At 39.1% G+C, this 276734-nt stretch overlaps 5 protein-coding genes across 22 annotated transcripts; 2 read left to right on the top strand and 3 right to left on the bottom strand.

Moving 5' to 3' along the window:
• Nucleotides 1–39689: 39689 nt before the first annotated feature.
• LOC131829269 (small ribosomal subunit protein eS4) lies at nt 39690–44413 on the bottom strand. Its single transcript, XM_059170870.1, has one exon. It carries the CDS (start codon nt 44387–44389, stop codon nt 43598–43600), a length of 792 nt encoding a protein of 263 aa, XP_059026853.1. The 5' UTR covers nt 44390–44413; the 3' UTR covers nt 39690–43597.
• Nucleotides 44414–47132: 2719 nt separating this feature from the next.
• AP1AR (adaptor related protein complex 1 associated regulatory protein) lies at nt 47133–87646 on the top strand. 6 transcript variants are annotated; one of them, XM_059170770.1, is made up of 10 exons: nt 47133–47616; nt 70780–70828; nt 72333–72359; nt 75559–75584; nt 78909–79005; nt 80149–80247; nt 82214–82272; nt 82905–82978; nt 84016–84141; nt 85705–87646. In XM_059170770.1, the coding sequence occupies exons 1-10, from the start codon at nt 47534–47536 to the stop codon at nt 85968–85970; spliced, it is 906 nt and encodes a 301-aa protein (XP_059026753.1). In that variant the 5' UTR covers nt 47133–47533; the 3' UTR covers nt 85971–87646. The 6 variants fall into 6 exon arrangements, with proteins under 6 accessions (XP_059026753.1, XP_059026731.1, XP_059026744.1 ...); XM_059170748.1 differs by lacking the exon at nt 75559–75584 and adding an exon at nt 63536–63599; XM_059170761.1 differs by lacking the exon at nt 75559–75584 and having other exon boundaries at nt 70780–70808.
• A 2009-nt stretch (nt 87647–89655) lies between these two features.
• Nucleotides 89656–98945, bottom strand: TIFA (TRAF interacting protein with forkhead associated domain). Of its 9 annotated transcripts, none has more exons than XM_059170818.1 (5): nt 98401–98842; nt 97721–97889; nt 97165–97326; nt 96899–96955; nt 89656–91019 (listed from the first exon to the last, which is right to left on the bottom strand). In XM_059170818.1, the coding sequence occupies exon 5, from the start codon at nt 90993–90995 to the stop codon at nt 90438–90440; it is 558 nt and encodes a 185-aa protein (XP_059026801.1). In that variant the 5' UTR covers nt 90996–91019; nt 96899–96955; nt 97165–97326; nt 97721–97889; nt 98401–98842; the 3' UTR covers nt 89656–90437. The 9 variants fall into 9 exon arrangements, with proteins under 9 accessions (XP_059026801.1, XP_059026814.1, XP_059026811.1 ...); XM_059170831.1 differs by having other exon boundaries at nt 96899–96913; XM_059170828.1 differs by lacking the exon at nt 96899–96955.
• A 4960-nt stretch (nt 98946–103905) lies between these two features.
• On the top strand, nt 103906–226951 carry ALPK1 (alpha kinase 1). 5 transcript variants are annotated; one of them, XM_059170702.1, is made up of 16 exons: nt 103906–104067; nt 108156–108276; nt 115889–116071; nt 168504–168735; nt 173992–174191; nt 198485–198683; nt 206999–207058; nt 208356–208442; nt 209884–209960; nt 210855–210950; nt 212742–212846; nt 214010–216125; nt 218904–219057; nt 223689–223851; nt 225069–225255; nt 226396–226951. In XM_059170702.1, the coding sequence occupies exons 4-16, from the start codon at nt 168615–168617 to the stop codon at nt 226593–226595; spliced, it is 3765 nt and encodes a 1254-aa protein (XP_059026685.1). In that variant the 5' UTR covers nt 103906–104067; nt 108156–108276; nt 115889–116071; nt 168504–168614; the 3' UTR covers nt 226596–226951. The 5 variants fall into 5 exon arrangements, with proteins under 5 accessions (XP_059026685.1, XP_059026691.1, XP_059026677.1 ...); XM_059170708.1 differs by lacking the exon at nt 115889–116071 and having other exon boundaries at nt 173992–174146; XM_059170694.1 differs by lacking the exon at nt 115889–116071.
• Nucleotides 226952–269785: 42834 nt separating this feature from the next.
• NEUROG2 (neurogenin 2) lies at nt 269786–272352 on the bottom strand. Its single transcript, XM_059154802.1, has 2 exons — nt 271973–272352; nt 269786–271595 (listed from the first exon to the last, which is right to left on the bottom strand). The coding sequence occupies exon 2, from the start codon at nt 271592–271594 to the stop codon at nt 270776–270778; it is 819 nt and encodes a 272-aa protein (XP_059010785.1). The 5' UTR covers nt 271595; nt 271973–272352; the 3' UTR covers nt 269786–270775.
• Between the last annotated feature and the right edge of the window lie 4382 nt (nt 272353–276734).

The raw sequence follows: 276734 nt of genomic DNA, 5'->3' as shown, positions 1-276734 counted from the left end.
CCAAGTACAGTTCTCCCCAGGCATTTCTCCCTTTTTCAAGTTGTAAGAAACATATCTTGAGAGCTCCTTGCCCGTCTACCCTATCATCGCAATCGCCTCCTGCTGTAATGGAAATATACTGTGCTTTTCCTTCCCTCCCCCTATCACTGACACCCAAGTTTGATGGCATGGGCTTCTTTCCCACTAAGTTGGCTTGCAAAGGCCCTAGACTAACAAAGAATACATTATTTTTGCAATGCAAAAAGATTCAGACACAAAAAGACCTCAGCTTTCATACTTGTTTTAAATTACAGGCACCTTACTGATACCATTTACTAGTGCTAGGTGCTCCTGCTTCATCTCTGCCAAGTCAAGTAAGACAAACTACCTCGACCGGGTGAGTCACTTCTCTTCATCAGTGACTGTCAGAAATGTTCATACCCGGAGAAACAATAATGTTAATGCCTCAAAATATATCCATATTTGATATTTCATATCTCCACTGGCATCTAGTCAAAGAGCAAAACTGTTGCACCCTTTGCCTGCCTCTTGTATTTCCCCTAACGTCTACTGCACTTCCAGTCTGATGCCGTGCTTTCTTCCCAGCAGAAGCGTGCTTTTTCAATGCAATCTGATCTTCAGAGGAGGCCCAGAGAATGGACAATGATTTTTTGAGTAGATTTGGCACATACGACCAGAGCAGGACTGAAATAAAACTTGCTGTGAGACACCATCTGTTGCCAACTTTTCCCCTTAAATACAGAACAAGGGACATCAGTATGAACTCATATTCAGTTTAATATAGATACAGATAAAAGATATGGAAATAAGTACAGGTTATATATATATATATATATATATATATATATATATATATATATGTCATTTTTACTGAAGGAGTTCATGACATGCCATCCCAAAATATGCCACTTTGGTACATTGATTATTTTGAACTGAAGGCACTTGAAAAATAGCAAATGCAGGAAAAGGCTTTTTCTGAGCTCTCCTTATGGGCCTAAAGAAAGATGTTCCAAAAGGAGCTCATTGTCATAACCTCCCTGCGAGTTTCACCAACCAGGGAATATTAATTCTTATCACAAGAGAGGAGACTGGAAGTCGACACCACACCCAAATTCTGTCATAAAACACCATACCTCCCTCCTATCTATTCTTCAAAGAGTCCATTCATCTCCCCTAAAGATCATATATTGCCTCCTAAATCCTCCATTCCCACTCCCTTCCTCTCTCAAAATAATATAAAAGTTCTCAAATCTCACTGATTTGGGGGGCGAGGGGTATTCACTTTTTTTTCCTGTGATACTTCTGTGCACCTAATAACAAATTTATATACCTTTTCTCTTCTTGATCTGCCTACTGTCAGTTTATTTCATAGACCCAGCCAAACAAACCTAGAAGGGTAGATAGTCTTTTCCCTACAATATACAATCTTATATATCCAAGTTGAGATCACTTAGAAATAACACACCCTGGTAGTAACCAGCACACCAGCACCCAGACTTTTGTGTCTAATACTATTGTCCAATAAAAGGAATCTAAGGTTCCTGGAAAAATGGCCAATTCTAGGGCTGGACAGGAAATATACAAGATGAGCTTGGGATATCTTGTAGTGCCAGAAAGTGCCAGAAAGAAGGTGCACACGCGCACGCGCACACACACACACACACACACACACACACACTGTAAGAGCCTATTAAAAGGGTTCCCAATAACAAAAGCTGGAACAATTTGAGCAAGAACATACATAAAGTAGTATTGGATTATAACCCAAAATATAAAATACATATCCATGAGTTCATCCTCATATAAATAAATGATGACATCAATAAATTAATGGGAAAAAATAGACAAATCTCCTGTCAAAGAAAAATTCCAAATAATTTATGAGGATAATACCCCTTCAAGAAAGTGGAGCATAACTCCCTTAAACGTGAGCTTTCACTTTCTAAAGAGTACAGTATGGGAGGGAGTAGAGGGAGTAACTTTATATCGAAGAAGCCTGACGAACACTACCTCAAACAGGTCATCAAGCTTAATGCCATCAGTGATAAGTCATGTTGACAGCATATGCCCTTGATAGGATATGATGAGAATGTCACTTTACATCTGTGGTCTTCCACTCAAGAAACTCTAGAGTTGAGCTGCTTATGAGAAAAACATCTGATGAGCCCAAACTGAAGATCATCCTACAAAATATCTGACTAGTACTCCTCAAAACCCAAACTGAAGATCATCCTACAAAATATCTGACTAGTACTCCTCAAAACTGTCAAGGTTATCAAAAACAAGGAAAGTCTGAAACACTGTCCCAGACAAGTGGAGACTAAGGACACATGATGATTAAATGTAATGTGGTATCCTGGAATGGATTCTGGAACGGAAAAAAGACATTAGGGGAAACTAAGGAATTTTGAATAAAATATGGATTTAATTAATAATAGTGTATCAATATTGGTTCAATAGTTGTGCGAAATGTAATATACTATAAGTATAAATATTAATGTAAGATGTTAACAATAGGAGAAACAGGATGCTGGATATACAATGTCCATACGTATAATCTTTGTAACTTTTCAATAAATCTAAAACTATTCTAAAATTAAAAGTTTAGGGGTATCTGGGTGGCTCAGTCCATTAAGCATCTGACTTCGGCTCAGGTCATGATTGCAGGGTCCTGGAATGGAGCCCCACATCAGGCTCCCTGCTCAGCAGGGAGTCTGCCTCTCCTTCTCCCTCTGCCCCTCTGTGCTTTCTCTTTCTCTCAAATAAAGTCTTTAACAACAGATAATAATAAAATTAAAAGTTTATTTTTTAAAAAAGTAATTTAACAAATTTCAACTGAACTCTTAGTCATGTCAGTAACTACATATTATCCCCTTTACAATGAACATAATTTGTGTTATCAGACAACATGTGTTTCTAATGACTTCTGCTTTTTCACTCTCCTTTTTATAGATTATTTTACAGCAGCAATATAAAATTCACTTAACTCACTCTCCTTTGTAAAATCACTGATCTATAATTTTCCATGTGAGCATATGATCAATGTTTAATAATTTTCCCGCAGAGGTGGAGAGAGAAATAATAGGAATCTACTTGTTGTAATACAAAAGCAATTAGCTCGCTCCCAATAGAGTCTTTGGGTTTGACATATACTCCCAGACTTCTATAGGTTCCTACTAGATATGGGTGTGTCTCCAGAACACCCCAGAAGTGGGGAGGCCGGAACAGTGACAGTTAGCTTAGGGGACCTGAAGAGCCTCACCACTGTTGAGTTATTCTCTGCTCAGGATGATACTATACAGGAACACCATCCCCTTCCTCCCCGATGCTCTAAGAACAGTCTCAGTCTCAAAGACAGTCTACTCACTAGAGTTTGGAAGCCCCAAAATATTTTAAAGAGTCTTTTAGGTCAGTTTCCCAGGGTTGGTATCAATGTAAAATACATCTGTAGCCTTGGAGGACCCCAAAGACGAAGCATGTAGGGAGAGGTCCTATGAGCCTGGTAACCCCATTTGCACTCCTGCCTAGCCATAGGGCATCCTCAATATATCTGAATCTCACTGAGAGGGCCTCCCAGGAGGAAATAGCCGGTACTGTTTACTCTCTGAAGTGTAAGATTTTACCAGATTTGATAACTGCTGCTGACAGCAACATCTGTTTTCTTCTTATTATGAGACCTCTGGCTTAGGAGAATTTGAAAACATTTCTGCCTAACTATCTCCAGTATACTCTTGACCATATTTTGAAGGTCAGCTACTCCAACTATCCAATGTGATTATGAAGACTATCTGTACATTGAACAGGTGACATGACAGAGAAAAACAATTGCACTTTCTATGTATTCTTAACTCCTGCCCTCTAGGAATCAGACCTTGTCTTGTCTTTCTTATTTGTAAATGTCAATTTGATCTACCTCTCAAAGAGGAAAACATTATCAGATAAGGTTTAAAAAACATCTTGAGTTGGGTTAAATATTAAATTTAAATTAACTTGGTTAAACTTATATATCAAATTTTTATATATTTATTATGAATGCTTATTATAGTTATTTTTTTAATAAACATTTTCCAGGAGTATAGTAAGGAGCTAATAGTAGTGATTTCTGAGTGGTAGTTGTGTTTTTATTTAATATTTTTTGTTTAATTTATATTCTACACAATATATACACTAATAATAAAAGGCTATTGTTTTTCATATATGCTAATTTGTGCATTCAGTGCATTAAACTTCTCTACTTTCTGCCTGTTCTCTGCCTAGCAGAAAAGTGGTTTTTAAAAGGATAATCTATTTAATAAAAAAGTTACAAAAATATACACTAAGAATATTAATATACTGAGTTCCTATTAATAAATAAAATGCTTCTCAAAATTTTCCATGAAGTGTTGGCCTCCAAGTTGGAAATTTCCAAACTATTTTCACTTGCTACTATAAAAATTGCATGAGTGGTCAGGCCTAAACACAGATGGGAACACTTGGTGATGCCTGGATGACAAAAAAGATAATAAGGGCCAGATGCTGAGCTTTTTTCTTTACACTGAACCTGGTCTATGGGGGCCCAACGTGCCCCAAAGGTGATGGCATAATTGGTTGCTGAGAAAATGAAATTAATGTCATGGAAAGGTCAGTTGTTAACACTGAAAACCATTTGAACTGAGAACTGGTTACTGCCAGTTACTTTGAACCTACTTTCTACAGTTATTTCTTCAACTGTTTGCATGCCTAGAATTAAATTCTAGAACCCTGAACACGTGTTTCATAAAGTTCCCTACTTCTGTTGCTCAATCACTCCTTCCATAACAGAATGCCAGGAAGGAAAGGAGTAATTCCAAACCGAGGCCGAAAGATGTTCCTTTTGAAGCCCCCATGGGTTGTCTGCTGGAGAAGTCTGTTTTTACCCTCAAGTCAACAATAATGCTTATTTTAATATAACTGATCAAATAAACAGCAGGCCTGAAATTCTTATTTCTTAAATCTTATTTATTTCTTCTATGATACCCAAAGTATCTTGTAAACCTGCTTTCCCATAATCTGGAGAGCCTGGGAATTAGGCATAGACCTGAAACCAAATAATCTGATCCTGCTCACAAGTGATTTGCTGATCTATGGACAATTGTCCATCCGCCAAGCCCTACCACTGCTTTTGTCTGTCCCTTCATATAAAAGTATAATTTAAACACTGCAAACATAAAAATCAAATCTAAATAGAGATTTTTAAAAGATTTTATTACTTCTTTCAACGTTTTCTCAAAACAATGGTCAAAGTGAAAATTTCTTACCTGTATGTTATAGAGACATTTGCATAGAGAAGAGAACTCTTTGGAATCAGTTTGTAACTTTAGTGGGCATTTGCTTCCATACTGAGATTTTTGTTTTATTTTGTTTTGCTTTTTTTGCGAAGGTTTTGGAGGTGTGCTTTTTCTTTTGAATCACTTGATCCACAAACACTTACTAAACACCTACAGTCTGCAAAGCAATATAGACATTGAATGTTATAAGAAATTCAAATTATAAACCCTAGTACTTATTATTACAGTTTATAAACGAACTGAAGATATCAGAAATAACTCTAAAAGCTTTAATAGCAACAGCAAGAGATAGAAATAGATTATAAATCCAATTCTGTGGTTGAATATGATGAAGTTAGAATACTATTGTATGGGAAATTGACATCAACAAAATGGTGGCAGAGGAATTTCTAGTGCTTTTACAGAGCATACTGTAGAAGTAAACTTTCTTAGGAATATCGTTTATAAAAATTCAATGCTTACAGTGAATTTGGAACGTACACAAAGTGATAATCCTGCAAAATAATAGGCAAAGAGTAGTATCTATAGAAGTGGAACAAGCAAAGAGCAAAAGGAAAGCATATTGGACTGGAAAAGAAACCACTGTCTTAAACCATCCATGATTTATAACTTTCACCAATACCTTAAAGAGGGGCAATTTAAAACACTTATGTGTGTATGTATTATGTATTTGTATGTAATATCTCTAGATGATTTTACCAGACATTGATAATAGAGGTTGCTTCTGGGTAGAAAAACTGGAACACAGGGAAGAAAGAGATTGAATATTTCACTGTGTGCCCTATTGATCTTTTTATTTTGTTCTATGTGTATGCACTAAGTAGTTTAAGAAAAAAAGCAAACAATTTTTAATTGCATGCATATAATATCTAAGAGGATTCTTACCAGTATGCTAATACTGGTTGCTTTTCTTTTCTCTTTTGTATTTTATAGTCTTCAAATTTTCAAATACATAATAAATGTGTACACATTCAAATACACAATAAATGGGGCGCCTGGGTGGCTCAGTGGGTTAAGCCACTGCCTTCGGCTCAGGTCATGATCTCAGGGTCCTGGGATCGAGTCCCGCATCGGGCTTTCTGCTCAGCAGGGAGCCTGCTTCCCTCTCTCTCTCTCTGCCTGCCTCTCCGTCTACTTGTGATTTCTCTCTGTCAAATAAATAAATAAAATCTTTAAAAAAAAAAACACACAATAAATGTGTATTTAATTTATAATCACAAAATACATATTTTTAAATTTTTCTAAAAACATGGGAAAATAGTGAATCAAAATAAATAAAATTAATAATGTCAATATTCCCACTGTAGAGCATTACTAGTTCTTGGATATAATTTCACTTAACAATATAGAAAACTAAATATAGTTCTCATTAAACAGTACTCATTTTTAACTAACCTCTTTTGTTTTCTTCATTAATTCTACATCTTAAGGACCTTATCAGGTATTCTTATAGATTCTTGAATTAAGTGGTCCCTGCCCCTGGATATTTAGGTGTCTGGGAAGTACAAAATTGGATAAGGAGCAGTCCAAACATGCTTGAACATGGCTAATTTCTATGTATTACCTACTCAAGACTGGTCCTAGAGAAGCAGATGCAGCTAACAAAGGGTAATTTGTAAGTGAAGCTTTCATATATAAAATGTCTTTAAAACTTTTGATATTTATAGCAAATAAATATGATACTTAAAAGCAGGTTATGATATTTGAGATATATTTCATATATATGGAGAGAGAAAAAGAGGAGGAAAGATTCTTCTAGAAAAGAGACTGAAGAAAAGAGACTGGAAGAATAAAAAGTTAACATTGATATGAAAAAAAAAAAAAAAAAAAAAAAAAAAAAAAACTTTTATACCTATACCTATTAATGTCTGGATTAATGGGCGACATGAGAAAGTTTTAAATTTTTTCATTATGACATTTCTCCAAAGAAAATATACAAATGGACAGAAATAGGTTCTGAAATGATACTCAACATCATTAGTTATTAGGAAATGAAAATAAAAATGAAGACCCTACTTCATCCACAAGGATGATGATAATCAGTAACAGATAATAACACATGTTGGCAAGGATGTAGAGAAATTGAAACCCTCATACATTGTTGATGGAAATGTAAAATCGTGCAGCTGCTTTGGAAAACAGTTTAGAAGTTCCTCAAAAAGATAAATTTAGAATTTCCATATGACCCAGTAGTTCTACTTCTACATATAAACACCAGAGAAATGAAAACACATTTCCACACACACACAAAAAATTGCACATGTTCACAGCAGTATTACTATAAACAAAAAGTGGAAACACCCCAATGTCCATCGGCTGGTAAATGACTAAACGAAATGTATATCCATACAATAGAATATCATTTACCATGATAAGGAATGAAGTAGTAATCAATGCTACAATATCCATGAACCTTGAAAATATTATGCTTAAGTGAAAGAAGTCAAACACAGAAGACCACATATGACTGCATAACATTTATATGACATGTCCAGTGGTAGAAAGTGGATTAGTGTTTGCCAGGAGCTGGGAAGAGAAGAGAATTGGGAGTGACCACTGATGGATACAGAGTTTCTTTTAGAGGTGATGAAAATGTTCTGGAATTAGAACAATCCAGTGGTGATGGTGCTAAAAACTACTGAACTGTATATTTTCATGGAATGAGTTTTATGATATGTGAATTATAACTCAATGATTTTTTAAGATTTCATTATGAGCTGCATGCCCAAAATCAGGGTATCAACCTGAGTATCAACCTAAGTTTTTTTTTTTTTTCCAATTCTTTTTTTTAAATTATTTTATTTATTTTTTTAATTTTTTATTTTTTCAGCATAGCAGTATTCATTATTTTTGCACCACCCCCAGTGCTCCATGCAATCCGTGCCCCCTCCAATACCCACCACCTGGATCCCCCAACCTCCCACCCCCCGCCCCTTCAAAACCCTCAGATTGTTTTTCAGAGTCCATAGTCTGCCATGGTTCACCTCCCCTTCCAATTTCCCTCAACTCCCTTCTCCTCTCCATCTCCCCTTGTCCTCCATGCTATTTGTTATGCTCCACAAATAAGTGAAACCATATGATAACTGACTTTCTCTGCTTGACTTATTTCACTCAGCATAATCTCTTCCAGTCCTGTCCATGTTGCTACAAAAGTTGGGTATTCATCCTTTCTGATGGAGGCATAATACTCCATAGAGTAAATGGACCACATCTTCCTTATCCATTCATCCGTTGAAGGGCATCTTGGTTCTTTCCACAGTTTGGCGACCGTGGCCATTGCTGCTATAAACATTGGAGTACAGATGGCCCTTCTTTTCATTACATCTGTATTTTTGGGGTAAATACCCAGTAGTGCAATGGCAGGGTCATAGGGAAGCTCTATTTTTAATTTCTTGAGGAATCTCCACACTGTTTTCCAAAGTGGCTGCACCAACTTGCATTCCCACCAACAGTGTAAGAGGGTTCCCCTTTCTCCACATCTTCTCCAACACATGTTGTTTCCTGTCTTGCTAATTTTGGCCATTCTAACTGGTGTAAGGTGGTATCTTAATGTGGTTTTAATTTGAATCTCCCTGATGGCTAGTGATGGTGAACATTTTTTCATATGTCTGATAGCCATTTGTATGTCTTCATTGGAGAATTGTCTGTTCATATCTTCTGCCCATTTTTTGACATGATTATCTGTTTTGTGTGTGTTGAGTTTCAGGAGTTCTTTATAGATCCTGGATATCAACCTTTTGTCTGTACTATCATTTGCAAGTATCTTCTACCATTCCGTGGGTTGCCTCTTTGTTTTTTTTGACTGTTTCCTTTGCTGTGCAGAAGATTTTGATCTTGATGAAGTTCCAAAAGTTCATCTTCGCTCTTGTTTCCTTTGCCTTTGGAGACATATTTTGAAAGAAGTTGCTGTGGCTGATATCGAAGAGGTTTCTGCCTATGTTCTCCTCTAGGATTCTGATGGATTCCTGTCTCATGTTGAGATCTTTTATCCATTTTGAGTTTATCTTTGTGTACGGTGTAAGAGAATGGTCGAGTTTCATTCTTCTGCATATAGCTGTCCAGTTTTCCCAGCATCATTTATTGAAGAGACTGTCTTTTTTCCACTGTATATTTTTTCCTGTTTTGTCGAAGATTAATTGACCATAGAGTTGAGGGTCCATATCTGGGCTCTCTACTCTGTTCCACTGGTCTATGTGTCTGTTTTTATGCCAGTACCATGCTGTCTTGGTGATCACGGCTTTGCAGTAAAGCTTGAAATCAGGTAACGTGATGCCCCTAGTTTTATTTTTGTTTTTCAACATTTCCTTAGCGATTCGGGGTCTCTTCTGACTCCATACAAATTTTAGGATTATTTGCTCCAACTCTTTGAAAAATACCAGTAGAATTTTGATAGGAATGGCAGTAAAAGTATAGATTGCTCTAGGCAGTATAGACATTTTAACAATTCAGCCTAAGTTTATTGACCCAATGGCATGAGCAGAATGAGATTGATTCTTTGGGAGACCATAATGATATTATTACTTATTAACTAATATGTTGAATCTATTTCAATACAGGCCATATTTAAAATCTCCTCAAAGATAAACTAATTGTTAAAGTTTACCTTGGAACTTATTGGTAAAAGAAAAGAAATATAACACACAAATAAAAGAAAATTTGCTGTTTTCCCACAAAATTTCACTATAAAAGCATAGTGATTAGTTTTATCACCAAGCTTGAACTACCAAATATCAAATTGTACTTATTATAGCAAGTGTTTGACAGCATATATAAATATGACCAAAGTCTGATTTCTAATATTCATCAATATATTTCTTCTATACTATATACAAAGATAATGCAATCTGTGTTTTCATTAAAATGAACTAAACATTATTATGACTGATTTTAAAATTAGAATCCTTTTCTAATATTGAGAGTATACTGTATTTATTTAACCTCTATGTATTTCGACTATTTCAATGAAAACATCTAAATTCTCTCGGTTGGTTATTTGTTAATGTAACATTGTAAGAGGACACAAACACAACTGAATAACTTTGCCCTCTTCCTCCCCTATACACATAGAGTACTCAAGTTTTACTTAAAAGTGTTAAAATGCTAATTAAAACATTTTTATTTAACATTTCATTAGAAAATTTTTAATGAGCCAATAAGTAGGACTTTATTTTATAATGCTGAATTAGTTATTTATTTCTGCACAACAGATTACCCCAAATCATAGTGACTTAAAACAAAAGCAGTTATTATCTCCCAGTTTTTGTGGGTTTGGAATTTCATAGCAGCTCAGCTGGTGCCTTAGGTTCAGAAGGTCCCATGAAATTATTGGAGATGCATTTATCCGAAGGCTTAACTGAGACTAGAAGATCTACTTCTACAATAGCTTACCTACATGGCTACTGGCAGGAGGCCTCAATTCCTCACTGCACATACATAGAGCTGTCTAATGTATCTTCAAAACCTTTCAACTGGCTTCTCCCAGGGTTAGTGACCCAAAAGAGAGGGCAAGGAAGAAGCCATGATGCTTTTTATGATCTAGTCCTGAAAAATCACATATCCTCATTTCTACCATGTTCTATTAACAAATAAAGTGAGTCCAATCCATACCCAGAGAGAAGAATTAGGCTCCACCTTTAGAAGACATAAATGGCAAAGAATTTGTGGACATAATTTTAAATCTCCACAAGCCCTTTAAAATAAATTGATTAGCATCAGTATAATTAATGAATTGAAAATAAACCTTGTATATGTATTAGTTTGGCTCCAAACTTCACTTGACTAATTTTGAAAATTCCACAATAGGACTCTAATTCTTTTGTTTGAAAAAATTTTCATCTATTTCATTATCACTATTTTCTGAAAGAGAAAGTCAAGGAATAACAATAAAAGCAATGTGACAGAGATGAATTCTCCTCAAACATTCCTGGGCTTCTGCAAATTTCACAGCCTTCCCTACAGTTTGATTAGGGCCATATAATGGGTTCTGAACAATAAAATGTAAGTGGAAGTGATGAATGTCACATTCATGCTGAGACAGATAAGGCTGAGTTGCCTTTTTATAGCCCTCTTATTCTGTCCATTGGCAACCATGAATAGCACACGCTCCAGTTGGTGGATCTATAAGAAGGATAATGTCCCAATTGCTATTGGACTGTGTTGTAAGTAAAAAGTAATCATTTATTGTGTTAAGCCACTAAAATGTGAGGATTTTTGTATCCAGCATAGCAGAGCCTAAAGTGACTAATTCATACTGCTAACACTTCAGTTAAATATTTAAAAGTACAATTCTCTTATGTCCTAAACAAATGCGTTTGTCTTCACTGAACATTAAGATGATCCCTTTCAGGAATAAATAAAAGCAACTGATACCAGAATATTTAAATCTGGTCAATGGGGCCTCATCTTGAATCCCCGTCAACTATAATCTAATTGTAGACATAAAGAAAAACAGCCTCAACAACAAAGAAACTTTGAGGAATGCATTTGAGGATGGAAATTCAATCTCAGCAAAACAGAGATTAAGAGAAATGATGAAAGCTTATGCTTTTATGTTGAATTCACTCAAATACTTCTTAAAGCTGAATCTGAAACTTAAAAAATTATTCATGGACAAGCGAAGGAAAAAAAGACAAGTTAAATAAGCATATTTCTAATCTTTGGAGACTAAAATCTAAGAAAAATTATTGTTTCACATGTCACAAAACCTAGAGCTATTTACATACTAAATAATCTAAAATTAAATTCTTAAATCCAATCACTATTGTTTAGAAATCCAATAAAAACTGTCTTTTGCTATAAGCATTGGGGTACATATCCCTTCTCTTCACTACATCTGTATCCTTGGGGTAAATACTCAGTAGTGCAATCGCAGGTTCATTGGGTAGCTCTATTTTTAATTTCTTAAGGAATCTCCACACTGTTTTCCTATGTTCATAGCAGCAATGGTCACAATTGCCAAACTATGCCAAGATTGCCAAGATGCCCTTCAACAGATGAATGGATAAAGAAGATATGACTCGTATATACAATGGAGCATTATGCCTCCATCAGAAAGGATGAATACCCAACTTTTGTATCAACCTGGACAGAACTGGAGGAGATTATGCTGAGTGAAATAAGTCAAGCAGAGAAAGTTAATTATCATATGGCTTCACTTACTTGTAGAACATACAGAATAACATGGAGGACATTAGGAGAAGGAAAGGAAAAGTGAATTGGGGGAAATCAGAGGGGGAGACAACCAAGAGAGACTGTGGACTCTGAGAAACAAACTGAGGGTTTTGGAGGGGCGGGGAGTGGGAGGTTGTGAGAGCCTGGTGGTGGGTATTAAGGAGGGCAGGTATTGCATGGAGCACTGGGTGTGGTGCATAAACAATGAATCTTGGAACACTGAAAAAAAATAATAAAATAAAATAAATAAAATAAAATAAAAAACTGTCTTTTGGTCTACCAGAAAATAGATTAAGGGAGGTGAAGAACATGATGATGTTCAAAAGAACAAGTGAGAATTGGGAATTAAGAAAACTAGCAACAAAAAAAAAAAAGCAGGAAAAACCATTTAATCAGTAGAAGAAAGAGGGAGCCAGATTATGTTAAATTAAGAAAAACAAGTACTGATAATTAATTCAATTTCATTTAAAAGAAAAAAGGACAGTGATTTGTTATTTTATTTTTTGTCTGCAGGTGGCAGCTCCTGCTAAATATATAACAGAAGTGTTTCTGAATAATTTCTACACCATCATCAGGTCAGGCTCTCACTTTAAAAAGAGATGGGGATTGGGGGGAGCCAAAATTGTATTTCAGTTACTACTCATATAATACCAAAGAACCAATTTTTCAAAATAGCTTTAATTCTCAAAAAATACAAAACAAATACTTTTCTGGGGTATATTAGAAACAAAATAACAAATAGATGTACATTTCTTCCAACGTATCAATTCCCAATTATTTCTTAAGCCTCTTGGGTTTGTGTCTTGTGTTGCTGTTTTTGTAAATTTTGAATTATTAGAACTCATTGGTGTATTCTAGCTCAGATCGTGAAATGTCAGGACTGGGTAGATGGGACAAGCACTATACATTATACTCACTATACTCACTACATTTAAAAAATGATAAATATACACAAAGACCACTGTTTATTTTTTCAAGGGGACATATATTTCTAAGTAAGTATCAGGAGAGTGTATTGGAAGAGGATGTATTGCATGCACTAATTCTAGTGTCTATAGAGGAAAGGGAATGGGATTGGGGACAGAAAATGAAAGGAAAAAGGAGCTTGTGGGTGGCTCAGTCGGTTAAGCATCTGCCTTCTGCTCAGGTCATGATCTTGGGGTCCTGGGATCCAGCCCTGCATTGGTCTTCCTGCTCAGCATGGACTCTGCTTCTCTCTCCTTTTTCCCCTCCCCTTCCCAACTCCTGCTGTCCCTCTCTCTCCCTCAAATAAATAAAATCTTTAGGGAAAAAAAAAGAAAGGAAAGTGAAAGGAAAAAAATTAAGTACATTTAAATTTACCCCAAGTAGTTCATGGTTTTGTTGCTTTGGTAAATAGCATGTTGTTTATTTCATTTTTCCAATCACTTGTTTTTAGTATATATAGAAATAAGTTTCATTTTTATATGTTGGTCTTATATCCTGAAATTTTGCTAAATTCACTTAGTGACATTACTATGTTTTTCACAAATTCATTGGGATTTCTTCTATTGGGATTTTCTTCTATTTCATATATGTAGATGATTGTGTCATTTATGAATAAAAACAAAGAATGCCTATTTGCCAATCTGCATTACTATTATTTCTTTTTCTTGCCTTATTTCACGGTCCACAACTTCCAGGTTAATAGAAATAGTTAAGAACTGATATCCTTACCTGGTTCTTGATCTTAGCAAGAAAATATTTACACTTTCATCCTTAAATACAATAATAGTTGTAGGTATTTAATAGACTCCATTTATCAGAATGAGAAAGTTCCCTTGTATTCTTAGTTTGCTGAAAATTTTTATCATGAAAGGATATTTAATGTCAAATAATTTTTTCTGCATCTAGTGAGATCATATGTATTTTTTTCTTTTTAGCCTATTGATATGTGGAATTACACTGAGTAATTATTGAACCGGAACCAAGCTTACATTCCCAGGATAATCCAATTAGGTTTTAATGTATTATCCTTGTTTATATTACTAAATTTGATTAGCTAATATTTTTCTGAAGATATTTACATCTATGTTTATAAAAGTGTGTATAACATTGGTATATTTCTTCTTGAAATGTTTGATTGAATTCACTAATGAAGCCATCTAAGCTTGGAATTTTCCTTGTGGGAAGGAGATTTTTAACCACTAATTCAATTTCTTTAATAGATACAGGACTACTCGATCTACTGCTTCTTTTCTTTCTATCATTATTTCTTTTTTTATTATTATTAACATATAATATATTATTTGTTTCAGGGGTAGAGGTCTGTGATCTGTCTCATCTTGAGTGAACTTTGGTATTTTGCATAAAATTTCTTTGAAATTGTCAAATTTACTGGTATACAGTTGTTCATACATTAGCTTATTTTCCTTTTAATGTTTGTGAGATCTGTAGTGATACAATTTATTTCACTTTGAATATTTGTAATTTGTCTTCTTTATTTTTTTATTAGTCCAACTAGTAGGTTAACAATTTTGTTCATCTTTTCAAGGAAACATCTTTTCCTTTATTGATTTTCTTTATATGTCTTTCCTTCCTATCTCACAAATTTCTGTTCTTACCATTATTACCTTCTTTCTGCTGACTTTGTTCTTCTTTTCTAGTTTCTTAATGTAAAAATTTAGGTCATTATTCTTTCCTTTTTGATACAGATATTTAATATTACACATTTCTCTCAACTGCTTCAGATGTCCCACAAGTTTTGATATGTTGTGCTTTCACCTTTATTCAACTCAAATATTCTCTAATTTTCTTTAAATGGGTTCTGAGGAACCCATTTAGAATTGTGTTCTTTCATTTCCCAATATTGCAGGATCTTTCTAGATACCTTTCTGCTACTGATTTCTAGTTTACTTCTTTTGTAGTTGAGCAATATATTTTTATGACTACAATCGTTTTAAATTTGTAGAGATTTCTATATATAGTCTACCTTGGTGAATATTCTATCTGTACTTAAAAAAACACATTTTGCTGTTACTGAATAGAATACTCTATAAATATCAGTTAGATCTAGTTGATTGCTTTCTAGATCCTTAACTGATTTTTGGCCTGCTTTTTCTATCAGTTACTGAGATGGGAATATTGAAATTCTAATTATATTTGTGGATTTGTCTGTTTTCAGTTCTATCAGTTTCTGTTTCAGTCTTTTAAAATTATGTTATTAGGTGTGTAGATATTTAGGATTGTTATATTTTTTGATACACTGATCTCTTTATCATTATGTAATATTTCTCTTTATCTCAGGTAAAATATCTTGCTCTGAAGTCTACTTTCTCTGATATGAATATAGCCACTCAAACTTACTTTTAAATAGCTAATGCAAGGTTTATTTTTTGCAAACTTTTTTTTCTTTTAGCTGGTCTATGTTTTCAAATTTAAATTACACTAATTTTAGGCAAAATGTAGTTGGGTCTTGTTTTTATATTCAGTCTAACAAAGTCTGCCATCTACCTGGGATGGTTGAAGCATTTTTATTTGATATAACTATTTTTATAATTAAATTTAAATCCACCATCTTGCTATTTGTTTCCTTTTTCCCCAGCACTAGACTGTCATTGCTTATTACTTGATGGGCAATTCACAGTAGGATAGAGAGGGTTCTTATTTCTCCTATCCATCCTCAGCCTTAGGCAGACCATGAGTTCCCAGGACCCTGGATATGGGCTTTTTTAGTATTTCTGCCTCTACCCCCTCCCAGGAATCAAACCTTTGGAAGTCAGGCTGGAGAGAGATTTCTGTCACTCCTCCAGACCCCCTTTCCTATTTACCCAATGCAAGGTTCATGGTAGTGGCAGAAGGGTTTCCTATTCTAATTTCTGTGGCAAATGGCTTTTGCTTCTACCCTTGCCCACAGCAGAACTGTATCTTTACCTAGATCCAACAGCCCCCACACCACAACCCCACCCTGACACACACACACACACACACACTGAGGCAATAGATCTTGGACTGGATCTTAGAAACATAATGGTTTCCTGGCCCTCCCCCAGAGGTTTACAGCTTTTGTTTTGCATATGAGAAAAGCCGAGAAAGTGGACAGATTTTCATATCTGTGTGGCACCAAGGGGTATGCTGTCAGATCTCTCTACTCGCACCCAATCTTTCTTGTAAAGACCAGGTAGAGACAATGGAAAAGCACTGACAAATGAATGAGGACTCTAGAACTTCCCAGAATTTTAACATGTCATAAAATTGCTTCACCTTTGGCAGAACACAAAAGGAAGAGGTTGCTGCTATAAAAGAAAAAGGAAACAGTTAACATACAGTGTTATATTAGTGTCAGGTGTACAATATAGTAATTTAACAGCTCCATACAACATCCTTGCTCATCCCCAGTACATCCCTTAATCCTCATCACGTACTTAACCCATCCACCCACCCACCTCCCCTTTGGTAATCATCAGATTGATCTCTATAATTAAAGACTCTTTCTTGCTTTCTCTCTATTTTTTCCCCTTGCTTGTTTGTTTTCTTCCCTAAATTCCACATAGGAATGAAATCATACAGTATTTGTCTTTCTCTGACTGACTGACTTACTTCACTTAGCATTATACTCTTTTGCTCCATCCAAACCATTGCAAATGGCAAGATTTCATTCTTTTATGGTTAAATATTCCATTGTGTATAAATACTGCATCTTCTCTACCCATTAATCTACCAATGGACACTTGGGCTCTCTCCATATCTTAGCTATTATAAATAATGTCTCTGTAAACATAGGGGGGGCATGAATCCCTTTGAATTAGTGTTCTTATATTTTGGGCGTAAATATCCAGTAGTGCAATTCCTGGATGGTAAGGTAGTTCAACTTTTAACTTTTTGAGAAACATCCATACTGTTTTCCACAGTGGTTGCACCAATTTGTATTCCACCAAAAATGCATGAGTGCTCCTATTTCTCCACATTCATGCCAACACATACTGTCTCTTGTGTTATTGATTTTAGCTGTTCTGACAGGTGTAAGGTGATTTCTGACTGTTGTTTTGATTTGCATTTCCCTGATGATGAGTGATGATGACATCTTTTCACGTGTCTGTTCACCATCTGGATGTCCTCTTTGGAGAAATGTCTGTTCATGTATTCTGCTCATTTCTGATTGGATTATTTGCTTTTGGCTGTTGAGTTTTAGAAGTTCTTTATATCTATGGATACTAGCCTTCATTGAATATGTCATTTGCAAATATCTTCTCCCACTCTGTCAGTTGCCTTTTAGTTCTGTTGATTGTCTCCTTTCCTGTGCATAAGCTATTTATTTTGATGCAGTACCAGTGTTTTATTTTTGTTTTTGTTTCCCTTGCCTCAGGACACATATCTAGAAAGAAGTTGCTATGGCTGATGTCAGAGAAATGTCTGTTTCTGATGTTTCAGATATGTCTGAACACAGAGAAATGTGTTCTTTTCAGGATTTTTATGGTTTCAGGTCTCACATTTAGGTTTTCTATCCATTTGGAATTTATTTTTCTGTATGATGTAAGAAAGTGGTCCAGTTTCTTCTTTCATATATAGCTGTCCAGTTTTCCCAACACCATTTGTTGATGAGACTGTCTTTTTCCCATTGGATATTCTTTCCTGCTTTGTTGAAGGTTAATTGACCATATAGTTGTGGGTTTATTTCTAGATTTTCTATTCTATTTCATTGATCTGTGTGTCTATCTTTGTGCCAGTACCATACTGTTTTGATCATTACAGCTTTGTAATGTAACATGAGGTCTGGAATTGTGATGCCTCCAGCTTTGCTTTTTTTTTTCAAGGTTGCTTTGGCTATTTGGGGTCTTTTGTGGTTCCATATTAATTTTAGGATTATTTGTTCCAGTTCTGACAAAAATGCTGTTGGTATTTTGATAGCAATTGCATTAAATGTGTAGATTGCTTTGGGTAGTATAGACATCTTAACAATACTTGTTCTTCCAACCCATGAGCATAGACTGTCTTTCAACTGCTTTGGGTCTCCTGAATTTCTTAAATCAATGTTACAGATTTTAGAATACAGGTCTTTCACCTCTTTGGTTAGGTTTATTAATAGGTATCTTATTTTTGGTGCAACTGTACATGGGATTATTTTAATTTATCTTTCTGCTGCTTCATTATTAGGATATAGAAATCCAACAGATTTCTGTACATTCATTTTTGTATTCTAATACTTTTCTGATCTTATATCCGAATTCTTTCTTGAATTTGTTTTGAATACTAAGCCTTTGCTCAGTTCTAACAGTTTTTTGGTAGAGTCTATATATAGTATCATGCCTTCTGCAAATAATGAAAGTTTTACTTCCTCTTTAATGATTTGGAGTCACTTTATTTCTTTTTGTTGTCTGATTTCTGTGGCTATGACTTCCAGTACTATGTTGAATAAAAGTGGTGAGAGTGGACATCCTTACCTTGTTCCTGCCCTTAGAGGAAAAGCTTTCAGTTTTTCCCCATTAAAGATGATGTTAGCTATGGCTAATTTTCACAGATAGCCTTTATTATGTTGAGGTATGTTCCCTCTAATCCTATTTTGTTAAAAGTTTTATAATGAATGAATGTTGTACTTTGTCAAATGCTTTTTCTGAATCTATTGAAGTGATCATATAGTTTTTAGACTTTCTCTTCTTGATGTGTTGTATCACATTGGTTATTTGCAAATGTCGAACCACCTTGCAGCCTCAGAATAAATCCCACTTGACTGTGGTGTATGATTCTTTTTTAAATGTATTGTTGAATTTGATTTGCTAGTATTTCACTGAGAATTTTTGTAGCAATGTTTATCAGGGAAATTTGCCTGTAATTCTTTTTTAGTGGTGTCATTATCTGGTTTGGGTATCAGGGTAATGCTGATCTCATAGAATGAATTTGGACATCTTCCTTCTTTTCCTGTTTTTCCTTTTTTTAATAGTTCGAGAAAGCTAAGTATTAACTCTTTAAATGTTTGGTAGAATTCACCTGTGAAGCTGTCTAGTCCTGAACTTTTGTTCTTTGGCACTTTTTGGATTATTGATCCAACTTCTTTGCTAATGATTGGTCTGTTCAAATTTTCTATTTCCTCCTGTAACAGTTTTGGTAGTTTTTATGTTTCTGAGGATTTATCCATTTCTTCTAGGTTGTCCAATTTGTTGGCTTATAGTTTTTCATAATACTCTCTTATAAATGTGTGTTTGTGGTGTTGGTTGTTATTTCTCCTTTCTTATTTGTAATTTCTTTTATTTGAGTCCTTCTCTTTTTTTCCTTGTTAAGTCTGGCTAGGGGTTTATCAATTTTATTGTTTTTTCTTTTTCCCAAAGAAACAGATTCTGGTTTCATTGATCCGTTCTATTATATATATATTTTTTCTATTATTTATATATATACAAAAATCAATGATATATATATATATATCACTTATTTCTGCTCTAATCGTCATTATTTCCTTCCTTGTGCTGGTTTCAGGTTTTGTTGGTTCTTTTTCTAGCTCCTTTGAGTATAAGTTTAGGTTGTATGAGATTTTTCTTACTTCTTGAGGTAGGCCTGTATTGCTGTAAACTTCCCTCTTAGAACCACTTTTGCTGCATCCACAGGTTTTGGACCACATTGTTTTCATTTTCATTTGTTTCCATGTACTTTTTAATTTCTTCTTTGGTTTCCTGGTTGATCCATTCATTATTTAATAGCATGTTATTTAACCTTCATGTATTTGTAATCTTTCCAGATTGTTTCTTGTGATTGATTTCTAGTTTCATAGCATTGTGGTCAGGAAATTGTTTTGTGGGTAATATGTGATCTACTCTGGAGAATGTTCTGTGTGCACTTGAAGAGAATGTGTATTCTGCTATTTTAGGATGGTCTGTTCTGAGTATATCTGTTAAATTCATCTATTTCAGTATGTCATTCAAAGCCACTGTTTCCTTATTCATGTTCTCTTTAGATGACTTGTCCATTGATGCAAGTGAGGTGTTAAAGTCCCCTACTATTGTTATATTATTATAATTGATTAGTCCTTTCATGTTTGTTATTAACTGTTTTATGTATTTGAGTATTCCTACTTAAGGTGCATAAATATTTACAATAGTTATATCTTTTTGTTGGATTGTCACTTTATTATTATATAGTGCCCTTCTTTGCCTCTTGTTATAGTCTTTGTTTTAAAGTCCATTTGCCCAAAATAAGTATTGCTACGCTGGCTTTTTTAAAAATCTATTTGCATGATAGATGTTTCTCCATCCTCTATCAATCTGCAGGTGTCTTTAGGTCTAAAATAGATCTCTTGTAGGCAGCATATAGATGGGTCTTGGTTTTTTTAATCCATTCTGTCACCCTATGTCTTTTGATTGGAGTATCTAGTCCATTTATATTCAAATAAATTATTGATAGATATGTATTTGTTGCCATTTTATTTGTTCTGCAATTGTTTCTGAAGATTTTCTCTGATCGTTTATCTTTCTCTCTTTCATGTCTTGTTGATTTTCTTTAGTGATATATTCAGATTTTCTTTCTCTTTATTCTTTGTATATTGAAATTGGTTTGTGATATATGCTTACCATTACATTTGTATATAACCACTCCATGACCTCTGCATTTAACAATCTTCTTATTTGTTGATGTTGTCAACTTCAGTTAGTGTAGAGAAGTTAATTTTCTTGACAAGTGAACTGTGAATGTTTTATTTATTTATTTTTTCCTCGCTTGCTTGTTTGCTTGATTTCTTTTTACCAATTACTGCAAATACTTGTATAGAGTTCAATCTTGGAAGGAAGGACCTCAATTATGAAGAAACTTTATGAAATATTCCAGTCCTTAATAATAGGATTCTCCTATTTTTTAAACCTCTCTTGATGGCTTATTTTTCTCTGCCTAATTCTAATCTTCCTCAACCAACCAATCATTCTTAGTAGGGTTAACTGTGTGTAAGGTATGTGCCAGACACCACAGTAGAAACTTTTATGTATATTATCTTCTCAGCATACAGCCTCTCTTTCCATTTCTTATTGCCTTCATCTTCTACTCTGTCCTGATTCTCAGTTCTAGTATCTCCAGGCCTGATCTTTGTTCACAGGTTGAGCAGCACATTTCCAACAGATTTCTGAGGGGGTTTTTTTCCATGTTGTCCTCACTTGCCCCTCAAACTTGACATGTCTGACATAAGAAGCATACTTTTATACTTTTTTACATACATTTATGTCATTCCAGCTGCCATTTTATATCACATAAGAAAATATGTGCTAAACAATTACCACAGAAAATATTATAGCTTATTTCAAGTCACTCTAAATATTGAAATAATTCTATATACCTCAAACCCCATAAAATTGTATTTTTAATGATTTGATATTTCTTACCTATTTTATTGATCATGCTGAAAGGAAAATAAAAGGCAGCTGAAAAATCATCACAAAATATCTTAAGTACCCTCTTTAATTTGAGGTTGTGAAAATATAATTCCCAAAAGGATGAATTTCACAAAATTTGGAAAAAGAGATTAATAAAAATCATTCTCTGAGTTAACTTTTACAATGTTCCCTGAAATTCCATCAGAAAGACTATAATTCTTCCTTAATTTCAGAAAGAGAATAAATATCAAAAATCTTTGGGTATTTTTTTATTGTTGTCTACAATGGTATAATGCTAAGAAGCTGAAGTGTAAAGATCATTATAGGGTCTAAAATAAGAGAGTCAGGGGCGCTTGGGTGGCTCAGTGGGTTAAAGCCTCTGCCTTCGGCTCAGGCCATGATCCCAGGGTCCTGGGATGGAGCCCCACATGGGACTCTCTGCTCAACAGGGAGCCTGCTTCCCCTTCTCTCTCTGCCTGCCTCTCTGCCTACTTGTGATCTCTGTCTGTCAAATAAATAAATAAAACCTTTTAAAATAAATAAATAAATAAATAAATAAATAAAAATAATAAAATAAAATAAGAGAGTCAAAGAACATTGATTTCTCCGTATTTATCCACTTTATCCACAATAGAAGGTATCCTGATTGATCTGGAGAGCATCTGGGTCAGTCTTACTATGTCTTTACAGTAAGAAGCTATTGTAGTTCAATAACTACTTTCCATAGGCTCACTAGCCGCCTTTGCTTTTTAGTGTACCAAGTAATTTTTCCTACTGGGAAGAAATACACTCAAAAACCACTCCCAGATAACTAAAAAATTGAATTCTTATGTCTTGAAGTTAAGACCTGGGCCTTCAACCAGAGGTGACTGACCTATTTATGACATAGCCCCTTCCTGTGGCTAAACAAGCAGAATCTAGTTTCTAATTTCCCCCACCACATCCTACAGTCAGTTTCATTTGTATAAAATTTTGTTTGGTATGACCTAACAAAGTTTTTATAATTGGCCTAGAATTTTGTTCTTCATTCAAATAGTAAATCTGTTTGCTTTTGCCTGAAATACTTGAATCAATTTTTATAAAGTTTGTTTTAAGAAAAATTATCAAAGTCTTCTCTAAATACTTAAAAAATTGTAAAAGCAGGGAAAATTCTGTAATTTTGTTATCTTAACACAACTATTTTCATTTTTTGGTTTTTTGTTCTGGTCAGATTGCTTTATAGAAGAGTGATAACAACTGACAACTCAGCAATATAGGTATACAATGGCAAGTTTTTGTCTGTTTTGTTTTGTTTTTTGTTTTTGTAAGGGGCCAGACAGTAAATATTTTAGGCTTTACAGCCCATATAGTCTCTGACGCAACAAGTGAACTCTGCTTTTGTGCACAAAAGCAACCAGTATGGTTTTGCTCAAAAAACAAAAATTTGAATTTCATGCATCACAAAATATTATTCCCCTTTTAGTTTTTGTTCAGCACTTGGAAAGGTAAAATGAAGTCTTGGTGTGTTGGCCACATAAAAGTAGGCAGCAAGTTGGATACCCATGGATCACAGTTGACCCACCCTGTTTAAGACTTTATCTCTAGTTTTGACCTATATCCTGAGCTCCGCAGTCTTCTTTTCAGCTTTTTCCTGTCCATCTTTATTTACTTGAGAGAGAGCATGAATGAGGAGAAGGTCAGAGAGAGAAGCAGACTCCCCATGGAGCTGGGAGTTCCTGTCCATCTTGATATGAACATCCCCAGGGCACCTCAAACCAAAATCATTCAATACCTAACTCAGAACATATGCCTCATTCAAACTACCTGCTTCCCTGAAATCTCCCACTTCTTTCTGTTCTTGGAATACCATATCTTAGTCATCTAGAACTGAAATTTAAAAATCACCCTTGTCAAGTCCTGTCCTATCTCAAATATGTCTTCAATTTGCAATTCCCAAACCCAGCATCTCAGTTCATCTCTTCATTACTTAGCCTGCATTTTGGCTATGGCACTATAACTGGTTTCCATGTACACCAATGTTTCCTATACTCCGATGTGCCTAATATATTGCTGTCAGACTAAGCTTCCTAAAATGCCTCTAATTATGTCACTACACAACAATATTTTAAAACCTTGTACAACTTTATTGCTTGCCAAATTATATGCAAACTCTTCAACAAGCATTTAAAGCCATCCAAAACATTATCCCAAATATATTTCTAAATTTGCCCCATCCTAAATCTTCGTTCATTCATTCAACAAATATGAATGAGCATCTACAAGATACCAAGGCAGTGTGCTGGATACACAATGGGATAAAATGATGAACATAAATCAACCGCATGACCCCTGCCTTCATGGAGGTTACAGTCTCTCTATGGAAAAAGACATTAGACAAATAATCACATAAAAGCTACAAGGATAAAGCTGGCATGCAAGAAGAACATGAAAAAAATATTTTTAAAATATTGAAATAAAGGAACTTTGAACTTAGGATTTTACATGAAACTAAACTAGGTATGTGGCTGAAATATACATTCAGGCAGATAAGGTATCAGAACACATCACATAAAGACCCATTGTGGAAACATATATTGGTTTTAAGGTTACTTAAAACTTTGATATGGCCTGATTGTGGTGGTACTTTGTATCTGTGTACCTATATCAAAGATATATAGAATCATATAATTTAAATATGTGCACGTTCTTCTACATTAATTATACATCAATAAAACTGGAAAATATTCAATAACAAAATTTTAAAGAATGAGTATATAAACTTTAAAGTAAAAGAATAAAAGATGGGGCACCTGGGTAGTTCACTCAGTAAACCATCTGCCTTTAGCAGATGAAACAATACATGAAAAGATCCTGCGGATGCGGTGAGTATGAGGGACCTAGAGGAGGCCAATATGGTTAGGGCTGAGAGGGGAGAGAAACATAAAGATACCTCTGGAGAGGATATAGGGACCCATCACACAGAACCTTCTGAACCAGATTGCAGAATTTATTTGTAGGGTGATGGAATGCCATTTAAGTATTTTAAATAGGGGGTAATAGAAACTTTGAATATGTTGAAGAAATTTTGAAATATTATTCTGGGTTTAATATGGAAAAGAGATTGGATAGAGCGCTAGGGTTATGTGAATAACTGCAGATGGACACACAAGATACGTTCATAATTGAACTAAAGAGGTGGCTAGGAAGATGAGGGACATGGACGCACTCAAGAAATATTCAAGAGAGGGGCACCTGGGTGGCTCAGTGGTTTAAAGCCTCTGCCTTGGGCTCAGGTCATGATCTCAGGGTCCTGGAATCGAGTCCCGCATCGGGCTCTCTGCTCAGCAGGGAGCCTGCTTCCCCCTCTCTCTCTGTCTGCCTCTCTGCCTATTTGTGATCTCTGTCTGTCAAATAAATAATAAAATCTTAAAAAAAAAAAAAAGGAAGAAAGAAAGAAATATTCGAGAGAGAAGATCAACAGGATTGGGTGAAGTAATTGAATATGGGACCGACATGGGGATGAAGGAGACGGGAGGATTTATGAATGGCTCCCTAAGTGCCTGTGCACTAAATTGATGGTGGAGCCATTAATTGAGCAAGGGGTCACTGGAAGAGTCACAGGCAAGGTGTGTATGTATCAGCATAAGCAAATGAAACCAATTTTAGCTATGTGTATTAGTTTGGCTTTCCCTGAAAGCAGGACTTGAGATAAGGACTTGGGTACTATTTATTTGGGAATTGATTTGGGTATCATTTATCTGTGAGTTAATACCAGAAAGCAGGATTGATGGAGGGGAAAAAGTGTGATAGAAAAAATGAAAAGCCAATTTAAAGGCATGTTATCAGGTCTTTACCATGGGACAATGCTCACCACCAAGACATCCTAAGAAGTATAGAGAACACTTCCCCACATTAGCTGCCTGAAGGTTAAAAAGAAGCATTTATCCATCTGCTATTTCCCTCAGTGGCTGAGGGTTACCCCCAGGAGCAATAATGGTGCACTTCTGAGCTGTGCTATATGAGAGTAAATGGACTCCAGCAGCATCAGAGAAAGCCCTGGGGCAGAAGTTGTAAGACAATTGTCTCCCACTTGAGGGATGCTGTCAGAGTGAGGAGAGTATGACCTTGCATAGAACACATGACCCTGGGGGTGCCTGGGTGGCTCAGTGGTTTAAAGCCTCTGCCTTCAGCTCAGGTCGTGATCCCAGGGTCCTGGGATCGAACCCCACATCGGGCTCTCTGCTCGGGGGTGGGGAGGACCTGCTTCCCCCACACTTCTCTCTGCCTACTTGTGCCGTCTGTCAAAGAAATAAATAAAATCTTAAAAAAAAAAAAAAAAAAAGAACACATGACCTTGTTCATGTCAGCTGCAGCTGAAATCAGAAATGGATCAAGGAGATGTAATACAGGGCAGCAGGGAAACATCTATATTAGCTTAAGAAAAACAACCAAAGTAAAAGCAAAAGGATTTTACAGAAGGGATGTAAGGTTTTAAGACCAGACTTGGAAAACTGACATAAATCAAGGTCATTCCAGAAGGATAAAAAGCAAGATGCAGAGGCGCCTGGGTGGCTATGTGGGTTAAGGGTCTGCCTTTGGCTCAAGTCATGATCTCAGGGTCCTGGAACTGAGCCCCACATCAGGCTCCCTGCTGGGTGGGGAGTCGGCTTCTCCCTCTGCCCTTCCCCCTGTTCATGTAATCTTTCTCTCTCAAATAAATAAATTCTTGGGGGAAAATAAAAGAAGAAGAAGAAGAAAGAAAAAAGAAAAGAAAAGCAAGAAGCACTACAACTATCTCTTAGTACAAAAAGTCTGACAAGTGAGCTACTGCCACCACAGGACACCACTGCTGCCACTATACTGCAAATGACTTCTCACCCTCTCTTTATCTTTGCCTTTAAATCTTATTCCAGATGTAAAGCACTGGCAGGAATGCCCTGATGGTGAAGTCTAGGTCATACGTCCATGTTTTGATTAGAAGAGGACATAAAGAAGGAGAATCTGGCCTCGATGGCTTCTAAGCTTACAAATAGTGAGGAAAAAAACCCAAACCTTGCCCTCCCTAAGAAAAGATGCTCACGGGGGGAAGAGCATGTGTTCAGTTATGAATATGCTGAGACTGAAACTTCCAAAGTAAGAGATCAAGTCGGCAGCTGCAGTTCAGGTCTGGAGAGTATAATCTCCTCAGTAGTCTCCTCCTGCTCAGGGACAACTGGTTCACCCATCACCTAGATAGTGCCTCTTACATAGCTGACAGTCATTAAATATTTGTTGAAAGAAACCAATAACCCTACCATATTACATTCTGTTCTCTGAGCTTCCTTCTATTTTATATGATATTCCTTCAACCTGGAATGGCCTTCCTTCACTCTTTCTGCCCAGTTAGAATATTAAATTCTATCCAACCTATATTGAGGAATGCAGTCTTCTTATCCCAAAGCTACCTCTTCATGAAAGTTTAGTGATTCCCCACACAGGTTGTGATTGTCTCTACTTTGAAACTCCCTTGTAGGTAATTTATAGATAAGGTACTTATCACATTCTTTTTTTCCATTTTATCCATTATTCTTGAACAAATGCCATTATGTCTTTAAATATACCTTCTTGTTTTATTTTGAACTACTTATGAATATGAAAAAAAACCTGATGAGAACTTGTAGCTGGAAATAAAATCTACTCAGGATATGAATATATATATTTACCATTGAAACCTTGCATAAAAAAGGTAGTTTGGGGTGCCTGGGTGGCTCAGTGGGTTAAAGCCTCTGCCTTCAGCTCAGTCATGATCCCAGGGTCCTGGGCTCGAGCCCCACATCAGGCTCTCTGCTCAGCAGGGAGCCTGCTTTCACCCCTCCTCTCTGCCTACCTCTCTGCCTACTTGTGATCTCTGTCTGCCAAGTAAATAAATAAAATCTTTAAAAAAAAAAAGGTGGTTCATCATGAGATATCAAAAATTTTAAAAACTGCTGTGTGTAAGTTATCACAAGCACCTTCAGGCAAATAATACAATGATGTTGTAAAATTTTATTTGAAGCAACTGTATTATCATTGATAAGAAAGTTAGCAACTAGAGCACGTAGGTGAATCCATACTACAATAACATCAAAGTCTATTATATTGAAGTTCTGATAAAAGTCAGTTTGTATAATAAATAAGGCAAAGGAATGAAGAAAGTAAGACAAATTAGAAATAGAATGTTTTACTGCTTAACTCAGAATTTTTTTTCTAAATTCCATTACAATTAGAAACAGATCGATATTGACAGGGGATGGATCTCTCTGAAGCTTTCAGGGCATAAGACTCCAAAAACAGTAGGTGATAGGGAAGCCTGGAGAAGGCTTCTAGAGTGTCCTGCTCACCCTAATTGGAATTTTAAAGATAATTTATCCATGTGGAAAAGCAGAGAGCTTTTTCCCACAGAGAAAGTGCTATAAAAACATAGATATACAGTCCCTAGTGAATAAATTTTCAGTGTGAGCCAACTGAAATTTTATTATGTACTTGGTCTAAATCTTTTCCATAAGAACACATCCCCAGTCCTAGAATGGAAGTCAACAGGAAAATAAATTCCTACAAACATATAATTTGGAAGAGATATTAAAAATTATCTAGCCATGTTCTTTTTTATAAATGAGGAAACCTAATACAAGTAGTGAAGTTAATAAATTCACTCAATAAACAATAAAATAACTTGAAAAATACCTACCAGAACATAGTACACAATCTCTCAATAGGTGGTATTTGTTAGTATTATGAATAATATTGCTATTTTTGATAAATACTATTATATTAATAATATTAATAATTCAATATATCTTTATTCAGTGAGTTCTATGTGCCAGATGTTTGTCTCAGCTTGGGATATAAAAATGACTAAACACAACCCTTGTTTTGAGCTTGAGATGTTCACATCTTACCAGATGATTAAATAGAATAAGTAAAAGGATAAATTGCAACATGGGGAATAATTGCAACATAGTAAGTATTGCAGATATTAATAAAGTTTTGTGGGAATCCAGACCTTGTTATTCACAGCCTCTCTGCTCCTTTCAGTCAATCATTTTGTCTGTTCCTATGGCCCAACACACACATGCACTCACACACACTCAGGCATGCAGGATCAGAGTCAGACTAAAAAAAGAAACACCTATATTCCAAATAAGAGAAGTACTGAACTGAAAGTGAAATAAATCTTGTCACAGGTATTTTTCACAGCATGGATACTGTGAAAGTCAGTATTTGAAGCTTAAAAGTTCTGTGGTTCAAAATTCAACGAAATGTTGTGTACCTCATAGATTTTTCCATTTACCTTAAGAACTTTCTAGCTCAAAGAAATGTAACCCTTGTAATAAGCTATGAATCTAAATTCTATTTGCAGCTCTATCATTAATTGTGAGAATCCATCCTTATAAAGATTATTTTTATTTAGATTAAAATCTCAGCATCTTCACATTAAGCAAAGTGTTAAATACATTAAACCCAGAAAAGTTCCTGATACATGTGGTGGAGGACTTTTGTTTTTCTACTCAGCATCCTTTCTTTGGAGGACCCTCACCCATTCCATATTAATATTTTCAGTTCATGTGAAGGAGGTGGGATTGACTTGACTTAAGCAAAACCAAACAAAATATCTTTGAATCATCAGAGATTCCATATGTGGTCATTGGAAGAAGTGGGATGTTTATTTTTCTGGAAAAATAATTTGTAGAAGCTAATAATAGTAGCATCTCTCCATTGTAATATTCTCTTTCTGAGAAGGAGGTCAGGCAGGGATCAGCAATCTGAGCAACAGACAGATACAGAGCCCTAAAGCATTTCAACCCTTGTCTTAAAGCTCTAGCTCCTCCTACAGATGTGAGAGAAATTTCCACAGATGTGACCCAAACCAATACATTTTCTGCTTAAGTTTGTATAAGCTGAGTTTCTGTTGTTTGCAACTAAAAGGTCCTGACCCCTACATGCAAGAAGTATATAACATTTATTGTTGTTATTAATTAACAATTATTCAACACCTGCAGAACATTGTACAAAGTATTGTATAATATAAAACACATGCTTAGCACCACAATTCCTAACATCTAGGAACTTACCATTTAAGTTCCTAAGTTAAGTTCCTAAAATCTATGTATTTAAGTTAGATGATGACAATCAGAAAGATATTATTCATTTGCCAGGAAAGAAACCAAGGTCAATAGAAAGGGAAAGATGGTGATACTACAATGATCTCCCTAAAGTGCTTTTCCTCAGACCTTTCCCTTGTTGGGAAGACAATCCTTAGAAATTTTGCTGATTAAATCACGTGTGAAAAGGTAGATTAATGTCCAACAGGAGGATAGTTAAATTACCATATGCTCATAAAACTAGAATATTAACAACAGTAAAAAAAAATGAACCATAGCTTCACACATTCATATTGCTGAATCTCAAAAACACAAACACAATGTTGAGTGATAGAGCAATTTCACAAACCCTTAACAATATACCATTAGAAAACATATTAATATCGAATATGTTATATATTAACATTTATAATAATAAATACTTGTTAAGGATATCATATGTTAACATGTAAATATTGATGGCTTATAATATATATATATGGTAAAACTACGATGAAAAGTGAGGAAATGATAAAACTAATATTCAGAATAGTTGTTACCTTTGGTAGAAAGGGAGAGGAATGTGACTAGAGAAAGGCATACAGGTGTTCTCAGAGGCATGGTTTATGTTCCATTGCTTAACTTAGGGTTCTGATACGTGGGCACATTAGTTCTCATTGTCACTATAACAGATTACCATAAATTTAGCAGTTAATACAACACAAATTTACTACCTTACGGATTTCAAGCTCAGAAATCTGAAATGGGTCTTATGGGGCAAAAATCAAAACGAAGGGAAAACTAAGATCTGCCTAGGATCTAGGGGAGAGTTTTTTGTCTTTTCCATCATCCAGAGTCTGTTGCATTGTTTGATTTCTGCCACATTGTTGCAATCCCTGCTTTTATCATCAGATCTCCTCTGATTCAGACCTTCCCTTATGATTACATTAGGCTCACATATCATCCAGGACAATAGCCCCATTTCAAAATCTTCAAGTGAATCATAGCTGCAAAGTCTCTTCTGCCTTGTAAGGTAAGATATTCACATGTTCCAGGGATTAGGACGTGGACATGTTGGCAGTTGCATTATTCTTTCCAACATATTGGCTGTTTGTTTTATTCTGTATGTTTCATTCATATGTTATACACACATATACATATATTTTAGGAGATCCTGTGATGTGCCACCCAAATTTGTTCACACATAGGGCATTCCAGGAAAATTGGGCAACTCACAGTTTTCAGTTGAGTTCTCTCCAAGAATTGCCCTTAACCAAAGAGAGTCACCTCACCCAAGGCCTTGCCTTTTCCCCAGAATAAGCCTGCATCCCATGACTGGTAGATATAGGAGTACAAGGCATGGTCTTCAGAGCTACTTAAGTCTCCCCTTTCTTCAGCCTTCTTTTTTTGCGGGGGAGGGAAGTTTGAAGATTTTTTTAATGATTTTTTTATTAATGATTTATTTTATTAATGATTTAGTTTCATTGACGTACAGCATTACATTAGATTTAGGTATACAACACAGTGATTCAACATTTAAACATTATGCTATGTTCACCACAAAAGAAGCTACCATATGTCACCATACAATGTTAGTATAATATCATTGACTTATCCTATACCTTTTATTCCTTTGATTTATTCATTCCATAACTAGAAACCTGTATTCTCCCACTCCCCTTCACCCATTTTGTCCATCTCCCAACCTCCCTCTCCATTGCCAACCATTAATTTGTTCTCTATGTTTATAGGTATGATTCTGCTTTTTCTTTGTTTATTTTTTTTTAGATTCCACATGTAAGTGAAATCACATAGTATTTGTCTCTCAGTATAACTTACTTCACTTAGCATAATACCCTCTAGTTCCATCCACACTGACACAAATGGCCTGATCTCATACTGTTTTAAGGTTGCTTAATATTCCATTGATATACACATATAAACATTTTATATCTTCTTTATCCATTCAAAGCTGTGGTAATCAAAACAGTATAGTACTGGCACAAAGATAGACACATTGATCAATATAACAGAATAGAAGACCCATAAATAAACCCAAAATTCTACTATCAATCTATGACAAAGGAAGCAAGAATATACAAGGGGGAAAAGACAGTGTCTTCAACTAATGGTGTTGGGAAAACTGGACAGCTACACACAAAAAACTGGACCACTTTCTCACATTAAAAACAAAAATAAACTCAAAATGGATTAAAGACCTAAATGTAAGACCTGAAACCATAAAAATCCTAGAAAAGAACACAGGCAGCTATTTCTCTGACATCAGCCATAGCACATTTTTCTAGATATGTCTCCTAAGACAAGGGAAACAAAGGCAAATATAAACTATTGGAACTATATTAGAGTGCCTTCAGCTCAGGCTATGATCTCAGGGTCCTGGGACCAAGCCCCACATCAAGCTCTCTGCTCAGCAGGGAGCCTGCTTCCCTCTCTCTCTCTCTCTGCCTGCCTCTCTGCCTACTTGTGATCTCTCTCCACATATCAAATAAATAAATAAAATATTTTAAAAAATTATTTTAAAAACTATTGGGACTATATCAAACTAAAAAGCTTTTATACAGTGGAGGCAACCATCAATCTGAAAAGGGCAATCTACTGAATAGGAGAAGATATTTGCAAATGATCTATCTCATAAGGGGTTAATATCCAAAATATGTAAAGAACTTGTTCAATTCAACCTATACACAAAAAGAAACAACATAAAAATGCTCAGAGTGGGGTGCCTGGGTGGCTCAGTGGGTTAAAGCCTCTGCCTTCAGCTCAGGTCATGATCCCAGGGTCCTGGCATCCAGCCCCACATCGGGCTCTCTGCTCAGCAGGGAGCCTGCTTCCCTTCCTCTCTCTCTCTCTCTGTCTGCCTCTCTGCCCACTTGCGATCTCTGTCTGTCAAATAAATAAATAAAAATCTTTAAAAGAAAATGCTCAGAGGATCTGAACAGATGTTTTTCCAAAGAAGAAATCCAAATGGCCAACAAACACATGAAAGATATTCAACATCACTCACCATCGGAAAAAAGCAAATTAAAATCACAGTGAGATATCACCTTACACCTGTCAGAATGGCTAAAATCAAGAAGACAAGAAATAACAAGTGTTGGCGAGAATGTGGAGAAAAGGTAACTTTTGTGCACTATTGGTAGGAATGTAAATTGCTGCAACCACTGGAAAAAAGAATTGAGCTTCCTCAAAAAATTAAAAATAAAAATACCAGATGCTCCAACAATCCCATCACTGGGTATTTACCCAAAGAAAATGAAAACACTAATTTGAAAAGATATATGCACCTCCATGTATATTACACCATTATTTACAATAGCCAAGATCCAGAAGCAACCTAAGAGACCCTCCCCCCAAGACACTCTTCACTCCCCTTAGAGGTGTTGACCCCAAGAGCATGTCCCAGTAAAGTCCCTGAACATAAGTCTCCTTATCAGGGTGTATTTCTTGATCTAAGATAATATTAAATTATAAAGATAAAATATTTCATAATCATTTTAAAAATTGTTAAAGACTACTTGGCATACTTAGTAGAGAATAAATAAATTCAGAAACAAAAACAAGATGAACTGGAATAAAAAGAAACTAGATGCACAAAGTCCAATTTAAAATACTGTAGAAAAAATAAATAAAAATAAAATACTGTAGATATTGGGGTACCTGGGTGGCTCAGTCAGTTTAAGCAGCCGACTGTTGATTTTGGCTCAGGTCATGATCTCAGAATTGTGAGATCAAGCCCTACATTAGTCTGTCTGCTCTGCAGGAGTCTGCTTGAGGTTCTCTCTCTTCCTTTCCCTCTGCCCCTCCCCACACACATTTTTGCTCAAATCAATCAATCAATCAATCAATCAATAAAATACCATAGATATCCAGGAGTATTAAATGCTTGGATTGAGAAATTAACAGTGGACTTGGAAAGAATTAGATCAATCCAACATTTTAAAATAGTTTTCAATAGACTTAGCAACTGAATTATTTAGGGAAGTTGGGGTTAACATTCTTAATTTGGACTTCTGAATTTAGTTCTAACTCTACTTCCTCACTTCTCTGGGTTGTGGTTTTCTTGCTATGAAATGAGGGGATTGGCTGCTAATTTTTAGTATACATAGTTCAAGAAATCTTTTTTTTAATTTAAATTCAATTAACTAACATATATTAATTAATTTCAGAGGTAGAGGTCAGTAATTCATCAATCTTATATAATACCCCGAGCTCCGTTACATCACATGCCTTCCTTAATGTTCACACCCAGATATCCCATCTCCCCACCTCCCCAACCTCCAACAACCCTCAGTATGTTTTCTGTGATTAAGAGCCTCTATGGTTTGTCTCCATCTCTGATTTTATCTTATTTTATTTTTCCTCTCTTCACCTATGACCCTCTGTTTTGTTTCCTAAATTCCACATATGCGTGAGATCATATGATAATGGTCTTTCTCTAATTTACTTATTTCGCTTAGCATAATATTCCCTAGTTTCATCCACATGGTTGCAAATGGCAAGATTTCATTTTTTTGATGGCTGAGTAGTATTCCGTTATATATATACACCACATCTTTACCCATTCATCTATCAATGGACATCAGCTCTTTCCATAGTTTAGCTATTGTGGATATTGCTGCTATAAACACTGGAGTGCAGATGCCCCTTCGGATCACTACATTTGTATCTTTGGGGTAAATCTCTAGTAGTGTCATTGCTGGGTCATAGGGTAGCTCTATTTTTAATCTCCTGAGGAACCTCCATACTGTTTTCTAGAGTGGTTGCACCAGCTTTCATTCCCACCAACAGTGTCGGAGGGTTCCCCTTTTCCTGCATCCTCTCCAACATCTGCCATTTCCTGACTTGTTAATTTTAGCCATTCTGACTGGTGTGAGGTGGTATCTCATTGTAGTTTTGATTTGTATTTCCCTGATGAGTTCTGGAAGTCTTTTAATCTAGTCACAAGAAATAAAATTTATACAATTGGACACAATTGTACAACAATTTGTATAAAAAATAGAATTTTACAATTTATACAAATTAGAAGCCTGCAAAAAGAGAGCAGAAGTAAACCAAACAATGTGACTTTGAAATAAATACTGTATCTTTTGGTCTGACAGCTATATACTAAATGGTTCTCAAGATCTGAAAGAAAAAGCATGGAAAAAGCATGGAGGGAAAAAAAAAAACCTTCCATAGAGAGTCAATGATAGTTTAAAATCTGCATTTGAAAATATTTTCCTCTACTGATAAAAATCTGAACAAGTTCTGACTGTCATATTTTATACTGTGTAAATTTCAGATATAACATAAAGATTAACTCAACATAAACATAAACTCAATTTATCCCCTATTATGTCTTTTAGAACACTAATATTGTTTTACAGATCCATGAATGAATGTATGTATTGTTTTAGAACAGTAAGTTTCCTGGCTAGTATGTCATTACAGGTAGTAAGTTAAATATTTTGTATTGTACATAGCTACTACCCACAACAGTGAGAATTCATTTGGCTGAGGACAATACATTATTTGAACTGGCAAACATGGGCTCATGTTCCCTGTAATTGCCGAAGCACTGATTTGGAGCCAGTCCTAGAAGCATAGATCTAACCATCATGAGCTCACAGATTGGAAAGAAGTCCACTGTGGAGTAAATGATTGTTCATTAGCAAGTAGGCCATGTGACAAACACTGGATGTGTATCTAGAAATCTTGCCCTGCCCTAAAGCCACATCACAATTTTAGAATTTACTAAGTACTCCAAACTCAAAATAACAAATCCGAAGCCTAAGAACCAGCTGAAAGTCAAACAAACCTCCTAAGATCATGAAAAGTATTATTTCAGACTTGTTCCTTAGTTTCCTACGTCCAATCTGTTGTTAGTCACCTAGAACTCTACATAAAGAAAAATGATTTTAGAATTCTAATTAATGAAGTTCCAATAGTTTACTTTTACACTTATTTCCCTTGCCTTGGGAGATATACCTAGTAAGAAGTTGCTACAGCCAATGTCAAAGAGGTCACTATCTGTTTCCTCCTCCAAGATTTTGATGATTTCCTGTCTCACATGTAAGTCCTCCATCCATTTTGAATTTATTTCTCTGTATGGTATAAAGTATCTTGGGCTTTGTAAGCCGTATGGTCTTTGTAGCACCTAGTCTACTGGTGAGGTAGCAATGTAGACATAGACGACGCATAACACATGAGAATGACCCTGTTTGTTCCAATAAAATTTTATTTATAAAAAGAGGCAGTTACAGGGGGTATTTGCAAGCCCTGCTGTTGAACAGTGGTTCTCTTCCTTGGCAACATATTAGTGTTACTGGGGAGCTTTTTAAAAAATACTCAAGTTGAGTACTGAGACTAGACTCAGTACTAGACTAGACTCAAATCTCAGAAGGTGCACCCTGGCACTGATGGCTCCCTCTCCTTTTATCAAGAAATTCCAAGATGCTCTTAAAAATATTTTATGATTGAAATTATCTAAATTAATATAGAAATCAATATATGGATTCACAAATTAAAAATGTACTTCACTTCTTCCCCAAATGAACTATATTGTAAAACTGCTTATTAGTAATATAAGTTGTAATGTGCATCATTCAATAAATCATTCTAGTAATTTCCAAACCATTTACTGAATTTTATAAGTTGCTATTGCAATCTTTTAATTTACATATGTGTCCCTACTTAAATGACACTTGTCTCTTCATTATAACTTGATATAGGAAACTACATCAAACTGTTATAATAAATTCCCCATAAAATTGAAAAAGACTTATAATCTCAATGCCGGAGAGGTCTTTTAATAATTTTAATTGTTAAAATACTGGCCTCCAGGGACAGTTGGGTGGTTCAGTAGGTTAAGCCTCTGCCTTCAGCTCAGGTCATGATCTCAGGGTCCTGGAATCAAGCCTCAAATCAGACTCTCTGCTCAGCAGGAAACCTGCTTCCCCCTCTCTCTCTGCCTTCTGCTCTGCCTAATTGTGATCTCTCTCTCTCTCTCTCTGTCAAATAAATAAATAAAATCTCAAAAAAAAAATACTGGCCTCCATCAGATTTTTTCCGAAGTCTTATATTCCTAAGATCTTTTCATAGTTCCCATTTCTATTATCTCTTACTGAAATATCATACTTAATTAGATTGGACCTAATCCTACAACCCAGAAAAATAGCATAACATTGCAATGATTGCAACTGGCTCTGTGTCTAGACTTTCAAATCCCAACTCTTCAACCCAAGTTTTTATTATCTTAGTATTGCCATTTGTAAAATGGTAATAAAAGTGGTAATTCTATTATCCAAATGCACTAATATATATTTACAGTGATGCCTGGCACAGAGCAAGCAGTACATAATTTAGTTCTGATTTTTATTATAAAGACAAATGTGATCTCTCTGATATGAGGAATTTGAGAGGCAGGGCGGGGGTTTGTGAGGGGAAGCGAGGGAAAAATGAAACAAGATGGGACTGGGGAGGGAGACAAACCATAAGAGACTCTTAATCTCAGGAAACAAACTGAGGGTTGCTGGGGGGTGAGGGTGGAGGGATAGAGTGGCTTGGGTTATGAACATTGGGGAAGGTATGTGCTATGGTGAGTGCTGTGAATTGTATAAGACTGATGATTCACAGACCTGTACCCCCGAAGCAAATAATACGTTATATGTTAATAAAAATAGTAATAATAAAAAAATAAGCAAAAATTTAAAATACATTAAAAAAAAAAAAAAGACAAATGTGTGCCTGTGAGGGAGGGTATAAAACAGGCTTTAGCAAATAAAACTGAACATCAGTATGGTAATAAAAAGGGCATCCTCTAGCTCCAAACCACCCATATGGGTCTGCCCATCCTCCACGGCCTCATGTCTGTCACAGAATGTCTCCTGTGCTGGAAGAACTTGTAGCACCTGCCAGGGGCAAAGGTGGCCTTTGTTACTGGCTGTTAACTGATTTCTCTGTTTCTTCATGGCTTCTCGGAGTCAAAGTCCTATGGAGATCACAATTCCTTTAAATGGCCATTCAAAGGTGAATCCAAAGGAGTACCAGCCTGCAGTAGGTGGCCACAGCATTGGGGACAGAGCCAGAATGGTGCTGAACATTTGCCCCTCAGGGTATGAGTGCTGCTACAATGGAATAGAGGCCCACTTTAGCTGGAGAACATTGCATAAAGAGAGCTAGCACATGGCCACCACAGCAACCTGGCTTGCAGGCCTACACACACTTTCAGTGACCCACAAGGACTACCCACCACCACCCCCCGTGCCAAGTGATAGGCCTGGCGAGGAATAGGCCAGTTCTTCAGGGGTTCTCCAAACATGCAATGGTAGTACATAGGATGTAGAATTTGGCAGAGGCAGGGTCCTACCAATCAGGATAGACACAAGTTACAGGTCTGGAACAAGGTGCCGGAAGCCTCTTTACATGCTAGTCATTAACCTAATGGCTGGATTTTAGAGAGAGGAGAGGAAGTTCTTAAGGGATACCTAAAGCCCTCAGGGCAATAGCCATTTATCAACCATTATGAAAACATTCCAGTATCTTAACATTAAATGCCATAGTTGTATTGCTTTCTGGATAGTAGAGAAGACATTTACTTTGCTCTCACTGCTGAACAATATTTTAGTTGGTTTTTGGTTTATTTCCTCTCAGCACTTCGAATGCATTTTTCCATGATCTTCTGGTTTTTATTAATGGTGTTGAGTAGTCTGCTTAGAGTCATGGTTCCCATTAAATATAAAATGTTTTTTGCTGGGTTCTTTTGAAGATCTTTATGACTTGGATAGATGATTTTTAGTTTTGATACGATGTGTCCATATATGAATTTTTTAAAAATTTCCTGAGGAATTGCCTTTTATAGATCTGAAAATTCATATCAACTGTTGATATTACTTTAGATATTATTTCCTTGAGTATTTCCAAACACTATTCTTTCTTGCGTCTCCTTCTAGAACTCCTATCATACTTGCTCATTCCATATCCCAGTCTACTAACTTCTCTTTCATAGTTTCATATTTATGTACTAAATCTTGGGCAACTTCCTCAGAATTTTTTAGTAGTTCACAAGTTTTTTTTTTCTTAAAAATATTTATTTGTATCAAAGTAATACATAAGTTTGGATTATTATGCCTTCTTAATGAACTCATCTTCTCATCATAATGAAACATCCCTCTGAAGAGGCTCAGAAAGTCCTCCCAATATATGTCATTTGGGCATGGGGATTATTTTAAACTAAAGGCAATCAGTGCCCAGTGGCCTCAAGAAAAGCTCTTTACCTCCCTCTTACCTGTATAAAAGAAAGACAAATTTCCCTCCAGATTTCAGTGTCTCCCACAAACCCACACTGCTGTCTAAAGCTTAGTTGGTTTTTCCTGATCTCCATCTTTGGTGGGCCAATTCTTCAATAGCCCATATTTTGATTAGCTGCCGACTCCCAAGTATGAATTTGTTCATTAATGAATATCTCATTTCTTCCTGAGTATTAATTCATTTAGGCATTCTTCTGTTTATTGTACTTTGCTGATCTCATAAAAAAATGATTTTAATTTTGTTAATGTTTTTGTTACCATGTGCCTTTCACGTCCTATATTTTAACTGGAAGCAGAAATCATTAATGTTTAATTTCAGTGTCTTTTTTTTTTCCTATTTCTATTAGTTGCTTTATTTTAATTAACTTTTCTTTCATATTTCCTTGTTTTCCTTTTTATGACATTAACTATTTTAAACATGCTTATTTTATAGTGTCTGACTGCTTGTTTATATTTGGTCTATAAAACCCATATTGTTTTTTCTTTTTCTCTGCTATTCCATGTGTCTGCTTTGTACCATGGTAGTTTGTTTGTAATATGTGATTGCAGGCTCATTTTCAGTGCTGTTTTTTATCTATGGAAATCCTGTGCAAGCTAGATGGAAAGTATGTGTGCCCCCTCCTCTCCTCCAGTGAATGTTTTTGCTTTACAACAAATCTCAAGTATCAATACCTAAAAACCACTTCTTATGTTAATTTCTTACCCTGGGGTTCTAAGACTAAGGTTATTGTAAATCCCAATTCCTTAACAGAAAAAGAGTATTTTTTTTTCTAACCCAGATCACAACAATAATAACAAATTTGCTTCCTGTCTCCTACCCTTCTTAGCCCTACTTTACAACGCTAGAACACTTTCTCCTTTGTTAGCAGGTGCTATGTTGCGATCTTCCAGTGGGGGTACTGAAGGGACAGACAAGATTTGAAAAAGCAACTTAATTCTTTTTTTGCTACTTTGTTCTCCATATGATGGCAAATGGATCAGCAGCAAGGAATCCTGTCAGTATTTACCACAGTGGCCCCAGCCCTCCTGCTCCAGTGGTAAGTGCCCCCAGGTTTACAGAGGTGGGCTCACAGGCAGATAACTTCCATCCAGCTTTTCCGTGCCCATAATGGCAGAGCATATTTATATGGCATCCACAGTCTTTTCAGAGGTCTGAATATGTAGCTTGTAGGGCTGTCCTCTAAATGTCTAAAATCCTCTTTTGTTTACTTTTACTCAGTCCCAGGGTGATGGTGTAGCTACTTCTGTAGAAGTAGCTACACCTGTTTCCTTCTAGCACTAACCACCATTTATCTATTTAATAACTTCCAATGTTCCTTGTTCAAATTACTAGCTCAGTTTCTGACCAGGCAAAAGAGATCTGGAACAAATTCTGCTCAGTGGAAGAACTCCGTATGAATTATATAACTATTATTAATTCTTCTGTTTGTGAAATGTAAATGTAGGGTAAGCAAAAAGGGAAGCAAATCATTTAATGTGCATTGTACTCAGAGACACGACCAGCTAAGGAAGCTCATCACATACCCAAAAGTCAGAAGAAATGGGGCACTGGTGATTCAGCCAAGAAATTAAGTAATTTCCTCTTGACTTTCCCTTTTCTCTTTAAGCACATCTTTGCATGTCTTTGTTCTTGGAAAAATCACTTAAATGTTTTATTGAACTATTTAGTTATTCAAATGTAAAGTAAAAGACCATTGCAGAAATAAAGGCATTTGAGAGCAGCAATTTTTAAAAAGAGCTAAACCACTCTGCATAACAACACAAAGGTTTGCATTATAGGCAGAGTTAGTTCACTTGGGACTTTTTTTGGAGAAATATTTGGTTTTTACATATGAAATTTGGCTATGATGTGCTTGCAAAGTGTTATTCTTATGGAATTATGTTCGTCATTGAGCCATAGTTTACCACTTAGTTACTGCAGCCAGCCAGCCTTAGTGCACCTAAATTTCACTTTATAATATACATAAATATGTACAAAAGAACTAGGCAATTCTGGATCAACTCAAACCTGGACTGGACTATAGTACTTTCACATATTACTTAAGACTTAATATATAAGACTTTAGGAACCATAATGATACTGGATTATTATATTATGAAGAGAATGTTCTATTTGTGTTTCCAAGGCCAATACTTCTAGTTGGCAGGGGTGAGGTCTCCCCATAAATCAGTGAATAATCTTATATTCAATCATCCTGAAAAGAGGCAGATCATGGGACAGACAATGCCTGAGAGATGGAGAATTCTTTGCTCCCTGTAGGCCACACTTTCTTAGAGCCTGACTTCATAAAGTGGTGTAAAGTATGCCTGAGTGCATGTGGAAGAGGTAGAATTTTTAAAAACGTACTGTTTTTCATAGGAAGCTAGAGATACAGCTATAAAAAATAAAATAACTTATTAAGATGACATCTCCTTCAATCTGAGGACAATAAAAAAACAGCTAATATTTATATTATACTTAGGGTATTATAGGTAATTCTAATATGGTATATACAGTTCATTATGGAAATTATAGTATAATCATATTATACTAAGCAATGGTTTTTAATATTATGCTAAGCTCTTGATTAAATAATCATTTATCCTGACAACAAACTCAACAGGTAAATTTTATTATCTTATTATCTATATATGATATAGCCATTGCATCTAGTATCCTGCTCCACGAATTAAAAGAATGAATTTAGGGGCCCCTGGGTGGCTCATTGGGTTAAAGCCTCTGCCTCGGCTCAGTCATGATCTCAGGGTCCTGGGATTGAGCCCCGCATCAGGCTCCCTGCTTAGTGGGGAGCCTGTTCCCCCCCCCCCCACCTTCTGCCTGCCTCTCTGCCTACTTGTGATCTCTGTCAAATATATAAATAAAATATTTTTAAAAAATCAAAACATTAAAAAAAAAGAATGAATTTATGTCCATTCTTGGACCAAAGTGGTAAGAGAGAGCACAGAATTCTTCCCTTTGAAGAACCTGCTAATCCTGAGAAAAAACATGACTGTAGCAAAACGGATCTCAAGACAACAAAAAGTGATTAGTAGCCAACAGAAGAATTCTGAGCAAAAAGAGATTCATATTTGGAACCACATAATCCAGAAGACAAGTAGAGGTACAGATTGCATGCTGACTGACTTCAGAGTATTCATGAGAAAAACTCTTCATTTGACTTCAGAATAAATCCCTAAAGGGAAAGGAATTTTGCAAGGCACGGGGAAGGAAAAGGTCCTGCTACCTGGAAGGTGGGTAGGTGGGGTCTCTAGCAAGCTGGTATTAAGTGGCCATCACTGTAGATAAGCTCTGTGTCTCCTACTGGCAAATTGAATAGTCTACCTGGCAAACTGATGAGGGAGCAGGAGGCTGGCTGAGGACAAAGCAAAAGCTGGCGCCTTGCACCCCCTCTTCACCCGCTCCCCTCCATATGTGTAGCATTCCTCAGGCACCCTTGACTGCCATAAAACGATAAATAGTTAACTTGCAGGGATTGCAATCCTGCAGAACAGGAATCTCCCTTGCTCTTCAAGATGTCCTAGAGACCTAAACAGGGAGGTTACCTTATCAATAGCACAAATTTCCAGAGGCAAATAACTCTTGGTTCCTGAAGCCCTAATGTCCCCCTCCCACCATAAACTGGAGGAGACTGGAGTAGAAAGGAATGTAAATGATAGCCGGATCATAATGCCCCACCAAGAATCCCCCATTATCTTGATGTTAGTGCCTGACCTAAAGACGACATTGATCAAGCCATAAGGGCAAAGACTCCCCCCACCCCCGCACCTTGTAGGCCCTCCCTAGCATGTGAGAACTCTGTCAAAATCTCCCATTCCTTCACCACCTCCCCCCAACCGTGGGGTATATAACATGCCCACCTTCACAACCTGGGGCAGCAGCTCTTCCTGCCCACGGGTCCTGTCCCCGTGCTTTAATAAACCACCATTTTGCACCAACGACATCTTAAGAATTCTTTCTTTAGTCGTCGGCTCCGAACCTCCTCACCCCACCAAACCTGACTTAGGTTCTGGGACTTCATCAAACTGCCATAGATATGAATGTGCTAGCCATGAATATATTTTTCCGGAATATACTTGACTATTGTCTTTAATGATTTCATAACCATGTCCAAATGTGGAATTGGTGACACAATACTGTGCCATGGCAGAAGCACAACAAGACTTGTTGTCCAGAGACCTGTGTTTTCTTCATCTTATACCTTTGATTCAGTGTGTGACTCTGGGAAAATCACGTAATTCCTCTAGAGGTCCTCTATCTCATCTGCTTTACAAACATCCCTTCCACTTATAGGGTTTCTCCCTGCTAATTCTGCTTAACTAATAGCAGATCATTCAACTGAATGTTTACAAACTTTTTTTGTTGTTGTTGTTTATCGTGCTGTATGACCTTTAATTAGGTATAAAGACTTCCAATCACGTCACCTAGGGACCATCTACCCGCTGCTCTGTTTGGCCGCCAGTCTCTTGTCTCTCTCTTCAGCAATGGTGAGGCGGATACCCTTTCCACGGGGAAGAGAAATCCATGGTTTGTTGCCTTTGCCAATAACAAAAATGTTGGAGAGTCGGGTGGCAAAACTGTTGCCATTGGCGTCTTTCACGTGAACCACATCAAACGAACCAGGGTGTCTTTCTCTGTTGGTGATCACACCAATTCTTCCCAGGTTAGCACCCCCAGTCACCATACACAGATTACCAGTGTCAAACTTGATGAAATCAGTAATCTTTCCAGTTTCCAAATCAATCTGAATGGTGTCATTGACCTTGATGAGGGGATCAGGATAGCGGATGGTGCGAGCATCGTGAGTCACCAGATGGGGGATGCCTTTTGTCCCCACAAAGATCTTTCTCACTTTGCACAACTTGTACTTGGCCTCCTCGAGTGTAATCCGATGAACATCAAAGCGACCCTTGGTATCATAGATCAGACGGAAATTCTCTCCGGTCTTGTCAATGCTGATGACATCCATAAAACCAGCAGGGTATGTTATATCAGTTCGGACCTTGCCATCAATCTTAATAAAACGCTGCATACAGATCTTCTTTACTTCATCTCCTGTTAGGGCATACTTAAGTCTGTTCCTTAAGAAAATGATGAGAGGGAGACACTCTCTCAGCTTATGGGGACCAGTAGATGGGCGAGGAGCGAACACACCAGTCAGTTTATCCAGCATCCAATGCTTTGGAGCTGCTACACGCTTCAGATGTTTCTTGGGACCACGAGCCATGGCTGCGCTAGGAACGAAAAAGACTGTTTACAAACTTTTTAAGCTACATTGCAGTGAAGATAAGATTCTTGATGTCAAATTTGGTAAAAAAAAAAAAAAAAAAAAAAAGCATAATAAATTTCAGAAACAGCCTATATTAGCTTCATAATTTATTTCCAGAAAAATATTGAGTAGCTCCACTCAATTTATTAGAATCTACCCACACTTATATCGTAATCACTTTCTAAATGTCTACACTTGTTATAAAACTTAATTAAGCTGGTTATCAATTAATCTTTCCTGCTGATAGGCCAGATTAAAAAAATTTTTTTTTCTGATCATTTTTAAAAAAAATTGAGACAATACAAAAAAAAAAAGAATCTCCCCAAATCTACATTGCTTTTTTTTTTTTTTTTAAAAGATTTTATTTATTTGACAGACAGATCACAAGTAGGCAGAGAGGCAGGCAGAGAGGTAGGGAAGCAGGGTCCCTGAGCAGGGAGCCCAATGTGGGGCTCGATCCCAGGACCCTGAGATCATGACCTGAGCCGAAGGCAGAGGCTTAACCCCCTGAGCCACCCAGGCGCCCCGCAAATCCACATTCTTGATACAATATTATTAGTATTGTTATTTACCAACTAACTTTTATTTTCCCCTAGGAATATATTTAAGAAAGAAAGTATATGTGTATTTAAGAATGTATATGATTTGTTTTAAACATGATTTGGAATACACAATATATAACTTTCTATCCTGATTTTTGACATTATTCAGCAGCATTTTGCCAGGCTATTACAGTTTTTTCAAAATATATTTCAGATGGTTATGTAATATTATAAGACCATACCAGCAAATTTAACCATCTTTCAATTATTGAGTAGTAAGTTTGTTTCTGGCTCTTGACAAGTTATTTCCAAATGATTTTTCAGAATGAGTTTCACTAGCCCCAGTTCAGGAGAATACTATTTCATTGTCCCCTTGCAAAAACTAAACATTTTATTTGTAAATTTTTGTTGACCTGACAAGTGAACAATGACTTCTTTCTGTGTTTTAATTTGCATCGTTTTGATTAGTTAAGTCAATTTTTTAATTAATTAAGTCAATTTTAAATGTTTTAATCATTTGTACTGATTCTGAGGATCATTCACATAGATCTACTTTTAACAGGGGTTTATAAGAACGCCTATAGCAAAAAGTATCCATCAAGTGTCCATAATTGTGGTGTCCCATGCAATTGTGAAAAATAATAGAGAAATCACCACATATACCCTTTACCCAGTTTTCCCCAATGGTAACATCTTGCAAAACTGTAATGTAATATCACAAAGAAGAAACTGACTTTGACACAACCCAGATACATGTTTTCCATCACAAGATTCCACTCCTTACTCTCCGACCCCTGGCAATCATGTAATCTACTCACTGTTCCTATAATTTTGTCATTTCTGGAACGTTATATAAATGGAATTATACAATATGAAAGCTTTTCAGACTGGCTTTTCAATTCTATATAACTTCCTGCAGATTTATTTAATATGTGTGTTATACCAATAGTATGTCCCTTTTGTTGTTGAATAGTATTCCATAGCTTTCTTTATAACTTTATAGTTGAATTTTAAAGATTACTTCAGAATATATTTGCTTGACTTTAGGGGCTGAAGAAGGGATAGAAAATATAGCTGCTATTTAGGTAGTTATTCAGTCGTTTCACTAACATCCACTGATTGCAGACTACTGGGCTAAACATTCTTATGCACTTGGTTCCAAAAACGACTAAGACCCAAATACGGTCAAAATTATTTTTGAAGCAGTGCTAAGACTGAAACCCAGTTGGGCCTAGATTTCAGGAAACAAGAAAATGACTAGCTCAAGAACATTCCTTCATTAATAACAATTTTCTAAAATGTAACAACTGTCCTAGGTTAAATTACAACTGGTTATAAAAAGACACAGTTTTGTTTTTTTTTTTTAAAAGGCATTTTATCCAAAGGACTAGGCGCTTATTAAGCCACCCCTTATATCCGATTTTTCCCCCTTATACTCGATTTTAAAGCCAACTACAAAAATCGAGTTTTACAGGAGCACTTGAGGATGTAAACCAAGCCGCGTCTGAGTAGCCATCTCTTCCCATCTACTACAGCACGCTTGGATCGGAAAGGCTGGTGTCCCTGAAAAAACTCTAGCCTTTTACTTCCTCTGGATGACAACCACCTATCCGAAATTATTCGAAGGTTTGATTTTAAACAAAACAAAACAAAAAAGATGCCAGTAGGTCGCCATTAAAAAGTTTCTTTACAATACTGACAATACAGAGATAGAAACGCAAAGTAGAGACCGGAAGAGAAAAATGTGGGGGTGCGTTCAAAACTTCAACCAGTGCCTTGACACCTACGGTGCGGTATTAGCAAAACCTAAGCACACATTACACAAAGAAGTGCCCCTTCTCATACGCGATGACTCTCGGCCTTGGGCTTTAAGTAAGCCGCTCACAAGGCTTTGGTACAAAGTTCGAAGCCTGAGCCTTGACCGTTGCGACACACGGAAATAGTCGGCAGCCAGAGGCGGGAAATGCTAGGAGAAAAGGAGGTTGCTAGTCCGGTCAAGGTCCAACGAAACAAATGCAACCAGGAGTCAGACTAACCGCAAAGTAGAAGCTGCGGGCAGACGAGCTTGTGGAAGTGACGTAAGAACCAGTGGCCGGAGGAGGCGGGGCCGCAAAGGGAGCGCGCCCTATTGGGGCCCGGGAGAGGCCGGGGGTGTGGCAGCGCCGGCCGCGAGGCGTCGGCCCGGGCGCACGGGAGGGCGGGGTCTGGGCGCGCGACGCGCGCGGACTGGCTTCTCTCAGGGACTGGAGGCGGTCACTTTAGCTAGATTGGGGTCCCGAGGCGAGCAAGGGGCCATGAGGACGGCGAGGGAGTCCAAATCCCGCAGCCTCACACTCCTCCCTCAAGCGGCAGCGACTCGGTGGCCCGTGGAGTAACCGCTGCCTTTGTTCCGAGCGCCGGTCCCTCCTGTCACCTCAGCCCCTCACGCCGTCGCGCTCCAGCTGGCCCGCCCTTGGTCCCCGAAGCCTCATTCGGCTCGTGCCGCGCGGATGCGGCTGCCGGGCCTGAGTGTGGGCTTTGAGAGGGAGGAGGAGGAGAAGCGGCGCCTGGGCGGCATGCGATGGGGAACTGCTGCTGGACGCAGTGCTTCGGGCTCCTGCGCAAGGAAGCGGGGCGGCTGCAACGTGTAGGAGGCGGTGGAGGGTAAGCCCGCTGGGGGAAGGGCCGGGCTCCTTCTGGCTCCTCCCTTTCGGCCCTTGCGGGGAACCCTCTTCACTGTCTGAACTGCGACGGCTGAGAGTAGGCCGGGAGCCCCTCTGCCCTCACCACCTAACGGGCGTCGAGCTGGTGGTCATAGTGGAGGCCCTGGTCGAGTGGGGGCCCTCCCAGGGAAAGCTAGAGAAGGGGGCGGGCGTCGCTCTTGCCGCCTCCTGCAAGGCTCCCTCCGATCGCGCTGTCACGCGGGGTAAGAGCCATGGAGGGCATCCCCTCTGGGAAGCATGAGGCACGCTCCCACGAAAGGGCAGTGGAACGGGCTCCACAACAACCCGGACACACCCTACCTTGAGTTTGGGCTTGATGCCAAAGGTTGTAGCTCTGTATTTTGACCCTCCCTTTGCGCTGATGGAGCCGCTGAGAATCTGGCTCCAAAAAGTTGATGCCTCAGAGGGAATTTTAGTAAAAGGCATTGGGATGCTGTAGTCAAATAAGTAAGGTTCCAGACACTGAATAGCTCTTTGACAGTGTGCGAAGACTTGCCGAATTGCTGGGATTCCGGTGGGCTTTCGGATTCTTAGTGTTGATAATAAGAGAAGCAGTGTGTAGCTTTTCCGTATTAATATTTTGTTTATTTCCAGAGGAATGCAGTACTCTTGAGTGCTACCCATAATCTCTGTAATCCTAGAGAAGTAACAGTCCTTCTGAACCTTACTTCTCTTTATTAAAACTGGTATATGTAAAACTGACACGGGTAGGTTTTTCAACCCACACCATCCATAAGAAAATAGAATTTCATAATCCATTTTTTGTGGTGTTTTTTTTTTTTAAATTTCTTAGGGTATTGAAAAAAAATTGAACAAATTCTTTTGAAGTTGGCTTTGTTGTAAAATACGTCCCAGGAATTCAAACTTAGAATCAAAAATCTGAACGAAGCCACTTTTTGTACAGAATAAGACTGCACTTTATAGAACAGATTGCTAAGTTTTCAGATCTCCCTCATTTAACCAACATTAGCAGGTCAGAATGTGTTCAGAATACATAAACTGGAGCCACATGATTTATAATCTGGATCTTTTGGTGATAGAGATCTTATATATGATTCAGTCATTGGTTCATCAGGCACAGATTCCTGGTGTTCATTGAATCACCTCTCTCATACAAAGTAGCCAAAATTATATATTAAGTATCCCTGAATGGAGAAGTAAGGAATTAAAGATTTTGTGCCTAGTTTAGTATTTTGATTTCCCTGACTTAAGGGCTGTTACTGTCAAAGGGGAACGTGACAGCTGTTTTTATCATATCAGAGGGAATCATCTAATTTACTTCTAATTTTTGTGTGCAGGTGCACCTGTGTAGTCAAGTATGCTTAAATAGGTTTGCCTAAGGAAGAGATGCCACAAAGTCTCTGGCTTTGTTAATATTTTATTTGTAGTTGTGTTGTAGCATATTCAATTCTAATTGTGGAAATCGGGTCCTATACTCTAATTGGGTAGACAAAAATCACTTGTTTTTCATTTGTGAGTACAATGGGGTATCTGGGATTTTTGTTTTGTTCTTTCTTTGTGATTTGACTAATTAAGTTTTCCTTAGAGGGTAGCATTAAAATTGTAGATTTTATTCCCTGAGCAGGTGAGGTTGGTAGCATAGGGAAGGGGTTTGGAGAGATCAGTGAATTATATTTATATGCCATAAAAACATAATAGTTGGATCTATATTCTTCTGTTATGGGCAAAACTTGATAAAACCTTGTTGAAGCAGTGAATATCTGTGGGTGTGGACACTGTCATATAAAACCTTATAATGATGATATTGGTACTGTTGATTTCAGTCCATAGACATAGGTATAGACAGTTTCCTTACTTGAATATTCTGAATAACTTATTGCTTTACATTACTTTTCACATTGTTTTAGGAGCTTCCAGTAAGCATGCAGAGACAGGTGGATATAGTTCATTGTTATTTACAGAATAAAGTTAAACTTCACCTCATTTTAGTTGCTTTTCTTTTTCTTTTTTAATCACCTGGGAATTCTGATTTTCTTTTAACTGTATGTCTAGAGAGTTAACTAATAGTTTATCTAAGGGCAAAATATTGAGGGGTGATCACAAAGACTTGATCTGATTTATATTTATCACTATAGTGGCCGCAGGTAGAATAATCCTGGGCTTTCTTAGACTGTTTTAAGCCAGACATCACAAGGGTGCTTTATGATATAGGGCCTTAGCCTGACAGATTTCTCAAAGGCATCTCAAAAGTCAGATCACTCAGTTTTCACTATCCAGTTTCAAAATCAGAATTACTAATGTTTTAGTTTATAAAATATTAGAGAATTCTAGATTTTATATTCTAGAATATCTGTCAATAGTCAAAATATTAATATCAGTATTGAGATATGTCAGAAACCTTTCTACTAATAAAATTATCTGGGGATTAAAGCAGAGGGAGTTAAATATCTTTAAGCAACCTATCTAAAATACCTAAGAAATATCTAGAATAGGTATTTCTCTCCCTTAAGATTTCTTCTTCCTCTGCTAAGGAGTCATCCTTTTCTACTACAGGGAGTTTTGTTTACCAACATGGTCTAGAGGGCTCCACCTACTGGTTGGTTCTTGGGCAGTACTAGAAATCTTGTATAGATAATTTTGGTGTTTTTTTTTTCCCTCAAACTGAAGACCCATTTATGTTTTGTTGTATTTTCTCATTTTTATCTTGCCATATAATCCCACACAGTGATTCCAGTTAAAATGTACTATAGTTTTATAAAAATGTATGATCATGTTTTGTATCCTTGATATTAACATTTGTTGGCTTTTTGGCTCCAGTAGCAAAGTTGCCTTCAGGCGGTAGTTTACGGTGATTTGCTATTTTCTTTCCTGGGAAGAAATATTTTAGTAATAGCTGCCAACATTCAATTACTTCCAATATGTGCTGGCTCTGTTATAAGTACTTTACATTATCTCATTTATTCCTCACCACAATCCTGTGAGGAAGATAAGTACTATTACATAGATCATAGATTAAAAACTGAAAAGTTTACCTTGCTCAAGACAGCTGAACTGGGATAGATTCCAGGTCACTCTGAATTCAGAGCCTTTACCCTTAACTTCTAATGGCTCGTGGCTTTTTATTTTGTAGGTAATGCGTGCGTACTTCTGAAAAATTTGACTTTATTCTGTGTGATAAAACTGTTCTTTTCTTGAAACTATGCACTTGACCTTGGCAACATTACTTTTATTATTTTCCTGTTTATCTCCTGACTAGTTCTTACTCTATCTGCCTATTAAATACAACATTTTTCTGTCTTGTCTTCGCTTTATTTAGTTCTCTTCACACGTATACACAAGCCTGAAGAAATTTTATCCATTCCTATGATTTCAACTACTGTGACTTCCAAATCTCATTTCTTCTAAACAAACCTCTTGAGGCGCCTGGGTGGCTCAGATGATAAACGTCTGCCTTTGGCTCAGGTCATGATCCCAGGGTCCTGGGGGATTGAGCCCTGCATTGGACTCCTTGCACTGGGCAAGCCTGCTTCTCCCTCTCCCTCTGCTTGCTGCTCCCCCCAGTGTGCTCTCTCTCTCCATCAAATAAATAAATAAAATCTTTAATAAATAAACAGACCTCCTTTCAAAGGTTCAGCACTATATTTTCAGTTGCCAACTGAATACACTGGATACACTTGGATATACGAAGGCTCCTCAAATCAACCTATCTAAAATACCTAAGAAATATCTAGAATAGGTATTTCTCTCCCTCAAGATTTCTTCTTCCTCTGCTTCATGTATTCTCTCATTCCCTTACCAGCTACATTCATAGTTTTCCAAGCTACTAACTCAACTTCATAGTCCTGTACCCCTCTCTTATCTGCTAAGTTAGTCTCTCCTTAATACATACTGAACCCATTTCCTTTGTTGGTATTTGTGCCTTAAACCTTGTCTTTCAAATCACCAGGTTTCTCCTTCTTAACTGTTCTCCGCTCTTGTATCTCTCATACTTCAGTCCCATCTTCCCTTTCTGTCACTGGAGTTAGGCTTTCTAAAACCCATATTGGATCATACCATGCCCTTGCTTAAGCCACTTTGTCTGTGTCCCATTTCTTGCAGGTAACTTGCTCAGTCTTTTTTCCCTTCTGTGACAAATGATAAGTATTCAGGTACTTATACCATTCATGGCATTCAGATGTGCAACATAACATCCATTTGTATGCTCGGGATTTTATGCAGCTTCTGTGTTTGAGGGTGAAGAGTGTAATCTCACTCTTTGTTCTCTTGTTCAGAAAATCATTTTAGAGGGGCGCCTGGGTGGCTCAGTGGTTAAGCCGCTGCCTTCGGCTCAGGTCATGATCTCAGGGTCCTGGGATCGAGCCCCGCATCAGACTCTCTGCTCAGTAGGGAGCCTGCTTCCTCCTCCTCTCTCTCTGCGTGCCTCTCTACCTGCTTGTGATCTCTCTCTGTCAAATAAATAAATAAAATCTTTAAAAAAAAAAAAAGAGAAGTCGTTTTCAATTAAAAAAAAAAAAGAAAATCATTTTAGAATACAAATCAGTGAGAAAAACATTGAAAAGAAAACAATGAATCTGTTCCAATTTCAAAAAACTTAACTCATTCATAAACCTTAATATCTTAACTTTTTTGATAAATGATATCTTCATAGAGAGTATCAAAAATAAACGCCAGACAAAAATAAACTGACAAGGGCATCTGACTCTTAATTTCGGCTCAGGTCATGATCTCAGGGTTGTGGAATTGAGCCCCATCAGATTCTTTAGCTCCCTCTCAATCTGTCCCCCCACCCTCCACATGCATGGTCTCTCCAAACAAACAAACAAACAAACAAACTCCTGACAAGATAACCATATCCATTTTACCATTTACTAATTGCGTTTTCTAATTATATTTGTCTTAGAGTATACAATTTAAAATTGTAGATTTTTCTTCCTGCTCACATGAACTTGGCAGCATAGGCAGGGAAGATCAGTGAAAGTATTCTCTGCCATTCTTTCACTTGCCATATCCCCAATATGCTATATACTAGATGGGCTATACGCATTCCTGTTTTCCTAAAATACAATGTTCTCTCATCCTTGCCTTTGTGATATTTCTTCATTTCCTATTCTTCATGAGCTTTAACTTATCCATTGCTTTTTCTATGAAACCCACTCTAGCCCCCTAAGACAATATTGTCTCCCTGAGGAAATAATATTTTCTATAGACTTAAATCTGTTTTATAACAGATTGGCAAGCTTTTTCTGTAATGAGACAGATAATATATATTTTAGGCTTTGCAGGCCGTAAGGTTGCAGCTTTGTTGCAATTGCTGTACTTTGCTGTATTAGTGCAAAAACACAGGCAATATATAAACAAATGCATGTGACTGTTAAAATAAAACTTTGCCTTTCAGAAACAGGCATTGGGCCAGATTTGGACCATGGACCACAGTTCACTGACTTTTAGTATCTTCCTTGATAGAGGGTTAAGAGCTCCTCAAGGTCAGGGACTATGCTTTATCTTTATTGCCTCTACTCTCAGTGTCTCATGTTTGTTGAATGAATAGCCAGAGAGTATTATTTTTTAACTTGGAAGATTTAGAAAACAGAGTTTTCTCTTATGCTTCTTTTTCTTTTAGATGTTTGTCTAACTTTGGCAAAAATGTCACTCATTCACAGAGTTAAACATAAAACCTACCAGTTTAATGTTGATTTACTTTAAAAAATCATAGAGTACCAGTGAGCATTTAATATTTTATCATAATATATGTTGCTAAAATGGTAATCAGTAGTGTCATTATTGAAAGATTCAGTTTACTTTTCTACATCTTTGTCAGCTTTGAAAAATATTCAAGTTTAAGATGTTTCTTTTGAAATTTCAGAAATTAGGAAGGAAAACTGTAATAGATTTAAATGGATATGAATTTTCTGAGTATTCTGTATTTTACCTTAAAGACTTCCCAGAGCTGTGTTCTGAACCTTACTCTATTCTTCCTTAATATATTTTTTTCTTCTTTAACGTACTTTTCCTGGGCAATGGCATGAAAACACATGTCTTTACCTATTATGTGCATACTAATGAGCCTGGTCATGTCAGTGTTAGCTCTGAAATATCATATTGCCCACTCAGTATTTCCATTTGGGTATCAAACATAACTTCAAAATCAGTTTACAAAGCCATCCTCATCTTTCTTTCCTTCTCATAGGCCTTTCCTCATTTTTTTTTCTTTTGTAAAGCACCCACCATTTCTGCTACTTTGTGCCCTACCTTGTGAGTGGTAAACAATGTATAGCCACCTAAACCAGGAACCTGAGAATCATGTTAAACTCCTCCCTTTCAGTCACCCTCCAAATCCAGGCTGTTAAGGTTCTGAATGGCCTCTACATCTTTCCAACTTCTACATCTTCCCTGCCTTCATACAGATCCTTTCATCTTCTATATATTTGTAGCTCTTCCCTCTTGCTGATACCTTTTTGAGCTGATGTCTTTCTAATCTGAAAACCAAAAAGAAACACTAAACCTTACTTTCCCTTTAACAAACTAAAGAATTGTCTTGGTATCTCCATTTGCTCACTTCTTACTCAGTCTTTTTTTTTTTTTTTAAACACATTCTTCTCTTGTTTCTTTTTTTTTTTTTTTTAATGTTTTATTTATTTGATAGAGGTCACAAGTAGGCAGAGAGGCAGGTAGAGAGAGAGAGGAAGGGAAGCAGGCTCCCTGCTGAGCAGAGAGCCTGATGCAGGCCTCGACCAGGACCCTAAGATCATGACCTGAGCTGAAGGCAGAAGCTTCAGTCCACTGAGCCACCCAGGCGCCCCTCTTACTCAGTCTTCAAGGCAAGCTAATGCTCATTATCCCTGCTGCTGCAGGCGTTGTTGCCCACTACCAGCATAACATCAAAACAGCCATCATAATCCAGTGGATATTAGTAATCCTTATTGTACATGATTTTTTAGCTGCATTTATTGCTGTTGGCTCTCCCTTCACTCCTGTAATTTCATACTTACCATATTTTCTATCTGCCTCCCTGGGTAGTGGATTTAAGTTGATCTGTCTTCCCTATCTTCTGTGAATGTTCATTTTCATCACTTCAGTCATTGAATGTTAGAGTCATTCAAAACTGAATTAGACTCTTCTTGTACTATACTTTCCTTAAAGCATAGCATGCATGTTGTCACTAATCTAGGAGCATCTTTTAACTCTGTTCCCACATTTCTTAGTCCATCCCCAAAACCAGATTTTTTTTTGTACCTCCTAGTTTTTCAGCCTACCCATTTCTCTCACCCCTGCCACATTAGTCCAAGCTAATGCTATTTTACCTCTGTTAAAATAGCACTCTTCCTCATTCATCATTTTCTGACACTGCTTTAGTCCGTCATAGCACTTTCCACTCCATGACTTTGTAAACTGTTGTCTGTTCCCCTTTAATATGGTATAAATTTCATGAAGTCAAAAACTTTTGTTTATTCCTATGAATTCCAGTATAGCAATAGTGCTTGCCATTATTAGGCACTAAATAAATATTTGTTGACTGAGTGAGTAGACTACTCACATGTACCCACATCTATTCTTGACCTATTTTAATTGGTCTTGTATTTTGGAGTCAAAGTAATCTCATGCAAATCCATAATACAAACACAACTTAAAATTCTTCAGTGGCTTATTGTACTTTTAGAATAAACACTGAAATCTTTAACTAGGTTTCAAGGCTTTGTATTATCTATTCCTTGCCTTCCTTTTGGGGAAGGGGTGGCCCTCATCTGTGTCACATTCTTCCTTGAATCCATTTCTTCTCTTTTTACTTATGTAACTTCTCTCATCTTTAGATGCCAGCTCAAGGATTATTTCTCACAGAAGTCTTCCCAAACCACCTCCTACTCTCAGGGGATAAGTCCTCATACCATTATGGAATCATCTTCCTTTTCTTTTGAGCACTTCTTCAGGTTTTTTATGATACCTAAAATAGTGTGATTAATTAATATCTGTTTTCTGCTTTCAGTGTAAGGGAAGCAGTCCATGCTTGTTTTTGCTGACCATTGAACACTCAGCTCCAAGTTATATGCCTAATATGTAGTATTTAGGCAATAAATACTTGTTCACAGAATTAATGAGTGTGTTTCTTAAATGTATCTTGCTCTTCTCATTCCCCCTTGCTTTTGGTACCTACTACTCCCTGAAACATTTTTTCCTCACTACTTGGGGCCTGGCTAATTCCTCCTCCATCTGATTTTTGATGCCCCTCATTTGAACATATGCCACTCAGAGTGTGCTGAGTTGTTAATGTAGTTTTTAATTTACCTGTGTATCTACCCCCATTAGATCCTAAGCCTCTTGGATACATGGGTCAGCTTTTATTCACTTCTGTATTTTAGCTACAAAGCTATATATGTCTGTCATTCAGGAATCCAGGGAACTTCACTTAGAATTAGAAAGTTCAATATCATAGATACATAAGTAGCAACAGTTTCTGAAAGAAGAAGGTGGTCAGCAATTTCAGATGCTGCACACAGATTACAGAGGATGGATGAGAAAGAACCAAAAGATTTCTAAGGCCTCTTCTGGTTACTAGTTTCTTCTAATTCAGGCCCCTTTAAATAGCAGTGACCTTTATACCATGCATCTTTTTGGACACAGTGCTATAAACCTAGAAATCAACCACAAGAAAAAGTCTGGAAAGACCATAAATACGTGAAGATTAAATAGCATGCTACTAAACAGTGGATGAGCGAAGCAAGAAATCAAAGAAGAAATTTTAAAAATTACATGGAAACAAATGAAAATGAAAACATGACGGTCCAAAACCTCTGAGATGCAGCAAAAGCTGTTCTAAGAGGGAAGTTTATAGTAATATAGGCCTACCTCAAGAAGCAAGAAAAATCTCAAATAAGCAACCTAACCTTGCACCTAAAGGAGCTAGAAAAAGAACAAACAAAACCCCAAACCAACACAAAGGATTAATAAAAATCTGTAGAAATAAATGATGTAGAAACTTAACAACAATAACAAAAGAACAGATCACTGAAACCAAGAGATGGTTCTTTGAAAAAAATCAAAAAAATTGATAGGCCTTTAGCTAGACTTATCAAGAAAAAGGACTCAAACAAAATCACAAATGAGAGAGGAGAATTAACAGAAATACAAACAATTATAAGAGAATATTATGAAAAATTATATGCCAACAAATTGGGGCGTGAAGCCAGAAGAGATGGATAAATTTCTACCCAAAGCCAGAAGAGATGGATAAATTTCTGGAAATGTCTAATTTACGAAAGCTGAAGCAGGAAGAAATTGTGAATTTGAACAGACCAATTACCAGGGAAAAAAATTAATCAGTAATAAAATAAAACTCCTAAAAAACAAAAGTCCAGGGACCAGACAGCTTCACAGGGCAATTCTACCAAACATTAAAAAAAGAGTTAAGTGATAAGTTCCATGGCATTCAGATGTGCAACATAACATCCATTTATATACTCGGGATTTTATGCAGCTTCTGTGTTTGGGGGTGAAGAGTGTAATCTCACTCTTTGTTCTCTTGTTCAGAAAATCATTTTAGAATACAAATCAGTGAGAATAGCATTGGAAAAACAATGAATCTATTCTAATTTCAAAAAACTTAACTCATTCATAAACCTTAATATCTTAACTTTTTTGATAAATGATACCTTCATGGAGAGTATCAGAGATAAACTCCTGACAAAAATAAACTCCTGACAAGGGCATGTGACTCTTAATTTCGGCTCAGGTCATGATCTCAGGGTTGTGGGATTGAGCCCCATCAGATTCTTTATCTCCCTCTCAATCTGTCCCCCAACCCTCCACATGCATGGTCTCTCCAAACAAACAAACAAACTCCCGACAAGATAACCATATCCATTTTACCATTTACTAATTGTGTTTTCTAATTATATTTGTCTTAGAGTATATAATTTAAAATTGTAGATTTTACTTCCTGCTCACATGAACTTGGCAGCATAGGCAGGGAAGATCAGTGAAAGTATTCTCTGCCATTCTTTCACTTGCCATATCCCCAATATGCTATATACCACATAAATTGCTTCTCAAATTAGCCCAAAAAAAAAGAGAAAGGAAGAAAAACTTACAGATTCATTCTATGAGGCCAGCATTAACAGGATAGCAAAACCAGACAAAGGTGCCACCAAAAAAGAGAACTATACACTAGTATCTCTGATTAACATAGATGCAAAAGCCCTCAACAAAATACTAGCAAACTGAATTCAACAATACATTAAAAAAATCATTCACCACAATCATGAGATTTATTCCTGGGTTGCAAGGGTGGTTCAATATTCAGAAATCAATTGTCACGATGTATCACATCAAGGGGAGAAAGGATAAAAACCATGTGGTCGTTTCATAGATGCAGAAAAGGCATTTCACAAAGTACAACATCCATTCATGATAAAAACCCTTAATAAAGTAGAATGAGAGGGAACATACCTCATATATGTTATGTATGTTAATATTATATGTTATATATATTAATAAAGGCCATATATGAAAAACCCCAACAAATAACATACTCATTGGAGAAAACAGAGCTTTTCCCCTATGGTCAGGAACAAGACAATACCACATAGTACTGGAAGTCATAGCCACAGAAATCAGACAATAAAAAGTATTAAAAAGACTAAATTGGTAAGGAAGAAGTAAAACTTGCACTATTTGTAGATGACATGATACTATATAAAGAAAATCTTAAAGACTTCACCAAAAAGCTAGAACAGATAAATGAATTCAGTAAAGTCTTGGGATACAAAATCAATGTACAGAAATCTGGTGCATTTCTGTATACTAATAATGAAGCAGCAAAAAGATAAATTAAGAAAAACATTTACAATTGCACCAAAAATAATAAAGTATGAAAGACCTATACTCTAAAAACTATAAAGCACTGGTGAAAGAAATTCAAGAAGAAGATGAATGGATAAAGAAGATGTGGTTTATATACACAATGGAATACTATGCAGCCATCAAAAGAAACGAAATCTTGCCATTTGTGACAACGTGGATGGAACTAGAGGGTATCATGCTTAGCGAAATAAGTCAGAGAAAGACAACTATCATATGATCTCCCTGATATGAGAAGTGGAGATGCAACATGGGGGGTTAAGGGGGTAGGAGAAGAATAAATGAAACAAGATGGGATCGGGATGGAGACAAACCATAAGTGACTCTTAATCTCACAAAACAAACTGAGGGTTGCTGGGGGGAAGGGGGGTTGAAAAGGAAGGTGGGGTTATGGACATTGGGGAGGGTATGTGCTATGGTGAGTGCTGTGAAGTGTGTAAACCTGACGATTCACACACCTGTACCCCTGGAGATAAAATATATGTTTATGAAAAATAAATAATTTTAAAAATTTAAAAAAAAAGAACCAAAGAAATGGAAAGATATTCTATGCTCATGGATTAGAAGAACAAATATCGTTAAAATGCTTTACTACCCAAAGCAATTTACACATTTAATGCCATCACTATTAAAAGACCAACAGCATTTTTCACAGAACTAGAACGAATAATCCTAAACTTTGTATGGAACCATAAAAAGCCCTGAATAGCCAACGCAACCTTGAAAAGCAAAGCTGGGGGCATCACAATTCCAGACCTCACGTTAAATTACAAAGTTGTAATCATGGGGACAGTATGGTACTGGCACAAAACAGACATATAGATCCGTGGAACAGAATAGAGGCCCCAGAAATGGACCTTCAGCTCTATGGTCAACTAATCATTGACAAAACAGGAAAGAATATCCAATGGGAAAAGGACAGTCTCTTCAACAAATGATGCTGGGAAAATTGGACATCCACATATAGAAGAAAGAAAGCAAAAATAAACTGAGACTGCAAAACTACAATGAGAGATCACCTCACACCATTAGAATGGCTAAAATCAACAACACAAGAAGCAACAGTTTGGTGAGGATGTGGAGAACAAGGAACCCTCATGCAGTGTTGGTGGGAATGCAAACTGGTGCAGCCACCAAGAAAAACAATGTGGAAGTTTCTTAAAAAGGTAAAAATAGAACTACCCTACAATCCAGCGCTACTAGGTAACTACTCAAAAAAATATAAAAACACTAATTCAAAGAGATATATGCGCCCCTATGTTTATAGCAACATTATTTACTATAGCAAAGTCGTGGAAACAGTGCAAGTGTCCATCTATAGATGAATGGATAAAGAAGATGTGGTGTATATATTCAGCCATATAAAAGAATGTAATTTTTCTATTTGCAACAATATGTGTGGGATTATAGAGTATAATGGTAATTGAAATAAGGCAGTCCGAGAAAGGCAGATGCCGTAAGATTTCACTCATGTGGAATATAAAAAACAAGCAAAGGGGGAAAAAAGACAAAGCAAGAAACAGACTCTTTTAACTATAGAGAACAAACATGGTTACCAGAGGGGAGGTGTGGGGGTATGGGTGACCTAGGTGGTGGGGATTCCTAAGGGCACTTATCCTAATGGGCACTGGGCGATGTATGGAATTGTTTAATAACTATATTGTATACCTGAAATTAAAATAACACTAGGTTAACTATTGCCATTAAAAATTTAAAAAAAAAAAAAAAAGGCAGTGACCTTTTTAACCCATGTTTTCTGTCTTAAACATGTGTAACAGAAAGAGTTGTCATCTTTCCTTTCCAAGGCATAAAATAAATTTTCTGAACATCCATTCTTCCTAAATTTGCCCTCATTAATGAGGGACTTAATAAACAGTAAATATTATTACTTTATTTTAAAATCAGTTAAGCATCTGTCTGTGGCTTAGGTCATGATTCCAAGGTCCTGAGATTGAGTCCTGCATTAGGTTCTCTGCTCAACAAGGAGCCTGCTTCTCTCTGTCTGCTTCTCCCCCTGCTTGTACACGCTCTCTCTGTCAAATAAAATCTTTAAATTAAAAAAAAATCACCTATGTTGACACTATCCCCACCTGGAAAATCTATTGATGGATCATCCCTTGAGATTTGAATTCTTAAACCTTCATTGAAGCATTTGATAATAATTGAAAAATGATGTGTCTATCATCTTTATTGTAATAGTCTGAGAGACAACTGATTTGTAACCTTTCCAATCTTCTGTTCAGAAGAAAAAGTCTTGGGAAGCTTTTAATTTTTAATCTACTTTGAAACAATTTACCATGGTTCTTCATTATTTATTTATAATGTTAAACAGAAGATGTAAGGAAAGACTTTGCTATTTTATTCTAACATATAGAAGTGTATGAAAAAAAGGAACAATGCCAATGTAGGATTTGTGAAAAATTTTCAGTTATCTTTTAGTTAAGTCACTTTGGTGTAAAAGAGTATCTGCTGTGCAAAATAACATGTAGTAGCATAAAAAACTGCACTTTTGGTCTACTCTTTATGAGACTGATTTATTAATAAAAGATTGTGTTGATATCTGCTTTTGATAACATTGATAAAGATCTATACAAGAATCTTCATTTGTGTAATACATTTACTTTTAAACTCTCCCAAATTCTTTTAAAAGATTTATTTATTAGAGAAAGAGAGCGAGCCCTCAGTGGGGAGGGGAGAGGGAGATGGACAGAGAAGCTCAAACAGACTCCCTGCTGAGTGTGGGGCTATCGCAGACCTTGATCCCATAGCTCTGAAGATCATGACCTGAGTTGAAATCAAGAATCCAAAGTTTAAGCAACTGAGCCACCCAGGTGTCCCACTTGTCTGTTTTTTATGTGCCACCATCATTCAGAGTATGTTAGCTTATCTTTTCTCCCTCTTTAATATCCTTTACATGTTTGAGTCCACTTTCACTTTTTTGGCAGTAGTAGAATAAATATACAGAAACTTTGTTTAGAGACATAAGGGATATAAGTATTATGTACAAATGAATGTCCATAGATGACTTTGGGGAGTTCTAGACGGTTATGGGAGAAGAAAAATAACCTACTATTTTCTTTAAGTCATTGTTTTTGGAGCCACTTTTTTTCAGCAGCTCAGTTTTCACCATAATTATACAGCTGAAGATATATGATCTTAAATAGAACAGTGGATTGTTGCCCACATTATTTCAAACTTCCCCTTTACCTTCAAGGCTTATGGCTGAATTCATAAAAATTAAATGCACACATGTTGTGACTTTAATCATTTTCTTTACAGTTAAGCTTTACTTTTTGTGATACTGTGTATTCCTAGCGGACTCTTCTAGCTTCTCATATCACTTAGTTCTTTATTTTCACCCCTGGCATTTAAGTCTCATACCTTGGATTTGCCATATTTTTTTTCTTTCCTCTCACACATTCTTGACTCCTGCTTTCATACTATGTCCCTATTAAGATTCTGATCTCCTCTCCATCATACCATTTTTCCAATCCATTCCCCATCCAGATGATTTTCATGTTCTAAATGTTTTTTAATCTATCAATTTCTCTCACTGACTCCACTATAGTACCTAGACTCAAATTTAATTGCAAACTTTATTCATGTATTCCCTTATTCTTTAAGCATTTATCTCTACTCATTTCTCTAGGAGTCACATGGTTCCTGACACTTGGAGGAGCAGCTTCTTATGTGGACCTAAGTTTACTCCCAGCTTGAAGGGAAAAGTGGTGTTTTTATTCCCCTGTAGTCATTCTGAATATAGTAAACATTGATGGATTAGTTCTTTGACTGAGGGTATTGATTTTACCTGGAGTATTTATTCAGAATTTCCACTTTCAGACATGCAGTTCTGGTTCATTCATTCATTTATGCTCCTGTGTAGTATGTCATTGTATAAATAGGCTATCATTAATTTATCCATTCTCTTGTTGATGAGCATGTAGATTATCTTGAGGTTTTTTTGCTATTACTACTTCAGTTAACATTCTTATAAATGACTCTTTGTATGTGTGTATGAGAGATTCTTTAGGTACCTATACCCAGGAATGGAATAGCTTTGTCATAGCTGACATATATCTTCAAACTTAATGGAAAATATCAAACTTTTCAAAGTAATTTTACCAGCTTATACTTTTACCAACAGTGGTTTACATTGTTCTACTTCCTAACACCTGGTGTTGTCAGATATTTTTCCTTATCTGTTAATGTGAATGCTGTCTAATATTTACACTAAAATTTTATTGTATTCCTATATTCTAGCAACAAATAATACATATTTTAAAAATTATTTTCCATGTTAGCAGTGAAAAATAAACTAGGAATAAGTCAGTAGTAGATGTGTGAAATCAAAATAGCATTTAAAAACAAAAAACAGATGGAGGATAGTGACATGTTTATGGATAGAAAGATGAGAATTGAGTGCAATTCCAGCAGTTGCACTGAACTTAACAAACTGATTCCAACAAATTTTATGAAAGAACAAAGAAACCAAAAATAGCCTGCAAGTTTTGAGGAAGGCAACTTGCCTTATCAGTTATGTCCTAATAACCAAAACCCTGTTGAATGGTCCAAGGCTAGATAAATAGATGAGTAGAACAGAATATAATACCTAGGCTCTGGAAATCAACCTGATGGGGAGCTCAGAAATCTTCATTTTTTAAGAAGGTGACTGTTACATGCCAAAGTATAAGAATGGCAGATTATTGAAACAAGATGGCATTGGGAGGGAGGCAAACCATAAGTGACTCTTAATCTCACAAAACAAACTGAGGGTTGCTGCGGGGAGGGGGTTTGGGAGAAGGGGGTGGGATTATGGACATTGGCGAGGGTATGTGCTTTGGTGAGTGCTGTGAAGTGTGTAAACCTGGTGATTCACAGACCTGTACCCCTGGGGATAAAAATATATGTTTATAAAAAATAAAAAATTAAAAAAAAAAGAATGGCAGATTATTAAAACAGTTGTTAGAACTAAATTATGTATTATTGGAGGTATTTTTGTGTATTGTGTCTATTTCAGGGACTCACTTTTTTTCCTTTTCTTATTTCAGCTCTCAGAGGTGTACTTCAGTTTCCTGTCAGTAATAATAACTTAATAATTGATTTTTTCCCAAGGTAGGAATGGATGCCATTCCTAGATTTACTGTTGCCATTTTCTCATGTTGTTTTCTCTGATACTTCCAACATTCATTCCTCCAAAAATCTCTGGTCTGTATAAGCTTGGGAGTTCTCTCTTGGAGTTTTGTTATTATAAATGAATCAAATTAAGATTCTTTGAGATTCAATAGCTTTAGTCAAGGGTTACAAATATGAAAGCAGATAATATGGTTTTTAGCTGCCTATTTTTATTTTTAAGCAGTTATATTTGCATAATGAAAAATCTTAAATTGTTTTCTACTGATTTACTTCAAATTTTTTAGTGACATTAGGGAACTTTGTACAACATGACCCATTTATATGCTAACAATAGGTCTACAAAAGTAGGATGGCTATTCTTTATTTTTAGATTCTTAAGAAGTTAATGAAAGTATTAGACCTGATTTTCTTATAATTTTAAGTGTCAGCAGGTTTATTTACTCCTAATATTTAGTGAAGAACTTTTTATGAATAATAGAACAAATGCTTTATGAATGCTAAAAGCATATATTGTAAGCAGTGTTATGTATAAAATCAGCATACGTTTAGATTCTCAGCTGCACACAGTATTGGAACATGCACATCAGTGTTTTCAACTGAAGAATATGATCAGTTGAACTTGGAGGAGGAATTGAGGAAGATCTAAAAGATGTTTGTGTTTGCTCATGGATATATGTTGAAAAGAGCTTAGTTATTGGAGTTAGATCATTTTATTTTTGATTTTGTTTTGGTTTGGTTTGGTTTTTTTTGTTTGGTACTAAGTCTTCAAAAATCCAGTATCTATTTGAAATATTCAGGCTGAATTCTTTTTTTTCTTTTAATTTATTTATTTTTTCAGCATAAGAGTATTCATTGTTTTTTGTACCACACCCAGTGCTCCATGCAATCCGTGCCCTCTCTAATACCCACCACCTGGTTCCCCCAACCTCCCACTCCCCGCCCCTTCAAAACCCTCAGATTGTTTTTCAGAGTCCATAGTCTCTCATGATTCACCTCCCCTTCCAATTTCCCTCAACTCCCTTCTTCTCTCCATCTCCCCTTGTCCTCCATGCTATTTGTTATGCTCCACAAATAAGTCAGACTGAATTCTTAATTCAGACTAGCCACATTTTAACTGCTCAATAGCCACACCTGGCTAATGGCTATCATATTGAACAGTTCAGATCCATAAGATGATAATATCTCGTAGAATTATTGTGGAGAGGAAATGTATATAAAAATACATATAAAAACTAAGTTCATTTAAAAAAAAAAACCCTAAGTCCATAATACATTATAATAGCCTGTTGTAGGTACTGAATAAATGTAAATTGCTGTTTGATCTCCATTACAGTAATAGCTTGTTATACTTTGGTTTTTGTAACATTATGTGTACCAGGAAGCTTCAAGTCAATAAAGCATTTTTTTTCAAATTGAAGAAAGCAAAGTGCTATTTCTCTAAACCAAGTAACAGTAATCAAGAATCAGGCCTTTAGAATAGACATTGCTACTTTTTTTTTTTTAAGATTTTATTTTTATTTATTTGAGAGAGAGAGAGTACAAGTAGGCAGAGCAGCAGGCAGGGGGAGAGGCAGAAGCAGGCTCTCTGCTGAGCAGGGAGCCCGATGTGGTACTCGATACCAGGACACTGGGATCATGACCTGAGGCAGCCACTTAACTGACGGAGCCACCCAGATTACTACTTTTAATCATTTTGTTTATCTTCTAATATTTAACTTTGATCAAATGTTGTTATAAATGTAGTTTAATTAGTTGATATCGAATCTGGTTTTAAACTGATCCAGTTTCTTTTTTCTCTCATTTTCCTCTGTTCTTTTTTAATGGTGCCATTTATATACAACTAAAACTTCATTTTTGAGGAAAATATTATCAACTAGGACCTATGTACTATAATGAAATATTACTGCACAGGACTTGGAAGGCCTGGATAAAACAAGTCCTGTGATTTTTTTCCTATGGCTAGCTTTGTTGTTTCATTAACACACAGCAATTTTGTTTGAACAATCACCTTGGTGATTTCTCCTTGTCCCAGGCTCTTGCCCTCAGCTTTATTGGATCAAACAGAGAAAACCAGAAGGCATATTTGGTAATTAAAAGTATGAGATATAACTGTCCAGGAACTGCATAGTACTTTTATCTTCAGATAAAGACATTCTTTCACTGTGAGTAAAGAATAATGGGGTGGAAGCTCTTAGTGAGTACAGATTTCGAAAAAGTTAGGCAGTTCAAATAACCTGTTATCCGGGAGCACAACCTACCACTGGAGCCAGACCTATCAGTTCCTTGGACCAGGGACTCCTCTACATTCAGGCTTTGGATTAACTCTGCTAACATTTGTTTCTGTTTCCTGTACTTCCATTTCCTCTACTTTAACATATGCTTCTTTTAGATGTTAACTACTTCTGTTTAAGTCTCAAAACCCAAAGGCTATTCTGTTTCTTTAAGGTAATTTAGTTTGTCAAGATAGCAGGTGCATTAATGGTATATTGCTTTTATAGTTTTAACTCTTGTTTTTTGGTATTTCACTTTTGGGGAAATAACTCATTCTTCCTCTCTTTCCCAGGAATAAGCTATATGTCTGTATCTCCATATAGACATTGGAAGTAAAATTCTTAAAAATAATAGCCATGTGTATGCATTAGTAATAACATGAAGCAGATGTATGGGAGAGGAAAAATTGCTGGCATTGCATCTTTGTTTATAGGAAACCTTCCTTGAGATAGGAAAACAAAACAAAGATGAATTTCCTGATGTTTATCTTAATGTGCTAGGCTTGGAATTTGAATAGCGAACTCTCATCTAGAGTTCTAGAGAACTCTAACTATGTGTGGATGTCAAGCTTAAGGCATCTAAAAACACCAGGCCTCTCCTTTCCTAGCTTTTTTCATCTCAGTAAATGGCATCTTCTCATTCTTCTGGTTGTTCGGGACAAAAACTTAGGAGATTCTTCCTTTTTACATACATTCCTACAACTAATTCATTAGCAAATTCTGTCAGTCTTTTCTTCAGAACTGCTTCTTAGGACTTCAACTTGATGATCCATCCAAGCTACCATCATTTCTCTGTTGTGCTATTACAAAAGATTCCTAATTGTCCTCTTAAAACTTATATCAGATCATCTGTTTAGGATCTTCCAGTGAAATGCTTATACAGCTAATAAATTCTTAAAGAATGGTAGGTTTAAAGTTATGATTTTGTACCTTCTTATGAAATAATGGAGCTAAGCAGTGATTAGTAGTGGATGCTGAAACCATTTGGTAAAATGTTGATGGGAAGCTTTATAATAGATGAATTAGGCTGACGATACCTGAACCTATGAATCATTCTTGGAGTCAGTAAAAGTAAGGCAGACAAAATAAAATCCCTCATAATTTGGTTCAGTAGCAGGTACCGCATAGGAAGGGTTCTTGTCCTAAAAAACTGCCCTCAATTTAAATCAAATTGTCGGTACATAGGAAATACAGAGAATAGAGGAGGCAAACAACACCAAGAGGAAAAAAGTCAGCCAAACCTAAGAAGTAAGGAATTCTACAGGACAAATGACACAATTTCTCCAAGAAATTGGGGCATGAAGAAAGGTTATGGCACAGTAAGGAGGGCTGTTACAGACTTCAAAAGAGACTTAGACGGGGCCTAACAAGCAAATGCAGTAGGTAGACCTTGTTGGAAATCTGATTTGACCAAATCATTTATAAAAAGATAGGGAGGTTGAAATATAGACTGGCTATTAGGGGATGTTAAGATTCGATTTTTAATTTTGTTAGGTGGTAATATGGTTAGGTTGACAAAAATGTTCTTAACAAATAGAGGTAGTAACTGAGGTAAGGGTAAGATAACATACATGTCTGGGATTTGCTTTAAGATACTCTACCAAAACAAAAGAAGGGAGTTGTAGTAATAGTAGAAAAATGGTAATTTTTTAAGTAGGGTGATGGGTACGAGGAGGTTTATGATGCTTTCCTCTCTACTTTATTGTATATTTCAAAATTTTCATAATAAAAGCTAAAAAAAAAAAAAAAAAAAAAAAGGTGAATGCCAAAGACCAAAATATCTTTTGTGAATTCTCACCTACTGAGAAGAAACTCCAAAACCCTCTCCATGGCCAAGAAAGGACCAAAGACCCTGGCTGTTTCCCAGGCCCTATCTCTTTCTCCTCTATTCCAGCCATTCAGGGCCCCTGCTCATTTAGAGTATGCCAAGCACAATTTTGCCTCCGAGCTTTTGTTTGTCTTTCTTCTGCTCAGAATTCTTTTCCTCCATTTATCTAGCTGGCTGGCTTTGTCATAGCCTTAGGAGTCTTTGTTCCAGTTTTTCTTTAACAGAAAGACTTGCCCTGACCACCCTATGTAAAATAACCTCCCTCTCCTGGTTGCTGTCTTTGCGTACTCTGAGGTATTTATTTTTTCATAGCATTTCTCACCACCTGATCATTTATGTACTTACAGTTATTCATTCCCAAGAACGTTAGCTGCAAGGCGGCAGGTTCTTTGCCTGTTTTATTGACAGTCATATTGCCAGCACTTTAGAGCTGTGCCAGGCACTTAGTTAGGTATTCAATAAATATTTATGAAATAAAAATGTAAACGCTTGAGGCCACATTTAATAAACAAGTACTCCCTACACCCCCCCACCCCCGTTGTTCTACTTACCTTTCACTTGTATTCTCATCTATACCCAGAAGTAGAGGAGGATTGCCAGGAGTCTCGCTCCTTACTTTAGAATAAAACTGTGAGGTAGAAAATACAAAATATCAGGGCAGTTTATTACAGGAAACACTGAGATAGTTATATTCCAAATGTATTAGGATTTTAAGGATCCAATAATATGAAAAGATTTTAGTTTTAATTTCTTTCATTACTGCTTAAGTAATGGAGAGCTCTGTGAAATCTAAAATGCTGCTTTCAAACAGCTGGCTTTCCAATTACTTTTAAAATGTGTATCACAATATTTCTCGACTTCCTTTCAGATAAATCCCAGGATAAAGCCAAATTGAGTATTTACTTTAATCTATTAATATAATCTTGGCATTTATGATACTAGTAGCCAATATATGCCCTTTGTGAATAATAAGGTCACAATCTAATCTATCTAAAAAAGGAAAGCTTAAATTTTTTTTCACATATTTTGCTTTTCTGTTTATCTTCCATTTTCATTGTTTTGGTTTTAGTAGGTTTTTTCCTACTAATTTGCTCTTTTGCCATTCTATTATATAGACTCATGTTTATTTATTAGTCGGGACTTTGGCTGTGAGATGGAAATCTAGATCAAACAATCTTGGGCAAAAGGTAGAATTTCTTTTAAGAATACTAGGTTTCTTATCTACTGCCCGATCATGGGAAGATTGGGGATGTAACTGATTATTAGGGATGACTTCAGCAATGTCAGAACATTCATTTGATTGATTTCAGTCCTCTCTTTGCAGATTTTCAGAAGCTTAACTCCTAGCACCACCCTAGAGCTCTGAGGAAAATACTGTCTGTCTGTTCAGTTTCTGTATAACCCTGAATCAATCAAATGAGGTCTGGGGGTTGGCTATGGTCTCGATTGGCCAGATAATCAGAAAGTCAGTCATGCAAGAGCATGATCATCCTCACTATAGTTAGATGTTAATAAAGGGACAGAAAAGTGAGACATTTACCACAGCCAACACCTTGGAATTCTAAGTTTAGTCATGTATCTGTGTATAATTGGAATAGAACATAGTGCTCTGCCATCTAATATAGTGTAGTGCAGTAGTTACTTCCTTTGGTTTGGACAATGTACCACTCAGCTTTAGGTTTTGCTTCAGCAGTAAAGTCACACTGATGGTTTATACTGAGATACTTAGTATTACTGAATTTTATTTCATTATCCAGCTATATCACTCAGTAAATCTGGAGGGAAAAATTGACTAATCAGAGACAACTTCTTCATTCAGGAAAGAGTGTAGTGGTTATAGGAGAGAGCATACTGTATTTTAAGCATGAATCCAAATGCTAGAACACAGTGCTATTCAAAAGCTCAACTCATTTCTGTTTTTGTCTCAGAAATAGGGAAAATAGAATAATGGGACAACTAGATGCTTAGAGAATTAAGGGTATTTTTTTAATACTAGATATGTTCTATAAATTATTAAATCTGGGAAATGACATTGCCGAATCCTCTTGTTTTTATTAATGATCTCTTAATGGGCAATAAAACTGTTTTGCATTTGTTAGCAAATAAAGATTGTACTAAAAATGGGGCCTGTGATTTCATTGTTCTTTCTGTTCTTTATAATAATAAAAATTTAATCATGATAATATAACATTCTCTTTCAGTAAACCTATATGCCCCTCCATACAAACATATACACATAAAACTCACAAAGCATTCTGAACTGTCCTAATCCAGGATTCTTCTGATCTCTTAAGGGGGTACTTCCTGTCCAAGGATCCTGACACATCAGGAACCCTCATATGTGACTTTTGATCTCTGTCGGAGCATGGAAGTCCTTCCATTAATTTAAGCAGTATAACAGGAATCACATTTTAAGTTAAAGTCTTATAGTCTCCTGGCACTTCTAGTACAAAAGAAATTTGGGTGCTTCTGCCCTACAACCAACTTTCATACTATAATAGAGGATATATAGTTAATAGAGTGCATACATATCTTTGGAGCAGCTATAACAAAGGTTCTCATTTGATTACATGTAAATTTCACTAATAGGCATGGAAGAGAATGATTAAAATTTGTATGGACATGGAAAGAATAGAAAGCACCTAGCTTTATATAAACATGGGATCCCAGCATCTGGAGATAACCATTCTTAGCATATTGGCATATATATTTTCAGATTTTTATTGTTTTGCAAATGTTTAAGAAAATTGGAAACATACTCTTATGCATTATTTAACACATTGGTATTTTAACATGATGCTTTCCTTGATGCAGTAAAAATAATGAGATACATTTTAAAACTTAATTATATTCTGTTCTGTGTAGTAAATACAACAAATTTATTATTATAGGTTTAGTAAATATTAGGATTAGTGGGAAAATATTGGTTGAATACTTATAAACTCATAACTTAGTTTGAAACTCTCAAAAATGTTTTTATGGAAATGTTTTTATGCTACTGTATTGGCTCAGTTTTGGGATTAATTATAGTTTTGTAAAGTTTTTCTGTTTTTCTTCCCAGATCCAAGTATTTTAGAACATGCTCAAGAGGTGAGCACTTAACTATAGAGGTGAGTAGCGTCATGAATCTGATTGGATAAAAATACCTTCAGGAGGACAGGAGGGACATTTTTCTTTTCATTAAATTTAGTATGGACTTTATATATTTCAGTATTATTGATGCTAGCGAAGAGGGAAGGAATTGGGGTGATGAAAGGAGGGGTGAATAGAGAAAAGTTTGTGGATTAAGGGTTTGTTCTTCCAATAGAATTGCTGTTTCTACTTGAGAAGTGGTGTTTTTTTTTTTCTTTTTCACTCTACACAATTCAGAGAGGGGGTACTCTTCTTGCAGTTATAATGACTCAATAGGCAGTGATTCTAGAGATAGACAGTTGGCCTGCCCAGGAGAGAGGTGTAGCAGGATCAAAGCAGAAAGCTAATTTTAAGCAACTTTACGATTTGAGTCACTGAGTTGCTTATTCTGTGTATATAAAATATGATAATAGAATCTAGTCAGCTCCTGCTGTGTATTACCTACTTCACCATATAGGTTATAAATGTCATCAACATAATTCTTGATACAGTTGCATTGAACAGGTGGCAGTCATCCCATTTTAGGGATGAGAATCAGAGGCTTAGTTAGACAGGTGATGAAGAAGTTAGGCTTTGTTACACAGCCCCTTACGTGGCAGAACCTAATTCTAGTCCCAATCTGCCTGGCTTCAAAGGTTGAACACTGTACTTTACTGCCTTCTATATTAAATAAAGAAGCATATAAATCAGAAATTAGATTTTTTTTTAATCTCAAATAAAAAAAGCTCAAGATGATTTGAAAAATTTTTGCCATCTCTTTAAATTCTTGTCTTTCTAAACCTTTTGAATTCATTGTTTTCTTGATCTTTAAGTAATAAAGCAATGTTAACAATAAAGCTTTTTTCTTTCAGTGGTTATTTAGCAAATTATTTATACTTAAAATGTACATATATTTGTAACATAATTTAGTAGTAATGACTTTCATCCAATCATTTGACATACTCCTGTTTATCACATCATCATCTAATTGTTTACATTCTTTTATGCAGAAAGACACTGTATTTGGGAGTAGTGACGACGATCTGGTAGATATTCAGTAAATAGTTAAATGAATGCGTAGATGAATAAATATAAACATTATAAGATAAATTCTTATTTGGGTATCTTTGAAGTCCCTGTTTCTTGAGTAAATTCTCCTTACGACATTTCATTTGTTCGGAGCTCAAATGGAAACTGGTAGTGTGGGTTTAAAAAACCCATATGAAATAATTCAGGTGAAAGGGTGAAAGTTTTAGTTTGTAAATTTTAAAAAGTTTCTGATTGATGAAGAAAATTGCTGTAATTCTCCTTTTTTTCCACATAAAATCATAAATAATAGTATATGCTTACTGGATTATTGGATATATCAAATGAACTCATGTATAAAGGGGCACATGACTCAAATATCCTAAAAATAGAAAGGTGAAAAAAAGTGACAGTTTTTTCTGAGATATGTACCTTATACAAATATTCCTTCTAACACTTACTTTCTTATTCTTTCAGTTTGAGAATCTAGTAGAAAGTGATGAAGTAAGTATTTCCACAATAGTACAAAACCCATATTTGTTCTCATGAGTCATCTCATTAATTCTAGCAATTATTTTTGAAATGTTTATTTTACTCTCTATATTTTAGAATTTTTATCTTTTGGTTTTTATTTTGTCTTTTTAGTCCTTTACTATGTCCTTTTACTAATTTATATTAGTATATAATTCATAATTTTCTTAATATAATGTATATAATGCTATATATATGATATGTATATAGTTTTATTTATTAGTTTCATGTATTCTATATATGTAATGTATGTATGTAGACATACTTAAAATATGATTTTAATATTTTATATAGAAAATATATATTATATAAATATATAAAATATATTTTAAAGCATGCTGTAGAACTCCAGCAACTTTAAAAAGAGCTATTTCTAACCTCTTGACATTAGGTAAGTAAAATTCCTCAGCAATCCAGGGTAGATACATTCTTTAACCATAGTTTTCATAGATTTCTCAGGGCGGAATTTATACATGTCCATTCTACAATCACTTTCTGACCTTAGTCATTATATTTTTTAAGTTATTCTTTTTGTTGGTTCTTTTTGTTGATGTTATTTCATCTCATCTAAACTGAAATATAAGATGCATTTCAAGTACAGATATATGAAAATAGGGAGAAAGTATGGTTTAGAATTATGAAATGTAGTGTGTATTTCTGATGCCCTGGTTGTAGTTAGAAGAGTTTTAGTCTATGAGCTAAGTTTCAACTTAACTAAACTAATTGTATGAATTTGTACAAGTTACTTAGTCCCCATTGGGCCTGTTCTATACAACTCCAAAATGAGTTCTACTGGAAGAACACTGCAAGCTCTGACTTTTTATCACTTTTATTTCCTAATGAAAGAGGAAAACGTATCAAGCAAATTTAAATTATTCTTTAGCCCAGCGTTTCCCACAGTGTGTATGGAAGAATACTTGTCTCAGAATGTAAATTAGCACATTAAAGCTTCTAAGAACTATTAAAGAAACTGTTAAGAAAATTATTTAAACCTATTTAACTTAGCATTTCCCAAATTAATTTGGGTGTAAATCCTTTTTAAAAACAATAGTACATGTTTATTATCATCTGGTAGAACACACTGGAAAACTTGACCTTTTGTTTCCCAGTAAAATTTCTGCCAAATATTTTAATGTTTCCTAGAACCTAGTTTTTTTCCCATTTCAAGGGTTACTTTAATTCCATGTATTTTTTAGAACTAGTATAAGCAAACACTTAATATAGTATTTTTAAAGTTTCTAAACTTCAGAAGTGCTAAATGTAAGAGCTCCTTCAGTCTTTATTACGGTTCATCCCAGCATCACACTGCTTTTTAAAAGAATATGGTTCCATGGGGCAACTGGGGGGCTCAGTGGGTTAAAGTCTCTGCCTTTGGCTCAGGTCATGATCCCAGGGTCCTGGCTCTCTGCTCAATGGGGAGCCTGTTTTCTCCTCTCTGCCTGCCTCTCTGCCTACTTGTGGTCTGTGTCTATCAAATAAATAAAACCTTTAACAAAAAACAAACAAACAAACAAAAGATTATGGTTCCATGTATTTTCCTAAGGTGTTTTTTGTTTGCTTTCATTTTTACTAACCAGTCTTTTCCTCTTTTGTGTCATATTTTGAGTTTGCTTTACTTGAACATCGTCTTGTTTTATAGTGCTATTCCTTACCATTTGGAGTTTTATTCCTGCTGTTACTTGGCCATATATTTTAACTATCACATATAAATAGCTTAAGGGTGTAAGAAAGATACATAAATCCGAATCAGTCTTGGAAGTAGTTACGGTTTACTTTGGAGGAAAAAAAAAGACTATAGGTAATTTCATAACCATGTAAAAAAAAATTTTGATTCCCATTATTTATGGTAGTTATGTCCTATAAAGTTGCCATAAGTGCTGAATTAGTGAATACCAACTGCAACATTACTCTCAGGGGGAATAGAGAGATTCCTATAAGCTTTTAGTCATATTTTCATAAACCAATCAGTAAATAACCTTGTTTCATGTGTCTGTTTGACAACTTATTTTAATATATATTATTGATTCATTAACTTTGAACTCAAGGCCAGCAGCACTATAAGTCATACCTGAAGTCTGTCTAACACACTCATTTTCTCCCTAAGGCTTGCTTCAGCCTCCTTGGGACAAGGAACATTAGACAGCACTTCCAACACCACACAGGGGGTTCATTTTAAATAGTGGAATCACCAACAAAGAAGCACAAACATACAAAAAATATGGTCCTCAATAGTCTGTAAAGAGGACAGTATGAGAACTGAAACGAGAAGGCAGAGCATCACCATGTTCTACCTCCACTGGGAATATGCATTTGTTGATTACAAAAGCATGGGGATTATTAATTTTGATGTTACATAGGTGAATTTGCAAATATGGAATTTATAAATAATGAGGGTAACTGTAAGTGATAAAGTCATAGAAGATATCTTGTCTAATACTATCCTGACCCCGGAAGTTCATTTGGTATAGAATATATATTAGTTAGAAAAAATTAAGAGGGGTGCTTCAATGACTCAGTTAAGTGGCTGCCTTCAGCTCGGGTCAGGATCCCAGGGTTCTGGAATCGAGCCCTGTATCAGGCTCCCTCCTCAGTGGAGAGCCTGCTTCTCCCTCTGCCTGCTGCTCTGCCTACTTGTGCACTCGCTCCTCTTTCTCTTTGTCTTACTCTCTCTCTCTCTCTCTCTCTGTCAAATAAATAAATAAGTAAATACATAAATCTTTTTTAAAAAAACAGCAATTAATTATTGGACATTTCTTAATTTTTTTTTCTTTAAAGATTTTATTTATTTATTTGACAGAGAGAGAGAGAGAGATCACAAGTAGGCAGGGAGGCAGGTAGAGAGACAGGAGGAAGCAGGCTCCCTGCTGAGTAGAAAGCCCAATGTGGGGCTCGATCCTAGGACCCTGAGATCATGACCTGAGCCGAAGGCAGAAGCTCTAACCCATTGAGCCACCCAGGCGCCCCCCAATTAATTGTTATATAATTTAGCTAGATATTAAATTTTGCTCTTAAGAAATAGTAAAATATTAAAGCTTTTAAAGATAGTTTTAATAATAGAATTTATTTACTGTAATAAAAATAAATAGGAAATATTTTGATTAAGTAAAAATTTTGTTGACTTACCTTATGTAACATTCAGCAAGTGAAATTTCTTTGTTTAATTTTTGCACAGGGGGAAAGCCCAGGAAGCAGTCATAGGTAAGGCTTTTTATTTTTTAAACAATGTCTGTGTGAACCATGAGAAGAAGCTAAGAATCGAGGCTCTGTCATTTGCTCACTTTGAGGCATTGAATAGTTTACAATTCAGGACTTTAGTTTTCTCCTTCTATAAGTTTGAGGCAAATAATATCTCAAAGTATTATTTTGAACATTAAGGAATTTAATGTATATAAGTACCTAGTGCTTTCCTATTGAACCTAAGTCATGTATTTTTTAGTTTAAAAAAAAAAGCTTAATATCAATAAATACATTTCCTTGAATTTTTAAAATATTAACCCCCTTTTCCTTCCTCATGACATTCTAAAACTTGTTTTACTAATAGGTTAACTAGAACCTTGATATTCTAATTTATTTAAGCAACCTTTTTAGACTCTTTTGAAATTATATGAGCTACTTGAAAAAGAGCCATCTGTCTTTAACTGGAGAGTTCTTCATATCAAGAGAATATTTTCATACAGTTTCATATTTTGAATGCATATTCTTTACCTTTTTTAGTTTAGCATACATTTATTAGGCAATTATGTGGCACTGCGCTAGGCACTGGAATTAAAAAGCCAAACATGCTTCTCTACATTAGAAGAAAGAATATCCTGGTCTGGGAGGTAGTTCGTGTAAATGACTAATTTCAACATAAGATGGAAAAAGAGATTAAATAGCAGTTATAAAATATGCAAGGAAAACCTAAAGGAGAGAACATTTGCCCAAAATGTGTGAGAAGAGGTGTGTCCAGGTAGACTTTTTTTTTTTTTTTAAGATTTTTTTTTATTTATCAGAGAGAGAGAGGGAGAGAGAGTAAGCACAGGAAGACAGAATGGCAGGCAGAGGCAGAGGGAGAAGCAGGCTCCCTGCTGAGCAAGGAGCCCGATGTGGGACTTGATCCCAGGATGCTGGGATCATGACCTGAGCCAAAGGCAGCTGCTTAACCAACTGAGCCACCCAGGCGTCCCCCAGGTAGACTTTTTTAAGGAGATGACACTTAGGTTGATCCTGGAATGTTAGCTCATGAGAACTAACTAGTGGAGGAGAGCATTTCAGATAGAACAAATTGCAACAACAAAGTGGGTTGAATGAAAAGAGGCACAAGAGAACTTTGTGGAGGGATGGATATGTTTGTATCTTGCTTTGTGTGGCAGTTACACAAGTGTATGCAATTGTCAAAACTTAATGAACTGAATGCTTAAAGTTTTATTTGTTATACCTAAAAAAAAAAAAAAACCATAGGCAGAAAGGGCTAGAGGAACAGAAGTAGGGGACATTAGCTTATACTGGTGGTTAAAACCATAATTATCAAGTTAACCTACCTGAGATTGAGAACAGGAGGAAGTGAGGTGCCTGGAGCATGGAGGGAGGGTAGCAGTCTGAGGATTGAATAAGCAAATACTATAAGAGGATTCTGAAGACAACCAAGACTAAGTAAGCAAAAAGAAGTACGAGAGTATAGGAAACCCAGGGAAGTCCTAGAGATGACTGGCCAACAGAAGGAATGGAGAGAATGGCCATCACTGTTGCATCAAACTGAAGTAAGAAGATGAGGACTTAAAGGTGTCTACTGGAGGGTGCCTGGGTGGCTCAGTGGATTAGGCCTCTGCTTTTGCCTTAGGTCGTGACCTCAGGGTCCTGGGATCAAGCCCCATATCAGGCTCTCTGCTAGTAGGGAGCCTGCTTCCCTCTCTCTCTCTCTCTGCCTATCTCTTTGCCTGCTTCTGATCTCTGTCAAATAAATAAATAAATAAATAATCTTTAAAAAAAAAAAAGTGTCTACTGTATTTGGCAACATAGAAGCCACCTTTGCTAGAGTTACTGGGGAGGAAAGCAAAGCTAGACTGCCATGAAGTAATGAGAGAATGGGAGGTAAGGACAGAGAAGGTAAGATAAGCATAGTAGTTAAGAGCAAGGAGCTAGACTACTTGGTTTCAGATCCGAGGTTTGTCACATATTATGTGACTTACTTGGACATAATCTTTCTTCATCTCATTTCCCTCATGTGTATTATCTCTATATCTACCTGATAATGTTGGTGTGAGGATTAAAATTAGTTAATATGTGTAAAGTGCATAGGAGAGAACTTGACACAGTAAATGCTAGATGCGCTAGCAGTATACATTCAGTTTCATGAGTTTTAGCAGAAATGGAAAGGAGAGAGGGTGTAGCTAAAGATAAATACAGTCAAATGAAGGTTTTCCTCTCTTTTCTTTTTTTCTTTCTTCCCACTTCCCTTCAAAAGGAAGAGAGGTGAAGACAGAAAAAAAAAAAAAAGAGTAGGTTAAGATGAAAAAGAGGGGCTAATTGTTAGAGCAATGTCCCAGAGAATTCCGTGGAGTCAGAGAGGAAGGGTGGTATCAGTGGTGAATGAGTCAAAAGTATATGTGTAGCAGATGACCTTGAACAAGTTAAGCAATGCCACTTCTTCAGAGGATGGAGGGGGAAATGAAGATTGACTTTAGGTAAGAGGAGGAGGAGAAAGAAGTTGAAGGAGTTGCTGGTTGGTGCTCCCCATGTCTCAGAATGGGATGGAATTGACTTCTAAGAGAAAAGAGTTTGAATGAGGAACTTAGAGTACTTGAAGATTTTAAGTAGTTAGCTTAAGATGTGAGAAGGAGTTGACCATGTCTAAGAAAAGGGCTATTGCTAATTTAGATTTTCTCTAGCAGCTCTCAGGAGAAGGGGCTAATCATGGAATTGATCCAAGGTCAGAAAATAAGCTAGGTGAATGAGGTATCATGATAGGATTGCAAGAAGGTGAGTATGTTGGTAAGAAAGTACTTCAGATTTGCCATGTTGTCCACATTGGTTGTATGTGAAGCGTGGCAAGGTAATTAGGATAAGTAGACAGGGAGAAAAGGGAAGGATCTGGCCCTGGAGTAGCCAGAGCGACTGAGCAGGATAAACAGGAGGAGGGTTGTGTGTATGTGAGTTAAGAGTTCCAGAATGGTAAGAGGGCTATCAGAGCATAGTGTACTGAAGTTTATACTTTATGATGAACATTTTGGGATATGGTCAGATGGCCGAAGCAGAGCCAAAGTGATAAATGTAGTCTGCATTTCTTAAAAGTGGTTATAGTACTGAAAAATACTCTGATGATATATCATCATGTTCAATGTATATACCAAATTATAGCAAATGTTAAAATGTATACCTTTTTACTCTTAACCATTAAAGTTATAGCATCAAGTTGCTTTAATACTTTTTTGACAATACAATTTTAGTATTTTTCTGGTTGATCAGTGTTTTATTTGGACTTGTTCTCACCAAAAATGTTTTTTTTCTTTTCTGTCTTTTTTCTCCCTTATTTTTTTTCTGTAGGCCTCTTACTGAGGAAGAAATTGTCAACCTAAGAGAGAGGCATTATGATTCTATTGCTGAAAAACAGAAAGATCTTGATATGAAAATTCAAAAAGAGGTAAATAGTATTTTTATGTTGCTTAAGTATATGTTATCATAAGACCTCTCTATGTTATGGAGAAAGTTTTCATTAATTAATATGGTCCTTATGAACAGTCACTGGATCTATATTTAGATATTATACAGACAAAGATTATTTAAAATTTAAAAAAATTTTAGTATATTATAGTTTGTTTTATTTCAGTTTAATTTATCAGAAATCATATGCTGCCAAAAATGAAGATAATATGTTCTTTTAAAAACTAACTTCTTAATTCACAAATAGAGACTCTGATGAGATACATGTATTCTTATGTTTAAAAAGTCTGTTTAACAGTAAATATTTTTTAAGTCTTTTTGTTTGTCTTGACTTGTTTATTCTTAGTAAGGGAACCATAAACTATAATCATAAATATTATACTTACTTTAATGTGTTTATAGGAATGGTCTGTAATTATAGTTTTGCTATTCACTAAATGGAATTAGTCATATTCTATTATAGATTTAAGAATAATCTTTTAAGTATTAACTAGTGATTTCAGCAGCATTCATTTAAGCTATGCAATAGATGCTAATATTAGGCTAAAGAGAAAAATTGTTGAAATTTTTTTGATATGACATGCAATGGATTATCACTAAAGCAGTTAGTATGCTATTATGAATGGCAAGAACTTAAATTTGAAAGTAACTTTTGATTAACTGGATAGAAATAAAATTCAGAACACATGTACATCAATGAGACATGAACTTCGTGAAAGCTTACTTCACTTTGATAAATGGTGATATGATTGGCCTTAGTTTAAATACCTTAGACTTACGAAAGCCAAAACCATTAAACTAGTCAGGGTGATAGGCATTGGAACAATTGTTGAGAAGATCACTGCATATTCTAAAGGAAGACAGTTTTGTATTTCTGCAAATTATATGCTACTACTTCATAATTCAGCTTCTAAAGAGTTTGATAATATGTTTGATATCATTGGAATTATTTTATAAAAGGAGAAATTGAAATGAGAAATCACAAAAATTTTGATTCTATTATGCTTTGTAGAGATCATTTATTTTTTTTAATAATTTATTTTTAATTTTACAAACAAACATTTTTAGAGCAGTTAGACAGGTTCTGATTTTTGTTAATCCTTACTGTTTTGTTCATGTACAGTTAGCCTTACAAGAAGAGAAGTTAAGACTAGAAGAAGAAGCTTTATACGCTGCACAGCGTGAAGCAGCCAGGGCAGCAAAGCAGCGAAAGCTCTTGGAGGTGAGGGGAAAAGACCCCAACATATATTAGGGCTGCTTTTCTCCCGATTTTCTCTGACAAATCCTAGTTGAGATTCTTTCCCCATCCAAGAATCAAGGGCTTCTTGTTGAACAACGAATGTATTTATGTATATACTCTTAGGAATTTTAAAGACAAATTGGCTTGTATTTAAAAACTAGAAATAACATCAAAGAATGTGCTTGATACTGAATGTTGTTTCGCTTTAAATTAGCAGAAGCTAATTCTTGTTTATCCCAAAGATGAAATGTAGTTTTTCAAAATCCAGTATACTTTTGGAAAAATAAATATACTCTTAGGTGGAAACATTGTAAAACTACTCTTTAAACATAATTTCTGCAGCATTTTTTAGTTTATTTTTGTGAGTATTTTTTTAAACAATTCCTTGAACTACTGCAATTTCTTATACTTCTTTGAATCTGGTAAGCTGGGCAACTTGCCTCTTTTTCAAATATTGTATATTTCTTGTCTTTATTCTTGTGTCTTTGGGAGATTTGGCTTTGAGTCTTGAGAAATCTTTGGCATATTATCAGAGAAAGCAAAAGATTTATTATATCTCACCATGCTACATGCTAATATGGCATTACTATAATGCCAGACCATTATTAATAACAGGCACTTACGGTATTACTGTTTTAGTTAGTTTACATGTTTTACTTTGTTTAATACTCGCAACAATCCTAGCAGGTAACATTTTCAATCCTCATTTTATAGATGGGGAAGCCAAAGGACAGAGATGTTAAATAACTTGCTTAATAAAATCCTAGTTAATAAGTGGTAGAGCCAGCATTCAAGTACAACAGTGTTGAGCCAGTTATTCTACTTAGTATCTTCCTCCATATCTTGCTTATGTGAACTCTCTACTGTAACATTAACTGAAGTAGTACAAAGATCATGTCACATTATAATTATTGTAGCTTAGAGAAACTGAAAAATCGTGTCATACTGCTATGAGTTTATATGTCACCTGCGCCGTTTTTCTCCCTCTCATTCTCCCCCTGCTCCCCTGTCATTTTGATTAATCTGTTTCAGCAGACTAATTAGATTATATGGGAGAGTGGGGGGGGGGGTTAGTAAGTTCTAACTAGTGGGAAAGTTTAAAAATTAACTTCCTTCTACTAAGAAATAAAAATATTTTTCTGGTTATAATTTGTGTAACACTTTTTACTATAATAAATTCTCTACTGCTCACCTTTTAAAGACAAAAGCATTCCATATGTAGAATCTATTTGGGTCCTCTGAGTTTTTCCCAAATTCTCTGAGTTTTTTCTTCCCTGACTAAATACTGATGCAGGAACATATAGCACTCTGTGCAATATCCACTGGCACAGAAAAGATACACAGATATATGAAAGTTCATCTGATTTTCACAATAGCTCTGTGAGTTTGGGCAGTATTATAGCCATCTATAATTTACAGATGAAAAAAACAGAAAGTAAATTACGTGCCATGGGCACATAGCTAATAACTGTCAGAGCCTTAACTATCTGACAGGTCTTCTAAATCCTTTGTTTTTATTATTTCTGAGTCAGCTTAGCCAGTTCTTGTAGATCTTTAGTTCTTTTGCTACTTAATTTCAGCCAAAATAGAACTTCATCTACTGTTTTGTTTTTTTTCTTACCATTTGTTCTTCCGATTATTAGAAGTTCTTAGGGGTAAGAAGAATGTTCAGTACACCAATATATCTGTTTAAAAGTTAGTTTTTAATAACATTATGAATATTCTGACCCTTAACAATCATACACTGAAAGATCGGGAGAAATTGCAACCATAAATAAGAGGATATAGAAATGAACAGTGATACATTTAAGGAAAAAGACTTAAGTAGAATAACTTTTAAAGTTTTTTTTAGGAACTAGAAAAAATATCTTTTGGTGTTGCATGAATGATTTTTTAAAGTATAATTTTGCAACAGAGAGTGATTTTGTATTGCATTATGTTTCCAAAGCAAGAAAGGCAGAGAGTTGTGCAGCGATACCATCCTTCAAACAATGGAGAATATCAGAGGTAAATAGTGAAACATACTACTTCCCTTTGCGGTAGAAAATGTAATTTCCAAAAAGAGTACAGTTCAGCTCTGGGTGTTTGTATACATATTATGTTTGTGTGTTCCCTAAAAAACATAGACACTATCTTGTAAGAATACTGAGAACATTTGCTTTCTTTACATTGGAAAGTGATCATTATTTAATTGAATTGATTTCATTGCATTTTTAAGAGTGGTCGTATCTTCTATGTAGAAAATGATGCAGTAATACTCTGAATGCTTTTGGATAAATTGCTTATCTCTTGCCTTGCTTGTGTTTTCCTAAGCACATCTCTCTTACAGTAAAGTTTATATGTAATCGTTTTTTAGAAGACACATTCCAGAGTCATATTTTCCACTCATGATTCATTATTATAAATTATGAAGATGGGCTTATTACTAAACATTGACTTCAGTGTTAACCAAAATCTTATCATTTTCAATTTACTGCTAGCATTAAGAAAATCAAGACCCATTTTCATTAGGTTACTCTAATTGTATAGTAATTATAAATTTGTGTGGGATAGACCTTCAGACTAAAATGCCATAAATTAACTTAAGCATGCATTATGTTGCATCTATTACGAATATATTTCTTTTATTTTACTTACAGTTCAGGACCAGAAGATGACTTTGAATCTTGTTTGAGAAATATAAAGTCACAGTATGAAGTTTTTCGAAGTAGTAGTAAGTCTTTTAAAATATATGCATACTTTTTAACTTCATGCCACTATAAACAGATAATTGGAGATCTTGGCTCTGTTTTGATAGAACTTTCTGCCCTCTAAATTTGTATTTTCCGGATAGGTCAGTTAACTAGTCCTTAATTATACAATTTTATTATACAATTATACAATTTTCCTTTTTATTTTTTATTTTATTTATTTTTTTAAGTAGGCTCCACGCCCAGCATGGAGCACAACAGGGGGCCTAAATTTGTGACCCCAAGATCAAGACCTGAGCTGAGATCAAGAATTGGATGCTCAACCGACCAAGCCACCCAATCACCCCCTATCTTTCCTTTTTAAAAAGGAGTTGGAGCAAAGAAAAATCTCAGGCTATTACTATAGATCTTGATGGAGAGTCAAATACTCATTTTTCCATTTCTACTGTGGTACCCCCCAGAGGATTTATCTCTCTGCCTCCCAGAAAAAGGGAAGGTGGGGATAAGTAGTACAAAAGTGTACTTATTTTACTTACTACAAATTGAGTTGTAAGATCGAGTGTTTTTCTCTAAGTTTCAAAAGTCAGAACTACTGTACTTCCAGTAATGGAAGCATAGTAGTGTTTCATTTTGAAAACAGATTTCTTTCATTTTTATTTTTTCATTTATTTTTTGTTCCTCTTTGTAATTGACTGTTACCTAGAGTTCATTGTATTGGAAAAGTTTATAATTCATTTAAATTTGCATGTTTATCGTGCCTATGGCAAAAAAAAAAAAAAAAGAAAAAGAAAAAAAAGGGAAAAAAGTGCTATGTTGTTCCTAACAAAAACTTACCAGTGTGATGATTTTAATAATTGTTTCTTAAGATATTAAAAGGAATAATAATAATATATATTATTATATATTAATATATACTTGGTATATATTACATATTATAAATTATATCATTATAATAATATTATAGATAATATTACATAATAAATGATTGTGATAAAAGAGTACAAACGACCACATTTGTGGTATAGTATAATGACCACATTATATTTGGTGTATATCCTAGGACTCTCATCAGATGCCACAGTTCTGACACCAAATACAGAAAGCAGTTGTGATTTAATGACCAAAACTAAATCAAGTGGAAATGATGATAGCACATCCCTCGATCTAGAGTGGGAAGATGAAGAAGGTATTTTATATTCACAGTTTTACCTTAAATTTTAATCCATGTTAGCCTATAGAAGTCTACTTGGTATTTTACTTTATATTGAAGGGAGTGCAGGGCCTTAAAAATCGATATAAAAATTTCTTGATCTCTTACCTTATTAATGATTATCATTTTTTGATAAATAGTTTAGAAAATAGTGTAATGCTTAGTGTTTCTTGAGCTTTTAAAAATAATGTTAATTTTTCACTTTAATGTTTCTGTAATCCACCCATTTTAGATTACTCAGTAAGAAGAATTACTGCCCCCTTGTGGTCAACCTAAAGACAAAATTTTATCTTTTGGTTCATTATAAATTTGGCCATTTGTTAGGAGTTTTTTGTGTAGTACAATAGCTTTAACATGAACATAGGTTTTAATTTTAGCTGGTATGTTTTCCTAGCTGTAGTATTTTAGGTAGATTTCTTACTCTCTTTAAGCTGCAGTTTGTTTATCATAAAAAGGGAATAATAAGCTTACTTTAAAGGATGATTATTCACCATTGTATACCCAGGGTCTAAAAATGCCTGGCACATAATAAGCAGTTAGTAAATACTGGACAAATAAACATATGAATGTTGTGAGGATGAAATGAAACTTATATAAAACACCAGTACAGGTGTGACAGATAGCAAGGCCTCTAATGTGGATTTTTTTTTTAAGATTTTATTTATTTATTTGACACAGAGAGAGAGTGAGAGATCACAAGTAGGCAGAGACGCAGGCAGAGAGAGAGGGAGAAGCAGGCTCCCTGCTGAGCAGAGAGCCCGATTGGGGGCTTGATCCCAGGACCCTGAGATCATGACATGAGCCGAAGGCAGAGGCTTAACCCACTGAGCCACCTAGGCGCCCCTCAAATGTGGATTTTTTTTTTTAAGGCCATTTCACTGAATAAGGCTCAAATTTTCATTTTCACTTTAAGAACTATGTAATCCATGAAAATGAAGAACCAATTACAGAATGTAGGACTTTAAGAAGAATAGTAAGCATGAAATATTTCATAGAATTTTGGGATGGAATACCTTAGTCCTCTAATTGACCCATTTTTTTTTTTATCATAAAGAAACAGATACAGGAAGCTTGAATAACTTTACCAAAGATTGCATTAACTTAATTAAGTCTTCTTCTCAGCCAGTGTCACCACAATCCTGTACTTACGTTATTTCCTATCTGGATCCCAATCAGCAGACTTTAATAAAATATATTTTTATTGTAGTATCTTGTTCAGTTTGATCTAAAGCCTTTCAGATCTTTTAATTCCTGATTCTGTCATCCAGACTATCCGTATGCTAATTAAATTTGTAGATAACATGACTTTCAAGGTTATTATTAAAGTCATTAACACAGTTATTAAACTAGACTATGTAGAAGACAGAACCCACCAGAAACCTTCCCATAACATAAGGCCTCCATAGGACTGACTCTTTAAGTAAATTTACAAATCAAGTCTGATTATTAAACAAAAACTACATTATTAAACCGTAATATCTTTTAATATAGCCTTTAAAATGTTCACTGAGATTTCTAATAACTCCTTCCAAATAACAGGAATGAATCGCATGCTTCCTATGAGAGAACGTTCCAGAACAGAGGAAGACATTCTCCGAGCAGCACTTAAGTATAGCAGCAAGAAGACTGGAAGTAATCCTACATCAGCCTCTGAGGATTCCAATGGCCTGGAGTGGGAGAATGACTTTGTTAGTGCTGAAATGGATGATAATGGCAATTCCGAGTATTCTGGATTTGTAAATCCTGTATTAGAACTGTCTGATTCTGGTATAAAGCAGTCTGATGCAGATCAACAGAAACGATAGGGTAAAATTGTGTGACTCTGTTTATCAGTTGTGACCAAATGTTAAAAACCAACTAGAATGTATCAGTGGTTGTGCTGAGCCTTTTTGTAAGAGGGAGATAAGAAAACATGTTGTAAATGCTTATTACAAAGGAATAGGAATGATAGGCTATATCTGAGTTGCTTCAGAATTAAGTGCAATTTCATCATCTGCCTTCTGCTTTTCAAAAACAGTATGATGGTTCTGTCATGTTATCAGTTAAATTTATTTTAACTCTTCTTTATAGCATTCGTGTTTACTATTTGTAGATTTTCACTTTTTAAAATAGTTGTATTAGTTTTACTTTGAATGCTTTCTTAAGCCTATTTCAGTAGTTAACTATGAAAATATTAAGACACTTTGTGTTAATTCTCAGCAGATGTGAAGGGAGCATGAGGAGGGACTGCCAGAACAGATTTATAAGTGTTCCCTTTTCCATCATTATTTATTCCTGTGACTTATTTAAATTTTATTATCTAATAGTAAGCACAATTAAGTTGATGACCCTAAAGAAATGCTGAAACACCAGTTTTTTTCTACACTTAACTGCATTTCGTAGTATAATAATGTTGATTCAGCCTGAACAAAGGATATGAGATGTTCAAATAGGCTTTCAGAGTTCAGACACTTGAAGTTAGTATTCAAAAGTAATATTTAAGAAAATACATATATTTAGGTCTTCACTTCCTTTTACATGCTGCCACTATAAATAAATATTGACTTTAAGTTAATTGATATATTAAATTTCGAGGTGTCATTTTTTTTAATTCTATATTTCCAATGAATGGTCTTAGAAAGATTTTACACAGAACATATTCTCTGTGCATGATTTATAAGAAAGGAAAACCTAAAAAGGCAATACGGGTATTTCGAAATAAAATCCTTTCTGGAGTGAAAGGATTCATTGATTTTATTAAGCTTTCCTTTGCCTTGTAATACAAGGTACTTTAATGGGATGGAACTAAGCATATCAGTATAAATAACTGCATTTGTGATATACAGTGAACTCTTCTTTTCCCTAAAGCGTGTGTCTCACTTTGAAAGGCCAAGGCTATAAAGCACTCCCTAATTGCTTGTCTTAATTTTGCTGAGGATTGAATATGATTTTAGTAAGCAAACTCTTTTCTGATTTTTCCTTGGTGTTTTTGTTTTTCTTTTTTTCTTGCAGCGATGACAGTGCATGTTCTCAAAAATATAGGAAGGTCCAGATATAAATAATAACTTAAAGTTCTTGCTGTACTTAAAAAAAAAAAAATCATGTGGCCCTTTCAATATTTGAACTGCTAGGCAATGACATCTATAGTTTCATCTTCTTTTTATCTCATAGAAATAAATTTGATGCTTTAAATATGTATATATATTAGGTAATGCTATTATTTATGACTATCTTAACATAATTTAAGTTGTAGCTTTGTCACTGGAAATATTTTAAAGGTAATCTATATTCACATTGCCTGTGTTATGCTTTTTAAAGTTTGTATACATCAGATGTATATTTTTGGTTTGGCATAAGCTACTATTGTAATTTTTCTTGGCATTTTGTTCATAAAAAATTTTTTGAAGGAATGGTAACTTCTCAAGGATTGTGAATAAACACATTTTTACATTTAAAATTAATAAATTATTTGATCATTACTAGTTTTAGTCTAAAAACATAACCATAATTATGTCTCCTTGGGTATAATTACTTTATTAAATCTGCTGTGAAGACAAAAAGGAGTGAGTTAGGAAAGCAGGATTGAACTAAATTTGAAAATGTTTGTGTTTTAACTGCTTAGAAAACATTAATTTTCTTGTTTTATGTATTTACAAAAAAGACTGGAAATAATGTTTTTTTATTCAGCAGATATTTGAGAATCTATTGAGTCTGATAGCTTGTTGGGGACAGAGTAGTATAAAAAGACTTACAGTGCCCAAGCTCTTGCCTACATTCTGATGAGAGAGACAAGACAATAACAAGGAAACATGTAAATAAGAAAACAACAGATCACAGTTAGAAAATATATGAAATGATAGGATGCAGGATAGCTGGGGACCAAGTGACTGCTTTGGTAGTTCAAGAAAGTCTTCTCTGAGATGATATTTGAGCTGAGACCTAACTGTTGAGCAGGAACCAGCCAAGTAAAAAGCCTGTATATCAAAAGCATGGTTATAAAACTCCTGAGGTGTAGAACGTTTGGTATGTTCTGAGAATGAAAAGGTCACGGGGACTGAAGCATCATGAGGTAGAATAATATATGATATTGGAGGGGTATTTAAGAGCCAGATCATGTAAGGTGTTAGAGACTATGGTTAACAGTTAATTTTATTTGATGTATAAAGCCACTGACTTTCTGTAAGCCAGAGTGGACTATGATCCAATTTTTTAAATGATCCATTTTTTAAAAATTCCGCTAGCTGCTGTGTAGAGAATGGGTTATAAGAGGACAAGAGTGTATGTGTGATACTTGCCATGAGACATGATGTGACTTGGGTTGATAATTATGATAGGAATGCAGAGCTGATAAACTTCAGAGGTAGAGTTAACAAGATTTTCTGATGGGCTAGATGGGGGGGGGGGGGGCAAAAGTAGAGCTGGAATCCAAGAGAATCCAAGAGAACTGTAGGATAATGCATCTAGCATGGTGCTCTGGCTACCTTGCTCGCTGCACATCTGTATAGCAACACTCAACCACACTCCTACTGAAATCTTAACAAAGCCCTGTGGTCCTCCCCAGAACATGGCAAGATAGGCAGTCTTCCAGGAGATGGGACAAAGCCATTTATCATCTGCTCCCCTATCTTGCAGAAGGCTGCCATGAGGTAACTTCTCATCTCACTTCCTGGTTCTAGTGAAGCAGAGATTTCCACCTCACTCCCTTCACTACAGATATAGGCTAATAGGCTGGAGTTTAGAGTTGGCTCTTCAACAACAGAGCTGCTCCATTTAGGTGTCATTTGGCCTCCCTGGTCCAATGTCTAAGGGACCAGGGATGTGGAACACTGACTTCATGCTGATCTTGCTTTTGCGGGTATGTGGAAGTAATTAAGTCTATTTGAGCTTATTCTCTCCCAGCTGGTTAAATCTGGAAATATGACAGCCATCCTAGCAGCTACAACTACCCTTCACAATAACTCTGGTTTCCAACTTGACAATTGTAGTGGAAGGAACAGATTTAGGAAGGTGAAGGAAATTAAGAGTTCTGTTTTGGAAGTTAAATTTGAGGTGTTTATGAAGAATTTATATCAAGACATCAAGAAGGTGATGGGATGCATATGTCTGTAGTTCAGAGAACAGGTCGAGGTCCAAGTTTAGAAGTCATTAATAAGTAAATGGTATTTTAAGTCATTATACTAGGTAAGATCACCGTGGTGCAGCATATTGGCAGAGCAGCCCAACTAAGTGTTGATATTTAGAGGTCAGGGGTAGAGAAACTGGCAAAAGAAGCAGATTTAAGATGGACGCAGGAAACCAAAGAATGTGTATCACAGGAACTACCAGTGGCCATGTGCCACCATGTGGAGTGATGTATGGAGATTTGGAGCCAATATGCATTGAGGGGCAGAGCTAGAGCCATCTTAATCCCCAGTCACAGCCTCTGCCTGAGGCCTCTGGCACTCCTTCCTTAGAGTAAGCAGTCTAAGAACAGTTCTTTCCCTTCTCCAGAATGGGTTTCAAAGAACATGGTTACAGAATTAAACTTTGACTTTATTATATGCATGAATGTTGTTAAAATTTCAAATTCATGGAATTTAAAAATGAATGGGACCTAAAAGTCAATGTTTGGTAAGAAAACTGAAAAAGAATCCTAAACACAGCAATGGTTCATTAAAATGTCCAAAATACTGGTTTTAGATACTGAATATATATAAGGAAAATTCTATTTTGGGGAATAAACACTATTCTTCTACAGAAAGGAAATCATAGAAAAGGTATTATTGCTCAGATAGGGCTTCCTATACTAAAACCACAATGATGCACTGACAGTTCTCCAAAACACATTAGGCTAGTACTCTCGTACTGCAGGTACCAACAGGCTAAACCACCAGAAACAACACACCCACAGCCTTGACCTTGAAAAACGGCTACTTATGAAATAATCTGACCAAGCCAAGAGACTGTTCCTTACAAAACAAAACATAGGACTAAAAACAAGCATAAAAAGAAGATAATCTTACTGAGAACACTATCCCTTCATCAGCATGGATACTTCTTGTACATTAACCCTCACAGATGTACACTTAAATATGCTTAATAATTCTTAATAATACACAGTAATTCCAAAATACATCTAGGTATGTAACAAATGACTAAACTGATGACTAATACAATTTAAAGACTTCAAAATGATAATAAGAGATGCCAAATTTGACAACAGATGACTGTAATATACTAATAAACTGTGAAGTATCCATAAAATGTCTACAGATTTCTTCATCCTTCATGATTCTCCTCTCAGCCCTCCGTCTTCACAGTTCATTTTCATCCATTTCTGTAGGAGAAGTGTTTTGGGTGGAGCAGAATGAGTAACAACCATACTCAGGTATGGGCCTCTGGAGCGGCCAGTTGTTTTCTTGCAAGAGTGATCTTGGAGACAAAATAAATTGAGTCTCAAAAAACTCTAATGACTCTCCATCTTCCTTCTCGATCAGGAACTGATACTCACCAAATCTGACCATGCACTTGTAAGGCAGGTCTATTTTATTTAGATAGCACAGCTCCTTGTTGTCCACAAGCAGACTGGTCTTCTTACTCATGTTTTTAATTTCAAAAGAGAGAACTGAACTATCAAACTTCTTAAACAGCTGCAGAGAAAACTGAACTCGGGAAACCTGTTTGTCCTGAAAGGTATAATGACAGATGTTGGAATTTCGGCCAAATTTCACCACTTCGCTGGAAGGAAGTTTATCTCGGTTATAAAACCTTATTGATTGGAATACTCCACTTTGCTGCTGGCCAGGATGGTAAACAGTTATCTGGAGACAAGTCACTGTCTCTTCCGTATCAGCATCTTCGAAACTGGACATGATGCCTCTCGGGATATGACTTGCCTGCAAGAATCAAACCAGCATGTTAGTGCACTCCCATTTTTTAGGCACTGAAATCTTTAATTCTAATATTTTGATGAAAATCTGATAGGGATTTATTTAGACTTTGAGAAAATAATACATAGACTATGGTGAGTGCTGTGAAGTGTGTAAACCCGGCGATTCACAGATTTGTATCCCTGGGGCTAATAATACATTATATGCTTATAAAAAAATTAAAAAAATAAACTATGCTAAAAAGAAAAGATAATACATAGAATACTCAATTAATTAGCACATATGTGAAATTTTATACCAAGTCCCATGAGATCTGGTGTATTAGTTTTTTTTTTTTTTTTAAGATTTTATTTATTTATTTGAGAGAGAGAGAGAATGAGAGTGAGAGAGAGCATGAGAAGGCGAAGGGTCAGAGGGAGAAGCAGACTCCCTGGTGAGCAGGGATCCTGATGTGGGAATTGATCTCAGGGCTCCACGATCATGACCTGAGCCGAAGGCAGTCGCTTAACCAACTGAGCCACCTAGGTACCCCTATTACTTTTTCTATCTCTTTTTCACTTCTAGTTTGACAACAGACCATACACACAATCTAGACAATAACAAGAAACATTTGTTAATAATAAAGTTATTTGAGAGGGGCATAAAGAAACTTCGGTTCCATTCTCATTTAAATATAGTGACTTGGCCCATAGAAAATGTGACAGCTATATTTTAAAAATCAGGAATAAATAATCCCCTTGGTTTGAATGCCCTCAGAGGATATACACATAAAGAAAACCTACAGTTTATTAATTAAATTGGAATTAGATGTTATGAATTATAAAACCTGATTAAAGAAATTTAAAAATTATAAACAATTGCAATATTTGTTATTTACATACTTATATTTCTACTAGGTAAAGGGTTAAATATAATAAGTACTTAGCTAAGATAGGGAAGCAAGCTAAGTGTCCACTGATAGATGAACAGGTAAAAAAGATGCACACACACACTACTGGAATTATTTATTTTTATCAATTGTTCCCTAATGACTGAACAAACTGTCATTAGTCACATTCTAACTGCTATTAAGAGCTAAATCTCTCTAGAGCTCTTGGCCCTGTGGTGCCCCCCATCTACACTTGCCTACATGCACCTTTGATAATCAGTGGAATAAAGCAGTATAACAGGACCGGAGAATTAATTACCAAACTCTTGGAAAGATTATTCTGACACAGAACTGCCATTTTAAAACTAATTTATTTTAAAAGAATTAAATGCACACATTTTAAAAACTGATATGGTAAAGAAAAAAAAAAAGATTTTTAGAGTATCTTCCCTCCACCCTAATCCTCCTAGAGTCAACCACTGTAAAAGTTGCTCTTATCCTTACAGAAATTTTCTTTATACAATAAACATAACTATGTGTGTGCTCATACACACATACACACATAGTTCTATGTAGAACATAGAACTTACGTTCTACACATAGAGAAAATTTTTTCTGACACAAACAGGAACAAACTGTATTTAGTTCTAGACCTTGCATTCTTAAATTAATAATACAAATGGGTGACTTGTCTCCATATCCACACATATACATAGACCTTATATTTGAATTTCTACGGAGAATTCATTTAATCCAGCATGGTGATAAATTACATCAACAGAATGATGCTGACTGTTCCCTGCATTCCTTAAAAACTGTTCAGTTTTGGAAATCAATGATCTTAAATGAAGTTGACTTGTGGTTTTGTTTGCCATCTATATTAGATGTTGGTATCAGAATTATTATGCTGCTTAAAAAAATAAAACCAAAATGCTTTCCTTTTCTTTCTACACTTGCTGCTATTTATTTCTAAAATACAATCTTTCCTCCTGTTTTGCAGCTATGGCGCTATTTTTTTTCTATTATTAAATTCTTTATTTAAATTCAACTTAGTTAACATATACTGTATTATCAGTTTCAGGGAGAAAATTTAGTGATTCATCATTTGTATATAACACCCATTGCTCATTTACGTCAAGTGCCCTCCTTAATGCCTATTACCAATTATCTTCTCTCCACCCACCTCCCCTCCAGCAACCCTGGGATGGAGCCCCACATGGGGCTCTCTGCTCGGCAGGGAGCCTGCTTCCCCCCCCCCCCCCACTTTCTCTCTGCCTGCCTCTCTGCCTACTTGTGATCTCTGTCAAATAAATAAAATCTTTTTTGTTTTTAAAGAAATTTTTTTACTTGTTAACAAGAAAAGAACCTAAAAAGGAGGGGCAAGAATCTGTCAGTGATCTTGGCCTTGTCTAGGACACACCACCATCATTCTGGTTCGTTCTGGGACTTCGGACAATAACAGTTCCAAAGGGAGAACTGGATTAAAAACCATTGTGTAGGGCGCCTGGGTGGCTCAGTGGGTTAAGCCACTGCTTTCGGCTCAGGTCATGATCTCAGGGTCCTGGGATCGAGTCCCACATTGGGCTCTCTGCTCAGCAGGGGGCCTGCTTCCCTTCCTCTCTCTCTGCCTGCTTCTCTGCCTACTTGTGATCTCTGTCTGTCAAATAAATAAATAAAATCTTTAAAAAAAAAAAAAACCATTGTGTATTCTGGGTAATCCAAAAACAATGTATGACAAGTAAATTTAAAATTAAAGATATATTTCCAAATCCATAAGAAAGAAATTTTGGGGCGCCTGAGTGGCTCAGTGGGTTAAAGCCTCTGCCTTCGGGCAAAGAAATTTTGCTTTGCTCTATCATTTGTTGAAAATTGAATAAATTGGGAATTTGATTTTTAGCACTCACTCATATGTGGAATTTAAGAAACAAAACAAATGAACATAGGGGAAGGGAAGAAAACAATAAGACGAAATAGGGAGGTAAAGCATAAGAGACGCTGAACTCTGAGCAACTGAGGGTTGCTGGAGGACCCTGGGATCATGACCTGAGCTGAAGGCAGAGGCTTTAACCCATTGAGCCACTCAGGCACCCCCAAAATTTCTTTTTTATGGATTTGGAAATATATCTTTAATTTTAAATTTACTTGCCATACATTGTTTTTGGACATTATTACATCATATCATACTACCCAAGGAAACAGGATGTGCCCAGCTATCAGCAACAAAGTGAGAGGAACCCTCAAAATCATGGACCAAGGATAGTAAAAATTACTATGAAACCAATGCAGCAAGAATTAACACACAATGGGTAGAACTGTGATTTGAAGATGACTTTAATTTTGATAATAAAGTCTCATTATTCAAGAAGCTGACAGCATTAAAGAGAATAATTATAACAAATCCTCAGATGATACAATTAGTGGTTGGCAAGAAAAGAATTAGCTGTTAACAAGTAAAGAACCTAAAAAGGAGGGGCAAGAATCTGTCAGTGATCTTGGCCTTGTCTAGGACATACCACCATCATTCTGGTTCGTTCTGGGACTTCGGACAATAACAGTTCCAAAGGGAGAACTGGATTAAAAACCACTGTGTATTCTGGGTACAATCTTTTGGTAACACCCAAATTTTGTTTTGTGTTCTTCCTATAACGAATTAGCTTAGAATTCATGCTTTTGAGCAAATCTACCAAGAAACGTTTGCCCCATACAAGCTCTTACGCCTAGTTCTCAGTGTAGATATGTTATTCACTGCAAGGAGGGAAAATTGGCATTCTGGTTTATCAAATCAATGGCTACTAGTTTCTTGGTGTGAATCAATTCTTAGGGTTTGACAAATTTTGGGATCACAATGTGACTTTCCAAAAATACTGAGGTAGACATACTACTGTCAAATATTTGCTGCCCCTCCCTACCAGGCCTTGCCCCTTCAGAGATGATACTTCCCACTGCAGTGACAACCATATTAATGAAACATGAATGGAAGTGACATAGAAGCTTCTTTGCAAGCAGAAGCTTTAAAAGCCACTGTGTAGTTCCACCAATACTCTTGGCCTCTGCCACCTCAGCCGTCCCGCAGAGCAGCTCAGCTTCTATCCCAGAGGGGAGAAGGGCCAAAGACAGAGCCAAAAAGGATGTGTAATATGAGCACGAAATCAAATCTTTGTTTTAAAGTCATTTATTCCTGAGCCCTAATATTGCCTGGGCTGACATGCACCCACCTCTCCAGTGAAGGTACGAAATGACCCTAGACCCTGACAGTTAACAGGGTTAACTACTTACTGTATGCCCTCCACGTGCCAGGTACCATGCTAGCCATTTACACATATTGTCTCATCTTCAGAATAACTCTACCAATCACCCTTCACAGATGAGGGAGCTAAGTCTCAGAGGGTTTAGCTGAGTAGCCCAGGTCACAAAGCCAGTATCAAAGGCAGGATTCAAACAGAAAAGAAATACACCCTCACTGACCCACAACAAATAACTGCTCCCCGTTACCAGTTACTCCACAAATGATAGCAGTTAATCTGTAGAAAGGACGGCCATGGAAGTGTACTAAAACCAGCAAGACACCAACTTAGACTCTAGTGCTTGGGAGGGAAATGTGCTGTTACTGCTGCCTCATAGGAGAAAGAGGCTTTGAAGCAGGAGGTTACTGAGAGTACTAGTTATCACTAAGTCTGCTTGTATGGCTATTTGCAGGGACCCAGTACTCACTAGGAATTGTGGTGGGTTGTTTGTGGAGCTCCAAAGTTGAATAAATCATGGTCTCTCGGTTCAAGGAACTGAGTAAGTAATTTATTTGTTCATTTCTAGAGTGGCAAGTTCCCTCTACCAAGTGGCCTGTTTCTCTGCCATTTCTGAGTGGTCGGTAGAAAGACAGGAAAGACTGAAACTAACAAAAACCCTAAAGTAAACTAAAATAAATTGGTAGGGTTTTTTTTTCTTTGTTTGTTTTTTTAGATCTTATTTATTTATTTGGGAGAGAGAATGAGTGAGAGAGAGAGCATGAGCAGGTAGAGGGGCAGAAGGAGAAGCAGATGCCCCACTGAGCAGGGAGCCCAATGCACCAGGATCCTGGCTGGGATCATGACCTGAACCAAAGGCAGACGCTTAATTGACTGAGCAACACAGGTGCCATGGTAGATCTTTAAAAAAAAAAAAATTACTAATGTGCAAATGCTCAAAAGCAGCTTTTTGAAATGCCTGGCATAAGTTGTCAAAGATAGAAAAACAATGAGCTTATATAGTCATAAAAGTGGTTATCTCTGGAGGGAACCTGGGGTCAGAGGTGGAAAGGAGACTTTTCATTTTGCACATTCTATACCTTTGAAATTGTATACCATGTGTACTTAATGTCTAATCAAACATTTAACAAATACTTTCTTTACAAAATTACAAACCATCTGATTCTTATGGAATTAAATGGAAGTGGAGATCAGCTAAGTATTAAGGGGGCTAACTGTGATGATAACTGGTATTAAAAAATTATAAAACAGGGGGTGCCTGGCTGGCTCAGTGGGTTAAGCCACTGCCTTCAGCTCAGGTCATGATCTCATGGTCCTGGGATCAAGTTCCTCACTGGGCTCTCTGCTCAGCAGGGAGCCTGCTTCCCTCCCTCTCTCTCTCTCTCTCTCTTTGCCTGCCTCTCTACCAACTTATGATCTCTTTCTGTCAAATAAATAAATAAATCTTTTAAAAAAATTATTAAACATGGTTTGCCTGGTTGGCTCAGTCAGCAGAGCATGCAACTCCTGATCTCAGGGTCATGAGTTCTCACTCCACGATGGATACAGAGCTTAAAGAAAAAGTTCCAAAACACTGTGGTGATACACAGTAACATCTATATTCACAAATGAACCACAATAAATAGATAAATATATAGAAATGAAAATGAGCAAATGAGCCCTGCTATCAAGAACTTTATCACAGAAAGCATAATACATCAGGTGAGGGCCCTATTCTTGAGTGCCAGAAGAGTAAACCTCTCCTTTGCTGGACAGGAAGAAGTATACATACTTACCTGGGAGTCTCTGAGCTGTCAAGAGAAGGGTTAGACTCTGAGGTTGCCTTCTGACTCCTCTCAAAGGAAATAAAAATAGATACGTATAGAGGTGTTATGAGCAAAAATACAGTCTCTAGGGACCTGCTCACACTCCCACATCCCCACCCCCGCGCCTCTCTCTCTCTCTCTCTCTCTCTCTCTCACACACACACACACACACACACACACACACCAGCTATCCCTCCCAAAGTTGGGCAAAGCCAGTAAAGAGACATACTACTGACCTTGCAAAAAGGCTGTTTGGACCTCAACTGTCATGAACAAAAAGAAATTTCTGGTCAAAGGAGGTGCCAGGTGTCCAAGCAGTTTAACAGAAATTTGGTGCCCCTGGGTGGTCATGCATGCCAAGAGGATTCTCATGCTTTAAGTTTGTTTTATAAGGTGAGCTGTAGTGAAATAATGGAGTTTGTTCTGGGCCATAGAATACCTTAATAAGCAAGGTATCTAACAGTTTTATTTTCATCCCTCCTCAGCTCCCATCCTATGGATAATCTCAAGACAAAGTATGTCATCGGTCATTGCAAGTACCCTTTTTTAAAGGCTCTCTCCCTCACCAACACCAACATTGAGCTAACAAGAGGGAAGAGAAACCCGAAGCACAGCCAAAGGCAGGGTAATCCCCGCGACGAACCTCCCTCGCCGGTCCTCACCCCCAGTGTGTCTTCGAAGACATCTGTGAACTCTACTACCGTTCAGCAGAAGCAATTCTTCAAGAATAGGTTTCTCAAAAGAAGTGGTGAAAACCAAAAAAAGCAAGAGGAAAACCTTAAGAGAGCTCACTTTTGCTTCTGAGAAAGGGTCCTCCTTCTCCCACTCGACCTGATTAAACTGTTACCCTAATTAGGTCTGCAGAGTCCAGCTTCTCGGTGGCAGTGGACATCCGCTACGGCGTACAGCGTGGGTTCTGGCTTCCGGAGGCTTTGCGAAATTCCTCCTTTCAATCTGAAAGCTGGGGAAAGTCCCAGAAAACAGGAGATTACTGTATTTTCCTAATGAACCACTGAGGCAAGAAGGGCAGGTCCAGAAGAACCCTCGGCAGAGAACCGGAGTTCCAGGGAAGCCGAAGCCCCGCGGAAAAGTCCCGTGGGGGACGCCGAGGGGTCCACGCACAATTGCTATGTGAGCTCCGCTTGATAAATTGACTTCTTTGTTCTCTGATTAGGAAAACAAACAGAACTCTTGCAAAGCACATGGAAAATTGTAAAGAAAACGCATCCCATTTCTGGTATTTCCTTTCAGTACGCCCCCCCCCCGCATTTATAAATACTCCTAAATTTTATAAAGCTGGAGCCGTGCCGCATCGAATTGTTCGAGCGCGCCGTGCGCTGAGCCCGCAGGAGCAGTAGGTGTGACTTTCCACCGAGCCCCGCGAAAGACTCGGGGACAAAGCTTCCCTCTGCGGCGAGGAACAGACAAGACACCCTCCCCACTTCACCCCCAGCCCGCAGCCCGCCAAGTACCTTGGGGCCCGGGAGTCGGTGCACTAACTCTCCAGAGCGGCTTCGCTTTCGGGGTTCCGCGCGACACTAATGGAGGCCACCCCGCAGAGGCCGGAGTCGGGAGACGGTCCCCGCCCACCGCCCCGAGCCCTCAGCCACCCTAGAAAGCGCCAGCCGGCCGCGCCGCGGCTCCTGGGGGAGGGACAGAGCGGGAAGGAGCCGAGGGGGCGGGGCCGAGCCGGGAACCGAGGGGCGCAGACGCGCGCGAACCCGGCGAGCGGGCAGCTGCGGGCCACGGGTCGTCCCGCGCGCGCCACCCTCCTCCCGCTCCCGGCTGACTGCGCCTCCTAGCCGGCCCCGAAGCCTTCCTAAAGCCCGGACGCAAGCCCCGCGTCCGCACCCTCCCCACTCCGCCGGGTGCCTGCGGCTGCCGACGCCGGATCCACGCGAAGCCCAGACCCCCGACCACCTTGCTAGGCTTCCAGGCCAGGTCCAAGGCGCAGTAAACTGGTGGGGACCTCACCGCCCCAAACAAGAGGCCCCTCCCAAGAGGATGTGGCTAGTAAGCTAGATTTTTGAAAACGAAACAGAACCACTTAAAAGTTGAGGACCCCTCACCTCTCCCCGCCCTTCTGCCTCCCCCCTTCCAGTGGAGGCCTGGGACCGGCTAGGGGCAGGCGGGGAGTTGAACTTACTTCCTAAATTAGCCAGGTGCACGGCTTGTATTATCTCATTTAATCCTCACAGTAGGGAGGTTAGGTCCCCCTTACAGGTGACTGAACTGTGGACTTGAGAGTGGCTAAGTGTCCTGTTGAGCAAGAGCAGAGACGGGATTTGAACGTGCCCCAGAGCTCCAAATGAGCCCGTGGCTACCCGTGATGCGCTCACCTTGCCCCAGACCACTCCAGGGGCTTCCTCCCCCGCCCCAACCACCCGACGGTACCCTCACTCAACATCCAGGCTTTGGGGTTCCACAGGTACAGGCTGGTACAAGGTACATTGAGAAACACTTAACGTCCCAGGAGTCCTTTACAGCCTCCAGTGAAATAGGTAATAGTATATTTCCTGTCTCAGGGAGAAGGTTTGAAATGAACTAAAAGTGAAGAGAACCTCAGGACAGTACGTGTCAAGAGCAGGATAAGAGTGAAACTCAGTAAGGAGTAGAACACGGAGAAGGACGTGACTGACATGGAACGGGCCCACTTAACGTCAGAGCGTGGGACTCTACCCGCCAATCCTGGTAGGTGTCAGAAGGAAGCCGTTTATCTGTCTGGATTCTAGCCCTGCCTTGCAGAACAGTTGCTCTTTGCAGGTCAGTTTCCTCGACAATAAAATAGCATTAATACTGGCTGCTTCCCCATCTGATAAAGAGATTCTGTGGGGTTAAATTTTGACCTCTCAGTTAGATGTGATCAGGAACGGTAAGCCTGGGGAAGGTGGAGTATATAATTACATATGAGGCTGATTTCCTGTAAGGCTGCAATTTTGTTTGTTAATCATCAACATTTATTATCTCTTCTCTGGAGTGGGGATAGCCAGAGTATCTTCTGAAGAACATTAGAGCATGTAGAAGGTAAGATATGTAACTTGTCAATTCCGATAAACCTATACAATAAAATATTTTCAGAACTGGAGTTTCTGATCTCCAGCCTTTAAAATTAAGTAAAACTTGGAAATGCTTTAAAAGCTATAAAGGACTGGTGTAGTGGATGTTATTAATAATATTAATAAAGAAAATGAAATGAAACCATTGTCAAAATTTAAGATGCTGAATATCATTTCAGTTTTCTGTTCCCTTTAAGTAAGTATTCCTAGGCTACGGATTTAGGAAGAGATTAAAAGGAACCCTTCAGAGAAGTGAATACCCCAAAAGTCAGGCTAGGATTGTTTATCAAGGCAAAACAGAGGAAAACAGTAGGCAGGTATCTTGTTGATAGAAAAAAAGAAGTATTTACTATTTGAAATATCAGTGATGAATCATTTGGTGTAAAAATAACATAAAATGCCCACAATCTAGTATATTTTTCCATGGAAAGATATTTTTCCATGGAAAGATTCTCAAAAGTAGTTTTTGGATATTTTCAGTAGCCCGTAATTAAGCAGATATACCTGAAAGGCTATTGTATTTCACTTAAGACCAAAAACAGAGGAAGCTAATTTGTGATAATACAATCACACCTTATAGGAAAAAAAAAAAAAAAGAAAAGAAAGAAAAGTGTTGCTTGTTTGTGTTGCTTGCTAGTAATTGGATTATATGAAACCCACCTTCTGTTCAATGCACTCTATGCCCATTGGATACACATTCATCCAAGTCTCCACTGCTCAGCTCAGATGCTCAGATTTGGGATAACTCAGCTCCGGAGTGCCTCATTTCGTGGCTGATGTTTTCTACCAACTGGTGAAAATACTCAAAATTACTTGAAATTTCTCATTTAACTCTTTTTCCATTATTCTCTAAATGGGAGACAAGTGGAAGCCTGAAGTGTTGGGATTGGGACAAAGGAAAGCTAGTGTGGACTTCTCTTCCTCCTCCCTATTGCTGGAGTCACGTGACTACAATTAACCTGAACAGCTTAGATCTATGTGGAAAGATCTGCCAGATGCACTACGAAAGAAAAAAACCAAAGTGCTGAACAAAGATGCTGCCATTTGTAGAAAAAACAAAAAAAAACAAAACAAAAAAAACCTGTCTGTAAATGAATGAACTATCTGCAAAGAAATCCAAGGAACAGAATAATTAATCTGAGAAGAAGAATTTGGGGGAGAGAATGCAGAAGATCCATGTGGGGAGATATTTTTCATTAGGTACTTTTTCACGCTGTTCAGCATTTTTCTTATTTGCATGCATTGTGGTTACACACTAAAAAAAAAATCAGCTTTTAAAAGAAGAACCAAGTAAGAGGAATCTCCCAGGAGACAGGTTTCAATGCTCTAATGCCTCAGTATTTCTCATAAGATAGAAGACTACAATAGAATTCAGGTTCTCAAGAGAGTGGTCACATGGTGAGATGAAAATTAGAGCCTGTAAAGGCAGAGGACTGGAAGGTGAAGGAGGAGGAGTCAGCCTGTTTGGGGCCGTCTGTTCTGCTTCTTCCTGGAGGTAGTTGTGGGAAAGTTCTGTGGTAAGATAGCTCCCAACATACCCACCCACTGGGGTACATAATTTATATAACCTCCAGCCTTTGAGTGTGGACAGAACCTATGACTCTGGTGGGATATCACTCCTATGACTAGGTTTCAAATCATTTGTCTTTGTGATAATCCAAAGGGAAATTATCTAGTAAGGCTGGACCTAATCACATAAATCCTTAAAAGGGACTGAGCCCTCCAGGAAGGCAGAGACATATGCCGATGTTAGCCAGGAACTGCCTATGGAGACCACGTGGCAAGTAACTATTGGTGGTATCTAAGAGGTAGGAGTGGTCCATGGACAACAGCTAGCAAGAAAATGAGGACCTCAGTCCTACAACTAGAATTCTACCAACAATCGGAATGAGCCTAGAAGGAGACCCAAGCCTCAGATTAGGATTGCAGCATTCTCAACTATAATGTGCCCAGACTTCTGACTGCTGGGAACAGAAATAACAGATGGGTGCTGGGGTTTTTTGCTTGTTTTTCTATATCATAGAACCTTTATTATTTTTTCTTCTAAATTTTTAAATATTACATAACATCCAACTTTTAGTTATGATACCATTTACTGACATCTAAAATGTATCTTCATGGAGCCCCTGGGTGGCTCAGTTAATTGGACGCCCATTCTTGATTTTGGCTTAGGTCTTGGTCTCAGGGTAGTAAGATCGATCAGTGAATCAGTCTCCTTGGTGAGCAGGGAATCTCTTTATCCCTCTTCCTCCTACTGCTTATGTGCATGTGTATGTGAATGTCCTCTCTCTCTCTAAAAAAAAAAAAAAAAAAATCTTTTTAAAAAATAAATAAACATATCTTCATTTACAAATATTTTATGTTTTGTCTATGGAACAGATTATTTAATGGGTGCTGCTTTATGCTGCTAAATTTGTGGTAATTTTTTAATGTAACAATAGAATAGTCTACTAACAGAGTTTTTTTGTTAGAGGAGCTCAGTGGATTATGAGAACCCCCAGTAGATCCAGTCCTAATAACCCATAATGAGATCTAGAGGCTTTGTAAGAAAGGAAAAAAGGGTCAGTTTTTTTTTGGGGGGGGTGCATAATTTCTACCTATCACATGGCTTTTAAACCAAATAACTTAATCTTTCCCTTGTTGAATCTAAACTTTGTCATATAGTACTCCTCACTGGTATAATTTTTAGGAAAAAACTAAAACAAAACCCAAAAACTTCACCTCTCCTTTATTATACTTACATATTTACATTACATTTGTTAGTGTTTCTTATTAATTTTTAAAATGTGAAGAATCACTAGCACCTAGCAAATAACATTTTATACTACTGAGAGATCAGAAGCTATACATTAAATAATGTATAACACAATACTTTTATTTTCTCATTTTTTTTTAAGATTTTATTTATTTGACAGAGATCACAAGTAGACAGAGAGGCAGGCAGAGAAAGAGAGGGGGAAGCAGGCTCCCTTCTGAGCAGAGAAGCCGATGGGGGGCTTGATCCCAGGACCCTGGGATCATGATCTGAGCTGAAGGCAGAGGCTTAACCCTCTGAGCCACCCAGGAGCCCCTTATTTTCTCATTTAAAAAAGAAAACATAGCCTTAGAGAAATGCCATACCTGGAATAAGTTCTCCATCTGGCCTCCATCTCTAGTTTTCTGTTTATGTTTACCATAATTGTGCTGCCAACTAAGTGCATAATTGAGGGGGAAAAGTTCCAGAGTAATACTCTGGCCATTAACACCATAGAAATATCACTATTCCTTGCTGTTGGTGGCCCTCAAGTTTATTATATATTTAATTATAGGATATAATAAAAGGATAAAGTTAGTCTTCAGATCATCTTGCTCCAACCCAGAAGTAACTTCAGAAGTGTCACCCCTTCTGAACACGGGCTCCATGTGCACACTTCATGTAACCTAGGGTGGAAAGACTTATCTAATCCAAGATGGAAAGACTCTTTATACGCCTACTTAGTTATCTTCTTAGGATTTAAAAATATTCCACCTGCTTTCTGCCACCACTTTACTGAATTTGTACTTGTTAAAGCTATCTTTGACCTACTTGCCAAGCCAGTGGGCACTTCGTGTCCTCATCCTGTGTCACTTCCCGGCACCTTTTAGTACTGTTCACCACCCCCACTTTGAAATGGAGCCCTAACATGAGTTTGTTTGTTGATAATAGATCAAAAACAACGTCATGTTCATTGTTTCTTACTGACCTTCTTTTTCCTTGGCCCTCAGGCAACTGACTCCATCCTGACTTCATTCAAATAAGGAGTTTCCTTGCACTTTGTTTAAGAGGAAACTTCTCTGTAGTAATACAACTCCCAGAATACCTCTCACCAAAGCCATCCCTAAAGGGGTGTGTCTTATGGTGCAAAACTGCTGAAAGTCCCAGAGTTGAATTACACAGTCAGATTCTGGGACAGTGACAGACTGCTTTCTTTCAAATTCCTACTTCCTGAAACCGAGGCTGTTTATGAGAAACAGTGTATTTCAGGGAGATTACACTAAAATTAACCTTTTTCAGAGTCAGATTTGCTGGTCTTAAAAATGTTTATCCTCTTCTTCGAGACAAAGGTGAGTATCCGCCTTTAAATGACAAAACACAGTAGATATAGATACAAAAGATGGCATAATGCATAAGAAAGTATTTTTTCTGAACTGTGACCTTGTTCCTACTTCCTGATCTTGTCTATATTTAATGACTTTAAAGCTCTAAGAATACTTGCACTTCCAAAAAACGCCACAGAAAGGAGGTGAGGGTTGGGAAGGGGAAGGAGCAACAAACTTCGGTTACTGGGGAAAGAAAAAAGGAACCCGTTTTTTTAGAAGGTTTTTTGTTTTGTTTTGCTTTGTTTTTTATAGAAAGTTTTACTAACAAAGTCCCTATGTCAGGTAGCTTGCTATTGAACATCTGGCTTTGTCACTGAATTGAGGTGTTTGATTAAAGCATTAAAAGAGATGGGATTGGGACACCTGGGTGGCTCAGTCGGTTAAGCGGCTGCCTTTGGCTCAGGTCATGATCTCAGGGTCCTGGGGTCAAGCCTCACATTGGACTTCCCTGTTCAGCGGGCAGCCTGCTTCTGCCTCTGCCTGCCTCTCCCTCTGCTTGCTCTCGTCCTCTCTCTCTCTGTGGAATAAGTAAATAAAACCTTAAAAAAAGAGAGAGAGAGAGAGGTGGGATTACTTACATGAAAAATTAACCCCAGGACTTTTGCCTGGAGTACGTAGGTAATCAGAACAGAAACTATCACTTGTACGATGACCTCAGTGATTTTGCCAGGAAACAGATAAAAGTGAAGAATTACTCTTTTTGTTTGGGAAGAACCGACGGGAATTCTGGGTGTGGTAAAGCATTATATAGACAGAAAGCAGCTAGAAAAATTAAATTACTTCATGCTTTATGCAAAGGAGTCTTTTCATTAACAAACTTTATCATTTGGAATTAGGGCTCTAAGACTCATTTGGAAAGCCACAAATTATGAGCTTTAGAATAGTTTGGGACTTGCAGGTGGGCAGAAAGGAGGGGATTTATGTGGCAACATAATGGCACCACTGTAATATTTGCTTCTAGCTCCCTCTGCCTTTTCTTTTCTTTTTACTTAGTGCAGCGAGTGCTTTTATGAGAAGCAATCTCTGCTTTTGGCTGATACTTCATTGTTAAGAACCTTTTAAATTCCTTACAAATAATCACTGCTGCTGTTCAAGTCTACACAGGATACTGCAGCATAGTCTCCACGCTCCTTTGTTTCTCCTGTTTCCTCCTTTGCCTCAAATACATTTTTAGTATTGAACTATATAGAGCATTTGTAATTGTACTACGGGAGCTGTGCAGCCCTGTCACCAGGGGGTGTCAGCAGATTACATGTGTGGTGAGCACGATTTGGGGTCGGGCTAGGTGTAGGTTCACTTACCACCTGAGAGACACACCAGACCTAAACAAATGCCAAGTCAAGTCTTTATATCCAGTGACCAAAATCATTTACTTCTCTCTTTCCACTTCCCCCTTCCAAACTCCGTCAACTTGCAGCCTCCAGAGAAACAAAGCGCTTAAAAGTATTCTGGCAATAATTTTACTTTCCACTTCAAATATCTTTTGAATTGGAGTTCAAGGAATTCAAGTTCTTCCCTAACAAGACACCAGAATTTTATAGTACCCTTCACTGGCATGAGTAATGTTAGGGTAGCTGGTGATGGGGGCAGCAAAAAATGTACAAAGAGTAGAGCAACAGGCAGGAGACAGTTTATTCACTCTCCAAGGGAAGACAAGGGCCGGACGTCAAGAGAGATGTCAGCCTGAGTTTCTGTTAGATTGGGCTTTTTGAGGGATTTTAAAGAATGTGTGAGGGTTTCAGCTATGCCCATGTGGGCGGGGTGTGTGTGAAATGACTCTTGGCCAGGTAGAGCGGGAGGTGACAGGTATCTCCAGAAGTTCTCTCCAGGGCTTGTCCAGGATGTGCATTGTGGTCAGGCCAGAGAAGAGTATGTTTTGTAGTGGGGTCTGTTTTCTGAGAATAAAGGGTACCATGACATAGAAAAACAAAGAGTGAGGGCCAGGTAGAAACACCTATGAGTTTTGTCTGTAACATTGGCTGGGGAGGGGGATTTAAATAGATTCCTTTCCAGAAAGGAGCCAATAATTACTTTAAATATATATATATATATATATATATATATATATATATATATAATTTTTAGAGCCATATGTAAATCATGATGGATGTTATAAAATCTCACATGAAATAATACTGTATAATGAGCATACCTGACATATTAAGCTCTAACAATCTCCCCTTGAGTCCTATGGGATCTAAATTTGGGTTTAGAACCTGGAATTTTCTTTAAGAATAAGTGTATTCATTTGAAAATATTTTCTGAAACTCTGTGGTTCCTCCCATTCCAAAAGAATTTCACTGACCCCTTTCCCTGAACATAGTACACTGACTACTTTTACTGTCCCTTAATCTATTTCAGAAAATGATGGCTTTTTTAGCATAAAATGTTCATTGAAAATGCTTTCCTGAAATTTTAAGCACCTAAGTTTTGGAGAATTTTCATAGGAATGTGCATTCAAACTTTTGATGTAAATTCATGCCATATTTTTGTTATTGTATCTGTTGCCTCTCTATATAGAGGAGTCCGTTTCTTGTTATTGACAGTGGTATCAATTTTTGCAGGGTATTGTGGTTTCCTGTGTTTCTAGATTTCTGTGAGATAGACAAATTAAAAAGTAAGAATATTATCTGGTGCCACCATTGTATGTGTAAGGAACAGAAAGAGATGATCATAGCTTTAATATCAGTTATATATTAATACAGTTTTCTCAAAGTATGGTGTACAAACTACTGATTTCAGCTGGCACATATCCAAACTTCAAAAATTTGAGTTTTATCTTTGGTTTAATGTGAATTAAAACTATAATTAGCTCAGGACATCTAGGTGGCTCAGTCAGTTAAGCATCTGACTCTTGATTTCGGCTCAGGTCATGTTCTCAGGGTGGTGGGATGAATCCTGGAGTTAGGCTCTGTACTCGGGGCAGAGTCTGCTTGCCATTCGCTCTTTCTTCTGTCTCTGCCCCATCCCCCTGCTTGCATGTGCTCTCTCTAAATAAGTAAATAAAGACATAATTTTAGAGACCAAATAATTAGTTCATAAAATTTATGATTTAATGAATATTATTGCTCAGGAAGATGTTAAGTGAAAAGAAAGTGAGGTGTTTACTACTGATTTTAAGGAAATGAGGAATTACTCTCACAGGTAATATGCAGATATGGTAAAAATTATAAAGGTGGAATGTAAATGGCTAAAGTTTTGGAAATATTGAACGAATGTGTTTAATAAGTGGATATTTTCTGAATCACTGTAGAAACTTGAACCTCACTGATGCTTGATTACACAGCTCAATTAATAATAACAATCTGTTAAATTTCATAATTACAGATGTACAAAATAGTTGATAAAAAATGCTTTATCATTTTATCATATCTTCAGTCCTCATGAATTGCCATAAAATTGAAGGAATATAGAAGGTAACCAGTATTTTTTGAAACAAGAATCATAGAGAGGTTAGGGGATCTGGGTGGCTCAGTCATTTGGGCAACCAACTCTTGATTTCCACTCAGGTCTTGATCTCAGGGTCATGCGACAGGCCCATGCTGGGCTCTGCACTCAGCAGGGAGCCTGCTTAGGATTCTCTCCCTCTCCCGTTGCCCTTTCCCCCAGCTTTCTCTCTCTGTCTAAAATAAATAAATCTAAAAAAAAAAAAAAAAATTGGAGAGAGGGTGAATCAACCCCAAATAAGCACTAGAGTTCTATTCTGCCTGTTTTCCCTGATATCTTTGCAGGGCAGAGAGGGGTGGTGTGGGCTAAGGGGTGGGAGAGGAGGAGGGAACCATGAGCATCATCTAGGTCAAGGGTCATTAATGTATCATGAAGTATGCCAATGGTCTCTTTAAAAATGATCATATTAGTCATTGCTTTTAGGGAATCCATTCTAGGGAGGATATAATTCTTAATATGGAGAAAATTCACAAAGATGTTTATTATAAAGGTATTTATGGTAGCAACAAATTATAAGCGTTCTAACAAAAGGGAAAGGTCAAGCAAATTATAGTACAGTAGTCCCTCATTTAGCAATGGTTTTGCACTGTCTCGGTTTCCCACAGTCAACAACCACCAGAAGCAGATGGTCTTTTCTGACGCTTCATCACATGCCTGCATCATTCACCTGACTTCATCTCCTTACACAGGCATTTTATCAGCTCACACCACCACAAGAGAAGAACGGTGAGTACAGTATAGGCATATCTCTTTTTATTGTGATTGCTTTATTGCACTTTACGGACACTGAGCTTTTTATAAACAAAAGGTTTACGGCAACCTTGCATGGGGCAAGTCTGCCGGTGCTGTTTGTCCAAGAACATTTGCTCACTTCATGTCTCAATGTCACATTTTGGTAATTCTCGCAAATGCTTCCAACTTTGTTGTTATTGTTATGTGTGTGCTATGGTGATCTGTGATGAGTGATTACAACAACTTACAGAAGCTCAGATGATGATTAACATTTTCTAGCAATAAAGTATTTTTTCGGGCGCCTGGGTGGCTCAGTAGGTTAAGCCGCTGCCTTCGGCTCAGGTCATGATCTCGGGGTCCTGAGATCGAGTCCCGCATCGGGCTCTCTGCTCAGTGGGGAGCCTGCTTCCTCCTCTCTCTCTGCCTGCCTCTCTGTCTACTTGTGATTTCTCTCTGTCAAATAAATAAATAAAATCTTTATAAAAAAATAATAAAGTATTTTTTCATTAAGCTATGTACATTTTTTAGACATAATGCTATTCCACACTTAACAGACTAAAGCATAGTGTAAACGTAACTTTTATATGTACAGGGAAATAAAAAACATTTATTTGACTCACTTTATTGCAATATTCACTTTATGGTGGTAGTCTAGAACTGAACCCAAAATATCTTCAAAGTATGCCTGTACAGGAGTGCCCGGGTGGCTCAGTTGGTTAAACATGTGCCTTCGGCTCAGGTTGTGATCCCAGGGTCCTGGGATCGAGCCTTGCATTGAGCTCCCTGCTGGGCAGGGGGCCTGCTTCTCCTTCTTCTCTATACGTGTGTGTGCGTGTTTTCTCTCTCTCTCTCTCTCTCTCTTGCTATCTCTGTCTCTATCTCTGTCTCTCTCTCTCTCTCAAAAAAAAAAAAAAAAAGGTATGCCTGTATAATAAGGTATTTTGAGAGAGATACTACATTCACCTATGTTTTATTACAGTATGTTGTTATTAGTGTTTTATTATTATTGCTGTTAATCTCTTCCTGCGCCTAATTTATAAATACATACTTTATGTATGTATATATGGAAAAAAAATACAGTTTATATTGGGTTAAGTATGGCTTCAGACGTCCATGGTCTTGGAATGTATCCCCCTAGGATGGGGTGGGGAGGGCTATGGTATATCTGTAAAACAAGGTGAAGAATAGTACCAGCATAGAAAATACTGAGTGAAAAACAGATTCAGGATCAATTAACTATTATACTTACAACTACACAATTCATGTACAAAATATAGAAAGATATAAATTCACAAATATTCTAAAAGTTTGGTTGTTGTCTTACAGTGATAAAATAATTGTTCCTTTTCCTTTATCTATGTCTGCATATTTATTTTTCTATTGACTTTTCATATTACTGTATAAAATAGTAATATATAATATATATAACATAATATATATAACATATAATATATATATTATATAACATACTTGTATTACTTTTTGACATAACTAATAGAATGTGTTAAATAAAACTATGCTGCTGCCTAGTTAAAAACAACTGTGCAGTTTTTGAAAGATAAATCTTACCTTTCCTTTATTTGGCATACAAATAACTAGCTGTCTGAAAAAGAGAGGATTGAGTCTCAGTGCTAGAGAGAATGGGCATAGCAGAGTCAGAGAACATAGATGGACATACCTATTGAAACACTACTCTCAGTTGATTTTTCTTGCATTGATTGCTTCAGTCTCAACCATGGTTTTTACTGCAGTCAACTTATTCTTTTGAAGAAAGGAAAAAAGGAAGGAAAGAGACATGGAAAATTTATATGATATGCATGCTAATAATTTCCTAATTAGTTTCTCATTCCTTTGGATTCCCATAAGCTGGAGTTGTACATTTATGTCTATATGTGTTATACTTAACATTCACTGATGCCATATCTTTGCATAGACTCCTAGCACCCCTCAAAGTATACTGTGTCGTTGGCTTGCCCAGGAAACTTTGCTTAGAATCTTAACCCTAGCATATCTAGTTACTGTGATACATTCCCCATGAGTGCATTATAAGCACTAAAAAAATGAAAAAAATTTGACAAAATTCTTGTCTGTTCATAAGTGCTTTTCTTTTCTATAAAAAAGAAAACGCTTAGGTCCTCATCACATGTCTTTTTATTTGACCACTTTTTCAGAAGAATTTAATCTCTGATTATAGTTTGGATGCTGCAGCTCATCATTTTCCAAGATAACTGTATCCCTACCCGGAAATTTGCTTCCCTAAATCCTGCCCTGTGTTATTGTGAGGGATAATAAAATGTGAGTGAATAGCATCTCTTCCAAGATATTACTCAACCAGGTTTGATTCACTTCTCCAAAAGTTGTAGGTTCTTTAATAAGAAATATTTGAAACCTTTTGAGCCCAGATTCCCCCTGCCACCTCTCACCTCCCCTCTTCCCCAGTGGGCCAGAGAGGTGGGTGGAGGACACCAGGAACTAGGTGGAGCTTCTAAAGGCACAGCCTGCCAGGCAGCTAAGAAGCAGACAGAAACACCCCTCCCTACACGGTCAATTCCAGGCTGCAGGTTCCAGCCTCTCAATGTTGATGAGGTAAAGCACTTCATCTTTGTAGCTCTCCTTCAGGACTTTTTTTTTTTTTTTTAAGATTTTGTTTATTTATTGACAGAGAGAGACACAGGGAGAGAGGGAAAACACGCAGGGGGCGTGGGAGAGGGGGAAGGCAGGCTTCCTGCAGAGCAGGGAGCCCAACCTGGGGCTCGATCCCAGGACTCAGGGATCATGACCTGAGCCAAAGGCAGATGCTTAATGACTGAGCCACCCAGGCACCCCTCCTTCAGGACTTCTGGAAGCATATTCTTTTTTTTTTTTTAAGATTTTATTTATTTATTTGACAGACAGAGATCACAAGCAGGCAGAGAGGCAGGCAGAGAGAGGAGGAAGCAGGCTCCCCGATGAGCAGAGAGCCCGATGCGAGACTCGATCCCAGGACCCTGAGATCATGACCTGAGCCGAAGGCAGCGGCTTAACCCACTGAGCCACCCAGGTGCCCCTGGAAGCATATTCTTTAAGTATATATCCACTCAGTAAAATGACCTCTCATTACTTTACTCAAAGCCAAAGGTGATTTTTAGACTTCATCTTTCTCTGTCTTTGCAATTTTGACACTGTTGACTTGTGTGAATTTTCTTTTTTCGTTTCCATATCACCGTGCATTTCTGACTTCTTTCCTACTTCTCTGGCTGCACTTCCTTTTTATATGCTCTTTCTCTGCCCACGTCATATACTACATTGTGCTCTCTGCCTCCTCTCTCTCTTGCGTGTTCACATTGGATGAATGCCTGTTGCTACACTTGTACCAGTTTTCACTAAAGGTCCTGCGGTTCTTCTTCCAGAGTTCTGGACTCACATCCAGGTGTAAACGTCTATTAGTAAGTATCTGTACTCTTCATCCGACAGGCATCTCACATCAAACATTTTCAACACTGGATTTATTTACCACCTCCATGAATATTTTTTTATATTGATATCTGGCACTAAAAGCCATGTACTTGCTCAAGCTAAACACTTGGGGCTCTCCTAGACCCCTTATTTCTTAATCAACAATATCTAATCAACTTTGAAGTGACATTGATTCCATTTCTTAAATGTCTTTGGAAACTACCCGTATCTGCGTATTCCTGGTTTAGGCCCTCAAGATCACACAGTATATCCTGATCTCCTCAGCCTCTAGCCTTTGTCCTGTTGGACAGGATATTTCCAAGGGCCCAGAGCATTCTTCTACCCCAGAACTTTTTTGCAGTAACCATTTTGGAAAACTAAGTCTGTACTTTTTATCTCTGAATTCCCATTACCTAGCCCAATGCATGACACATTGTAGATACTCAATATGGATTTGCTATATAAGTAAAATTTCATGGGTTCCTACTTCTCTGCCCTATTTCTTTTGTTTAAATGAGACTTACCACAACTTGAAGCTCCTAGCTCACAAAGGACATAGTTTTTCTCCAGAATTAATTTTTTTTTAAAAATCCATCAACTCAGCACTTGAAGAATTACATCTGCTTTCCCACACACACATAATGATGTCTACTCAACTAGAGTCAGTAGAAGGTTGAGACATTTGACAAGTTGTGAACCCTGCCAAATGTGTCTTCTATTTTTTTTTTTTAATCTGATAATAGCTCTTCTGTGTGAGATGACATACTTGTCAGACAAGATTTTCCTCATCTGTGTCTATAGTAGCTATAGTGTGTCCGCCCTTCAAGGAGGTTCTGGCCTTACTCCAGTCTCTTCCATCCTGCTCTATCTGCATCATGCTTGTCCTAGACACAATATGAGGGACATTTTCCTTAGATAAGGTGTGATAAAGGTGAATACACCACTGACGAAGTTTGGTTACTGGGATTCATCATTTGTATTAGGTGGGATTAAAGAGGGAGGCAGAGAGGTGAGACTGTCTAGTTCTAAAGTAAGGCTGAAAGAAAAGCAGAAGATAACACATGCAAAAAGCATCCCTAAGTTAACCAGAAGACTTGAGTGGAAAGGAAGTGCCACTAATATATGTACAGTGTCACGATGTTTGGTTAAATCACTTCTGACTACACCTAGCTACCTCAATTGAGAGGCAAAAATCAGACTGCTCAGTAATTGTCAAAGAATACTTAGTTTAATTTTGAAAAATTACACTTTTAAATACTTTATTATAAATATGAAGATATATATAATAAAATATTTATATAAACATATAACTATGCAAAGAAATAATGATATCAAAATGTTTATAGTGCTTATGTCTTAGTGGTACTTTGGGTAATTCTTATTTTCCTTTTTACCACATTTTTTTTCTCCACATTTTAAAATAACATCATTTTGTGCTCATTATAATGAAATGTTTCAAAAAATCTAGATCTTCAGGGGCACCTGGGTGGCTCAGTGGGTTAGAGCCTCTGCCTTCAGCTCGGGTCATAATCCCAGGGTCCTGGGATAGAGCCCCACATTGGGCTCTCTGCTCGGCAGGGAGCCTGCTTCCCCCTCTCTCTCTGCCTGCTTCTCTGCCTGCTTGTGATCTCCATCTGTCAAATAAATAAATAAAAATCCTAAAAAAAAAAAAATTTGGATCTTTAAAAATACATCAGAGGTGGTGGCTTAGATGGTTAAAAATACATCAGAGATCATTATGGTACAATCTTCAAGATTTTCATGACTTAAATACTTCACGACGGAGTCTACTGGAAGACATCCAGTAGACTGGTAATACCTTTCACTTGCAAGCCAGAAGCTGCCATGTATGAAAAAGCAAGTTACAGTGAAAGAAAAGAAAAGCACTAATTATTATGCAACATAGATTACAGAAGTCTTAGAGTATCTCAAACACGGTCTTTCCCCAGATCACAGTTGTCAAGGAAAAACTTTTGACCGCAGCTGCACATATACAATGTGTGAAAGTCTGAGGGAACATGAAGGAATTAGGGAGTTCCCCCTGGCCAAGTTTTCTCCAAAAGATATATCCCTTCAGGGAGGGGGAAAAAAAAGAGTGTGGTGGGGGGGACAAACCATAAGAGACTCTTAATGGTAGAGAACAAACAGGATTGATGAAAGGCAGTGGGTCGGGGGGATGGACTAGAAGAGTGAAGGCACTTGTTTTAATGAACACTGCGTATTGTATGTAAGTGATGAATCACTGAATTCTATTCCTGAAACCAATATTGCACTGTATGTTAACTAACTAGAATTTAAATAAAAATTTGTAAGAAAAAAAATATATATATATATCCCTTCAGGTCACCCTATCTGCTCCCATTCAGCCTGTTCTGAATGCACAGCTCAACTAAGACCTGGCCTTTCATTTCACTTTCTCGGAAAGGTAGAGACCTTAGCTGAGACCCGTTTGGAGTTTAAAGTGGACATGTTGAGAATGTGACGCTTACTGGGTATCCAAGTGCAGATATCCAATAATCAGTTGGAAATATGCATCTGAAAATTTCAAGGGAGAAGTTTGGGACTCAGGAACATGAGTTTCCTCTATTCTCTTATCTAGATGTTTCAAGGAGCCGTCATGCAACAATGCCTATGACACAATGCAGGAAATAAAGAGTAGAGATTATCCCTTATTCTGTTCATTCTCTTCTTAGAATAAAGTCCTCTGTGTTCGATATTATTTTAAACTGGGAAGTTCTAAATTAGAAATGGATCAGAATCTATGAAAATCTATTTTGGGTGGTTTCATATGAAGCTTTTGAATTAATTCTTTTTCCTAATTATATACCTACACGTAGTCATTGTAGAAATTATGAAAAGAAGAGGAAAATAATTGAAAAGTATCACTGAGAGCCAAGACTCTTAATATTTTGGTGTAGTTTTTTTTCTGATTATGTTTCTGCCATTTTTAAAAATTATGGTGAGGTGCACATAAAGTTTGCCATCATAATCATTTTAAGTGTACCGTAGAGTGGTGCTAATTTACATTCACACTCTCGTGCCCCATCACTCCCATCTATCCACAGAATTCTTTTCATCTTGCAAAACTGAAACTCTGTACCATCAAACCATAGTTTCTCATTCCCTCCCTTCACTCTACCCTTGCAAACACCATTCTACGGTCTGTTACTATGAATTTGATGACTCAAGGTACCGTCATGTAAGTAGCGTCGTGCAATACTTGTCTTTTAGTAACTGGCTTATTTCACTTTGTATAATGTCCTCAAATAGCATGTGTCAAAATTTCCTTTTTAAGGCTGAAGAATATTCCATTTATATATATACCACATTTTGTTTATTCATCTGTTGATGGGGGCATAAGTTCTTCTACCTTTTGGTTACTATAAATAGTGCTGTTATGAACATGGGATTCAGATGTCCCTGAAAGTTCCTGCTTCGGGTTATTTTGAACATGTTCTCAGAAGTGGGATTCCTGGATCATATGATAATTCTATTTTTAATTTTTCTGAAAATACCATTTCTTCCATAGCAGTTGTACCATTTTCTGTTCCCACCAACAGTGTGCTAATTCCAATTTTCCATATCCTGGCCAATACTTATTTTCTTTCTTTCTTTCTTTCTTTCTTTCTTTCTTTCTTTCTTTCTTTCTTTCTTTCTTTCTGTCATGTAGCCATCCCTGTGGGTGTGAAGTGGTTTCTCATCATGATTTTTTATTTGCATTCCCTATTAGTGATAATGAGCATCTTTTCATGTGCCTATTGACCATTTGTATATCTTCTTTCAAGAAATGTCTATTCAAGCCCTTTGCTATTGATTAAATTAGGTTGTTTATATTTTTACTGTTGAGTGGTATGAATTCTTCATATATTCTGGATATTAACTCTTTATCAGGTATATGATTGGCAAATATTTTTCTATTCCATGGGTTTCCTTTTCACTCTGTTTAATATGACCTTTGATGCACAGAAGTTTTTAAAATTTTATGTAGTTCAATTTATTTGGGTTTTTTTGTTTGTTTCTTATCTGTGCTTTTGAGATTATACCAAGAAATCACTACAAAATTCAGTATCATAAAGATTTTCCTCTTTTTTCCCCTAAGGCTTTTATAGTTTTAGGCTCTATGTAATTGAGTTAGTTTTTTTCTTAAGATTTTTATTTATTTATTTGACAGAGATCACAAGCAGGCAGAGAAACAGGCAGAGAGAGAAGGAGGGGAAGCAGGCTCCCTGCTGAGCAGAGAGCCTGATGTGAGACTCTATCCCAGGACCCTGGGATCATGACCTGAGCCAAAGGCAGAGGCTTTAACCCACTGAGCCACACAGGTGCCCCGAGTTGGTTTTTTAAATGGTGTAAGGTAAGGGTCCAACTTTATTCTTTTGCACATGCATATCCAGTTTTTCCAATGCCATTTATTGAAAAGATTGTTCTTTCCCCCATTGAATGGTCTTGACATCCTTTTCAAATCATTTGACCATATAATGAAGGTTTATTTCTGGGCTATCTCTGCTATTTCATTGGTCTGGGTATCTGTCTTTATGCCAGTACCACACTGTTTTGATAAGTGTAGCTTTGTAGAAAGTTTTAGAATTAGGAAGTGAGACATCTCCAACATTGTTCTTCTTTTTCAACATTGTTTTGGCTATTTGGCTATTCAGCATTTTTTGAGATTTTATATGAATTTTAGGATGGATTTTTTTTCTATTTCTGGAAAAAACTTCATTGATCTTCATTGACTTTTTAAAAAACATAACAGCTATCACACTGTGTAGACAATGTTATATTCTGCTTTTCTTCCTTCACATTATATTTATGTTATTATTAACAATAAACATTACTTCTTAGGGCACCTAAATGGCTTAGTTAAGTGATCGACTCTTGATTCCAGATCAGGTCTCGATCTCAGGGCTGTGAGATCAAGGCTAGCATCTGGGCCTGCAAAGGGTGTGGCGTCTGCTTAAGATTCTCTTTCTCCTTCTCCCTCTGCCCCTCCCCCTTCTTGAAAAAAAATAAAAATAAAAATAACCATAACTTCTTTTAATTTAAATACTTTGTAAACATACTTTACAATGATTACATAAAGGAAAATGTACAAATGGAAGTATAACTGAAAGATTAGAAAAATTTATACCTCAAATTATGTGACTTGTATATGCATTAGATACTATAAACATAGAAGTGGGAAAAATTTGATTCAACATTGTAATTCTTATATTATTTTTGACCAACTACAATTCTGGGATTCATTTATTTACTTAGCAAACTTTACTGAGTCTTTATAGTTTTTCAAGCCCTGGAAACCTAGACATAAATTCGGTATGATCTTCACCCTCAGCGGAAGGGAACAAATACTAAAATTTTGTGAAAATCTAGTATGTGTCATGAGTTTTCACTTTCTGTTTTAGTGTTTGCTTTAATCTAATTGGGAAGTGGTGTTAATCCCATTTAGAGATGGGGAAAATAATGTTCATTTCAGCCGAAGCCACCCGTCGGAGGTGACACAGAGTAAGTGGCAGGGCTGGGACACAGCTCAGGGCTAACTGCTTCCAAAGCTCATGCCCTTTTCCCTCTCCCTAGTTGCCTTTTGGCACTTACGACCTTGAACAGGAGAAAATACATACAGCAAAATGTAACGTGAACAGAACGCCGTTATAGCTATTAGTTGTGCTGGAAGGGGGTAACAAGGGCTTTAGAGAAATAGCATTATAATTTAAGACTTCAGAACTGAGAGTTTCATGAGCTACGATGGGGAGAGCAGCATTCACTGATCCATCCATTCACAAACCTGCACTGAGCTGCTACTGTGTGCTAGTCCCACGGGTAGCTCCCGCTGTGCTCCAAAGACTTGAAAGAGAATGAGTGTGACACTGACCACCCTCAGAAGTCAGTCTCTTGGGAGACGAGTAGGTAACTGACAAATGACAGAGCCTTGTGAACAGTTCTGCTACAGAGTCAAATGCAGAGTGCTGGGGGCCACGCTTCCGGGGTACTCAGGCCAGAAGCTATGCTGTGTTGCAGCCGTGCTGGGCACGGCAGACTGGATGCTCCATGCCAAGTTCAGATGCTTGCACTTGATTTGATAGGCAACAGCAAGTCAGCAGACATTTTTAAGCGGGGGAGTGACAAGGTTAATTATGATTTTAAAAAGCTATCTGGCAGCATGTGAAGTACAGAGTGTAGAAACGTGGGAAGAGACAGGTGGCAGGACAACCCGTCTGGAGGCTAACGGTGCCAACTAGAGATGGAGAGGACCCCGTCCAGATAACAACAGAAGAGACTAGGAGAGTAGAGACCATATTTATAAGAAGAAGGCAGAATTCATGGACTGTAGGATGTATAGCGAGAATCAAGAGAACAGCATATACAAAAGCTTCAGTTCATATATATGTTCAGAACCACTGCATTGTTTACAAGTGAAGGACTCATTCAGCATTTTATAAATAAGTAATGAATTCTCTTTGTAAGAGATTGTACTGATAATTATCAGAACTCATTTTAAATATTAAGTCATTCTAAAACACTAATAGTTTAATATTTGTTTTTTTCTCCCAAGCAGTTTACACATAGCCTGCAACGCTGTTTACACTGTTAATTCTGTTAGCAAACTCTTCCTACATGGATAATATAACTGAAATTTTTATCGCTGTTATATTAAAACATAAATTTTGAGAAAATGGATTAGACAATCTTTTTCTATAATAAAATTCAAAAGATTAATGGACTTTTTTCTGAAATACGGTTCAGAAAAGGTCAGAAATGGTCAGGTAAGTAATGTGCAACACTATTTTAATGTTTCACAAAAGTTTTCCATTTTCTTGGTCATTACTGAGTCTTGTAATTTATTTGGTTCTTTTTCGTTTTGTAGAGACACATTTGTTTTCATTAATAAGCAAAGATATACATCCTGTTAAAAGTGGAATCTCTTGCGCTGTTATGTGTGACCAGAAGAGGGCGGCAGTGAGGCACTACAAAGAACGAACAGGCCCTTAAATTGCAGAGGTGTTATGCCCATCCTGTAAATGACCTAAACATCCGTTTGGGCTGACATCTTAATTAACTGATTCATTTTCTGAGCCAGAGACTATGACATAAATATTGTCACAGAATTTTCAGAACATCAGGGCGCCTGGGTGGCTCAGTGGGTTAAGCCGCTGCCTTCGGCTCAGGTCATGATCTCAGGGTCCTGGGATCGAGTCCCGCATCGGGCTCTCTGCTCAGCAGGGAGCCTGCTTCCTCCTCTCTCTGCCTGCCTCTCTGCTTACTTGTAATTTCTCTCTGTCAAATAAATAAATAAAATCTTTAAAAAAAAAAAAAAGAATTTTCAGAACATCAGATGATGTCCTTATAATGCAACAGAGTAATAGTTTTGTGGAAATTTCTGTTAAGATTGATGACAACGCTGAGACATATTCTGGAAATTTTACATCAGAAGGGAAAAGATTAGAGGATGGATTAAAAGTAAACATGTTATTTCTTGTTCAAGAGTATAGGCAGAGAATTTAATAATTTACAAAGACAATAAAAGGAATCTTATTGAACATTGCAGATACTCCTAAAATAAAAAAGAATATTTCCAATTTATCAAATATATGGTAAGCAAGGCATAGGATTAAGCAACTAAGAGATTCAGTAAATAGCTCCTCTTTTTTTTTTTTTTATAATTTTTTTATTTTTTATAAACATATATTTTTATCCCCAGGGGTACAGGTCTGTGAATCACCAGGTTTACACACTTCACAGCACTCACCAAATCACATGCCCTCCCCAATGTCCATAATCCCAACCCCTTCTCCCAAACCCCCTCCCCTCGGCAACCCTCAGTTTGTTTTGTGAGATTAAGAGTCACTTATGGTTTGTCTCCCTCCCAATCCCATCTTGTTTCATTTATTCTTCTTCTACCCACTTAAGCCTCCATGTTGCATCACCACTTCCTCATATCAGGGAGATCATATGATAGTTGTCTTTCTCTGCTTGACTTATTTCGCTAAGCATGATACGCTCTAGTTCCATCCATGTTGTTGCAAATGGCAAGATTTCATTTCTTTTGATGGCTGCATAGTATTCCATTGTGTATATATACCACATCTTCTTGATCCATTCATCTGTTGATGGACATCTAGGTTCTTTCCATAGTTTGGCTATTGTGGACATTGCTGCTATAAACATTCGGGTGCATGTGCTCCTTTGGATCACTACATTTGTATCTTTAGGGTAAATACCCAATAGTGCAATTGCTGGGTCATAGGGCAGTTCTATTTTCAACATTTTGAGGAACCTCCATGCTGTTTTCCAGAGTGGCTGCACCAGCTTGCATTCCCACCAACAGTGTAGGAGGGTTCCCCTTTCTCCGCATCCTCGCCAGCATCTGTCATTTCCTGACTTGTTGATTTTAGCCATTCTGACTGGTGTGAGGTGATATCTCATTGTGGTTTTGATTTGTATTTCCCTGATGCCGAGTGATATGGAGCACTTTTTCATGTGTCTGTTCGCCATCTGGATGTCTTCTTTGCAGAAATGTCTGTTCATGTCCTCTGCCCATTTCTTGATTGGATTATTTGTTCTTTGGGTGTTGAGTTTGCTAAGTTCTTTATAGATTCTGGACACTAGTCCTTTATCTGATATGTCGTTTGCAAATATCTTCTCCCATTCTGTCAGTTGTCTTTTGATTTTGTTAACTGTTTCCTTTGCTGTGCAAAAGCTTTTGATCTTGATGAAATCCCAGTAGTTCATTTTTTCCCTTGCTTCCCTTGCCTTTTGCGTTGTTCCTAGGAAGATGTTGCTGCGGCAGAGGTCGAAGAGGTTGCTGCCCGTGTTCTCCTCTAGGATTTTGATGGATTCCTTTCGTACATTGAGATCCTTCATCCATTTTGAGTCTATTTTTGTGTGTGGTGTAAGGAAATGGTCCAATTTCATTTTTCTGCATGTGGCTGTCCAATTTTCCCAGCACCATTTATTGAAAAGGCTGTCTTTTTTCCATTGGACATTCTTTCCTGCTTTGTCGAAGATTAGTTGACCATAGATTTGAGGGTCTATTTCTGGGCTCTCTATTCTGTTCCATTGATCTATGTGTCTGTATTTGTGCCAGTACCATGCTGTCTTGATGATGACAGCTTTGTAATAGAGCCTGAAGTCCGGAATTGTGATGCCACCAACGTTGGCTTTCTTTTTCAATATCCCTTTGGCTATTCGAGGTCTTTTCTGGTTCCATATAAATTTTAGCATTATTTGTTCCATTTCTTTGAAAAAGATGGATGGTACTTTGATAGGAATTGCATTAAATGTGTAGATTGCTTTAGGTAGCATAGACATTTTCACAATATTTATTCTTCCAATCCAGGAGCATGGCACATTTTTCCATTTCTTTGTGTCTTCCTCAATTTCTTTCATGAGTACTTTATAGTTTTCTGAGTATAGATTCTGTGTCTCTTTGGTTAGGTTTATTCCTAGGTATCTTATGGTTTTGGATGCAATTGTAAATGGGATTGACTCCTTAATATCTCTTTCTTCTGTCTTGCTGTTGGTGTAGAGAAATGCAACTGATTTCTGTGCATTGATTTTATATCCTGACACTTTACTGAATTCCTGTATAAGTTCTAGCAGTTTTGGAGTGGAGTCTTTTGGGTTTTCCACATATAGTATCATATCATCTGCGAAGAGTGATAATTTGACTTCTTCTTTGCCGATTTGGATGCCTTTAATTTCCTTTTGTTGTCTGATTGCTGAGGCTAGGACCTCTAGTACGATGTTGAATAGCAGTGGTGATAATGGACATCCCTGCCGTGTTCCTGACCTTAGCGGAAAAGCTTTCAGTTTTTCTCCATTGAGAATGATATTTGCGGTGGGTTTTTCATAGATGGCTTTGATGATATTGAGGTATGCGCCCTCTATCCCTACACTTTGAAGAGTTTTGATCAGGAAGGGATGTTGTACTTTGTCAAATGCTTTTTCAGCATCTATTGAGAGTATCATATGGTTCTTGTTCTTTCTTTTATTGATGTGTTGTATCACATTGACTGATTTGCGGATGTTGAACCAACCTTGCAGCCCTGGAATAAATCCCACTTGGTCGTGGTGAATAATCCTTTTAATGTACTGTTGAATCCTATTGGCTAGTATTTTGTTGAGTATTTTCGCATCTGTGTTCATCAAGGATATCGGTCTATAGCTCTCTTTTTTGGTGGGATCCTTGTCTGGTTTTGGGATCAAGGTGATGCTGGCCTCATAAAATGAGTTTGGAAGTTTTCCTTCCATTTCTATTTTTTGGAACAGTTTCAGGAGAATAGGAATTAGTTCTTCTTTAAATGTTTGGTAGAATTCCCCCGGGAAGCCGTCTGGCCCTGGGCTTTTGTTTGTTTGGAGATTTTTGATGACTGTTTCAATCTCCTTACTGGTTATGGGTCTGTTCAGGCTTTCTATTTCTTCCTGGCTCCGTTGTGGTAGTTTATATGTTTCTAGGAATGCATCCATTTCTTCCAGATTGTCAAATTTATTGCCGTAGAGTTGCTCATAGTATGTTCTTATAATAGTTTGTATTTCTTTGGTGTTAGTTGTGATCTCTCCTCTTTCATTCATGATTTTATTTATTTGGGTCCTTTCTCTTTTCTTTTTGATAAGTCGGGCCAGGGGTTTATCAATTTTATTAATTCTTTCAAAGAACCAGCTCCTAGTTTCGTTGATTTGTTCTATTGTTTTTTTGGTTTCTATTTCATTGATTTCTGCTCTGATCTTTATGATTTCTCTTCTCCTGCTGGGCTTAGGGTTTCTTTCTTGTTCTTTCTCCAGCTCCTTTAGGTGTAGGGTTAGGTTGTGTACCTGAGACCTTTCTTGTTTCTTGAGAAAGGCTTGTACTGCTATATATTTTCCTCTCAGGACTGCCTTTGTTGTGTCCCACAGATTTTGAACCGTTGTATTTTCATTATCATTTGTTTCCATGATTTTTTTCAATTCTTCTTTAATTTCCTGGTTGACCCATTCATTCTTTAGAAGGATACTGTTTAGTCTCCATGTATTTGGGTTCTTTCCAAACTTCCTTTTGTGGTTGAGTTCTAGCTTTAGAGCATTGTGGTCTGAAAATATGCAGGGAATGATCCCAATCTTTTGATACCGGTTGAGTCCTGATTTAGGACCGAGGATGTGATCTATTCTGGAGAATGTTCCATGTGCACTAGAGAAGAATGTGTATTCTGTTGCTTTGGGATGAAATGTTCTGAATATATCTGTGATGTCCATCTGGTCCAGTGTGTCGTTTAAGGCCTTTATTTCCTTGCTGATCTTTTGCTTGGATGACCTGTCCATTTCAGTGAGGGGAGTGTTAAAGTCCCCTACTATTATTGTATTATTGTTGATGTGTTTCTTTGATTTTGTTATTAATTGGTTTATATAGTTGGCTGCTCCCACATTGGGGGCATAGATATTTAAAATTGTTAAATCTTCTTGTTGGACAGACCCTTTGAGTATGATATAGTGTCCTTCCTCATCTCTTATTATAGTCTTTGGCTTAAAATCTAATTGATCTGATATAAGGATTGCCACTCCTGCTTTCTTCTGATGTCCATTAGCATGGTAAATTCTTTTCCACCCCCTCACTTTAAATCTGGAGGTGTCTTCGAGCTTAAAATGTGTTTCTTGGAGGCAACATATAGATGGGCTTTGTTTTTTTATCCATTCTGATACCCTGTGTCTTTTGACAGGGGCATTTAGCCCATTAACATTCAGGGTAACTATTGAGAGATATGAATTTAGTGCCATTGTATTGCCTGTAAGGTGACTGTTACTGTATATGGTCTCTGTTCCTTTCTGATCTACCACTTGTAGGCTCTCTCTTTGCTTAGAGGACCCCTTTCAATATTTCCTGTAGAGCTGGTTTGGTATTTGCAAATTCTTTCAGTTGTTGTTTGTCCTGGAAGCTTTTAATCTCTCCTTCTATTTTCAATGATAGCCTAGCTGGATATAGTATTCTTGGCTGCATGTTTTTCTCATTTAGTGCTCTGAAAATATCATGCCAGCTCTTTCTGGCCTGCCAGGTCTCTGTGGATAAGTCAGCTGCCAATCTAATATTTTTACCATTGTATGTTACAGACTTCTTTTCCCGGGCTGCTTTTAGGATTTTCTCTTTGTCATTGAGACTTGTAAATTTTACTATTAGGTGACGGGGTGTGGGCCTATTCTTATTGATTTTGAGGGGCGTTCTCTGAACCTCCTGAATTTTGATGCTCGTTCCCTTTGCCATATTGGGGAAATTCTCCCCAATAATTCTCTCCAGTATACCTTCTGCTCCCCTCTCACTTTCTTCTTCTTCTGGAATCCCAATTATTCTAATGTTGTTTCGTCTTATGGTGTCACTTATCTCTCGAATTCTCCCCTCGTGGTCCAGTAGCTGTTTGTTCCTCTTTTGCTCAGCTTCTTTATTCTCTGTCATTTGGTCTTCTATATCACTAATTCTTTCTTCTGCCTCATTTATCCTAGCAGTTAGAGCCTCCATTTTTGATTGCACCTCATTAATAGCTTTTTTGATTTCACCTTGGTTAGATTTTAGTTCTTTTATTTCTCCAGAAAGGGCTTTTATATCTCTCGAGAGGGTTTCTCTAATATCTTCCATGCCTTTTTCGAGCCCGGCTAGAACCTTGAGAATTGTCATTCTGAACTCTAGATCTGACATATTACCGATGTCTGTATTGATTAGGTCCCTAGCCTTCGGTACTGCCTCTTGTTCTTTTTTTTGTGTTGAATTTTTATGTCTTGTCATTTTGTCCAGATAAGAGTAAATGAAGGGGCAAGTAAAATACTAAAAGGGTGGCAACAACCCCAGGAAAATATGCTTTAACCAAATTAGAAGAGATCCAAAATCGTGAGTGGGGAGAAAGGGGATAAAAAGAGGTTCAAAAAGGAAGAAAGAAAAAAAAACAAAAAGAAAAGAAAAAAAAAAAGGAAAGAAAAGAAAAGAATTTTTAAAAAAAGAAAACACCTAAGAAAAATGTAAAAAAGAAAAAATATATATATTAGATAAACTAGTAAAAAATCGTTAAAAAAGAAAAAGGTAACAGTTAAAAAAAAAAAATTTTACCCGAAGGCGAGAAAAAAAAAAAAAATGAAAAAGAAAAAATCAAATTAACTGCAAGACTAAAAAAAATCCCAGGAAAAAAGCCATGAGTTCCGTGTTTGGCTTTCTCCTCCTCTGGAATTCTGCTGCTCTCCTTGGTATTGAAACCGCACTCCTTGGTAGGTGAACTTGGTCTCGGCTGGATTTCTTGTTGATCTTCTGGGGGAGGGGCCTGGTGTAGTGATTCTCAAGTGTCTTTGCCCCAGGCGGAATTACACCGCCCTTACCCGGGGCCGGGGTGAGTAATCCGCTCGGGTTTGCTTTCAGGAGCTTTTGTTCCCTGAGTGCTTTCCGTAGAGTTCCAGAGGACGGGAATACAAATGGCGGCCTCCTGGTCTCCGGCCCGGAGGAGCCGAGAGCCCAGGGCCCCACTCCTCAGTGCGCCCTCAGAGAACAGCGCCCAGTTACTCCCGTCTGCCTGACCTCCGGCCGCGCTCCGAGCTCACCGAGCCTGCGACCGGTTCAAGGTAACACCGAGCTGCGAGCTTACTGTTGGCTCTGTCTCTGTAGCTGGCTTTCCCGTTCCAATACCCGCAAGCTCTGCGACACTCAGACACCCCCGATCCTTCTGTGACCCTGCGGGACCTGAGGCCACGCTGACCCCGCGTGGGTTTCGCCCCGGTTTAGCCTCTGGAGCGATGTCCCTCAGCGGAACAGACTTTTAAAAGTCCTGATTTTGTGCACGGTTGCTCCGCTGCTTGCCGGGAGCCGGCCCCTCCCCCCGGGGTCTATCTTCCCGTCGCTTTGGATTCACTTCTCCGCCGGTCCTACCTTTCAGAAAGTGGTTGTTTTTCTGTTTCCAGAATTGCTGTTCTTCTTCTCTTCGATCTGCCGATGGATTTTCAGGTGTTTGCAATCTTTAGATAAGCTATCTAGCTGATCTCCGGCTAGCTGAAGCAGTCTCAGCTTGCTACTTCTCCGCCATCTTGACTCCTCCCTAAATAGCTCCTCTTATAATCAATTACTGAAAACAAATATATTTTGAGTACCTCATATGTGCCAGGAATTACTCCAGGCTATAGAAGGGAATAAAACACAATAGGCCCTGCCCTATTGCAGCATGTATTATAGTGGGGAAGAAAAACATTAAGCAAAACCACAATTAATTCCTAGTTTTACAACTGAGAAAAAAATGAAAACCAGTCTACCACAGGGTCCCAAGTAAACTAGTTTACTTTCATTCTCAAAATTGGAAATTAAATAAAATTTAAAATAGGACTTAAGAACAACTCACTTGAAGTTCTTAATACCAATTTTTATTATGTATTTCCCTTAACAATAAATAAAGGGGGTAAGGAGGAATTTACATATTGATAAAAATATCATTGCGTAAGAGTTTTTGGGTAGTTGATATACGGCAATAAAAAAACTGTCAATTAAGTGTCATAAAATGCTGTGAGCCTTCTGTGGTGGCCTGAATTTGATTAAACACCATGTCAATCATCAGGCTGGCTCCAGCTGCAACTGATAATCTGTCCTCACTTGATCCGCTCTAAATCCTAGGTCCCAAACCTGGAGAACATTTATTCAAATAGAATCCTCTTCCTCCTCTTTTTCATTTATCTTCATTGGCATCTCTGACATCCCAGATTTCCAGTTTTCCCAGGCTATGAGCCCACTTGCAGGCCTTCCAGCCTTTCTCTGAGCAGGGATCCATTGGCTCAAAAGGTTATCTATATTTTTAAACGCACTTTCGACTTTTTTAATGTTCCTTCCCTCCACTGTATACCCTTTCCAGATGTGGGTTGACTGAGACAGCCAGCCCCCTCAGCTGACTCTGACTGGATCCATTACTGATGAACCATGGCTGGGCCCTCACTGATTCTTTTATTCATCCTTAATTGATTGTCTTTCTAATTCTGTACAGTCCCTGTTTCAATCCAGGATTCCCCTTTTCAAGCTAAACTCCCTCCTCCCGCCCTACCTCACAGATCTCCATCTGTTTGACTTAGGATATTGGGTTATCTATGTTTAACTCTCAAATTTTCTTCTTCCCTTCTGCCTCACAGAGACAATGTTCTCCCTCTGACCTCTTAAACCAACCCTTTTCTAACTTGTCTTGTGATCTCCTAAGCCATCTCCTTCTGACCTCTTAAACCAACCCCTTTTTAACTTGTCTTGTGATTTTTCTCATTCATATTCCCTCTTTCATCTTTTTTTCTTTTCTTTCTCTCTCTGTTCCGCTTTCTTTCTTTCTTTCTTCCCTTTTCTCTCTCCTTTTTTTTTTTTTTTTTTTTTTTATTTTGCCTTCTGGCATCTTCTTGGCCTACACACATGTTCAAATCTAATGATTCTTATGAAATATTCATTTCTCCTGAGACCGTATTCCATCTTTCTCCTTCCCTTAACAGCAGTGCTTCTCAAAGTAGGAGCCTGTATTTATCCCTTTCACTTCCTTGTTTAACACTTGAGCATCCATTTCTCCTGGTCTTCCCTCTTCTGAAATGTGTATTTATGTGATCAATGAGAACTTTCCCATCACTTGATCTAGTCACCTCTTCTTAGTGGCTACTCTGGGTCTTCCTGTGGAACTTGTTGCCCATTGTCATGTCTCCACTGTTCTTTGTTCTCACATTTCTAGCTGTTTCTTTGGAGGCCATTATATCACTATCTGGCTCCCGGGTAGAGGCATTCTCTAAAAGGCCTCGTCTTCTTCAGATTCTACCTTTGCTTCTTTTAATCTAGTGTAATGACTTCTATAATTGCCAAACCCTTCCCTTGTGGATGCACCCCAAATTCCTCTTCAGTCCTAATCTTTCTCCTTAGTTTGACTCACATTTCCCACCTCTTACAGAGAGCTTCATTTCTCTACAGGATTCATGGCTACATCAAACAGACTGATCTGAACTCATCATCTCTCAGTAGTGTTCCATGCACCCTAGACTACCTATCAGCTGATTCTGATCATGATCTGTGAGGCCCTTCCTCTTGCTCTTTGCTCCCCACTCCGCCCCATCCATCTGAAATGCATCTCTTTGTACCACTCTCCTTTTCCCCAGACCCTGCCTCTCCCATTTTCTCCATTTGTTAGAGTCCTATCCATTCTTCAGTTTAGTTCCTATTTCGCCTTCTTAACAAACACTAGCTTAGGGGCGCCTGGGTGGTTCAGTGGGTTAAGTCTCTGCCTTCAGCTCAGGTCATGATCCCAGGGTCCTGGGATTGAGCCCCACATCGGGCTCTCTGCTCAGCAGGGAACCTGCTTCCCCCTCTCTCTCTGCCTCTCTGCCTACTTGTGATCTCTGTCTGTCAAATCAATAAATAAAATCTTTTAAAACAAACAAAACACTAGCTTAACTGACTCTCCCCGTCCCCATTTTTCATCCATTCTTTGCTTGGAAGTCAACTATACCTGATCCCCGTCACTCTTATATTTGAGATACACATTTGTGTTTGTCATCTCTATTAAGCCCTGAGGCCTGAAGCTGTTGAAACTGTGTCTTATTCATCTTTATATCCCCCTGTAGGACCTGACACATAGGAGAAGCCCTAGAAATTTCGGTTAATCTGCATTGTTGGAAGGAAAGTTTCACAAACCTTAATTTTTTCCAAGATTTTATTTATTTATTTGACAGAGATATAGAGAACACAAGTAGGCAGAACGACAGGCAGAGGGAGAGGGAGAACCAGGTCCTCCTCTGAGCAGGGCACTTGACATGAGGCTTGATCTCAGGACCCCAAGATCATGACCTGAGCTGAAGGCAGATGCTTAAGTGACTGAGCCACCCAGGTACCCCACAAACCTTAATTTTTTTTAAGAATTGTGAAGAACATGATATTTTTAATATGCAGGCTACACATTTGGGAGACTATAGGAAGTTTAAAAAAGGAAATTTACATCAAATATGGTTGACATTCTTGTCTCTGTCCTACTTCAGTTAAGGCAGATTTTTAGAGCATTACATAAAATTTCACTTTGTAAGGGAGTTTTTTTTAGGAGTGAAGAAATTCCTGGAAATTAAGATTAAGTTTCAAGCTCTGGGATTTTATTTAACTGTCTTTGAAGTTAATAAATTGACCTGCCACTGTTTCATGGATACTGACAAAAGACATGAGACTCTTGGGTCAAAGACAGAGGATGTTATTATTCCAGAGCACAGCAAGAAGCATGAGCATCACATAGACATCAGTTTCTCATGTCCTCCAAGTCTCCAAGGAGTGACACTGAGCAGTCCAGGTGAATGTGGGTAGGTTTGTGTAGCAGCCAATGAACATGGATCTTGAGGAAGCTACTGCTTTTATAACAAACCTGTTTTTGTTCCAGAGGAAGACATTATCTCATCCCTCAAGGTTGCTACAAATACAAACCCTGATTAATTGCCCACGAGAGGAGGAATTTGGTGGGTATTCTTGACACACTCAGCAAGAACTTGTAGTGATGCCCACAGACCATGGTGGAATGCCTCTCCCAAAGGCATTCTGTGAGAATAAGACTTTTGGTTATCTTAGTGCATCAGAGGGACTTAACAAATATTTGTTGAATCAAGTTAATTAATTAGTAAGAAGAAGTGAAACCACTGAGGAATTTAAAAAGTCAGAAAGAGTGAATCCCTAAGGGAACAGTTCTAGATTTCAGATCTGATTAGGAGGAAAAGTCAGAAAGAGGAATGAGAACTAAGACCACATGACTTTATAACAAAAAAATTTCTAAAAACTTTACATCATGGGAAGTGGGAAGGACTCCTGAACAAAGCAATCAGATTAAGTCCCAACAGCCTAAGACAATGCCTGTAGCTTGCTATTAGTATTACGGTAACTACAGTCCTTTGTATCTGCAGTGTCTTGCCACACACTAAACTTCATTAAAAGTTTAGATACTATGCTCATTTAGGAAATGCTAGCACACATTTCTTAAAATGGTGAATTGAACTACAAATCAACGTAGATTACGCTAATGAATTTGATCAGAATTAAATACTTACTTCGAAAGTTGCAGAGAAACAAATGAAATATCTTAAAATCCCATGATTCTTTTTTTAATTGAAGAATAATTAACATACAGCATTCTATTAGTTTCAGGTGTACAAGGTATTGATTCAACAATTCTACATATTCCTTAGTGCTTGTCATAGTATGTGTAGCTACCATCTGTCACCATACCGAGTGATTACAATATTATTGACTGGATTCCCTATACTGTACTTTTCATCTCTATGACTCATTTATTTTATAGTTGGAAGTTTATCTATTAATTCCCTTTATCTATTTTGCCCTTCCCCCCACCCACCCACTTGCCCTCTGGCAACCACCACTTTTTCCTCTGTATTTAAGAGTTTGATTTTATTTGTTTTTTCATTTGTTTTTTTTTTTTTTTTTCTGGATTGCACATATAAGTGAAATCATTGGGCATTTGTCTTTTTCTATCTGACTTCTTCACTTAGCATAATACCTACCCGGTCCATCTTTTGTTGCAAATGGCAAGATCTCATTCTTTTTTATGGCTGAGTAATATTCTGTTACATATACCACAACTTCTTTATCCATTCATCTATCAGTGGACACTTGGGTTGCTTCCATATCTTGGCTATTGTAAATACCACTGCCAGTAGACATAGGAGTACATATATCTTTATGCATTAGTGTTTTCATTTTCTTTGGGTAAATGCCCAGTAGTGAATTATTAGATCATATGGTATTTCAGGGTTTTTTTTAAGATTTTGTTTATTTGACAGAGAAAATCGTAAGCAGGCAGAGAGAGTGGGGGAAGCAGGCTCCCAGCCGAGCAGAGAGCCTGATGTGGGGCTTGATCCCAGGACCCTGAGACCATGACCTGAGCCGAAGGCAGAGGCTTAACCCACTGAGCCACCCAGGTGCCCCTCAATTTTTAATTTTTAAAAAACCGCCATATGTTTTCCACAGTAGTAGCACCGATTTATATTCCCACCGAAAAAGCATCCCTTTTCTCCACATCTTCATCAATACTTGTTATTTCTTGTCTTTTTGATCCTAGCCATTCTGACTGGTATGAGGTGGTATCTCATTGTGGTTTGATTTGCATTTTCCTGATGATTAATGATGCTGAGCATCTTTTCGTGTGTCTTGGCCATCTGGATGTCTTCTTTGGAAAAATGTCTATTTAGGATCTCTTCCCATTTTTTAACTGAATTGTTTGTGTTTTTTTGGTATTGAGTTGTATAAGTTCTTTATATATTTTGGATATTTACCCCTTATTAGATATATCATTTGCAAATATCTTCTCCCATTCACTAGGTTGCGTTGTACTAAAAGTTTGTCTTTGATCTAAGGATGCTGAGATCTAGTTAGTTTCTGTTGAGGATTTCAATCAGGAGGTCATGTAAAGCCATGGTAAGTGGATCAAATAAGGATGATCTATAGAGAAGAATAGAACAGACCTTGTATGTTCTGTTTGCTTCTATACTCTTACAACCTGGTGTGGTACCTGATACATAGTAGGCTCCCAATAAGTCTTGCTGGAATGAATAAAACAGACTCTGGAGGAGAGATAGAGAGAGAGAGAGAGGGAGATTACTTTTGCTCCCAACAGTTTTCCATACCTGACTATAATCCCTCAAGAGGACTGTCTGCATTTCCTGTCCTTATGTCCACGAGAGATCCCTGTGTCTATCCAATAAATTCCCCTTTCTGCTAAAGTTAGTTTGGGCATGTTATATTCCTTGCAGCTAAATTAAACCTAAGAATCTCTGAATATAAGATTCCCAATCATTAGACTTTAAAGTCTTTTCATCCCCAGGGAGCTGTGGTTCGCCCATGCACATCAGAAATCTTGATGACTTGTCCAGAAATCACTAAATTCCAGAAGTAATCGTGCCTCTGCTTTGCTTAAGTGTACCTCACATTTTGGGGACAAAGAAAAGAATAGAAACTCAAATTCACCTGAAAATAAAGGATTACCTCCAAAAATAGAGCTTGACAATCTTTCTTAAAAAGGCAACTTCTCAGGGCACCTGGCTGGGTCATTCAGAGAGGCCTGTGTCTCCTAATCTTGGGATCATGGGTTTGAGTCCCATGTTGGCTATAGAGGTTACTAAAAAAGATTTTTTTAAAACTTAAAAAAAAAAAAAAAGTAACCTCTGAAGAAAAACTCCAGAAACTTCAACTTGAAGACCCTTTTGTAAAAAGAGCCAGGCCTTAAGCATTATTGATTGAATGTGACTTTATTTAAGGTCCACAGGGAAGATTAGGCATGACCTGGAGACACCTGCCAACCTAAGTTCTGGGAGAAGAAGTAGCAGGTCACAGCTTCACCTCAACTTCTGGAATTCTGTTGGAGTAAACTTGGTGATGCAGGAGACTTCTTTACAGTTTCTGGTTGTACTCTCAATTATTGTGTAGCACGTGGAGAAGAAAAGTTATTCTTTCCCACTCAGTGAAGTAGCAGGGAGAAAATGCCTATTTGGGAGGGCACATATAAACCTCTAAAATGGGAGGGAGGTAGTTGAAAAAAGCCACAGGCAATCATTCTCAGTTTGAAAAATAGAAAAATGAAATACCTGGAGGCAGGGGCACCTGGGTGGCTCAGTTGTTTAAGCATCTGCTTTTGGCTCAGATCATGATTCCGGTGTCCTGGGATGGAGGCCAGCATCTGGCTCCTTGCTCAGTGGGGAGTCTGCGCCTCCCTCTCCCTCCGCCCTTCCTCCTGCTGGTGTGTGCTCTCTCTCTCTCTCTCTCTGTCAGATAAATAAATGAAATCTTTTAAAAAAATACTTGGAGGTAGTTTGGTGGGTTTGCCAAGAACATTGGAAGTGAGACAGATCTCCAGAAACATTTATCCAACTTACTAGCTTAGCTTTATGCCCTGGGTTAAGCTGTCCAAATGCTTATAACTTCAGATTTCCCATGTACAAGATGAGAATAGTAATTCATATATTTGCTATAAATATTAAGTTAGATAATGCCTGTAAGTTTCTTGGCCAATGGTACCAAGCTAAGTGCTCAGTACACGGTAGGGATGATTAGGATTGTTATTGCTTAGTAATTCAAGCATTAGTGAAGAGTGTGTTGCTTTTTTGTTGAACAAAAGGGAGATTAATATTTTTTTTTAAAGATTTTATTTATTTGACAGAGAGAGAGAGAAATCACAAGTAGGCAGAGAGGCAGGTAGAGAGAGGGGAGAAAGCAGGTTCCCCGCGGAGCAGAGAGCCCGACGTGGGGCTCGATCCCAGGACCCTGGGATCATGACCTGAGCTGAAGGCAGAGGCTTTAACCCACTGAGCCACCCAGGTGCCCCGAGATTAATATTTTTGAAGCTGAAGAAACACGGCACTAAAACATATGATTAATAGCTCTTCGCTATTGCTTTTATAAATCTCTACATGATAGAGAAATGGAAAAGAGACAGGTAAACATCTTAACAAGATGGTAGGTGTACAGTAAACAACCCTTGATTGTGGTATCAATCAACAGTTAGAAGTATAAACTTCCTTAAAAAAAAAGGAAGAGGGAGGAGAAGAAGAAAGTCCCTAAATAGGAGGCACGTGTGAATTCTCACATGCAATCTTCTGACCTTAAAAGCAGTTGCGAACTTTATGACCTGTAGATGGCGAACTTGGATAGGGTGAATACTAAAGAATGACTACCTAGAGAAGAAAGCTATGGTTCTTGTTTTGTTAAAGGAAGGCCTAAGTAAAATTGATATATTAATAAAGGCTGCACACTACACCAAGCCAAGAGAATTCTTTGCTGACACATTCTGTTCCTTCTTCTAAATGGACTGTCCATCTACTTGTCCAAGTGAGTCTATCGTCAGTCATATGTGCTGTTGAGGGACAAGACTGTTAGTGTCTGAAATAAATGTTTTGGTTCAGCATTCACGCTGGCTACTAGTCACTGATACAAGAGAACAGAGTATCATGTAGGGGACATAAATAGATTTCTTAAAGTCTCTTGAGGAATACAGAAATGTTACCCTCTCAGAATATCCATATGTAACATTTTAATTATCTGAACCCATTGTACAGGTCCAAAGTATCCACATCGTTTGATCTATATGAATAATTATATCCTCCCTTGCTTCTTTATTGCCACTCTTGAGCATTTGTTCTGTACACATCCCAAGGCAATCCTTTAGGGACCAATTACCATCCTTTATTGACATCATCTCACTGGCTGATGGAGATTTCTATGGAGTACCACACTGGGCATTCAGGAGTCCTAAGGGAGCTTTGTAGTACTTTACATATCTATGTGCCCTGCTTGAGAAACATATTTTCTTACTTAAAATTCTACCCTGGGTACTAGTTTTATCATATTTACTAGTTTTACCAGATCACAACTACATATAATATGTGAATTTGTGGGAAAATTCATGTGACTTTCCAAAACTGTGGTTACTCATGCAGTGGCTTGAGATGTGTTGTTGGTTCTTTCAGTTGTGTAAAAGCCTAGTAACTCACCCAACATGATAGATTGATGACCTTTTGCTGCCTTATAAAAGGGTCACTGTCCCCAAAGTGCCTCTCAGCTTGTGGGTCAGGTGAAGGGACATCTTTAGACTTCTATGGTGCCTCTGTCCTGTCATTTATCATAAGGTTGAAATTATTGCCCACACATTGGCCTCCCCACAATTGTGTACTTCTGAACTTCAGAAACTATACCATATTCATCTGTTTCTTATTAAGCAGACTGTGTCAGGCACATAGTAGGTACTTAGGAAAATGTTGAATGGATTAAAGAATAAGTATATGGCTTTGGAAGAACAAGAGAAGGCAGGATAGAAAAAAGATCAATTTAGGGGGAAAAAAAGAGGAAAATAAGCCAACCATCCATGAGGAATTGTACCTATGATCGACAAATATTATTCCAAAAGTACAGAAAAAAAGAGAGAACAGCAGTAGATTGTATCCAGCCCAATACATTTATTTTTACTAACCAAACTCTCAAGAGGTTGATTTATAAACTAACGTGCTATTTTACCATCTCTGGAGAGAACCCATCCCTTCAGAGATTACGGTGTTTGTGTCGAGCTTACATAATCACTTACCCAATCCCATCTACTTCACATCTGCATTCATTTCAAAATGAAGAACGTTCTTAACTTTTAGGATGGGACCGTTCTGGTTTTCCAGTAGCTTCTAAAAGCTTCTAAAAAGATGCAGGTGCTCTAAGATATGGTAGAAAGAGAAGTTATCAGGAAGTTTAGAAATTGTAAGATCTTGGGGCGCCTGGGTGGCTCCGTGGGTTAAAGCCTCTGCCTTCGGCTCAGGTTATGGTCCCAGGGTCCTGGGATCGAGCCCCGCATCAGGCTCTCTGCTCAGCAGGGAGCCTGCTTCCTCCTTTCTCTCTGCCTGCCTCTCTGCCTCCTTGTGATCTCTGTCTAATAAATAAATAAATAAAATTTAAAAAAAATTGTAAGATCTTATCTAAGAGTAGATTTGGATTTAAAGGTCCACTGGTGAAAGCCATCTCCTGGAAGTGGGAGCAAAGAACAAACAGAAACAGGTTCTGAAAGACAGTGGAAATAAGAGGAGCCACACATTATCCCAAAATGTTACCATGGAGTTTACCATGGGGCATCTCACAGGAAATAATAGGGATGGTGGAGGACATGAGGACCATACATGGTGATGGAGAGTGTAGGACAGTCATGCCTGCACATGGTGAGCACTCAGTAAATGCTGACTGAATGAGTGGGCCATTGTGGGCCTAAACTGCTGCTCTGGGAAGTCTCAAATTGCTTTGTGAATGGCAGGGTTTGTTTATTTATTTACTTATGTATTTACTTAGGTATATCTAAAAAGGAATTGAAGTGATGTGCACTATTCAAATGTGCATAAACCAGAGTAGAAAAAGTTAAAGCAGAAACCATTTATTTTTTTTTTAAAGATTTTATTTATTTATTTGACAGACAGAGATCACAAGTAGGCAGAGAGAGAGAGGAGGAAGCAGGCTTCCTGCGGAGTAGAGAGCCCGATGCGGGGCTCGATCCCAGGACCCTGAGATCATGACTCGAGCCAAAGGCAGCAGCCCAAACCACTGAGCCACCCAGGCGCCCCAAGCAGAAAGCATTTAAAAGGAAGGGTTCAAAGCAATGTGCTGAAAACCTGATGCTAGAGAATCATGACAATGGAGCTAATTGGAAGCTCTGAGCTTCCTGGCAACTAGTTCAAGAAAGAAACATGCTGGATTATACAGTCTCATCAGCCAGTAAAGGGAAGTTTGTAAAATTATCTGGGAATGGAGACTTATTCTTGGAGCTTAATTCTACAAAGAGTTTATTGCATGGACGCTTAAATGAGGAAAGAAGACATTTAATAATGTTTTGCAAAAGCTACGTACATGTAATTCATAGACAAAGCTCTAAAGGTAACCACCAACAATATACCAACTAACATAGTAGATGACAAGGAGAGGGGGAGAAGGGGTTAATGTATGCACATATACACTACCACTCAAGCAAGAAAATATGAATATTGACTACAGTCCCCATGTTTGCAACTAATTGTGAGGCACTATCTATAACTTCCTTAATGCCTATGCTCCGTAAGGAGGAGGAGGGTAGTATAGAAGGTTCTTCTTCTACTTCTCTGCACTTTCTGGACCTGTGTAATCTGCGCTTGGTTGAAACAACACCATATATTGGTTATTGATTTAAAGCATATACCATTTTCTCTAGACCAGTACCCCCACCTCATAGGATGTCCTCCAGCTGGCTTTGTAACTGAGTCTTCAATAGACTATTGCTTTGCTCTAAAAGCCCAGCTGCTCCTGGGTTATGGTAAGACCAGTGAATCCTGTGGGAAATGGCCTATACCATCCTGACCACAAGCCATGTTACATGGATTACCGTTGATGAATTAAGCCTTTAGTGAGTCCACAGAAGGCATTGCTAATAGAAGCATCGCAGGAAAGTCAAATCTATATCCAGAACAAATGACCATTCTAGTGAGAAAAATTGCTACCAAGTCCACAGTGAAAGGGGTTCAGTATAATCAGTAACTAGGTGGCTGACCATGCCACCCGCATCACACACATTTGGAACTGTATGCAGGGCTCAGCATAGGTCTCTGCTCCTGGTAATGTAAGCATTCAATGGTGGTGGTGGCCAGGTCTGCCTTATGAGGGGAAGTTCATGAGACTGAACCCACGAATAACTTCCCTCTCTGTCACCAAGACCACTCTGTTCCCGAACCCAGTGAGTAATACTTGTCAGGCTGGGGAAAGAGGACAGCTGACATTTGCAGTCCTGGTCTTCTTGCCCATCTGATTCTGGGAAGACTTCTCTGTCCACTGGTGAGCTTTCACATAAGGCACAAGCATTCTCACACCATCAACCTATTTTGAGAGGTCCATGAGCATACCTCTACCCTAGACCTTCTTGTAGTCCAATTATTGTTCCTTTCAACTTCCCCTTTCAAACCAAACCTTTGGGTTCTATGTACAAATCTTCACTCTGATAATCTTCCCTTCTAGGTAAAGTATGCTGTTTGATCTGCTTCTCAAAGTTCTGCTTATTATAAACATTTATCTTCTACTTGTCCTTTGTGACCAACAGTGTGAAGAGCTCTAATGCTATTATCAATTTATTTATGGCTGATGCCAGTGTATTATATGCATAATCATTACTAGCTCAATCTTGAATCTTTTTTTCCCTGCCTATAGGGAAATCCCTTAAGGCTAAGTTAATAGGTATAGGGAGAGATGGCATTATAGGAAGATGAGGTGCCATGAGAGTTGGAGTCATTTGCTCGTGAAACTTTCTTGTGCTTTTAGAACTTTCTTGAGTCTGCTCTTGTATATACCACTTCAAGTTGAGGATGGAGAGCTGCTCCTCACATCCAATTTTGAGAACAGGTCAATCAAATAGCATCTAATTTGGAAGACAGCTCATATCTCAAAACCAGCTCATTTCCCATGGCCAGATATTCAGTCTTCACCAGAATCCAACAACGAAGATCAGGAGATGTTTCCCAAGGAAAATAGTTACTTGTCAGAGAAGCATGACTTTGCTCTCAATTATGTGGCAGTGTTATGATTTTCTTACTGGGGAATTTCATAGGCTCAATGATCTGTTATAGATATTTTGTACACAGTAGATTTTCTGAGTCACAAGATCTAAGTAGTTAGAGTGGCTTATTCTTTAAACTGAACTGCTGAAGAATATTCTTTTGCTCTTGGCCTTCCTTACATATAGAGCCTTATGGTTTATTTAATAAATGGGAAGGAACAACACCAGTGTAATATTATTTTGCCTCTATAATGCTAAAAGTCCACCAAATGTGTGTGCCTTTTTCTTCATGGAACTGGGTACAAGATGCAGCAAATTATCTTTCACTTTGGAAGGGATACCTCTAAATATTCCAGATCTCCAGACTCCCCAAAACATCAATGAATTGGTAGATCTCTGAACTTCCATGGAATTTATCTCTTATTCTCAGTCAGATACGTGTCTTACCAAGGCATCTTACGTATTTGTTACTTTCTGACCAAAATGTGATAACAAATCCCACCTAGTACAACTAGCACAGTGAACCCAGAATCTCTGGTAAAGGTACCCATGTAATAATTTTGATCCAAACGAGCTATGTTGCTTTTTTCCTTCTTAGTCTAGTATTTTGGAATTCATTTTCACACATATTCTCCTGTCTTCTGCTATGTAAATTAGAAGTCATAAAGTCTTTTGATATATATGCTGTCTCCTCTAGGCATAACCTGGTCAGACTCTCCTAATACTTAGCTGCCTCAGCCCCATAGTTCCAAGAAGTAAGACAATGAAGCTCCTTGATTCTTTTTTTTTTTTTTTCGTTTTCCTTTTATTTGTTTTATATTTCCTTCCTTTCGTCCTTCCTTCCTTCCTTTTTTTGAGTAAACAGCATATATTGTCTTTATTTTTTATTTTTTAACTTGATATACAGTAAAGTTGATCTTTTATTTAGCCTTTATTTTGTAATTTTAATGTATCTATAGATCTGTGTAATAACTAACATCACAATTAGGATATGGAACACATTTTCCTCTAAGTACTGCTTTAGCTGCTTATCACAGTCCCAAAGGAGAACAGTGTTCCCAGTCCAAACTGCCAACAGTTGAAGCTTTGTGAAGACCATTGTTAAAATTGGCTAGTATTAAAACAGTGATTCAGATAGCATAAGCCTTGAGGATATTGTGTTTCAGAAAGTGATCAGCTTGGTTCTGGATATATAGGAATTTTAGTATATTAACAGGGGCTATATATGTCAGAGTGGAAAGTCAGGATAAATTTGAATATTTCTTATTATTTTAAACCAAGTAACTCAGAGGCTTTCCTAAGTTTAACCGAACTCCTGTGCTATAGGCTCCCTTTGGATCTGATTACTCCGCTATAAGTTGGATAAGAAAAAAATCTTGGGATAGATAATTTGTTTTCTAAATCTTTATTTCTTGCATATAATTCCTGCTAGAACCAGGAAGGCATACTGGATAATGAAGATCTTTGCATTTGCTTTTGCCAATCTTGTCACATTCCAGAGAGAGGCAGGGGAGTCATCATAGTAGTTATAGTAAGAATCAGGAGAAAACAACCATTTGCTTTAGGGGGGGTGTTGTTGTCATCTTAATCACTGAGATGTAGTTTTGTCTGAAAGGAAAAAATAATCCAGATGCTTAAGTTTCTTTTCATTCTTCCAAAGATGGGTGTTACTACTTTTAAGGTATATGGGATGGTTGGGGAGTACTGGCCTCCTGGAATCTTGGATGGCTTTAGCTGGAGTGGAAGCTGGTGCCTTCTTGGCCAGAAAGGAGTGAACTCATTGGGGTTCTATCTGAGGCAGGACAGAAGGTAATATCAGTATGAGGGTGAGTCTCAGAATCTCAGCTTTGGGAGAGCTGCGTAGTGAATGTAATATATTAAAGCCACATATTCAAGAGGCAAAAATATAGTTTCTTATAATTTTCAATGACTTAATATAATCTCAATATTAACATGCCATTTCATCTGGATAAGGGAAAGCTTGACCTAATTAAATCTAAGCAGATTCTAGAAACAGGTTTTCCTCCAACAATTCCAGTTTTTTTGTTTTTTTTTTTTTTGGACTTCTGAGGGTGATAGATACAAGGTTTTCACAGACAGTCAGTCAAACATCTTTGATGAGCTCTTGGGATCTTTAGTCAACCTGAATAGGTGGAGAAAGTGTTTACTGTTTATAGTCCTTTGCCATGAACTTTTCATGTGGCTTTGCATTTTGGAAAAATAAAAACAATCAAACAATAAATCCAGGCCCTTAACTTGAGCCTATCTCTGAAAACTATTAAGGCTTCTTTTGTTTACTGCTGTATCCTTAGTACCTAGAATTGTGCCTGGCACATAGTAGATGCTCAGTAAATATTTGTTGACTAAATGGAAGTAAGTAAATAGATAAATGAATCAAAACTCTAGGCCTTGAGGGTGCCTGGGTGGCTCAGTCAGTTAAGCTTTGGACTCTTAGTTTCTGTGCAGGTCTCATGGGTCCTTAGATTGAGCCCCTGTGTGAGGCTGGGCACTCAGAGGGGAGTCTGCTTGATGATTCTCTCCCTCTGCCCCTCCCCCCCACTTGGACACACACATGTTCTTGTATATACTCTCTCTGTCAAATAAATTAATGTTAAAAAAAAAAAAAAAGTCTACGTTTTCATTTGTTTCATTTAGGCCTAGTTTCCCCAGCAGAAAAGTAATCGAATGAACAACCATATACTACAGAGAAGAAAAAGAATTACCCTGGATAATGGAAAGAAGATTCACTCATAGAGTGGGTAAAATGAGATTCAGGTAAACATCTTTCAGTTTTGAATCAGAGACAGGCAGACAGAAACTATATTTGTAAGTAGAAATTCTAAGGTTAAAAAAAAAAAAAAAAAGCTTTAACTGCAAGCAAGTTATCAAGTTATTTAATTATCTCCTTGAATGAGTATCCTTTGCCTTTTGTGTAAATAGGGATGATCAAAAATAAATGAATGAAATTTAGCTTAATTTGTAACATCTTTACTTAGATATAATTTATATGCCATAAAATAACTTATTTTAAGTGTACAATTAAAGTTTTTAAAAATAAATTTACCAAGCTGTGCAAATATCAGAATCCAGTTATAGAATATCTTAATCACCCAAATATGATTACTTATGCTCATTTACACTTTATATTTACACTTACATTCCCAAGCCTCATTCCCACTCTATTAAATCTACTTTCTACCTCTCTTGATTTGCCTTTTCTTAAAATTTCTAATAAATGAAATAATAAAATACTTGGTCTTTTGGGTCTGGCTTCTTTCACTAAGCATGTTTTTGAAGTTCATCCATGTGGTAGCAAGTTCTTTTTTATTGCCAAATGTTTCATTTCGTGGATATTACATTGTGTCTATCCATTCATCAGCTGATGGATATTGGGTTGTTTCTACTTTGGGGCCATTATAAATAGTGCTGCTATGAACATGTGTGGGCAAGTCTTTAGGTGACATATGTTTTGATTTCTTTTGGGTCAATACTTAGGAGTGGAATTACAGGGTTTCATGGTAAATTTATGTATAACTTTTTAAGAAACTGTCAAACTATTTTTCCAAAGTGGCTATACGTTTTGTATGTCCACTAACACAGTATGTGGGCTCCTGTTTCTCTACATCCTTGCCAACTGCTGTTATTTTCTGCCTTTTTGACAATAGCGAATATAATCTCATGAAGAAAAAGCAGCTATCTGTGTTTCTTTATGCCAGCTTTATTGCTAGTGATATAATGACAGCTAATATATGATTGGGAACATTTAAAAAATATTCAGAATGGAAGTCGTAAAACTTGAAAAGAAGCAAAAACTCTCTGCCATCCTGTTAATTTTCTTAAAGCTCTATTTTTTTCCAGTCCCCCTTATATTAGGAACTCTTCATGACCCCTCTTGGTAGTCTGCTGGGGTTGTCTCATACTGGGATTTATGAGAACCAGTTATTAAATTTTCAGGAATTTTGTGGGCCATTTATTAAACACAACCACCAAAATTAAATATTTAAACCTAAAATTACTAAGTTATTTAAATACAAAGACAAAACTTATTTCTTAATTATTTTACAGTATTTTACTATTATCTATGTTTTGAAATTTCCTATGTCTATTGCATTTGCATGGTGGACACACTACATAGTGGTGTGCTACTGAACATGTATCTCTTCCTAAAGCTATTTCTGGTGATCCTACACTGATAGCTTAAAATAGTTTATGGTAGGAATATTTACACCACAGAAATTGGCAAATGCTACAAACCATGGCTTCCCCCCACCCCCAGAGAAGTGGTTGTTAAGTATTTACTGGGTCTAAATTTATCTTGTCAGTATTTTTTATTAAGTTTATTAAGGCTGTAGATGGTTTTGGAGAGAATCACATCATTAAAATATTAAGGCAACTATTTGGTTGTTAGTTCTTCTATTCACCTCAGTAAAATTTTCTTTCCACTTATAGCTTGAATCCCCTTCTTAGTAATATTATTACTTGACAATTTGTATTTTGGAGATAGAGGTAGGCAACAACTATGTCTACCATAGTTATATATTTTTTCATTATCTTGGTCAGGCACTAATTATAGTATTATCTCAACCCTATACAATGAACTGGGAATGTCTTTCATATTTTTCTATCCTCTGTAATAATATAAGTTCCTAGAAATTACATATTTCTAAAAGATTTGGTCAGAATTGACTATGACATCTGAGCCTGTCAGCTTTCTTAGAAATATTAGGTAAGTTTTTTTACTCAGTCTTAATTAAATCTTAGAGTTTTCTTCAATTTTAAAAGTATATCAAAATTATCCTAGAAAATATACACTGTAAACAAATGTTCACTTTTTTTTTTACAAGGATTTATACATTATAGTCTCTCTCTGTCTTTTTAAAGATTTTATTTGTAAGTAATCTCTACACCCAACATGGGGCTTGAACTCACAACCTCGAGGTCAAGAGCTGCACACTCCACTGACTGAGCCAACCAGGCACCCAGTGATAGTTTCTTATGCTTCTCAAATATTAATCATGGTGGTGTTTATACCACTTTTCCCATTCTGAAATTATTATCTCTTCTTTTTTCCCATTAGATTTTTGTGAAAATCAATTAATTGGCTTTTTCAAATAGCTCCCATTTCGATTTATGTGCTATTTCATAAATCCTTATTTTAAAAATGTTTACGTTTATTCATTCCTCCTACTCCCCTGAGACTTAGTTTGTTACTCCCTTTCCACTTGCTTAGTATGAAAGCACAGTTTGTACTTCTTCGTTTTTATTATAAAAAGTTATCAAGCTATGCATTTTTTTCTGGGCATAGTTTTGTTTGCATCCTTTAAGTTTGGAAATATATTTGAAAAAGACAGTAAGATGAGTTGCAAGTGCTATTGGAAAATCCAAGCAGATCAATTATAAAATCTAATTTTTTGTTAGTAATTTAGAACTTTTATGCATTATGGCCAAATAATTTTTCCTATTGGGTGTTTGTGAAGTTTATTAATTTTTATAAGTGCTCAATAGTTACACACATTTAAGTATATATTTTGGATAAGAACATAAGGGTTTGCATCTTAAATACTTTTGATTAATAAACTATTTTATGCCTTTTTTATGCTTACGTATAATTATACTTAGGGTTTTTTTTTGGAAGACACTTTTTGAACAAAATATAATAAGCAACTTTAAATACACCTCTATCTTTACTTATTTTCTACCTTGTTTAAATTAGAAGTATGAGAAGAAAGTGATAAAAAACAATCAGGAGAAGATGTGAGACAATAAGAATCACACAAAAGAGAAGCTTTAATAACTTTTAAAGTGGCACAGACATAGAAGGGGCACACTACCTAGGAAGAGTGTTCACTAATATCTAGATGATTGACATAAAATCCTTCAGAGTACAATTTACCTTGGAAATGACTAAGATAGAAAAATAAGCAGAGACTTATACTAATTATAAATAAAACTTCAGTCAGAATTTGGTTGGTGCCAGGATTAAAGGGCAAACAACATGTAGCTAAGTTTCTTTCTACTGTCTGTAAGTGCCCAAGGGGCTCACAGCAAGAGAAATAATTGTTCACCTGTCTCATAGTTTAGTCACCTCAGAGAAGCTGGAGAGTAATTCCTGCCACATTGTAAGTGTGTGACACATCAGGCCTCCTTAATTCCAGACCGAGTTCTTTCCATTTGCCATAAAGCCTTTCTAGCATATGCTCATGAAGAAAATGGCCGAATTGAATAAGGAATCCTATTGTGAAATATATTTTAACTTGTATACATGTTCAAAATTATTTGAAATTACCTATTATGAAACCCATAGTTGTGCCTAGAACTATGAAACTAAGGGTAAATAATGTAGACCAAATAATGAAGGGCCTGGGTTAGATGATTCATACAAGATGATCTAAGTGAAGGACACCCGTGGAACTGTTTACAAAATTTGACTCTGAGTTTCCTGGAAGTAAAGGTGAAAAGGGACTATGTGATGAGGTTTCGATCCTCATAATCCAATACAAAGAAATGTATCCATTTAATATGAAAATCTGAATATCTCCTGTTTTAATCATAGGAGAATTTATTATGTGGGACTTTAAACAAAAATAACACTAACCAGTATAATGAACATCCTCAATAGCAATTTTTATGAGATAATTATTTTCAAAATTATAATTTATAAACCAATTATATTTTTTACAAATTAATTATCATAAAATAAGGAAAACAGATAAAATCCATTTGGTTTATAGCATAGCACTTTCCTTTTTAAAAAAGAAAATTCATGCATTAGTAAAGGAATACCAGCAGTAGACTAATGGAATTCATTTGTTTTCCATTGCTTTAGATAAAAAATTACATACATTTTCTGCAATGTTGTACAATTTTTACTGCTTGTTATATTTCACTGAAATTGGATACTGGATTATCTATCTGCTGTTTAGTTGGGTATCATCAGCCGAATCATCTTCATCTGTAGAAGTGACCTACAAATTATTGCACCTAAATGTGATCCTGTAACATCTAAATGTGATTCTATAAAAATAAGGTAAAGGAAAAAAGACCTCTGCCATCACTGAGTCTCTTTCCCCTGATTACCCAGGATCAGATTCCCTAGACAGAAAATGTGGTTAGCATTTGATCCTAATCAAAGGACCCCAAATACTTAGGTACAGTTCATTTTAATCTTAGTTGAAAAGATTGTGGACAGACACTTAGGAGAAAGTGAAATCAGCATAATATCTCCTCTTCAAGTGCAGTCCAGCTTTCAGAGTGGTAACATGGATTTCAGCCCTCCTCATAATTGTCCTTGATGAAAACAGAAGGATTTCACAGCACAGAAAGCAGTGGTTTATGAGGCTGGGTACAAGATAGACGTACAAGAGAACTCTGTTCATCGTCTTCAAAGTGAGGCAGCGATGGCACTGCTGCTGCTGTGGCCACATGTAATATAGCCTGTAGCTCTTTAAAGAGGATTAGCTTTAGCGGCTGGGAGCATTCAATGCTGGGTTTCATGTAGAGTAGAATATGCTAATGAAATGTAAATGTCCAAGGCAAACATTGCGTAATATGGAAAACCCTCAAAACTGAGCTTTGTCTCTTGCACAGTGGGAAAACAAACTTTATCATCAGAAGTAGAAAAGGAACGACCTTCCACTTGTCTGCCTTATGTATCTGCTTCGATAAAGAGTGAATTAAAATATATACATATATTTAATTTAATTTAATTTTAATATCAGTGGAAAAAACAAAATTCAGTCATTCAAAAATATCTTGATAGATCTATGCTCAGAGATGGGTGTGAAATAATTCATATTTGTAGAAAGGGATATATACATAATATGGGTTTTTTAAACACTATTTTTAAAATACTAGTGTAGGTTTACAACGGACTTGACAGAGCAAGTTCCCCTCACCCATTTCACTTTAAAATTTTTTTCTGCATAGTGTCCTGCTGCTCACTGTTGAAATATACTGTGTCTTTATCATAATTTTCCATCCGTTGTTTTTACTGCCTTATAGGAAGCCAGTATGAGGCTTGATCAGTCTCTTAAAGCTGCACACACATTCAATTAATATTAAAATTATTCTCACATGTTTAGAATTTCAGAACATATCTGACATTGGGAAGGTGAATTCATGAAGGTGTGTGATTTGCATGTAACTGTGTGACACAACTTGGAATCCATACACATGGTTACCAGAGATTGAAAGGCCACTAAAGAATTTCATTTCAACGGCTGGGAAATAAAGATCCCAGGAAACACAAGGAACCGGGTGCCTATGTGCTCTTTCCTTAGTTACGAGCATTTCACTACACTCACTATAGCTTAGGTTCTCTTGGTTTTTGTTGGGTCAGTGGTGTGTATGTGTGTGTGTGCACATGTGCGTGTGTGCATGTGTTTTATACCTCAGTTTTGAAGGGTTTGTCTCTGTAGACACTGAGGAGGAACGGTAATACATATTCATGAAAGAGTGCTCTTTCCAGGCGCTGCTACCACTGACAAAGCCTTAGCTGTTTCACACAGCAAGCTGACTGGGATTGTGTGTGGGGACTACATGGCCAGATTAGTGCAAACAGCAAGCCCACTCCTCTGCTTGTTAGGCCTTGCCGTCCTGACAATTTCCCCAATTGTCGCTTGTGACAAGGCTATCATTAGGTGATGGCTTCTTTTGGCCATTTTCAGATAAAGATAATTTCCTTAACTTCCATTTTATTTGACAACAAGCAGTTTGGGAGAGAAAGGAAGTGCTTCAGTAGTTTATGGATTAGGGTTTTGTCACTTCAAAGGCATCTTTGATCTAAAAATATGTGCTGTACCAAATTCATTATGTCTTTCCTTAAAGAGCCTTTAAATTTATTGATCTTCTCCTCAATTATTCTCCTTTTACGTCCAGTCATGATGTGTGAGATGGCAGTGTTGGGAAAAGCCTAAGGAGGAGTGTGGGGAAAATGCAGCCAACTGGTCACTTCTAAGGCCATTGCAAGAACGAAACAACAGGTGCTTTTGTTTAGTGTCGATTCTCTTCTGAATCCCTGTGCGGACAAAGGCCCTTCTGCTGTTTCTCGCTCAATGCAAAGATATCAGCACCAACAGATAAGACAAAATTATATTTGGTGTTACAACCTAATGAAGATCAAAACTTCACAATTTTTATAAAAATTGTGTCTGCAGTTGTTTTCCGTCTCACCACTGACTACATGAGTTTCAAAAGCCCGTGTATGAGTAATAGAGACAGAGCAAGTGACTTCTTTATGGACCAATGCTTTGGCTTCCCCTACAAGCAATCTAACATTGTGCTGAGGCTCAGCTTGCTAAAATTCTTAAAACTGAATCGTTATTCATAGCAGGAAATAAGAGGATAAGAATCCGTATGTGAAAATTTACTTTAAAACCTAGCAAGAGGAGAATTTACAGCTTCCGTAGTAGCTTGTCTTGTTTAGAAAGTCTTCTTGCCCTTTTTGCCCTCTTTGTGTGGTGGTGGTTGTTCGAACAATTGCTGTGTGGAATTATTGTGTTTTAAACAACACCTCCGACAAAGAAGTAAATAGTTTACATCTGAACTATCACGGTTAACCATTGTCTTCTAACACTTCACATATAATAACTTGGATATAGGACAGAACAAGCTACTCACTTTCATTTCTGCAACTAGGAAAAGAGAGTTAAACAGCTTAATTTCTTTTTTCTTTTTTTGTCTAATGTAGTATTTTATTAGCCTTTTGGCCAACTGTTTTCTAATGTAGAGATATCCTGAAGCCTTTGATAATCAGGAAGTTCATTTGAGCAAAGCATGATTTTAAAACTTTACACATTCAAAGAAATAGGTAATTTGAAAGCATGACCTTAGGTTCCTAAAAGCAACAAAAGTTTGTTTCTTTTGAAAAGTCAGTCTTCTGAATTTCTAAAGACTAGTAGAACATAATGTCTTTCATTTTGAAACTAGTTTTAGAGGGTTGGGACTCTACCCTTAGGCCCATAATACTCCTCTCCATGAAGTCAGGATACAAATAGCCGGCAAAGCAATGTCAGAAGCGTTTTCCATGTGTTAGGTTATTTCATCCTTACTAAGAGGTAGATACTATTATTGACTCGATTTTCAGAAAGAAACTGAGGCTCAGAGAGGTTAAGTAACTGGCCCACTATCTCATATCCAGCAAGGGGTAGTAGACCTAGACTAGTGTATTTTGGATACAAAGCCTCTGTTCTTAATGCTAGGGCCTAGAAGACATGGATCTGGACTATCTGCTGCTCCCGAACAAGTAAATGTTCGTTCTGCTGTCCTTTCCATCCTTCAGCTCCCCGGTCCTCGTCCCCTGCCCCACACAACCCACGAAAATGGGAAGAGAAAGCAAGAGAGGAGAAGGCGAGGGGGTAGATCCAGGTTTCCTTCTGCCTGCGTGTCCAACACAGAGGGGCTGACGTGCCAAAATCTGATAAATTCAGACAGTGGGGTTCGTGGTTCCTTGGGCTGTCTTTTCAACGAACCCTCCACCACTTCATGACAGACCTCTGATGTCATTTCTCTTGGCTTCATTGTAACCAGGAAACCTTAGTTTGGACTTCCTTGTGGGATCAGGAAAGGCCACTTTGGAGGAGGAAAGGAGTACTTCTCGAGCAAGAATGTTTTAGAGAAAGATCTCTGTTTTGTCGTAGAGTTCACCGGCTTTGTGACACGTGAACGTACCACATAAACTGGCAGGCCGCAACACCAACAGTCTGCCTCAGAAGAGACCGGAGTAAATGCGCGCTCCAAAGAGATTGTCCTGAAATATGATACCAGCTGCAAGAGAGAGCCTTCTCCTCTGGTCAAATGAGAAAAATCACATTATCCTCACTGTGGTATACAAATAGCTTGTAAGCCACATTCTCCATTTGAATGATAACAATAAGTGCTAACCTCACTGCTGCGGGCCAGGGCCAGCCTGATCCCATCTCCAAACACAAACACTTCTGCCTTGGTCTTGGCTGGGGGCTGTGCAGCGGCCTCCCAACCCCCACCCCTTCTTCCCCCCCTGTTAATTGGCTGAGACCACCAGAATTTGGAGGACACAGATGTCACTGATAGTTTTCCTAGGGAGCACATTCATGCCCATCTGTTGCAGCCTAGAAGGCTGTTCATATATCCACAAGGCCTTCATTTAATTCTTGTCAGAAAGTAATGTAAATCCAGTTTACCTCAGAGGTCGCAGCCGAGATTTATGCCAATGAGCCCCCTGCAATTTACACACACTGTAGTTGTATAGCATGAAAAGAAAGCCTTTCATGTTGGTGCATATTAACAAGAAAGCCTGCCTTCCGAGAGGGGCTTTTTGATTGAGGTTTCTCCTGATTTTAATACAGCCGATGCCAGTTGGTATACCCAGCTTTAGAAAAAGAAAAAAAAAAAAATCTAAGCTTTAAACTAAAGTTTCTTCTTTTATAAGATGTAAAAGAGAGAGAAATCCTAGCAAGTGGCACTGCTATGTCTTTAATTATCTGTTATGAGACAAAACTCCCCTCCACTTGCTGAAGATGAAGTGTGACAGGAGAGCGTGTTCTGGCCGGGAGTCTGAGGAGAATTCAGTTGTAAGCAATTGTCTTTCCAACATGAAAATAGTAGGAGTGACCAATTGAATTTGTCCCTGACTTTTCAGTTGTCTCTTTGTAGTCTGCTCAGAGGAAATTTCGGATTTTGATTAACTTTTTTGGACCAGGCTGGATAGAAATTGATTCATCTGTACAGTGGTAGAATGATATGTATATACACATATATATTTACAGAATTATTTTATTGGGAATCTAAGAGTACTGAAAGGACTTCCATTTATCCTATCTTTCTGTACATTTTGAAATATTCAGAACTGTGTCAGTAAGCTGGCAGGCAAATGGTTTTAAAAACACCCATCCTGTCAAAATCTTCTGGAAAGTCTGAATATGCTTTTTATGTAGTATGTGACCTTGGGCAAGTTACTTAACCTCCATGACCTCAACTTTCTCAACCCTAAAGTGGGAATAATAAAGCCTACACTATAAGGTTTTGTGTCTGAAGTATCTCCCATAGTACCTAAAGTATAGAAATATTCAACCAATGATAATTTCCCTTTCCATCCTGCCTTTTGGCGGGGTCTGTGACAGCAAACTGTATATTAAAAGTATTAGTTAACTTAATTTTAAAACTCTAGGCATTCACATCATCAGATTACTTTTTCACATTAAAAAAAAAAATTGAAACAGAGATGAAGTTGGAGATTTTCTTTCTATGGTTCGGAATTTTTGTTTTAAGGTGTTTAACTTTTTAATTCTGTAGAAAGTAGAATAATAGAATAATAGAAGTGTGTTACATAGTTTTGTTAAAATCAGGCTTGGCTTCTCTACTCATTCAGGAGTAGCCTGTGATTTCCCAAGATGGTGTTAATAGGGGGCGTGCTTCTCTTGTTTTTGTAGACAATGCTCATTTACCCGTGCTCATGGCTTTGAAGTAGTGGGTATGATTATTTTTGCACACATTTAACTTTTTGTTTATATTTTACTTAAGATAATAGTAAATTGGGTTGTGATTTCTGAGCACATACTGCTAACTGGAAAGTGCAGCAGAGAAGCCTAGGTTATATGAGGAAAATATAGGCGGAACAGACAGATTAAAAATATGTGATAACTCATTAAGCAAATCCCTCCAATATACATAGTCATAGTCTGGACTTAATTACAGAATCAGATGAAGCAGTGGCTTCACTTTCCAGAAAAGTGAAGGGAGGCTAAAGCCCAGTTTTGTTGACTTTCTAAACCTGGGAGTAGGCAGATTTTAAAATAATTTCAGAACGGTCCTTTTCTGTTTCTCAGAGTTTATCAAGACCATTTCTTTTTTGCTTGGAGTCCTTGAAACAGAATCTTAATTTTTTTTACTATTAGAAATTTTAAACGTATCAAAGTAGGGGGGCAGTATAAGAAATCTGACATATTTTACTCAGCTTCAACATGTAACAGTCTGGAGCCAGTCTTGCCTAATTTATACCCTCACTTCCTCCCCACCTCCATGTCCCAAATTATTTTGAACCAAATCTCAGACTTCATGCAATTTCATCCGTAAATATTTAATATTTAATAATACTAAGATATGATATGAACTCCTTTTCTTTTCTCTTTTCCCTTTTTTAAAAACAAACTCCTTTTTAACATAACCACAGTACCATTATCTCACCTCAAAAATTAACACTAATGCCTTAATATCATTTATTGCAACTTAATGTAATCAGTGAGAAAATGGAGGGCCCTCCTTTTTTTAAGGGAATGGATTATTTGGCTTCAGTGTCACAAAATTGGCTATTTTGCTCCCATGATATAAGAATTTCATGAGTACTTTTTTGTAGCAACTTTTATTGCTGATTTATGTGGTCGATAGGTTTTGTGGTATATGGTAATACCTTCCTAGAATGAAAATCTGTTTTATTTGAAAATAAAAATTGCATCATTATTTTAGTCTTACCCCACCTTCATTGATTCATTTGGATAAGTGTTTTCCAAACTTATTAGCTTCAAATGAAATTATACATGGAAAGCCACTATATATAACGGATGGAAATGAAATTACTCTGGGGCCATGCTGCCAGCCACTCATTTGGCCCATTCTTTCCCCATGTGGGGTCTTGAAGGTTTTGGTAAGTGAAATGTCTTTTTATAAACCTATACCATTTTCCCGTTTTGGTTTTAGGGTAAGACAAATTGCTGTGTGAAACAATGTAAAGAATAAGAGAGGGTTGCCTACATAGTTGAAATTACCAAAAAATGACTATACAGTACTTAATTTTGAAGCTTACTACCACTAAAAAGAATGTTTCACTTAAAGTAATTAAAATGTTTATTGTAATGGGGAAAATCCACCGTGCTCATAAATAATGGCCCCACTTCTTAGTTGACTCTACTGGGGCCTCCTGGGAAGAGATGTATTTGCTCCCTGTCAGGATTAATCTATAAATGCAATCACCACTTAGACCTCATCAGTTCTTTCCTTCCCCTTCATTGGTCCCTCTGGAATTATACTGCAGCTTGAATAAGGTCAAAATTAGGATAGTTTCCCCCAGAAAAAAAAACACAACCATTATTATTTCAGTGCTTTAAAATTTGAGAATCAACCCAAGCGTTGTTTTTTAAAACAGCCTGGAATAAACATTTCTGTCATAGCATCCATATTCTACCAAAGTCATGCATCCTGTTTTTTAGTGTGGTTATTGGTTTCTTCTCCCAGAAAACCTAGGGACACAGAGTGGTCTCACATAAAACCACAGTGGATTGGATATTTAAAAGCTTGTGTCTAACACCTGCAGATAATCCCAGTGAGTTGCCATCTGAACTTGGACAAACGATTGAGCTTCTGACTGTTTCTTCAGAGGGGCCCATGTTACTAGCTGTCCTCCTCCTTGTGATCTTACAAAAGCAAGATGATTCTCCTTTTTCCTTTCGACAAGATTTGATATGAATGCCCTTGCTTCTGTAATAGTGGAAAGGATAGAATGGACTCTCCAACTGGTCTAAGTGTAAGTAAACTCATCCTCATTGGTTCGAATAATGCTTTGGAATTTTTTGTAAGCTGAATTATATTCTTATTTTCCTTCCCCAATAAGGCTGTCTTTGAGGGTTCTCTATTCTGTTTCTGGGCAACCTTCAGAAGTATCAAATGCAAGATATAATGGATACTCAGCATATGCTTAACTACCATGCAGAGTTTGCCAATGCAGTACATGTTATTTTATAAACCTGTAAGTTAGCTATGAAAACCAAACATTAAGGAAACAGTAGGAAACAGATGGTTAATTTTTCCTGGTAAAAGGCTGTGTAAAAACTAATGTGTTTCACTTGCTTACTTTGATTTACTTATTTTTAATGTTTTTCTATTAGTTCTACACTAGTAAATCTTCCTTCATTAGCTAAAAGCAACGAACACAATTAACACTAAGTCTCGGATCTCCACCCTCCTCATTAGAGAAAAGAGAAAATGTGAGCTCTTCTGTTGAGGAACTACCAAAGAAAGTGAGTGGAGTAGGCCAAAAGCAATGAAGTTGTCCCCCACATCAGGTGACTGATGCCCTGAGCACGTTTGCTCCGTGACGGAGCAGTATTTTCCCCAGGAACAGAGCTCTTCTAGAAAGTGGAGAATCCTGAAATTATAAAACTGTTTTCATTTTCCAAGTCAGCCTGAAGAAGGGAGGGCCTCAAAGCTGTCTGCAGGTTACAGAGAGCAGAAGTAGGTCTAGTTTTTTAATAGTCTTTCTGGCTCCTAAAATGACCCGTATTAATGAAGGACTTTGCCATTTGTATACAACGTAGGATGCACAGGAGCTGTGAAGAGGTAAGTAAACAAAAAATTAAACGTGCCACCCTTTCTTTATAGACACCTTTCTCCCCCGCTTAAGATCACACAGGAGTGGTAAAACCCTGCAGTCAACTACTACAGAGCCCCTTGCCCCTGGGCTGTGTTGGTTATCACTGTGTGGAAGTAGTTCGGGGTGTGGATGTCTGCCTCACTCAATGCGACTTTTGCCTCTGTGCCCTCAAAGCATGTGGATGTCCCAGAGTTTGTCCCTCAGCAGTCTCTTGCCACTCGAGAAAATGTAAGACGCGTTTGTTCCCAGGCCAGTAGGAGGCTCCCTGCCAAGACCCATCGGTGGCTGGTGACATGCACACGCTGTGCGAATCACACAGCCACATGGCGGACTTTGATTATGTCAGGCCCGGAGTGTGGGCTGCCAATCCCCAATCCAGAAGCCCACCCCCACCCCGGCGCCTTTGACATTTTAAGTAAAAAATAAATAAAGGGCTTTGTGTGTATCTCGGAGTGAAGAAGAAGATGTGGGGTTGCGGGTGTTTCTGTCTGATCTGTAATCCGACGGACGCTCTCTCCCTGAGCCACTTCAGGGCTCACTTGCCTGCCGCCTCAGACAGAGGAAAGAAAGGCTGAGGTCTGGAGGCAAACAGCTGATTAAACCGAGTTGGCTGGGTTTTAAGAGTTTTTTTTTTTTTTTTAAAGCAAATAAAACTCACATCTTTCTTCCTGAAAATGTCTAACTGGTCATAATATTTCAATTCTCTAACAGATTTTTATTCTTTAATTGAGGGTGGATCTGGCGAATTACTTAGGGAAGAATCCCATTATTGTAAGACTTGATACTGAGAAAAATATTAAGAATCTGAAAACGTTGCATAGCGAAGCAATTTTCTTTCTTAAAAACATAAATGCTAATTAAGTAAATAAGGAAATCGAATCCAAATAAGATAAAGAAAAATTAGGGGGCCCTTTAAGAAAACGAAGTTTTATTTCCTGAAAATGTTATTGATAATAATAACCGATAACTTCGGAGCACTTATTACATGCTAGGTGATTCTCCTTGTGTTTTACATATATATTATATGTACATGTTTGTATCATACAATGTTACAATATAATTCGATTCAATAAAACTCTGTGAGATTGGTCCTATTATTACCCTGTTTTGCAGATGAGGAAGCTGAAACCTTACTTATGTAAGGCTGCTCAGCTAACAAGCAGCATTACAGACATTTAAATCCAAGAACCCTAACCGCGCTTACCATGGCTCTCTACTTATGGCTCCGACAGTGAAAGTACACACCTTCATTTTGCTGTTCCTATGATTTCGCAGCCCCCTCATCCCTTTCGTCTTGAGACAGACTACTCCTTTGTGGGCTACCTCTAACTCAAAATCTGCATGGCTGTTTGCCAAATAGCTCTCCTGGCTGTGAGAATTATGAATACAGATTTGAAAATATTTTGTTGCGGAAGTAACCTTAGTCCTCACATTTGCTGGCTTCCATCAAGTATGTAACACTTCATAGTCCTAGCAGTTTTTGTACTTCATGCCATTTCCATATGCATACCACACCATCTCCTGCACTTTCCTCCTACTTCACCCCCGGAGACACCCAGCAGGTTTGCCCTTCTGACTGTGAAACGGGGCATTTCTGTTGCCTCGTCCACCATACCACACACTACATTAGCAATCGAGTCTACACCATTTCTTCTTCTTCTTCTTCTTTTTTTTTTAGATTTTTCTTTATTTATTCAACAGAGATCGCAAGTAGGCAGAGAGGCAGCCAGAGAGAGAGGGGGGAAGCAGGCTCCCCGCTGTGCAGAGAGCCCGATGCGGGGCTCAATCCCAGGACCCTATGACCATGACCTGAGCCAAAGGCAGAGGCTTAACCAACTGAGCCACCCAGTGCCCTTATTTCTTCTCTTCCAGTGAATTTTTCCTTGCTGTGTTTTTCTCTAGAACCCTGGTATCTATTTCATGAGAAGGTAGGTGTGTTTTGAGGACAAGTCAGAAACCCTGAATTCTTACCCTGATCTTTGCTTGGGACTTTGGGCACGTTACTCGACCTCCTCCTGCCTCAGATTCTTCACCTAGAGTTTGGGTGGATGATACCTGGCTCTGAGAGTCTACTTGCCAGGTTGAAGATCCTCCCAAGTTTGTAAAATAATTTTTTCCTACTCTATGATTGCCCGCCAGTGTTGTGGCAGCTCTGGGTTTGGGGACATACGGAGTCAGTCCAGGTGGCAGTTCTTCTCTCATTTGGGGTGCAAAAATACAAAGAAAACTCTTCCTGGAAGTCCCATTTGCAAGTGCCGAATCCTTGAATAGGACCAGATGGCAGGTTTGGCTCACCTTGACCTGAGATGTTGTTGCTCTTCCAGCCATGGGGGCCAGGCTCCTAATTCGTCAGATGTCACCACGGCTGATGGAGTGGGTAACTGTAGCTGGGGACTATGAGCAACAGGCCCCATGATGATGACCTTTTTTTCCCCTCCTCTTTCTTCCCGAGGCCAGCAGGTAACCCACTGGTGACCCGGAACACTCTGACTGCACTTTCCTGTGCAGTCAAGTTTGATAAACACCTTCAGCAGCTGGGAGCTGGAGGGGGTGGGGCACAAGGACGAGAGAGACAGAGACAACTTGGAGAGAAGGGACGGCGGAGGCCTCCAGTCTCGCATTCCAACAAGGTGTGGCCTTCAGGCTGGAAGTCTTGATATAAAGAGCCGTTGGAAAGAACTTCTCTGTCATGTATAGAATTCCCTCCCCTCCCCTTTCTTTTTTAAATCACAGCACACTCCTTCATTTTCTTTGTAAGTGAAAAGAAAAGGAGAATCAAATTTCTTAGCCATCTAGGGTTTGTTAAACTAATGTTTCCAACTGCCTGTCTCATCATTATTTCAATAGTTTCTGCTAACTCATGGATCCTTAATACGAGATGAGGATCGCCTCTTCAAAGTCTCTTGTCCTGTCCCTCTCCAACTAGGTTTCTTTTCCTTATCTCTCTCTCTAGCTGTTCCAAACCCTACCCCCTTGAGAAGTCCCAGGGCAAGTGCCCCTCCCTGCTCAGAAAGGCTCCTTTGCTGTCCTCAATGGAATCACTTGCTCCAACCCTGAAGGCAAAAACTGACATTTTTACCTGTGCAGTACTCCTAGACTTGAGTTTCTGTTTTCCTATTTTTAATTTTTTAAAAAAGATTTTATTTGTTTATTTGAGAGAGAGAGAGAGAGCTTGAAAGAAAGATCACAAACAGAAGGTAGGGGTAGAGGGAGAAGCAGACCCTGTGCTGAGCACAGAGCCCAATGTGGGACTCCATCCCAGGACCCTGGGATCATGACTTGAGCTGAAGGCAGACGCTTAACTAACTAAGCCACCCAGGTACCCTCCTCTTTTTAATTTTTTCATTAAATGTCAAATCAATATCAAAAAAATTTAAAATAGGTGTAATATAGCCAGAACATGATAGATGCTCACAGATGTAATCTAAGTCAAAAACATACCACTTTCTTTGAAGTCTCCTGTGTTCATACACTTCCCGCACATCTTCACTCTCTGCTCCATAAACCCACTGTTGTGAATTTTTAGCTTATCATTCCCTTTCTTTTCTTTGTAATTTTACCATATATATTTGTATCCTATAATATTATATTTTTTTAGCTATAAACGTTTTAAATGTCATGCATGTATTCTTCTGTGACTTGCTTTACTATATTTCCAAGTATCATTCGTATATTGCTACATGTAACTATAATTCATTCATTTATTTACTTATTCTATTCCAGTGCATAAATACACTTCAGTTTTTTAATCTGTTTTCCTGTGGAGAGACATATGGATTGTTTCCTTTTGTTTGTTTACTATTACAAACTGTGTCATTGTGAATGTGTCTGTATTTCCTAGACTCTGGTCCAAGATTTTCTCTAAACTAGAGTACATGCCAAAGAGTGAACACTGGTTCATAGTGTACCCACTGTGTGCATTTTTTATTTTACTGAATAATGCCAAACTGTAGTTTTCAACAGTGGTGAAGGGAAGTAACACTGTTCTTGATGACTGTGACCCAACTTAATATTTTTCCCAGTCAAGAAGTTGTGAATGTTTATGGTTTGAATTTGTATTTCCTGATTACTAATGAGGTTGGACACATTTCACATGTTCATTGGCCATCAGTGCTTTCTCTTGTGTGTAGTGTCTGTTTGCTCATTTTTTTTTTCTACTATGTGATTGGTCCTTTTTTTCATTGACTTATAGGAATTCTTTATATATTCAGAATAGAAATCCTCTGTCAGTTTATATACATTACAAAATACTTTCTCCCAGTTTATGACTTGTCTTTTCACTTTCTTTATGGTGTCATTTTACTAATTAGAAGTTTACCTCTCTAATTAAATATCAATCTTTTGTGGTTTGCTTTTTCTATAAGTAGTTTGATAAATTCTTCCCTTACCAAAGGATCAAAAGGATTCTCCCTTAGATATTCTCCTTTAGGAAATTCAAATCAAAACTACATTGAGATACCACCTTACACCAGATGGAATGGCCAAAAATCAATAGGACAGGAAACAACAAGTGTAGGAGAGGATGCAGAGAAAGGGGAACCCTCTTACACTATTGGTGGGAATGCAAGTTGGTGTAGCCACTTTGGAAAAAAGTGTGGAGATTCCTCAAAAAATTAAAAATAGAGCAACCCTATGACCTTGCAATTGCACTACTGGGTATTTACCCCAAAGATACAAATGTAATGAAAAGAAAGGCCATAAATACTCCAATGTTCATAGCAGCAATGGCCACAATTGCCAAGTTATGGAAAGAGCCACAATGACCTGCAACAGATGAATGGATAAAGAAGATGTAGTCCAATGAATGGACATTTCTGCAAAGAAGACATCCAGATGGCCAACAGACACATGAAAAAGTGCTCCACTTGGCATCACTTGGCATCAGGGAAATACAAATCAAAACCACAATGAGATACCACCTCACACCAGTCAGAATGGCTAAAATTAACAAATCAGGTAATGACAGATGCTGGCAAGGATGTGGAGAAAGGGGAACCCTCCTACACTGTTGTTGGGAATGAAAGCTGGTGCAGCCACTCTGGAAAACAGCATGGAGGGTCCTCAAAAAGTTGAAAATAGAGCTACCCTATGACCCAGCAATCACACTATTGGGTATTTACCCTAAAGATACTAATGTAGTGATCTGAAGGGACAAGTGCAGCCAAATGTTTATAGCAGCAATGTCCACAATAGCCAAACTATGGAAAGAATCTAGATGTCCATCAACGAGATGAATAGATAAAGAAGATGTGGTGCCTATATACAATGGAATACTATGCAGCCATCAAAAGAAATGAAATCTTGCCATTTGTGACGACATGGGTGGAACTAGAGGGTATTATGCTTAGCAAAATAAGTCCATCAGAGAAAGACAATTATCATATAATCTCCCTGATATAAGGAAGTTGAGAGGCAACATGGGGGGTTTGGAGAGTAGGAAAAGAATAAATGAAACAAGATGGAATTGGGCGGGAAACAAACCATAAGAGACTCTCAATCTCACAAAACAAACTGAGGGTTGCTGGGGGTAAGCGGGTAGGGAGAGGGTGGTTGAATTATGGACATTGGGGAAGGTATGTGCTATGGTGAGTGCTGTGAAGTGTGTAAACCTGGTGATTCACAGACCTGTACCCCTGGGGCTAATAATACATTATATGTTAATAATTTTTTTTTAAAAAGATTTAAAAAAATTTAAATTTTAAATTTTAAATTTAAAAATTTAGAATTATTAAATTACTTCATTTATATATACACATATATTATTTTTTATTATACCTTACATATTTTATGCCCTGGTAAGTGGTGTATTTTTATTAAATTGTGTTTTCTAGCCACTTGTTGCTGATTTAAAAGATATTTTGCATAAGATAGGATTTATTGGCTCATTGAATGGTAAAATATTTCTAAACGGTATGTTCCTGGTATTTTCCTTGTAAGAAGATTTTTCAACTAATAGTTACAATTCTTTAAGATTTTAGGACCATACACAGGCTCTCTGCTCGGCAGGGAGCCTGCTTCCTCCTCTCTCTCTCTCTGCCTGCCTCTCTGCCTACTTGTGATCTCTCTCTGTCAAATAATAAATAAAATCTTTAAAAAAATTTTTTTAGGACCATACAGGTTTTCCGTTTCTCCTTGGTTTCTTTTAAGTAACTTATACTTTTCTAGGAATTACCCATTTTATTATTTTCAAATTTATCAGTAAAAAAGTTTCCATATTCTCTTATTAACTTCTTAAAAATTTCCATAGCATCTGTCACACCCCCTTCTAAGATTTTTATTCCTACTTCTATTTGTTTGTTTTCCATCTCTTGATCAGTTTTGCTAGCAATTTATCAATTTCAGTGGTCCTTTGAAAGAACTTTATTTTGTTGAGCTTCCTATTGAATATGTTTTTTATTCCATTAATCTCTGTTCTTATTTTTATTTCCTTTCTTCTACTTTTTTCATATATTTTTTTCTTACTTTTGGTTATTCAAGCTTAACTCTTGAATTTTCCAGCATTCTTTATTTCTAACTATTTTGGCTATCAATTTTCATCTATGTTCCACTTTGACTGAATTCCACATTTTAACATGTAGTATTTATCATTGCATTGTTATATTCTCTAAATTTCATAATGATTCTTTCTTTGACTTGCAAGTTATTTAGAAGTATATTTCTTAATTTCCATCTATATGAACATGTTTTTTGTTATTGATTAACAACTTAATTGCCTTTTGAACATACAGTGTCATATGTATACTGTTAATCTTTTGATATTTGTTGAGATTTGTCTCATGGCTGTAGGCATTAAATTATTATAAATGTTCCAGGCATGCTTGAAAACAATGTATATTCTGCAATTTCATAAATATCTATTAGATCAAGTTTGTTAATTGTGTTGATCAAATCAATGATATCATTACCAATTTTTTTAGTCTGCTTAATTTATTAGTTTCTAAGAGGAGTGTATTAAATTTTCCCACTATGATTATGTATTTGCATATTTTCTCCATTGTTCTTTCACTTTTTTGTTTCATATATAGTAAAAGGTATGCTTCCAGATGCATACAAGTTTAGAATTGCTTGCTATACCTTCCTGGTGAACTGAACCATGTATCACTGTAAAGTGGCTTTCTTATCTTTATTAGTGCTTTTTTCCTTAAAGTCTGTTTTGTCTGATATCAATGTAACTATACTTTCTTTTAGTTAGTATTTTTCTAATATATCTTTTTTCTATCTTACTACTTTTAGCCTTTTTAAATTCTTATGTTTTAAGTAAATCCATGTAACTATTTTTTTTAATATTTTATTTATTTATTTGACAGAGATCACAAGTAGGCAGAGAGGCAGGCAGAGAGAGAGGAAGGGAAGCAGGCTCGCTGATGAGCAGAGAGCCCGATGTGGGACTCGATCCCAGGACCCTGAGATCATGACCTGAGCTGAAGGCAGAGGCTTTAACCCACTGAGCCACCCAGGCACCCCATGTAGCTATTTTTTTAATCAAGTCTATCTTTATGTTTTTACTGTAACATTTAATTCACTTATATTTGTTTGAAATACTAATATATTTTAATTTATTTCTACCATCATATTTTGTATTTTAAATTTATCCTGGGACACCTGGGTTGCTCAGTTTGTTAAGCATCTGACTCTTGGTTTCAGCTCAAGTCATATCTCTCAGTTGTGGAATGGAGCCCTGCTGCAGTGGGCTCTGCGCTCATCACGGAGTCTACTTTGTATTCCCTCTCTCTCCCTGCCCTTCTCCCAAATAAATAAATAAATAAAATCTTTTAAAAATTTTTATTTATTTATTTGAGAGAGATTGAGAACGTGTGAGCAGGGGAAGGAGGAGAGGAAGAGAGATAACAGACTCTGCACTGAGCATGGAGCCCACTGTGGGACCCCATCTCAAGCACATGACCTGTGCTAAAATCAAGAGTCAGACACTCAAACAACTGAGCTATCAAGGCACCCCTTTTGCCTTCTTTTGAATTATTTTGTTTCTTTTCATTTTTTGCCTTCTACCAGCTTGAAAGTTGTGTTTTATTTCAATTTTTTAAGGATTATCTTAGAAATTTTTATCATAAAGTTAATATCCCTGTTCCTTCTACCAATTCCAAGATCTTAAAACACTTTAACATAAATCACTGTCCTCCTGATATATATGCTCCTTATGTTTGTATGTGTATTTTTCTATTTTTTCATCTCATTGTTATTGTTGTAGCTTTATACAATCAGTATTTACATTTAGCCAACAATTCACCATTTTTGTTGCTTATTATTTTTACTTGAATCTCAGACCTTTCATCTGTGATCACTTTCCTTGTATCTAAAGCATATACTTCAGAGACTTGGTTAGTAAGAATCTGTTATGTTTATTTTAAAATATTTTTATTTTTCAGATTTTTCCCCCAGCATATTGAAGATATCTTCTCACTATCTTCTAGTTTCCATTGTTGCTTTTCAGTAGGTAGCTATAAATTCATTGTTGTTTCTTTGAAGGTATTCTGTCTTTTCTCTCTGGCTACTTTAAAGATCTTCTGTATGCCTTTGGTGTTCCCTAGTTTTGCTATGATATTACTATATATAGATTTTTATTTATTTATTTAGCCTGCCTGAAGATTATGGGTATTTTAATTACTTTCTTTCTCCTGTCCTTGGTCCTTATCTCTCCAAACATTTCTTTTGCTTCCTTCTCTTCTTCCCTTCTAGGATTCCAATGAGACATGTTCTAGAGCTTTCCTATCAATCCTTTGTTTCTTTTTTTTTTTTTAAGATTTTATTTATTTATATGACTGAGAGAGATATAGTGAAAGAAGGAACACAGGCAGGGGAGTGGGAGAGAGAGAAGCAGACTCCCCACTGAATAGGGAGCACAATCCAGGGCTCAATCCCAAGACCCCAGGACTGTGACCTGAGCTGAAGACAGACACTTAACAACTAAGCCACCCAGGTGCCCTAATTCTTTCCGCTTCTTAACCTCTCTTTTGTATTTTCCATTTTTCTGTCTTCTTTTGTTGTGTTTTAAAGATTTTATTTATTTGACAGAGAGATCACAAGTAGGCAGAGAGGCAGGCAGAGAGAGAGGAAGGGAAGCAGGCTCTCCGCTGAGCAGAGAGCCTGATGCGGGGCCCATCCCAGGACCCTGAGATGATGACCAGAGCCAAAGGCAGAGGCTCAACCCACTGAGCCACTCAGGCGCCCCCTTTTGTTGTATTTTAGATTAAATGTTCTGATTCATCAACCAGTTTAAAACTTTTATCTTCAACCAGAGCTGGTTATTTTTATCAAATCTTTCTAAGTCATGGAATTTTATATTTTTAATTATTATTTTTTCTTTTATAGAAATTCTATTTGATTCTTTTTCAATCTGCCTGTGCCTTTTTATAGTTTTTTTTTTAAAGAATTTTATTTATTTATTTGACAGAGATCACAAGAAGGCAGAGAGGCAGACAGGCGTGGGGGTGGAGAAGCAGGCTCCCTGCTCAGCAGACAGCTCGATGTGGGGCTCAATCCCAGGACCCTGGGATCATGACCTGAGCCAAAGGCAGAGGCTTTAACCCACTAAGCCACCCAGGCACCCCCTTTTTATAGTTTTTTGCTCTTAATTCATACACTCAACATACTCTTTCAGATCTTTAAACATGTATACTCATATTTCTTGGTATTTTATAGGTGGAAATCTTTGACGCTTAGTTTGAAGTCAGATTCCTTTAGAGAAGATTATGTTTCATTCCACTGATTGCCTGAGAAAACTACCAAACTACCAACCTAGGACCTTTTTTTTCCCCCATGAAATTCACATTTCATGGAAATGTGTACAAAGGTGTAAAATCACCTTTTATTTGCTGTAGCTATTTTAAATAGCAAACATGGTGTTAGAATATTATTTATCTCTGGAGATCTTGAAAAACGTCGTATAAAATCTAAAGAATGAATGAAAAACATGACTAGGTATTTGACATGTTTTCAATAAACACAGTTAATTTCAGAATTTGCATGAGGTCTGCATGAGGCCTAGGTAGGGATGTCATTATGTGGTAAGTTGGGATTTATAGGGTGTGTCCTCCTGAAAATTTAGGGTTATTTTTAAAAAATTTATTTTAAAGTAATTATCAGGTAGAAGTTCTGTGGATCTTGTGGCTTCAAATTCTCACAGGCAAAAAATTTCATTCTCTCCCAGAAAGCAGCAGGTTTTGCCACAGGCAGATTTCCTGGGAGGTGGCAGGAGAGGATGGGGATTTATCTTTAGCTCATCCTACACTGACAATTCAACCTTTTAGGACATCAGTTTTATGCAAGGGAACTGTTTCCTCTTACATGTCCCATCTTGGGTGGGCCTTGGGTTTTATTTCCCAACTTCCCACACTCTTAGATAGCGAAAACCAAAGTTTCGGCTTAGAGTGCTTATAATTTCTCTTGAGGCAAAGGCTAGTTTCTGTGTTGGTTAATTTTCTGGGTTCCAGCTTTTACTTGGTTTATGTTTTCTAAGTAGACCTTCCTTTCTTATCATTTTATTGACACATTTTAGAAGTGTTAAAGTGCTTCTCCAGCATTTTTGCCTGTCTTCAGTGAGAATGTTGGTGAGGGTGTATAGCCTTCCATACTGCTAGAAATAGAAGTCTATCTACTCTTTCAGGTTTTGATGACTTAGAAGTCGCCTTCTCTTCTCCCTTTTTATTCAGTTTGAAAATGCTAAAAACGGCCATTACCCAGACATATCTATCCAAGCTGCATGGTTGTCTTATACTCCAGTCAAACTTCTCTTTCTCCTTTTGTCTCCCCACTTGCACCAAACAGTACCAGAGGCACTATGGTCAAAGTTGGTGTGCAGGATAGCTCAGGGAATGGTGAAAGGGTGTAAAAAGCTGGATTGTCATTGCTAGTGGTGGACTGGGGAAACACATTCTTGTTCTATGCTGGAGAGCAGAAAACATTTTCTCATAGAAACAATACAATAGATGATTTAGAATGTAGATGAAAAGGTATATTTTGCATAATTATTCATGTACTTATGAATTAAATGAGCTCTGTGGCTTTGTTTATGAAACTAACCAATCATAAATTGAATTACAACAAAGATATTTTAAACTGAGCTTTTAGACTATAGTTGTGTTTAGTGTGCCTTGTGTAGTTCATTTTAAATGTATTTATGTCTTATAATTATATTATAGACTTCTTGGCAATATAGGCCATCTCTTCTATTTCTTTATGCTTCCCCACATCTTCTAGCTTAAGGACTATGACTGCTTGGCCAGTGGATTATTACAGAGGTGGCAGCCAGTAGACCACGGAATACATTTGGAATTCTTGTATTTTCCCTGATTTACCCCCATTACCTTAGTATTAATTGTCCGAGGAAAAAGACTCACAAATGCCAAAAGAAATCGGGCTTTGAATAGTCTGCTGATTTGCTGACTCTTAATGATGGCTATTTGTCAATTATAACTCAGCCACTCAGTTAAATTCTACATCACCAACAGAAATAAAGTACATGTGTATCAAAATCAAACATGGAATGTATGAGTACATGACAATTTGGCTATGTGTATGCATGTGTGCCTTAGATTCTAACTTTGTTCAGTATCTAGTGTTATTCTAGAGGCATCTGTATGTCCTATTGCTTTTTCTGGCCTCTCTCTATTTAATTTTTAGAAAAAAAATATATAGGGGGATGTCAAAATAGAAAAAATGATCAATATATTACAAAAAATAGAGGGAAACTAACATGATTCAATTTAGAAATATATACAGCTCACAGAATGCCACAGTTCAGGGAGCAAAAATTGAAATGTGTTGAAATTGAAAATGATTCTTTTATAAAGGAAGCTGACCAAAATTTCCAGCAGGACTATTGCCTGAAGGAAAATTTCCTAGGCTCCAGCCTCTGTTATGCTTAACAATGAACCATACAAGTCTGGACAGATGGTTGGATTCTAAAGTGTTTCTCATGTTACAATATTTTCATCCTATTGTCTCTCCTGAAGTCTGAAGGGAAAAGAGAAAATGCTATAACTTTCCAAAAAAAGTATAAAGAATATCCTCAGTACATTTTGGATAGTCACAAGTACTAAACATTAATTATCTCAAAAAAATATTTCCTTTTTTTTTAAAGAAATACTTTATTGGTTAAAATCGAATTACTTATTCTTGACAGTAGGACTTATCTTTCTTACTATCTTTATAGCTAGAAGTACAAAATCTAGGATGTATTTATGTCTTGTCCATTCAACCTTGAACCTTGGTGAAGTAGAAACTTGGGACTCGTTTTTAAGACCATTCGTATCCATCCAACAGCAATATTGCATTTACTCTCTAAACGGTCCTCAAATTTGTCCAGTTTTCCAAATCCCTCTGACTCTGGTCCAAATTGATGATATTTTTTTTTACCTAAATTGTTGGCAACAAATGTCTGACTGGTCTACCTGCAATCACCTTCTTCTCTCTGCCCCCAGTACACACTACAGTCAAAACAGAATGAACTTTTTCCAGATGCAAATCTGGAGTCATGTTTCTCCTGCTACCAGTAATTTCCTACGACTTTTAGGGTAAACACAAAATTCCTTACCGGTATACAGGGCCTTGAAAAGCCCTTGCTTAGCTCTCCAAACTCACCTCATACTAACTTTCTCTTTTAATCCCTGTTTCAACTAATGTAGCCTTCTCTCGTTTCCTCTATATTTCTTTCTACTTAAGTCCATTCCTCACCATTTTAACTTCATTAAGCCCTGTTCTTCTTACAGAGTTTAATTCCAACATCACATCCTCAGGGAATCCCCCATTCACCTGCTCTCGTTTTACCCAAATTATTAGGTCAGTCCTGTTGTTTGTCCTCACAGAACCACATAGCTTATCTCTCTTTCACAGCACTTAGACAAAAGGAAGAGATTTATGATCCTGGGCATTAGGCATCAGGGTTTCAAGTGAGGGAACAAAAGCAGAGTTATATTTATTTAGTAATCAACCTGTAAGATTCAAGCCAATGTTTCTAAGGCACAGAGAAAAGTATACATAAGTATACATAAAGTGTTCTCAAAGAGACAGGAATTATTTGGTAAATAAGTATCAGATAGTCTACAGCAACAGACAGGCTGCTAAGTGTGCAATAGAAGACCTGGAAAGATATTAGCAATTGTTCCCACTTGACCCCCATAAAATACAGTTACGAAAAATGAGTCTCAAAAGTGCGTCTCAGAGGTCTCTCAAATAGTTAATGACAGAGAATGAAGTTGAATTAGTCACAAATATCCATTGAACACTTACATGTGTAACAGTTTTCCTATATCCAAGTCTTATTTTCATTTCTCCATGCTATTTCTGTTTAAACATTTACAGAAACAGAAATTAAAATTTATTTCAATTTGTTAATATAACAAAAGATGACTTTCTACCTTAAGAGGATGATATGGCACCAATAAGATCTTACTATAAGCCTTTAGACAAAGGGGTGATATGCTATTAAAATGATAGTACAGTAGTTTTATTTCTTTGTGCATGAACTCTTCATATTTTCTTCTTATATCCCTCTTCCTACAGGAGGTCTAAAAATGATCCTAGCAAAGAGAACCCCCTTCTTGTTTTTATTTGAAGAAAAGTGAATGTGTCCTATTCACCCATAGCTAACTGCATTTCTCAGTCTTCATACTAACCTCCCATTCTAGCCATATATCCCTTTTTCAGGAATGCTGGGACTAGAATGGCCTTTGCTACACGGCCTCTTCCTCATGCTAGTCCACTAATTAGCTCTCTGACTAGCCCTTACTTCTTGATTCCTTTCGTAGAAAAGCAAGCTAATGGCCAGCTCTTACTACACAACATTGACTTAAAAACACTTGAGCTAAAAGAGACACTGAAAACCATTTAGTCCAGCAATACAAACCATGCAGGAATACTTTCTGAAACATATTAAACAGAAGAGCAACTTAATTTATAGTTATGCTTAAATGCTTCCAGTATCTAATTCCTCACAATCTCACCTGTGAATATTCTCAAGTAATAAGAATTTTGTATTCAAGTACTCTACTTGTGTTCTTTACCAACAACACAAAATTATTTTAATTAAACAAGCCTGTAACATCTGAAAACTTTGCTTTGGCAGTTTGTCTGTGTAAAGAATATGTGTGTATTTTAAAATCCAAAGCATATGAACTATACCAGTCAGGTTAGAATGAAAAATGAAATGTGTAGGTTATACAATTAGCTCATCTTTCATTCTGTATTCTTCTTGTGTCTTAGAATAGGAAAAAAATTTTTTTCTTGCTATTTAAATTCAAAACTAGCTTCTTAAAGTGAGGCCTTGTTAATCCCAAAGCCTATAATAATTCACTGCTTTAATGTTTTTGATGATTACTTCATTGCATGTATAAGCTAGGAGAAAAAGGGACTGGGGCCATCCATTTAACTGTTGCTTTCTCCCCTTTCAGTCTTTCTTGCTTTGGTAATAAAATTCTTTGTGCCTATGAGAGTGTCTAAACTAGACAGCAGCTCCGCAATCCATCCTGGCCAACTCAGAAAGAGTTCCTTTGTTTCATTTGTTCGTTGTAAACAAAACAAAAGGAAGTTTGTTTTGTTTCGATGTATATTCTTTAATAAAGGGAAGACAGACAAAAAGATTTGTTAATCTAGTAACTTTCCGGTTAATTTGTTAATCTAGTTACTAGTTAATCTAGTAACTTTGCCAGGCATTTTTGTACTGTTCGTCATTTATTTTGTTCTTGAAATTACCTTGACTGCCATAGATCATTACAGTATATTCAAATTTGCATATGAAAACTCTCAACTGTACATATGTTAAATAGCAATACCAGTAGATTCATCCATCCATATGATAAATTCACCCATATGATAGATCTAGGAAATTGGGTTTTCTGAGATATCATTTCTCTATCTTATTTGGCAAGGTGCCTGCTGTGAAGAGCTTTAAATTTGGCATCCGCCTTTGCCTATCTTGGTCCAAAGTATGCGATACTAAGTACCATGAAGAATACTTCACAGGGGAAATCAGCAGCGGGTTACGAGAGTGGTAAACTTCATATCACCATGTGCTTGAAACTGAATATTAGAACTGTCAGCCAGATGCTTCCTGTAGACTTCCAGAGAGACAGAAAGTGTGGTGCCACTGGGATCCAGAGGCACCGATGTGAAGTATGCGGAAGATACATAAATCATAGGGTGTATTCACTTCATTTGGCTTCGTGGGATTCCGCTGACATCACTGCGGGTAACCAAGGTCTCTACCAGGAGCCTCTCCCTTCTGCTCTCTGACGCCTTCGAGGTGCTGCCCATCCCGACCAGGCCCTGCAGTAATTTCACACACTCCCCTAATAAAGTCCTCAGGGGCTGTCATGTATTTTCATGTGTTTGCCCTATTATCCCTCCCTGCTTGAGCCTTACAGATAATTGATGATGCTTCAGTTAATCATCTTTTTCTCGCTTTTGTTCACCAGGTACCTCCGCCTTGAAGGGGCTCTTTTATTGAGAATCGATGTCTTCTTCTGGGTAATTGATCACCATAGACCCAGGGACACTTGACTCATCATTGAGGAAGAGTAATCGTCATGAATAATCAAAAAGCGGTAGCTACACTACTGCAAGAGTGCAAGCAAGTGCTGGACCAGCTCCTGTTGGAGGCGTCAGATGTGTCGGAGGAGGCCAAGAGCGAGGACCAGCAGTGCAGAGGTGAGGTCCTGACGGGAGGCACTGGGGGAAGGGAGAAGCCAGCAGGTCCGCTCTCAACTCCCCTGCCTGAACGACGTGTTTTCATCTCTACCCTATTTTTCTTCTCTTGGCAGATGACCACCGAGAGATGAGTGGATTTCTAGGGCATGAATGGGACATGGGCTGCAGGCGGACGGGCAGGGGAGGAAGCCCACTTTGTTGCAGTGAATTGCTGTCAGTTCTAATTTTAGGCTTCAGTAAACATGAGGCTACAAGAAAACAGTGTAGTTCAAGAAGAACAAAGGGTGCAAGTGGACCGGTGCACGTAAATTTCAATTATTAAAAAATTGAAGCAACTTCTGAATGGTGGCACATACTTTTTTTTCAAACGAGGCTTTTGTGCCTCATCAGTTTCCATAGGCTTCTGTGGTTTCCCTAAATATGTCATCTCATTGGTCCAATCTCTCTCTCTCTCTTTTTTTAATTATCGATACATTTCTCATGCTGCATTCGCATGCTGTTTGTAAAATAAATCCTCTCACACTGATAAATACTGATTGCATCACTATCAGAATTGAATTGGCCTTTTGCTCATTTCATAGTTTATGCCATTCACAGTTTTAGATAGGTCATTGTTTGGGAAGTTTCTATCACAAAATCTAGAAAGCTAAAGTATTTCTTACTTCTTCCATAGTCAGTTTTGGAGAGAGAAGCTTCTTTCCTTAGACTTCTTTTTAGCATTTGAATAAATGTTTCTCCATTTCTATAAGTGTGTCCCTTTTGTGTGCTTTTAATATTTTTCTTTGTATTTTTAGAGACTTGCTATTCCTTGCAGAAATAAGATGACCACATATAGTGCACACTCTCCATCTCTTTTGTTTTTGATGTTATGTAATGGGAAAATGTTCTGGAGAAGCCTTTTCCCCATATTCTTGTATATAGGCCCACACGTTTTTTACAGAGGCACTTTTAGGGACCTGTAGATGTCTTAAATTTTTATAATCTGTCTTTTGTGCTCCTTAGTTTATGTGATTTCCTTATTTACTAGCCGCATACACGCTGTGTGCTTTTGCTTGCTGGGTATAGGTGTCCATCAGCCTGAGCACACACTGGCAGGTGTTAGCCCCTTGTCAGGGAGCGGCGGGTACTCAGCGCCTCCAGAACGTGCTGCAGCTCTCCCCAGGGGCGGTGTGCTGTGTTCCGTCTACTGAGGTTTCTCCTCTGGTCCTTTCACTACATGGCATCCTTTGTCTACTCAGCCCCAATTCCGTTAAGCTTTGTGTTCTCCCTCATGAAAACTCAGAGTTCCCAGTTGGGTAGCATTTTCTTCTTTTTCTTTCCAAGTGGCACAGAATAGGAGAAATGATCAGTTTAGTTCCAGATAAGGCAAACGGAGCCACAAAAATCACCCGATTCGCACCGGCCCTTCAGGTAAGCTGCTTGGAGAAGGAAGCGATCAAGAGGCAGAAGAGGGTACTGCTCCATCAGGGGCCGGCTGCTGCGCTCGGCTGAATCTGATACGTCCATGGGGGAGGAGACCTATGCTGAGCCATTGACAATTTCAGCATTAATCCATCCCCACGGAGGCAAGCTGTGGGGTCCACCCCACGCGCCGTCAGTACAACTGAGTGTAGTCTGACACAGAGTCCTTCCCTTAGCAGGTGGTTTCTGAGTGACACTTGTGGGCAGGTTGTGCTATCCCCAAAGTCATTACATGCATGTACTCCAAGGGAAGGACATTAGTCCAGGGTCACCTATGGCAACAGAACTAGTCAGAGGACTTGAACATGATCATTGTGATTTTATTCTTTCTCTTCCTCCTCTCAGTCCTATCCTCTTCCCTCGGAAATTGTTCTTCTCAGGGGCACCTGGGTGGCAAGGTCATAAAGCATCTGCCTTCAGCTCAAATCACGATCCGAGGGTCCTGGGATCAAGTCCTGCATGGAGTTCTCTGCTCCCCGGAAGCCACTTCTCCCTCTCTATCATTCTCTCTCTCTGTGTCAAATAAATAAATCAAGTCTTAAAAAAAAAGGAAAAGAAAAAGAAAAAGAAATTGTCCTTGTCAGCATGGGAGACTACCCCAGCGACTTCCTCAGAAATAGAGAAGGAACTGAAATCTAAACACAGATATATTTTTAAAATGTACTTCAGAGGCATCACTGACTTTGGTGGCACATTAGACTGTCCATGCTCTGGCATGCTCCGCAGGGAGAGGCTGGTGAGGGAAAGGCAAAAAATGAGTTGTGTAGAACAGATTTTCTCTGTCATCATGAAAAAAATTGAAAATATTTAAACAATTCTGTGCTAATGTATGGTAAAAATCTTTGAATCCAGAAATCAGCTTCCTATTGTCATTTAACTACTCATTTGCCTCCTGAATTTGATATTCATGGACAGAATTTCCAAATGATCGATCAGTCAAATGGGACACTTCAGTGTGAGAAGGAACACTACAAATAAATACTCTAGGGCCACACAGGACTGTCTTAAGTGAACGGGACTTAGCAATCACCCTATTCCCAACTCTTTACAAATATCATTTAAGAAACTTTCTTTAGGTGCCCCTAGAGCCACCCCTGAGCTGGGTGGCTCAGTCGGTTAAGCGGCTGACTCTTGGTTTCAGTTCAGGTCGCAATCTTGCTATCATGGGATCAAGGCCTGCGTCGGCCTCTTGCTCAGTGTAGAGTCTGCATCAGATTCTCTCTCCCTCTCCTTCTGCCCCTTCTCACACTCTCTCTCTCAAATAAATACAATATTGAAAGAAGAAAGAAGGAAGGAAGGAAGGAAGTGGGGGAGAAGAAGAGAAGGTAGGGAAGAGAGGAAGGAATAAATAAATAAATAAATTAATTAATTAATTAATTAATTTTTCTCTACATGTATATTGGAACACTTTTTTTTTTTTAAAGATTTTATTTATTTATTTGACAGACAGAGATCACAAGCAGGCAGAGAGGCAGGTAGAGAGAGAAAGAGGAGGAAGCAGGCTCCCCGCTGAGCAGAGAGCCTGATGTGGGACTCGATCCCAGGACCCTGAGATCATGACCTGAGCCAAAGGCAGAGGCTTTAACCCACTGAGCCACCCAGGCGCCCCTATTGGAACACTTTTGGCCATCAGAGGGCTGGGCTTTCTAGCAGATTTTGACCACATGAATCCCTTATGCCATGGCTGTGCTTCCTTTGGAGGAATGCTACTGCACAACCGGTGCTCAGTAGTTCTGGGTTGCTGAATCAAAGAGCAGTGATTTCAGTGGGTTATTTGTAAATCATTCTCAGTAGTCTGCACGGATTACTCACTGGTGTGGCCCCTTTGATATCTCCTCAGTGCCAAGCAATGTTTCCCCATGAGCGGTCTTCCTTACATTTGTGCAGTTGGTGGCAAGGACACAGAAGGGCATTGTGGCCTAGGGCAGAGTTAGGTTTCCTTCCTCTTCCTTTTGTTTTTTATTCTCTCTGTCATATCTCTTTTGTCCTATGTAGCATGTCTCATGTAGACATAAGACCAATCCTTCTTTTAACCATCATGATGTGATTTCAGTGGTGGTAAGACAGGATGCCTATCTTCAGGAGCTCACAGTGCAGTGAGAGGGAAGTGTGATGACAGAGCAATGGGATGAATACTGAAAGGCCATGCATTTTGGGGCTTGGGAGCACTCTGGACGGACCTTTTAATTCCGCAGGGTGGTCACGGCAGGCTGATGAGAAGTGGTCATGTTTGCGCTGAAGCCAGTCAGCCTGAGCTTGATCATGAAAGGATTGGGGGAGGGAAATGCAAATGTGAGGACGAGATGTACAAAACCATTAAAGAATTATATTCAGGGCAATGGCCTGGTCTATTTTGTATTTTAGCAAAATGGGGATCAGCACCTTGGAAGTTGGAATGGATGGGGCAAGGTAGGAAACAGTGGTTCAGACAAGAGTTACTGATAATGGAAAGGAGGAATTTAGGATCTACAGAATTTGATAACTGGTGAGGTTGAGAGGGGAAGAAAAAGCAAAAAGTCTATCCTGATTTCTAGGTTTTATTCTTGGGTGACTCAGTGAATGGTGGTAGCAGTCATCAAAATAAAGAATAGAGAAACAGATTTAGAAAAGAGATGGTGAGTTCAGCTCTAGATACTTTTTTTAAAAAGGTTTTATTTATTCATTATTCATTTGAGAGAGAGAGAGCACAAGAAGAGGGGAGAGGCAGTGGGAGAGGGAGAAGCAGATACCCCACTGAGCAGAGAGGCCGATGCAGGGGCCAATCCCAGGACCTGGATGGAGATCATGACCTGAGCCGAAGGCAGATGCTTAACAATCTGAGCCACCCAGGCGCCCCCAGCTCTAGACACTTTTGAGTGTGAAATGTCTGTAAGATAAGCACCTCGAGCTTTCTAACTATCAGTCGTGTAATCAGGTCCATAATCCTGAACGCTGGGGCTTCACACATGCTTCAGCATCCAGAATTTTTCAAATGTTAGGAAGGTAGTATGGTGCAGGGACCATCTGTTACATTCACACTCCAGCAGAAGCAGGGGCAGCATCTAGAGTCAAACATTAAAATTTTTGCAGCACAACTTTTGGCTAATCTCACTAAATAAGATAAACAAGACCATAAAGAGCTCCCAGTCAGTTCAAGTCTGGTTAGGGTGCCAAACTTACAAAAAAACATTCCAGTTTCCAGAGTTTTGGGTTTTCTAAGTTTGGATAGGAGATCGCGGAGCTCCATAATGAGGTTTGGTGCCTAGGAAGATATGGCACGTGTCTACTCATGTGAAACAGGGCCATTTCACAATAAATTGGTACTACTTCAAATTTCATTTGGGTTTTTTGTACCAATCACCTCTATTCAACTGTATTCCGTAGTGAAAGTATGCAATGTCTTAGAGAAGTAAAAAGAGGTTGTACCAATTGACTCTCTGCCTTACCCAGCTGCCACAAGTCCCAGATGTCAGTCCCTCTCGGTCCCTTTCTCATTTTACAGGGAAAATAATATTTCCTTCATTCCTTTCTCTGGTTCTTCACGCAGAGATAGTCACTGAAGTGCTTTACTTCCTGCTAAAAACCTTTCTTAATGCCTGACTACCCCAATTTACCTGAAGGGCAAAGTAGACCAGGGCCACCCCTGACAGATAGCTTTGCGCTATTATTCTTTGAGTCAGAACCCCCAGCTTTCCACCAGCCAGCAAGAGGTAGGAAAAATGTTTCTTTGCCACTGAGGTGCTTCATCATAACACTGGTAACTCAACAGCCTTTTCTTTGACTGCAATTTCCTTACCTGAACTCTGACCTTTTCAGCTTCACTCCCCAGCGACTTGAGGACCCTGATCCAGGAGGCAAAGGAAATGAAGTGGCCCTTCGTGCCTGAAAAGTGGCAGTACAAACAAGCCGTGGGCCCAGAGGACAAAACAAACCTGCAGGATGTGATTGGCGCCGGGTTGCAGCAGTTACTGGTAGGGAGAGCCACACCACCTGTTCCTCTGACACCCCCAAGCCAGGTATTTAGCCTCTAAGTGGTCTAATAGATTAAATTTCTTTGAAGCATAAGACAGCCCCTACCCTTATGGTCGGCTCTGCCAGATTGACTGATGTGGGGGAAATAGCTTTTAGAAAGCACTGCCTGCCTATGAGACCTTCCGCTGGAAAGCCGAGTCAAGTAAAAGTGAAGAAGGGTGGTCAGGGGGTCCAGGGAGAAACCTGTCATCCTGAAATATTTATTATATCCTTGGTAGGCCAGGAGGAGCAGTTTGGGTTCTACCATGTCTCGTAACATTTTTATTTTGAAATGCTCCTTTTTTAAAGTGGAGTAGCATGGGGAAAAAATGAGTTCACCACTATTTTATCAATGTGACTTGCTCTCTGCCATGTCCCTCCCTGTCCCCCCAAACCCAGGATCCTTCTCACTTGCTTATCCCCTCACGATGCAGTCTGTTCAGGAGGCATCAAATCAAAGTCCTTGATTTGCTTATTCCTCAACTCACTTATTGGAAATTAGTCAAACTAGTATCTTTACCTCGGATGGAAGAAGACCTCACAAATAGCATGTGAACTCAGATTTGAGCTCAGCTTTCAGACTTAGGTTCTGGGGATGCTACAGGGAGTGTCATTGTTCTTTTGGGTAGCACTGACAAGGAAGAGAGTCTATCAGCTTATATGTTTTTTTTTTCTCATATAAAAATATTTATTTGTCTGGAGACCAGGCATTACAAACAATGATAATATCCTAAACTCTTTATTTCAGCAGTTTACATGAGAATGTGTTTTAGGGTCATCCCCAAAATAAGTATATAGATACTGTCTTCGCCGATCAAAACAGAAATCTGGGGAAGAGTCCCTGATCCACATACATATAATGGCATCTTTGGAGGCTTAATAAAATAACAAAACCCCCACTTTTCCCACACACCTGTCCTCCCAAAAATAAACAAACAGACTGGGATTAAGTAGACTGAGGACTGCAGGCCAAGAATCGGGAATACTTAGAAAGAATACAGGGATGAGTCAGGGATCTTACATGGGCAGTCTGGTACAGCTGGAAAAGTGGAATGGAGTAATAACTACGATTAGTGTAAAACTGTGGATTTTACAAACTGTTTGCACACGCACCAACAAATGCATGCGCACTTAATTCTCAGAATGGCCTTCCCGTGATTATTACCATGGTCATCCCCATTTTACAGAGAAGGAAATTAAGGGGCAGGGAGATGAATGTGCCCAGGGGAACCGACCAGTGGTGGTGGAGCTACTCCTTTCTCCACCTCAATGCCAGTTCTCCCTCAGGAAGCCCCAAGCGAAGAACTTGAAAGCACAGATAGATTTCCTGAAACTTGTTAACCATAAGGCGAGATGCAGGCTCTCCAGCAGAGCTTCCTGCAATGACGGAAATGTTCCATATCTCTGCTGACCGATACATAAGGCCTTGGCCACCTATGGCTTTCCAGTACTTGAGGTGTGGCAAGTATGATTGCAGAACTGAATCTTTTTCATATTATTTAATTTTTAAAAAAAAAAATCAATTTCTGTATAAATAGACCCATGTGGATAGGGCTACTATTTTATTGAACAGGGCAGTTCTTCAGCAGTGATGCTGAAAATGAGACCTCACAGCAGCAGCACTAGATTACCTGGAAATCTGTGGGATATTCAGATTCTTGGGCCCCACCCTAGTCTTACCAAGTCAAAAGCTCTGGGGCTGAGAGTCTAGCAATGAGCATTAGACAAGCCCTCTAGGTGATTCACGTGCGTGCTAGAGTGTGAGAACCAGTGTTCTAAAGGAAAGAATAGGATAAAGAGCAAAGGGGAAAGTCAGAGAGCCTGACCAGGGATGTGAAGGAAGAAGCGACATGGTAGGGGGTAAAGGGAACTCCAAAGTGAAGACTGCAGGAGACCTATGATAAAAGAAGTCTCCTGGGGCCCCTGGATGGCTCAGTGGGTTAAAGCCTCTGCCTTCAGCTCAGGTCATGATCCCAGGGTCCTGGGATGGAGCCCAGCATCGCATTGGGCTCTCTGCCCAGCGGGGAGCCTGCTTACCTTCCTCTCTCTCTCTACCTGCCTCTCTGCCTGCTTGTGATCTCTATCTGTCAAATAAATAAAATCCTTAAAAATAAAAAAATAAATAAAAGCAGTCTCCTTCCCATCAATTCCAGGAACTTGTTTGGACTGGGACCAATTCCTGAAAAGCCAGTAGTTGTTTACCTGCTTGGAAAGCCTTGTGTGATTGGGCAGCCAGTGGTATGGAACTTTCAAGTTTTCTAGGGAAGGTGAGAACAGGATAGCTTCACAGATGGTGGGACCCCTGCTTTGACGTTTGGGGCTAAGAAAGTCCCTCTGAATTTCAAACACAGGCTGAGAGGGAAACACAGCATATCACCATAACCAAAGTTTTACGCCTCTCAGTCCGTCCCACAGCCTCCAGATCCCCCTAAGCTGCATGCATAGCTGAAGTGACTTCACTGAAAAACTGAAGATGGTCTTTTGAAAATGTGGTCTTGCTGCATTTGAGGATGAATGTGAGTTGGGAGACAAACTACTCATAGTCGTTAGACTGTTTTAAGGGCCCATTTATTATTCCTTCTACTTTCCCTCTGTATACTGCATGGATGTCACAGTTGGGGGGAACAGAGACATCAGGAATTAAGATGTTTGTGTCCAGCTCCCAAGATCACGAGAGGCAGCTCCAAGAATGCATCCATTAGGCTTCTTTAGCCCCTGATGCATTTAACCTGGGAGCTTTTTGAACTCTGAGCATCATTTTCTTCAGCTTCCCCCATCAAACTATAAATTAAGTAACCACACCTCCCCAAGACTCTTAGGATGCTTTCCTATTGGATCAGACCCCAAGTGCACAATTACTAACCCACTCTGTTTTGTAAATACGGAGAACTATAGCACCCTGTGAACTCGTGCGACTTTTGATATCTTAGCTTGTCAAAAGCAACTTTTGATATCTTAGCTTGTCAAAATAATTCCATGATTTGTTGTTGTTGCATTACCCTTGGTTTCAATATTATACTCTACTGAAGCTGGATGGCCATGTTTTAATAATCAATTAATTATGAGCTTTTGTTCTTACATAAAAAAATTAGTCAAAGGCTACTGACCTTGTCTTTTCAGCCAAGTTAGTTCTTCTTACAATTTTTTCACAAATCTAAACTTGCCATGGTTTTCTTTGCCTTGAAATGAACCCTTCCCATAAAAAGTTTCCCCTCTATTTTTAAAATTTGCATTACACTTAGAGTGTAAACCTTGTTAGGTTTAATTTAATTAAACTTAATTCCACAAATAACAGATCAAAGTTAAGCATAGATTTCCGCTGAGTGCCTGGGTTGGTGAAATTAAGGGTCATTTATAACGTTCCTCTCTTGGGCTGAACTTAATCAAGAAAAGTTATATTTGTTTCATGCTTTGCTTTCTGGTCTCCTCAGCCTCCCCCATTTCCTCCCTCCCCGTGCACCCCCCTCCTCCTCCCCCACCCCCAATCTTTTCTCCTTTGGTGTGTGGCCACAGACAGAAATTTATGGCAGAGGCCAACCTCCTTTACACTCCACACAAAGCTCGCTGACTTGAGAGAGTTTGTTCACTCTCTCCCAGGAAAAACACCTGCAGTACGCTCCCCGAGAAACCTGGAGAGATGAGAGATTAATGTGGCTGTAATAGCTGGGCAGTGTTTTTGGTATTATGCCCTCTCCCCAGGTAGATGGGTCTTTTCCGAGATGATACCAATTATTTATTGCTGAAACATCTGTTGATAACTGCAGCTGCCCCATGAAACAAAGCATATCATGGGGTCACAGGCTACAGGGACCTACAATCCTACCTCATGCTAGTTTAAGACTATTCAGCAACACCCCCAAGTCCATGGGTTACCATCATCTTTAATGTCTCGTCGTGCCCTAGAAAATACTTTGTAAACACTGCACTGCCCTGCCCTACAGGCTTTGAAGTATTATTTCATCTTCATTGGTAATTTATATTCCAGTGCCATTGTGCTGTGGGAAAAAGAGGGGGAACCTTTTTTGTTTTCCATTTAATTGTATATCGCCTGACACTTTGACCCGTATTATTAGTATTAGTCAGAAAAAGGATTTTCTCCCTCTCTTATTTAAAAATAAAATTTCAAGGCAAAGTAAGCGCTCCTTCAGCTCTTTTCACTCAAAACAATGTTTACACTCTAAGACAGAAAGATGAAAAGCACAGGCGATTTTTTTCGAGTGTCGGAGAAGGGCATTTCAGTTTTTGAAAGAGAACAGTAAGGCCCTTATAAATATCATTCAACAAAACCTTTGATGGATTTTTTTCAAAAAGTATTGAAGGCATTTACCGTTCGCTTCTGTCTAGCTTGCTTTTAGGCAGGCACAGTAGAGTTCTGACTAGTAAATCTACCCTTGCTTCGGAGATGCCAGGGGATGAAGGCACCAGCCACAGCGGAGATGCCACGTTTTGTCATTTTTCCAGTAACTTTTACACTCCAAAAAAAGGATGATTTCGCATAATTAAAGAAAACATGAAAATAAGGCTTTTAAAAAGGAGATAAAGGGTGTGTTTGGATTTGCACATGTGTGACAGTGGAGAGCAGGCTGAGTTGCCAGACTAAGAGAAATTGTTGGATAGGCCCTGGTTTTGAGCCTTCCCGGCGGCAGTTTTGGGGGTCTTGATCTTGGTGAGGAGCTGTCCTGTCCCCAGTCTTGTTTCTGTGGAGGGAGGGAACCTAAATTTAGTGTGGTGCCTCTGCAAAGAGATGCGCGGTAATTTTTAGAGGTTGGCTAAAAGTCAAGTCCAAGGAGATAAAACAGTCTCAGAATGAGGATATTTATTCCGTTTTCTTCTCAACTGTATAACCATGAAAATGGGTAATCTGATAAGCTTTAATCCACAAGTATTTTTTGAAGTATCTGTGCTACCTTGCAGTAGTTTGAAGAGAGATCAAAAATAATAATAATAATAGTAATAGCAATAATAATAAATGATTAGTTGTTTTCTTATGCTATCGTGGGTGAAAAACCTTTGTGGTTGAATAAAGTTTGATATATTTAGCTTCCAGAATATTTTTCTAATATGTCTCTTCAGATAACCTTGGTGCCTTTAACTTGTTGATATTTTTATTTTTAAACTACTTAAGTACTAATGAACCCAAAATTAAAACATAAGTAAAGCACAAATAAATAGAAGAGTTGGTCATTACAATATTATGGGGAAATGTTTTAAAATGTTTAGTGTGATCAACCTAGGGGCAGAGGGACAAAAGAGTCTTTAGAAACAGATAAGTATAAATTTATTAGGAAATGAAAAGCCAAGTTGAAGAAAGATACATGGTATGAGGATTAGGTAAAGTGAGACGCTATCCTTAGGAGCAATAAAATTCCCCTCCTTAAAGCAGCTCTAGGGTAAGAGATTTTTTTGTGTTTTTTTGTTTGTTTGTTTGTTTGTTTTTAAAGATTTTATCTATTTATTTGACAGACAAGTAGGGGGAGAGGGAGTGGGAGTGGGAGAGGGAGAAGCAGGCTTCCTGCTGAGCAGGGAGCCTGATGCACGGCTGATCCCAGGACCCTGGAATCTTGACTTGAGCTGAAGGCAGATGCTCAACGACTGAGCCCCCCAGGCACCCTTAAAAAGGTTCTTAAAACTGGGTGCCTGGGTGGCTCAGTTGGTTAAAGGACTGCCTTTGGCTTGAGTCATGATCCCAGGGTCCTGGGATCAAACCCCGCTTTGGGCTCCCTGCTCAGTGAGGAGCCTGCTTCTCCCTCTCCCTCTCTTGCTCTGCCTGCTTGTGCTCCCTCATGCTCTCTCTGTCAAATAAATGAATAAAATATATTTTTTAAAAAGCTTCTTAAAAATAATTTAAAACACATTCATTTCAGGGGCCAGTTTTCATATTACAAATAGAAACTTCAAAAGCAGTAATAGGTGATTTGGGGATTATGATTCTTTCAGCAAGTGATTTTTTCCAAATGAAATTTTCATCTTTAACTATGTGCTTTGGGGTTTTGATAGCTGAGATCTTTTTCATCAGGGTGTATAAAGCAAAATGAATGCAAGCTACACATTCGTTCATTTATTCAGAAAAAATTTATTGAGTATTAACATGTACCAGACGTTTGATATGTATAGAACACAGAGAAATGCAAAAGAAATAAGAGACCTAGTTCATGTCCTGGAAAAACTACCCAAATGAAAAGATGGGGCAGCCAGCCCTTTGTCAAATGACCCACTTGTTGGAAAGGTTCTTCCCATTTATTGACCACCTAATGTGTGGCAGGTGCTCAATATGTATTCTTCTAATTCTCCTCTTTATTTTTTTAAAGATTTTATTTACTTATTTGAGAGAGCAAGCATAGTGGGTGGAGGGAGCAGAGGCAGAGGGAGAAGCACTCTTCCAGTTGAGCAGGGAGCTTGATGCTGGTCCTGATCCCAAGATCACGGGATCATGATCCTGGGATCATGACCTGAGCCAAAGCCAGATACTTAACCAATTGAGCCACCCAGGTGCCCTCATATTCTAATTCTTACAGACTTGGCCATATGACCTGTCTTAGCCAATGAAATGTGACCAGAAGTGACATATGCCAGTCCCAAGCAGAAACTTTATAAGCCCTGGTGTAGTTCAGCCATTGGAAGTTTTCCTTCACTTCACAAACAAGATAGTGGCTGTTCCCTCAGCCTGGATCCTGAAAAGGGCAAGATGCATGGAGCAGAGTCTCAGAGTTAGAGCCAAACTGCAGCCAATGCCAAATATGAATAACCCCAATCAAGACCTAGGAATCATTTTTAATTCTGTCTTCCCCTTCAACCCTCATATCTTCTTGATTATCAAGCCCACCATTTCCTCTTACATAGCTCTCAAATGTGTCTTCCTTTCTCCAACCCTACTGCAACGATAATGGTTCAGACCATAACATCTCCTTCCTAGATTATAGCCAACCCCTGTCCTCACCTATAGCCAACCCCTCTCCTTATTTATCCTCATAAATAAGGATAGTAAGGTTATGCTGCAGAAAAAAGAAGTGCCAAAATCTTAGAGATTTGAAGCAATAAACGTTTGTTTCTTCATCTTGCTGTACGTCCATCTGAGGGGAGGGGGTGGAAAAGAGAGCTATCTGCTTCATGTCACTCTCCCTCAGGGACCCAGCTTGATGGAATATCTACTATTTAGAATATTGCTGGTTGCCATGGCAGGAGGAAGGGGAAATGATGAATTGTACAGTACTTTTAAATACATGCATGCAGAAATGACCATAGGTCACTTTAAGGTGGTTTTGGTGGTGATCATAGGTCAAATTAAGCCATGTAGTCATACTTCACTTCAAGAAGGCAGGGAAGCACAATTCTACCATGAGCTCGGAGGGGGAGACACAGAGATAGATTGGCAGACAGTATCCATAATCCCCATGGCTCACCAGCTGTACTCCATACTGCAACCAAAACCGTCTTTCTAAAAGGGCGATCTGACACTTTTTCCTTGCTTAAGTCCCTGGGGGATATCTCAGTTAATGTAAACAAAAGATTTGTAAATGTACCTCTGATGAAAGCACCTACTAGTTATCCTGAACAACAGAATCTAAATAAATCAAAATAAATTTGAATGATCATGGTCATTAAAGGGGTGGGATAACTAGTGACTTTTGTTCTTTATATATATAAAGATATATATACATATATCTATGTGTATATATATATATATATGATTCTTCACAATCAACATCTCTTACCATTACAAAAAAGGAAGGGGAGAGAGAGAAGAGTATCCGTTGATCAGTTACCTTTAAATCTAGATGGGGTCAAATATTCAGAAAAACCTAAGTAGAGGTAGTAAGGCTACACTGCACCACCTCCTTCAGAGCAAGTGTAAATGCCACATTGCTTCTATCTTAACAATGAGCAAGCTAAAGCCATTATTTAAGTTACTCAGACAAGGCATCTTTCACTGATAAAGTAAGGACTATTCTTATTTCAGAATCTTCTCTGCCCACGTGATGGCCTGCTATTAGCTAAGTATCATTCTGCTCCTGCTTTGCTTCTGGAGATCGTTTTAAATGCACACACCTGTGGGCCAACACATATGGAATATGGTGTGTATAGATCTATATAATTGGTATTCACAGACACAAGTTATTTCTGTATCAAATGCTAGAACGTCAAAGCTGGAGGGAAATTTACAGGTCATCTATTTCAAGCCTATCCTTTGATAGATGGGGGACTGAAACCCAGAGAAAGAAGTGGCTCCTCACAGGGTACAGAACCAGTCTGTGGGAGCCACAGGACACAGAACCCAGGCATCCTGGTCCTGAGCCTGATGTGTCCTCCCTGTGTCTGCACAGCTCCATTCTTCACACGGACCTGTTGCAGGATTGAGCCAGACTTTCTCTGCTCCTTCCGATCCCTCCCGCTGCCCTATCACCTGCCTTGCATCCCCTCTGTTCACACAATTGGACTTTTGTACTCAGAGCAGAATCAATTAAGACAGAGATTTTATCATTTCCAATTGTCAACACTCAAAACTTTAGTTTCTTCTACAGAACATTATAGTCCTTCTTTTGAAAACCAGTCAGACACAATGTTCAGATTTATCAAAAATAAATTTCATTTAATGAATGAAAATTAGGCGCCCTTGGAAGATAAATATTAGCACCAAGGCCTATGAAGTTTAAGACTTTAAGATAGAGTATGATTAAAATCGCCAAGGATTTAAGCCCTGCTCTAAAACTGTGCCAAAAACTGCCTCTTTTAATACGGTACTTTCAAGTTTCAATGGAAGATAAATTAAAACGATGACTTGTTTTTAAAATTCTACCAACGAAACTCTGGTTGCCACAGAATCAGGCATGTGAGTTATCCCTTTGATGAGAGCTAACCCTGTGGCATGAGTTTCATGTCTCCCCATAATGAGACCCAGAGGCTGAGCCAAGTCTTGGAGGAGTAGACCTGACTAAGATGAGCAGGCAGAACAGCCCGGTTCAAAATGCAGGAAAAGGAAGAGGTAGCTGCGCTAGGCAGACGGAAGAAAGCAATGATTTTCGGAAAGGGATAAACCCTCGGGGTGTGTTTATTCAGTCCTGTCAACGAGGAAGAATAACATTACCTAAGTCGCGCATGTGAAATGAATAAGGAGCTTAAACAATAATATTATCTTGGAAAATACATCTTCATATATCTGACACTGTTTATATCCGTTTAAAGGCTATGTCTTTTTATGTCAACAAATACCAAATCGTGGCAATTTCATATGATTCCGTAGGATACGTTCTTCACAACATACACTCCTGATGAAAACCCTGGAAAGTAAATTGGACGATGCCCATTTTCCAGATGAAGTGATTGGCTCAGGGAGCTCAAAAGCCTCTCCGAGCCCACACTACAATGTGGCTAGGCTGAGACACAACCCAGACCTCCGCTTTGTGCCACCTCCCTCTGCCTGCCATCTTCCTGTCATCACGTGCAATCACCTGCTCAGCTTATTAAACCCACTTGCCTCAGTCTCAAGGGCAGACACTATAAAATGTTTAGGCTCAAGAAATTTCACAGGTATTTGGAATTAGCCCCTTCTATTTTAGGATATATTTGTATCCCACAAATGAGAGACTTGCATGATCCCACTGATGAATTTATTCTGAATCAGTTGCCTTTGATTTTTTTTATGCTTATCCCTTCAGTAAAAACTTTTTAGCATTTAATAAATTATATGCTTCTACTATGCCTTACTATGTTATATATATTTTAGAAATTTAAGAAGAACACTAAGATTAAGTGACTAATTTAGAATAATTTTCTTAAATTGCATTATTTGCATGAGAACCTTTTGGTTCTTGTTAAAATTATAATCAAGTATGTTTCATTCATTTTTCAGATCTTAGCACTGTGTCGTAAAGATATGGCTAGGACAGGTTTTTTCAACCCTTACTTTTAATGGCTGTCATAGTTGAAAAAAATTAGGCTTCCAAGATAGAAGATCCCAAATAAAAGAGGTCAGCTAATTCGTGACACTCATATCTCAATCCATCTACCAACCCTGAAGAATCATTTGTTGAAATTCAGCTATGAATTTCTACCTTCTCTAGTATCAATTGTGTCTTTTTGCAAGTTAATCAGAAGATATTCTTCTTTTAACAAAGGATGTAAAACTCTTCATGTGGAAAATTTTTAAACAGGTTAAAAGTTTCCCATTTGTGTGAGTTATCTCTATGTGATGTTTTATTTTTGGCATGAAGATCCCTGTGATGAAAACATTTCCAGTCCCCAATACCTGAAATTTTTTTTTCAAAATTCTGGTTGGATATCATACTATTGTCGACCACTCATCACAGGAAAGGCAGGAGATTTTGGAGAACTTGTCTGTTTATAAAAGAAAATGTCTAAACTCTTTAAACATGACAATTCTTTAAAGAACTTTGCCTTGAGATGTCCATGGTCTTTCTCCCTCTCATTACGGATTGTTCCAAAGTATCTGTGAGTTGTGACAGTACAGTCTGTCAATCTACTTAACCAGGTATACATAAACTGCAATAGGAGCCACTGAAGACTGAGTTCAGTGTTCTCACTGCTGGCCCCTCCAAGATGAGGGCTTCCTCAAGCACAATCCATGATGAGTGGCCATCTGACAGGCAAAGTAAGGAGCTGGTGTCCATCCATTTTTTAAAATGTCAGTAAGCTTAATTTCTTTCTTACCGGTAAATTTCAGTGGAATCTTTTTGCAATTTTCATTCTATTTTGAGATCTGAGAGACTGATTCCATAGATCTACCCCCAATCCACTCTAAAAATAATGAGACATTGTTTCTTAAGCAGCTGCTATTGAGCAGTTTACATATATTTTCTTCAATTTTCTCAGTAATCTATGTAGTATTATTATCCTTATTTACATATAAGAAAGTTGAAATTAAAAAGTTAAATGAATTACCCCAAGTCAGATAGTGCCTCGGTATACTAAAAGGCCTCCCTTTGCCTTTTCCGGCAGTATCTCCCTAAAGCAACTGAGGTGAGTAGTTCCCTCTTGAGAATAGCCTCAACAAGTTGGCTTCTTTCCTATATGTATGTGTAATCTGTCACATTTTGGAAGTATTACCAACTCGTTCTCAAACTTTTTATATTTATTCACCATTAGAGACTGGAAGCAAAATCTGTTTCTTTCATGGTTACTGAAAACTTATCATACTGGGCATGAATTAGTCCCACTGACACTGTATATGAAATTGAAATCTCTGGGCTTTCTGGAGTCATTGTCAGGTAGAACCCTAAAACGTCTTGCTTAGAGAAAGTCAATTATCATATGGTTTCACTTACTTGTGGAACATAAGGAATTGCATGGAGGACATTAGGAGAAGGAAGGGAAAAATGAAGGGAGGGAACCGGAGGGGGACACAAACCATGAGAGACTGTGGACTCTGAGAAACAAACTTGGGGTTTTAGAGGGGAGGAGGGCAGGGGATGGGTTGGCCCAGTGATGGGTATTAAGGAGGGCACGTATTGCATGGAGCACTGGGTGTTATACGTAAACAATGAATCATGGAACACTGCATCAAAAACTCATGAAGTACTGTATGGTGACTACCATAACATTTAAAAAAATCTTGCTTAGAGGTTAGACTCCTAATCTTCTCTCTCAGTAGCATTCTCATTTTATTACTTTGAGCACAAGAATGTGACAGCTTCCCTTCACTCTTTGTGGAAGACTAGATCTTTGCCTGATAAGCTTAAAATGTACATTACTGACACCTATTTATGACTTTAATGGTTTATGCCAGAGATTTCAAATGCTGCTTAATGAGCTGACTGAATCAAGATTATCTGGGATGTGTGTGTGAGAGTTGGGGGTGGGAGGAAAAGCCATTTCTTTAAAATATACCCAGAGATTCTGATTTTAGGTCTCTATTGAGACCCAAGAATCTATATTAACAAAACATCACTATTTACTAATGTACCACCTGGTTTAAGTCCTACTATTTTGTTCCCCTTCTTAAGCATCTTATTTGTTATTAATAACATTATTTGTAATTGAATTATATTTTAAATATATAATAGAAGTTCATTATTTAAGAATATTATAGTGAATCATGGAAACTACTTTGTGACATGAATAACCATTCCTTAAGTTGACATTTCCTAGTACAGTAATCTGAAGTTTTTTTTCTTAATGAGGTTTTATTAAAGCAAGGTTAACCCTTGCTGATTGAATATTTATTTCTGCAGCACTTATGCGAATGTAATTCTCTTGGACTGTAAGATTCTAAAGTGACAATTCAATACATTTGTTTCTCTAAGGTCGCAACAGACACAAGTCAACTTTCAATCCTTTCAGTGATAATTAATACTTTAAGAACTAGTAAAAAGCCCTAGGGACAATGAGGTTCAAACAGTTCTCTTTGTACTATATATGCCACTACTCTAGTATATGGTTTTGGTAACAATGACAATGACAATCTTGATAAAATTAAGACAGCATAGGTAGGGGCTAAGGAAGCTGAGTTGGTAGCTAGACTGCTTGGGTTTGAATCCAAGCCCCCTTATTAGTTTGTCATCATGGGCAACCTATGTAAACTGCAGCTATAGTGATAATAATAACAGTATCTACTTCATAGATTGGAGGATTAAGTAAGTGGATAATATGGAATGCCAAGGTAGTTAGGACGTGGGAGAAGAATGCATCTTCTTCATCAAATAACCCTTCTTCTAGGGACCAAGTTTTGGACTTGTGATCACTGTGTTGAGTCAGATTGTAATGCTAAACTTGTGGTCTAAATATTAAATTTTTGTTTTTAACTCTGACATTTATATGCTTCTAAAAGCCAACCAATCCATTTAGCTGGGAATTTGCATCTTCAGAATGTTTATGGATCAGATAACACCATATCTATTTTTCTTATTATTGTATATCCAATGACCATAAGATGCATCTAGGAGATGCTCAATAAATATTTTGTTGGGTGAATGAATGAATTCTCAGTAAATCATATGCCAGGAATCATTTGCTGCATTACAAAGCTTCATGTGCAAAGTTTTCCCCTATTAATGGTGTGTATTGTAATGATGAGTTCCCCCTCATTTTTGAGATTAAGCTCATGGGCCCCAAATCAGTTTTCTGTCCACAGCCAAGTGTTACATCAAATAATATAGACTCTTGATTTTGCTTTTCATTTTATATTTATTTCCAGTGAAAAGACCTCTAAGAAAATAATTTTGCTATGGTTTTATAGACATTTTCATAGTCAAAAAAGAAGGAATAAGGATTCCAATTTCTCAGGCTTCGCTAACATTTTTTTGTCACCACAAATAATCATGACATTAGCATCAATAATAAATATTGTAGACATTTGTATGTAGTTTTAAGGCACAGCCAACAGGATTTGCTGACACCTTGCTCTTTGACTTCCCAGACTCCAGAACTGGGAGAAATAAATGTCTATTGTTTATAACAGAGTTTATGCCACCCAGTGCATGGCATTTTACGTTATGGCAACATCCTGAACAGACAAAGGCAAAGCTGTGTGGATAAAGAAAAATTTCTTCAAAGATGGAAGATGCTAGTTTTATATATCGAGGAGAATGATGTAGTAGAGATGAGGAAATGAATGATGCAGAAAGAGAAATGGGGTGTTTACAGGGAGTGTCCTTAAGCAAAGAGGAAAGGATAGAACTGAGTGGGAGGTTGACCTTAAACCTGCTGGAGTATAGGTGGGAACATGGGCTTCACAGCAAGAGGGCTGGTAGATCTGGGTAAGAGGATGAGGAAGGTTGCTTCTCATTAACTGTTTGCTCAGTGAAATAAGAAGCCAGGCTATCCGGGAAAGTGTGGAAGCTTGAGAAGAGAACAGAAAGGGGGATGGTGTCCATGAGCATTCAGAATGGTCCAGCATTTGACCTACTCTCGTAAGCTGTCCCACAATACAGCCTCTAACAAAACTAGACTGCCCTGAACCCATGGCAACAGGATCATTTGCCTTTGTACCAAGAAGGTTGGGAAAGCACCAAAATCTGTGTGTGATGTGTGCCCAGGCCGACTTCGAGGAGTTTGTGTGGTGAGATAGAAAGTGCTTATGAGGGCACCTGGGTGGCTCGGTGGGTTAGGCCGCTGCCTTCGGCTCAGGTCATGATCTCAGGGTCCTGGGATCGAGTCCCGCATTGGGCTCTCTGCTCAGCAGGGAGCCTGCTTCCTCCTCTCTCTCTCTGCCTGCCCCTCCGTCTACTTGTGATTTCTCTCTGTCAAATAAATAAATAAATAAAATCTTTAAAAAAAAAAAAAGTGCTTATGAGGTTGTCTAAAACAAAGAAACACGTCAGCAGGGCCTACGGTGGTTCCATGTGTGCCAAGTGTGTTTGTGACAGGATCAAGTGCGCTTTCCTTACCAAGGAACAGAAAATCGCTGTGAAAGCCATGAAGGTACAAGCACAGAGTCAGAAAGCTAAAAAAAAAAAAAAAAAAAAAAAAAAAAAGCTTTTTTGAGGAATAAAAAATCAAAAGAAAAAAAGAAGAGAGCAGAAAGTGTGAGCGTAGCTGGACTGTTGGACTGTGCTGAAAGCCAACTTAAAGTTATGGCCATAAATTTAAAGTGTCGCGGTTTTGTGTTTTTCTCCAGCCACATTCAGTTGCTTGGGCCGAAGCTTGGGTTAGGCAGAGAAGGAGATATAATACGGGGATTGTCAATGACAATAAATAATATTCATCATCACCTTCTGTGTTCAGAACCATCTGAAAGATAGATACAGAAGAGCAATCTTCATGATTCTAAAACGGACAGGAGAATGTAGCCTTAGGTATTCAGACAGTGGGCGGATAAGTTCTCTCTCTCTCTCTTTCTCATGCACATGCACTCTTTCTCAAATAAATAAAATTTTTTAAAAAACAAAAAAAGAAAAGATGGGAGAGGAAGGTCTGAGGCAGGGATACCCCTTCCGTTAGATAGTTCATTCCCTCTTTAGTGGAAAGGAGGAAATGAGGGATGGGAAAGGCTAACAGGATAGCCCCGGGAGTTTGCAGCTACACCTGCACTTTGGAATCACCTGCGGATATTAAAAGAAACCGATGGCTGGGTACGCTTGCAGAGAGTCCAATTTAACTGGTCTGGGGTGCCATCTGGACATCTGAGCTTTTTAAAGTCCAACTGATTTTAATGTGAGGCCAACATTTTCCCTTAACAATAAATATGATTGGAATTTCCAAACAAACAAGACAGAAGCAGAAAGTGACAAAGGAGTCAAGAATGGTTTTTTAAAAGTCCCTATATTTCTGCACCATGGGAATTTAAAGAATCGAGCGAGAACGTGAAGAGACTGGTAGCATAGCAAAAAATAGTAGGGTCAATGGATTACGTGGTTGTCCCTATAAGGTGACAGAATTGTTGGAGTTGACCTCCTGAGAAAGGCAGCTAGAAGACAAGAGAAAGCTCAGAGAGTCAAGTGGTCAAGTTGAGATTCAGACTGTGTTGCTGCCAAAATGGCAAGTTCTAGGGTGTTTCTGACTATGGGAGTCATAGGGACTAAGGCTGGGTGTAGAACAAGATCCCTGAGGTACGGAGGCTGTGGCCAGAGAGACCGGGGTCCTGAAGAAATCATCGATGTAGACGTTGAAATGACCAAGGATGACTGGAGTCATGGTGGCCATAGCAACCTGAAAGAGCCTAAGGCATGCAGGTCCCTGGCTCCCAGGGACAATGAGATTCACAGGATCCTGGAGAGGTGGTTCTCTCTTTTGACACTGCTTTCTTTTTCTTTTAAAAGATAGCCAACTCCATCTATGGTAGATCTGAGAGAGAGAGAGAATGAAAAGCAGGTAGAGATGATTGAAACGTTATCTTTAGGTATATAAAGAAAAAGATACCCAACTATTTTCCAAAAGGGTTTGAATCTGCATGTTCCACTGGTAAAACAAAGAAGGGCTGACGAAATGTTAGCCGGCCTTCGGCATAAACCTGAGGAAAGTTCAAGTTTTGTTCTCTTCCTCCCTCTCCACATTTCAGTGGGTGGATGAATACAGAGCAGGGCATGCGTGGTCTTCCATTGACCTTGAGTAGTCCAGTTCCATGGCTTCTCCTCTTAACTCTGCTTTTATTGCTGATGTATAACTATGCAGGCATCACCACTTCTCGTCTGTTTATTCTGCTAATTCCTCACCTCAGGACATCACCCCCCACTCTCCCCTGCCTTCTTCCAACCTCCCAATTTGCTATGCAACAATAATTTCCCTTTACACTGTTCCTGCCAATTGCAATGCCAGATGGCTTCAGTTCTGAGTCCCCTCACCCAGCCCCCCTAGAGAACAGCTGCCATTGTCATTGCCGAGAACGCATCCGGCTTTGAACCCATAGCTGGGACCCAAACTTGATGCTCGGCATCGGGAGGGGCTAACACTAATGCAAGGAACCATGAAAACGGCACACACTTTTCCTTGCTGCTGTTCAGCGAAAGCCCTTAGCAAAGGCTCTTTAGCATTTTTTCAATCATCTGTGTATTGAAATCTCATTGTGGAGTTTAATTCCTTTACCACCTGACTCAGCTTTCTAGCCATGAAGTTCCCTTTGTGCCATAAACTCAATTAGAACCCTGTATTTCCATTCTGAAGCAGATGTGAGAAAACAACTGTGGGGTTGTTGCGCACGCGCGCGCAGGCCTGTCTCTAGAAATCCAGACACTCTCTCATCTACACCCATATATTGTATCACAACATGATCAGTCGACAAGAAAAACACAGTTTGGTGGCCATGTGGGCAATCTGACAGCCTTTACCGTCAGGCTGAGAGAAGACACAGGGATAGGATTCCTGCTCGGGTTTGGTTTGGTTTTGTTTTTTTCTGGAGTTATCCTGTGTTGATTCCAACACTAAAACTCTGTTGCTGCGAGATTGTCTAAAAAGATCATATTTTTGAGTCCTCTGTGATGGCAGGTCAGTCATAGGCCTACAAACCCAAACAAAAGACTCCTGAATCAAATTCCATGTAGACCAATATGCATTTCAAAGGCACTGCCCATGTAGGCCTTGGGTTAGGGTTTTTGTGTTGTTTTCTTTTTCTTTCTTTTTTGGGGGAGTGGGGGTTGGGGGAGGGACTCTCTTTCATGTTAATCTAATTGTGCATAACCCAGGCACATTTTACCACGTAGGGAAACTCTCTTTGAGTGTCCTTCCCTGCCACACACTCTGGCCTCCTTTCATTCCCTCCTTCTGAAGTCAGAGTGCTCCCCGGGTGTACATTTGGGGGAGATTCCCAGGATGGTGATGTATTCTGCGTTGCTGCGGAGGAATTTACTATCCCCTCACTTGGCAGCAAATGAAAGTGGGTATTAATTTCTCAGAGGGCTGGTAGGAACGCGAGAGAGGGGCCGCAGGAATGATACCCACCTCGATCTGTATGTAGAGCACAGCAGGCCGCTGTTTCAAAAGAGGGAGAGAGAAGACAATGGCAAGAAAGAAAAGATTCTCCTGAGTTGACTTCTCCGCATTTTGCATCGTTAGGTTTTGGAGAGAGATGCGAGGAGAGGTTCGGCACTGAGCGGAGTTAAATTATGCAGCTGTGGGGATGCCAGGTCCTCCAGAATAGGATGCTTCGTTTAGATTTTCCACAATGCTATTGAAGTGCTTATTTTCCTCCTGAAGAGACACAAACAGATGCAAACTTCTGTAAACACTTTAGAAATGAATTCAGCGAGTTTGGCCTCTCAGCAGTGCTCAATAGCTGACAGAAAAATGTCTAATTAGTGCAAGTGGAAATAATAGGGCCACTTGGATTCCTTCCATCCTCCTCCAAGTCTACTTTTCCAAGGAACTCAAAGGGCCTTTGTCTGGCAGGTCACCCTCTCTCAGGCTTTTGTGCTCCAATCTATTAAGAGTAGAAGGGGTAAAAATAGATTAGGCAATGTTCTCTGCTCAAATATATGGCGTGTTCATGCAGGATATAGAATAGGGTGTTTGCAGCATCAGTTTACAGGTGCTCGGGGAGGGATTCCTCCATTGGCGACAGCCAAAAGCAACTCGCACGTGCAGAGGACCCCCTTTCAGGAACCAGCTTTCCCTCACCAACTGCCATAAAGCCTGCTCATTTTCCTTCTTCTTTCTCAGTTTCTAGTAACATCGCTCCTCAGAGTTGGTGGAGAGAAGAAAGAGCGTAAAAGAAATTAGAGGCTGAGCCATTTTCTGAAATAAGCCTTATAGAGGTTATACACATGATCTATTATTTTCTTTCTACTCTATTGAAAAGTCCACTGACATTTATTTCCAGAGCCTGTCTTTTCTTGAGATTTTGTCGTGCAGGAGAGTAGGAATGTATGAACTGACTTCTTTTCCCTATTTCCTCCCACCGGGCTCCCTGTCATTTATTAAGCAACCCACCCTGCGCTGAGCACTCAACTCACATTTCCTCTAATCCAAAACAGCACTGCAAATAGACATTATCCACATTTCACAGATGAAACCATTGAGAGTCGGAGAGTTTAAGTAACTTGCCATGGCAAACGAATGGCAGCTAGGAAACAAACTCAGATATCTGTGTTTTCATTTCTGACACGATGTATTCTTTAGTCTCTACACGTTGGATTTGAATCATTTTTACATCTCCCTCCCATGTTTTTAATTCCACCTTTTACTCTATCTTCTGGAACTGATGAAATACAGTTATAATAACTCATTTTGAGGTCAGCTTCTGTTGATTTATTTTTCTCTGCAATATGGGCTTCTTTTCATGCCTGGTAATTTTTGACTGGATGCCAGACATTGTGAATTTCACCACATAGGATGGTGGGTACTCTGTGAGCCTATAAATAGCCTTGAGCTTTGTTTTGGGACTCAATCAAGTTAAGAAATTGTTTGATCTCTTTCAAGCTTGCTTCTAAACTTTTAGAGTGGCCCAAGAGCCACCTTCTTCTGATTTTGTCTCACCATTGAAGTGATGCCTTTTGGAATACTCTACCCCATGCCATGTGAACAACAAGATTTTCCTTTCTTGTTGGTGGAAATTCAAGTCCTACATGAAGCCTGGGGACTGTTTCCACTAATCCTTTCAGGTGGTTCTTTCTCCAGCTTTGGGTGGTGTCTTTCCATGCATGAGCTCTGCCGAAAATCCAAGAAACCCTCTTCAGATCTCTGGACTTCTTGCTTTGTGCAGCCCTCTCTGTGAACTCCGGCCCCCTTGGCCTACCCAGACACCTAGAACCTCAATCATCTCAAGTCAGGAAGACCACCTCATAGAAGTTTCCACTGAACTTGCAAAATGTCTTTGCAGCTCAGTGTGAAGAATGTTTGTGGGTATAATTTCCAGGTAATCACCAACTCATCATTTGCTCTCATGGTACCAACTTTTACTAGAGAATTTCAAAACACTGAAATTAAAGGCCATCTCCTATAAAGTTTTCTTTTTGTTCCTTTACTTTTAAATCCATAAGAAGAATGTTCTTTTCAATTTTTTTTGTCCCTTTCAGAATTTGCTCATCATAATAAAGGATATGGTTTCTTTAGAAACAGCTCGGATTCAGTGAGTGACAAGTTTAGCCCTTGCTCCAGAGACCCAGCTTTCTATGCCCAGATTAGTCACTGAGCAAAATCACCTTGATCAGACCATAGGGAGAAAGTGGAAGAAAATTGACCCTTAATACACTTGTGCCCCTCAAGTGTTGGCCAAGGATATGGAGAAGTTGGAACCCTGTTCACTGTTGGGATTGTAAAATTCCTTCTCTAAGGAAGACAGTCTGGAGCTTCCTCAAAAAAAAAAAAAATTGAAACTAGAATTACACTATGATCCGTATATTTCACTCCTGGATATATAGCCACAATAATTGGAAGCAAGATCTTGAAGAGATATTGTCATGTGCATGTCCTTAGCAGCACTATTCACAATAGCCAACAGGTTAGAGCAACCCAAATGTCCATCAACAGATGAATGGATAAACAAAGTTTGGCATATACATACAATGGAATAATTCAGCTTTAAAAAAGGAAGGAAATGTTGTCACATGCTACAGCCTGGATGAACCTTGAGGACACTATGCTAAATTATCACAAAAAGACACAGTCACAAAAAGACAAATACTATCTGATTCCACTTACTTGAACTACCTATAATAATCAAAGTCATAGAAATAAAAAGTAAAATGGTAATTGCCAGGGGCTGGGTTGTGGTGGGGCAAGGGAGTTGTCTGACCGGGAAAGACTTCCATATTCGCAAGAAGGAAAAGTTCTGAGATCTATTCCACAACAATATACTAAACACTACTGAACTGTACACTTGAAAATGGTGAGGATGGTAAATTTTATGTTATGCATTGTTTACCACAATAAGAAAATTTACTTTAAAAGATACAGAGTTGCGTTCCTGCCTGACCCTGACCCTTTGGGCTTTGTAAATTATTTTTTTTTTTTTAAGATTTTATTTACTTGACAGACAGAGATCACAAGTAGGCAGAGAGGCAGGCAGAGAGAGAGGAGGAAGCAGGCTCCCTGCTGAGCTGAGAGCCCCATGCGGGGGCTGGATCCCAGGACCCTGGGATCATGACCCTAACTGAAGGTAGAGGCTTAGCCCACTGCGCCACCCAGGCGCCCCTGTAAAAAATTTTTTTAAAGATTTTATTTACTTGACAGACAGAGATCACAAGTAGGCAGGGGGGGGGGAGCAGGCTCCCTGCTGAACAGAGAGCCCAGTGTGGGGGCTCGATCCCAGAATCCTGGGATCATGATCTGAGCTAAAGGCACAGGCTTTTACCCACTGAGCCAACCAGGCACCCCTTGGGCTTTGTAAATTTGGCAAGTCACTTAGCCTCTCAACTTCAGTCTCCTTACCTTACTTAGATGTTATAGTTACTATAAATTTTACTATAAATTTAATTACTATAAATTTAAATGTGATAATGTCTGTGAATGTTTTTCATGAACTAGATGGTGCTACAATAAGGAAACCATTTTTATCAGAGAGGTAAGGATCGAGAATCACCTCTGGAAAATAGCCTGTCACTAACTAAGCATTGCATCCCAAGTAGGTATATGGTTACCCAGAAACTGAAGTGGGGCACCTGTGAGAAGGGAGAGCAGAACTGACCATCACACAAAGAGCAACCTGAAAGAGAGGGAACTCACTGTGGTTTGCTGAGAACCCTGCAAGATACACGGTCACAACGAACAGGGTGACAGCAGTAGCATTGCTCTTTCCGAGCACAAGTTTTAGGAAGCCTAGTAGTGGAAGAGACTACAAGTTCTGCAGATAACAGCTGAGGTTGCAAACTGAAGTACTATGTCATGTGTATTTAGCATAGGAAGGACTCTTGACCAGAGACCAGCCTCAGTGAACAGAGCCAGACATACATAAAACCATAAATTTTCCTTTCCATTTGAATTTACAGTTTATGAATGTCAATTGACTGACTAGTTCTTATTTTAAAATTTGACAATTCTCAATAGAAGTTTTGAACACTTCAGTTTTAGTTTTTGTTGTTGTTGTTTTTTTTTTTTGATTGGAAGGAACAAAGGTTCACTCAAGCAAATTCTCAAAATAGGGTGTACATTATTATGAAAGCATAACAGAACAATCAAGGGGGCCTGGAACTCTAAGAATGGCACTCATGACAGGTGCATTTGGATTCAGAGCCATCATTCTTCCATCTTCAGTCTGCGGTTGCCCATAAGGGTGACTTAGCTACATTCTATTTTTTTGCTTCTCTCTACCCTACCATTCTTTCTATATTTTTTAGTTCAGATTTTAAAGTTCATTTTTTTCAAGCGAGGCCATAGAGTCATGAGACCGGGGATCTGAGTTTAGCTTTGAGCTGGTGGTGGGGTAGGGAAATGGAGTCAAGGTCAAGGTCAAGTAGCAAAATACATGCCAGTTTCAAAAGCAGTAACTGTGGGCAGCTCAGTTTTCCTTAGAAAGGATTATTACATTATTACATATTAGGCCATAATTAACTTTGGGATCTTAGAGAGGATCTAGGATTCTTTTCCTCCTGGATTCTGAGCAAATTGAGAAATATATCAAGAGTTAGCAGACAAGAGGTTAAACATTACCATTAATTCTGATAAAGGCAAAATTGAAAGATACAGCTTCATTATTAGACCACAGGAGGTCTGCTAGCTGAATCCCAGAATTATGTAGACACCTCCATTCAGTCACGGGGATTATAAGGGCAAGCAGAACCCCACATATAGTGTGGCTTTCTAGATAAGACTTTTGATACACAAAAGCAGAGTATCCTGTTTCCCTGAGACACCCCAACCCCAAAGAAAAAAAGAGAAGAGCTAAGCCAGACATGCCAGTTTCTTCTTCCCAAATTTACCAGACATATTAGTCATTCCACCTCCCCTGGGGCAGAGTGAGTAAAGAAGTAGAGACCAGGAGTGCTACAGTAAACCAGCTCCCTTCACAAGGAAGGAAACACCAAGAAGAGAGAAGAACTATCCCCACCCCCCACCCCCACCCCCGCCTTAATAATTGGCATCTCTATCACAATGAGAATAGTGATCAGTTTGAACAAAAGGATAAATACAAATGCAAATGATCACTTTCTAGACTTAATAAACACAGTGATCGCTTAAAAGTCTTAACGAGTTAAGAAAGCATCTCTGTGAAAATAGAGGGGTTATTGTGGTGGTTATTGGTAGGCATTGCCTGATGGATGGAAACCTATAAATATATGTTATGTTCTACCGACAGTGCTATAGACAGCACACAAGTATACCAAACCTCAAATTCTGCTATCAGCGCCATCGATAGAACTCTGGAATGGGCCAAATATAAAAGTTTAGGCCAGTTTTACTCAGAGATACACAAGTATCAAATTAAAACCGAAAAGAACAGTGCCAGGCAGATTTTGAAAAGCAGAGGTTGCTCTCTACCAATTTGAATACATTGTCTTTTAGTTTCAGTTCGATAAAGTAAATAATGCTCAGACCAGCAACTGTAACAAGACTGATTACGTATTTGGTATTTACTGGCATTACTGCAAGTATCAGATAATTGATATCCAATTCCTGTTTTCCTAAAATAAAGTCGGTACAACACGGGACTTCAACATGTGGGATTTGGACCTAGACTTCCTGTGTTCAAATCTCCCCTCTTAGTCACGGATCATGTAATGGTGGCCATGTTACTTAACCTCTATGAGTCTCAGGTTTCCCATCTGTAAAATGGGGGTATTAATAGAATCTGCCTCTTAGGATTGTTGTAAAGAGTGAGTGAATTAGTACATGTAATGCACTTAGCACCATGCCCCACATCTAGTTTTACTCAATAATTGTTAGTACTTAGGATTACGTAGTGAAGAAAGCAGTGCTCTATGTAGTAACATTGTGCTAGGAATATGAGCAGTGCTTTCTTGGGCTTCCCATGTGAACCAATATGCTCAGAAAGCACTACTTGGTTTACTTTAGCAAATGGAGCAAGTACTACTGAGTGAGAAGCTCATTTGTGCCATTGGCTCCATGACTTTGAACATCTTGAGTATAACACCTTGGAGATCAAAAGATGATGTTTTCCCATTCAAGTCTGCCTTGCTTATCTCTACTTCTCACTCTATGTTACAATTTCATCCCATGCCTGTTTTCTACTTTTTCTTGTTTTATTCATTCACTAAATACAAGATAAATTTAAAATATTTCCTAAAATTCTGTATTTCTTCTTAATTAAAATGTAGGCAGTAAGTGAAGCAGAGTGTTATGAACTGATGCATAACGTTCTTCTAGACGCTAAGATGACTGAAAGAAGCAACCAGCATGACAATAGGTCTAGTGTAATCTCATTTATGAGAGGGAAAAAGAGGGAAAGGGGGAGAGAGCAAGCCAAGACAGGGAACCAATTAATGTCTAAATAAACACAAGAGGGTAGAAGTTTCTAGAAGGATCGCCCTGAAATCATGATGAGGAAGAATGAGAATGAGATTGGGGAGGAGGAAAGAGTCAGGTAAAGAGGTAAAGAGTCAGGAGACTAAGGGGCACTTTTCATTTTTACCTTATGTTGTTTGAATTTTCTAATGACAGGAAATATGCATTTATCACTTGTAGAGTTTTAGAAATGTAGTGGGGAAAACGAAATGAAGGAAAGGTTGTATCTCACAATTGACTTGGGTTTTCCTTATTTATTTTTTTTTCCTTTCCGTTCAGCGGCCCAGTAAAGTAGGCTTCTTCCCCTAGGTCTAGGTTTTGTTGTTCTCGGTTTGACTGAAAGACAGAAAAGGGGAGGAAAGAAAAGGAAGGGAGGAAGCAAGCCAGCAAGCAAGCAAGGAGAAAGGAAAAGGAAAGAAACACAAAAACCTAGAAGACTAAGCTTGGTCCCCGGGCGGCCCTCTCGTGCGGGGCGCGGCCTCCGTGCGGTTCGTCACGTCCCGGGATGTCCCCGCAGGCGTCCCTGAAAGCCTCCATCCTGGCCCGCGACTGTGCCACCGCCGCTGCCATCGTGTTCTTAAGCGACCGCTTCCTGTACGGGCTCGACGTCTCGGGCGAACTCCTGCAGGTCGCCAAGGGGCTCCACAAGCTGCGGCCCGCCACGCCCATCGCCCCGCAGGTGGTCATCCGCCAGGCCCGACTCTCGGTCAACTCAGGTGGGCTCCCCTCCCGCGCCCCCACCCCCCGCCCCCAGCCCGGCGCCCCGGGGCCGGCCGGCCGGGGGCTCGCCTTCCCTCCGGGGCTCCCTGACTCCGGCGGGCACCGGGCGGGCGGGCTCTGCAAGCGGCGGGCTCTCCCCGCCCCCGGCCTCCGAGTGCCCTTCCACCCGCCTCCTGCCGGCACAAAGGGCCTGGCATAAAGGGTTTCAGAGCCAAAAGCGGTAGAGAAAATTGTGAAAGGGTGTGGAAAATACTAATTGGAGCTTTTGTCTTCTAACAAATCTGTCCTGCTGCTTTCAAACAGGGGTATCTGAATTGCTATACTTCTGACCAAGAGCCTTTAAAAAGCAGATTAAAATTCGACTATTTTCTCTTAGTTCTCCTGTCTCCAGCCACTTGACTATGCTGACAATAGAGCTGACAAACCCACCGAAGTAATCCGAGGGTTTTTTCCATCACTGGGGACACCGGTACAGTACCTGATTAGGCCCTAAAGTATCTTTTTTTTTTTTCCTTCTGTCACTTTGAATGAAATGAAAAATGAGGCTGACATTCTAACTTAGGAAGTACTGTAGAGGGGGGCTGGAGGGAGAAAGGGCCTGCTATGTATTACAGTGACGTTTACTTCTATAGAATTTTTGAATTATTTAAATTACTGATAACCGTGAGGTTGAGAAATGTGTAGCCTGCCGTCCTCATTTCTAAGAGTGAAAGAATACAGGACAAAAGTAGAAGGCAAATCTGCCCTTCCCAGAAACAGGACTGGCTCGTTTTTTAAAATCGATTTTATAAGTCTGGTCTTCAAGGGGTTAAAATATCTTTACTCCATTTCCTTTGAAAAGGAACTGTACTGACTATACTAAATGGGACAATTGTTGGATGCAGAGAGGGACAGAGATAAAAGGGCATGAGGGAAATGGGCTTGTGAAGGTTTACTTTTCAAAAGCCCAACTTCATTCACTTTCAAGTTCTTGCAGCTGTGCATAAATTGTGTCCGTGTTTATTACTTTTCTAGAGTAACCGCAGGGACAGAGTTGAACTTGGGAAAACTTTCTTCCTTCCGATATCCCTGATTTCGGACATTTTACAGTGTTCGGAGTTTATACTGTTTGGGGTAGGAGGGAAACCTGACAAGTCATCTTCTTTTGGATGGCATCAGATGGTCATGGTGTGTGTGCCGGGTGCTCTGGAGGGAGAACAGAATGGAGGCCAGGCGTGCGCAGGCAGAGTTCTAACATTGGCTCTCTTCAGTTAGAACTTGCAATAGAGTCGATGTGGCCTATTTTATGATATATGGATTTGCTATAGTGTGACATGGAAATTAAGGTCAAGCGGTAAGTGGGTGTTGATAGCTTTGCTTTTTTGCACAGCCAAACTGATCTTTTCACTTGTCGTGTTGTTTCTCTCATGCTTGTAAATGTGATAACAACTAAGCCTAGATATCCTCATGAGCCGTATGCTCCTCTGCTACTACGTAGCCTATGTCTAAGATAAAATCCGAAATCTTTGTCCCCAGCGGTTGGGTTGTCTTTTCCTCAAAGATACTACCAAAAGAGCCACAAGAAAATGAACACAGCCTCAGAGTTAAGTGATTTTTGTGAACTTCTCCCCCAAACAACTCTTTTATTTTTCTAATTTACTTTAGACAGAGAGAGTGCGCGCAATAGTGGCAGTTAAGGGGAGAGAAAAACTCAAGCAGACTCCACGCTGAGCTCAGAGCTTAATGCAGGGCTCGATCTCACAACGCTGAGATCATGACGTGAGCCAACATCAAATCAGATGCTCAACTGACTGTGCCACTCGCCCCCTCCCAAACAACTCTTAGGCTTCCCCATACAGTAAGAGAAAGACGAGGGCTGAGAGCAGCGGTGGTGTCCTGATAAAGAAAGTAATAGGAGAAGAGGTCTCCATTCTCAGCATTTGGGACTCTTGGGATAGAGAAATGAGAGGACGATATGGTATTATGAGAAATAAGGAAGAGGAATGAAGGTAATATGAGGGGATAGCACAGTCGCACTGTTATCCCTTTGACTCAGCCCTTCCTGGTATCTACCCCAAAACACACGCCTAAGTTCGGGGCATTCAGCATGGATTTCATACACAACAGAGGACATCCTGGGCCTGCCCAGCAAGGAGAACAATCCTTTTAAGCCATAATTAGAGATAAAGGTTCAAATTTTTAGTTCTTTCACATGGAGGATTAAGCAAGCATATAATCTCCTGTTACACAGATATTGTGAATTTTTTTTTAAGTGCTGGAAATGTAGAAAGTGTTCAAAGTTAAAACAGTCGTCCACTGCTCATGACTCTGGGCAGAAGCGTTTACACTTGGATATGGTCCAAAGGGAAGGGATTGTCATTTTAAACCCCATGTAGGGGCAAGAGACAGGTCCACGGGACTACATGAGGAGTGAAATATTTGCACAAAGTGGGAATTCTTAAATTCCAGCTATGAGAGGTGACTGACCAGCTCTACCAGCTTACGCAGAGAAGTGGCAAGGAAGCTTGCTCTCTATCCAAGCTCTGGGGTAGAGGCCCCCCAAAAATCTCCCCAAATAAACAAAAAACCCCACGACTATGTCAGATGTGTGTGAAGAGTCTGAATTTACTCTATCCACAAGGGCGGGAATCCCTCCAAATAATTAACAAAAAACTAGTTCAGCACTGACATTTTTGGGGCCCAGCAGAATATCAAGTATGGAACTATATTCCAGAGAAACATCCACACTCCAAGGGCATAGGAATCCCACAGGACAATAATCCTTGCTGAAGATGCCCTTGGTGAAACCGTATAAGCAACAAAAGGAAATGAAACATATGAGAGAAGAACAGTATGTACAACAAATAGGAAAAATGGCCCTCCAAAACAAAACATAAAAATAGAACAACCTGAAAGACTCATACAGCTTAAAAAACAGTATGTTTGAAGAATGGAATGTAACAGGAAAAGAAAATGAATTCACCCTTTGAAAAAGAACTAAAGAGACTTTTCAGAAATTTAAAGATACAGGCAACTCAGTCAGTGAAGTGGCTGACTCTTGGTTTCTGCTCAGGTCATGATCTCAGGGTCATGAGATTGAACCCCTTGTCGGGCTCCACGCTCAGTGGCGAGTCTGCTTGAGATTCATTCTCTCCCCCTGCCCCTCCCCTCAATCACATGTGCATATTCTCTAAAATAAATAAATAAATCTTTTTAAAAAAGAAATTTTAGAAAACAGCAATTGAAATTAAAAAGCAGTGTGGTTGTCAGAAAGTTTAGTAATTAATAGGGAATTGCTTAAAAGCAAGCACAGCGTCTCAGTTCCTCTTTTGTACCTGCAGGCCACAAGAATGTAACCACATGAGGAAGGCTAGAGAGAGCCAAACATCCAGCGGCTCTCCTAGTTGGTGGCTATGCTTCTCGAATTTCAAGTGCCAATACAGATAGCAGCTGCCAAACAAACTCCTTAAACTGAGTGAATCCAATAAAATAGGTCATTAGTAAAATGAAATAATAACAAAAATACATACAACTGTTAAGTCCAATGTATTTATTATTAGATTGAAGAGTCATAAAATTACTTGGGCAAAAGATATAAAAATTACTAAACGCCCACTCTCCATTTTTCACTTAATCTCATCTCAGACCAGTGATGAAAAGTCACAAATAGCTGACTCGGTCAGATGGCTCTTAATCTGGGGGGTGTGAGTTCAAGCCCCACATTGGGTATAGAGAGTATTTAAATAAATAAAACCTAAAAAAAAAAAAAAAAGTCTCGTTATAGCAGTACTTCCCAAACTTCATCAACCCTTGGAATATCTTGTTAAAAATGCACACCCAGTGCACCTGGGTGGCTCAGTAGTTGTACGTAGGACCTGAGCCGTCATGATCTCAGGGTGCCAGGATGGAATCCTACATCGGGCTTCACACTCCTCAGGGAGTCTGCTTGAGGATTCTCTCTCTCTCCCTCTGCCCTGCCCCCCCACCTCATGCACATGTGTACTCCCTCTCTCTCAGTCTCTCTAAAATAAATAAATCTCTTTTTAAAAATGTGCAGATCCTAATTCAGTAGGTATGTGGCAGAGCCTCAGATTCAACATTTCTAATCAGCTCCCAGACAACACTGATGCTGCTGTTTTCCAGACATTGCTTGACTAGCAAAGTACTCTCCAGGGCGGTCTGGGTAGCTCTGCCAGTTAAGCATCTAACTCTCGATTTCAGCTCAGGTCATGATTTCAGAGGTGTGGAATCGAGCCTCAAGCAGAGCCCCTCCACTCAGTGCAGAGTCTGCTTGTCCTTCTTCCTCTGCCCCTCCCCCTGCTCTTGCTCTTTCTCTCTCAAATGAATAAATAAATAAAATCTTGAAAGAAAGAAAGAGAGAAAGAGAGAAAAAAGGAAAGGAAAAGAAAGAGAAGAAAGAAAGAAAGAGAGAAAGAGAGAAAGAAAGAAAAAAGAGGAGGCATCTGGGTGGCTCAGTTGATTAAGTGTCTACTTTCAGCTTAATTCATGATTCTGGGGTCCTGGGATCAAGTCCCATGTAAGGCTCCCTGCTCAGCAGGGAGCCTGCTTCTCCCTCTCCGTCTGCCCCCCCCCACTTGTGCTCTCTCATGTGTGGGCTCACTCTCTCTCTCTCAAGTAAAGAAATAAAATCTTTAAAAATAAATAAATAATTTTTTAAAGGGGCGATTCAAAGATTCTAAATATGTGCCCACCTGTTACAGATGAGTGCTAACAGCCTTCCAATAAAGATAATTCTGGGCCAGTTTCTCAGGTATTCTAACCCCCTAACTGACCATCCTGAAATGCATTCCTGCAGCAGATCTAACAGAAGGAGAGAGAGTGATGGCATTGGAAATTATATTTAAGGAAAATACTGAGAATGAAGCATATAGAGATAGGTGGATGGAAATATGAAAGAGGAATCTTAAAACTTGGAGAATAGAATGAAAAAAACACATAAGTATAATAGGACTTCTGAGAGGACTGACTGAAATTGGAGAAAAACAGGTCTTTGCATTGAAGAGGTGAATCCAATCTTGAGCAAACTTTTTTTTTTTTTAAAAAGTCACCTAGACATGGTGTGGTGAAACTACAGAAAATCAAACAGTGAGAAAATCTTAAAGGAAACAGAGAGAAAAGACAGATTATGTAAATGGGAACTATATTTAGACTCACATAAAGCATTTTACCAGGAACAACAGAGTCCAGAAAGCAATGAAATCTACCAAAAAAAAAATTTTTTTTGAGAGGAAATAGCTTTCAACCTAGAATTTTATACTCAGCAAAGTTATCATTCAAAAGTAAGGATGGAATAGACATTTTCAGACAAAGACTAAAAGTATTTATTATTCTCAAGACATTTTTCTCCCAGTCTCTCTCTCTCTCTCTCTCTCTCTCACACACACACACACACATTAACGAATGTATTTTGTTAAAGAAAAAGTTGAATCAATAAGGCTGGAAGAGGAGATTCAAAAAGCAATGATAAATAAAGAATTTGTAAATGCAAATGCAAACTAATTAAGATAAAAATAAAAGGAAATTTTATAGTAGTATCACTTAAATAATTCATCAGATGCAAAAAATCTTATACTATTATCAAATTGACCAACATTGTATTAAGTTAATGATAATACAGTACAGGCAAGGAAGGCTTATTCCAGATGTATAAGAAAGGTTGATTATTTAAAAGTTGATTCATTCAAGGGTACTTGGCTAGCTCAGTTGGTAGAGCAAACAAGTGACTCTTGATCTCGCAGTCATGCATTCAAGCCCCTTTGTGGGTAGAGCTTACTAAATAACAATAACAATAACAACAACAATAATAATGTAATAACTGATTCATTCAGTTTACCTCTTGGACCGAATAAACAAGAAAACTATGTGTTCACTGAAATTGATGTAAAAAGTGTTTTACAAAATTTTCATCTTGTTCAGGTTGAAAATATAAACTAGAGTTGGAGATGTTCTTGGTCAGGTTCTACTCAGGAAACAGAAACAACACAGTAATTTGAACAAGGAGAGTTTAATATAAAGAGTAATTAGCTATGTCAGGGGATTGATGAGTGATTACTATTAAGTGGTAAAGAGAACTCTGAAGAATACAGGATAAGCAGTTATAAGGAGCAGCCGCTATCCCTTGTACTGAGAGAATAAGAAAAATTTCCGAACCCCACAGCCAGGCATACCGGGACTATGATCCAGATCTTGCTGGAGAAGGCACAGCCATGGCTCACAGGACGGCAGAGAAGTCAAGGAGGTTCCATGCCAGCAGAACTCCCCGGAAATCCACCTTCTTGTATTCTGGGGGAAGCCACCCACAGAGACGCACTCTGGAACTCACCGCACAGCTGCCTTTATGGAATGCCAGGAAGGAACATTCAGGGGGAGGTCCTTCCCTGGCCCCACTCCACTGCGAAGTCACCTGAGAGGATGCTGCAGGAAGCTGCTGGCCACTGGGCACTGTTGACCTCGCACACTGAGGAGCAAAGCACTGGGGAAGCCACCTGTGTTGGAGGACTCAGGCACAGGAGAAGCCAGGAACGCGGTGCGGGGCAGGCACTGGAGAAGTGACACACACTGCGGGAGCCCGGCAAGAACTGCACACTAAATCAGGAAGAGAAGCAGCTTCCCCTTGTGGTATCTCTCCACACCCTCTAATGAAAAAGCTGACAAAGGAGAACTATTTACAAGGTCCATTCCCATTATTGCAAAGCAGGCAATGAAGGGTGAATTTGGAGCTGAACGGCCATCAGCTGGTAGCTGCACAAGAGGAGACTTCTTAACCAAGTAAAAGGAAGCATTCAAAAACCTTGGCAAAACTACTGATGAAAAACTAGAAATGTTCCTTTTAAAAATCAAGTAAAGAAAAAAATATATCTTGTTATCACTTCTATTTGATACTGACCAAGAAGTCCTCCCGATGCAATGAAAAAAGAAAAAGAAATAAGAGCTACAAAGATTCGAAATGAGTAAACACAGTTAATTAGGATTTTTAGAAAGTACGATTGCCCACATAGAAAACTTCAAGAAATACACAGATGATTAGAATTAAGACATTCAGCAAGTTTGGTGATAATGGATCAATATATTTTTAAAAATATCCACCCTTAGCTATCAGCAAAACCTAATTAGAGGGGCACCTGGGTGACTTAGTTAGTAAAGCAACCGAGTCTTGATTTCCACTCAGGTTGTAATCTCAGGGTCCTGGAATCAAGCCCTAGGTGAGGGCTCCCCACTCAGTGGGGAGTCGGCTAAAGATTCTCACTCTTCTCAGCCTTCCCCTGCTCATGTGCACTCTCTCTCTCTCTTTCAAGTAAATAAATAAATCCTTTTTAAAAACCTAATTAGAAAATATAACTTTTAAGAAGAAAGATATCCGGATGCCTGGTGACTCAGTCATTAAGCGTCTGTCTTCAGCTCATGTCATGATCCCAGGGTCCTGGGATCCAGCCCTGCATCTGGCTCCCTGCTCGGCGGGAAGCCTGCTGCTCCCTCTCTCACTCCCCCTGCTTGCGTTCCCTCTCTAGCTGTGTCTCTCCCTGCCGAGTAAATTAAAAAGAAGGAGGAGGAGACGAAGAAATTTTTTTTTTGTACAATTCATTTACACAAGTATTTTATGTTATTGCTCCCTTTCTAAACACTTTGGTATGAACAAATTTTAATCAGACAAGAAGTCATGATTTCAGAATGTGCTTTTCTTTTCCTTTCCTTCCCTCATTCCTTTCCTTCTCTTTCTCTCCTTCATTCGTTCCTTCTTTTCTTTCTTTCGTTTCTTTCAAAGTCATCCACAAAAAGAAGACATAACATTTTACAAGGGTTTGCCTTTACTTCCCAAACCTTATTCTATATGAATGAGTGTATATGTGTACGAGTGTGTGTAAATCTAATTGCCATTTCAGATACTGTACAATTTCCCACCTTACCAGTTCCTGGAAACCTCATCCTTTCCGTTCACTTTAGTGTATGACGTAGTTATTGATTTTAAATTTTATTTTTATTTTAAAAAAATATTTATTTATTTATTCTAGAGAGAGAGCAGGGGAGGGGCAGAGGGAGAGGGAGAATCTACAGCAGACTCCCTGCTGAACAGGGAGACTAACGCTGGGCTCCATCTCACGACCCTGAGATCATGACCTGAGCCGAAATCAAGAGCCCATCACTTAACTAACAGCCATCCCGTCACTCCTGACTTAAAATGTTAAAATAGAATGTTTCCAAGACAGGTTATGTTCCCTGTTATAATGTGTTTATCTTAAAGCATAAACTACTAGTAGTATTGAAGGCATGTGTTCAGAACTAATTGTGTAGCATTTGGTTGCTTCTTTTTCAGGGAAACTTCTAAAAGCAGAGTATATCCTGAGCAGTCTAATAAGCAACAATGGAGCTACAGGTAAGGTGCTTTCCTACCTTACGACGACTGTCACCTGCAGTCCTGCCGGAGCTCTAGTTTAAAAGGAACTGAATGACCTCATAGTTACTGTACATTAGACATCTCCAGAACTACCTGGAAGTTGGGTAGCAAATCATTTAAACCTTCAGATATCTTGCATGAATTTCTGGGCATTAAATTCAACAAGTTTCCCACTAAGTTGAACAAAACTTCCAGTAGACTTTTAATCCCAGTGTGCCTGGATCCAAGGTTCCCACGCTTCTTGCATTTCCAGTGGGGAGACACTTTGGAATACAGATATGGGCCATACCCCCCTCATTTGTGGCCACCATCACTAACCTATGGTATGCATACTTCCCATCTTCCACACCACACACACACACACACATACCCCCCTCCCCCTCACACACACTGGGATTAAAAGCTGGGGAGAAAACAGAGAAGGTGATGTGACACAGAACCAAGGAGGGTGTAATAATGAATTCGACTCTATTTTTGGTGTTTGACCACTGACAGTTTTCAGGCCCCAGCCTACGCTCAACCCTGTTGTCCCACAACTGGGCAGGCTGGCATGTGGGGGTGTTGTTTTTTGGTTTGTTTTAAACCAACTCATCAGTAAACCAAGCATAGCTTGTGGGAGATTTTAACCCCAGCCCCCCACACCCTAATCACAATAAAAACCAAAGCCACTCACCTCTCTGTACCACGTCCAATGGACCAGCTTGGGTGCCTGCCTGCTCTCTTCAGAAAGACTCCTTATATGAATACAAAACCTTTTCATACCTCCTCGGAGTGCATGTGCAGCCATCAGTCTCGACCTCCAAACCAATTTTGAGTGGACTGGAAGGAGGAGCTGGCCTCCCCAGGAACCAGAGGGAAGCAGACCCCAGGCAGAGGTAACAGCAAGAGACAGCCCCCATGATACGGCACACAAACAAAGTCAGTGTGGCAGGACATAGTCAGTTGGGAGAGTTGGATACCAGACAGGAGTTCATTTCAGTGAAGCCTTATAGGTTACAACCAGGACCTGGGACCTTTCCCTAAATGCAGAGAAAAGATCATCTCTCGAATCTGGATCGCATGTGCTCATGACGGCTTCTGTGAAAATACTTTCATTTCACCAGGCTATTTCCTTGATCACTCAAAGCTAAAACTATCTATCTATCTATATCTATCTATCTATCTAAAATATAAATATATTTGTTTATTTAATAAGTTAAATACATATAATAAATAAATAAAAATAATAAATAAATATGTTTATTTATTTTTATTTTTTTCCTCTCTTTTGTCCTAGGTACCTGGCTGTACAGAAATGAAAGTGACAAGATCCTGGTGCAGTCAGTCTGCATACAGATCAGAGGGCAAATTCTGCAAAAGCTAGGTAGGGTCATCAAACATTCGAACCTCTCGGGTCTCATTTACAAAAAGGCTGCTGCGAGAGTTTACCGTGGAATTTTCTTCATGTATCTGGTTACCATTGCTAATCCCCACTTTGCTGAGTTTCCTTATTGAGAAGAAAATGACATTTAAGATCCCAGGAGTGTTATGAACATTAATAGAACAAAATATTTTCTGTTGAGTTTTGTTCAAGAAATACGTAGTTGTATAATGTGATGTGAGCCCTAGGGTTCTCCGTGTTATTTCTGGCCCCTGGTTTTCAGTTCTATGGGCCTCCATGTGCTAGAGTGACACCTTATTCTACACCATCCTGACACCTTACTCATTCATTCCTCCAAGGGCATTCCTGAGCTTGTCAAACAAAATTTATAGAATGCTAACTGTGCTTTAAAATGCATGGCCGCTCCCCTGCTGTTTAGAGCCCAGCAAGCCTGAGCACTCTGCCAATAGTCCAGGAGAGGGCTACTAGCACTGTCCCCACAGACAGAGGAACCTGACCATGGGGGATTGGGGATGTGGTCTCAAGGAGGGGTCTGAGGAGGGAGGGGCACAGGGCAGAAGCTCTGCTATGGGCTGGAGAGAGGAGGGAAGGAGATTTGCTAGGAGGGAGGAAGGAGCCCCTGGGAGCCCTGTGGGCTTCTTAGCCTATCCCAAAGCTCTTTCCTCACCTAAATGCAGAAGACTTTAAAAAAACATCAAAAAGGAAGAATAAGAAGGAGCTGCAGGTGCTCAAATAAATTTGCAAACTAAAGTGTTTGAAAAAAATAAATTTTTTGAAGATTTTATTTATTTGACAGAGATAGACACAGCAAGAGAGGCAACACAAGCAGGGGGAGTGGAGAGGGAGAAACAGGCTTCTTGCTGAGCAGGAAGCCCAATGCGGGGCTCAGTCCAGGACCCTGGGATCATGACCTGAGCTGAAAGCAGACAGTTAATGACTGAGCCACCCAGGCACTCCAAGTGTTTGAAAATTTTTAACATAGAATAGTAATTAGTTTTCTTATAAATAATGGAATTGATTTTATATACATAAAATCAACAGTAAAAATTATAGATATAATTTATAATTTTTACTGTTTCTCTGTGAAAGGGAAGAATTATCTGTATTAAACTAACTGGAAATATAGGTTGCAGTTTTTCCAACAGATAATCTGCTGATTGCTATCAATATAATTCAATCTCAAGTTTTCCTAACAGGAGCCAATGAGTCTTCTTTCTGTATTAATTTTCAAAGGTATTTTCTTTTTTTTATTATTAACATATGATGTATTATTTGTTTCAGGGGTACAGGTCTATGATTCATCAGTCTTACAGAATTCACAGCACTTATAGCACGTACCCTCCCCAGTGTCCATTCATCAAAGGTATTTTCTTTCATAATACACAGATACTGGCAGTTTGTCCCGTCTCCCCTCTTTTTCCAGGGATGTGGTATGAAGCAGCAGAGCTAATCTGGACCTCCATCATAGGATATTTGACACTTCCCCAGCCAGATAGAAAGGTGATGTATCTAGTGCTTATTTCTTTCTTTTCCTACATTTGTCTTTGGGTGACTATCTCCTTTATGGCACAATTCAGTGTATCATTTGTCAAGTTTATTGGTTCTGTTTTTATTGATTCTGCAAGGGAATAGGACCAGGGACATTTGGTTACCTTCCTCTTGTGTCTTGCCCTGCCCCCACTCACAGCTAGACTCCTGGCATGTATTTAGAGTTTCTGCATTCATTTCTTTCTATCTATCTATCTATTTATTTCTATGACCCATTCATCTCTTTATTTGAGCATGGACTTAGCCTTTCCCTGATTCCACAGCAAAGTTGGGGTGGCCACGTTGCTTATATGTAAAGTCATTTTCCTTGAGTCACTGGACAGGCTTCCATTCCATGCTCCATTTGTCCCTGGGGCATCTTTATCTAAGAATTCGAGAGGCAACACTGGCTTTCCTACTTGATGTTTTCCTTCTCTGTGCGTCTGTGGGAATGTTTTCCTTGTTAACTGGAGCAATGGGCCATCTCTTTTCCCTGAGCTGTAATCAGCAGTGCCGCTGCCTACAGTCCGTTTACGACACAGACAGAATGGGACACAAGGACTCTGGCTTGAGCCAATTCTTTAGGCCTAGCAGTCTGGAGAAGTTAGGGTTGAGAGTCCAGTAAAGCTCAACTAGGAAACAGTTGTGCTCACCTTAGGTCTATGTCTTCAGGATGTGATGATCTTTCGAGCCCTGTGGCGTCTGTTTAGAAGTATTTCCACTGTCGGAATAACAATCACAGTAAGAATAAGAAGAGCAGCCACAGTAGTTCATGTGGAGAACTGACTCTTGCCTTCAGGCCCTGAGAGGAGAGCCGAGATTGACCATAAATTCCTAATCTGTGTTTTGTTTGTTTGTTTCCTACAGGGTATTTCCACATCACTAGGTATACTGGCAGACATCTTTGTTTCCATGAGCAAAAACGATTATGAAAAGTTTAAAAACAATCCGCAGATTAACTTGGTAATTATCACATGTCACAACCGGGGTGCAGAGTGGCCTCCCCTAACAAAACTGCCAATATTTTTGGTGCTCGGTGGGTCAGTCTCGTTCTCACGCCAGGCATCAGGGAGCACAAGTGTCACCCCACTTCGAGTTAGGTGAACAGTCCTGGGGACAATTTCTATGGTGTCCTATTTGGCTAGATTATCTTAGCATCTAGCACAGTACTGGACATACAAGGTCACTAAAAAAAAATGACGAGTGAATGAATGAATATTAAATATCATCCGGGCGATAAATGCTTTGAATCCCACTGATCTTCCAAATCATCACAGAATTCCACTTCCACACTTGGGCCATCTCAGTGATCAGGTAAAACGGTAACAGTTTTATTAAAGATTTTATTTTGTTAAATAAAATAAAACCTGGGGCTTGAAATTAAAACCCTGAGATCAAGAGCTGCGTGTCCTACTGACTGAGCCAGCCAGGTGCCACTAAGGGGTAATCATTGCAAAACTCTTCTGAGCCTCTGTTCAAATCTGAGCCTCAGTCACTTTTCAAGGTTCTTATCCTTAATAGCAATGATTACTAATATTTATGTATTCCTTTACAACTCAATATGTAGGAGCTACATAAAACCCCATTAGATGGGAAGAGCAAAATGTATTATTCCCATTTTAGAGGGAAAAAAACTGAGGTCCAGAGAAACTAAATGAGCTCTATAGTTTGCACACCCAGTAATAAAGAATACTAGGAGAAGAACCAAGGTTTCTGGCCAGTCTAGAACATTAGCATAGACACTGAACTGCTCTCCTGCTCAGCACTGGTATTGAGAGTTTTAATAGTACATGAAGATTACTATTTTTATTAAATACTAAAGTGACAATAAATAGTAACTGTATTTAATAGTAATGTAACACACACAGCTTGCTGCTGGCGATCTGAGTCTTAGCAAAATGTTGCTTTTGCTGTCAGACCAACACACGAGAAAATGGTTATATCCCTTGTTCAGCAAAGTTATCTTTGATGATTGTTTAAAATTATAAACTATCAGGGTACCTGGCTGAGTATGTGACTCCTGATCTCAGAGTCTGAGTTCAAGGCCCACAGTGGGGATAGAGCTTACTTTAAAAAAAAAAAAAAAAAAAAAAAAAAAAAGATTATTAAATTTTTTAAAAATTGCAAATTTCCTCCCCACCCTGAACCTCCTTGTGACCCCTTCCGGCTTTATTTTTCTCTGGAACACTTATCACCATGTCAGCACTATGCATCTTACTTGTGTTGTGTATTGACTAATCCCCTCCCCTCAGTAGGAAGCGAGGTTATTACAGTCTCACTGTCTGCTATCTCCTTCATGCCTAGAACAGTATTTCTAGGAAAAATGAGGGAGTCTTAATTGCTGTGAAATCATACATTAAAAGGCTCTTTGCCAAGAACAGCGCGGAAATCATCAGCTAATCTGACTGCAAGATATGCAGCTTCTGAGAACAAAGACTTGCACCATCCTCCAGAGAAATTTGTGTCGGTTATTTTGTACAGGCAGGCATTGTGAATTTTGGCACACGTTAGGCCCTCTCTGGGGAGCCAAGGGTTTGTGACGGGATTGTGTGTGGGTGCTGGGGGAGAGGGCACTCAAACCCTCGGGTCTTTTGAGCCACTTCACTCTTTCTTGGCACTGTTCTGAAATAGTTGTAATGAGCGGCAGAGTGTCACTCAGAATCCTGAAACAAAAGCAAAAGAATTTCACAGGCTGCGTTTTGCTAATGGATAAATAATTGTCAATACAATGTTTCGTCTCCTATTTTCTCATAGGGTTTGCTGAAGGAGTTTGACCACCATTTGCTCTCAGCTGCAGAAGCCTGCAAACTGGCCACTGCCTTCAGTCCCTACACACCCCTCTTTGTGCTCTCAGCAGTGGTAAGCAGGCAGCCCTCACCCACCAACCTCTGCCCAGTGAGGGAAGTAACCAGCGAGAGGGAAAAGTCTAACCCAAAGTGGGCTTTGTGCACATCATTAGATAATTATGATCAGGCCTTGTGTATGGAAGGGTTTTATCAGTCAGAGTAGTAACATCCTGGTGAAGGTGGAATTAATTCAGCCTAAGGGTATGATGTTGTCTGCCTTAGACCAAGAGTTCCCAAGCACATCAGAATTGCCCAAGGAGGGATGCCTGGATGGCTCAGTGGGTTGAGCCTCTGCCTTCCGCTCAGGTCATGATCTCAGGGTCCTGGGATCGAGCCCCGAATCGGGCTCTCTGCTTGGAGAGAAACCTTCTTCTTCTCCCTCTTCTCCCTCTCTCTCTCTCTGTCTACTTGTGATCTCTGCCTGTCAAGTAAATAAATAAAATCCTTAAAAAAAAAAAAAAAAAAAAAAAGAATTGCCCAAGGAGTCTTTTCAAAATGCACATTCCTGATCCACCCGAGATCCACTAAACGCAAATCTCTGGGACGGGTATACCAGAAATCTTTCATTTTAAAACACTGCCCTTGTGCACAGAGGGCTTTGGAAGCTGCTACTGTATGGTTTTGACTACTATTAAATAAATGGTGCCTTTGTATATGGTAGCCTTATTTACACAGAGAAAATTACTATGTTCATGTGCCATGCATAGAGTCTCTTTGCTAAAACTAACAACAGAAGTAACAGCAACAACAACTTTATAATCTTTGATCAAAAATATCAGGCCTGAGTCTCCTGGCTGGTTCAGTCAGAATAGTGTGCAACTCCTGATAACTGGGTCATGAATTTGAACTCCACCTTGGGTATAGAGATTACTAAAATAAATAAATAAACTTGGGAAAAAAAAGAAGTATCAGGCCCACAGCAAGATGATAGCTCGAGCTAATTCTTACCCCCTGATGCCAACCAATCACATACAACCCAGACCCTTCTCCCAATTCACCAAAAATACTTTGGGTCCTTGACTCAAGACTTGATTGTGTATTTTCCTTAGAATATCTGCGGCGTGTGTTTATTTTCCTACAACACTTTGAATGACTGTCCTCCAGGAATGAAGTTTTTCCTGATTCAATTCCAGTTTCTAATTCAATGTCTGATTTTGTATTTGGTATTTTCCTCAGAACATCCGTGGCACATGTTTATTGTCCTATAGTAGTTCTGATGACTGTCCTCCAGAAATGAAAAATTCATATCTGTATGAAGCCAAAGAGGCCTTCGAAATTGGCCTCCTCACCAAGAGATATGATGAACCAGCCACTGGAAAACAAGAGCTTCATAGTCTTCTCAAAGCTGCTTTCGGCCTGACCACAGTGCATCAAAGACTCTACGGGGAGACCGAGATGGTCCATGTAGCCAGTCAGCTCTGTAATGAAGCTATGGGAAAACTGTACAGTTTCAGTACTTCCTCTGGAAGTCAGGAGAGAGAAGCTCTCTCTCAGCAGATCTTGTCTATTATCACCCAGGTGAAGGATCATTTACAAATTCAAGGCTTCTCAAATTTAGATGACAAGTCTTATGTTCCAGAGAGTTTCAAGCATGGGTTGGCTAAACCCATCTTGCATGGGCACGTGGATTTCCAAAAAATCCTTGGAGCCTATTCACAGCACCACACTTCAGTGTGTGAAGTATTTGAAAGCTCTTGTGGAAACAACAAAAATCAACAGAAAGATGCAAAAACCAGAGTCTGCATCACTACTCTAAAAACAGAGACGAAAAACGTAGATACTGTGAGTACTGCCGAAGACAAATCACATTTTCAAAAAGCCATGGTAATATCGTCCTCCCAAATGGCTAAGAATAGTCAGGAGACACTCAGGAGGATGAGAGGGAAAAACTGGACCCATTCTGATGCATTTCAAGTCTCCTTGGATCAAGATGTAGAGGCTGAGACTGAGTCACCAGACCACAACCACGGTGAAGGAGCTGTTTTGGACAAGTCTCTGAGTGACAGCCATTGCTCTAGTTGTTGGAGCAACTTATCAGGGGCTAGTTCTTCTACAAGCTGGGAGGAAGTGAATTATATAGATGATAGGCCAACCAGAAAAGAGCCTTGCAAAGAAGAACATCTTGTGGATACTCAGTGTTCCACTGCCCTGTCTGAAGAGCTAGAGATCAATGAGGAAAGCAGAGCTGTACATCCACTGTCCTCAGAACTTCATGGTCTCTCTCTCCAAGTATCCAAGGATGACAGTTCAGAGTCTTCTCAAAGTCAGCAACACAAACACATGCCCTTAACAACCTTCTGTCCTCATAACACAACAGGCATATTCTTGGCCTCTGGTGCAGGGCTGTTAGAAGGAGCTCCAGATGGTGTGCAGAAAGTCAGAAACATGGGATCCAGAAACACTTGTGCTCATTCCAGTCCCTCGGTTGGTTCTGCTTCTCTGTCCTCTTCTGATTCTGATCCACCCAAGAACATAGCCACATGCTCTTTGGTCCGAGAAGAAAGCTTTGAACTAAATGAGCTTCCAGAAATCAATTGCGATGATGAAGACAGGCATGGGGAAGAAATCAAAAGAGGCACAGGCCCTACATTCAAAGATAGTTCCTCCTGGATTGACCCAGAAGGAGAAACAGAGGAAAAAGAAGAGGATATGCCCTTACACTCTCACAAAGCCATGAAGGTGTCTCTGGGCAAAAGTTCTGTGACAGTATGTAGCACTTCCACTCTTCATTGGCCTGTGCAAAATCCTGACTCAGAAAAGAGCAGCAGCTCAGTCAAAGAGCAGAACATTGACCCTGATGCCTCCACAGTGGATGAGGAGGACCAGCTGCTGGACAACAAAGACGTTCACCACACCAGTGGGCGTGGCTCTTCTAGCCTATGTGCTCTGAGGCAGCCATATGATCATGGGGCTGAGACCACCGGTCCATCTGTAAATAGTAACATCGCCTTCCCTGATTTTAGCAAGGACTGCACTACCACAGAGGAAGGAAACAAACCAGGAAACACACTAAACTGCAGCCAGAGCTCCAGCTCATCCTCGCCATGGTGGTTGAAATCACCTGCTTTTTTCAGCGGTTCTTCTGAGAGGGAAACCTCATGGTCCTTTCTGAATTCCAGTGGAAGTTCTTTTGTTTCATTGCCAGGAATGATAAGGCAAGAGATCCTAGAGGCTCGAACCCTGCACCCTGATGACTTTGAAAAACTCTTGGCAGGGGTGAGGCATGAGTGGCTGCTACAGAGACTGGAGAATACAGGAGTTTTTAAGCCCAATCAACTCCACCAAGCACACAGTGAGTACAACCTTTTTGGTAGGTAGAACCTCAGGAAGCCTCTGTGTACGGTTGGGGTCCTCTGAAGAGCTTGATGTGTAGATCACTTAAAACTCATGAAAGACACAGACCCCCTCTTACACTTTGTGAATATACAGAAAAATATGTACTTTGGGGGTTTCCCTCACTCTTAGTGTGGTGGACGCTAATGGTCACAAAGACTAGAGGCTTATTCAGGCCACCTCATATGTTGGGGGCTTGCTGTGAAGACACACAAGGCAGTAAGGGAGACAAGAATCTTACAGGACCAAGGGACAGTTGGGGTTTAAAAAAGCTCAGCATCTTGTCTTTTCCATGGATTCTCATTACCAACCAGCTGATTTCTGTTTTTCCCCATTCAGATTCTAGGGGGCAGAGTTTGACCTAGTTAAACATCACTCGTGCAGGGCAGAGATTTTCACACCTGTCCGCAAGTTTTCTTTCAGCCAGTGGGTTGAGCAAGTGCCCTCTACTATTGCAATCAGCAATTCCTTCTTGCATATGGAACAGCCCAGTGTCACTTACCATAGCAGGGAGTCAATGTGTCTATTACAGATTAGAAGTGGTGGAGAGGAGGGGAAGGAGACAAAAGAAGGTTCCTCTCTGAGCCCTGAAGATCATATCGTAGCACCCTCTAAGATACTGAAGAATTATTTGAATGAGAGAAAAGAGACAAACTCTGGATTGCTAAGCACTGGATACTATAGTAATAGTTCTTCGGAAGCCTAGGTAGTTGGTTAGGTGTCTAACTCTTGATTTCAGCTCAGGGCGTGATCTCAGGGTCCTAGGTTCTAGGACCCTGTGGAGCACAGCGTCAGGGTCCATGCTCAGTGGGAAGTCTGCTGGAGGATTCTCTCTCTCCCTCTCCCTCTCCCCACTCACTCACTCTCTCTCTTTATCTCTCTCTCTCATATAATCAATCAATCAATCAATCAATAAAGTAGTAGTTTTCAATCTTGTCATCATATAAGAATCCCCAGGGGTGGGGGATCTTTTTAAAATTTCCAGTGCCTCACCCCAGAGTGTCCAATCTAATGAGTCTGCAGTTTGGATCCAGGCATCATTATTTTTAAGAACTCTTTAAAAAAAAAAAAAATTTTTTTTTTATTTGAAAGAGAAAATGAGAAAGAGCATGAGAAGAGGGAGGGTCGCAGGGAGCCTGCTGCGGGACTTGATTCCAGGATTCCAGGATTATGACCGGAGCCAAAGGCAGTCACTTAACCAAATGGGCCACCCAGGCGCCCTTAAGAGCTCTTCAGTAAGTTTTTATAAAGACAATGTCAGTCACTTCTGTTCAAAGTATTCCAGTGCTTTTCCTGCTGCCTTGAAGTCACACTAAGATACAGATCAGTTTTCACAAAAAGAAGTGAAACGCTACCCTAGTAGTGTCTCCCTATTCACTATTCCCTTTCTAGAGATTCTGTAGGTTCAGAATCTCGTTTCTTAGAGTTAGGCAACCCTTTATTGTTACGCCTATGTGCCAGTTTGTGGGTAAAAAGCCACATGTACGTGATCTCAGACCCAGTAGGGGAATATTATTATCCCCAATGTACAGATAAGAAAAACAGAGGAAGCACAAATCAAGTTATACATTCCTCCATCTTGGTTCCCCCAATTCACTGCCTTTCCTATGGATGTGTGCCAGCAGCTCGCCTTCTGGGGCAAGAAGCCCCAGCTTCTCTGACTGAGTTACCCAACCCTGTCCACTGTCTTCCCCAGCCTCCAGCCATCTCCCGCCCCAGTCCCAGACCCATGAGTTTATCTTACTCCAAGTATTTTTCTCTCCTGAGTCACCTGTACCTTCACCCATTATCACGACCTAGATGCAGGAGGTCCTTGTTCACATCATTTCAACTGGGATCCCAAAATGTTGCATTTCTTCTCAGAGTTCCTGTCTTTTCCCTCAAAGAAATGCTTTCTTACTTGCCCTGTTCTGCCTTTCCTTAAGGTGGAGACAGTTTTTTTGCTTTTCCTTCTTATCTTTTCCTTCTTCAATTGAATAGAATCGAATTGTACAGTAGCTATATTTTGTCAAGTAATTCCTGGACTTTCCCAGCTTAAACAGAACAAGTAAGAGAAAATTAAGGTGCACTTTAATAGATAACCATGGTTTCTGGAGTTGCCAGGAGTCTCTGAGGGGAAGTTACTTCGTTTATTTCTATCTATATGGTCTGGTACCAGTCGTAGGTCCCAGGTCCCCCAGATAATTAGAAGAAAATGCAAGCATATATCACTCTTCCAAGATGGCCTCTGGGGCTTTGCTGCTTAAAAAGACTTTCTTTCCCACTATTTTCAGACAAAAACTCTGGCCTTATCTTTTTTTTTTTTTTTTTTTTTTTAAAGATTTTATTTATTTATTTGACAGAGAGAGATCACAAGTAGGCAGAGAGGCAGGCAGAGAGAGAGGAGGAAGCAGGCTCCCTGCTGAGCAGAGAGCCCGATGCGGGACTCGATCCCAGGACCCTGAGATCATGACCTGAGCCGAAGGCAGCGGCTTAACCCACTGAGCCACCCAGGCGCCCTGGCCTTATCTTAATCCCTCACTATCCAAGCAAAAGATTTTGTGAATCTTCATTACATTTGCAAAGCTTTGGTTTATTGTACTTCACTAACTTTGCAGTAGTAGTCATAGAAGAGGCTGAAATTTGAGAAAATGTTTAAGGAAACTGAAGATTTCAGGCAATTTTGAGTCAACTTTATTCATAAATTGTAACAAACTTTGAAAATAACATCCATTTTTATCTTCTCTTTTTTTTTCAGATGCTCTTTTATTAAAATACTCTAAAAAATCAGAACTATGGACAGCCCAAGAAACTATTGTATATTTGGGAGACTACCTGAATGTGAAGAAGAAAGGCAGACAAAGAAATGCTTTTTGGGTTCATTATCTTCATCAGGAAGAAACTCTGGGGAGGTATTTCTTTAAAACATCTATACTTCTAATGTAAAAATGGGCTAATTATGACTTTCTGTTACTTAATCACTTACGAGATTTTGAAAGAGTCAGAAAAGTTGGCCACAATGTATATTTTCAGATCCCTACTCCTTTCTCCTCATTAACTGATAATAGTTACCACACACTGAACAACATGATGTCAGCCATTTTATATAGATGTACATGATGTCAAACCTCTCAGGGAGACATTGTTATCCCCACTGTACAGATAAGGAAAATGGAGTTTCTGACTGTATGGCAGGACAGAGAGCCTCAAACACTCCCACTAAAAATGCTGGCAAGAAGTCTAGTTCAACTCTGAAAACTACACTTACATGTAAATAAACGAGTCTTCAAAAAAGGTAGGAAACTCCTTTGTGGCTAGGGATGAAGCATTTTTGGAGGTATAAGTGCATATTGAGTCCTTAAGACACCTCCTGTAGACATTCTGAGTGGGGTAGGATGAGGTGGCAGCTAGTGACCAAAGTTACACGTGTAAGGGAGTGTTTAGGGATCATCCATATAAAACAGGGATGCAGGAATGGCTACATCTTTAAGGAGAAACTTATATTAAAAAAAAAAAAAAAAAAAAAAAAAAACAACCAGGGGCACCTGGGTGGCTCAGTGGTTTAAAACCTCTGCCTTTGGCTCAGGTCATGGTCCCAGGGTCCTGGGATTGAGCCCCAAATCGGGCTTTCTGCTCAGCAGGGAGCCTGCTTCCCCTCTCTCTCTGCTTGCCTCTCTGTGATCTTTGTCTGTCAAATAAATAAATAAAATCTTTTTAAAATTTTTTAAACATACATAAAATAAAAAACAAAACAAACAAACAAACAAAAAACCCCCCAGGCTCCTGGGTGGCTCAGCTTGTTAAGTGTCCAACTCTTGATTTCGGCTGAGGTCATGATTGATCTCAGGGTCGTGAGATAGAGCCCCATGTCTGTTTTCTTGTTCATCACGCAGTCTGCTGGAGATTTTCCCTCTCCATCTGCCCCTCCTCTGGCTCTCTCTCCCTCTCAAATAAATAAATAAATCTTCATTTTTTAAAAAATCCCAGTGAGGTAAACACCTGGAAAGTTTTTTGTTTGGCCTTAGTTCTGCATGACAACTTCAAGCAAAAACTCACCTGAGAAATAGTCACCACAAGTGGTCCCCATTAGGTTTGAGGCCTAATTTTACATCATCTGTGGATTTAAGAAGACCTATAAGCCAAGAGTTTTAAGGTGGACCCTGTTCTTTATCCAAATCCAAATAATGTGAGAAATAAATAGGAAGAGAAGAAATGAGAGAGAGTGAGAAATTGGGTGATTCTTAAACAATAGAAGTATATTTCTTGAAAGGTTGTTGATGATAATAATAATAATAGGAACAAGTACATCTACTTACCAAGTATATATGTGTCAAGCCTTATTTTAACTGATTTATATACTAATTTAATTGATCATCACAAAACACTATGAGACAAGATTTATTATCACCATTTTACAGATGAGGGAACTGAGGCATAAAGATGTTAAGAAACTTGCCCCACATCACACATCCAAGCAATGAACCCGTTTGTTATGGGTTGAATGAGTTTTTTAACAGCTCTGTACCTCCAACCTCAAATTCATATGTTGAAGTCATAGTACTTCAGACTGTGATCTTATTGAAAGAGAGTCATTGCAGATATAATTAGATAAGATGACGTCATTTTGGAATAGGGTGGGCCACTCATCCACTCTGACTGGTATTCTTATAAAAAGGAAATTTGGAGCTAGACCTGCACAAGGAGAATGCATGTCAGATTGTAGTTATGTTGCCACAGAGCAGAAACCACCAGAAGCCAGGAGGGAGGACTGGAGAACATCCTTCTCTAGTGGCTTCAGAGGGAACATGGCCCTGCCGACATCTTGTTCTTGGACTTCCAGGCTCCAGAACTGTGAGAGAATCCATTTCTGTTGTTTAAGTCACTCAATTTATGGCTCTTGGTTATAGTATCCCTAAGAAATTAATACAGCAGGATGTGTCATAGAGGATCTGAAATGGGAAATGAAAGAGAGAATAAGAAATGTGAAAGATGAAAAGAGTGGATCCAACAAATATCTGATCTGAAAAAGATAACAGAGCAAATAGAAAAGAATTACTATCTAAATAGATACTACCTGATAATTTCCCAGAATTGCCAAAACACATTAATCTTCAAATACAGGAGTCATAGTAAATCCTAAATAAGAAAAGGAGGGAAGAAACTAGGAAGGAAGGCAGACAGACAATCATAAATCTACTTCTAGCTACATAGCAGTGAAACTTTAGAACACCAAGGATAAAGAAATAATCTTAAAAGCTGTCAAAGAAAAAAGAGTTTACTGCTAACAAATCCTTACTGAAGAAAAATGATCCCAACAAAATGGCAAAAGATGCCAGAAAGAATGGACCTCTGTCCCCAGATTGATGGATCCTGTACTTAGGGCTGGAGGTCCTCTGATAGAATGTTTGGGAACGGTTCCAGTACCACGGTTTGCTCAAAGTTCTGAACGGATTCAAAGCTACTGCAAGTGGAGCGACCGGTCTGTCCATAGCAGAAACGCTGGATTACCCCTGTTACAGCAGCTGCTCCTCTGCTGGCTGCTTTCTGATGCCTTAAAGGTTCCTCCTCTGCAGCCTCCACTGTCTGGTTGTCTTTTTTTTTTTTTTTTTTTTAAGATTTTATTTATTTATTTTCGAGAGAGTGTGTGAGCAGGGAAAAGGGCAGAGGAAGAGGGAGAGAGAATATCTCGAGTTGATTCTGCATTGAGTGCAGAGCCCATCACCAGGCTTGATCTCAGGACCCTGAGATCATGACGTGAGCCAAAATTAAGAGTTGGACACTTAACCAACTGAGCAATCCAGGTGCCCCTCAGATTTCCCTTCTGAACCCCAGGGGTCTGAATGGCCAAAGCTTCAGCCAACTTGTATTTCATAATCCTATTGGACTCAGTAATTTTTCTTGTTGTTAACATATAATGTATATTTGTTTCAGTGGTACAGATCTGTGACTCATCAGTCTTACACAATTCACAGCACTCACCATAGCACATACCTTCCCCAGCGTCCATCACCCAGCCACCCCATCCCTCTCATGCCCCTCCCCTCCAGCAACCCTCAGTTTGTTTCCTAAGATTAAGAGTCTCTTATGGTTTGTCTCCCTTTCTGGTTTCATCTTGTTTCATTTTTCCCTCCCTTCCCCTATGATCCTCTGTCTTGTTTCTCAAATTCCTCATATCAGTGAGATCATATGATAATTGTCTCCCTCTGATTGACTTATTTCCCTTAGTGTAATACCCTCTAGTGCCATCCATGTCGTTACAAATGGTAAGATTTCTTTTTTTTTTTTTTGGTGGTGGACTCAGTAATTTCTGGAAGTATTTTCTCTAGTTGAGGTCTATAACTCTGACAATTCTCTTTGATTTTTGGAGGTCACTCTGGACACATGCAAATTCCTCATAAATTCACACTGACTTATAGCAAGTATAAACTCCAGTCAAGTGTGATAGTTACTGTTTTGCTCCTTTCAACACTTAATCATTTACTGCCCTCATATGTTGTCTCCAGCTATGCATAAGGCCTTGAAATATACAAATCCTTTGTCACACTTTCTTCAAAACGTTCAGGACTAGCACAGGACTACACACATAACAGGTGATGATGGAAACAAGTATTTGTACAGAGGAAGTAATCACAAAAGAAAGGGATAGAGGAAGACTTCAGATTGATTAACTGACCTGTTTAAGGCCATGGTGCAGGTAGTAAAAGATCTGATTGCAGAGCCTGCACTTCCCAGTGTCCATCCTGGCTCCCTAGACTCACCATGGGGGGATGGCCAACTGCTACAGTAACTGGACACTTGCTCTATAATCACCATCGTCCTGGGGCAGTGTATCAGAAAGTGTTCTTCAGGAAAACAAAACCAAGAATATATATATACACATATAGACAGAGAGTTATTGTCAGGATTTGGCTTGTGTATTGATAGAGGCCAGGAAACCTCAAGCTCTGCAGTTGGCCAGCTGGAGACCCAGGAGAGCTAATGGTGTAGTTCCAGGTCAAAGGCCAGCAGGCTCAAGACCAGGAAGAGCTGATGTTTCAGTTCAAGTCCAAAGGCAGGAAAAGACCAGTGTCCCAGCTCAAAGGCAGTGTGACAGGCGGAATTCTCTTCACTTAGGAGAAGGTCATTCTTTTCATTCTATTTTTTGTCCTTCAACTGATTAGATTAGGCCCATCCACATGAGGCAGAGCAATCTGCTTTACTTAGTCTGTTGATTTAAGTGTGAAATTTATCCCAAAACAACCTCACCAAAACAGCCAGAATTATGGTTGATCAAATATCAGGGCACCCTATGGCCAGGTCAAGATAACACATAACATTAGCCATCACCATCAGCCAACGTGAATTATGTTCTCATGTTCAGGAGGCTCTTACAGAATTATTAGAGTCATGAAATAAGAAAGGATAGTTAATATTGACTGTCCAAGGTAGAGAAAGAGTAATGTCTTTCAAGAATTTTTGCATCTCTCCTTTCGTCTCTGCTCTCTGCCTCTGTGATAAGATCACTTTTGCATTTCTTTTGTATGGTTTCTTCCTCTGGTCATAGATATGTTGGGAAAGAGTATAAGGAGCAGAAGGGGCTGTGGCACCACTTCACTGATGTGGAACGGCAAATGACCGCACAGCACTATGTGACAGAATTTAACAAGAGACTTCATGAACAAAAGATTCCAACACAGATATTCTATATCCCATCCACAATATTACTGGTAAGATTAAAGAGGGCAAGTGTTTCGTTCAACAGGTCTATACATACATATTTGGTAACGTCTAATAAACTCAGTTACCAGACTCCCTCAACTGCTTCATCTTCTTCATCTACTTAGGGAGATGTGTAAGAACTATGACCTTCTAGACCCTGAATACATAATTTGGATCTTCCAAGTCACCCTGTTAAGTCTGGTATCTGGTCCCACATGGTCAAGTGAGCTTTTTTAGTATCCCTTCTTTGTGTACTGGCTGTACTTTCAAAGAGAGAGGAAGGACCCTAAAGATGATATGGAGTACAGATTATCCCCTCAACAACCTGATGCATGAATTCACTGTTTTACATCTGTTAGTCCCCACCCCTGGCAGCCAAGGAATTACCAAGTCATAGTTTAAACACCTTTAGTAAGGAAAAATAATTATTCCCTTTTCACTTTCAAACAATTCTACTTGTTAGGAAGTTCTTAGATCTAACCCAAAGTTGTCTTTGTCTGATTTCTACCTATGAATTGCAACTCCACTTTCTGGGGTCATTGAGCCCAATCTGTTTTCACTAAGCTATCTCTTTAAATATAGAAAGACAACCATCCATCTCCACTGACTTTTCTCTTATTTGGGTTACCTTTCCAAATATGTTGGATCCTTGGCTCATTCATACCTAAAGAGGTTTTTTTGTTTTTTTTTTTTTACATTGGCCAAAGACATTTTTTGACCCACATTTTGTTACTACCAATTACAGCTACCATCCATTTTTCACTTTCTTTATGTCAAGCACTATGCCAGGCATTTAACACATCAACTCTAACCTTTGAAACAACTTGACAAAAGAGATTATACCCACAAATGTTTGAACTGCTATTCCAGCCCAACATTCCAGGCCATGATTTATCTCCATGACAAGCTAGTTCCCTACAGTAGGTCACTTCATGGCCTCATTTTTATGTGAGTATTTTAATAAAAGAATAAAAATTATTTTAGGTTCCATTATATGCCACATAAAATGTTAGGCACTTTACATGCATTTTTCTCATTTAATATTTTTTTAACAATGCTATAAAGGTGATTATTATTACAGTATCTGCTTTACCGATGAACAGACCAAAACCTCTGGAAATAACAGAGTTCCTAAGCGGCAAAGTCTAGGTTCAAAGTGAGGACTACCCAAGCCCAAAGCCTGTGGCCTTCCTAGTCATTATGGTCTCCCATTTCTACTTTTCAGATTTTGGAAGGCAAGACAATAAAGGGATGTATCAGTGTGGAACCTTACATACTGGGAGAATTTGTGAAGCTATCAAATAACACAAAAGTGGTTAAAACAGAATACAAAGCCACAGAATATGGATTGGCTTATGGCCATTTTTCCTATGAGTATTCTAATCATAAAGATGTTGTAGTCGATTTACAAGGTATGTGAAATTGGGATTTTTATATTTTTAGTGTTATTCATATGTAAACCTGAGGTCTTGTAACTAGCTCTTCCAGTCATTATTTAATTTAATAGACTGTTCAAGGCCTAAATAGACCGCTATTTATAATTCAATTAATTGATTTTACTGCATGTAGCAAATGATGTCTGGAAAAAACATCTAAAGCGTCTACAAGGGTCTAAAGTGTCACAAAATCCGTGAGATCTGGCTCACATTCTGCTGGGCTCAACTCTAGAGCAAACCCATTTTTTAAATTTCATTTAAGTATATTTGAATGATGTAGGTTTTTTAATATTGCATGCTTTAATATGTGGAAAGACTTTCCACTCGCTCTTTTCTTCAGGCCTTTACCTTTATTACAAGTGTGACATTAAGTTTCATATGGGGTCATTGTGAAATAGAAAGTTGTGCACTTGAATCTGACTTTAAAAAAAACTCTGCATTTATATTTTAATTTTATTTCAGTTCATCTAGTATTTTATTTGCCGGAATTATTAACCAATACTCTTCATTTAAATGATAAATGAGGTTTCTTATAACTGTTTGTAGTAATGAGTCTATGACCATTCTCTAAGATTTTCTCTATCCCCCTTCCATAGCATTTATCATCACTCTCTGTCATATTATGTATTTTACTTATTTATATTGCTTATTAATCTGTCCCACTTCGCCAGAATGTTAGCTCAATGAGTATAGTGATTTTTTACTTATTGCTTAATCCCCAGTACTCAAAACAGTGTCTTGTATAGTGTGTATGCTCAATAAATACTTGCTAAATGAACAGATGACTTAATGGGTTAAGCAATAAAGCAACTTATGAATCATGAAATGTTCCATAATTAAACTAAGTGCAATTTTTTGCTCTCTAATTCCTTGAAAATTGGTGGTCTAGGTATGTCATATTTGACAAATTTAATTGTCCAATGTTCAGTTTCCCTTCTTAAACCAGTAATTGGAATACACAATACCAAATCCCTTAACAGAAACTTATTAAACATAAACTTCAGTATAGCCAAGTTTTTAGAGTATCTCTCTAAATAAATACATTTTATTTTTCTGAAATACTTTACTGACCTTTATAAAGGATTTGATTCTCAGACATATGTATTTCTTTTTTAGGTTGGGTGACTGGTAATGGAAAAGGGCTCATCTATCTGACAGATCCCCAGATTCACTCTGTTGATCAGAACGATGTCACAACCAATTTTGGAAAGAAAGGAATTTTTTACTTTTTTAATCACCAGCATGTGAAATGTAATGAAATATGCCATCGTCTTTCTCTGACAAGACCTTCAGTTGAGAAACCAAATAATTCATAGACTCTCAGGCGGTGTGATGGGATAGGCTTAGTGCTGCTTACCTGTGTGGGGCCCCGTCCTCTTTCCAGGCACACACAGTATGGCACAGTCCATCCGCTTGGGCTGAGGCAGGACCATGGGATTAGTTCTAGACAATGATGTGAGACGAATTGTTGAATATCAGTTTCAGGCCCTTATTTAATTGCCAGTGCAAGTGGAGTTACTCTCCTTCCACCACAACCAGCAGAATATGTCAGGAGATAGCTCCTTATCAGCGTTAAGCCCTACAGTGGGGGCAACCTGAAAAAGTCCCCACCAGACCCATCATGGACACAAAACAGATGAGAAATAAACTTTTGTGGCTTGAGCCATTGAGATTTTGGAGTTTTCTGGTCAGTATCTATCAACGATGGTACTATGGGTGTTTTTCCTATCGATATACGAGTTTTCCATATATATTAAAGAGTTCAGGACAGGGCGCCTGGGTGGCTCACTGGGTTAAGCCTCTGCCTTCAGCTCAGGTCATGATCTCTGGGTCCTGGGATCGAGCCCCGCATCGGGCTCTCTGCTCGGCGGGGAGCCTGCTTCACCCTCTCTCTGCCTACTTGTTATCTCTCTCTGTCAAATAAATTAATAAAATTTTTTAAAAAGAACCCTTTAAAAACAAAAAAAAAGAGAGAGTTCAGGACATTGTGATATGAGTTCCTGTTGTTTTCTGTTTGTCTTCTGACATTTAACTTCGTATGAATTTCTTTTTCCTTGCAGAATTTACTTTATACAGTTGAATTCATTCATCTTTTATTTTATGCTTTCAAGGTTCTAGGTTCTATGTAGATCCTCCTCCCACGAATTTCTTTATTTTTAGAGTACGTTTCTAGTACGTTTACATTTACAAAAGGTCTGAGGGAAGAATGGTGCGTTGTAAGAGGTGACAGTCCACTCCTTGCGCCACACAGATCTGCTTCTTCACACGCGTGAGGGGAGCAGCTTTTCCGCAGTCTTGTTTAAAAGAAATTTAGAAAAAAGATACTGGTGAGGTATTCCCTTACCGAGGTTAGTCTTTAGGGACGTAGCTGATTTTCACTCTTTCCCTCCTCCACTATTCAGTCTAACTTTCCGTCATTCTGAGGTATTACTTCAGCAAGTCTTGGTGGCTGATCTGGTATGATTCAGACCTCCCCGTATGTGCGGTTTCTACATACTTGATAGAACTTTCCCAGTTCGGGTTACAGGGCAAGTCCGTCCACAGCTGCGGCTGTGGAGGTGAGAACCGTAGAGAGCTCCTGCTGTGGGGGTGCGGTTGACCCACACTCCAGCTCTGAGCCCTCCGGTTCACAGTGAAGTCATGTACCGCCCCCCACAGCCCCGCACGCTCTCAGCCAGTGACTCAGAAAGGCCAGGAAATCCAGGCTCCGAATACTTCAGACAGGTGGCTGTACACGACATCTTCCCAGTGGCCTGAGGAAAACCTTCTTAACACTCTGTTGCCGTTTGACTCTCTTCCTTCCCAGTCCTCCTTTGCCCTCTCCTTTCACTGGTACCGCACCTGCATATCCCTCTTCCCAGCCCTTGGCCTTTAGAGTTATTTCTCCCAACAAATATCTCATGTGTCTAATCCCTTTCAGGCATCTGCTTCCTGAACAACCCAAACCAACAAAAGTTTCTTAAAGAAATGGAAAAAACTTCATCCTGTTAACAAAGAGGAAAACTTGTATCATTCCCAAAGATGCAAAAAAAAGGGCATTTAATAAAATGAAAATCATTTCACGATAGAAAGCTCTCTGCAAACTAAGCGTAAAGGAAAGCTTTCTAAATCTGATAAAGGGATTTTTAAAACTTTAAAAAAAAAAAAAAAAAACCAAAACAGCAATATCATGGGACGCCTGAGTGGCTCAGTGGGTTAAGCCTCTGCCTTTGGCTTAAGTCATGATCTCAGGGTCCTGGGATAGAGCCCCACATTGGGCTCTCTGCTCGGCAGGGAGCCTGCCTCCCCCCCCCCCTGCCTGCCTCTCTGTCTACTTGTGATCTCTCTTTCCTTGTCAAATAAAAAAATAAAATCTTTTTTTTTTTTAAACAGCAATATTATAATTAACAGTGAGGCACTTAACTTTTTCCATTTGAGAAAAGGAACAAAACAAATTTGCTTACTATCCAAATCCTATGCATCCTTTGTGAAAAAAATTAAAAATAAATACATTGATGTCTGACCCTGGTTTCTGGCATAAGGCGTCTAAAAGCCTTCTAATAATTCCCAAAGTGATAAGAGCACTAGCTCCTAAATCCCTTGAAATCTTGAGTGATAAGAGTATCTTTTGTTTTAATGAGGCAAACTTGATGAGCTCCTAGATACCTTCTGGTCACCAGCAAGACCACGTCATGATCAGAAGCTTCGAACGTTCAGCCTCACCTCCCATCCTCCTAGAAAGGGAGAAGGCCTAGCAATTGAATTAATGATTAATCATGTCTACATAATGGAGCCCCTGTAAAAATCCCTGAATTACCAATTCTGAGAGCTGCCCGGGTGCTGAACGACATGGAGGTCCTGGGAGGGAGGTGCAGCCACAGAGGGCAGTAAGCTCTGTCAGTGTCGCTCCCCCATACGTGTCCTATGCATCTCTCCCAGCTGAGGTTCTTATATTTCTTTCATCGTATCCTCTTACAATAAACTAGTGAATAACTTAGTGTTTCCCTGACCCCTGCGAATCACTCTAGCATAGTATCAGACCCGAGGAGGAGGTCATTAGAACCTCAATGAGCAGCCATTCCATAAGAAGTACAGGAAACACCATAAGAAGTAAGACTGCAGGGGTGCCTGGGTGGCTCAGTGGGTTAAGCCGCTGCCTTTGGCTCAGGTCATGATCTCAGGGTCCTGGGATCGAGCCCCGCATCGGGCTCTCTGCTCAGCAGGGAGCCTGCTTCCCCCTCTTTCTCTGCCTGCCTCTCTGCCTACTTGTGATCTCTGTCTGTCAAATAAATAAATAAAAATTCTTAAAAAAAAAAAAAAAAAAAAAGAAGTAAGACTGCAATTACTGTCGGACGTGAGGGATTCTTGGGAGACTGAGCCCTTAGCCTGTGGGACCTGATGCTAATTCCAGGTAGGGTGTCCTAGACATGAACTGAATGATAGGACATCCAGCTGGTGTCAGAGAATTAGTGTGGGGAGAAAATCCACACCACTGGTTTCAGAAGTACTGTGAATGTGGTGCTAGTGTATGTGAGTAAAGGAGAAATACAAAGGAGTTTCCCCCTCTAAAACATTATAGAAGAATTCCAGCTAATGAACATAGAAGGAATGATGGAATTAGGAAATCACCAAACATCCCTTATTGAAATAATGGACCTGGGCAAAAATCATGGATAACTGTGAATACTATTAGGGGAATAGTTGATGAGGAGCTTTATAATGGAAGAGTCAGGCTGATGTTACTTTTACCTCAACCAATTGTATCACCAAAAGTGGGACAATGAATCAACGATAAAATAACACTTTGGACACAATTAGGGATTTTTAGTGTTTACTGAGTGTTAGATAAAATTAGTGAGGTGATATCTTAAAACAATACTAAAGACAAAAAAAAAAAAGTGAAGGTGGAAGTAAGAAAAACTTGGTTCTTTCTTGATAATGTTGAAGCAGGCCTAAGGATACATCGGGCTTCATTATACAAGTCTTTTTCCTTTTGTATATATTTTTAAGTGTCCACAATTTTTTTTTTTTAACTAGAAGGTCATAAAAAGAAGAACTACCACGGATTATCCAAAGAATGGGTGAATAGAGATGATAAAGACTATAATTTGTATCAACTAAGCTAATCAGAGAAGAATGTAAGAAGGAACGGTCAACAATGTAAAATCCCACAGAAAAATCAAGAAGAAATAGAATATGCCCTGGCTGAGGGCCTGAGGATAACGAGGAGAGATGGCTGACAGCAAAAACAAGTAATTGGTTGACAGAGTGGCCTTCTGGATATTGCAGAATAGAGATCAGCAAACTGTGGCCCCTGGGTCAGACCCTGCCACCAGCATTCCAAATTTAATTGGAACACGGCCACACTCACTCAGTTACATATTATCGGTGGCTGACCTTGTGTTACAATGGCAAAGATGAGCAGTTGTGTCAGAGTCTGTGTCCTACAAAGTCAAAGATATGCACTATCTGGGCCTTTATAGGAAATGTTTGTTAAGCCTGGTAGTAGAAGATAAAATCAGAAATAAAGGTCAGGATGTTGACTTAACAAAGAAATATGGGTGTCTCTACCAACACACAAAAAAAGGAGGAAACAACAATGGGTGAAGAAATTGGAAATCGGAGGTGATAAAGAAGGAAGTTGATGAAAAGCATAAAGGATGTCTTGGAGCTCCCTTTTCTTTGTGATGTCAACAGTCTAGGCTATCCATTGAATGAGATGAAGCTAGCAACATCAGGCTAGGAGAGGAGGGAAGGTTATGAAACAATGCATGTTCTATATCATAAAGAGGAGAAATATTTCAACTGAGGAGAATTCACAGAGAATTACATTTTAAAAATCTCTTTAAATTGTTATTTATTTATACCAACATTAATATACCCAACATCTGGCTTAAGAGAGTAAACGTAATACTAATGTTGAAGACTCCAATGGACCTTTCCCTAATCTTCACCTCCTCTTCTATGCGAGAGGCAATCACTACCCAGAAAGTGTTGGTTATCATTCCCTTTAATGTGGCTACACATTTATTTATTTATTTGTTATTCATTTATATTTTGTATAAAAGCAACAATAAATACCCAGTGCTAGGGTGTTTTAAAAAAAAATATTTTTAAGGTTTGTATAAATACAAAAAAGACCAGAAGCATTAAAAATGAGCCAGATTGGCTTTATAGAAAATGAAAGATATAGTCATTGATATTTAACATTTAATAGAAAGGTCAAACAGCAAACTAGGCATCACTCAAGAAAGAATTACTGAAATGCAAAGTAAATGTGAAGAGATCAGCCAAAATGCAGCAAAAGATAAAGGGATGGAAAATACAAAAGAAAGAATATGAGATTTGGGGGAAAGAAGGAGAGGTCCACCATCATGTGGTGGGGGTTCTAAAAGAGAAAAAGAGAATGAGATAGAATCCTCTTGGTTAAGTGAAGAAAATGAATCAAGAACATGATCAATTGTGTCAAATACTGCTTATAGATAAGAAGAGTACTGTGAATTAAACTATTTACTAGTAACCTCGGTGTGAGCACATATAGTTGAATATTGGGGGTGAAGGCCCAAATGGAAAGACACAATCGTTTTTTATTGCTGCATAACTAATTACCACAACTTAGCAGCTTAACACAACACACATTTATTATCTCACAGTTTTTGTTGGTCAGAAGTCTGGGCACAGCTTAGCTGGTCCTCTGTTCAATGTCTCCCAAGGCTGCGATCAAGGGGTTGGCCAGACTATAATCTTATCTGGAGGTTTGGCAGGGGAAGAGTGCACTTCCAAGTTTACCAACTTGTTTCAAAACTCATCTCCTTACAGTTGTAGGACTGACATTTCCACTTTTTTGCAAGCTGTTAGCTGGAGGCCCAGCTCAGCTCCTGGAGATCCTTGCGCCTTCCTGCCATGTGATCCCCTCACAGGCCATCTTATCAGCTGAACTCCTTCAAGACCAGCGGAAGGTCATCTCCCTTCTTCCCAGGAAGCAGAGTGAATTTTATGCAACATCACTTAATCAAGAGTCTGTTGGATAGAAGCAATTCACAAGTTCTACCCACCATCAGGGAGAAGGAACTACAGTGGTGTGGTTCATCGGGGGTTACTTTAGGGTGCATCTACACAAACAGAAGAGTTTAAGTGAGAAGAGAGGAAAAGAAATGGAGAAAGAACATATGGAATACTGTGCGAGGTATGCTTCAGTGGAGAACAAAGAAATGGGGTGGTGGGTAGTGGGGGAAGTGGAATTAAGAGAGATACAGGATATTTTTATAGAGATGGGAGAAGTCACAGAATACCAATGGGAGAGTTACAGAAGAAAACGAGGAAATGGGGTGCCTGGGTGGTTCAGTCGTTAAGCGTCTGCCTTCAGCTCAGGTCGTGATCCCAGGGTTCTGGGATTGAGCCCGTATTGGGCTCCTTGCTCAGCGGGAAGCCTGCTTCTCCCTCTAGCACTCCCCCTGCTTGTGTTCCCTCTCTCCTGTGTGTGTGTCTCTCCCTGTCAAATAAATAAATAAAATCTTTTTTTTAAATGGGGAAATGAGGGGTGCCTGGGTGGCTCAGTGGGTTAAAGCCTCTGCCTTTGGCTCGGGTCATGATCTCAGGGTCCTGGAATCGAACCCCGCATCGGACTCTAAGCTCAGCAGAGAGCCTGCTTCCTTCTCTCTCTCTGCCTGCCTCTCTGCCTACTTGTGTTCTCTGTCTGTCAAATAAATAAATAAAATCTTTAAAAAAAAAAAAAAAAAAAGCCTCTGCGTTTGGCTCAGGTCATGATCCCAGAGTCCTAGGGTCGAGCCCCACAACAGGCTCTCTGCTCAGCAGGGAGCCTGCTTCCTTCTCTCTCTCTGCCTGCCTCTCTGCCTACTGTGATCTCTGTCTGTCAAATAAATAAATAAAATCTTTAAAAAGAAAATTGAGAAAATGATGATACAGGGGAAAGAGAATGGAAAACTGTGTGTGCACTGCCCTTGAGAAGGCAAGAGGGAGTATAATCCAGCACACAAATGGAAGGGATGGTATTAGACCACAGCATGGATCATGTATCCATGGTAACAGATGAGAAGACAGACTACTAGAGTGCAATATTGAGGACGTGAATACATATAATAGGTAGTACTGTCTGGGTAGTCTATACTGCATCCTTCGGTCCAGCTCTCTTGAATACAGTTCCATCTCTGTCGCCATGACCAGAACCTTAATCAAGATCTGTGTGATCTCTGACTTCATTGTTGCCCTACATCCTCCTCGGAGACACTGGTGATCTCTCTTAAATACAAATCTTACCATATTATTAACTTGCTTTAATTCCCACCATAAAACACATATAAGGGGTAAAAGAATAGAGAAAGGTTGTGAACAGAGGATTCATAAAAAGGAAATACTATTTTCACTCATCAAATTGCGAGTATGTTAAGGGGTAATACTCAATTCTGGAAAGGTTGGAAGAAATTCTGTTATCACTAATGATAGGAATGTGCATTACAGTAGTCTTTATGGAAAGGGATTTAACATTATATGGTGTCCATTCTTGGACCCACTAATTCTTCTATGAATCTCTAATGAGGAAATAATCAGAAATGTGAACAAATACAAGTGTGCCCATCATAACTTTTACTCATGATAGTAAAAAAATGAAATAATTTAAAATTTCAAGAGTAGGGGAATAGTATTATATAATTCATCCACAAATGTTATTCATCCATTGAAATTGTATGTGTTCAAAAATAATTGCAGGGGAACCTGGGTGGCTCAGTGGGTTAAGCCTCTGCCTTCGGCTCAGGTCATGATCTCAGGGTCCTGGGATCAAGCCCCACCACGGGCTCTATGCTCAGCAGGGAGCCTGCTTCCCCCTCTCTCTCTGCCTGCTTCTCTGCCTACTTGTGATTCTCTGTCTGTCAAATAAATAAATAAAATCTTTTTTAAAAAAATAATAATTGCATATAAATTTTTAAGGATTTTATTTACTTATTTGACACACAGAGAAAGAGCACAAGCAGGGGCACGGCATACCAAGGGAGAGAAAGAGGCAGGCTTCGCACTGAGCAGGGAGCCCACGCAGGGCTCAATCCCAGGCTTCCAGGATCATGACTCGAGCCAAGGGCAGATGATCAACCAACTGAGCCACCTAAGCACCTACATATAAATTTTAAAATTTAAAAAAAAGCATTTATAGTATTGATCCCAATATCAGTACATATGTGTATGTAAGTAGAAAAGGTAATATATAATATATGGAAATGGCTATTGTATTTTTCCCTAGCTAGTGAATTTATGGTAGTGGACTTTACTTTTATTTTTTATTTTTTTATCTTTTTTCTTTGTCATCTATACTTTCCAAGTTTTTAGAATAAGCATGTACCACTTATATCAAAAGATGTATTTTAGGGCGCCTGGGTGGCTCAGTGGGTTAAGCCGCTGCCTTCGGCTCAGGTCATGATCTCAGGGTCCTGGGATCGAGTCCCGCATCGGTCTCTCTGCTCAGCGGGGAGCTTGCTTCCTCCTCTCTCTCTCTCTGCCTGCCTCTCTGCCTACTTGTGATCTCTCTCTGTCAAATAAATAAATAAAATCTTAAAAAAAAAAAAGATGTATTTTATGAAATTTAAATTTTAAATTTAAATTTTAAATTTTAATTTTTTTAATACAAAGTACATACTATCAGATGAGTATATAGGGCCCATCTTTCTCCTCAGACCATCATGCCTCTTAGTCTTGGAATGTACTCTCTAGACACACTGAACTGCTAATGGTTTCAGTTTGAGGTCAACCTGCTTCCTCCCACCCCACTACAGGCTATTTTTTCCCTTGATGACTGTTTTCGTGGTTTTTTTATGCCTACAGGATGGTTACCTGCTATGTCCTCTCATTCTTGAAGACTCACTCAACGAACACTTTCTAAAAAAATCCTCTCTTCCCATCCTCTTTTTCTCCACAACCTAAAGTATCCCTCTGTTGATGTCCCCCCAAAATTGTGCAACTCTCACTGCATGGTTATCGTGGAAGCTATTATACACTTATATCATATTATCTACACTACAGTTGGATTATAATTATCTATTATTTTATTTCTTATTTATTTTTATTTTTATTATTATATTATTTCTCGTTGCTGCTTGACAAATTAACCCAAAACTTGGAGGCTGTGAATAACAAAAGATTATTATACACAAAAGATTATAAAAGGCTATTAGCTTGAAGTTTCCACAGATCAGAAACTGGGGAGTGGCTTTGCCGGATAATGCGGACTCAGAGTCTTCTTAAGTCTCCATCACAATATCAGCCAGGGCTGCAGTCATCTGAAGGCTTGACTGGGACTGGTACTTCTGCCTCCAAGCTCTCTCCTGTGACTGTTAGCAGGAGGTGTCTTCCTTGCTGGCTGCTGGCCAGAGGCCTCAGCTCTTCTCTACGTGGGCCTGTCTGTAGCACAACATGGCAGGTGGCTTCAATCAGAGTGAAAAATCCAAGGGGGAGAGAGAGAGAGAGACAGAAGTCACCATGTCTTTTATAACGTAACCTCCGAAGTGACATACCATCACTTCTACATACTAGGGGTTACCCAGATCACTGTCTTACCATGTGGGAGGAGACCAAAAGGGCATGGATATCAGGGCTCACTAGAGGCTGGCTTGGAGGTCATTCTATTTCACCAGCCTAAACGGAGCCCTTTGTACCCCAGCACTTGCTTCCATTACTGTCTGCTTAACAGTTGGTGCTTAGTTCATTTTTGTTTAAATAATTGAATGAATAAGTAAATGCTAATTCTATGCATTTTAAATGCTCAGTAACTGCTTATTAGCTAACCATCTCTTGCTATGTAAGGCAAGAGGCTAATAAGGATTATGTCTTAATTACAGAAGAATGTCTGAGCTCTCCAGACTTTAGGAAGCCGTTCTATAACAAGGTAGGATATGGGAAGATAAGTGGGTGGACAGAGGGGTGGAAAGTTGGAGGGAAAGAAAGACAAATAGAATATACTCAGTTCAACTTCTAATTTATAAAGAAAATAATTTTGCTTCCTTATGTTTAAGCTTTTCTCGTTTCTTCCCCCACTCCTATTCTTTAATGCTTTTTTCTCACAGCAACATGGCCAACGTGGCCACTGGGATATTTTCAAGTAACTTCTAGAAAAACCTCATTATTGTGTTTCTAAATTGAATAAATAATTTTTATTTTAATCTTTCGCATGTGTCAAATGACAATGTATAAAAAGCTGAGTTTCAGGCGCTGGGTTCAACTTAAAGAGAGACTTAATTTTTCTCCCTTCAGACATCAGAATTAGCAGGCTTTTGTGACTGTCTTGTGGCACTGCTATTGTTTTGGAGATGATGTTTGTTCTGTGTAGTTTGGTTATACAGACGTCCTCTGGCCGAACTGTTCAGAAGAAACTAGGTGTAAAGTGTAAGAAGCAAGAGTGAGAGAGAAAAAAAATAAATCTCTTTATTATGGTGCATAAACCTTCAGTGTGAGGGGGCTTTGCAGCTGCGCAAGGAGAAAAATGCATTCAAAACGATAATGCCAGTGTGAATAATCCTTTCTTGAATGCTGCTTGCAGACTGCTCCAGCTTTGTCAGGTGAACTTGAACCGGGCCATCAGCTTTGCCCCCATTCCCATTGCACACTCTGTCTATCACCCCGGGGCATTCACCATCTTGACTGTTGTTTAAAGAGAACAAGCAATCCATCATTGAACCAGGGAGTCACTTTCTCATAGAAAAGTAAAATCAGCATGTGACACGACTCAGCCCTAGTGTTTTGCAGATTAAAATGATACATGGCGACTCACGTGTTACTAGGAAGATTAAGTCGGTTATCTTGTTCCGCTGCTCAGACAAAAGAATCCCCCTCAAGCAGTAAGTGGGAGCTTTACAGAAGCTGGAAAAGTTGGACCCCACTGTACGGTGGTAAAAGAGAACTGAACAAGAAGACAGAAAAAGAATGTTATTTACATCTCCACACCTTCCCCGCAGAAGATGGGACAAAAAAGAGTCCGTCCCGAAAGGGGGAGCTGTTAAATCTTTGCAGAAGACTTTACAGTTTGAGATGCCAATTTTATGACCAGAGACACACACACAATTTACTGTCTGACTGCCTCTTCAATTGATTTAAATATAGTGAAATAAATGAGCAGCCGCTGGCCTGGGGGCAGTTTGCTTCATAAGAGTAAGTTGCAAATCCTGCAGCTACAGTATCAAGCTATTAACACTGTTATTCCATTGTGTGATCTACACAGTAATAAAATTTTAAATGAATCTCCTTCAGAAATGAGTTCACAATGGACAGCTGTAATTTACCAAGCCCAGGCAAGTATTTATCATATCTCAGAAAATAGCATCTTTTTCAATAATTGAATCCATAACTGTGATATTTGTTTTTACAAAGTAATTTTCAAAAGGGGGCAGACAAAAATAAGTATCAAAGTGCTAATTTTAGATTAAATAAGTGCATTAATGAAAATGAATGTACGAAGACTCCATTCCTTCCTCAGGAAATATTTTTTAAAACTTAAAATAATTTTAAACTTTAATACATGTTTTGCCATTTAGAACTTAACACTGTAAATGACACAGGTTAAAGAGAAAGAATCCTGTGTTTCCTTTCAGGTTCTGGTGAATTTTAGGAAATGCCTTCTTAAAATACAGACCATTTTTCTAGTTGAAGGGATTCAGAATCAAAGAATGCCCTATTCTGTTATTTCTAACTAATTTTCAAACATCGCTCATCTATCACCAGCTGGATGTGTGTTCTGTAAGTGTTCTGTAAGAACAAACGAGAGTCCCGGATATGTGTACGTTTTCTCTGCCAAGGACAGAGACCAGATTTAACCTTCTTTTCCTACACAAATCACCAGAAAGGAGAAGGACTGTTTAAACACTTTTGTTAGACATTTGACATGGTCTTTTCCAAATAACAGAAGGACGCACAGCGACTGGCTTTGAGGGGCCGTATTCCCCATGTGCTTTCAATAGGGAACATTCTCTCTGGGCCGAGCACCTGGATCATGTGCAATGTTCCCTTGGGCGGGACAGCAGTCACGGAGCCACCTGCACTGGAGAGGGTGGTGGATGAGGGACAGGAGCTTCTGGCCAGCTGTAGCCTTCCCCAGCCTGCAGGGCATATTGGAGCACGAGCTGAGCCAGGTCAGGCTGGACCCGCACCCGGGCATCCATCTGAGTGGCTGTCCTCTTTGCCCCACCATAGACAACTTAGCAAGAGCCTTCAGTGGGTATAAATAAAGGGTAAAAGCAACAGAACTCAGGAGCCTTTGAAACATGCCTGTGCAAAGACTCGAAGGCATCAATTGTCCTGACAAAGCCAGTTTAAAATATCAGAGCCCTAGGACTTTCAGACAAGCACCAGACCACCTACTTCAAAATAGACCTAAGTCATCCCTCCCCCCATCTCCTCTTGCCCCTCCCTCCCAGCAGCACAGCCTCTGCACGGGGCTGAGCTGAGCAAGGACAGGCACTCAACAAAGATGCCTCCTAGGTATCTGGAGACAGTGTGATCTCAGAGAAAGGTGAACTAAACTTAACATCTCTAAAACCTTACATTGCCAAGTACTAGCTTTTTTTTTTTTTTTTTTTCCTTTTAAACACTCAACACTTGGTAACCAGAAAGGAGGGGAAAAATGCAATCAAAAAGAAGACTGTTGGGGCACCTGGGTAGCTCAGTCGTTAAGCATCTTCCTTCGGCTCAGGTCATGATATCAGGCATCGAAGCCCCACATGGGGCTCCCTGCTCACCAGGAAGCCTGCTTCTCCATCTCCCTCTCCCTCTCCCCTGATTTGTGGTCTCTCTCTGTCAAATATATAAATAAAATTGAAAAAAGAGGAAGAAGAAGAAGAAAAAGACTATTGCTTCAGATTCATCTTATAAAGGCCAATAACAAGTTTGTTGTTGTTGTTCAGTGGCTACATGGCAACTGATGACTCAGAGGTAGACAGCTCCCAGATGTCCTGAATGTCAGGAGAATGCCAGACTTTGTCATCAGTAACCTAAAACCAGGATGAATTAAGTGCTTGATCCCTTGGTCTATGTCAACTGTTTTCCTGCCTTGACTGTTTTTGAAAAGGTGCCCCAAATGCCATGCTCTGAACATTTACCGACCAGAGTATAACTCAAGTGTTTTTAAAAGATAAACTGAAAAAGACACTTGAGGAAAGTTAATGTTCTATAAATGTTGAAGTTCAAGTTATGAAGAAAATATCATTTTCAGGAAGCATTTTATAATTTGGCATAGCTGAGTTGTGCAAATGCTAGAGGAGAGAAGGGACCTTACTAAGAGGTTTGCATATTTATTATCTGTTTTCCATTGGAAGGATTAATGATCTATTCCACTCTTGCTGAAAACATCTTCCCTTCTGCCCTGGCAAAATAACCCTACAGTGATTTTTCTCTTTCAAACTCTTAACAAAATCATGTTTCTTATGGAAAGAGGTAAGCCTCGGAGAGGTACCTAAGTCTAAATTCAAACGTGTGATCTGTAGGGAAATACACTCACTTCTTTTTTTTTTTTTTCTTTTTGAGAAAACTGTTTAAAAATCCGGAGTGTGAATAGCTGCTTCTCAGTTGGAAAGGTCATTCTGAGTGCACTGTCCACAACATTAACTAGAAATGACCCTTGTCATCACTCTCAGCGTGTGGGACAGAAGAAACAAATGAAAAGACACACCCAAAAGATGGTTTCTAGAATAGGCCACTTGGATAATAGATGAGATGCTGTGCTCATGGGTCGCGTGGGCCTCCTGAGGCATTGTTCCCACTGAGCATTGTAGTGTGCTGGGTGGCTTCGAGAGGACAAGGCCACAGGGAACTGCAGACTCTCAACTGGACCGCCATCACAGAGTGATGGAAACGCTGTCTACTTTCAAATCTCCCAGCTGAGAGCACTCCTTTAGCAACACACTTCAAGTTTTGGTTTTGCATTTTCCTGACAATGTATTCCTCTCTATGCACATTTTTTTCAGACAATAATTCAAGAAAAATGTTTTCATCAAATGATGTCCCCACAGTTTTCTCCCCCTGCTAGGTAACTGTAGTCAGGAAAGACTTCACTGAGCAGGCTGTGCTTTGTCCTTGCCATGGGAAACAAAGAGTTAAGTGACAGAGCCAGCTGGTTGCTTGCCAGGGAGGTGAGAGAGGGAAGAGCAGCCTGCCTTCCCTTTTCTTCCCATGCCATCAAGCTTCATCTTCTACACTCCCATCCCCCTCTCCTGCCTCCTCCTGCCTGCCCCTTTCTACCTCCCTAAGACCAAAAACATACAAATTAAAAAGCAAGGACTTGTGACACTGAAGTTATTCATGAGGCTACCTACCGTCTGGTCTTTCCTCTTCTGGGCAATACTTAAACATCAACTCGTGGGGCACCTGGGTGGCTCAGTTGGTTAAGAAGCTGTCTTTGGCTCAGGTCATGATTCCAGGGTCCTTGAATCTAGCCCGGCTTTGGGTTCCCTGCTCAGTAGAGAATCTGCTTCTCTCTCTCCCTCTGCCTGCCGCTTTGCTTATTTCTCTCTCTCTCTCTCTCTCTCTGTCAAATAAATAAAATCTTAAAAAAAAAAAAAAATCAGCTTGTGCTCAGTCCTTCTGGTTCTACTTGCAGTCACTCTCATGAGGCCTCCTGGAAGAGCAGGGGGCAGGGAAATCACGGGAACATGCCCTAGCTCTGCTCTGCACCAGAGAGTGGCCTCAGAGTTCCTGTAGGTGAAATAGGTATAAAAAGACACAGTTAGGGATGCTGTCGGGAGGACTAGAGACCATGCTTGTGAAGGACTTAGCGCCGTGGCCAGCACATTTTGGTGTTCAGTAAAGGATAGAGCTTTAGCATCATTATATCCACGCTCTTTCCCCAGGGCTGTCTGGAAGAATCCCACTCTCACCAACTTTGGCAGCCAAGACCTCTTCCCTGTGTGTAACCCCAGATTCTCCCCCAGACTCGGGACCGGTCCTCGTCTTAGGGACAAGTCATTTCTGATCAGGTTGGGGAGTGGAAAATGCAAATAACAGCACCAATGACAACAGAATTTCAGTCTGTTCGTGTGTTTACTGATGTTCATTCATCATTACCACGTCATCTTGAAATATCATTGAAACCATATCAAGTTGCTGTTTTTGAAGTCAAAATCTCTGATATTGGCAAGTTCATATGATTTCAAATTAAATCATGCCCAAACAGGTTCCTCCTTTCTCCTCACACTCACACACACACTCATGCACACGCACACACACGCACACACACACCGAGAGGCTCCATTATACCATCACAAACCTTTGAGGTGGGACCTCTGTTGCACAGGAACTTCTCATTTACGAATCTGCCTCCCCTATCAGATTATGAGCATGTGAAAGCAGAAATGGAGCAGTCCTTTCAAGCGACTAGGCCTAGACCTGCACGTGGTTGTTAATCAGGCCTTGCTGAATGAAAGAAGTAAACCATTAAAAATCACAAGATTGGGGCGCCTGGGTGGCTCAGTGGGTTAAAGCCTCTGCCTTCAGCTCAGGTCATGATCCCAGGGTCCTGGGATCGAGCCCCACATTGGGCTCTCTGCTCAGCAGGGAGCCTGCTTCCTCCTCCTCTCTCTCTCTCTCTCTGCCTGCCTCTCTGCCTACTTGTGATTTCTGTCAAATAAATAAAATCTTAAAAAAAAAAAAATCACAAGATTAATGAAGAGTTTAGTTTTATGGGACGCCTGGGTGGCTCAGTTGGTTAAGTCACCGCCTTCAGCTCCTGTCGAGATCCCAGAGTCCCGGGATCGAGTCCCATATCCGGCTTCTCCTGCTTTGCCGGAAGCTTGCTTCTGCCTCTCCCCGTGCTTGCGCTCTCTCTCTCTCCTCCCGTCAGATGAATAAATAAAATCTTTAAAAAAAAAAAAAAAGAGTGTAGTTTTATGATTGGCCCGTTGTGGCATAACTCGTGGCGGAATACAGTATTTAACGTTGCACCATGCACATAGCACGTGTTCCATAAATGTTTGTGAACTGAATGAATGATGGCAGGTGAAAAATCTCTTAATTAGATCCAGAGAGTCCTCTTTATTTCTACAATCCAAATAAGAAAGGCGTTCTCAGACACTGAAAAAGCTCTGCCGACATCTTTGTCTTACAAAAGACTCATCTGAATGATAATGAGCGTGGAAAATGGATTAGCTCTTGGGTGGATGGGGTTTTTTTTTGTTTGTTTATTTGTTATTTGTTTTGGGGTTGGTTTTTTTTTTTTTTTTTTTTGTCTGCATGCAAAAGTAAAAATGTTTGAGTGCCCCATCATTTAAGGAGATTAGGTCCCCTCTTATTTTTCATGATTTTGATTTTAGTACTTATTTAATTAAGAAAATTAAACTATCTGTGGGTTGCATATTAAAATTGGCAAAAATTAATGGTTCCTTGTATTTATTAATGTTGATTTTTACTATTATTTTATGTATCTGCTAATTAGACAACTCTGGAGAATTGATTACCATCTGCTCTTGGACCTTAGTGATAAGGCATAATTATCATTACACGTACTCTACCACTGTGTAGCCAAAATGTGTTAGTAATCTAATTTTTTAAGATGATTAATTGGGGAACCTGACTGGCTCAGTCAGTAAAGCATGCAACTCTTGATCTCAGGGTCGTGAGCTAAAGCCCCACACTGGGAATAGGAGATTGCTTAAAAAAAAGATAATCAATAAACATTGCTAATTCACATTACATGTATTATATGATAGGCTTTAGATAAAGCGTGAATTATCTTAGAAATACAGAAGGTCTAATTTATTGGTCCTGGCTCAGAAACCATCTGTCTTTAAGTGCACTAAGAAGGGTATTTTTCAAGGTGCATGAATTAAAGAATTTACCTCCTTGTTTAGACAGAACAGATAAACATCATTAAGATTAAGGGCACATTATAAAACTGTAACAGACACTTAATCTTGCTGTATCAAAATGCTGCCACTGTTTCCTGGCTTTTTCCTGATTAACCTCAGGGTCAATCTTCATCACCCCCATGCAAGGGTTAAAAGAAGACTAATAGCATCAAACTCAAGATTTTAAGATCAGAAAAAGCACATGTGACGTCACTGCAGCTGTGTCTGGTGCAGAGTAAATACTCCATCGATGGTTGTTGTTGCTGTTGTTTTATTATCATTATTATCTACCACCATATTTTCATTTTCTAAACCAAAGCAGAGTCACAGTTACACACAAAAGCAAAGTTTTGCTTTCCTCTTGAGCAAAAGCTACTCCTACTTGAATGCTCGTTGCTCTAATCCTTGTTTACTGATAGAATCTGCTTTCTGTGTCGTTACCTCGCTAGTCATCCAAGTGGTGTTTCTGTATTTTCCATGCTTCAGTCTCTGCTGTAAGTCCCTTCAACATCATGAGTCTTACATCCTGATTAGGAAAACATGTGTTTCCAAAGGCCTCTTCTTCCAGTAACGTCACAAAATACTTTATGAACAGGGCTGAAGCACTTTGAAGCTTTGGGAGGGTTCTAGTCACCTGAAATCAACACATACTCATTTTTCTATTGCTGTGTAACAAATTACCACAAATGGAGCACCTTAAAACAACACAGTGTGCTATCTCACAGTTCTGTGGGTCAGAAATCCAGACTGGTGTCGCTAGGATCTCTGTTCAGGATCTCACAAGATTAAAATCAATGTGTCAGCTAGCTGTGTTCTCATCTGGAGCTTAAGTCCCTTTTCCACCCTCATTGTTACTGGCAGAATTCTGTTCCTTGCAGCTGTAAGAACTGCGGTCCCCATCTCCTTGCTGGCTTCTGGCTAGGGGATGCTCCCAGGTACTTGCAGCCACTCTCCAGTCCTTGCACAGAGCCCCCTCCACCAAAAACAGTGCACCGAAATCCTTCTCATGCTTCAAATCTCTCTGACTTCTCTTGCTACCAGCTATAGAAAAACTTTCTGCTTAAAATAGAGTCACTTGAGTGAGTCAAGCTCACCTTGATAATCTTCAGATCTTAAGATCAACTGCCTGGGGATTTTTTAATCTCTTTAGAGCATTACCTAGAAAAGTATTTTGACTAACCAAGATGTGGGAACCTTGGGAGGCCATCTCTAAAATCCTCCCTACCACACACACGATGTGCATTGGGTTCTCCTGATTTTGAGATGTGGAGTTTCATGCACGTTTAAAAGTTTTTAATTGCAAGGAACAGATACTCTTTACATGAGAGATAGTAAGAGAAGTAGTTGCATGTGAAAATCCAAGAGCTGGAGCAGGCAGCGGACCCACAGCAGGTGTTAGTAAATTTTTGCCCTGGTGATTTTCCCCTGATTGACTCCCTCTGTCTTTCAAGTTTATATTTCCAGAGTTTGCTTCTATTTAGAATGTAGAATACCAGAAGAGAGACATGGTGCCTTCCCACCTTAGCAGCCAAAAAAAGCTAGAAAATCTACAAACTGTTCTTGAGCTCATATGAGAGCTGAGGTTACAAGGCAATCAAATAAATTAAATCCCAAATAATTGCAAGCCCCTCCAAGGAGAGATAGGAAACACAAACTCTTTTACTTTTGGCAAAACATAAAAGAAAGAGATGACCATCATATAAGTTAGTAAGGAGAAATTAACTAAACATATACTGAAGTCTTAAAGAATAAGTATATCGGTTTGGAAAAGCTGGGAGTTGAAGACACAAGGGGGCATTGCCCTAATCCACAAGTTCTTTTCCACTGGGGTCTCATGAGAAAAACTAGGGACAGAGTAAACATGGAGGATGTGATCAGTGGTACAGGCATATAGGAAATTTGGGGCCATCACTGTGGCAAACGGATGACAAACCCACCCAACCAGCTGGGTCATTCTCTCATAAAAAGCAAAAAAGCCTGAGCCTACTGAAGGAAGGGGCAGACCTATTTTTTTCTAGGGGCTGAATAAAAGCAAAAGACTTATGCCCATAGGCAAAAATAAGAAAAGTCTTAGAGTCGGTATCCTGCTTTAGTATAAGAATAGGTGTACTATTTCTGGGAGTGGATAAGAAACTCTTTTCTATCCATGACCTACAAATCAGAATTCAGCAGGCAAATACTGATAAAACCCTGTCCCTGAGAATCAGGCACAGAGAGGCATATCCATGTTCAGATTTAAGTGTTATTCAAGCTTATATTACTTTTAAATGTTATTCAGCTTATATTACTCTTCTACAAATGATGTCAAGACTTCATTGAAATGATATGAAATTTTGAACAGCATAAAAAAACCCCACTGTTAACAGGTAAAACAGTCAACAGAACTAGTCATCAGACATGACTCAGATGGTGGAAGTATCAGTCAGAGATTTTTAAATCACTATGATTAATATTTAAAAGATTTAATAACAAAGTTGATAGCATGTATGAGAACAGAGAGAGAATCTCAGCAGAGACGTAAAAACTATTTTTTTTCAAGTCAATGGAAATTTTACATAAAGAAAAATAGAAACACATTATCAGGGTTGAAGAATTCCCTAGATGTGCTATCAGCAGACTGAGCACAACTAAAAAAGAGCCAGTAAATTTGAAGATAGATCAGTATATAATATATAAACTGAAATAAAAAGAGTTAAAAGAGTTAAAAAAAAAAATGAGTAAAGCTACCAAGAGCTGTGTAACAATATCAAAAACACTAACATACATGTAATTGGATTTCCAGAAAAAGAAGTCATTAGAGAATATGGCAGAAGAAATATTGAAGAGGTAATTTCTAAGAAATTTCCAAAATTAATAAAAAACAAAATTCTATAGGCCAAAAACCCAGAGAATTCCCCCAAAACATAAATACCAAAAGAAGCCACACTTACATACTATAGTCAAAGTGCTGAAACCAAAAAATGCAGAGAAAATCTTGAAAGCAGCCAGTAGTCTGAGTTATGAAGGGGGTATTACATTATAACATATAGAAGAACAGGGATAAGAAGTATAGAAGGTTTCTTGTCGTAAACTAGACAGATCAGAAGACAATGGAGGAACATATTTGAAGTACTGATGAAAATCTCTTTTAAAAATGAAGACAAGTGGTGCCTGGGTGGCTCAATGGGTTAAAGCCTCTGGCTTTCAGCTCAGGTCATGATCCCAGGGTCCTGGGATCCAGCCCCATGTCTGACTCCCTGCTCAACGGGGTGTCTGCTTCTTCCTCTCTCTCTCTCTCTGCTCCTCCTCCCTCTCATTCTCTCTTTCTCTCTCCCAAATAAATAAAATTCTTTAAAAATAGTTAAAGGTAAAAATGAAGACAGAGGTTTTCAAATAAACAAGAGCCGAAGGATTTCTTCACAAGCAAAACTGTGCTATAAGAAATGTTTGAAGAATTTCCTCAGGAATCTATAAAAACTAAAGAAGAGTGGCAGAAATATTTATAATCAATTAATTAAGGAGAAATAAATAAATATAAGTGTATATGTAAAGGATGATTTTCTTATTTTCAGTCACTTAAAAAGATAATTGTGTAGAGCAAAAATTATAGCAATGTATTATGATAACACAAAGGGTAGGTAATACTAGATATAACAAATATTGTAAGTTTCTTATACATAAAATGAAGTTATATTATTTGAAGATAGACAGTGATAAGCTCATGGCAGATATTGTAAGCTCTAGATTAAGCATTATGAAAAAGTCCAAATGAGAATATAGTTACTAATCAATAGCAAAGATAAAAAAGAATCATAAAAATAAATCAAAAACAAGACAGAAGTGTCTGTTCATTTCTGCCCATTTCTTGATTGGATTATTTGTTCTTTGGGTGTTGAGTTTGCTAAGTTCTTTATAAATTTCTGCAAAGAAGACATCCAGATGGCCAACAGACACATGAAAAAGTGCTCCACATCACTGGGAATCAGGGAAATACAAATCAAAACCACAATGAGATATCACCTCACACCAGTCAGAATGGCTAAAATTAACAAGTCAGGAAATGACAGATGCTGGCGAGGATGTGGAGAAAGGGGAACCCTTCTACACTGTTGGTGGGAATGCAAGCTGGTGCAACCACTCTAGAAAACAGCATGGAGGTTCCTCAAAATGTTGAAAATAGAACTACCCTATGACCCAGCAATTGCATTATTGGGTATTTACCCTAAAGATACAAACATAGTGATCTGAAGGGGCATGTGCACCCAAATGTTTATAGCAGCAATGTCTACAATAGCCAAACTATGGAAAGAACCTAGATGTCCATCAACAGATGAATGGATAAAGAAGATGTGGTATATATACACAATGGAATACTATGCAGCCAACAGAAGAAATGAAATCTTGCCATTTGCAACGACGTGGATGGAACTAGAGGGCATCATGCTTAGCGAAATAAGTCAATCAGAGAAAGACAACTATCATATGATCTCCCTGATATGAGGAAGTGGAGATGCAACATGGGGGCTTAAGTGGGTAGGAGAAGAATCAATGAAACAAGATGGGATTGGGAGGGAGACAAACCATAAGTGACTCTTAATCTCACAAGACAAACTGAGGGTTGCTGGGGGTAGGGGGGTTGGGAGAAAGGGGTGGGATTATGGACATTGGGGAGGGTATGTGCTATGGTGAGAGCTGTGAAGTGTGTAAACCTGGCGATTCACAGACCTGTACCCCTGGGGATAAAAATATATTATATGTTTATAAAAAATAAAAATTTTTTTTTAAAAAAGACAGAAAAAGAGGAAAAAGGAGAACAAGCAGAAAACAACTAGAAAGATGACAGATTTAAGCCAAACCATATCTTTAATAGTGAAAACATAGGGGTTGGGGGAATTCACCACCAAACATTAATCAAAAGAAAGCTGTAGTAGCTATATTAATATTAAACAAAGTAGGCTTAAGAAAAAAAGATTATTATTAGAGGTAATGAAGGATTTTGATTAGAATTAGTATTGAGTCTATAGACCAAATTGGGAATCTAAAATAGTGACTCTATTTTTTTTTAAGATTTATTTATTTATTTTAGGAAGAGAGAGCTGGGGAAGGGACAGAAGGAGACACACAGAGAGAGAGAGAGAGAGAGAGAGAATCTCTAGCAGACTCCCCACTGAGCACAGAGCCCGACATATGGGACTTGATCCCATGACGTAAAGATCATGGGATCATGACCTGAGCCAAAATCAAGTTGCTTAACTGACTGGTTTGATTGTTGGCATCTGGAAGCCCCACCACTCTTTCTTACCTTTCTGCCCCCCATCTGGTCAAGTGACCAGAAACCCCAGGTCCTTTCTCCTTTGACACCAGCAGGAAACTAAAAGTATGCAAATTCCAACTTACAGAAAAGGTTCTTAACCAGCCCCACCTTCTAAACACCATAAAAATCTAAGCCCATTCTTTCAAGCCATTTTAGACATATCTGGAAGCCTGTCTTGTTCTCCCCAGAAAGTTTTCTTACGTGAGTGGTACTCTCTTTACACTCTTTTGGTGCATTTGTGGCATCATTAGTCTTCACATCCAAATTTTGCGGCTGCAGGCTGATCACAATAGGGGAAAATTAACTACTATAAGAACATAGAATCTTCTGTTCCATGAATACCATACATTTCCCCATTTATTTAAGTCCTCTTTAATGTTCCCATAAATGTTTTCTAGTTTGCATCATGCACATCTTATCCATATTTTGCTATATTTATCTTTGAGTAGCTGACATTTTTTATGCTATTGCACAAAGTATTATTTACTTATTTCAAATTCCAAATGTTCTTTAATAGTTCATGGAAGCATAATTGAAGTGCCATCAGCAAGATGGCAAAGCAGATGTTCTCTGCCTTCAACCCTTCTACCTTCAACCCTTCAACCCTTCTACCTTCAACCACAGTGCACCGATTTTGACAGTCATCCACAGACAAAAGTCCATTCATAGGAGTTCAGGAGCCCAGGAGAGGAGTTGCACACCATTATAGCAGACGAGTCTGAGAATAGATGCATTGAAGAGGGTAGGAGAAACAGTACCACGTTGCTTCCATCACTCTCACCCCAGGTAGGATGGCTCAATGTCAGGAGACACCTCTGCAGGCATGGTTTCTCCCACAGGGAAAACTGAAAATATGTGACTGAGAGCCTGGCTTTCCTAGCTATGCAGTATGCTACCTAAGACACCCACTTCTTTCTCACTGCACCCAAATTACTGAGGCGATTTGCAAGCCTAAGGGATTGGAAGAACTTAAGAGTATAGCAGCCAGGGCTCTGAACTCATTAAAGAGATCCTACTAATGGCTTCATGGTTCTTCTGTCTACTAACCTATTCACAAACTCCATTAGGAATCCCACTCACCAAAAACTGTGGATGCCTCAAATATGGGGCCCCCAATTGCTCCCACATCCATTCCTAATGTTCCCCATGCATAACCCTACACTCCTCTCGCTCCTAACTCACAAGCATTTCAGAGCACTGCCCCAGGAGAAAACAGGAGACCCTCAGCACCTAGCCTGGTTTTGCAGGATTGAGAGAAGGTATACAATCCTAGTTATTTCCCCCAAGACAAGCAGAATGTGTGGAATGGGTACACCCACAGAGGATGTCTGAAACCACTTCAGAATCCTAGCTGGACTAACATGTGAAGGTATCTCTGTCCAAAAACCTGTCAGTGAAGTCTGAAGAGGTACTGGCTCCTTCAAAAGTGAAAAAAGCAATGTAAGGCTTCAAGGAACCTGAAAAATCAAGGAAATACAACACCAAAGGAACACAATCTTCTAGCAACTCACCTGAAAGAAATGGAGATCTATGAATTGCCTGACAAAGAATTCAAAATGATTGTTTTAGGAAGCTCAATGAATGTAACTCAATGGGTACAGAGATAATGCTGTGAACTCAGTAAAACAATGCATGAATAAAGGGAGAAGTTCAATGGAGATATAAGTTATCTAAAAGAGAAAGTAATAAAGGAATCTCATTTACTATAGCATCAAAAAATAAAATACTTAGGGGGGCGCCTGGGTGGCTCAGTGGGTTAGGCCGCTGCCTTCGGCTCGGGTCGTGATCTCAGGGTCCTGGGATCGAGTCCCGCATCGGGCTCTCTGCTCGGCAGGGAGCCTGCTTCCTTCTCTCTCTGCCTGCCTCTCAGTGTACTTGTGATTTCTCTCTGTCAAATAAATAAATAAAATCTTTAAAAAAAATAAATAAAATACTTAGGAATAAATCTAACTAAGGAGGTAAAAAAATTGTATTTTGAAAGTTGTAAGACACTGATGAAGAAATTGAAGGCTCAGATAAATGGGAAGATACCTTATGTTCTTTAGATTGGAAGAATTAGTATTGTTAAAATGTCCATACTATCAAAATTAATCTATAGATTCAACGCAATCTCTATGAAAATTCCAATGCCATTTTTCATAAACATAGAAAAAAAATTCCTAAATTTTTTCTGGAACCATAAAAGACCCCAAATACCCAAAGCAATCTTGAAAAGAAGAACACAGTTGGAGGCATCACATTTCCCGATTTCAAACTATATTACATAATCATAGTAATCAAGGGTATGGTACCATTTTATGATTTTATGTCAGTACCATATAAACAAACACATAGGCCATAGAACAGAATAGAGAGTGCAGAAATAAAACATAGTCAACTACTCTTTAACAGTGGTACCAAGCATACACATTGGAAGAAGGATAGTCTATTCAATAAATGGTTTTGGAAAAACTGGATATCCACCTTCAAAAGAATGAAACTGGACCCCTATCTTATTCCACTCCCCAAAATTAACTTGAAATAGATTTTAAAAGCCTTCAATGTAAGATTTGAAACTATAAAACTCCTAGAAAAAAAACTATGGTAAAAGTTCCTTGAAATTGGTCTTGGCAATGATATTTTTGGATAAGAAGCCCAAAGTACAGGCAACAAAAGCAAAAATAAGCAAGTGGGCTACATCATACTAAAACGGAAAGGGGGAAAAATAAACAAAATGAAAAGGTAACGGGGGCACCTGGGTGGCTCAGTCGTTAAGCATCTGCCTTAGGCTCAGATCATGATCCCAGGGTCCTGGGATCAAGCCCCACATTGGGCTCCCTGCTCATTAGGGAGCCTGCTTCTCCCTCTCCCTCTGCTGCTCTGCCTGCTTGTGCTCTCTTGCTTTCTCTGTCAAATAAATAAATTAAATATTTAAGAAAAAAAAAGAAAAGGTAACCTAGTGAATGGGAGAAAATATTTGCCAACCATATATCCAATAAATGGTTAATATCCAAAATATATAACGGACTCATACAACTCAATAACAAAAACAACAAACAAACAAAAAAGTAAAAAAAATAAATGCTTTTTTTTTTTAAAGATTTTATTTATTTATTTGACAGACAGATCACAAGTAGGCAGAGAGGAAAGCAGAGAGAAGGAGGAAGCAGGCTCCCTGCTGAGCAGAGAATCGAATTCAGGGCTCTATCCCAAGTCCCTGAGACATGACCTGAGCCGAAGGCAGAGGCCCAACCCACTGAGCCACCCAGGTGTCCCAATAAATGCTATTTTTAAATGAGCAGAAGAACTGACTAAACATTTCTCCAAAGAAGTTACACAAATGGCCAATGAGTATATGAAAAGATGCTCAATATTACTAATCATCAGAGAAATGCAAATCAAACCAAAATATCATTTCATACCACTTAGTATGGCTAGGGTCAAAAAGGCAAGAGATACCAAGTGTTGGTGGGGATGTGAAGAAAAGGAAACCCTTGTACACTGTTGGTAGAACTGTAAATTGGTGCAGCCATTACAGAGAAGTATGGAAGCTCCTAAAAAAAATTTAAAATGGAATTGCTATATGATCAAGCAACCCCCACATCCGGGTATATATCCAAAGGAATGAAACCAGTATCTGAAAAAGATATCTGCACTCCTTTCTCCATGCAGCATTATTCACAATAGTGAAGATATGGCAACAACCTAAATGTCCATCTACTGGTGAATGGATAAAGAAGATCTGAGACAGAAAATGCAATATTATTCAAGAAAGTTCTGCCATTTGGGACAACATAAATGAAACTGGAGGACATTACACTAACTAAAATAAACCAGACAAAGACAAATGTTGTACAGTGATCACTTACATGTGGAGTCTTTAAAAAAAGGTTAATTTCATAAAAACAGAGTGTAGAATGGTGGATGCCAGGAGCTTAAGGGTAGGAGAAGTGGAGAAATATTGACAAAAGTGTACAAGTTATAAGATGAGTAGGTTCTGAAGATATAATGTACAACATAGTGACTATAGTTAATAGTACAATATGTATATTTAAAATTTACTAAGAGTAATTCTTAAGTGTTCTCATCTCAAAAAGAGAAAAAGAAGGGTGACTGGCTTGCTCAGTCGGTGAACCATGAAACTCTTGATATCGGGGTGTGAGTTCAAGTCCCACATTGGGTGTAGAGATTACTAAAAGTATATATAGTAAAAATAAATTTAAAAAGATATATAACTGACTTCTGTAGAATGTTCTTATCTCCTCTGGTCATACTCAATTCTCTTGGTTCTAGTAGCTTTTTTGTAAATAGGCAATCTTGTCAACAGTGATTAGTAGTATTTTACTTCTTCCTTTCTAATCTTTATGCCTTGAATTTCTACTTTTAACCATTAGCACTGACTAGGAATACCAGTACAATATTGAATAAAAGTGGTGAGAGTAAGCATCCCTGCGTTGTTCCCAATCTTAAAAGGAAAACATATAGCCTTTTATCACTAACTATAATAATTGTAGGTTTTTTGTTGAGGTCCTTTATTGGGTTGCCAACATAATGTCTTTCTAGTCCTAGTTTTCTGGGAACATTTCTGATGAATTAATGTTGAATTTTGTCAATAGTTTTTTCTGCAATTATTAGTCATATGGATTTCCTTTTTAATTTCTTAATATGGTGAATTACATTTCTTTTTTTTTTTAAGATTTTATTTATTTATTTGACAGACAGAGATCACAAGTAGTCAGAGACGCAGGCAGAGAGAGAGGAGGAAGCAGGCTCCCTACTGAGCAGAGAGCCCGATGTGGGGCTCGATCCCAGGACCCTGAGATCACGACCCGAGCTGAAGGCAGAGGCTTAACCCACTGAGCCACCCAGGTGCCCCTGGTGAATTACATCTCTGAGGAATTAATGTTGAATTTTGTCAAAGGTTTTTTTCTGCAATTATTAATCATATGAATTTCCTTTTTTAGTTTCTTAATATGGTGAATTACATTGGTGAATACTCAAAAGTTGAGCCAATTTTTGCACCCTTGGGATAAACTTTACTTGATCCTGATGTATTTTTTATATATATTGTTAGATTCAACTTACTAAAATTTGAGACTTTTTTTTTAAAGATTTTTGTTTATTTATTTGACAGAGAGAGACACAGCGAGAGAGGGAACACAAGCAGGAGGAAGTGGGAGAGGGAGAAGTAGACTTCCTGCGGAGCAGGGAGCTAGATGCGGGGCTCAATCCCAGGACGCTGGGATCATGACCTGAGCAGCAGGCAGATGCTTAATGACTAAACCACCAAGGCGCCCCCTTAATTATTTATCTAATAAACAAAATAAGTTAATACTTAATAAACTAAGCTATAAAAACTAGCTATCTAATAAAATAAATTTTCTTTTATTATAATGTCTTTAGTTTTTTTTTTATCAGGGCAATCCCTGTCTCATAGAATGTGCTGAGAATTTTTCCAGTCTCTTATTTTCTGGATACATTTGTATCCAGAAGATACAAATGGACTGGACTTGGTGTTATTTCTTCCTTAAATGTTTGGAAGAACTCATGGGTAAAAACTAACTGCGTCTGGTATTTTCTTTTGTTTTGTTTTTGTTTGTTTGTTTTTGTGGGTAGTTTGTAAGATGTACATTCAATTTCTTTAACAGGTTAGAGACCTGACACTAAGAGGAAAGTCGCCATGTTCTGGTATGGTTCATCTGGTACAAGGTACCTCCGCCATCAGCCGCTAAGGAAATAGAGATTATGCCTTTCTGGCTTTGTTTTAAAGATTTAAACGAGTGTGAATTTAACTGTGTTTAATGGGAATTTAACTGAATTTCTGTTTAGATGATGAACAAGTTCTGGAAGTGGGTAGTGGGGATGGTTGCACCATATTGTTGGGGTATTTAATGCTGCTAGTTGTACTTGAAAGTGGTTAAAATGGTAGGTTTTAAGGCACCTGGGTGGCTCAGTTGGTTAAGCAACTGCCTTTGGCTCAGGTCATGATCCTGGAGTACCGGGATCAAGTCCCACATTGGACTTCCAACTCATGGGAAGTCTGCTTCTCCCTCTGACCTTCTCCCCTCTCATGCTCTCTCTCACTGTCTCTCTTGCAATTAAATAAATAAAAACTTTTTTAAAAATGGTAGATTTTATGTTATATTTTACCAAAATAAAAAAGTAATATGTGTTCAATGTTGAAAAATAGAAAATATCAAATAAACAAAAGTTATAAATTTTTAAATATTCATAATCCAAAGAGATTACTATTAATATTTAAAGTTTGAATGTCTTTGTCTATAAAACAAAAATATATAGTGCCTACATCAAAGGGTTATTGTGAGGTTTTTACACAATAATCCATGTAAAAAACTTAGCAACTGCCTTCACATGGGGTACATTCATGATGAAACGTAGCTTTTATTTTACCTATTATGTGATAATTTTACACACATTAATATAAACTGCTCCTTTAAATCTAATAATATATTGGGAGAATATGTCAACATGAATAAAAAGACACATGATGTCTTATTCCTGTGCACTCTTCCACTTTAAGAAAATTAATGCCCCCACGTAGTTTAGTTACAAGGCTCTTATTTACTACAGCAATATGTAAACTAAAGAAAAACTGGAAATAGTCTAAATATCCTGTGATTGGAAATATAGTTTACAGGTGTGGAACCAAGAGTTCAGAAAAGCTAAAGAACTTACTCAAAATTACACAGAGAGCTCGAACCCAAACCCAACCCTTTTATTACAAATGCTGTGCTTTTTCTTTCAATAGATTCCTTTTGATCATCAAACCATTAACCATTAGTATAGTATAGGCAAGAGGGTCTTTTGTTAGACCTTGAATATTTTGAGAGATAGAACTTTTTTCAGCTTGTAGGAATTCTCACTCTCACCTCTATCCATTGCCCCAGCAAAAGACCATTCTTCTGACACATGCTCCTGCTTTATTTTCAAATCATCAACTGATCAGGAACCGTAAGCACACCAGAAGTTTTGAATACGTGGTCACTTTTTCCTGGGAGATCTTTGGTCAAATTACCCTCCATAGGCCTAAAGTCCCTTAATACTCAAAGTATATTTAATGACTTTTCCTTCTTTGCATAAAAAAAATAAAATAACAGGGGCACCTGGGTGGCTCAGTCTATTTAAACAACCGACTCTTGACTTTGAGCTCAGGTCATGATCTCAGCGTGGTGAGATAGAGCTCTGCACGGGACTCCACACTCAGCTCTGCCTTCTTCCCACTCGTGTGCACGTCCTCCCTCTCTCTCAAAAAAATAAATCTTTAAAGAAATGAAATAGGGGTGCCTTGGTGGCTCAGTCAAAGCGTCCACCTTTGGCTCAGGTCTTGATCTTGAAGTCCTGGGATCAAGCCCGGCATCGGGCTCCCTGTTTATCAGAGAGTCTGTTTCTCCCTCAGCCCATCCTGCTGTTTTTGTTCTCTCCCTCTCTCTCTCTCAAATAAATAAATAAAATATTTTTTAAAAATGAAATAACACATTTTAAACTATTTTCTTTTCTTTTTTTTTTTTTTTTTTAGATTTTATTTATTTATTTGACAGAGATCACAAGTAGGCAGAGAGGCAGGCAGAGAGAGGGGGAAGCAGGCTCCCTGCTGAGCAGAGAGCCCGATACGGGGCTCGATCCCAAGACCCTGAGATCATGCCCTGAGCCGAAGGCAGAGGCTTTAACCCACTGAGTCACCCAGGCACCCTGTGAACTATTTTCACTTAAGTCACACCTTGATCACTGTGTATCTTTCTCAGAAAGAAAAAAAACTTTACAACACAACAACAAATAGAGGGATGTTTGTCAAGTTCCTTTGGGTAATTTTTCTCCAGAAGTTATACCAGTTTACTATTTAATGTTGCCACCAAAAAAGAACCAAGCGTCACCTTGACTCAAACAAGGAAATGAAGTGAGGATTAGATGTTTCCATTGTCAATCTTATTTGCCTGAGCAGAAGCATTAAGATGATTTTAAGGTGACTTTGAAGCAGATGCCAAGTTAAGGGCAAACCCAACTGGAGAGTCTAGATTTGCTTAGATAGATAAGAAAGAAAGAAATTTCCCAAGGAAGGAGCTGAAACTGATTGGATTAATCTACTGAGAGGCAGGAAATAAAAGGGCAGCAATTTACCCCATGACGGTCTCCAGATCCCTTGGTGTCCTGAAATTGCTACCCCTTTGTTTATTGTTAAAGCAAAGTAAAGCCTGGTTTAAAGAAAGGAGTCCTACCCCAAACTGGCGAGTGCCAAATATACACTCTGACAGAAATTTAGGTGGCTTGTCTTGACCATATTTCATGTGTTCATTGGTTATTTTTAATTACCGGGGTGATACAAACTTAGAAAATTTTATACCCTATTATATATAGTATGAAGGAAAAGGGCCTCCCTTACTCCACCAATCCAATCCCAATCCTCTATGGCTACCGTTATTATTTGGTGCATATTCCTTCATATGGTTTTCCATGTTTGTAAAAACAAGTGGGTATAGATGTTGATATTTTAATTTAGATTGGATGACTCCATGCCTGCATTGAGCAAGGCATTACAATCCACAGAGTTAATTCTGCAGCAGCTTGAGAAAGAACTCGGCCTTCTAGCCACTTGTTCTGCTGGACAGTTCCAGCACTGCCCCACCCCAACCCACCCCCACCTACTTGCCCTCTCCCGCTCAGCTGAGAAGGAAAGGCAAAGAATTACAGTTCTTACAGTTGCCCCTCAAGCACAGTTCCTGGAGTTCAGTGCCAAGGGTATGAAGAAGGGATGCTGACTCCACTGAAATCCAGGGCCTGGAGAAATGGCTGGCTAAAATGGCCTGAGGGGCAGATCCAAAGCACAGGCTGTGAATGTGTACCTGTGTGGCCAGCAGTTTTGGAAAGGGGCGTGATAGCTTGCAGTTGGTAAAGAAGGGGTATAGAATGTTATTAAAAACATTTTCTTGGGGGCACCTGAGTGGCTCAGTGGGTTAAAGCCTCTGCCTTTGGCTCAGGTCATGATCTCAGGGTCTTGGGATCGAGCCCCGCATCGGGCTCTCTGCTCAGCGTGGAGCCTGCTTCCTCCTCTCTCTCTGCCTGCCTCCCTGCCTACTTGTGATCTCTGTCTGTCAAATAAATAAATAAAATCTTTAAAAAAATCACTGTCCTTGTGCTCTTAAAAAAAAAAAACAAACAAAATACCATTTTCTTATTCTGGAAACACATTACTGTTGAAGGTAACTTGGAATTTTTTTTAAGTGTAGTTCTCCCTCATTGCTTTCTAGTCACCTACTCAACTTGTGTGCCTTCCCTTTGCTAAGGTGTATGTCATGTCCTTTTTGTGTATGCTTGATGTAGGGTCAGGGTGTTTGTGACCATAATAGGTAGATCCGCATAGAGGGTATATTATCGTGAGGGTATGGTTATCATCTGAAACGGTTCTTATCCTCTACTTCTGTGCTTTGGTCCCTTTTCCTGAAACAAACTTGTCTATATATGGAGCCAGTTGATTTCCAGTTCCCCTTGACATTCATGGGCAGTACATCATCTGGTCCTTTGTGACTTTTCAGATGTGTGGTTATAGTTCCAAGTAGTCTCCCTACCTCTGGAGACAGGTAGAAGATAGCAAGGCTGTGTTGACAGTGGGTCTGTTCTTCATCAGCTCGGTGACTTGTCCACACTCCAGACTCATAGCACTTAGGTTTCAAAAACGTCTTGAACCCTTGGACTCTTCCCAGATGATGGAACTGTAAAGGCTAAATCCTCAAATGCCAAGTGCCTGGTGTTTTCTAGTGGTCTCCCTTAACTGGGAAGCATAAGGAGATTTAGAAACTGTTCTGTTTTTCTGGATGGCCGGGGCTCCTGGGCTATATTCTTATGCCATTTGCCTAGCCCTGATGTACTCTTAGCTGGAAGGCTGTGGGACACATGTGAATAAAAAGAGTTCTCCATTAAAAAAAATAATAATAATAAAAGATTGGATGATTCCATACATAATATTTTATAACTTGACATTTTCATCTACTAAAATATTATGGATAATTTACCTCTTCCCAGTTTTGCTTAAGGCAGACTTTCCCAGGAATAATGTACATGGGAAGCATGACCATAGCTAATTCAAGCCTCTTACCAAAGAACCCTCACAAATTATATGCACGTAGCTTAACCAAGGCCATCTGGAAATAATCCTTCATATTTGTATTCATTGTCTTACTCCTCGGTTCCTGAATGCCCATCCCAGACTAGTGCCAAACTGGCTGCATCAGAGTCAGTTTAGTTTGGGGGTGGGGAACATCCGGGTGGCTCACTGTGTTGGGTGTCTGCCTTCCACTCGGGTCATGATCCCAGGGTCCTGGGGCTGAGCTCCACATCGGGGTCCCTGCTCAGCAAGGGTGACTGCTTCTCCCTCTCTCTCTGCCCTTGCTCACGCTCTCTCTTTCTCTCAAATAAATAAATAAATCTCTTTTTTTTAAAAAAATGAATATATTCTGACCCCCTAACTTGTACCACATCCATAATACTTCACAGTATTGTTGCAAGTATGCTTTTCTCAGCTCTGGAAGATCCTAGATACAGCTTGAAAAGAAGAATTATTTGGGGCACCTGGGTGGCTCAGTGGGTTAAGCCTCTGCCTTCGGCTCAGGTCATGATCTCAGGGTCTTGGGATCGAGCCCTGCATCAGGCTCTCTGCTCAGCAGGGAGCCTGCTTCCTCCTCTCTCTCTGCCTACTTGTGATCTCTCTCTCTGTCAAATAAATAAATAAAATCTTAAAAAAAAAAAAGAAAGAAAGAAAAGATGAACTACTGTATGAGGAAGAAAAATTTTTATTTAGGCAGATCCATTTATGACCACATCTGTGACAGAGGTTGGGGGAAAGGTTAACATTTGAGAAAAACTACTTTCTTCTTATCAAAGAAAAAGAAAGAGAGACACAGAGATGTATCTTCATTGAGTATGCATGTAAATAAGAGATTTAGAACTGCCTGTTCTTTGTCTATAAAAATTACTTGATCAGCATTAGCATGACAAATATTTATTGAGCTCCTACTATGTGGGAGGCAGCGTTACAGGTAATGGAGATAACACTGATCAAAGCGCATGCGCGCGCGCACACACACACACACACACACACACACTTGTCCTCCTGGAGCTTGTATTCTAATGAAGGAAGACAATGTAAGCAAAACACAAAATACATTACTTGTTGGTGATAAGTGTAAGAAAAGTCAGGATGGGTAAGTCGGTGCTAGGTGAACGCTAGCTCGCAGGAGGGAAGTAAAAATCCCAGCTGCCAGGCTTGAGGCTGGCTCCTTCAGGTTCCACTACCTCTCCTCTGAGGCCTGCCTTCTCTCCTCTTCAGCAAACCAGACCATCATGTTAATAAGAGTTGATTTGTAAATAGCGTCTCCCTCACCCCATCTCTACCCCCCTTTGGCCAGGCTCCTACTTTTCTGCTCAATGGCACAGATGCGGCTTTGAGCTGACTGGGACCAGGCAGCTATTAGCAGCAAATCCAGTGAGGGAAATTAATGAAGGGGACAACTAATAAAAGACAGCTCAGGACAGCCAGACTAACTTGCTCGGAGCAGTAATTAACTTTTTTTTTTTCCTTTTTCTCTCCCCCCTCCCTTTTTTTTCCTTAGCTCATGAAGGTAAATATGCCATCAGCCCTGGTCCAACTCTTCTTTATTAAAATGGCGAGAGCAGAGCTATTCATCGGGACCTGAGACTTAATCTGTTTTTGCCCCAAGAAGAACAATTTTAAATTACTTGTGGGATGTGTTTATAGATCCATGATGGCCAAATCAAGAGACGCCTTTAAAGATGAGAAATAAAGAAGGCAGATGAAGGAATATGAGTCTCTGAATAAAAGAAATAGTCATCCTCTGCCTGGAAGCAGCTTAAAAGACAGCAATCTTTTTGAAAGGTTTGCTTTTCTCCCCCACCTAAAATGACTGGCTTCTGTTCAGTTCAAGTGCTGAATGAAACACAAGATTGGATTCAAGGTGCGTGGCAAGTCTTATGCATCGATGTTAAATACTAGCCCAGCTTGAGGGACTTCTCAGTTGTCTTCCTCAAGCCTCTAGTTTCCATTTTCAAAGACACATTTATTAAAGGCATCTTAAAATTTGGTTCCCCCATCTATTTTTGGAAATCAATCTGGCTCTTTTTAAAGTAAATCTTTCTAAAAACATATCAAGATAAAACTGTTAGGGTGTGTCCAAAAGTGTTTCTAAAAGCAAATCTATTGTATCTTATAAGATCTTTGAAAATCGGAGCAAGAAGAGGCTTTGGACATACCCCGTCTTACCACAGGCAACTCAGGCTAAGGGACTTACTCATGGTCATGTAGTCACTCAGTAACAGAAAAGAACTCTCACCAGGAATACTGCCTCTTGACTCAATCCAGAGCTCTGGCTTCTCCAAAATGGAAAAGCCTCATCACATATACTCTGAGTTAATAAGTTAATTACAGTACTTCAGTTAAACATGTTTGTTTAACCATGTGTCCCCTTATAGGGTTGGGTACAATAGGATCAAAAGACGTTATCACAGTGAGTTTTATCCGTAGCGTCCCAGGAATCACTCTACTTTTCAAAGGAACCTCCAGAACTTATCAAACCACCCGAATCATATTCTGGATAGAATGAGACAAAAACATAATCACCTTCAGGGCTCTCTCAAGAATAGGTGGCTTCATTCAAGAGGGGCAGTTACCCCGTTAATGGGTACCCTCTTGCAAAATTGCCCTCAATCAGCCAACATTACACAAAGGAGAGTACAGCTCCATATCATTAATTATTTCCCACAACATAGCAGAAAAGGCAGATGTGGTAAATGATAGAACTTTATACAATGTTCACTTTTACATCAGGAACGTGGAAAAATAAAATTAAAGTTTATTAAAATGAGATAGAGAAAAGTGGGGTCGGGGACAACACATGCTTCAAAAATGAAAATAGCTTTTATTACATAGGTATGTCGAGTAGTCAGATTCATGGAAAGAGAAAGAATAAGTGGTTGTCAGCGTAAGGAAAATGGGAAGTTGTTGTTTATTGGCAACAGAGTTTCAGTTTTGCAAAATGAGAAGTTCTGGAGGGTACTTGCACAACCATGTGAATATACATGAAACTATTAGACTGTACACTTACAAAATGGTTAAGGTGATTTTAAAAACCACTTTTAGGCTGCAGAGTCCAAGGAATGAAAACTTTTCTGCATGACCCAAAATTAAAATTAAAATGGCTTTTATAAGAGAATCTTCAGGGTGCCTGGGTGGCTTAGCAGGTTAAGCGTCTGCTTTCAGCTCAAGTCCTAATCTCAGGGTCCTGGGCCTGATCAGGTCCTTGCTTGGTGAGGAGTCTGCTTCTCCCTCTCCCTCCGCAGCTCCCTCAATTGTGCTCTCTCTCTCTCTCTCAAATAAATAAATAAAATCTTTAAAATAGTGGTGCCTGTGTCACTCTGTTGTTAAGCAGGTGCCTTGGCTCATGTCATGATCCCAGGATCCTGGGATCAAGCCCCGCATCAGGCTCCCTGCTCAGCGGGAAGCCTGCTTCTCCCTCTCCCACTTCCCCCTGCTTGTGTTCCCTCTTTCACTATGTCTCTCCCTGTCAAATAAATAAATAAAATCCTTTTTTAAAAAAACCTTTAAAATAAGAAAAAAAAATCTTCAAATTTTTCAGAGATAAGCCACCAAATTTTAGTTAGCTAAAAGCATTTTTCTTGCTACAAATAAATTATACAGGTCTCAAATAAACATACACCCATTTTAATCAGAGTGGGCTGTTACAATACAATAATAACCACCAAGTCCTGGTGGCATTTATTTACTTATCTATCTATCTATTTATTTATTTTTAATGTATATTTATTTGAGAGAGAGAGAGAGCAGGTGTGCAGGGGGAGAGAGAAGCAGAGGGAGGGAGAGCTCCTGAAGCAGGCTCCCTGCCCAGCATGGAGACCGCGATGGGGCTCCATCAGAGCTCTGAGCTGAAGTCAAGAGTCAGATGCCAAACTGAGCCACCCAGAAGCCTCTCCTAGTGGCTTTTAACTCACAAGTTTTCCTCCCTCACTCAATACCCACTGTGACTTCAGGTGACTCTTGAGGACCACTGTTCTTTATATGGTCACTCAAAGCTGAACCAGCTTTAATATTTTGTCCTCACCATCTCAAAAGAAGAGGAAGATGGGGGGGGGGGAGTGGGATGTGAGGGTACAGCCAGCCGTAAAAGGCCTGAGCATGCCCAGTAGGGCTAGAGCATCAGTTAACAGTAGGGCTTGGACATCAGTTACTGGTGGAGAGTAGGCACATCCTCCACGATGTCTGGCAGCAGTGTTTTGTCAGATGGAAGGAAATGAAATAACAGGCTTTTAAATAAGAGTTGCAGAGTAGTGTGAAGATAGTACCACTGAAACTGTGTTTCCTGGAACAGGCAGGAATAGTGGCCAGTGTATGCCAGAGGCACTGTCAGGACAAAAATAATTCTCCTCAAACAATGATACAATGTTGAAGGGTGCAGCTGGGAATGTTACAGTTTCTGTGAGAAGCAGTGAGGATGCTCTGTGGAATAATCCTTAGCTGCCTTGTTTAATGTTGCTTTGAGACTCCTAATCCCTTCAAACATACTACCGAAATTTCTAAAATTAAAAAAAAAAAAAAAATCTAGGATGCCTGGGTGGCTCAGTCGGTTAAGCGGCTGCCTTCAGCTTGGGTTGTGATCCCAGTGTCCTGGGATCCAATCCCGCATCAGGATCCTTGCTAGGCAGGGAGCCTGCTTCTCCCTCTGCCTGTGCTCGCTCTCTCTCTCTCTCTCTCTCTGACAACTAAGTAAATAAAATCTAAAAAAAAAAAAAAAAGAAAGAAAGAAAAAATCTAAAATTCAAAACAGTATTGTGAATACCAAAAAGTTGAGAAGCCTAATATTTATGAACAATTTCCTTCTAGTCCCCTACAAGGGGTCTTATAATATCACTTAATTTGCAGGGGTAGAAAAAGGGAGCCCTTGAAGAAAATTGAATTCTGGTCTCTTTTAGGTAGAAAGATACAGAAGCAGCAATTACCTAGAGAGCTATACCCAGCAGGTTCCACCCTAGAGGTTTGCTCCAGCCTGTTTTGTAATGTCTTATCATCATTATCATCTTACACGTGTTACGGAAGACGTGAGTGTCCAAGACATTCAGAGCAATGTGAAGGTGTGGAGGGAACCACTGGCTAGGGCCTGCATCAGGTCAGTTTCATCTGCTATTGTTCAGAAGACTTTGACTTTGAAAAAGCTCTGGGAAGTCCAGAAATCTCTCCCCAGTATAGGAGAGCAGAATAGTCTACATTTCTAGAACAGTTTTACTCAAGTAGAACTGAATGAAGCCTTTTTAAAATTATTTGATCACACACACACACACACACAAAAAGCAAAAACAAAAACCACCTCATTTTTTACTGAACTCTTTCTGAACTTCCCAGACTGAAGACATTGTTGGATGGACTCTTCAGTTCCCCTGAAAAGGATAGGAATTTCTTTTGCAAATGCCAACAAGAGCTCAGTAAAGGCTTGCCTGTGCACATATCCACTGCATTGGACATGGTGACTCATTTTCTTCCAACTCAAGAGAAACACTAGGTTTGAACTCAGGGCATCAGGATGTTTTACTGCTCCACCAGCAAAATCATGTCTTCCTCCTTGTCTATTTCCAAGTTCCTGCCATGGCAGTTTGAGAGTTAAAGAAAATAAAATTCGTTTGATTTTTTTAAAATTTCTTTGATCATGTTCTAGGCACTGTGATATGAAAAGAAGAATGAATGCATTAATACCATACTTATCTAAAGTTATGGCTAGACTTTCCTCCACATAGTTCCAAAGGTATGTTCAAGGTTTTAGCAGCATTTGATTTCTTTTCTGAAATTATCTGGAAAGCAAGTCAAGAAAAAAATGAACCATATCCTCACACTCGATGAGTTTCCTTGTATTTGTTTGGATGTGGTGTTTCAGTAGATACAAAAGGTTGAAAAACACAAAATCAAATTCAAGTTATACCCAGAATCCCTCATTTTTAATTATTCAGTGCATACCAAGATTTATGTATTACAGAGAGAAAGCAACAGCAAGCCTGTGGGGTTACTCTTTTGTCACACTGGCACTAGTTGGGTTTCTTTCTGCTTTTCTTAGACCAAGGAGGCAATAAACCCCCTTGAGAGTCATAGAACTGCCCGCAGAGCCCTGACCATGCGGAGAAGCTTTTATGCCAAAATACAATGCACAAAGGGATCATAAACACGTTTGAAAAGGAAGATGACCTCTTTGTCACAAGGAATTAGGCTTTATTGCAAGCTGCTGCCATGGAAACCAGCCTGAGTCCTCTCTGCTTCTGTTGAAGGTTCCAGTTTCCATTTTACATGGACTCCAGCACTTTCACTTCATTGTTTCTAGATCAAATAAAATAGGTGAAAGTTTTGATTCTTTACTCCAGGGTTGAACATCTCCAGGTATGCCTCGAGGCACTGGAGTGAAGAGAAAGGAGAGAAGGTGATGATGGAATCATCAGAAAGAAAGGAGAGATGAAGAAAGATGTTGGTGACCCCGCCTGCTCTGTAATTCAACGTGATCAGAGAAGAAATACACTCGTTTCTGAATTTTTGAAACCCGGGTTACAGTCCAAACGGCCTCCCTCGGAGATGGGTCCTTGAAATAAATTTAACTTTTTGTATCTTGATTTCCTACATCCCTGGAATTCAATGTACACCTCTATCTACAGAGGGTACCATGGAACGTGAATCTAAAGCACTTTCCCCAAAGTCCAATCAAAGTTAAAAGTATGCTTCTTTGGGCAGGAACCTTACTTAGATCCTAAGTCCTTTTCCTTCTTAAGTAATACGATTTTTGTTTCGTGAGAATCTTGACATGAAATCCTAATGCTTACACAGTTACAGTCTTGAAAAGTAAAAGGGAAAAATAAGTAAAAAGAGAATTGATGATGAGCTAACCACCGATGAAGCTCTACGTCCAAAAGCTTGTAGAACACCTGAAAAATGGCGAGGAGTCAGCTCGGTGAGAGGCGGGGGCTAAAGAGGGAGAGGAAAGCTCTGCATATCCCACTTTCCCGCCTGCATTCCCCACCCCCACCCCTGCTAGATTCCAGCGCTCAGATCCCAGGAGGCTGAGCGTCTCTCCCGCAGGTGAGACCTACCCAGGCTGGAGCGCAGAGCTGGCGCCTGTCCGGGTGCTCAGGGAGCCCGAGCCTTTCACCGGGTGTTCCTAGTCAATAATCCAAGTTGACTTTCCCCTCTTTGCGCTTTGAGCTGCTGGAGAAGGCGGGTGAGAGCGAAGGCAGACAGGAGCACTCCCATCGCCCTCCCTCCTCCTCCAGCCCTGGCACCAAGGGGAGGGGTGGTGGGGGGAGTTGTAGTTTGTTGTAGTGCACACACCATCAGGACCCTTTCCCACTCCATCCTCCCAACTCACGCCACCTTGCAGGGAAATAATAGCTTCGGCCGCACCGGCTTTCCCGTTCTGCTTTCCGGATGACTGAATTTCTTTGCTCCTCTCTCCCATCGGGGACCATCTGAAACTGCCCCCAAGTTGCGTTCTCAGGAGACCCCCTCGGATTCGATTCGGGGACTAAAGAGCAAACTCACTTCAGCGTCCTCCGTAAGAGGAGCTCATCCAGGCTGGATAAACCAAACTGAGAAAAGAAAACCGTGGAAGTGGGGTGGGGGAGTGCAAGAGAACCCCTCCTGCAGTCCTCGCTCCTCCCTACCCGGGCGGACCTTGCGGGTGCCCACTGCGTGCCACGTGGGGGCGGCCCTAAGGAAGGTGCATCCCCCCAACACACACACCCAAAGGCTTTGAGGAAAAACTGCCGAGAACAATGAACCCTAAAGGACAGGGAGAAGTAGGGGGGGGTGAGAACCCTCGGTTTTCACTCCCCATTTTTTGACATTCCTTAGGTTTCATCATTAAAATGGATCCTTTAAAAAAAGAGCTTAACGCTGCGGTTCCGACAATTTGCCCCACACACTGTTAGCGAAGTGAAAGATCTGGATCGAGCTTTGTTGCTTCGCTACCAATAGTAGACTTGGGGAGACCAAGCCTCCGAATTCTGGCCACATCAAAGCAGTGATTATGCAAATACCCCCCTTTTTTAAGGAATAAAATGGAAGGGGAATTATTTATCACACAATGAACCCCCTGCCTGGGAGGGAAACAATAGATCAGACCAGATAGCCCTTCTAGCCCCAGGCTGGGGGAGCGGGAAGGGGGGGTGCCGGAGCCCTCACGTTTTATTGGTCTAACCTAATTTCACTAATTCTCTTTTCACACATTTCCTTTTGCAGATTCGGAGGCCAGGACTTTCACGCTCCCGGGAGCGCCCTGCATCGGTTCGATTCAAGGGCTGCCTGCTTTATTTAATTAATACATTCAAAGCTCGCCTGGGAGCCCTAGTGCCGAGGGGGTGCGAAGGGCGGGGGGAGGCCGAGCACGAGGAGGAGGCGCTTTTAACGGGTTCCAGGTGTCGGTGCCCAGAAGTCACAACCTGCCCAAGGCTGTGCAATGCAGGGGGTGCACCAGGCGAACTGCAAGCGGAGGGCGAGGCGGGTGGGGGGCTCACAGCTCCCAGCCTCTCCCGCAGGTCTGGCCTGCCGCAGCCAGGAGCCACTACCCCCTGGATCGGCTGGTGTGCGCAGCTACAGCGGGCCTCGGGCCCAGATGTCCTTCATGCGTAATCGGGCTAAACTCAGGGAAGGACCGACTGGACGCTCGCTTTCTGCGGGACAAGGCCGCCTGCTGCCCTCGCCTCAGCCCGGCCTGCAAGGCTCGGCCCGGGAGGGCGCCCACCCGACCCCTGCTCAGGTGCAGCGGGACTTCGGGCTCCTCAACCCTGCTCCCCACTACCGCCTCCGCTGAGCCTGGGCCAGGGTCCCGCGGTGGGCCCAGCAGTTAACAGACCGTCTCTCTGCTGCTTTTTTTCCTCCTTGTTGGCCCTCAGCTGGATTTATTTAAAATCTGGTGAAGGAAAAATTAGTCCGGTAACAAGGCCTGGGGCAGTTCAGAACAAATAAATCAACCAGTGCGGGAACCCTGACGGCGTCGAAGCGAAGTTTCCAAAGAGGACAGGACAGACCGTCGCACCTCTCAGCCCTTAGGTAAACACGCGCAGCGCACTCGCAGGCACTGGAAAGATCTAGCAACTCTGGCGGTGTGGGGCTGTCATTGGAAGAACGTCTCCTTGGCCTTGTTTGAAACGTTCGCCACCAGAGAGCAACCAGAGAGGGAATGGCTGCTCAGCCGCCCACCAGCCCGCTCGATGCAGACCGAGCTCCTCCTGTCTGTGGTCACAACGTGGACAGGAAATGGAAAAAATACAAGAGCGACTCTAATCCCCACTGCAGAAGCAGCGGCCTCAACCCTGTAATTCTCATTCTTACAGAGGAGGGGAAAGGACGGCTGGGCCTCCGCCCACGGGCTGTGGAAGCTGCTGCGCGACATCCAGCGCGAAATGAGGCAGAAAGATCATCCGTAACCGCGAAGAGAGATTGGGCGCCGTCGAAAATCATTGCACCGATTTAGTGTAAAATAAGGTCTGCTCGCAGGAGGAAGGGAGAGCCTGAGTATAGGTTACAAATGGTAGACGGAATTCCCCCCGTGTATGACATGCTGCGGATGTGTGTGGGGACCCACAAGCTCCTGCTAAACGTGTCTCGCGTCCTGTGTACGGGTGGCTGCTCGATTCAGCTAAATAGAGGGCTCAGTTGTTCGCTGTACTGCGCTTACTCAAAGCTGCGGTTACTGGACTGTCTCGCCATCCATGCCTCTCCAAATAAACAATTAGGGTCACCCGTTTACGGGATCACCCCATCAATTGAGGTTTTCCATAGTCTTGGGAGCCTAACTGCCCCCTGAGGGTTTGTCTCTACGGACCTGTATCATAACATGTTTCTTTGGCAAATTTCCAAAAGAAGCACCATATATCGTCATAAGCATCATCACTAGAACAATTATTTGGTATTAAAACTCATGTTTTAAAACTACCCTACTAAAATTGTCTTACTTCCTGGCTTAGCTTTTTAAATATTAGAAACAAATGTGAATATAAAAGATATAGCATTGCCTTCTCATATCACATCATGAAGTGAGGCTAGGAATAATAAGATCTTTAAATTAGAAGAGTTTTCCAACAAGTCTCTTTTATATCCAGCTATGAAATCAAGACAAAGCAAACCCTTGGTTTGGTTCTTCCTTTGATTAAAAAAAAAATGGTTATTCATATATTTAACACTTAAAATTTTGTACTTGGATAAAGAGGAGGAGTGGTTTCAGATAGTTATCTCAGGAGAAATTATCATTGCTTAATGCAGAGGAGTGGAAGATTTAGCCCAAACCAGAAGCAAATATGAAGTTCATGGCGGTGTGGGGAGGGGGGGGAGGCTGCAGGGAGGCATGAGCAACCAACATTTCTTTGCTAAGCTGATTTTTTTTTTTTTAAAGCTTGTGTCCTCCAGTGGACACCCTCCACCAAGGAAGGGGCTTAACCCTAGGATGTGATCAACCTTCACTTGGTCATCTTTGACCCACGGTGCTATTCATTTCTGCTTTTGAAAGTACAAGTTGTAGAGCTATGTGTTTGGGAGATTAGGAAACCATTTTTGCTTTCCCTCTGAAGAAGTTTTGACTATGTGATTATTTTAACAAAAATGGAAAGCTTAGCTATTTCCCACAGACATAATTTTATCCCAGTTCACTCTGAATACATTTTCTCCAGGAGTTTGCATTTAAAACCAACAAGTTTGTTAAAATGGCTAATACAAAATCAGCTTCCAATAATGAATGATAAATACATCATAGATGTTAGAGTTGGAAGGGACCTTGGAAATCACTGTCCAGTCCCTACAATTTACAGGTGATAATTGAAACTCAAAGTGTAAGAACACATTTCTACACATTCTAACAAGAAACTTCAGCTCCACTATTTTTTTTTTTTACATCAAAGTTTCTGAACTTTGGAACTTATCATGATTTAATTATATTCTAACTCTATCCCTCTTTTTTACTGATCTTGTTCACTCTTAAAAATCAAGTTTTGTTTGTATGTAGTTAACTCTGATGTCAGTATTAGTGTCTCAAATATGACTCAGCTTCTTGTGATCTCTTAGATTTTATATGTCAGTGAAATTCTACACACAAACACTGATGAAAAATACAACTACTCTATCTCAATCTGCTACAAGAATTTCAGAAAAGCACAACACATTCTTCTAAAAACCACAAAAGAAGGGAAAAGTTAGAATACAGCACACAAAAATTATGAAAATTATATATTTTATTTATAGTTTAATCACAAGAACAATTTTTGTTCAAGGTGTAAATACATACTAGAATAAACTCTGTAAAATATACAAAAAATACATACTTTTCCCATGAAATTTTTCTTTATAATAAATAGAAGGGAACACGTGTGTGGCTGATCCTGATAATGCTCCGTGTCTGCTCAGGTTTTCAGTCTGTTGATTTATTTTTAATCTCTTGAAAGAATGGGGGAGTTCCTTCTCCCCTAAAAGGTCGAGATAAATAATGCATGAAACAATCCTCCCTCCCGATTTTTCCCTCTTCCTCCACATTTTTCCTTTTGATAGAGAGTTCAGCCTAAATTTCCACGCTTGCATTCAATCATTACAAAGCCTACAAATTATACAATGACTTCTAACCTGGCCCTCTAACAAAACAACTTTTTCCCCCTTATAAATCATAAGAGACAGATGGCAAAATGGAGAAGAAAAAGGAAAGAGAAGAACGTGACAATAGGCATTGTGACGAATCTGGGAAACAGAACAAAGTGCACATCAGAGAGGGAAAGTTTGGTTTGACAGGTGAAATTCCCACAGCCCGCAGACAGCAATGGGAATAAAGCAGATGCCAGCCATTGCAAATCTGTGGATAATATTATTACCGGTAAAATCATTCAGATGCTAAGATACATTTGTTTCTACTCGACATTAACATCTCTATGTAGAAGCAAAGGTGAAGAGATCAGAGGAACCAGTTGCATTCCCCCTGGGAGATTCACACGAACCGCTCCGAGTCCCTCTGGTGTTAGAGAGGGGGAGGAGCGTCAGTCCACTCTGCAAACTCTTTAGACACGCCACCTTCGTCGCTTTCCAGCATCTTTCTAGCCGTAGAAACGCCCCCCCCCCATTCTACCATCCTCTTTGACAATGAGCTCCATCACACCGTCAATAAATTAGAGACCATCTGAAGGAAGGAAACCCTTAGCCAAGGAATGCAGCAAACAACCCAGGACTCAGAATGCCTACATCTGCCCCGTAAAGTGAGATGGTTTCCAGGGCATATAGAAGTAGGGACAGGAGAGGGGTGGGAGGAGGGCTTGGACAGGGACAAGAACGGGAACCTACTAGGGCCTGGCGCGGGTAGCAAGGAGGGTAGTTCTAGATACAGTCCCTGACTATGGGGAGGTGAGGTGCGTAGCGGTGCTTTTCGGGAGGTGGGGGCTGCCAATAGTCCATGTCAGAACCCGCCGGGCTGGCAGGAGATAAAGTGCAGCTGTAGGGGGAGGTGGAGTTGGAGGACGCCGAAGAGGACGGCGCTGGGCTGTTGGTGCAGCTCCAGGTGGAGGCAGGCGACGGGCTGTCTCCGCTGCTGCTCAGGGAGGCGCTAGCGCCTCCCGGGCTCAGCAACACAGTCTCGGAAAAGAGCGCCCCCGGCAGGCCTCCGCCGCCGCCCCCGCAGTGGTCGGCCAGGCGCAGGGTCTCGGTGAGCGCCCAGATGTAATTGTGGGCAAAGCGCAGGGTCTCGATCTTGGTGAGCTTGGCGTCCTCGGGAAACGTGGGGAGGACCTCGCGCAGCGCGTCCAGCGCGGCATTGAGGTTGTGCATGCGGTTGCGCTCACGGTTGTTGGCCTTCAGTCTACGGGTCTTCTTGATGCGCTGCACCGTCTCGGCCGTCTTGGCGCCGCGGGAAACGGTTCGCGCCCTGGAGGGGCGCCGCTTGCACTCATGAACCAGACCCAGCAGCCGCGCGGGCCGGCAGCCCTCGGCTCCGGCCGGAGAGCCGCCCAGCCCCCCGGACCCGACCTCGGCTCCGCGCGGCCGGCGCGCCCCGCCGGACGCGCCCAGCTCCTCCTCTTCCTCCTCGTCGGCGCTGGACGACAACGGGGTGAGGGCAGCAGAGGCAGGGGAGGCCGAGCCGAGCAGCACCAGCACGTCCTCTTCCTCCTTCAACTCCAAGGTCTCGGATTTGACAAACATCCTACCGAAGAGAGCGGGGAGGGAGAAAGAACCAAACGAGCTGTAAATACAGAGGCCGAGGCACGTTCTCTATGTCAGTGGGAAGTACTCCTGCGCGCACCCGCGAGGACTGGTTCGGAACCGCGCCAAGGAAGAACGTAGTTAGGGAGGAAACCCCGCCAGTACTCTCCAAACTCTTGAGAGCCCCTCGTTGTGATCCCGCCGCCAGCCAACCGGGCCCCCCCGCACTCGGCGGGCCGACCTCAGGGATGTGTAGAAGTCCGGAAAGGGACAGCGACCCCCGGGACATATTCTACGCGAGCAAAGGGCATTCGGACGTGGTGAAACCGGGTGCCGGAAACACCCGGGCAAGCTGGAAGCCACAGGGAGGATACTTACGTAGTTCGCTCCCTAAATGAGTCTCAGGGTCGCTAGTACTTTGGCGTGTGCTGAAGCGATTCTCCGCGCCGCCGGGAGCGCAGCGCTGCGTCCTCCTCCTCGCTTGAAAACCGCGGCTCCGGTGCGGCTCCGCGGGGGACCGGTCCGACGGACGAGTTTGCCAGGAGCCCCGGCGGCCGCGGCGATCCGCCTGGGTCTCGTGTGTTGTGGTGGTGGTGCGTGTCTGTCTGTCAGTCAGTCCTCGGCCGTGCGGCTCCTGGCACGCGACTCCCGGGCACTCCAGTTAAAGCGAAGCTGCTTGTGGTTCAGTGGCTGCGTGTCTGGCACACGACTCTCCTTAAAACCCCTTATATACCACCAAGAAAACAATCAGATCTGCCCCCAGGGCCCCCAGCCCCCCCCCAACCCCGGGCCGCCGCCTCCTCCTCCCCTTGTGGCGACCCCCCCGCCCCGTCTCCCCCGCTTTTCCCTCCCCCGGCTTATTCTTTTCATTGCATTATCATCATTCATTTCTTTCTCTTTCTTCACCCACTTCCCCCCCTCCCCGGCCCTGCCATCCATCCTCCTCCTCCCATCGCCCCCGCCTCTTTCCCCCCTTTATCTAATCAGCATAAAATGGTTCTAAAGCTCCTGTTGGAGCTCGAGGCTGCGGTCGGAGCGGCTGAAGCCGCGGTGGCGGCTTCAGCTCAAGCTGCGGCTGTTGTCGCCGCCGCTGCCCATTGTGATTGGTGGCTCGCGCTCGGCTGGAGCGTGCCGCTAATTTATTAATGAATGGAGGTCGCGAGGCGCAGCTGGCCAATCACTGCGCCCCGGACTCCGGGAGGCCTGCGAGCCACGCGCACCGGAGCCCGCTCCCTTTCAGCCGCTCATTAGGGGCCGGGGCGCCGGGGGCCGTTGGGGAGACCCAGGCTACCGCCCCCGCCCCCGTCCTTGCGACCGCACCCCCCACCCCCGACCCCCGCCCCGGCGCGCGCTCTCGCGCAGTACCCGGCGCTGCCCGGCCTTTCAGCTCCCGGACCTCGGGATCCGAGGAATTAGTTCATGGGGGTCAGAATGCCGGGGAAAGCAGCTACCTTCTGGTGCTGCCGGGTGCCTCTTGGCAAAGCCTCTTAGGAGCTGTATCAAATAGGAAATGGTTTTAAAAACGCAGTCATTTGGTTAAGGGGGGAATATGCAGTAGGGATGGCGAGTGGTGGGCACGTGGTGGGCACGTAGGTTCCAGAGAGACTAGAGTGCGAGGGTGAAGGAAGAGGACGGTGGCGGGTTCATCGAGGGCGTCTCGTAGAAGGAGAGAGATCGAGTGTGGGAGCGGTTGATGAGGACGTGAGAATAAAAGCGCTCACGTGTTAGAGCTGAAAGGACTCTCCTCATTTTACCTGTGACAAACTGGGTCTCCGGGAACTGACAGAGGTTTTGTTTGTTTTGTTTTGTTTTGGGGGGGGTTAACCCCTGTTTACCGCAGGGCCAGACAACCAGGTGACTCCCCGCGATGGTGGCAGCGAGCGGAGTGGGAGGAGCGGCCGACCTGCCGCTCCCGCGGGCGCCTGGGCCGGGCTGACATTTCCGTGACCTCTGCTCCGCGCTTGGGGGCGTTGTAGGGACAGGGGGCCAGTCCTTCCCATACTCCCGGCTTTTCAACGGGAAAATAGAACTGACGGTGACTGGGCTTCGGAAGAAACTTGTTCTACATTGCTTGTCAGCCCTCCCTCTCTCCTCCTCCCTGCGCTCACGCCCACCCTCCTGTCGACGCAGCGGACTTTTCTTAGAGACCGAGCAGAGTCCTCAGAAGTGTGTGCTGGGCCTGGCAGTAGACTATGCTTGAGTAGTGGCGATGGATCTGGACTCTGGTCGATGGGAGAGGACTCCATTAAGATCCCTTTTGCAAATTAAGTTTAAGCAAGGAGCATTTGGAATGTTGGGCGTTGAAAAGTGGCGAGACAAAAAGATAATTGTCTGCGGGTCTCTGTCTCATTCGGTCTGTAGGAATTGGAAACAAGTTTATTTGAGAAAAGGGCATGATGAAAATGGTTGTCCGTGTTTTGGCATGGTTTTAATTTGTTTGATATTTTCTGCAGGGGTAACCAGGATTGGAAAGCACAAAGTAAAGAAAATGAAAATTAGAATCCCACGAAAGAGACTTTTGCCCAGCTCAGCTCTACAAACTCCAGACTTCCTTCTGTCTCAAAATGATTTTAAAACTGCCACGATTTTCACTTTCCTCACTCATATTTGTGTTTTGCCTCTCCCTCCTTTTGAAAAACAAGTTCCCTAAATTTAAAAGCATTATTTCCTCCAGGTTACCTCCTCCATGTTTTCCGAGGAGCTTGATTTCATTTGTGAGAAGTGTAAAAAATTATCAAGAAGGGAGAGACACTTTCAGTCTCCAACATACAGTATTTGCCTCTCTGGCACTTCTTTGGGTCTCTGGTTCTAAATCATGACCCTGCAGAATCAGAACTTCATGAAAGAGTTGGATCAAGCAGAAGATGTGTTCGTAGTAAAAATTACCAGAAGTGCCTAACGTGGTTGCATTTACACCTTAGCATTATTTCCCAGGTGATGCTCGCTGATCCCAAACAAACATGTAGATACTCTTCACAGTCCCCCTAAAAGAAAGCCTTCCAGACTGCAGTGGATGCCAATGTAACAGAAAACAAAGAAAGGTTTATTTTAGTATCAGTAGAAAGGTACCTCCTTGGACAGTTGTTTTAATATTTTAGTTTGGCTAGAAGTGCTGGTTTGATCTGATGAAAAGATATTAGGGGGAAAAACAGAATCAGAAACCAGTTAAGAAGAGGCTTAAAGGAAAGACTGATCAGTCTTGTATAACTAAACAGACACGGAGATCAAGCTGGGTCTAGTGCTTAGTGTGAGTGAAACACAATGGATTTCTTTAGTTGATTGTTAACAGCATTTGGGTGTATGACCCCCCAGTTTTTATGTTCTCCCACGATTTTATGTTTTTATGATGCACCAAAAGGGTCCATGCTTTCTATTGTCAAAATCCAAACTTCCTATACTGTCTACGAGAAGTTAATGCATATTTAAGTGTGTCCTATGCAGATATTTAGAAAAATAAAATATTGTTAGGATAGATTTCACATTTATGATTACAGAAATTTCCTTTGAAAGGGAAAATTGTGCCAAGAAACTTAAGGTTGTACACATGTTCAAACACTGACATCAATCAACCTCTATCTAATCCATGTAAATATAAAGATATCATGGGCATTACAGAATTTTATCTTTGAAATAAGGACTTCTTTACTGTGCAAACTACAAGAGTTTCCAAAAAATTACCCTTTAGATCATCTTGGAATTCTAGGAATTTTGGTTGTATATTTGTATTATAGCTTTTGAGAGAAGCATTCAGTAATAGAACACTTCTGGAAAGATTTCTCACTATGAAGAATATTATTTTTAAAAAGAAAAGAAACAGCCCCAAGAACAGTCTAACAACGCTAGTGAAATTCAGAAGCCAGCCGTTCACACACAGTTGCAGAATTCTATTTGTTCAACATTTTGTTGGGTTTTGCTGAAAGAAAGAAATTTCGATTTGTACTCAGATTTGCGAGGACGTTACCAACGCGGAACATCCTTAGCTGGACTCTTCTAGCACTCTTTTAACTTAAATAAATTCAAGAGGCACTTGTGTGGTCTAAAAGATTGTCCAGATGAAACGAGGCTGAAATGTTATGCGAAGGGGGAGGGGAGAGCGTGAATAGCATCAGTGAGGTTGGTGACCGAGGGCCGCTCCTGTCCACTGCGTGAACTGTCCTGAAGGGTCAAACTGTTCATCTTCAGCCCTCTTTCAGTGTGCAATCCTACTTTAAGAGAACAAAAGCTCAAAGCAGGCAGTTATCAAGAAATGGGAGCACAATGATTTAAACTCATCCCTAAGCCTTCGAAAGAAAGGGGGTCGAATGCGTATAGCCAGAGAAAAGTGAAGTAAGGGGAGGGGTGAAAGGGTGGAGATCTTTAGAAAGTCTTTGTTGCTTCTAAGAAGCTTGAACTTTAAGGCGACCCAAAAGCCCTAAAGTTTAGGGTAGGTGTTGCTGTGGGGCCATAGGCTACATCCCATCCACACTTCGACCTCCCAAGTGGCCAAAGAGGACAATTGGTCTCCTCCCCAAACTCTTGCTGCGGCAGGTGAATGGGGGTGAGGGGGGTGGCGAGGCCGCGGCGGGGCGGGGGCGGGGGGGGGGCGCTGTTCCCAGAGAATGCAAGAGGGAAAGTTTGCCTGCGCAACGGGCCTGCCCCCAGTTCCCAGTAAATCACCCTGCTTGTAAGGAGAGGGTGCGTCTACTCTCTGCTTAAAGGACAGGATGACATGCCTGCCAAGAGGGTTTGTACCCTGAGTCCCGACCCTCCGAGTGAGCTCTCAGAAAGGCGGAAAGATGGCGAGTACAAGTTAGCCAATCCTGAACATCCTTAGTTTTTCCCTGGGGGGCTACCAACGCAGTTTCCGGAGCCGGGGGAGCCGGACTGGGAGAGATTAGCTTTCCCCGCCGAGGACTCCTTGCAATGCCAGAGTTCGTTATTTGTGCTGACAAGCGCTGGGAGCTAGGATGGGCTGGGATTTTTTTGGCGGTCCTCTTCCGGGGAGCCAAAGAAGCCCGCAGAAATAGCTGTGTAAACTCACGCCCCACCTTCATCGTGGACCCCTGCACGGAATTCTCGGTCTGCCCTGGTTTCCCCCGCGGATCGCGTCCGGGGAGGATTCCGCGTCAGCCTAGTCCGGGAGAGTTGCGAGCTTCACCGC

Source organism: Mustela lutreola, chromosome 1, assembly GCF_030435805.1.
Source record: "Mustela lutreola isolate mMusLut2 chromosome 1, mMusLut2.pri, whole genome shotgun sequence".
In the NCBI taxonomy this organism is placed as follows: domain Eukaryota; kingdom Metazoa; phylum Chordata; class Mammalia; order Carnivora; family Mustelidae; genus Mustela; species Mustela lutreola.
Note: the sequence above shows the minus strand (reverse complement) of the source record. Positions and strands in the feature narration are given on the sequence as shown.

Excerpts from the sequence above, each read along its gene's own strand:
- LOC131829269 (XM_059170870.1), bottom strand. The coding sequence starts at position 44,389 with ATGGCTCGTGGTCCCAAGAAACATCTGAAGCGTGTAGCAGCTCCAAAG.
- AP1AR (XM_059170770.1), top strand. The coding sequence starts at position 47,534 with ATGGGGAACTGCTGCTGGACGCAGTGCTTCGGGCTCCTGCGCAAGGAA. Across the intron at positions 75,585-78,908 it reads AGCCCAGGAAGCAGTCATAG|GCCTCTTACTGAGGAAGAAA; the intron begins GTAAGGCTTTTT and ends TTTTTTCTGTAG. Across the intron at positions 80,248-82,213 it reads AGCAGCGAAAGCTCTTGGAG|CAAGAAAGGCAGAGAGTTGT; the intron begins GTGAGGGGAAAA and ends ATGTTTCCAAAG.
- TIFA (XM_059170800.1), bottom strand. The coding sequence starts at position 97,820 with ATGTCCACTGCCACCGAGAAGCTGGACTCTGCAGACCTAATTAGG. Across the intron at positions 91,020-97,775 it reads ACTCTGCAGACCTAATTAGG|GCAAGTCATATCCCGAGAGG; the intron begins GTAACAGTTTAA and ends TGATTCTTGCAG.
- ALPK1 (XM_059170694.1), top strand. The coding sequence starts at position 168,615 with ATGAATAATCAAAAAGCGGTAGCTACACTACTGCAAGAGTGCAAGCAA. Across the intron at positions 198,684-206,998 it reads CCGACTCTCGGTCAACTCAG|GGAAACTTCTAAAAGCAGAG; the intron begins GTGGGCTCCCCT and ends CTTCTTTTTCAG. Across the intron at positions 208,443-209,883 it reads GCAAATTCTGCAAAAGCTAG|GGATGTGGTATGAAGCAGCA; the intron begins GTAGGGTCATCA and ends CTCTTTTTCCAG.
- NEUROG2 (XM_059154802.1), bottom strand. The coding sequence starts at position 271,594 with ATGTTTGTCAAATCCGAGACCTTGGAGTTGAAGGAGGAAGAGGACGTG.